Source organism: Phyllobates terribilis, unplaced genomic scaffold, assembly GCF_046119375.1.
Source record: "Phyllobates terribilis strain yellow unplaced genomic scaffold, ASM4611937v1 Scaffold_5__5_contigs__length_657084704, whole genome shotgun sequence".
Lineage (NCBI taxonomy): Eukaryota > Metazoa > Chordata > Amphibia > Anura > Dendrobatidae > Phyllobates > Phyllobates terribilis.
Window position 1 is genome coordinate 290249398 of NW_027362765.1, and position 288358 is coordinate 290537755.

A 288358-nucleotide genomic window follows, 5' to 3' on the forward strand; every position below is an offset into this window, starting at 1 on the left:
AGCGCTACAAAGAAACTGGCTCACATGAGGACTGCCCCAGGAAAGGAAGACCAAGAGTCACCTCTGCTTCTGATGATAAGTTTATCCGAGTCACCAGCCTCAGAAATCGCAGGTTAACAGCAGCTCAGATTAGAGACCAGGTCAATGCCACACAGAGTTCTAGCAGCAGACACATCTCTACAACAACTGTTAAGAGGAGACTTTGTGCAGCAGGCCTTCATGGTAAAATAGCTGCTAGGAAACCACTGCTAAGGACAGGCAACAAGCAGAAGAGACTTGTTTGGGCTAAAGAACACAAGGAATGGACATTAGACCAGTAGAAATCTGTGCTTTGGTCTGATGAGTCCACATTTGAGATCTTTGGTTCCAACCACCGTGTCTTTGTGCGATGCAGAAAAGGTGAACGGATGGACTCTACATGCCTGGTTCCCACCATGAAGCATGGAGGAGGAGGTGTGATGGTGTGGGGGTGCTTTGCTGGTGACACTGTTGGGGATTTATTCAAAATTGAAGGCATACTGAACCAGCATGGCTACCACAGCATCTTGCAGCGGCATGCTATTCCATCCGGTTTGTGTTTAGTTGGACCATCATTTATTTTTCAACAGGACAATGTCTCCAAACACACCTCCAGGCTGTGTAAGGGCTATTTGACCAAGAAGGAGAGTAATGGGGTGCTATGCCAAATGACCTGGCCTCCACAGTCACCAGACCTGAACCCAATCGAGATGGTTTGGGGAGAGCTGGACCGCAGAGTGAAGGCAAAAGGGCCAACAAGTGCTAAGCATCTCTGGGAACTCCTTCAAGATTGTTGGAAGACCAATTCCGGTGACTACCTCTTGAAGCTCATCAAGAGAATGCCAAGAGTGTGCAAAGCAGTCATCAAAGCAAAAGGAGGCTACTTTGAAGAACCTAGAATATAAGACATATTTTCAGTTTCACACTTTTTTGTTAAGTATATAATTCCACATGTGTTAATTCATAGTTTTGATGCCTTCAGTGTGAATGTACAATTTTCATAGTTATGAAAATACAAAAAAATCTTTAAATGAGAAGGTGTGTCCAAACTTTGTCTGTACTGTATATATATATATATTTTTTTTTATTTTGTCCACACTCCTTGTTGATGCCAAATTTGATATTGTTTGTTAAGTCTTGAGCCCTTATGTTCTTATTTCATCTGCTTTTCTATTTTCCACTGTATGATGGTTTAATAAACTCTTTGAAATACAAAATGTGTTTGCATGTTATAACATTAGTATTGCCTTTTACTGAAAAAAAGGAATCTGGCCCAAACCCTAAAACCCCTTCTGAATTATATTTTGTCCCCTTTTACACCAAAGCCAAATTCATTTCACTGCCAGTGAAATATGATTCATCAGTCAGAGAACACATTTCCATTGTTTCAGAGTTCATCTGTAGTATTGCCTTACACTAGTGATTGTCAACTCCAGTCCTCAAGGTCCCCTTAATGGGTCATGTTTTCATGGTATCATTAGTATTGCACAGGTGATGGCATTATTAGCAAATAAATGGCCACATGTTCTTTTTATAGGAGATCCACAAATCATGATCTGTTGGTGGGTCTTGAGGGACTGGAGTTGAGAAACAATGCCTCATACCACTCCAGACAACCATTGATATTGCACATGACAATCTTAGGCTTGTGTGCAGCAGCTCCACCATAAAAACCCACTCCATGAAATACTGGACGCACTATTTTTGTGCAAATTACACCTCAAGAAGTGGCTTGAATTGATCTAGAAAGTGATGCAAGAGAGGATAGGTGATTATTAAGGGGAGCACACTTCAGAACTTAATGGTTCTACTTGGTGATTTTGCATGGTCTACCACTGTGTAGCTGAGCTATTGTGACAACACTGAGACTTAACAATGATAGCACCTACAGTGGATAAAAAACATCTATACACCTGTTTAAAATACCAGGTTTTGTCATGTAAAATATCATACCAGGAAGAATCATGTCATAAGCTCTTTCTACCTTAAATATCACCCATAAACTCTACAAATCTATTGAGAAACAAACTGAAATCTTTTTAAATTGAAAAAGAAAAATAAAGAACTAAATTGATGTGGTTGCATAAGTATGCACATTCTTAAAATAATACGAATAATACCTTGCTTGAAGTTCCCTTTGCATTTATGACAGCATCCAGTCTTTTTGGCTAGGAATCTATGAGCATGGAACATCTAAAATTGATAATCTTTGCACACACTCATCTTTGCAGTAGCACTCCATGTCTGTCAGATTGCGAGGGTATTACCTTTGTACTGCATGTCCTCTTCAGGTCACCTCACAGATTTTCAATTGGAAGTCTGGGCCATTCCAAAACTTTGATCTTCTTCTGGTGAGGCCATTTTTTTGTTGATTTTGTAGGTACGTTTAGGACCATTGTCAGACTGACAGGTGAAAGTGATCTTCAGTTTTTTAAAAGCTTTGTTTCAAAATTTACTAATATTTGGAACTGATCATAAATCTTTCCACCCTGACTAAAGCTCTAATTCCATCTGCTGAAAAACATACTGCTGCCTCCACTATGTTTCACTGTGGGTTTTATATTCTTTTTGTGATTAGCAGTGTTGGCTTTGCACCAAACATACCTTTTGGAATTGTGGACAAAAAATTCTCTCATTGCTCTCATCAGACCATAACAAGTTTTCCCATGTGCTTTTTGCAGACTTGATGCAGGTTTTGGCAAAACATATCCAGACTGGGATGTCTTTCCTTGTAAGAAAAGACTTCCATCTTGCCACCCTACGTCAGACAAATGAAGAATACAGGAGATTGTTGTCACAGGCAGTACTAGCCAGAAAAGCCTACAGCTGCTTTAATGATGCTGTAGGCCTCTTGGCATTCTCACTGGCCAATTTTATTCTTGTCTTTTCATCAATTTTTTAGGGACATCCATTTTTAGTTGATGTTCTTGTGCCAAATTTAAGCAACTTCTTGATGATCAACCTCACATTTTTCCCTGTTATATCTAGTCACTTTGAATTTTTTTATACCTTTCTCCTGACTGATAACTTTCAGCAATAAGAGAATACAATGTCAGGAAAATCCTATTAGAATAGCTAAACTTTATATGGGGTTAAACAGAATCACATTAAATGAAGGCAGATGTACTTACTCCTATTTAACATGCGTTTAAATGTGATCAGCTAATTCTGAACACAACCACATCCCTAATTATAAGAGAAAGTTCACACTTACGCAACCACATTTTTTTCGTTTATTTTTATTTTACCCAGCAAAATGATTTCAGTTTAATTTTTAATGGATTTGTACACATAATGGTAAACATTGAAGGTGTAAAAAGTTCTGAAATTATTCTTCTCGGTGTGATTTTTTTTACATGACAAAAACCTGCCATTTTCGCAGGGGTATGTAGACTTTGTATATCCATTGTTTGGATGACCAAAAATAATAAGCAGATGAGAGATTTTACAAATTTAATTGCAGCAAAGGTAGCAGCCTAAGACATGTTTATGGACAACAGTAACTAAATGTATAATAGTCTATGGAGATTACATGACCGCAGACATCTGTTTGCAAAGATTGTAGCTGAAATACCTCAACTCAATAACTCAAAAGGGTGTTCACATACTTTTGGCCATATATTGTGTTTACTAAAATACCGATAGCCTGTAGAACTTGGAAAAATATTTAAATAAAAAGAATATAATAATTTTAATTACGGAAGACATATATAAAACTGACAAAAAAAAAAATAAAGATTGTTGTCTACTCTCCATTTAATATGGAATCTGAAGATAATGTATATATACAGATTTTGATATCAGGATTAACCAAAAAAAATTATGCTCAATTGCTAGTACTCATACGGCTTCCAAGTCAAACAATGTGAGATTTCTGAGTCTACCATTCTAATGTCTTGAGCGCATTTAAGCAGTTTCTTTTTCATGCGAGATCCATGATGGTTAACATGTTTCAGAACATGGAAAGAGGTCTCTAGGAACAAGAACCACGTCAATATCATCCCTTTCACCAGATTCCGTTGATGAATAGGTTTTGGTGGAAATCTACTGATAGCAGCGGGTTTCTCACATAGATGCAGATGGCTTCCCAAACTTGCAAACTTTCTGATGATCAACAAGGTAAGCCTTCCGTGTATAACACTTTCCACACTGAGGACATGAAAACGGTTTCTCCCCCATGTGAGATCGCTCATGTTGTACAAGGACGGATTTGTGTGAAAACCGCTTTTCACACATTGAGCATGAAAATGGCTTCTCCCCCGTGTGAATACTCCGATGTTCAATTAGACTAGCTTTCCGTGTAAAACATTTCCCACATTCAAAGCAAGAAAATGGTTTTTCTCCCACATGACTTCGCTCATGTTGGACAACAGCTGTTTTGTGTGAGAAACGTTTTCCACACACAGAACATGAAAATCTTTTCACTCCCATATGGATCCTCTGATGTTCGACAAGGTTAGCCTTCCGAGAGAAACATTTCCCACACTCAGGACAGGAAAATGGCTTTTCTCCAGTATGAATTTTTTGATGTGTAACAAGGTTAAACTTCAACATGAAGCATTTTCCACAATCAGAACAAGAGAATGGTTTTTCCCCAGCATGAATTTTCAGGTGTTTATCAAGTTTACACTTTTTCACAAAACTTTTCCCACACTCAGAACATGAAAATGGCTTCTCCCCTGTGTGAACTCTCTGATGTTTTACAAGGTTAGACCTTCTTGTAAAGCATTTCTCACACTCAGAACATGAAAAACACTTCTCTCCTGTATGAATGCTTTGATGTTGAATAAAATCAGATTTTTTTGAAAATCTATTCCCACACTTAGTGCATAGAAATAGTTTATCGTCTGTGTGGTAAGTGCTCGCATGTCTAAAAAGTTCTGATTTTCTGGCAAACCATTTTTCACACTCTAAACATGAAAACGGCTTTTCTCCTGTGTGAATTTTTTGATGTTGGACCAGAGTAGACTTCAGCCTAAAACGTTTTCCGCATTCAGAACATGAAAATGGCTTCTCCCCGGTGTGAATTCTCATATGTTGAATAAAGCCACTTTTTTGGGTAAAACATTTCCCACATTCAGAACATGGAAAAGGTTTCTCTCCTGTATGAATTCTCAGATGCCGAAGAAGATTTGCTCTATTTTTGAAGTACTTCCCACATTCGGAACAAGGGTAATATTTATCATCTCTGTGATCTGTACTTGTAACAATGAATGAACTATCCAGCGAATGTTCCTCAACATATGGATTAAATAAATTGCTGCTGGGCAGGATAGTGGCTATATCAGGTGTAAAAAAATGCTGTCCTTCAAATTCTTGTGTAAAGTTGTTAACTATTCTTTTACAATCTGGAGGTAAAATCCGATGTCCACCTGTGGCTTCTGTGGTGCTCAATAAATCTGTTGGATGAAAAACAAAACACATTACATTTCTACTTCACTACATAGAATCTGAGTATAATAAATATAATATATTTTCTTGAAGCGGATGCCACCTCAATTTTCAAAAACAGAATCTAAAAACTGTTAAAGTCTGAAAACCTATTGAAGTCTTGAAGCAAAAGAATTATGAAGTTTTGATAAACTGAGGTTATGGAAGTTAAAGAAAATACAATAACATCATGATCATGTGTCTGTTCTCATAATACTCGTTACTCACCTGGGCTGATATATACATTCTCTTCCTCTTCCTTAAATTCGTTAGTGACTATGTCATTCTCATCTTCCTCAGTAACTTCAACCTTAATATGAATTAGATCTTCATCCTTAACAAATAAAACCCATATATAAAAGTTTGACTTATGTAAATGATCTTTTACCTGTTGAAGACATGGCCAGCAGGGTCACAGGATTATTTTTTAATCAACACAGTCCTAGAACCAGAACGTTAGCACGTTTCCATCAACATTGCCATATAAGAGCTTGTTTTTGCCAAAAAAGATGTATTTTTTAAAGGGAGTCAGCCTGCTGTTTTGACCCTGACAAAAACGCTGACCGTGTTATAAAGAGTGGAGAAAGCAATGTAAACACATCTAAGCTGATAATACAAGTTGCATGAAAAACACAGAGAACCTGTCAGCAGGATATCGTACCCCTAACTAAAGGATATGAGTGCAACCCCCTTAATGCTCATTACATTCATACCCATTTAGTAGATTTTCGTTGAGAATTAAACTTCAAAAATGCCCCAAGTCCATCAGGACGGAAACTTCACTCACCGGCTCTGCTGTACTTCGTGGCCACCGGGGGGTTGTTAACAGGTCACTATCCTCAGTGACCTCTCTCCCCTGTGCAGATGCTGTCATTGTCCGGGATCATTTAATCAGAAGAGGTGGTGCCTGAGCAGTGAACTCTTGAGGACGTTGCAGGAGTCGGGACATTGAACACTCAATGTCATCAAGAGATCACTGTGCAGGCGCCATCCCTTTTGATGAAATGAACCTGGACAATGACAGCGCCTGTGCAGGAGAGACAGGCCACTGTGGGAAGAGTGACCTGTCACTCAATGACCAGAAGGCGGCGAGGTATAGCAGAGCTAGTGAATGATGAACCCACTACGATGCACTTGAGATTAAAATTTCAAAAATAAAATTTCTCAAAAATGCTTCAATGAAATTCTACTAGAAAGGTATGAATGTAATAAGCATTAAAGGGGGCTTTACACTCATACCTTTAGTTAGGAGGCGAATATCCCAATCTCTGATGATCCCCCGAAGAACCATCAAATCCATTATCATCAAAAGGAAAGAAGATGGTACCACAACAAATCTGACAAGAGAAGACCGCCCACTAAAACTCTCAGCCCTGACAAGGGGAACATTAATCAGAGAGGCAGTAGAGAGACCAAAAGGTAACCCTGAAGGAGCTGCAGAGTTCCCAAGCAGACACTGGAGTATCTGTCCATATGACCACAATAAGCCGTACACTCCATAGAGGTGGCCTTTATGGAAAAGTGGGCAGAAAAAAAAGCCTTTACTTACACCCAAAATTGTAAGGCTTGTCTTGAGTTTGCCAAAAGACATGTGAGAGACTCCCCAAATGAATGGAGGTAAACGCTATGTCTGGCGCCAAACCAACACAGCTCTTCACCCCAAGAACACCATCCCCACAGTGAAGCATGGTGGTGGCAGCATCATGCTGTGGGGATTTTTTTCTGCAGCAGGGACAGGGAAAATGGTCCGAGTCAAGAGAAAAATGGATGGTGTAAAATACACGGATATTCTTAAGCAAAACCTGTTTCAGTTTGTCAGTGAGTTGAGACTGGGACGGAGGTTCACCTTCCAACAAGACAATGACCCAAAGGATATACTGCTAAAGCAACACTCGAGTGGTTTAAGGGGACATATGAAATGTGTTGGAGTGGTCTAGTCAAAACCCAGACCTTAATCCAACTGAGAATCTTTGATCAGACTTGAAGATTATTGTTCACCAGAGGAAACCCATCTAACTTGATGGAGCTGGAGCAGTTTTGCCTTCAGGAATGGGCAAAAATCCCAGTGGCAAGATGTAGAAAGCTCATAGAGACTTATCCAAAGCGACTTGCAGCAGTAATTGCCACAAAAGGAGGCTCTACAAAGTACTGACTTTAGGGAGGTTAAATAGTTAAGCACACTGAATTTTTCAGCTATTTAGTCCTATTTGTTGTTTGCTTCACAATAAAAAAAAAACCAAGTGTTCAAAGTTGTAGCCATGTTCTGTACATGGGGGGGGGGGGTGTGTGTGTGAATACAATCGCAAGTCACTGTATGTATTCTACAAGATGGGAAAAGATAAAACTTTCTGGAAACCTCAATTTGGGCTACCTGAACATCTTGAAGCTCACAGTTATCTTCCTCTACAGAATCTTGGGAACACAAAGGATTAACACATTTTTCTGGTAGATGTCTGTTGCTGCATTCATCTGTAAAAAAACAAACAAATCCACACACAGTGACTTAATATATAGTTGTTATGCGATTATCAGGGTATGTAGATGCCCCTCAAAACTGCTCTTTCCTTCACCGTATCCAAGACTCTTCATTTACCTGGTGATATGAGGGGCTGGTGGTCCTCCATCATGACGTCCTTGTACAGATCCTTGTGTCCGTCTATATATTCCCACTCCTCCATGGAGAAATGGACAGTGACATCCTGACACCTTATAGGAACCTGACACACAATGATACATCATCATCCAGACACATCATCCCTTGTGTTCCTGTATAATGCCCCAGTATTCCCAGCAGCGCTCACCTCTCCAGTCAGCAGCTCAATCATCTTGTTGATGAGGTCCAGGATCTTCTTATCATGATATTCAGTTGTCAGGGAGTGAAATGGAGGCTCCTTGATGGAGATCTGGGTCTTGTTCCATTCTCCCGGCACATAATAAGAGCAGCTGGTGGTCACACATTGACCAGGAGTCTTCTTCACTATTGTGTAATCCTGAGTATGATGGCAAACAATGAAATATACATTTTCAACATCCACATATCTGTAAGTGACACGGTTGCAAATGGACAAGAGTATGGTCATGTGAAAGATTTCCAGGAACACTCACCTCTCCGGTCAGCAGATAGATGATTTCCAGTGTGAGGTTCAATATCCTTTTGGTCATGAGATTTTTCCCTTTCTCCATTCTCAGCAAATCATTTCATCTATTTCGGACTCTCCCATACAGACTAGTTGCAAAGTAGAATCAGACTAGAAATATTTTAGATAAACGTGTTAGAAAAACATAATACATAGGTTATCAAACTGCTCAATTCAAAGATATTGAACCCCCCTTGCAAGTCAGGCTTTTTAGCAAAATGTACAAACTTTCTATTGCTTGCAATAAACTAAACAAGATCTCTCAACACAACTAATATAACAACGTAAATGTCACATTTATCAACTACTGTAGGCTCAGAATTATTCAGTCCCTTTATGACAAACATCTTTACTATTCATCTTAGCTTGTTATAAGATAGTAAATGTAATGCAGACACCAGGATCTGGTATGGTTCCTGAGGAATCTTAGCTTATTACTCATGGGCAGTGGCATCCAGTTCACTAATATTCTTGGATTTGAATGGTGAAACTGCCTTTTTAAAATCACACCAAAGTTTTTTTCTATTGGGAACAGGTCAGGAAACTGCAACTCTAGAATCTTCCAGGATTTCTTCTAAAACCAAGCTTTGGTGGATATTGAGTTATGCTTGAGATTATTGCCCTGTTGGAAGGTTCAATGATGCCTCCAGCTTCAACACAAAAGGATTTCCTGATACTTGATTGACTCCATCTTTCCTTCCACACGCTGCAGGTTTCAAGTGCCAGAGGAAGCAAAACAGGCACAGAAGCTCACCTAGCCACTGTCATGTTTCACTACAGGTATTGCTGAGCCACCACCATGCTTCTCTGTAGGCAGGGTGTTTTTTTCAGCGTATAATTCATTCTTCCTCCAGGCATACTGCTGAATCATAGGTCTGAAAAGATCCAATTTTATTTCAGAGCTTGACAGAAAAGAATTCCAAAGTTTCTACATATTTATATGGTTTTTAACATATTAGCGCCAACGTTTCTTGCGTTTTTGAGTCAGTAGAGGTGTAGGTCTTAGAGCTTCGGCATGGAGATTGTCAGTATTTTGTATGCGCCTTAGGGTATGTTCACACTGCATCTTTTCCTGCCGCTTGTTTAAGTAGGTCCACTTGAAAAAAGTGGCACAGAAAGGACTAAAAAACTATTAAATGAACTGTCCAGTTAATTTGTATAGGAAAATGATTTACTGTTCATGTGTTGGGGCTTTTGAATTTCTTTTAAGCGCATCAGGCTTTCAAAAACTCCAAGTGATTAAAGTAAGTAACCTGAACATTCTTCAGGCGATTTCTGCTAGAAAGACACTTCATACTTTACAACACAAATGTTAATAGGAAGGGTATAAAAGACGCCAGGGATCTTTTTGAGCATTCAACCAGCGTCTTTGCTTAAAATGTAAAAAAAGCTAGCATTTTCTTTATTGTTTAATGGAAATCAAAGACGGTCTGGAAAATGCAGTTAGGGTATGTGCACACGATGCAGAAATAAAGCAGAAAATTTCTGCATCATTTCTGCATCTCCCTGGCAGAAAAAACGCATGCAGATTGACAAGCGGTTTCCAAGCGATTAGCATCACTTGGAAAGTGCTTGATAACTAGGTCACACTATATAAATCCATGCAACCGGCATGGATTTATATAGTGTGACCCAAGAGAGTGGTAAAAATAAAAAATAAATGTATACTTTACCCTCTGATGGCCCGCGCTGTCCTGCTCAATCCGTTCTCCCTCGCCGGCAACTTTGAATTGAAAGACCTGCCGACGTCAGCGTCACGTGACCCGTCACATGACTCTGACGTCAGCGCAGGTCCTTCAACTCACTGCAAAGTGCCGGGAACCAAGCAGGAGCGGTGCGCGGGCCGACAGAAGGTAAGTATACATTTATTTTTTATTTTATTCTTTTTTTACAGCTTTTTTAATGGTACCTGGGTGTGGATGAGACTCTCCTCTCCTCTACACCCGGGTACCATCCGCACATTAGAACGCGTGGATTACGCAAGTACAGATGCAGTCTTGCGGAATTGGCGCGTTCTAATGCAAGTCAATGGCGGCGAAAACGCCGCGTTTAAGCAAAATTAATTGACATGCTGCGGATTTTTGAGCGCAGCGTTTACGCTGCGGAAAAATCCGCATCATGGGCACAGCACATGCGGATTTCAATTGGGGAACATTGCTGCCCTTCTACCATGCGTTTTTAATGCGTTTCCGCGGCATTTACGCAACTGCAAAAACGCAGCGGAAACGCACTAAAAATGCATCGTGTGAACTCAGCCTTAGAAAGGTAAATGATAAAGAAATCGCTTGAAAAAAAACAACAAAAAAACCCTGACTTCAGGATCACATAACAGAGAAAAGTAGCAATTTCTAAAGTATCTTCTGCTTGAAAAACAAATGCGCCAAAAAAAAGACACAGTTTAGACATAACATTATTGTGCAAACTGAAACCTGAGTGTCTGCTGCCACCAAGTCTTGTTGTGGGCCTTTTCCTGTCACTTGATGGCTTTTGACCACCTGCCTCTTCAGGAATCTGGTGGCAGCCGGTGATGGCTTCCTCTTTTTGCCATGCCCAGGTAGTGTAAACTGTGCACCTTTAACTTTTAGCTTGTGCCCATTACTGGTTATTTCTACAGTATTGGGAGCTATGTACCCCAACAGTATCGGTATGATGTCCTCCAGATGTGATGTCACTTCAAAGGTGACAAGTAATTGATTGAAATGGTTGCATGTGACTAGACATCATCGCAGAAGATGCCACTGGTTAGAGACACCTGTTCAGCACAAAAATATTTACAAAGAACTCCTTTCATGGCCCCCATAAAGTATGATGAAAATATAGATGCCCCCCAAACACAGTATGATATCCCCACAGTGCTCTCCACATGAACAGCATGATTATCCCACAATATAGTACCACAAGCAAAGTAGGATGCCCCCACAGTGCCCCAACACACTATGATGTCCTTACAGCTCCTCCACACACACTATGAGGCCCCCCGTGACCCAAACACAATATGTCTACCTCCACAGCATGATGACCCCCACAGTTCCCCCAAACAGTTTGATTACCCACAAAGTGTGATGACACCCACAGTACTTTCCATTCAACATGATGCCCCACTGCACTCCACAGTCAGCAGCGCGCATTCTGAAGCTCTGCACAGCAGGAGCAATGTAGTGACATCATTGTGCTGCAGCGCAGAAACTCAGAGGCAAAGGGTGAATGGTGGAACAGGTAGACGACGGCTCCCTGCTCCATCAAAAATGCTTCAATGAAATTCTACTAGAAAGGTATGAATGTAATAAGCAGTAAAGGGGGCTTTACACTCATACCTTTAGTTAGGGGGTGAATATCCCAATCTCTGATGATCCCCCGAAGAACCATCAAATCCATTATCATCAAAAGGAAAGAAGATGGTACCACAACAAATCTGACAAGAGAAGACCGCCCACTAAAACTCTCAGCCCTGGCAAGGGGAACATTAATCAGAGAGGCAGTAGAGAGACCAAAAGGTAACCCTGAAGGAGCTGCAGAGTTCCCAAGCAGAGATTAGAGTATCTGACTATACGACCATAATAAGCCGTACACTCCTGCATAATAATAATAACAGACAGGACACCACAGTCTGCTCCTCCTGCATAATAATAATAACAGACAGGACACCACAGTCTGCTCCTCCTGCATAATAATAATAACAGACAGGACACCACAGTCTGCTCCTCCTGCATAATAATAATAACAGACAGGACACCACAGTCTGCTCCTCCTGTATAATAATAACAGACAGGACACCACAGTCTGCTCCTCCTCTATAATAATAACAGACAGGACACCACAGTCTGCTCCTCCTGTATAATAATAACAGACAGGACACCACAGTCTGCTCCTCCTGTATAATAATAACAACAGACAGGACACCACAGTCTGCTCCTCCTGTATAATAATAACAGACAGGACACCACAGTCTGCTCCTCCTGTATAATAATAACAGACAATACACCACAGTCTGCTCCTCCTGTATAATAATAACAACAGACAGGACACCACAGTCTGCTTCTCCTGTATAATAGACAGGACACCACAGTCTGCTCCTCCTGTATAATAATAACAACAGACAGGACACCACAGTCTGCTCCTCCTGTATAATATACAGGACACCACAGTCTGCTCCTCCTGTATAATAATAACAGACAGGACACCACAGTCTGCTCCTCCTGTATAATAATAACAGACAGGACACCACAGTCTGCTCCTTCTGTATAATAATAACAGACAGGACACCACAGTCTGCTCCTCCTGTATAATAATAACAGACAGGACACCACAGTCTGCTCCTCCTGTATAATAATAACAGACAATACACCACAGTCTGCTCCTCCTGTATAATAATAACAACAGACAGGACACCACAGTCTGCTTCTCCTGTATAATAGACAGGACACCACAGTCTGCTCCTCCTGTATAATAATAACAACAGACAGGACACCACAGTCTGCTCCTCCTGTATAATATACAGGACACCACAGTCTGCTCCTCCTGTATAATAATAACAGACAGGACACCACAGTCTGCTCCTCCTGTATAATAATAACAGACAGGACACCACAGTCTGCTCCTTCTGTATAATAATAACAGACAGGACACCACAGTCTGCTCCTCCTGTATAATAATAACAGACAGGACACCACAGTCTGCTCCTCCTGTATAATAATAACAGACAGGACACCACAGTCTGCTCCTCCTGTATAATAATAACAGACAGGACACCACAGTCTGCTCCTCCTGTATAATAACAACAGACAGGACACAACAGTCTGCTCCTCCTGTATAATAATAACAGACAGGACACCACAGTCTGCTCCTCCTGTATAATAATAACAACAGACAGGACACCACAGTCTGCTCCTCCTGTATAATAATAACAGACAGGACACCACAGTCTGCTCCTCCTGTATAATAATAACAGACAATACACCACAGTCTGCTCCTCCTGTATAATAATAACAAAAGACAGGACACCACAGTCTGCTTCTCCTGTATAATAGACAGGACACCACAGTCTGCTCCTCCTGTATAATAATAACAACAGACAGGACACCACAGTCTGCTCCTCCTGTATAATATACAGGACACCACAGTCTGCTCCTCCTGTATAATAATAACAGACAGGACACCACAGTCTGCTCCTCCTGTATAATAATAACAGACAGGACACCACAGTCTGCTCCTTCTGTATAATAATAACAGACAGGACACCACAGTCTGCTCCTCCTGTATAATAATAACAGACAGGACACCACAGTCTGCTCCTCCTGTATAATAATAACAGACAGGACACCACAGTCTGCTCCTCCTGTATAATAATAACAGACAGGACACCACAGTCTGCTCCTCCTGTATAATAATAACAGACAGGACACCACAGTCTGCTCCTCCTGTATAATAATAATAACAGACAGGACACCACAGTCTGCTCCTCCTGTATAATAATAATAACACACAGGACACCACAGTCTGCTCCTCCTGTATAATAATAATAACACACAGGACACCACAGTCTGCTCCTCCTGTATAATAATAATAACAGACAGGACACCACAGTCTGCTCCTCCTGTATAATAATAATAACAGACAGGACACCACAGTCTGCTCCTCCTGTATAATAATAATAACACACAGGACACCACAGTCTGCTCCTCCTGTATAATAATAATAACACACAGGACACCACAGTCTGCTCCTCCTGTATAATAATAATAACACACAGGACACCACAGTCTGCTCCTCCTGTATAATAATAATAACAGACAGGACACCACAGTCTGCTCCTCCTGTATAATAACAACAGACAGGGCACCACAGTCTGCTCCTCCTGCATAATAATAACAGACAGGACACCACAGTCTGCTCCTCCTGTATAATAATAACAGACAGGACACCACAGTCTGCTCCTCCTGTATAATAATAACAGACAGGACACCACAGTCTGCTCCTCCTGTATAATAACAACAGACAGGACACCACAGTCTGCGCCTCCTGTATAATAATAACAGACAGGACACCACAGTCTCCTCCTCCTGTATAATAATAACAGACAGGACACCACAGTCTGCTCCTCCTGTATAATAATAACAACAGACAGGACACCACAGTCTGCTCCTCCTGCATAATAATAATAACAGACAGGACACCACAGTCTGCTTCTCCTGTATAATAATAACAGACAGGACACCACAGTCTGCTCCTTCTGTATAATAATAACAGACAGGACACCACAGTCTGCTCCTCCTGTATAATAACAGACAGGACACCACAGTCTGCTTCTCCTGTATAATAATAATAATAATAACAGACAGGACACCACAGTCTGCTTCTCCTGTATAATAATAACAACAGACAGGACACCACAGTCTGCTCCTCCTGTATAATAACAGACAGGACACCACAGTCTCCTCCTCCTGTATAATAACAGACAGGACACCACAGTCTGCTCCTCCTGTATAATAATAATAACAGACAGGACACCACATTCTGCTTCTCCTGTATAATAATAACAACAGACAGGACACCACAGTCTGCTCCTCCTCTATAATAATAACAGACAGGACACCACAGTCTGCTCCTCCTGTATAATAATAACAGACAGGACACAGCAGTCTGCTCCTCCTGTATAATAATAATAACAGACAGGACACCACAGTCTGCTCCTCCTGTATAATATTAACAACAGACAGGACACCACAGTCTGCTCCACCTGTATAATAATAACAGACAGGACACCACAGTCTGCTCCTCCTCTATAATAATAATAACAGACAGGACACCACAGTCTGCTCCTCCTGTATGATAACAGACAGGACACCACAGTCTGCTCCTCCTGTATAATAATAACAGACAGGACACCACAGTCTGCTCCTCCTGTATAATAATAATAGACAGGACACCACAGTCTGCTCCTCCTGTATAATAATGGGCAGGACACCACAGTCTGCTCCTCCTGTATAATAATAACATACAGGACACCACAGTCTGCTCCTCCTGTATAATAATAACAGACAGGACACCACAGTCTGCTCCTCCTGTATAATAATAACAGACAGGACACCACAGTCTGCTCCTCCTGTATAATAATAACAGACAGGACACCACAGTCTGCTCCTCCTGTATAATAATAACAGACAGGACACCACAGTCTGCTCCTCCTGTATAATAATAACAGACAGGACACCACAGTCTGCTCCTCCTGTATAATAATAACAACAGACAGGACACCACAGTCTGCTCCTCCTGTATAATAATAATAACAGACAGGACACCACAGTCTGCTCCTCCTGCATAATAATAATAACAGACAGGACACCACAGTCTGCTCCTCCTGCATAATAATAATAACAGACAGGACACCACAGTCTGCTCCTCCTGCATAATAATAATAACAGACAGGACACCACAGTCTGCTCCTCCTGTATAATAATAACAGACAGGACACCACAGTCTGCTCCTCCTCTATAATAATAACAGACAGGACACCACAGTCTGCTCCTCCTGTATAATAATAACAGACAGGACACCACAGTCTGCTCCTCCTGTATAATAATAACAACAGACAGGACACCACAGTCTGCTCCTCCTGTATAATAATAACAACAGACAGGACACCACAGTCTGCTCCTCCTGTATAATAATAATAACAGACAGGACACCACAGTCTGCTCCTCCTGCATAATAATAATAACAGACAGGACACCACAGTCTGCTCCTCCTGCATAATAATAATAACAGACAGGACACCACAGTCTGCTCCTCCTGTATAATAATAACAGACAGGACACCACAGTCTGCTCCTCCTCTATAATAATAACAGACAGGACACCACAGTCTGCTCCTCCTGTATAATAATAACAGACAGGACACCACAGTCTGCTCCTCCTGTATAATAATAACAACAGACAGGACACCACAGTCTGCTCCTCCTGTATAATAATAACAGACAGGACACCACAGTCTGCTCCTCCTGTATAATAATAACAGACAATACACCACAGTCTGCTCCTCCTGTATAATAATAACAACAGACAGGACACCACAGTCTGCTTCTCCTGTATAATAGACAGGACACCACAGTCTGCTCCTCCAGTATAATAACAACAGACAGGACACCACAGTCTGCTCCTCCTGTATAATATACAGGACACCACAGTCTGCTCCTCCTGTATAATAATAACAGACAGGACACCACAGTCTGCTCCTCCTGTATAATAATAACAGACAGGACACCACAGTCTGCTCCTTCTGTATAATAATAACAGACAGGACACCACAGTCTGCTCCTCCTGTATAATAATAACAGACAGGACACCACAGTCTGCTCCTCCTGTATAATAATAACAGACAGGACACCACAGTCTGCTCCTCCTGTATAATAATAACAGACAGGACACCACAGTCTGCTCCTCCTGTATAATAACAACAGACAGGACACAACAGTCTGCTCCTCCTGTATAATAATAACAGACAGGACACCACAGTCTGCTCCTCCTGTATAATAATAACAACAGACAGGACACCACAGTCTGCTCCTCCTGTATAATAATAACAGACAGGACACCACAGTCTGCTCCTCCTGTATAATAATAACAGACAATACACCACAGTCTGCTCCTCCTGTATAATAATAACAACAGACAGGACACCAGTCTGCTTCTCCTGTATAATAGACAGGACACCACAGTCTGCTCCTCCTGTATAATAATAACAACAGACAGGACACCACAGTCTGCTCCTCCTGTATAATATACAGGACACCACAGTCTGCTCCTCCTGTATAATAATAACAGACAGGACACCACAGTCTGCTCCTCCTGTATAATAATAACAGACAGGACACCACAGTCTGCTCCTTCTGTATAATAATAACAGACAGGACACCACAGTCTGCTCCTCCTGTATAATAATAACAGACAGGACACCACAGTCTGCTCCTCCTGTATAATAATAACAGACAGGACACCACAGTCTGCTCCTCCTGTATAATAATAACAGACAGGACACCACAGTCTGCTCCTCCTGTATAATAACAACAGACAGGACACAACAGTCTGCTCCTCCTGTATAATAATAACAGACAGGACACCACAGTCTGCTCCTCCTGTATAATAATAACAACAGACAGGACACCACAGTCTGCTCCTCCTGTATAATAATAACAGACAGGACACCACAGTCTGCTCCTCCTGTATAATAATAACAGACAATACACCACAGTCTGCTCCTCCTGTATAATAATAACAAAAGACAGGACACCACAGTCTGCTTCTCCTGTATAATAGACAGGACACCACAGTCTGCTCCTCCTGTATAATAATAACAACAGACAGGACACCACAGTCTGCTCCTCCTGTATAATATACAGGACACCACAGTCTGCTCCTCCTGTATAATAATAATAACAGACAGGACACCACAGTCTGCTCCTCCTGTATAATAACAACAGACAGGGCACCACAGTCTGCTCCTCCTGCATAATAATAACAGACAGGACACCACAGTCTGCTCCTCCTGTATAATAATAACAGACAGGACACCACAGTCTGCTCCTCCTGTATAATAATAACAGACAGGACACCACAGTCTGCTCCTCCTGTATAATAACAACAGACAGGACACCACAGTCTGCGCCTCCTGTATAATAATAACAGACAGGACACCACAGTCTCCTCCTCCTGTATAATAATAACAGACAGGACACCACAGTCTGCTCCTCCTGTATAATAATAACAACAGACAGGACACCACAGTCTGCTCCTCCTGCATAATAATAATAACAGACAGGACACCACAGTCTGCTTCTCCTGTATAATAATAACAGACAGGACACCACAGTCTGCTCCTTCTGTATAATAATAACAGACAGGACACCACAGTCTGCTCCTCCTGTATAATAACAGACAGGACACCACAGTCTGCTTCTCCTGTATAATAATAATAATAATAACAGACAGGACACCACAGTCTGCTTCTCCTGTATAATAATAACAACAGACAGGACACCACAGTCTGCTCCTCCTGTATAATAACAGACAGGACACCACAGTCTCCTCCTCCTGTATAATAACAGACAGGACACCACAGTCTGCTCCTCCTGTATAATAATAATAACAGACAGGACACCACATTCTGCTTCTCCTGTATAATAATAACAACAGACAGGACACCACAGTCTGCTCCTCCTCTATAATAATAACAGACAGGACACCACAGTCTGCTCCTCCTGTATAATAATAACAGACAGGACACAGCAGTCTGCTCCTCCTGTATAATAATAATAACAGACAGGACACCACAGTCTGCTCCTCCTGTATAATATTAACAACAGACAGGACACCACAGTCTGCTCCACCTGTATAATAATAACAGACAGGACACCACAGTCTGCTCCTCCTCTATAATAATAATAACAGACAGGACACCACAGTCTGCTCCTCCTGTATGATAACAGACAGGACACCACAGTCTGCTCCTCCTGTATAATAATAACAGACAGGACACCACAGTCTGCTCCTCCTGTATAATAATAATAGACAGGACACCACAGTCTGCTCCTCCTGTATAATAATGGGCAGGACACCACAGTCTGCTCCTCCTGTATAATAATAACATACAGGACACCACAGTCTGCTCCTCCTGTATAATAATAACAGACAGGACACCACAGTCTGCTCCTCCTGTATAATAATAACAGACAGGACACCACAGTCTGCTCCTCCTGTATAATAATAACAGACAGGACACCACAGTCTGCTCCTCCTGTATAATAATAACAGACAGGACACCACAGTCTGCTCCTCCTGTATAATAATAACAGACAGGACACCACAGTCTGCTCCTCCTGTATAATAATAACAACAGACAGGACACCACAGTCTGCTCCTCCTGTATAATAATAATAACAGACAGGACACCACAGTCTGCTCCTCCTGCATAATAATAATAACAGACAGGACACCACAGTCTGCTCCTCCTGCATAATAATAATAACAGACAGGACACCACAGTCTGCTCCTCCTGCATAATAATAATAACAGACAGGACACCACAGTCTGCTCCTCCTGTATAATAATAACAGACAGGACACCACAGTCTGCTCCTCCTCTATAATAATAACAGACAGGACACCACAGTCTGCTCCTCCTGTATAATAATAACAGACAGGACACCACAGTCTGCTCCTCCTGTATAATAATAACAACAGACAGGACACCACAGTCTGCTCCTCCTGTATAATAATAACAACAGACAGGACACCACAGTCTGCTCCTCCTGTATAATAATAATAACAGACAGGACACCACAGTCTGCTCCTCCTGCATAATAATAATAACAGACAGGACACCACAGTCTGCTCCTCCTGCATAATAATAATAACAGACAGGACACCACAGTCTGCTCCTCCTGTATAATAATAACAGACAGGACACCACAGTCTGCTCCTCCTCTATAATAATAACAGACAGGACACCACAGTCTGCTCCTCCTGTATAATAATAACAGACAGGACACCACAGTCTGCTCCTCCTGTATAATAATAACAACAGACAGGACACCACAGTCTGCTCCTCCTGTATAATAATAACAGACAGGACACCACAGTCTGCTCCTCCTGTATAATAATAACAGACAATACACCACAGTCTGCTCCTCCTGTATAATAATAACAACAGACAGGACACCACAGTCTGCTTCTCCTGTATAATAGACAGGACACCACAGTCTGCTCCTCCAGTATAATAACAACAGACAGGACACCACAGTCTGCTCCTCCTGTATAATATACAGGACACCACAGTCTGCTCCTCCTGTATAATAATAACAGACAGGACACCACAGTCTGCTCCTCCTGTATAATAATAACAGACAGGACACCACAGTCTGCTCCTTCTGTATAATAATAACAGACAGGACACCACAGTCTGCTCCTCCTGTATAATAATAACAGACAGGACACCACAGTCTGCTCCTCCTGTATAATAATAACAGACAGGACACCACAGTCTGCTCCTCCTGTATAATAATAACAGACAGGACACCACAGTCTGCTCCTCCTGTATAATAACAACAGACAGGACACAACAGTCTGCTCCTCCTGTATAATAATAACAGACAGGACACCACAGTCTGCTCCTCCTGTATAATAATAACAACAGACAGGACACCACAGTCTGCTCCTCCTGTATAATAATAACAGACAGGACACCACAGTCTGCTCCTCCTGTATAATAATAACAGACAATACACCACAGTCTGCTCCTCCTGTATAATAATAACAACAGACAGGACACCAGTCTGCTTCTCCTGTATAATAGACAGGACACCACAGTCTGCTCCTCCTGTATAATAATAACAACAGACAGGACACCACAGTCTGCTCCTCCTGTATAATATACAGGACACCACAGTCTGCTCTTCCTGTATAATAATAACAGACAGGACACCACAGTCTGCTCCTCCTGTATAATAATAACAGACAGGACACCACAGTCTGCTCCTTCTGTATAATAATAACAGACAGGACACCACAGTCTGCTCCTCCTGTATAATAATAACAGACAGGACACCACAGTCTGCTCCTCCTGTATAATAATAACAGACAGGACACCACAGTCTGCTCCTCCTGTATAATAATAACAGACAGGACACCACAGTCTGCTCCTCCTGTATAATAACAACAGACAGGACACAACAGTCTGCTCCTCCTGTATAATAATAACAGACAGGACACCACAGTCTGCTCCTCCTGTATAATAATAACAACAGACAGGACACCACAGTCTGCTCCTCCTGTATAATAATAACAGACAGGACACCACAGTCTGCTCCTCCTGTATAATAATAACAGACAATACACCACAGTCTGCTCCTCCTGTATAATAATAACAAAAGACAGGACACCACAGTCTGCTTCTCCTGTATAATAGACAGGACACCACAGTCTGCTCCTCCTGTATAATAATAACAACAGACAGGACACCACAGTCTGCTCCTCCTGTATAATATACAGGACACCACAGTCTGCTCCTCCTGTATAATAATAACAGACAGGACACCACAGTCTGCTCCTCCTGTATAATAATAACAGACAGGACACCACAGTCTGCTCCTTCTGTATAATAATAACAGACAGGACACCACAGTCTGCTCCTCCTGTATAATAACAGACAGGACACGACAGTCTCCTCCTCCTGTATAATAATAACAGACAGGACACCACAGTCTGCTCCTCCTGTATAATAATAACAGACAGGACACCACAGTCTGCTCCTCCTGTATAATAATAATAACAGACAGGACACCACAGTCTGCTCCTCCTGTATAATAATAATAACAGACAGGACACCACAGTCTGCTCCTCCTGTATAATAATAATAACAGACAGGACACCACAGTCTGCTCCTCCTGTATAATAATAATAACAGACAGGACACCACAGTCTGCTCCTCCTGTATAATAATAATAACAGACAGGACACCACAGTCTGCTCCTCCTGTATAATAATAATAACACACAGGACACCACAGTCTGCTCCTCCTGTATAATAATAATAACACACAGGACACCACAGTCTGCTCCTCCTGTATAATAATAATAACACACAGGACACCACAGTCTGCTCCTCCTGTATAATAATAATAACAGACAGGACACCACAGTCTGCTCCTCCTGTATAATAACAACAGACAGGGCACCACAGTCTGCTCCTCCTGCATAATAATAACAGACAGGACACCACAGTCTGCTCCTCCTGTATAATAATAACAGACAGGACACCACAGTCTGCTCCTCCTGTATAATAATAACAGACAGGACACCACAGTCTGCTCCTCCTGTATAATAACAACAGACAGGACACCACAGTCTGCGCCTCCTGTATAATAATAACAGACAGGACACCACAGTCTCCTCCTCCTGTATAATAATAACAGACAGGACACCACAGTCTGCTCCTCCTGTATAATAATAACAACAGACAGGACACCACAGTCTGCTCCTCCTGCATAATAATAATAACAGACAGGACACCACAGTCTGCTTCTCCTGTATAATAATAACAGACAGGACACCACAGTCTGCTCCTTCTGTATAATAATAACAGACAGGACACCACAGTCTGCTCCTCCTGTATAATAACAGACAGGACACCACAGTCTGCTTCTCCTGTATAATAATAATAATAATAATAACAGACAGGACACCACAGTCTGCTTCTCCTGTATAATAATAACAACAGACAGGACACCACAGTCTGCTCCTCCTGTATAATAACAGACAGGACACCACAGTCTCCTCCTCCTGTATAATAACAGACAGGACACCACAGTCTCCTCCTCCTGTATAATAACAGACAGGACACCACAGTCTGCTCCTCCTGTATAATAATAATAACAGACAGGACACCACATTCTGCTTCTCCTGTATAATAATAACAACAGACAGGACACCACAGTCTGCTCCTCCTCTATAATAATAACAGACAGGACACCACAGTCTGCTCCTCCTGTATAATAATAACAGACAGGACACAGCAGTCTGCTCCTCCTGTATAATAATGACAGACAGGACACAACAGTCTTCTCCTCCTGTATAATAATAACAACAACAGACAGGACACCACAGTCTGCTCCTCCTGTATAATATTAACAACAGACAGGACACCACAGTCTGCTCCACCTGTATAATAATAACAGACAGGACACCACAGTCTGCTCCTCCTGTATAATAATAATAACAGACAGGACACCACATTCTGCTTCTCCTGTATAATAATAACAACAGACAGGACACCACAGTCTGCTCCTCCTCTATAATAATAACAGACAGGACACCACAGTCTGCTCCTCCTGTATAATAATAACAGACAGGACACAGCAGTCTGCTCCTCCTGTATAATAATGACAGACAGGACACAACAGTCTTCTCCTCCTGTATAATAATAATAACAACAACAGACAGGACACCACAGTCTGCTCCTCCTGTATAATATTAACAACAGACAGGACACCACAGTCTGCTCCACCTGTATAATAATAACAGACAGGACACCACAGTCTGCTCCTCCTCTATAATAATAATAACAGACAGGACACCACAGTCTGCTCCTCCTGTATGATAACAGACAGGACACCACAGTCTGCTCCTCCTGTATAATAATAACAGACAGGACACCACAGTCTGCTCCTCCTGTATAATAATAACAGACAGGACACCACAGTCTGCTCCTCCTGTATAATAATGGGCAGGACACCACAGTCTGCTCCTCCTGTATAATAATAACATACAGGACACCACAGTCTGCTCCTCCTGTATAATAATAACAGACAGGACACCACAGTCTGCTCCTCCTGTATAATAATAACAGACAGGACACAACAGTCTGCTCCTCCTGTATAATAATAACAGACAGGACACCACAGTCTGCTCCTCCTGTATAATAATAATAACAGACAGGACACCACAGTCTGATCCTCCTGTATAACAATAACACACTGGACACCACAGTCTGCTCCTCCTGTATAATAATAACAGACAGGACACCACAGTCTCCTCCTCCTGTATAATAACAAACAGGACACCACAGTCTGCTCCTCCTCTATAATAATAACAACAGACAGGACACCACAGTCTGCTCCTCCTGTATAATAATAACAGACAGGACACCACAGTCTGCTCCTCCTGTATAATAATAACAGACAGGACAGCACAGTCTGCTCCTCCTGTATAATAATAACAGACAGGACACCACAGTCTGCTCCTCCTGTATAATAATAACAGACAGGACACCACAGTCTGCTCCTCCTGTATAATAATAATAACAGACAGGGCACCACAGTCTGCTCCTCCTGTATAATAATAACAGACAGGACACCACAGTCTCCTCCTCCTGTATGATAATAACAGACAGGACACCACAGTCGGCTCCTCCTGTATAATAATAACAGACAGGACAGCACAGTCTGCTCCTCCTGTATAATAACAACAGTCAGGACACCACAGTCTGCTCCTCCTCTATAATAATAACAGACAGGACACCACAGTCGGCTCCTCCTGTATAATAATAACAGACAGGACACCACAGTCTGCTCCTCCTGTATAATAATAATAACAGACAGGGCACCACAGTCTGCTCCTCCTGTATAATAATAACAGACAGGACACCACAGTCTCCTCCTCCTGTATGATAATAACAGACAGGACACCACAGTCGGCTCCTCCTGTATAATAATAACAGACAGGACACCACAGTCTGCTCCTCCTGTATAATAACAGACAGGACACAACAGTCTGCTCCTCCTCTATAATAATAACAGACAGGACACCACAGTCTGCTCCTCCTGTATAATAATAATAACAGACAGGACACCACAGTCTGCTCCTCCTGTATAACAATAACACACGGGACACCACAGTCTCCTCCTCCTGTATAATAATAACAGACAGGACACCACAGTCTGCTCCTCCTGTATAATAATAACAGACAGGACACCTCAGTCTGCTCCTCCTGTATAATAATAACAGACAGGACACCACAGTCTGCTTCTCCTGTATAATAATAACAACAGACAGGACACCACAGTCTGCTCCTCCTGTATAATAACAGACAGGACACCACAGTCTGCTCCCCCTGTATAATAATAACAGCCAGGACACCACAGTCTGCTCCTCCTGTATAATAACAGACAGGACACAACAGTCTGCTCCTCCTGTATAATAACAACAGACAGGACCCCACAGTCTGCTCCTCCTGTATAATAATAATAACAGACAGGACACTACAGTCTGCTCCTCCTGTATAATAACAGACAGGACACCACAGTCTGCTCCTCCTGTATAATAACAGACAGGACACCACAGTCTGCTCCTCCTGTATAATAATAACAGACAGGACCCCAGTCTGCTCCTCCTGTATAATAATAATAACAGACAGGACACTACAGTCTGCTCCTCCTGTATAATAACAGACAGGACACCACAGTCTGCTCCTCCTGTATAATAACAGACAGGACACCACAGTCTGCTCCTCCTGTATAATATTAACAACAGACAGGACACCACAGTCTGCTCCACCTGTATAATAATAACAGACAGGACACCACAGTCTGCTCCTCCTCTATAATAATAATAACAGACAGGACACCACAGTCTGCTCCTCCTGTATGATAACAGACAGGACACCACAGTCTGCTCCTCCTGTATAATAATAACAGACAGGACACCACAGTCTGCTCCTCCTGTATAATAATAACAGACAGGACACCACAGTCTGCTCCTCCTGTATAATAATAACAGACAGAACACCACAGTCTTCCCCTCCTTTATAATAATAATAATAAAAGACAGGACACCACAGTCTGCTCCTGCTGTATAATAATAACAACAGACAGGACACCACAGTCTGCTCCTCCTGTATAATAATAATAACAGACAGTACACCACAGTCTACTCCTCCTGTATAATAATAACAACAGACAGGACACAACAGTCTGCTCCTCCTGTATAATAATAACAGACAGGACACCACAGTCTGCTCTTCCTGTATAATAATAATAACAGACAGGACACCACAGTCTGCTCCTCCTGTATAATAATAATAACAGACAGGACACCACAGTCTGCTCCTCCTGTATAATAATAATAACAGACAGGACACCACAGTCTGCTCCTCCTGTATAATAATAATAACAGACAGGACACCACAGTCTGCTCCTCCTGTATAATAATAATAACAGACAGGACACCACAGTCTGCTCCTCCTGTATAATAATAACAGACAGGACACCACAGTCTGCTCCTCCTGTATAATAATAACAGACAGGACACCACAGTCTGCTCCTCCTGTATAATAATAACAGAAAGGACACCACAGTCTGCTCCTCCTGTATAATAATAACAGACAGGACACCACAGTCTGCTCCTCCTGTATAATAATAATAGCAGACAGGACACCACAGTCTGCTCCTCCTGTATAATAATAACAGACAGGACACCACAGTCTGCTCCTCCTGTATAATAATAATAACAGACAGGACACCACAGTCTGCTCCTCATGTATAAGAATAACAAACAGGACACCACAGTCTGCTCCTCCTCTATAAGAATAACAGACAGGACACCACAGTCTGCTCCTCCTCTATAATAATAACAGACAGGACACCACAGTCTGCTCCTCCTGTATAATAATAATAACAGACAGGACACCACAGTCTGCTCCTCAGGTATAATAATGACAGACAGGACACCACAGTCTGCTCCTCCTGTATAATAATAATAACAGACAGGACACCACAGTCTGCTCCTCCTGTATAATAATAACAGACAGGACACCAAAGTCTGCTCCTCCTGTATAATAATAACAGACAGGACACCACAGTCTGCTCCTCCTGTATAATAATAACAGACAGGTCACCACAGTCTGCTCCTCCTGTATAATAATAACAGACAGGATGCCACAGTCAGCTCCTCCTGTATAATAATAACAGACAGGACACCACAGTCTGCTCCTCCTGTATAATAATAACAGACAGGACACCACAGTCTGCTCCTCCTGTATAATAATAATAATAACAGACAGGACACCACAGTCTGCTCCTCCTGTATAATAATAATAACAGACAGGACACCACAGTCTGCTCCTCCTGTATAATAATAACAGACAGGACACCACAGTCTGCTCCTCCTGTATAATAATGACAGACAGGTCACCACAGTCTGCTCCTCCTGTATAATAATTACAGACAGGACACCACAGTCTGCTCCTCCTGTATAATAATAACAGACAGGACACCACAGTCTCCTCCTCCTGTATAATAACAAACAGGACACCACAGTCTGCTCCTCCTCTATAATAATAACAACAGACAGGACACCACAGTCTGCTCCTCCTGTATAATAATAACAGACAGGACACCACAGTCTGCTCCTCCTGTATAATAATAACAGACAGGACAGCACAGTCTGCTCCTCCTCTATAATAATAACAGACAGGACACCACAGTCGGCTCCTCCTGTATAATAATAACAGACAGGACACCACAGTCTGCTCCTCCTGTATAATAATAATAACAGACAGGGCACCACAGTCTGCTCCTCCTGTATAATAATAACAGACAGGACACCACAGTCTCCTCCTCCTGTATGATAATAACAGACAGGACACCACAGTCGGCTCCTCCTGTATAATAATAACAGACAGGACACCACAGTCTCCTCCTCCTGTATAATAATAACAGACAGGACAGCACAGTCTGCTCCTCCTGTATAATAATAATAACAGACCGGGCACCACAGTCTGCTCCTCCTGTATAATAATAATAACAGACAGGACACCACAGTCTGCTCCTCCTGTATAACAATAACACACGGGACACCACAGTCTCCTCCTCCTGTATAATAATAACAGACAGGACACCACAGTCTGCTCCTCCTGTATAATAATAACAGACAGGACACCTCAGTCTGCTCCTCCTGTATAATAATAACAGACAGGACACCACAGTCTTCTTCTCCTGTATAATAATAACAACAGACAGGACACCACAGTCTGCTCCTCCTGTATAATAATAACAGACAGGACAGCACAGTCTGCTCCTCCTCTATAATAATAACAGACAGGACACCACAGTCGGCTCCTCCTGTATAATAATAACAGACAGGACACCACAGTCTGCTCCTCCTGTATAATAATAATAACAGACAGGGCACCACAGTCTGCTCCTCCTGTATAATAATAACAGACAGGACACCACAGTCTCCTCCTCCTGTATGATAATAACAGACAGGACACCACAGTCGGCTCCTCCTGTATAATAATAACAGACAGGACACAACAGTCTGCTCCTGCTGTATAATAATAACAGACAGGACACAACAGTCTGCTCCTCCTCTATAATAATAACAGACAGGACACCACAGTCTGCTCCTCCTGTATAATAATAATAACAGACAGGACACCACAGTCTGCTCCTCCTGTATAACAATAACACACGGGACACCACAGTCTCCTCCTCCTGTATAATAATAACAGACAGGACACCACAGTCTGCTCCTCCTGTATAATAATAACAGACAGGACACCTCAGTCTGCTCCTCCTGTATAATAATAACAGACAGGACACCACAGTCTTCTTCTCCTGTATAATAATAACAACAGACAGGACACCACAGTCTGCTCCTCCTGTATAATAACAGACAGGACACCACAGTCTGCTCCTCCTGTATAATAATAATAACAGACAGGACACCACAGTCTGCTCCTCCTGTATAATAATAATAACAGACAGGACACCACAGTCTGCTCCTCCTGTATAATAATAACAGACAGGACACCACAGTCTGCTCCTCCTGTATAATAATAACAGACAGGACACCACAGTCTGCTCCTCCTGTATAATAATAACAGAAAGGACACCACAGTCTGCTCCTCCTGTATAATAATAACAGACAGGACACCACAGTCTGCTCCTCCTGTATAATAATAATAGCAGACAGGACACCACAGTCTGCTCCTCCTGTATAATAATAACAGACAGGACACCACAGTCTGCTCCTCCTGTATAATAATAACAGACAGGACACAGCAGTCTGCTCCTCCTGTATAATAATGACAGACAGGACACAACAGTCTTCTCCTCCTGTATAATAATAATAACAACAACAGACAGGACACCACAGTCTGCTCCTCCTGTATAATATTAACAACAGACAGGACACCACAGTCTGCTCCACCTGTATAATAATAACAGACAGGACACCACAGTCTGCTCCTCCTCTATAATAATAATAACAGACAGGACACCACAGTCTGCTCCTCCTGTATGATAACAGACAGGACACCACAGTCTGCTCCTCCTGTATAATAATAACAGACAGGACACCACAGTCTGCTCCTCCTGTATAATAATAACAGACAGGACACCACAGTCTGCTCCTCCTGTATAATAATGGGCAGGACACCACAGTCTGCTCCTCCTGTATAATAATAACATACAGGACACCACAGTCTGCTCCTCCTGTATAATAATAACAGACAGGACACCACAGTCTGCTCCTCCTGTATAATAATAACAGACAGGACACCACAGTCTGCTCCTCCTGTATAATAATAACAGAGAGGACACCACAGTCTGCTCCTCCTGTATAATAATAATAACAGACAGGACACCACAGTCTGATCCTCCTGTATAACAATAACACACTGGACACCACAGTCTGCTCCTCCTGTATAATAATAACAGACAGGACACCACAGTCTCCTCCTCCTGTATAATAACAAACAGGACACCACAGTCTGCTCCTCCTCTATAATAATAACAACAGACAGGACACCACAGTCTGCTCCTCCTGTATAATAATAACAGACAGGACACCACAGTCTGCTCCTCCTGTATAATAATAACAGACAGGACAGCACAGTCTGCTCCTCCTGTATAATAATAACAGACAGGACACCACAGTCTGCTCCTCCTGTATAATAATAACAGACAGGACACCACAGTCTGCTCCTCCTGTATAATAATAATAACAGACAGGGCACCACAGTCTGCTCCTCCTGTATAATAATAACAGACAGGACACCACAGTCTCCTCCTCCTGTATGATAATAACAGACAGGACACCACAGTCGGCTCCTCCTGTATAATAATAACAGACAGGACAGCACAGTCTGCTCCTCCTGTATAATAACAACAGTCAGGACACCACAGTCTGCTCCTCCTCTATAATAATAACAGACAGGACACCACAGTCGGCTCCTCCTGTATAATAATAACAGACAGGACACCACAGTCTGCTCCTCCTGTATAATAATAATAACAGACAGGGCACCACAGTCTGCTCCTCCTGTATAATAATAACAGACAGGACACCACAGTCTCCTCCTCCTGTATGATAATAACAGACAGGACACCACAGTCGGCTCCTCCTGTATAATAATAACAGACAGGACACCACAGTCTGCTCCTCCTGTATAATAACAGACAGGACACAACAGTCTGCTCCTCCTCTATAATAATAACAGACAGGACACCACAGTCTGCTCCTCCTGTATAATAATAATAATAACAGACAGGACACCACAGTCTGCTCCTCCTGTATAACAATAACACACGGGACACCACAGTCTCCTCCTCCTGTATAATAATAACAGACAGGACACCACAGTCTGCTCCTCCTGTATAATAATAACAGACAGGACACCTCAGTCTGCTCCTCCTGTATAATAATAACAGACAGGACACCACAGTCTGCTTCTCCTGTATAATAATAACAACAGACAGGACACCACAGTCTGCTCCTCCTGTATAATAACAGACAGGACACCACAGTCTGCTCCCCCTGTATAATAATAACAGCCAGGACACCACAGTCTGCTCCTCCTGTATAATAACAGACAGGACACAACAGTCTGCTCCTCCTGTATAATAACAACAGACAGGACCCCACAGTCTGCTCCTCCTGTATAATAATAATAACAGACAGGACACTACAGTCTGCTCCTCCTGTATAATAACAGACAGGACACCACAGTCTGCTCCTCCTGTATAATAACAGACAGGACACCACAGTCTGCTCCTCCTGTATAATAATAACAGACAGGACCCCAGTCTGCTCCTCCTGTATAATAATAATAACAGACAGGACACTACAGTCTGCTCCTCCTGTATAATAACAGACAGGACACCACAGTCTGCTCCTCCTGTATAATAACAGACAGGACACCACAGTCTGCTCCTCCTGTATAATAACAGACAGGACACCACAGTCTGCTCCTCCTGTATAATAACAGACAGGACACCACAATCTGCTCCCCCTGTATAATAATAACAGCCAGAACACCACAGTCTGCTCCTCCTGTATAATAATAACAGACAGGACACCACAGTCTGCTCCTCCTGTATAATAATAACAGACAGAACACCACAGTCTTCCCCTCCTTTATAATAATAATAATAAAAGACAGGACACCACAGTCTGCTCCTGCTGTATAATAATAACAACAGACAGGACACCACAGTCTGCTCCTCCTGTATAATAATAATAACAGACAGTACACCACAGTCTACTCCTCCTGTATAATAATAACAACAGACAGGACACCACAGTCTGCTCCTCCTGTATAATAATAATAACAGACAGGACACCACAGTCTGCTCCTCCTGTATAATAATAATAACAGACAGGACACCACAGTCTGCTCCTCCTGTATAATAATAATAACAGACAGGACACCACAGTCTGCTCCTCCTGTATAATAATAATAACAGACAGGACACCACAGTCTGCTCCTCCTGTATAATAATAATAACAGACAGGACACCACAGTCTGCTCCTCCTGTATAATAATAACAGACAGGACACCACAGTCTGCTCCTCCTGTATAATAATAACAGACAGGACACCACAGTCTGCTCCTCCTGTATAATAATAACAGAAAGGACACCACAGTCTGCTCCTCCTGTATAATAATAACAGACAGGACACCACAGTCTGCTCCTCCTGTATAATAATAATAGCAGACAGGACACCACAGTCTGCTCCTCCTGTATAATAATAACAGACAGGACACCACAGTCTGCTCCTCCTGTATAATAATAATAACAGACAGGACACCACAGTCTGCTCCTCATGTATAAGAATAACAAACAGGACACCACAGTCTGCTCCTCCTCTATAAGAATAACAGACAGGACACCACAGTCTGCTCCTCCTCTATAATAATAACAGACAGGACACCACAGTCTGCTCCTCCTGTATAATAATAATAACAGACAGGACACCACAGTCTGCTCCTCAGGTATAATAATGACAGACAGGACACCACAGTCTGCTCCTCCTGTATAATAATAATAACAGACAGGACACCACAGTCTGCTCCTCCTGTATAATAATAACAGACAGGACACCAAAGTCTGCTCCTCCTGTATAATAATAACAGACAGGACACCACAGTCTGCTCCTCCTGTATAATAATAACAGACAGGTCACCACAGTCTGCTCCTCCTGTATAATAATAACAGACAGGATGCCACAGTCAGCTCCTCCTGTATAATAATAACAGACAGGACACCACAGTCTGCTCCTCCTGTATAATAATAACAGACAGGACACCACAGTCTGCTCCTCCTGTATAATAATAATAATAACAGACAGGACACCACAGTCTGCTCCTCCTGTATAATAATAATAACAGACAGGACACCACAGTCTGCTCCTCCTGTATAATAATAACAGACAGGACACCACAGTCTGCTCCTCCTGTATAATAATGACAGACAGGTCACCACAGTCTGCTCCTCCTGTATAATAATTACAGACAGGACACCACAGTCTGCTCCTCCTGTATAATAATAACAGACAGGACACCACAGTCTCCTCCTCCTGTATAATAACAAACAGGACACCACAGTCTGCTCCTCCTCTATAATAATAACAACAGACAGGACACCACAGTCTGCTCCTCCTGTATAATAATAACAGACAGGACACCACAGTCTGCTCCTCCTGTATAATAATAACAGACAGGACAGCACAGTCTGCTCCTCCTCTATAATAATAACAGACAGGACACCACAGTCGGCTCCTCCTGTATAATAATAACAGACAGGACACCACAGTCTGCTCCTCCTGTATAATAATAATAACAGACAGGGCACCACAGTCTGCTCCTCCTGTATAATAATAACAGACAGGACACCACAGTCTCCTCCTCCTGTATGATAATAACAGACAGGACACCACAGTCGGCTCCTCCTGTATAATAATAACAGACAGGACACCACAGTCTCCTCCTCCTGTATAATAATAACAGACAGGACAGCACAGTCTGCTCCTCCTGTATAATAATAATAACAGACCGGGCACCACAGTCTGCTCCTCCTGTATAATAATAATAACAGACAGGACACCACAGTCTGCTCCTCCTGTATAACAATAACACACGGGACACCACAGTCTCCTCCTCCTGTATAATAATAACAGACAGGACACCACAGTCTGCTCCTCCTGTATAATAATAACAGACAGGACACCTCAGTCTGCTCCTCCTGTATAATAATAACAGACAGGACACCACAGTCTTCTTCTCCTGTATAATAATAACAACAGACAGGACACCACAGTCTGCTCCTCCTGTATAATAATAACAGACAGGACAGCACAGTCTGCTCCTCCTCTATAATAATAACAGACAGGACACCACAGTCGGCTCCTCCTGTATAATAATAACAGACAGGACACCACAGTCTGCTCCTCCTGTATAATAATAATAACAGACAGGGCACCACAGTCTGCTCCTCCTGTATAATAATAACAGACAGGACACCACAGTCTCCTCCTCCTGTATGATAATAACAGACAGGACACCACAGTCGGCTCCTCCTGTATAATAATAACAGACAGGACACAACAGTCTGCTCCTGCTGTATAATAATAACAGACAGGACACAACAGTCTGCTCCTCCTCTATAATAATAACAGACAGGACACCACAGTCTGCTCCTCCTGTATAATAATAATAACAGACAGGACACCACAGTCTGCTCCTCCTGTATAACAATAACACACGGGACACCACAGTCTCCTCCTCCTGTATAATAATAACAGACAGGACACCACAGTCTGCTCCTCCTGTATAATAATAACAGACAGGACACCTCAGTCTGCTCCTCCTGTATAATAATAACAGACAGGACACCACAGTCTTCTTCTCCTGTATAATAATAACAACAGACAGGACACCACAGTCTGCTCCTCCTGTATAATAACAGACAGGACACCACAGTCTGCTCCCCCTGTATAATAATAACAGCCAGGACACCACAGTCTGCTCCTCCTGTATAATAACAGACAGGACACAACAGTCTGCTCCTCCTGTATAATAACAACAGACAGGACCCCACAGTCTGCTCCTCCTGTATAATAATAATAACAGACAGGACACTACAGTCTGCTCCTCCTGTATAATAACAGACAGGACACCACAGTCTGCTCCTCCTGTATAATAACAGACAGGACACCACAGTCTGCTCCTCCTGTATAATAATAACAGACAGGACCCCAGTCTGCTCCTCCTGTATAATAATAATAACAGACAGGACACTACAGTCTGCTCCTCCTGTATAATAACAGACAGGACACCACAGTCTGCTCCTCCTGTATAATAACAGACAGGACACCACAGTCTGCTCCTCCTGTATAATAACAGACAGGACACCACAGTCTGCTCCTCCTGTATAATAACAGACAGGACACCACAATCTGCTCCCCCTGTATAATAATAACAGACAGGACACCACAGTCTGCTCCTGCTGTATAATAATAACAACAGACAGGACACCACAGTCTGCTCCTCCTGTATAATAATAATAACAGACAGTACACCACAGTCTACTCCTCCTGTATAATAATAACAACAGACAGGACACAACAGTCTGCTCCTCCTGTATAATAATAACAGACAGGACACCACAGTCTGCTCTTCCTGTATAATAATAATAACAGACAGGACACCACAGTCTGCTCCTCCTGTATAATAATAATAACAGACAGGACACCACAGTCTGCTCCTCCTGTATAATAATAATAACAGACAGGACACCACAGTCTGCTCCTCCTGTATAATAATAATAACAGACAGGACACCACAGTCTGCTCCTCCTGTATAATAATAATAACAGACAGGACACCACAGTCTGCTCCTCCTGTATAATAATAACAGACAGGACACCACAGTCTGCTCCTCCTGTATAATAATAACAGACAGGACACCACAGTCTGCTCCTCCTGTATAATAATAACAGAAAGGACACCACAGTCTGCTCCTCCTGTATAATAATAACAGACAGGACACCACAGTCTGCTCCTCCTGTATAATAATAATAGCAGACAGGACACCACAGTCTGCTCCTCCTGTATAATAATAACAGACAGGACACCACTGTCTGCTCCTCCTGTATAATAATAATAACAGACAGGACACCACAGTCTGCTCCTCATGTATAAGAATAACAAACAGGACACCACAGTCTGCTCCTCCTCTATAAGAATAACAGACAGGACACCACAGTCTGCTCCTCCTCTATAATAATAACAGACAGGACACCACAGTCTGCTCCTCCTGTATAATAATAATAACAGACAGGACACCACAGTCTGCTCCTGAGGTATAATAATGACAGACAGGACACCACAGTCTGCTCCTCCTGTATAATAATAATAACAGACAGGACACCACAGTCTGCTCCTCCTGTATAATAATAACAGACAGGACACCACAGTCTGCTCCTCCTGTATAATAATAACAGACAGGACACCACAGTCTGCTCCTCCTGTATAATAATAATAGACAGGTCACCACAGTCTGCTCCTCCTGTATAATAATAACAGACAGGATGCCACAGTCAGCTCCTCCTGTATAATAATAACAGACAGGACACCACAGTCTGCTCCTCCTGTATAATAATAACAGACAGGACACCACAGTCTGCTCCTCCTGTATAATAATGACAGACAGGTCACCACAGTCTGCTCCTCCTGTATAATAATTACAGACAGGACACCACAGTCTGCTCCTCCTGTATAATAATAAAAGACAGGACACCACAGTCTGCTCCTCCTGTATAATAATAACAGACAGGACACCACAGTCTGCTCCTCTTGTATAATAATAACAGACAGGTCACCACAGTCTGCTCCTCCTGTATAATAATAACAGACAGGATGCCACAGTCAGCTCCTCCTGTATAATAATAACAGACAGGACACCACAGTCTGCTCCTCCTGTATAATAATAACAGACAGGACACCACAGTCTGCTCCTCCTGTATAATAATGACAGACAGGTCACCACAGTCTGCTCCTCCTGTATAATAATAACAGACAGGACACCACAGTCTTCCCCTCCTGTATAATAATAAAAGACAGGACACCACAGTCTGCTCCTCCTGTATAATAATAACAGACAGGACACCACAGTCTGCTCCTCCTGTATAATAATACTAACAGACAGGACACCACAGTCTGCTCCTCCTGTATAACAATAACAGACAGGACACCACAGTCTACTCCTCCTGTATAATAATAACAGACAGGACACCACAGTCTGCTCCTCCTGTGTAATAATAATAACAACAGACAGGACACCACAGTCTGCTCCTCCTGTGTAATAATAACAGACAGGACACCACAGTCTGCTCCTCCTGTATAATAATAACAGACAGGACACCACAGTCTGCTCCTCCTGTATAATAATAACAGACAGGACACCACAGTCTGCTCCTCCTGTATAATAATAACAGACAGGACACCACAGTCTGCTCCTCCTGTATAACAACAACAGACAGGACACCACAGTCTGCTCCTCCTGTATAATAATAACACACAGGACACCACAGTCTGCTCCTCCTGTATAATAACAGACAGGACACCACAGTCTGCTACTCCTGTATAATAACAGACAGGACACCACAGTCTGCTCCTCCTGTATAACAATAACAGACAGGACACCACAGTCTGCTCCTCCTGTATAATAATAACAGACAGGACACCACAGTCTGCTCCTCCTGTATAATAATAACAGACAGGACACCACAGTCTGCTCCTCCTGTATAATAATAACAGACAGGACACCACTGTCTGCTCCTGCTGTATAATAATAACAGACAGGACACCACAGTCTGCTCCTCCTGTATAATAATAACAGACAGGACACCACAGTCTGCTCCTCCTGTATAATAATAAAAGACAGGACACCACAGTCTGCTCCTCCTGTATAATAACAACAGACAATACACCACAGTCGGCTCCTCCTGTATAATAATAATAACAACAGACAGGACACCACAGTCTGCTCCTCCTGTATAATAATAATAACAACAGACAGGACACCACAGTCTGCTCCTCCTGTATAATAATAACAGACAGGACACCACAGTCTGCTCCTCCTGTATAATAATAACAGACAGAACACCACAGTCTTCCCCTTCTTTATAATAATAAAAGACAGGACACCACAGTCTGCTCCTGCTGTATAATAATAATAACAGACAGGACACCACAGTCTGCTCCTCCTGTATAATAATAATAACAGACAGGACACCACAGTCTGCTCCTCCTGTATAATAATAACAGACAGGACACCACAGTCTACTCCTCCTGTATAATAATAATAGACAGGACACCACAGTCTGCTCCTCCTGTGTAATAATAACAGACAGGACACCACAGTCTGCTCCTCCTTTATAATAATAACAGACAGGACACCACAGTCTGCTCCTCCTGTATAATAATAACAGACAGGACACCACAGTCTGCTCCTCCTGTATAATAATAACAGACAGGACACCACAGTCTGCTCCTCCTGTATAATAATAACAGATAGGACATCACAGTCTGCTCCTCCTGTATAATAACAGACAGGACACCACAGTCTGCTCCTCCTGTATAATAATAACAGACAGGACACCACAGTCTGCTCCTCCTGTGTAATAATAATAACAACAGACAGGACACCACAGTCTGCTCCTCCTGTATAATAATAACAGACAGGACACCACAGTCTGCTCCTCCTGTATAATAATAACAGACAGGACACCACAGTCTGCTCCTCCTGTATAATAACAACAGACAGGACACCACAGTCGGCTCCTCCTGTATAATAATAACAGACAGGACACCACAGTCTGCTCCTCCTGTATAATAATAATAACAGACAGGGCACCACAGTCTGCTCCTCCTGTATAATAATAACAGACAGGACACCACAGTCTCCTCCTCCTGTATGATAATAACAGACAGGACACCACAGTCGGCTCCTCCTGTATAATAATAACAGACAGGACACCACAGTCTGCTCCTCCTGTATAATAATAACAGACAGGACACAACAGTCTGCTCCTGCTGTATAATAATAACAGACAGGACACAACAGTCTGCTCCTCCTCTATAATAATAACAGACAGGACACCACAGTCTGCTCCTCCTGTATAATAATAATAACAGACAGGACACCACAGTCTGCTCCTCCTGTATAATAACAACAGACAGGACACCACAGTCGGCTCCTCCTGTATAATAATAACAGACAGGACACCACAGTCTGCTCCTCCTGTATAATAATAATAACAGACAGGGCACCACAGTCTGCTCCTCCTGTATAATAATAACAGACAGGACACCACAGTCTGCTACTCCTGTATAACAATAACACACTGGGCACCACAGTCTGCTTCTCCTGTATAATAATAACAGACAGGACACCACAGTCTGCTCCTCCTTTATAACAATAACACACGGGACACCACAGTCTCCTCCTCCTGTATAATAATAACAGACAGGACACCACAGTCTGCTCCTCCTGTATAATAATAACAGACAGGACACCTCAGTCTGCTCCTCCTGTATAATAATAACAGACAGGACACCACAGTCTGCTTCTCCTGTATAATAATAACAACAGACAGGACACCACAGTCTGCTCCTCCTGTATAATAACAGACAGGACACCACAGTCTGCTCCCCCTGTATAATAATAACAGCCAGGACACCACAGTCTGCTCCTCCTGTATAATAACAGACAGGACACAACAGTCTGCTCCTCCTGTATAATAACAACAGACAGGACCCCACAGTCTGCTCCTCCTGTATAATAATAATAACAGACAGGACACTACAGTCTGCTCCTCCTGTATAATAACAGACAGGACACCACAGTCTGCTCCTCCTGTATAATAATAACAGACAGGACCCCAGTCTGCTCCTCCTGTATAATAATAATAACAGACAGGACACTACAGTCTGCTCCTCCTGTATAATAACAGACAGGACACCACAGTCTGCTCCTCCTGTATAATAACAGACAGGACACCACAGTCTGCTCCTCCTGTATAATAACAGACAGGACACCACAGTCTGCTCCTCCTGTATAATAACAGACAGGACACCACAATCTGCTCCCCCTGTATAATAATAACAGCCAGAACACCACAGTCTGCTCCTCCTGTATAATAATAACAGACAGGACACCACAGTCTGCTCCTCCTGTATAATAATAACAGACAGAACACCACAGTCTTCCCCTCCTTTATAATAATAAAAGACAGGACACCACAGTCTGCTCCTGCTGTATAATAATAACAACAGACAGGACACCACAGTCTGCTCCTCCTGTATAATAATAATAACAGACAGTACACCACAGTCTACTCCTCCTGTATAATAATAACAACAGACAGGACACAACAGTCTGCTCCTCCTGTATAATAATAACAGACAGGACACCACAGTCTGCTCTTCCTGTATAATAATAATAACAGACAGGACACCACAGTCTGCTCCTCCTGTATAATAATAATAACAGACAGGACACCACAGTCTGCTCCTCCTGTATAATAATAATAACAGACAGGACACCACAGTCTGCTCCTCCTGTATAATAATAATAACAGACAGGACACCACAGTCTGCTCCTCCTGTATAATAATAATAACAGACAGGACACCACAGTCTGCTCCTCCTGTATAATAATAATAACAGACAGGACACCACAGTCTGCTCCTCCTGTATAATAATAACAGACAGGACACCACAGTCTGCTCCTCCTGTATAATAATAACAGACAGGACACCACAGTCTGCTCCTCCTGTATAATAATAACAGAAAGGACACCACAGTCTGCTCCTCCTGTATAATAATAACAGACAGGACACCACAGTCTGCTCCTCCTGTATAATAATAATAGCAGACAGGACACCACAGTCTGCTCCTCCTGTATAATAATAACAGACAGGACACCACAGTCTGCTCCTCCTGTATAATAATAATAACAGACAGGACACCACAGTCTGCTCCTCATGTATAAGAATAACAAACAGGACACCACAGTCTGCTCCTCCTCTATAAGAATAACAGACAGGACACCACAGTCTGCTCCTCCTCTATAATAATAACAGACAGGACACCACAGTCTGCTCCTCCTGTATAATAATAATAACAGACAGGACACCACAGTCTGCTCCTCAGGTATAATAATGACAGACAGGACACCACAGTCTGCTCCTCCTGTATAATAATAATAACAGACAGGACACCACAGTCTGCTCCTCCTGTATAATAATAACAGACAGGACACCACAGCCTGCTCCTCCTGTATAATAATAACAGACAGGACACCACAGTCTGCTCCTCCTGTATAATAATAACAGACAGGTCACCACAGTCTGCTCCTCCTGTATAATAATAACAGACAGGATGCCACAGTCTGCTCCTCCTGTATAATAATAACAGACAGGACACCACAGTCTGCTCCTCCTGTATAAAAATAACAGACAGGACACCACAGTCTGCTCCTCCTGTATAATAATAACAGACAGGACACCACAGTCTGCTCCTCCTGTATAATAATAACAGACAGGACACCACAGTCTGCTCCTCCTGTGTAATAATAATAACAACAGACAGGACACCACAGTCTGCTCCTCCTGTATAATAATAACAGACAGGACACCACAGTCTGCTCCTCCTGTATAATAATAACAGACAGGACACCACAGTCTGCTCCTCCTGTATAATAACAACAGACAGGACACCACAGTCGGCTCCTCCTGTATAATAATAACAGACAGGACACCACAGTCTGCTCCTCCTGTATAATAATAATAACAGACAGGGCACCACAGTCTGCTCCTCCTGTATAATAATAACAGACAGGACACCACAGTCTCCTCCTCCTGTATGATAATAACAGACAGGACACCACAGTCGGCTCCTCCTGTATAATAATAACAGACAGGACACCACAGTCTGCTCCTCCTGTATAATAATAACAGACAGGACACAACAGTCTGCTCCTGCTGTATAATAATAACAGACAGGACACAACAGTCTGCTCCTCCTCTATAATAATAACAGACAGGACACCACAGTCTGCTCCTCCTGTATAATAATAATAACAGACAGGACACCACAGTCTGCTCCTCCTGTATAATAACAACAGACAGGACACCACAGTCGGCTCCTCCTGTATAATAATAACAGACAGGACACCACAGTCTGCTCCTCCTGTATAATAATAATAACAGACAGGGCACCACAGTCTGCTCCTCCTGTATAATAATAACAGACAGGACACCACAGTCTGCTACTCCTGTATAACAATAACACACTGGGCACCACAGTCTGCTTCTCCTGTATAATAATAATAATAACAGACAGGACACCACAGTCTGCTCCTCCTTTATAACAATAACACACGGGACACCACAGTCTCCTCCTCCTGTATAATAATAACAGACAGGACACCACAGTCTGCTCCTCCTGTATAATAATAACAGACAGGACACCTCAGTCTGCTCCTCCTGTATAATAATAACAGACAGGACACCACAGTCTGCTTCTCCTGTATAATAATAACAACAGACAGGACACCACAGTCTGCTCCTCCTGTATAATAACAGACAGGACACCACAGTCTGCTCCCCCTGTATAATAATAACAGCCAGGACACCACAGTCTGCTCCTCCTGTATAATAACAGACAGGACACAACAGTCTGCTCCTCCTGTATAATAACAACAGACAGGACCCCACAGTCTGCTCCTCCTGTATAATAATAATAACAGACAGGACACTACAGTCTGCTCCTCCTGTATAATAACAGACAGGACACCACAGTCTGCTCCTCCTGTATAATAATAACAGACAGGACCCCAGTCTGCTCCTCCTGTATAATAATAATAACAGACAGGACACTACAGTCTGCTCCTCCTGTATAATAACAGACAGGACACCACAGTCTGCTCCTCCTGTATAATAACAGACAGGACACCACAGTCTGCTCCTCCTGTATAATAACAGACAGGACACCACAGTCTGCTCCTCCTGTATAATAACAGACAGGACACCACAATCTGCTCCCCCTGTATAATAATAACAGCCAGAACACCACAGTCTGCTCCTCCTGTATAATAATAACAGACAGGACACCACAGTCTGCTCCTCCTGTATAATAATAACAGACAGAACACCACAGTCTTCCCCTCCTTTATAATAATAAAAGACAGGACACCACAGTCTGCTCCTGCTGTATAATAATAACAACAGACAGGACACCACAGTCTGCTCCTCCTGTATAATAATAATAACAGACAGTACACCACAGTCTACTCCTCCTGTATAATAATAACAACAGACAGGACACAACAGTCTGCTCCTCCTGTATAATAATAACAGACAGGACACCACAGTCTGCTCTTCCTGTATAATAATAATAACAGACAGGACACCACAGTCTGCTCCTCCTGTATAATAATAATAACAGACAGGACACCACAGTCTGCTCCTCCTGTATAATAATAATAACAGACAGGACACCACAGTCTGCTCCTCCTGTATAATAATAATAACAGACAGGACACCACAGTCTGCTCCTCCTGTATAATAATAATAACAGACAGGACACCACAGTCTGCTCCTCCTGTATAATAATAATAACAGACAGGACACCACAGTCTGCTCCTCCTGTATAATAATAACAGACAGGACACCACAGTCTGCTCCTCCTGTATAATAATAACAGACAGGACACCACAGTCTGCTCCTCCTGTATAATAATAACAGAAAGGACACCACAGTCTGCTCCTCCTGTATAATAATAACAGACAGGACACCACAGTCTGCTCCTCCTGTATAATAATAATAGCAGACAGGACACCACAGTCTGCTCCTCCTGTATAATAATAACAGACAGGACACCACAGTCTGCTCCTCCTGTATAATAATAATAACAGACAGGACACCACAGTCTGCTCCTCATGTATAAGAATAACAAACAGGACACCACAGTCTGCTCCTCCTCTATAAGAATAACAGACAGGACACCACAGTCTGCTCCTCCTCTATAATAATAACAGACAGGACACCACAGTCTGCTCCTCCTGTATAATAATAACAGACAGGACACCACAGTCTGCTCCTCAGGTATAATAATGACAGACAGGACACCACAGTCTGCTCCTCCTGTATAATAATAATAACAGACAGGACACCACAGTCTGGTCCTCCTGTATAATAATAACAGACAGGACACCACAGCCTGCTCCTCCTGTATAATAATAACAGACAGGACACCACAGTCTGCTCCTCCTGTATAATAATAACAGACAGGTCACCACAGTCTGCTCCTCCTGTATAATAATAACAGACAGGATGCCACAGTCTGCTCCTCCTGTATAATAATAACAGACAGGACACCACAGTCTGCTCCTCCTGTATAAAAATAACAGACAGGACACCACAGTCTGCTCCTCCTGTATAATAATAACAGACAGGACACCACAGTCTGCTCCTCCTGTATAATAATAACAGACAGGACACCACAGTCTGCTCCTCCTGTATAATAATAACAGACAGGACACCACAGTCAGCTCCTCCTGTATAATAATAACAGACAGGACACCACAGTCTGCTCCTCCTGTATAATAATAACAGACAGGACACCACAGTCTGCTCCTCCTGTATAATAATAACAGACAGGACACCACAGTCTGCTCCTCCTGTATAATAATAACAGACAGGACACCACAGTCTACTCCTCCTGTATAATAATAACAGACAGGACACCACAGTCTGCTCCTCCTGTATAATAATAACAGACAGGACACCACAGTCTGCTCCTCCTGTATAATAATAACAGACAGGACACCACAGTCTGCTCCTCCTGTATAATAATGACAGACAGGTCACCACAGTCTGCTCCTCCTGTATAATAATTACAGACAGGACACCACAGTCTGCTCCTCCTGTATAATAATAAAAGACAGGACACCACAGTCTGCTCCTCCTGTATAATAATAACAGACAGGACACCACAGTCTGCTCCTCTTGTATAATAATAACAGACAGGTCACCACAGTCTGCTCCTCCTGTATAATAATAACAGACAGGATGCCACAGTCTGCTCCTCCTGTATAATAATAATAACAGACAGGACACCACAGTCTTCCCCTCCTGTATAATAATAAAAGACAGGACACCACAGTCTGCTCCTCCTGTATAATAATAACAGACAGGACACCACAGTCTGCTCCTCCTGTATAATAATACTAACAGACAGGACACCACAGTCTGCTCCTCCTGTATAACAATAACAGACAGGACACCACAGTCTACTCCTCCTGTATAATAATAACAGACAGGACACCACAGTCTGCTCCTCCTGTGTAATAATAATAACAACAGACAGGACACCACAGTCTGCTCCTCCTGTATAATAATAACAGACAGGACACCACAGTCTGCTCCTCCTGTATAATAATAACAGACAGGACACCACAGTCTGCTCCTCCTGTATAATAATAACAGACAGGACACCACAGTCTGCTCCTCCTGTATAATAATAACAGACAGGACACCACAGTCTGCTCCTCCTGTATAATAACAACAGACAGGACACCACAGTCTGCTCCTCCTGTATAATAATAACACACAGGACACCACAGTCTGCTCCTCCTGTATAATAACAGACAGGACACCACAGTCTGCTCCTCCTGTATAATAACAGACAGGACACCACAGTCTGCTCCTCCTGTATAACAATAACAGACAGGACACCACAGTCTGCTCCTCCTGTATAATAATAACAGACAGGACACCACAGTCTGCTCCTCCTGTATAATAATAACAGACAGGACACCACAGTCTGCTCCTCCTGTATAATAATAACAGACAGGACACCACTGTCTGCTCCTGCTGTATAATAATAACAGACAGGACACCACAGTCTGCTCCTCCTGTATAATAATAACAGACAGGACACCACAGTCTGCTCCTCCTGTATAATAATAAAAGACAGGACACCACAGTCTGCTCCTCCTGTATAATAACAACAGACAATACACCACAGTCGGCTCCTCCTGTATAATAATAATAACAACAGACAGGACACCACAGTCTGCTCCTCCTGTATAATAATAATAACAACAGACAGGACACCACAGTCTGCTCCTCCTGTATAATAATACCAGACAGGACACCACAGTCTGCTCCTCCTGTATAATAATAACAGACAGAACACCACAGTCTTCCCCTTCTTTATAATAATAAAAGACAGGACACCACAGTCTGCTCCTGCTGTATAATAATAATAACAGACAGGACACCACAGTCTGCTCCTCCTGTATAATAATAATAACAGACAGGACACCACAGTTTGCTCCTCCTGTATAATAATAACAGACAGGACACCACAGTCTACTCCTCCTGTATAATAATAACAGACAGGACACCACAGTCTGCTCCTCCTGTGTAATAATAACAGACAGGACACCACAGTCTGCTCCTCCTTTATAATAATAACAGACAGGACACCACAGTCTGCTCCTCCTGTATAATAACAACAGACAGGACACCACAGTCGGCTCCTCCTGTATAATAATAACAGACAGGACACCACAGTCTGCTCCTCCTGTATAATAATAATAACAGACAGGGCACCACAGTCTGCTCCTCCTGTATAATAATAATAACAGACAGGGCACCACAGTCTGCTCCTCCTGTATAATAATAACAGACAGGACACCACAGTCGGCTCCTCCTGTATAATATTAACAGACAGGACACCACAGTCTGCTCCTCCTGTATAATAATAATAGACAGGACACAACAGTCTGCTCCTGCTGTATAATAATAACAGACAGGACACAACAGTCTGCTCCTCCTCTATAATAATAACAGACAGGACACCACAGTCTGCTCCTCCTGTATAATAATAATAACAGACAGGACACCACAGTCTGCTACTCCTGTATAACAATAACACACTGGGCACCACAGTCTGCTTCTCCTGTATAATAATAATAATAACAGACAGGACACCACAGTCTGCTCCTCCTGTATAACAATAACACACGGGACACCACAGTCTCCTCCTCCTGTATAATAATAACAGACAGGACACCACAGTCTGCTCCTCCTGTATAATAATAACAGACAGGACACCTCAGTCTGCTCCTCCTGTATAATAATAACAGACAGGACACCACAGTCTGCTTCTCCTGTATAATAATAACAACAGACAGGACACCACAGTCTGCTCCTCCTGTATAATAATAACAGACAGGACACCACAGTCTACTCCTCCTGTATAATAATAACAGACAGGACACCACAGTCTGCTCCTCCTGTGTAATAATACTAACAGACAGGACACCACAGTCTGCTCCTCCTGTATAACAATAACAGACAGGACACCACAGTCTACTCCTCCTGTATAATAATAACAGACAGGACACCACAGTCTGCTCCTCCTGTGTAATAATAATAACAACAGACAGGACACCACAGTCTGCTCCTCCTGTATAATAATAACAGACAGGACACCACAGTCTGCTCCTCCTGTATAATAATAACAGACAGGACACCACAGTCTGCTCCTCCTGTATAATAATAACAGACAGGACACCACAGTCTGCTCCTCCTGTATAATAATAACAGACAGGACACCACAGTCTGCTCCTCCTGTATAATAACAACAGACAGGACACCACAGTCTGCTCCTCCTGTATAATAATAACACACAGGACACCACAGTCTGCTCCTCCTGTTTAATAACAGACAGGACACCACAGTCTGCTCCTCCTGTATAATAACAGACAGGACACCACAGTCTGCTCCTCCTGTATAACAATAACAGACAGGACACCACAGTCTGCTCCTCCTGTATAATAATAACAGACAGGACACCACAGTCTGCTCCTCCTGTATAATAATAACAGACAGGACACCACAGTCTGCTCCTCCTGTATAATAATAACAGACAGGACACCACTGTCTGCTCCTGCTGTATAATAATAACAGACAGGACACCACAGTCTGCTCCTCCTGTATAATAATAACAGACAGGACACCACAGTCTGCTCCTCCTGTATAATAATAAAAGACAGGACACCACAGTCTGCTCCTCCTGTATAATAACAACAGACAATACACCACAGTCGGCTCCTCCTGTATAATAATAATAACAACAGACAGGACACCACAGTCTGCTCCTCCTGTATAATAATAATAACAACAGACAGGACACCACAGTCTGCTCCTCCTGTATAATAATACCAGACAGGACACCACAGTCTGCTCCTCCTGTATAATAATAACAGACAGAACACCACAGTCTTCCCCTTCTTTATAATAATAAAAGACAGGACACCACAGTCTGCTCCTGCTGTATAATAATAATAACAGACAGGACACCACAGTCTGCTCCTCCTGTATAATAATAATAACAGACAGGACACCACAGTTTGCTCCTCCTGTATAATAATAACAGACAGGACACCACAGTCTACTCCTCCTGTATAATAATAACAGACAGGACACCACAGTCTGCTCCTCCTGTGTAATAATAACAGACAGGACACCACAGTCTGCTCCTCCTTTATAATAATAACAGACAGGACACCACAGTCTGCTCCTCCTGTATAATAACAACAGACAGGACACCACAGTCGGCTCCTCCTGTATAATAATAACAGACAGGACACCACAGTCTGCTCCTCCTGTATAATAATAATAACAGACAGGGCACCACAGTCTGCTCCTCCTGTATAATAATAATAACAGACAGGGCACCACAGTCTGCTCCTCCTGTATAATAATAACAGACAGGACACCACAGTCGGCTCCTCCTGTATAATATTAACAGACAGGACACCACAGTCTGCTCCTCCTGTATAATAATAATAGACAGGACACAACAGTCTGCTCCTGCTGTATAATAATAACAGACAGGACACAACAGTCTGCTCCTCCTCTATAATAATAACAGACAGGACACCACAGTCTGCTCCTCCTGTATAATAATAATAACAGACAGGACACCACAGTCTGCTACTCCTGTATAACAATAACACACTGGGCACCACAGTCTGCTTCTCCTGTATAATAATAATAATAACAGACAGGACACCACAGTCTGCTCCTCCTGTATAACAATAACACACGGGACACCACAGTCTCCTCCTCCTGTATAATAATAACAGACAGGACACCACAGTCTGCTCCTCCTGTATAATAATAACAGACAGGACACCTCAGTCTGCTCCTCCTGTATAATAATAACAGACAGGACACCACAGTCTGCTTCTCCTGTATAATAATAACAACAGACAGGACACCACAGTCTGCTCCTCCTGTATAATAATAACAGACAGGACACCACAGTCTACTCCTCCTGTATAATAATAACAGACAGGACACCACAGTCTGCTCCTCCTGTGTAATAATAATAACAACAGACAGGACACCACAGTCTGCTCCTCCTGTATAATAATAACAGACAGGACACCACAGTCTGCTCCTCCTGTATAATAATAACAGCCAGGACACCAGTCTGCTCCTCCTGTATAATAACAGACAGGACACAACAGTCTGCTCCTCCTGTATAATAACAACAGACAGGACCCCACAGTCTGCTCCTCCTGTATAATAATAATAACAGACAGGACACTACAGTCTGCTCCTCCTGTATAATAACAGACAGGACACCACAGTCTGCTCCTCCTGTATAATAACAGACAGGACACCACAGTCTGCTCCTCCTGTATAATAATAACAGACAGGACCCCAGTCTGCTCCTCCTGTATAATAATAATAACAGACAGGACACTACAGTCTGCTCCTCCTGTATAATAACAGACAGGACACCACAGTCTGCTCCTCCTGTATAATAACAGACAGGACACCACAGTCTGCTCCTCCTGTATAATAACAGACAGGACACCACAGTCTGCTCCTCCTGTATAATAACAGACAGGACACCACAATCTGCTCCCCCTGTATAATAATAACAGCCAGAACACCACAGTCTGCTCCTCCTGTATAATAATAACAGACAGGACACCACAGTCTGCTCCTCCTGTATAATAATAACAGACAGGACACCACAGTCTGCTCCTCCTGTATAATAATAACAGACAGGACACCACAGTCTGCTCCTCCTGTATAATAACAACAGACAGGACACCACAGTCGGCTCCTCCTGTATAATAATAACAGACAGGACACCACAGTCTGCTCCTCCTGTATAATAATAATAACAGACAGGGCACCACAGTCTGCTCCTCCTGTATAATAATAACAGACAGGACACCACAGTCTCCTCCTCCTGTATGATAATAACAGACAGGACACCACAGTCGGCTCCTCCTGTATAATAATAACAGACAGGACACCACAGTCTGCTCCTCCTGTATAATAATAACAGACAGGACACAACAGTCTGCTCCTGCTGTATAATAATAACAGACAGGACACAACAGTCTGCTCCTCCTCTATAATAATAACAGACAGGACACCACAGTCTGCTCCTCCTGTATAATAATAATAACAGACAGGACACCACAGTCTGCTCCTCCTGTATAATAACAACAGACAGGACACCACAGTCGGCTCCTCCTGTATAATAATAACAGACAGGACACCACAGTCTGCTACTCCTGTATAACAATAACACACTGGGCACCACAGTCTGCTTCTCCTGTATAATAATAATAATAATAACAGACAGGACACCACAGTCTGCTCCTCCTGTATAACAATAACACACGGGACACCACAGTCTCCTCCTCCTGTATAATAATAACAGACAGGACACCTCAGTCTGCTCCTCCTGTATAATAATAACAGACAGGACACCACAGTCTGCTTCTCCTGTATAATAATAACAACAGACAGGACACCACAGTCTGCTCCTCCTGTATAATAACAGACAGGACACCACAGTCTGCTCCCCCTGTATAATAATAACAGCCAGGACACCACAGTCTGCTCCTCCTGTATAATAACAGACAGGACACAACAGTCTGCTCCTCCTGTATAATAACAACAGACAGGACCCCACAGTCTGCTCCTCCTGTATAATAATAATAACAGACAGGACACTACAGTCTGCTCCTCCTGTATAATAACAGACAGGACACCACAGTCTGCTCCTCCTGTATAATAATAACAGACAGGACCCCAGTCTGCTCCTCCTGTATAATAATAATAACAGACAGGACACTACAGTCTGCTCCTCCTGTATAATAACAGACAGGACACCACAGTCTGCTCCTCCTGTATAATAACAGACAGGACACCACAGTCTGCTCCTCCTGTATAATAACAGACAGGACACCACAATCTGCTCCCCCTGTATAATAATAACAGCCAGAACACCACAGTCTGCTCCTCCTGTATAATAATAACAGACAGGACACCACAGTCTGCTCCTCCTGTATAATAATAACAGACAGAACACCACAGTCTTCCCCTCCTTTATAATAATAAAAGACAGGACACCACAGTCTGCTCCTGCTGTATAATAATAACAGACAGGACACCACAGTCTGCTCCTCCTGTATAATAATAATAACAGACAGTACACCACAGTCTACTCCTCCTGTATAATAATAACAACAGACAGGACACAACAGTCTGCTCCTCCTGTATAATAATAACAGACAGGACACCACAGTCTGCTCTTCCTGTATAATAATAATAACAGACAGGACACCACAGTCTGCTCCTCCTGTATAATAATAATAACAGACAGGACACCACAGTCTGCTCCTCCTGTATAATAATAATAACAGACAGGACACCACAGTCTGCTCCTCCTGTATAATAATAATAACAGACAGGACACCACAGTCTGCTCCTCCTGTATAATAATAATAACAGACAGGACACCACAGTCTGCTCCTCCTGTATAATAATAACAGACAGGACACCACAGTCTGCTCCTCCTGTATAATAATAACAGACAGGACACCACAGTCTGCTCCTCCTGTATAATAATAACAGAAAGGACACCACAGTCTGCTCCTCCTGTATAATAATAACAGACAGGACACCACAGTCTGCTCCTCCTGTATAATAATAATAGCAGACAGGACACCACAGTCTGCTCCTCCTGTATAATAATAACAGACAGGACACCACAGTCTGCTCCTCCTGTATAATAATAATAACAGACAGGACACCACAGTCTGCTCCTCATGTATAAGAATAACAAACAGGACACCACAGTCTGCTCCTCCTCTATAAGAATAACAGACAGGACACCACAGTCTGCTCCTCCTCTATAATAATAACAGACAGGACACCACAGTCTGCTCCTCCTGTATAATAATAATAACAGACAGGACACCACAGTCTGCTCCTCAGGTATAATAATGACAGACAGGACACCACAGTCTGCTCCTCCTGTATAATAATAATAACAGACAGGACACCACAGTCTGCTCCTCCTGTATAATAATAACAGACAGGACACCACAGCCTGCTCCTCCTGTATAATAATAACAGACAGGACACCACAGTCTGCTCCTCCTGTATAATAATAACAGACAGGTCACCACAGTCTGCTCCTCCTGTATAATAATAACAGACAGGATGCCACAGTCAGCTCCTCCTGTATAATAATAACAGACAGGACACCACAGTCTGCTCCTCCTGTATAATAATAACAGACAGGACACCACAGTCTGCTCCTCCTGTATAATAATGACAGACAGGTCACCACAGTCTGCTCCTCCTGTATAATAATTACAGACAGGACACCACAGTCTGCTCCTCCTGTATAATAATAAAAGACAGGACACCACAGTCTGCTCCTCCTGTATAATAATAACAGACAGGACACCACAGTCTGCTCCTCTTGTATAATAATAACAGACAGGTCACCACAGTCTGCTCCTCCTGTATAATAATAACAGACAGGATGCCACAGTCTGCTCCTCCTGTATAATAATAATAACAGACAGGACACCACAGTCTGCTCCTCCTGTATTATAATAACAGCAGACAGGACACCACAGTCTGCTCCTCCTGTATAATAATAACAGACAGGACACCACAGTCTGCTCCTCCTGTATAATAATAACAGACAGGACACCACAGTCTGCTCCTCCTGTATAATAATAACAGACAGGACACCACAGTCTGCTCCTCCTGTATAATAATAACAGACAGGACACCACAGTCTGCTCCTCCTGTATAATAATAACAGACAGGACACCACAGTCTTCCCCTCCTGTATAATAATAAAAGACAGGACACCACAGTCTGCTCCTCCTGTATAATAATAACAGAGAGGACACCACAGTCTGCTCCTCCTGTATAATAATACTAACAGACAGGACACCACAGTCTGCTCCTCCTGTATAACAATAACAGACAGGACACCACAGTCTACTCCTCCTGTATAATAATAACAGACAGGACACCACAGTCTGCTTCTCCTGTGTAATAATAATAACAACAGACAGGACACCACAGTCTGCTCCTCCTGTATAATAATAACAGACAGGACACCACAGTCTGCTCCTCCTGTATAATATTAACAGACAGGACACCACAGTCTGCTCCTCCTGTATAATAATAACAGACAGGACACCACAGTCTGCTCCTCCTGTATAATAATAACAGACAGGACACCACAGTCTGCTCCTCCTGTATAATAACAACAGACAGGACACCACAGTCTGCTCCTCCTGTATAATAATAACACACAGGACACCACAGTCTGCTCCTCCTGTATAATAACAGACAGGACACCACAGTCTGCTCCTCCTGTATAATAACAGACAGGACACCACAGTCTGCTCCTCCTGTATAATAATAACAGACAGGACACCACAGTCTGCTCCTCCTGTATAATAATAACAGACAGGACACCACAGTCTGCTCCTCCTGTATAATAATAACAGACAGGACACCACTGTCTGCTCCTGCTGTATAATAATAACAGACAGGACACCACAGTCTGCTCCTCCTGTATAATAATAACAGACAGGACACCACAGTCTGCTCCTCCTGTATAATAATAAAAGACAGGACACCACAGTCTGCTCCTCCTGTATAATAACAACAGACAATACACCACAGTCGGCTCCTCCTGTATAATAATAATAACAACAGACAGGACACCACAGTCTGCTCCTCCTGTATAATAATAATAACAACAGACAGGACACCACAGTCTGCTCCTCCTGTATAATAATAACAGACAGGACACCACAGTCTGCTCCTCCTGTATAATAATAACAGACAGAACACCACAGTCTTCCCCTTCTTTATAATAATAAAAGACAGGACACCACAGTCTGCTCCTGCTGTATAATAATAATAACAGACAGGACACCACAGTCTGCTCCTCCTGTATAATAATAATAACAGACAGGACACCACAGTTTGCTCCTCCTGTATAATAATAACAGACAGGACACCACAGTCTACTCCTCCTGTATAATAATAACAGACAGGACACCACAGTCTGCTCCTCCTGTGTAATAATAACAGACAGGACACCACAGTCTGCTCCTCCTTTATAATAATAACAGACAGGACACCACAGTCTGCTCCTCCTGTATAATAATAATAACAGACAGGACACCACAGTCTGCTCCTCCTGTATAATAATAATAACAGACAGGACACCACAGTCTGCTCCTCCTGTATAATAATAATAACAGACAGGACACCACAGTCTGCTCCTCCTGTATAATAATAATAACAGACAGGACACCACAGTCGGCTCCTCCTGTATAATAATAACAGACAGGACACCACAGTCTGCTCCTCCTGTATAATAATAATAACAGACAGGGCACCACAGTCTGCTCCTCCTGTATAATAATAACAGACAGGACACCACAGTCGGCTCCTCCTGTATAATATTAACAGACAGGACACCACAGTCTGCTCCTCCTGTATAATAATAATAGACAGGACACAACAGTCTGCTCCTGCTGTATAATAATAACAGACAGGACACAACAGTCTGCTCCTCCTCTATAATAATAACAGACAGGACACCACAGTCTGCTCCTCCTGTATAATAATAATAACAGACAGGACACCACAGTCTGCTCCTCCTGTATAATAATAACAGACAGGACACCACAGTCTGCTCCTCCTGTATAATAATAATAACAGACAGGACACCACAGTCTGCTCCTCCTGTATAATAATAATAACAGACAGGACACCACAGTCTGCTACTCCTGTATAACAATAACACACTGGGCACCACAGTCTGCTTCTCCTGTATAATAATAATAATAACAGACAGGACACCACAGTCTGCTCCTCCTGTATAACAATAACACACGGGACACCACAGTCTCCTCCTCCTGTATAATAATAACAGACAGGACACCACAGTCTGCTCCTCCTGTATAATAATAACAGACAGGACACCTCAGTCTGCTCCTCCTGTATAATAATAACAGACAGGACACCACAGTCTGCTTCTCCTGTATAATAATAACAACAGACAGGACACCACAGTCTGCTCCTCCTGTATAATAATAACAGACAGGACACCACAGTCTACTCCTCCTGTATAATAATAACAGACAGGACACCACAGTCTGCTCCTCCTGTGTAATAATACTAACAGACAGGACACCACAGTCTGCTCCTCCTGTATAACAATAACAGACAGGACACCACAGTCTACTCCTCCTGTATAATAATAACAGACAGGACACCACAGTCTGCTCCTCCTGTGTAATAATAATAACAACAGACAGGACACCACAGTCTGCTCCTCCTGTATAATAATAACAGACAGGACACCACAGTCTGCTCCTCCTGTATAATAATAACAGACAGGACACCACAGTCTGCTCCTCCTGTATAATAATAACAGACAGGACACCACAGTCTGCTCCTCCTGTATAATAATAACAGACAGGACACCACAGTCTGCTCCTCCTGTATAATAACAACAGACAGGACACCACAGTCTGCTCCTCCTGTATAATAATAACACACAGGACACCACAGTCTGCTCCTCCTGTTTAATAACAGACAGGACACCACAGTCTGCTCCTCCTGTATAATAACAGACAGGACACCACAGTCTGCTCCTCCTGTATAACAATAACAGACAGGACACCACAGTCTGCTCCTCCTGTATAATAATAACAGACAGGACACCACAGTCTGCTCCTCCTGTATAATAATAACAGACAGGACACCACAGTCTGCTCCTCCTGTATAATAATAACAGACAGGACACCACTGTCTGCTCCTGCTGTATAATAATAACAGACAGGACACCACAGTCTGCTCCTCCTGTATAATAATAACAGACAGGACACCACAGTCTGCTCCTCCTGTATAATAATAAAAGACAGGACACCACAGTCTGCTCCTCCTGTATAATAACAACAGACAATACACCACAGTCGGCTCCTCCTGTATAATAATAATAACAACAGACAGGACACCACAGTCTGCTCCTCCTGTATAATAATAATAACAACAGACAGGACACCACAGTCTGCTCCTCCTGTATAATAATACCAGACAGGACACCACAGTCTGCTCCTCCTGTATAATAATAACAGACAGAACACCACAGTCTTCCCCTTCTTTATAATAATAAAAGACAGGACACCACAGTCTGCTCCTGCTGTATAATAATAATAACAGACAGGACACCACAGTCTGCTCCTCCTGTATAATAATAATAACAGACAGGACACCACAGTTTGCTCCTCCTGTATAATAATAACAGACAGGACACCACAGTCTACTCCTCCTGTATAATAATAACAGACAGGACACCACAGTCTGCTCCTCCTGTGTAATAATAACAGACAGGACACCACAGTCTGCTCCTCCTTTATAATAATAACAGACAGGACACCACAGTCTGCTCCTCCTGTATAATAACAACAGACAGGACACCACAGTCGGCTCCTCCTGTATAATAATAACAGACAGGACACCACAGTCTGCTCCTCCTGTATAATAATAATAACAGACAGGGCACCACAGTCTGCTCCTCCTGTATAATAATAATAACAGACAGGGCACCACAGTCTGCTCCTCCTGTATAATAATAACAGACAGGACACCACAGTCGGCTCCTCCTGTATAATATTAACAGACAGGACACCACAGTCTGCTCCTCCTGTATAATAATAATAGACAGGACACAACAGTCTGCTCCTGCTGTATAATAATAACAGACAGGACACAACAGTCTGCTCCTCCTCTATAATAATAACAGACAGGACACCACAGTCTGCTCCTCCTGTATAATAATAATAACAGACAGGACACCACAGTCTGCTACTCCTGTATAACAATAACACACTGGGCACCACAGTCTGCTTCTCCTGTATAATAATAATAATAACAGACAGGACACCACAGTCTGCTCCTCCTGTATAACAATAACACACGGGACACCACAGTCTCCTCCTCCTGTATAATAATAACAGACAGGACACCACAGTCTGCTCCTCCTGTATAATAATAACAGACAGGACACCTCAGTCTGCTCCTCCTGTATAATAATAACAGACAGGACACCACAGTCTGCTTCTCCTGTATAATAATAACAACAGACAGGACACCACAGTCTGCTCCTCCTGTATAATAATAACAGACAGGACACCACAGTCTACTCCTCCTGTATAATAATAACAGACAGGACACCACAGTCTGCTCCTCCTGTGTAATAATAATAACAACAGACAGGACACCACAGTCTGCTCCTCCTGTATAATAATAACAGACAGGACACCACAGTCTGCTCCTCCTGTATAATAATAACAGCCAGGACACCAGTCTGCTCCTCCTGTATAATAACAGACAGGACACAACAGTCTGCTCCTCCTGTATAATAACAACAGACAGGACCCCACAGTCTGCTCCTCCTGTATAATAATAATAACAGACAGGACACTACAGTCTGCTCCTCCTGTATAATAACAGACAGGACACCACAGTCTGCTCCTCCTGTATAATAACAGACAGGACACCACAGTCTGCTCCTCCTGTATAATAATAACAGACAGGACCCCAGTCTGCTCCTCCTGTATAATAATAATAACAGACAGGACACTACAGTCTGCTCCTCCTGTATAATAACAGACAGGACACCACAGTCTGCTCCTCCTGTATAATAACAGACAGGACACCACAGTCTGCTCCTCCTGTATAATAACAGACAGGACACCACAGTCTGCTCCTCCTGTATAATAACAGACAGGACACCACAATCTGCTCCCCCTGTATAATAATAACAGCCAGAACACCACAGTCTGCTCCTCCTGTATAATAATAACAGACAGGACACCACAGTCTGCTCCTCCTGTATAATAATAACAGACAGGACACCACAGTCTGCTCCTCCTGTATAATAATAACAGACAGGACACCACAGTCTGCTCCTCCTGTATAATAACAACAGACAGGACACCACAGTCGGCTCCTCCTGTATAATAATAACAGACAGGACACCACAGTCTGCTCCTCCTGTATAATAATAATAACAGACAGGGCACCACAGTCTGCTCCTCCTGTATAATAATAACAGACAGGACACCACAGTCTCCTCCTCCTGTATGATAATAACAGACAGGACACCACAGTCGGCTCCTCCTGTATAATAATAACAGACAGGACACCACAGTCTGCTCCTCCTGTATAATAATAACAGACAGGACACAACAGTCTGCTCCTGCTGTATAATAATAACAGACAGGACACAACAGTCTGCTCCTCCTCTATAATAATAACAGACAGGACACCACAGTCTGCTCCTCCTGTATAATAATAATAACAGACAGGACACCACAGTCTGCTCCTCCTGTATAATAACAACAGACAGGACACCACAGTCGGCTCCTCCTGTATAATAATAACAGACAGGACACCACAGTCTGCTACTCCTGTATAACAATAACACACTGGGCACCACAGTCTGCTTCTCCTGTATAATAATAATAATAATAACAGACAGGACACCACAGTCTGCTCCTCCTGTATAACAATAACACACGGGACACCACAGTCTCCTCCTCCTGTATAATAATAACAGACAGGACACCTCAGTCTGCTCCTCCTGTATAATAATAACAGACAGGACACCACAGTCTGCTTCTCCTGTATAATAATAACAACAGACAGGACACCACAGTCTGCTCCTCCTGTATAATAACAGACAGGACACCACAGTCTGCTCCCCCTGTATAATAATAACAGCCAGGACACCACAGTCTGCTCCTCCTGTATAATAACAGACAGGACACAACAGTCTGCTCCTCCTGTATAATAACAACAGACAGGACCCCACAGTCTGCTCCTCCTGTATAATAATAATAACAGACAGGACACTACAGTCTGCTCCTCCTGTATAATAACAGACAGGACACCACAGTCTGCTCCTCCTGTATAATAATAACAGACAGGACCCCAGTCTGCTCCTCCTGTATAATAATAATAACAGACAGGACACTACAGTCTGCTCCTCCTGTATAATAACAGACAGGACACCACAGTCTGCTCCTCCTGTATAATAACAGACAGGACACCACAGTCTGCTCCTCCTGTATAATAACAGACAGGACACCACAATCTGCTCCCCCTGTATAATAATAACAGCCAGAACACCACAGTCTGCTCCTCCTGTATAATAATAACAGACAGGACACCACAGTCTGCTCCTCCTGTATAATAATAACAGACAGAACACCACAGTCTTCCCCTCCTTTATAATAATAAAAGACAGGACACCACAGTCTGCTCCTGCTGTATAATAATAACAGACAGGACACCACAGTCTGCTCCTCCTGTATAATAATAATAACAGACAGTACACCACAGTCTACTCCTCCTGTATAATAATAACAACAGACAGGACACAACAGTCTGCTCCTCCTGTATAATAATAACAGACAGGACACCACAGTCTGCTCTTCCTGTATAATAATAATAACAGACAGGACACCACAGTCTGCTCCTCCTGTATAATAATAATAACAGACAGGACACCACAGTCTGCTCCTCCTGTATAATAATAATAACAGACAGGACACCACAGTCTGCTCCTCCTGTATAATAATAATAACAGACAGGACACCACAGTCTGCTCCTCCTGTATAATAATAATAACAGACAGGACACCACAGTCTGCTCCTCCTGTATAATAATAACAGACAGGACACCACAGTCTGCTCCTCCTGTATAATAATAACAGACAGGACACCACAGTCTGCTCCTCCTGTATAATAATAACAGAAAGGACACCACAGTCTGCTCCTCCTGTATAATAATAACAGACAGGACACCACAGTCTGCTCCTCCTGTATAATAATAATAGCAGACAGGACACCACAGTCTGCTCCTCCTGTATAATAATAACAGACAGGACACCACAGTCTGCTCCTCCTGTATAATAATAATAACAGACAGGACACCACAGTCTGCTCCTCATGTATAAGAATAACAAACAGGACACCACAGTCTGCTCCTCCTCTATAAGAATAACAGACAGGACACCACAGTCTGCTCCTCCTCTATAATAATAACAGACAGGACACCACAGTCTGCTCCTCCTGTATAATAATAATAACAGACAGGACACCACAGTCTGCTCCTCAGGTATAATAATGACAGACAGGACACCACAGTCTGCTCCTCCTGTATAATAATAATAACAGACAGGACACCACAGTCTGCTCCTCCTGTATAATAATAACAGACAGGACACCACAGCCTGCTCCTCCTGTATAATAATAACAGACAGGACACCACAGTCTGCTCCTCCTGTATAATAATAACAGACAGGTCACCACAGTCTGCTCCTCCTGTATAATAATAACAGACAGGATGCCACAGTCAGCTCCTCCTGTATAATAATAACAGACAGGACACCACAGTCTGCTCCTCCTGTATAATAATAACAGACAGGACACCACAGTCTGCTCCTCCTGTATAATAATGACAGACAGGTCACCACAGTCTGCTCCTCCTGTATAATAATTACAGACAGGACACCACAGTCTGCTCCTCCTGTATAATAATAAAAGACAGGACACCACAGTCTGCTCCTCCTGTATAATAATAACAGACAGGACACCACAGTCTGCTCCTCTTGTATAATAATAACAGACAGGTCACCACAGTCTGCTCCTCCTGTATAATAATAACAGACAGGATGCCACAGTCTGCTCCTCCTGTATAATAATAATAACAGACAGGACACCACAGTCTGCTCCTCCTGTATTATAATAACAGCAGACAGGACACCACAGTCTGCTCCTCCTGTATAATAATAACAGACAGGACACCACAGTCTGCTCCTCCTGTATAATAATAACAGACAGGACACCACAGTCTGCTCCTCCTGTATAATAATAACAGACAGGACACCACAGTCTGCTCCTCCTGTATAATAATAACAGACAGGACACCACAGTCTGCTCCTCCTGTATAATAATAACAGACAGGACACCACAGTCTTCCCCTCCTGTATAATAATAAAAGACAGGACACCACAGTCTGCTCCTCCTGTATAATAATAACAGAGAGGACACCACAGTCTGCTCCTCCTGTATAATAATACTAACAGACAGGACACCACAGTCTGCTCCTCCTGTATAACAATAACAGACAGGACACCACAGTCTACTCCTCCTGTATAATAATAACAGACAGGACACCACAGTCTGCTTCTCCTGTGTAATAATAATAACAACAGACAGGACACCACAGTCTGCTCCTCCTGTATAATAATAACAGACAGGACACCACAGTCTGCTCCTCCTGTATAATATTAACAGACAGGACACCACAGTCTGCTCCTCCTGTATAATAATAACAGACAGGACACCACAGTCTGCTCCTCCTGTATAATAATAACAGACAGGACACCACAGTCTGCTCCTCCTGTATAATAACAACAGACAGGACACCACAGTCTGCTCCTCCTGTATAATAATAACACACAGGACACCACAGTCTGCTCCTCCTGTATAATAACAGACAGGACACCACAGTCTGCTCCTCCTGTATAATAACAGACAGGACACCACAGTCTGCTCCTCCTGTATAATAATAACAGACAGGACACCACAGTCTGCTCCTCCTGTATAATAATAACAGACAGGACACCACAGTCTGCTCCTCCTGTATAATAATAACAGACAGGACACCACTGTCTGCTCCTGCTGTATAATAATAACAGACAGGACACCACAGTCTGCTCCTCCTGTATAATAATAACAGACAGGACACCACAGTCTGCTCCTCCTGTATAATAATAAAAGACAGGACACCACAGTCTGCTCCTCCTGTATAATAACAACAGACAATACACCACAGTCGGCTCCTCCTGTATAATAATAATAACAACAGACAGGACACCACAGTCTGCTCCTCCTGTATAATAATAATAACAACAGACAGGACACCACAGTCTGCTCCTCCTGTATAATAATAACAGACAGGACACCACAGTCTGCTCCTCCTGTATAATAATAACAGACAGAACACCACAGTCTTCCCCTTCTTTATAATAATAAAAGACAGGACACCACAGTCTGCTCCTGCTGTATAATAATAATAACAGACAGGACACCACAGTCTGCTCCTCCTGTATAATAATAATAACAGACAGGACACCACAGTTTGCTCCTCCTGTATAATAATAACAGACAGGACACCACAGTCTACTCCTCCTGTATAATAATAACAGACAGGACACCACAGTCTGCTCCTCCTGTGTAATAATAACAGACAGGACACCACAGTCTGCTCCTCCTTTATAATAATAACAGACAGGACACCACAGTCTGCTCCTCCTGTATAATAATAATAACAGACAGGACACCACAGTCTGCTCCTCCTGTATAATAATAATAACAGACAGGACACCACAGTCTGCTCCTCCTGTATAATAATAATAACAGACAGGACACCACAGTCTGCTCCTCCTGTATAATAATAATAACAGACAGGACACCACAGTCGGCTCCTCCTGTATAATAATAACAGACAGGACACCACAGTCTGCTCCTCCTGTATAATAATAATAACAGACAGGGCACCACAGTCTGCTCCTCCTGTATAATAATAACAGACAGGACACCACAGTCGGCTCCTCCTGTATAATATTAACAGACAGGACACCACAGTCTGCTCCTCCTGTATAATAATAATAGACAGGACACAACAGTCTGCTCCTGCTGTATAATAATAACAGACAGGACACAACAGTCTGCTCCTCCTCTATAATAATAACAGACAGGACACCACAGTCTGCTCCTCCTGTATAATAATAATAACAGACAGGACACCACAGTCTGCTCCTCCTGTATAATAATAACAGACAGGACACCACAGTCTGCTCCTCCTGTATAATAATAATAACAGACAGGACACCACAGTCTGCTCCTCCTGTATAATAATAACAGACAGGACACCACAGTCTGCTACTCCTGTATAACAATAACACACTGGGCACCACAGTCTGCTTCTCCTGTATAATAATAATAATAACAGACAGGACACCACAGTCTGCTCCTCCTGTATAACAATAACACACGGGACACCACAGTCTCCTCCTCCTGTATAATAATAACAGACAGGACACCACAGTCTGCTCCTCCTGTATAATAATAACAGACAGGACACCTCAGTCTGCTCCTCCTGTATAATAATAACAGACAGGACACCACAGTCTGCTTCTCCTGTATAATAATAACAACAGACAGGACACCACAGTCTGCTCCTCCTGTATAATAACAGACAGGACACCACAGTCTGCTCCCCCTGTATAATAATAACAGCCAGGACACCACAGTCTGCTCCTCCTGTATAATAACAGACAGGACACAACAGTCTGCTCCTCCTGTATAATAACAACAGACAGGACCCCACAGTCTGCTCCTCCTGTATAATAATAATAACAGACAGGACACTACAGTCTGCTCCTCCTGTATAATAACAGACAGGACACCACAGTCTGCTCCTCCTGTATAATAACAGACAGGACACCACAGTCTGCTCCTCCTGTATAATAATAACAGACAGGACCCCAGTCTGCTCCTCCTGTATAATAATAATAACAGACAGGACACTACAGTCTGCTCCTCCTGTATAATAACAGACAGGACACCACAGTCTGCTCCTCCTGTATAATAACAGACAGGACACCACAGTCTGCTCCTCCTGTATAATAACAGACAGGACACCACAATCTGCTCCCCCTGTATAATAATAACAGCCAGAACACCACAGTCTGCTCCTCCTGTATAATAATAACAGACAGGACACCACAGTCTGCTCCTCCTGTATAATAATAACAGACAGAACACCACAGTCTTCCCCTCCTTTATAATAATAAAAGACAGGACACCACAGTCTGCTCCTGCTGTATAATAATAACAACAGACAGGACACCACAGTCTGCTCCTCCTGTATAATAATAATAACAGACAGTACACCACAGTCTACTCCTCCTGTATAATAATAACAACAGACAGGACACAACAGTCTGCTCCTCCTGTATAATAATAACAGACAGGACACCACAGTCTGCTCTTCCTGTATAATAATAATAACAGACAGGACACCACAGTCTGCTCCTCCTGTATAATAATAATAACAGACAGGACACCACAGTCTGCTCCTCCTGTATAATAATAATAACAGACAGGACACCACAGTCTGCTCCTCCTGTATAATAATAATAACAGACAGGACACCACAGTCTGCTCCTCCTGTATAATAATAATAACAGACAGGACACCACAGTCTGCTCCTCCTGTATAATAATAACAGACAGGACACCACAGTCTGCTCCTCCTGTATAATAATAACAGACAGGACACCACAGTCTGCTCCTCCTGTATAATAATAACAGAAAGGACACCACAGTCTGCTCCTCCTGTATAATAATAACAGACAGGACACCACAGACTGCTCCTCCTGTATAATAATAATAGCAGACAGGACACCACAGTCTGCTCCTCCTGTATAATAATAACAGACAGGACACCACAGTCTGCTCCTCCTGTATAATAATAATAACAGACAGGACACCACAGTCTGCTCCTCATGTATAAGAATAACAAACAGGACACCACAGTCTGCTCCTCCTCTATAAGAATAACAGACAGGACACCACAGTCTGCTCCTCCTGTATAATAATAACAGACAGGACACCACAGTCTGCTCCTCCTGTATAATAATAACAGACAGGACACCACAGTCTGCTCCTCCTGTATAATAATAACAGACAGGTCACCACAGTCTGCTCCTCCTGTATAATAATAATAACAGACAGGACACCACAGTCTGCTCCTCCTGTATAATAATAATAACAGACAGGACACCACAGTCTGCTCCTCCTGTATAATAATAATAACAGACAGGACACCACAGTCTGCTCCTCCTGTATAATAATAACAGACAGGACACCACAGTCTGCTCCTCCTGTATAATAATAACAGACAGGACACCACAGTCTGCTCCTCCTGTATAATAATAACAGAAAGGACACCACAGTCTGCTCCTCCTGTATAATAATAACAGACAGGACACCACAGACTGCTCCTCCTGTATAATAATAATAGCAGACAGGACACCACAGTCTGCTCCTCCTGTATAATAATAACAGACAGGACACCACAGTCTGCTCCTCCTGTATAATAATAACAGACAGGACACCACAGTCTGCTCCTCCTGTATAATAATAACAGACAGGACACCACAGTCTGCTCCTCCTGTATAATAATGACAGACAGGTCACCACAGTCTGCTCCTCCTGTATAATAATTACAGACAGGATGCCACAGTCAGCTCCTCCTGTATAATAATAACACACAGGACACCACAGTCTGCTCCTCCTGTATAATAATAACAGACAATACACAACAGTCTGCTCCTCCTGTATAATAATAACAGACAGGACACCACAGTCTTCCCCTCCTGTATAATAATAAAAGACAGGACACCACAGTCTGCTCCTCCTGTATAATAATAACAGACAGGACACCACAGTCTGCTCCTCCTGTATAATAATAATAACAGACAGTACACCACAGTCTACTCCTCCTGTATAATAATAATAACAACAACAACAACAGACAGGACACCACAGTCTACTCCTCCTGTATAATAATAACAGACAGGACACCACAGTCTGCTCCTCCTGTGTAATAATAATAACAACAGACAGGACACCACAGTCTGCTCCTCCTGTATAATAATAACAGACAGGACACCACAGTCTGCTCCTCCTGTATAATAATAACAGACAGGACACCACAGTCTGCTCCTCCTGTATAATAATAACAGACAGGACACCACAGTCTGCTCCTCCTGTATAATAATAACAGACAGGACACCACAGTCTGCTCCTCCTGTATAATAATAACAGACAGGACACCACAATCTGCTCCTCCTGTATAATAATAACAGACAGGACACCACAGTCTGCTCCTCCTGTATAATAATAACAGACAGGACACCACAGTCTGCTCCTCCTGTATAACAACAACAGACAGGACACCACAGTCTGCTCCTCGTGTATAATAATAACACACAGGACACCACAGTCTGCTCCTCCTGTATAATAACAGACAGGACACCACAGTCTGCTCCTCCTGTATAATAACAGACAGGACACCACAGTCTGCTCCTACTGTATAACAATAACAGACAGGACACCACAGTCTGCTCCTCCTGTATAATAATAACAGACAGAACACCACAGTCTGCTCCTCCTGTATAATAATAACAGACAGGACACCACAGTCTGCTCCTCCTGTATAATAATAACAGACAGGACACCACAGTCTGCTCCTCCTGTATAATAATAAAAGACAGGACACCACAGTCTGCTCCTCCTGTATAATAACAACAGACAGTACACCACAGTCTGCTCCTCCTGTATAATAACAACAGACAATACACCACAGTCGGCTCCTCCTGTATAATAATAACAGACAGGACACCACAGTCTGCTCCTCCTGTATAATAATAATAACAACAGACAGGACACCACAGTCTGCTCCTCCTGTATAATAATAACAGACAGGACACCACAGTCTGCTCCTCCTGTATAATAATAACAGACAGAACACCACAGTCTTCCCCTCCTTTATAATAATAAAAGACAGGACACCACAGTCTGCTCCTGCTGTATAATAATAATAACAGACAGGACACCACAGTCTGCTCCTCCTGTATAATAATAATAACAGACAGTACACCACAGTCTACTCCTCCTGTATAATAATAATAATAACAACAACAACAACAGACAGGACACAACAGTCTGCTCCTCCTGTATAATAATAACAGACAGGACACCACAGTCTACTCCTCCTGTATAATAATAACAGACAGGACACCACAGTCTGCTCCTGCTGTGTAATAATAACAGACAGGACACCACAGTCTGCTCCTCCTTTATAATAATAACAGACAGGACACCACAGTCTGCTCCTCCTGTATAATAACAGACAGGACACCACAGTCTGCTCCTCCTGTATAATAATAACACACAGGACACCACAGTCTGCTCCTCCTGTATAATAATAACAGACAGGACACCACAGTCTGCTCCTCCTGTATAACAATAACAGACAGGACACCACAGTCTGCTCCTCCTGTATAACAATAACAGACAGGACACCACAGTCTGCTCCTCCTGTATAACAATAACAGACAGGACACCACAGTCTGCTCCTCCTGTATAATAATAACAGACAGGACACCACAGTCTGCTCCTCCTGTATAATAATAACAGACAGGACACCACAGTCTGCTCCTCCTGTATAATAATAACAGACAGGACACCACAGTCTGCTCCTCCTGTATAATAATAACAGACAGGACACCACAGTCTGCTCCTCCTGTATAATAATAAAAGACAGGACACCACAGTCTGCTCCTCCTGTATAATAATAATAACAACAGACAGGACACCACAGTCTGCTCCTCCTGTATAATAATAACAGACAGGACACCACAGTCTGCTCCTCCTGTATAATAATAATAACAGACAGTACACCACAGTCTACTCCTCCTGTATAATAATAACAACAACAGACAGGACACAACAGTCTGCTCCTCCTGTATAATAATAACAGACAGGACACCACAGTCTGCTCTTCCTGTATAATAATAATAACAGACAGGACACCACAGTCTGCTCCTCCTGTATAATAATAATAACAGACAGGACACCACAGTCTGCTCCTCCTGTATAATAATAATAACAGACAGGACACCACAGTCTGCTCCTCCTGTATATATAATAATAATAACAGACAGGACACCACAGTCTGCTCCTCCTGTATAATAATAATAACAGACAGGACACCACAGTCTGCTCCTCCTGTATAATAATAATAACAGACAGGACACCACAGTCTGCTCCTCCTGTATAATAATAACAGACAGGACACCACAGTCTGCTCCTCCTGTATAATAATAACAGACAGGACACCACTGTCTGCTCCTCCTGTATAATAATAATAGCAGACAGGACACCACAGTCTGCTCCTCCTGTATAATAATAACAGACAGGACACCACAGTCTGCTCCTCCTGTATAATAATAATAACAGACAGGACACCACAGTCTGCTCCTCATGTATAAGAATAACAGACAGGACACCACAGTCTGCTCCTCCTCTATAATAATAACAGACAGGACACCACAGTCTGCTCCTCCTGTATAATAATAATAACAGACAGGACACCACAGTCTGCTCCTCAGGTATAATAATGACAGACAGGACACCACAGTCTGCTCCTCCTGTATAATAATAATAACAGACAGGACACCACAGTCTGCTCCTCCTGTATAATAATAACAGACAGGACACCACAGTCTGCTCCTCCTGTATAATAATAACAGACAGGACACCACAGTCTGCTCCTCCTGTATAATAATAACAGACAGGACACCACAGTCTGCTCCTCCTGTATAATAATAACAGACAGGTCACCACAGTCTGCTCCTCCTGTATAATAATAACAGACAGGACACCACAGTCTGCTCCTCCTGTATAATAATAACAGACAGGACACCACAGTCTGCTCCTCCTGTATAATAATGACAGACAGGTCACCACAGTCTGCTCCTCCTGTATAATAATTACAGACAGGACACCACAGTCTGCTCCTCCTGTATAATAATAACAGACAGGACACCACAGTCTGCTCCTCCTGTATAATAATAACAGACAGAACACCACAGTCTGCTCCTCCTGTATAATAATAACAGCCAGGACACCACAGTCTGTTCCTCTATAATAATAACAAACAAGACACCACAGTCTGCTCCTCCTGTATAATAATAACAGACAGGACACCACAGTCTGCTCCTCCTGTATAACAATAACAGACAGGACACCACAGTCTGCTCCCCCTGTATAATAATAATAACAGACAGGATGCCACAGTCTGCTCCTCCTGTATAATAATAACAAACAAGACACCACAGTCTGCTCCTCCTGTATAATAATAACAGACAGGACGCCACAGTCTGCTCCTCCTGTATAATAATAACAGACAGGTCACCACAGTCTGCTCCTCCAGTATAATAATAACAGACAGGACCCCACAGTCTGCTCCTCCTGTATAATAATAACAGACAGGACACCACAGTCTGCTCCTCCTGTATAATAATAACAGACAGGACACCACAGTCTGCTTCTCCTGTATAATAATAATAATAACAGACAGGAAACCACAGTCTGCTCCTCCTGTATAATAATAACAGACAGGACACCACAGTCTGCTCCTCCTGTATAATAACAACAGACAGGACACCACAGTCTGCTCCTCCTGTATAGTAATAACAGACAGGACACCACAGTCTGCTCCTCCTGTATAATAATAACAGACAGGACCCCACAGTCTGCTCCTCCTGTATAATAATAATAATAACAGACAGGACACCACAGTCTGCTCCTCCTGTATAATAATAACAGACAGGACACCACAGTCTGCTCCTCCTGTATAATAATAATAACAGACAGGACACCACAGTCTGCTCCTCCTGTATAATAATAATAACAGACAGGACACCACAGTCGGCTCCTCCTGTATAATAATAACAGACAGGACACCACAGTCTGCTCCTCCTGTATAATAATAACAGAAAGGACACCACAGTCTGCTCCTCCTGTATAATAATAACAGACAGGACACCACAGACTGCTCCTCCTGTATAATAATAATAGCAGACAGGACACAACAGTCTGCTCCTCCTGTATAATAATAACAGACAGGACACCACAGTCTGCTCCTCCTGTATAATAATAATAACAGACAGGACACCACAGTCTGCTCCTCATGTATAAGAATAACAAACAGGACACCACAGTCTGCTCCTCCTCTATAAGAATAACAGACAGGACACCACAGTCTGCTCCTCCTGTATAATAATAACAGACAGGACACCACAGTCTGCTCCTCCTGTATAATAATAACAGACAGGACACCACAGTCTGCTCCTCCTGTATAATAATAACAGACAGGTCACCACAGTCTGCTCCTCCTGTATAATAATAATAACAGACAGGACACCACAGTCTGCTCCTCCTGTATAATAATAATAACAGACAGGACACCACAGTCTGCTCCTCCTGTATAATAATAATAACAGACAGGACACCACAGTCTGCTCCTCCTGTATAATAATAACAGACAGGACACCACAGTCTGCTCCTCCTGTATAATAATAACAGACAGGACACCACAGTCTGCTCCTCCTGTATAATAATAACAGAAAGGACACCACAGTCTGCTCCTCCTGTATAATAATAACAGACAGGACACCACAGACTGCTCCTCCTGTATAATAATAATAGCAGACAGGACACCACAGTCTGCTCCTCCTGTATAATAATAACAGACAGGACACCACAGTCTGCTCCTCCTGTATAATAATAACAGACAGGACACCACAGTCTGCTCCTCCTGTATAATAATAACAGACAGGACACCACAGTCTGCTCCTCCTGTATAATAATGACAGACAGGTCACCACAGTCTGCTCCTCCTGTATAATAATTACAGACAGGATGCCACAGTCAGCTCCTCCTGTATAATAATAACACACAGGACACCACAGTCTGCTCCTCCTGTATAATAATAACAGACAATACACAACAGTCTGCTCCTCCTGTATAATAATAACAGACAGGACACCACAGTCTTCCCCTCCTGTATAATAATAAAAGACAGGACACCACAGTCTGCTCCTCCTGTATAATAATAACAGACAGGACACCACAGTCTGCTCCTCCTGTATAATAATAATAACAGACAGTACACCACAGTCTACTCCTCCTGTATAATAATAATAACAACAACAACAACAGACAGGACACCACAGTCTACTCCTCCTGTATAATAATAACAGACAGGACACCACAGTCTGCTCCTCCTGTGTAATAATAATAACAACAGACAGGACACCACAGTCTGCTCCTCCTGTATAATAATAACAGACAGGACACCACAGTCTGCTCCTCCTGTATAATAATAACAGACAGGACACCACAGTCTGCTCCTCCTGTATAATAATAACAGACAGGACACCACAGTCTGCTCCTCCTGTATAATAATAACAGACAGGACACCACAGTCTGCTCCTCCTGTATAATAATAACAGACAGGACACCACAATCTGCTCCTCCTGTATAATAATAACAGACAGGACACCACAGTCTGCTCCTCCTGTATAATAATAACAGACAGGACACCACAGTCTGCTCCTCCTGTATAACAACAACAGACAGGACACCACAGTCTGCTCCTCCTGTATAATAATAACACACAGGACACCACAGTCTGCTCCTCCTGTATAATAACAGACAGGACACCACAGTCTGCTCCTCCTGTATAATAACAGACAGGACACCACAGTCTGCTCCTACTGTATAACAATAACAGACAGGACACCACAGTCTGCTCCTCCTGTATAATAATAACAGACAGAACACCACAGTCTGCTCCTCCTGTATAATAATAACAGACAGGACACCACAGTCTGCTCCTCCTGTATAATAATAACAGACAGGACACCACAGTCTGCTCCTCCTGTATAATAATAAAAGACAGGACACCACAGTCTGCTCCTCCTGTATAATAACAACAGACAGTACACCACAGTCTGCTCCTCCTGTATAATAACAACAGACAATACACCACAGTCGGCTCCTCCTGTATAATAATAACAGACAGGACACCACAGTCTGCTCCTCCTGTATAATAATAATAACAACAGACAGGACACCACAGTCTGCTCCTCCTGTATAATAATAACAGACAGGACACCACAGTCTGCTCCTCCTGTATAATAATAACAGACAGAACACCACAGTCTTCCCCTCCTTTATAATAATAAAAGACAGGACACCACAGTCTGCTCCTGCTGTATAATAATAATAACAGACAGGACACCACAGTCTGCTCCTCCTGTATAATAATAATAACAGACAGTACACCACAGTCTACTCCTCCTGTATAATAATAATAATAACAACAACAACAACAGACAGGACACAACAGTCTGCTCCTCCTGTATAATAATAACAGACAGGACACCACAGTCTACTCCTCCTGTATAATAATAACAGACAGGACACCACAGTCTGCTCCTGCTGTGTAATAATAACAGACAGGACACCACAGTCTGCTCCTCCTTTATAATAATAACAGACAGGACACCACAGTCTGCTCCTCCTGTATAATAACAGACAGGACACCACAGTCTGCTCCTCCTGTATAATAATAACACACAGGACACCACAGTCTGCTCCTCCTGTATAATAATAACAGACAGGACACCACAGTCTGCTCCTCCTGTATAACAATAACAGACAGGACACCACAGTCTGCTCCTCCTGTATAACAATAACAGACAGGACACCACAGTCTGCTCCTCCTGTATAACAATAACAGACAGGACACCACAGTCTGCTCCTCCTGTATAATAATAACAGACAGGACACCACAGTCTGCTCCTCCTGTATAATAATAACAGACAGGACACCACAGTCTGCTCCTCCTGTATAATAATAACAGACAGGACACCACAGTCTGCTCCTCCTGTATAATAATAACAGACAGGACACCACAGTCTGCTCCTCCTGTATAATAATAAAAGACAGGACACCACAGTCTGCTCCTCCTGTATAATAATAATAACAACAGACAGGACACCACAGTCTGCTCCTCCTGTATAATAATAACAGACAGGACACCACAGTCTGCTCCTCCTGTATAATAATAATAACAGACAGTACACCACAGTCTACTCCTCCTGTATAATAATAACAACAACAGACAGGACACAACAGTCTGCTCCTCCTGTATAATAATAACAGACAGGACACCACAGTCTGCTCTTCCTGTATAATAATAATAACAGACAGGACACCACAGTCTGCTCCTCCTGTATAATAATAATAACAGACAGGACACCACAGTCTGCTCCTCCTGTATAATAATAATAACAGACAGGACACCACAGTCTGCTCCTCCTGTATAATAATAATAACAGACAGGACACCACAGTCTGCTCCTCCTGTATAATAATAATAACAGACAGGACACCACAGTCTGCTCCTCCTGTATAATAATAATAACAGACAGGACACCACAGTCTGCTCCTCCTGTATAATAATAACAGACAGGACACCACAGTCTGCTCCTCCTGTATAATAATAACAGACAGGACACCACTGTCTGCTCCTCCTGTATAATAATAATAGCAGACAGGACACCACAGTCTGCTCCTCCTGTATAATAATAACAGACAGGACACCACAGTCTGCTCCTCCTGTATAATAATAATAACAGACAGGACACCACAGTCTGCTCCTCATGTATAAGAATAACAGACAGGACACCACAGTCTGCTCCTCCTCTATAATAATAACAGACAGGACACCACAGTCTGCTCCTCCTGTATAATAATAATAACAGACAGGACACCACAGTCTGCTCCTCAGGTATAATAATGACAGACAGGACACCACAGTCTACTCCTCCTGTATAATAATAATAACAGACAGGACACCACAGTCTGCTCCTCCTGTATAATAATAACAGACAGGACACCACAGTCTGCTCCTCCTGTATAATAATAACAGACAGGACACCACAGTCTGCTCCTCCTGTATAATAATAACAGACAGGACACCACAGTCTGCTCCTCCTGTATAATAATAACAGACAGGTCACCACAGTCTGCTCCTCCTGTATAATAATAACAGACAGGACACCACAGTCTGCTCCTCCTGTATAATAATAACAGACAGGACACCACAGTCTGCTCCTCCTGTATAATAATGACAGACAGGTCACCACAGTCTGCTCCTCCTGTATAATAATTACAGACAGGACACCACAGTCTGCTCCTCCTGTATAATAATAACAGACAGGACACCACAGTCTGCTCCTCCTGTATAATAATAACAGACAGAACACCACAGTCTGCTCCTCCTGTATAATAATAACAGCCAGGACACCACAGTCTGTTCCTCTATAATAATAACAAACAAGACACCACAGTCTGCTCCTCCTGTATAATAATAACAGACAGGACACCACAGTCTGCTCCTCCTGTATAACAATAACAGACAGGACACCACAGTCTGCTCCCCCTGTATAATAATAATAACAGACAGGATGCCACAGTCTGCTCCTCCTGTATAATAATAACAAACAAGACACCACAGTCTGCTCCTCCTGTATAATAATAACAGACAGGACGCCACAGTCTGCTCCTCCTGTATAATAATAACAGACAGGTCACCACAGTCTGCTCCTCCAGTATAATAATAACAGACAGGACCCCACAGTCTGCTCCTCCTGTATAATAATAACAGACAGGACACCACAGTCTGCTCCTCCTGTATAATAATAACAGACAGGACACCACAGTCTGCTTCTCCTGTATAATAATAATAATAACAGACAGGAAACCACAGTCTGCTCCTCCTGTATAATAATAACAGACAGGACACCACAGTCTGCTCCTCCTGTATAATAACAACAGACAGGACACCACAGTCTGCTCCTCCTGTATAGTAATAACAGACAGGACACCACAGTCTGCTCCTCCTGTATAATAATAACAGACAGGACCCCACAGTCTGCTCCTCCTGTATAATAATAATAATAACAGACAGGACACCACAGTCTGCTCCTCCTGTATAATAATAACAGACAGGACACCACAGTCTGCTCCTCCTGTATAATAATAATAACAGACAGGACACCACAGTCTGCTCCTCCTGTATAATAATAATAACAGACAGGACACCACAGTCTGCTCCTCCTGTATAATAACAGACAGGACACCACAGTCTGCTCCTCCTGTATAATAACAGACAGGACACCACAGTCTGCTCCTCCTGTATAATAATAAAAGACAGGACACCACAGTCTGCTCCTCCTGTATAATAACAACAGACAGTACACCACAGTCTGCTCCTCCTGTATAATAACAACAGACAATACACCACAGTCGGCTCCTCCTGTATAATAATAACAGACAGGACACCACAGTCTGCTCCTCCTGTATAATAATAATAACAACAGACAGGACACCACAGTCTGCTCCTCCTGTATAATAATAACAGACAGGACACCACAGTCTGCTCCTCCTGTATAATAATAATAACAGACAGTACACCACAGTCTACTCCTCCTGTATAATAATAATAATAACAACAACAACAGACAGGACACAACAGTCTGCTCCTCCTGTATAATAATAACAGACAGGACACCACAGTCTACTCCTCCTGTATAATAATAACAGACAGGACACCACAGTCTGCTCCTGCTGTGTAATAATAACAGACAGGACACCACAGTCTGCTCCTCCTTTATAATAATAACAGACAGGACACCACAGTCTGCTCCTCCTGTATAATAACAACAGACAGGACACCACAGTCTGCTCCTCCTGTATAATAATAACACACAGGACACCACAGTCTGCTCCTCCTGTATAATAATAACAGACAGGACACCACAGTCTGCTCCTCCTGTATAACAATAACAGACAGGACACCACAGTCTGCTCCTCCTGTATAACAATAACAGACAGGACACCACAGTCTGCTCCTCCTGTATAACAATAACAGACAGGACACCACAGTCTGCTCCTCCTGTATAATAATAACAGACAGGACACCACAGTCTGCTCCTCCTGTATAATAATAACAGACAGGACACCACAGTCTGCTCCTCCTGTATAATAATAACAGACAGGACACCACAGTCTGCTCCTGCTGTATAATAATAACAGACAGGACACCACAGTCTGCTCCTCCTGTATAATAATAACAGACAGGACACCACAGTCTGCTCCTCCTGTATAATAATAAAAGACAGGACACCACAGTCTGCTCCTCCTGTATAATAATAATAACAACAGACAGGACACCACAGTCTGCTCCTCCTGTATAATAATAACAGACAGGACACCACAGTCTGCTCCTCCTGTATAATAATAATAACAGACAGTACACCACAGTCTACTCCTCCTGTATAATAATAACAACAACAGACAGGACACAACAGTCTGCTCCTCCTGTATAATAATAACAGACAGGACACCACAGTCTGCTCTTCCTGTATAATAATAATAACAGACAGGACACCACAGTCTGCTCCTCCTGTATAATAATAATAACAGACAGGACACCACAGTCTGCTCCTCCTGTATAATAATAATAACAGACAGGACACCACAGTCTGCTCCTCCTGTATAATAATAATAACAGACAGGACACCACAGTCTGCTCCTCCTGTATAATAATAATAACAGACAGGACACCACAGTCTGCTCCTCCTGTATAATAATAACAGACAGGACACCACAGTCTGCTCCTCCTGTATAATAATAACAGACAGGACACCACTGTCTGCTCCTCCTGTATAATAATAATAGCAGACAGGACACCACAGTCTGCTCCTCCTGTATAATAATAACAGACAGGACACCACAGTCTGCTCCTCCTGTATAATAATAATAACAGACAGGACACCACAGTCTGCTCCTCATGTATAAGAATAACAGACAGGACACCACAGTCTGCTCCTCCTCTATAATAATAACAGACAGGACACCACAGTCTGCTCCTCCTGTATAATAATAATAACAGACAGGACACCACAGTCTGCTCCTCAGGTATAATAATGACAGACAGGACACCACAGTCTGCTCCTCCTGTATAATAATAATAACAGACAGGACACCACAGTCTGCTCCTCCTGTATAATAATAACAGACAGAACACCACAGTCTGCTCCTCCTGTATAATAATAACAGACAGGACACCACAGTCTGCTCCTCCTGTATAATAATAACAGACAGGACACCACAGTCTGCTCCTCCTGTATAATAATAAAAGACAGGACACCACAGTCTGCTCCTCCTGTATAATAACAACAGACAGTACACCACAGTCTGCTCCTCCTGTATAATAACAACAGACAATACACCACAGTCGGCTCCTCCTGTATAATAATAACAGACAGGACACCACAGTCTGCTCCTCCTGTATAATAATAATAACAACAGACAGGACACCACAGTCTGCTCCTCCTGTATAATAATAACAGACAGGACACCACAGTCTGCTCCTCCTGTATAATAATAACAGACAGAACACCACAGTCTTCCCCTCCTTTATAATAATAAAAGACAGGACACCACAGTCTGCTCCTGCTGTATAATAATAATAACAGACAGGACACCACAGTCTGCTCCTCCTGTATAATAATAATAACAGACAGTACACCACAGTCTACTCCTCCTGTATAATAATAATAATAACAACAACAACAACAGACAGGACACAACAGTCTGCTCCTCCTGTATAATAATAACAGACAGGACACCACAGTCTACTCCTCCTGTATAATAATAACAGACAGGACACCACAGTCTGCTCCTGCTGTGTAATAATAACAGACAGGACACCACAGTCTGCTCCTCCTTTATAATAATAACAGACAGGACACCACAGTCTGCTCCTCCTGTATAATAACAACAGACAGGACACCACAGTCTGCTCCTCCTGTATAATAATAACAGACAGGACACCACAGTCTGCTCCTCCTGTATAACAATAACAGACAGGACACCACAGTCTGCTCCTCCTGTATAACAATAACAGACAGGACACCACAGTCTGCTCCTCCTGTATAACAATAACAGACAGGACACCACAGTCTGCTCCTCCTGTATAATAATAACAGACAGGACACCACAGTCTGCTCCTCAGGTATAATAATGACAGACAGGACACCACAGTCTGCTCCTCCTGTATAATAATAATAACAGACAGGACACCACAGTCTGCTCCTCCTGTATAATAATAACAGACAGGACACCACAGTCTGCTCCTCCTGTATAATAATAACAGACAGGACACCACAGTCTGCTCCTCCTGTATAATAATAACAGACAGGACACCACAGTCTGCTCCTCCTGTATAATAATAAAAGACAGGACACCACAGTCTGCTCCTCCTGTATAATAATAATAACAACAGACAGGACACCACAGTCTGCTCCTCCTGTATAATAATAACAGACAGGACACCACAGTCTGCTCCTCCTGTATAATAATAATAACAGACAGTACACCAGTCTACTCCTCCTGTATAATAATAACAACAACAGACAGGACACAACAGTCTGCTCCTCCTGTATAATAATAACAGACAGGACACCACAGTCTGCTCTTCCTGTATAATAATAATAACAGACAGGACACCACAGTCTGCTCCTCCTGTATAATAATAATAACAGACAGGACACCACAGTCTGCTCCTCCTGTATAATAATAATAACAGACAGGACACCACAGTCTGCTCCTCCTGTATAATAATAATAACAGACAGGACACCACAGTCTGCTCCTCCTGTATAATAATAATAACAGACAGGACACCACAGTCTGCTCCTCCTGTATAATAATAATAACAGACAGGACACCACAGTCTGCTCCTCCTGTATAATAATAACAGACAGGACACCACAGTCTGCTCCTCCTGTATAATAATAACAGACAGGACACCACTGTCTGCTCCTCCTGTATAATAATAATAGCAGACAGGACACCACAGTCTGCTCCTCCTGTATAATAATAACAGACAGGACACCACAGTCTGCTCCTCCTGTATAATAATAATAACAGACAGGACACCACAGTCTGCTCCTCATGTATAAGAATAACAGACAGGACACCACAGTCTGCTCCTCCTCTATAATAATAACAGACAGGACACCACAGTCTGCTCCTCCTGTATAATAATAATAACAGACAGGACACCACAGTCTGCTCCTCAGGTATAATAATGACAGACAGGACACCACAGTCTGCTCCTCCTGTATAATAATAATAACAGACAGGACACCACAGTCTGCTCCTCCTGTATAATAATAACAGACAGGACACCACAGTCTGCTCCTCCTGTATAATAATAACAGACAGGACACCACAGTCTGCTCCTCCTGTATAATAATAACAGACAGGACACCACAGTCTGCTCCTCCTGTATAATAATAACAGACAGGTCACCACAGTCTGCTCCTCCTGTATAATAATAACAGACAGGACACCACAGTCTGCTCCTCCTGTATAATAATAACAGACAGGACACCACAGTCTGCTCCTCCTGTATAATAATAACAGACAGAACACCACAGTCTGCTCCTCCTGTATAATAATAACAGACAGGAAGCCACAGTCTGCTCCTCCTGTATAATAATAACAGACAGGACGCCACAGTCAGCTCCTCCTGTATAATAATAACAGCCAGGACACCACAGTCTGTTCCTCTATAATAATAACAAACAAGACACCACAGTCTGCTCCTCCTGTATAATAATAACAGACAGGACACCACAGTCTGCTCCTCCTGTATAACAATAACAGACAGGACACCACAGTCTGCTCCTCCTGTATAATAATAATAACAGACAGGACACCACAGTCTGCTCCTCCTGTATAATAATAACAAACAAGACACCACAGTCTGCTCCTCCTGTATAATAATAACAGACAGGACGCCACAGTCTGCTCCTCCTGTATAATAATAACAGACAGGTCACCACAGTCTGCTCCTCCAGTATAATAATAACAGACAGGACCCCACAGTCTGCTCCTCCTGTATAATAATAACAGACAGGACACCACAGTCTGCTCCTCCTGTATAATAATAACAGACAGGACCCCACAGTCTGCTTCTCCTGTATAATAATAACAGACAGGACACCACAGTCTGCTCCTCCTGTATAATAATAATAATAACAGACAGGAAACCACAGTCTGCTCCTCCTGTATAATAATAACAGACAGGACACCACAGTCTGCTCCTCCTGTATAATAACAACAGACAGGACACCACAGTCTGCTCCTCCTGTATAGTAATAACAGACAGGACACCACAGTCTGCTCCTCCTGTATAATAATAACAGACAGGACCCCACAGTCTGCTCCTCCTGTATAATAATAATAATAACAGACAGGACCCCACAGTCTGCTCCTCCTGTATAATAATAACAGACAGGACACCACAGTCTGCTCCTCCTGTATAATAATAATAACAGACAGGACACCACAGTCTGCTCCTCCTGTATAATAATAATAACAGACAGGACACCACAGTCTGCTCCTCCTGTATAATAACAGACAGGACACCACAGTCTGCTCCTCCTGTATAATAACAGACAGGACACCACAGTCTGCTCCTCCTGTATAATAACAGACAGGACACCACAGTCTGCTCCTCCTGTATAATAATAAAAGACAGGACACCACAGTCTGCTCCTCCTGTATAATAACAACAGACAGTACACCACAGTCTGCTCCTCCTGTATAATAACAACAGACAATACACCACAGTCGGCTCCTCCTGTATAATAATAACAGACAGGACACCACAGTCTGCTCCTCCTGTATAATAATAATAACAACAGACAGGACACCACAGTCTGCTCCTCCTGTATAATAATAACAGACAGGACACCACAGTCTGCTCCTCCTGTATAATAATAACAGACAGAACACCACAGTCTTCCCCTCCTTTATAATAATAAAAGACAGGACACCACAGTCTGCTCCTGCTGTATAATAATAATAACAGACAGGACACCACAGTCTGCTCCTCCTGTATAATAATAATAACAGACAGTACACCACAGTCTACTCCTCCTGTATAATAATAATAATAACAACAACAACAACAGACAGGACACAACAGTCTGCTCCTCCTGTATAATAATAACAGACAGGACACCACAGTCTACTCCTCCTGTATAATAATAACAGACAGGACACCACAGTCTGCTCCTGCTGTGTAATAATAACAGACAGGACACCACAGTCTGCTCCTCCTTTATAATAATAACAGACAGGACACCACAGTCTGCTCCTCCTGTATAATAACAACAGACAGGACACCACAGTCTGCTCCTCCTGTATAATAATAACACACAGGACACCACAGTCTGCTCCTCCTGTATAATAATAACAGACAGGACACCACAGTCTGCTCCTCCTGTATAACAATAACAGACAGGACACCACAGTCTGCTCCTCCTGTATAACAATAACAGACAGGACACCACAGTCTGCTCCTCCTGTATAACAATAACAGACAGGACACCACAGTCTGCTCCTCCTGTATAATAATAACAGACAGGACACCACAGTCTGCTCCTCCTGTATAATAATAACAGACAGGACACCACAGTCTGCTCCTCCTGTATAATAATAACAGACAGGACACCACAGTCTGCTCCTGCTGTATAATAATAACAGACAGGACACCACAGTCTGCTCCTCCTGTATAATAATAACAGACAGGACACCACAGTCTGCTCCTCCTGTATAATAATAAAAGACAGGACACCACAGTCTGCTCCTCCTGTATAATAATAATAACAACAGACAGGACACCACAGTCTGCTCCTCCTGTATAATAATAACAGACAGGACACCACAGTCTGCTCCTCCTGTATAATAATAATAACAGACAGTACACCACAGTCTACTCCTCCTGTATAATAATAACAACAACAGACAGGACACAACAGTCTGCTCCTCCTGTATAATAATAACAGACAGGACACCACAGTCTGCTCTTCCTGTATAATAATAATAACAGACAGGACACCACAGTCTGCTCCTCCTGTATAATAATAATAACAGACAGGACACCACAGTCTGCTCCTCCTGTATAATAATAATAACAGACAGGACACCACAGTCTGCTCCTCCTGTATAATAATAATAACAGACAGGACACCACAGTCTGCTCCTCCTGTATAATAATAATAACAGACAGGACACCACAGTCTGCTCCTCCTGTATAATAATAACAGACAGGACACCACAGTCTGCTCCTCCTGTATAATAATAACAGACAGGACACCACTGTCTGCTCCTCCTGTATAATAATAATAGCAGACAGGACACCACAGTCTGCTCCTCCTGTATAATAATAACAGACAGGACACCACAGTCTGCTCCTCCTGTATAATAATAATAACAGACAGGACACCACAGTCTGCTCCTCATGTATAAGAATAACAGACAGGACACCACAGTCTGCTCCTCCTCTATAATAATAACAGACAGGACACCACAGTCTGCTCCTCCTGTATAATAATAATAACAGACAGGACACCACAGTCTGCTCCTCAGGTATAATAATGACAGACAGGACACCACAGTCTGCTCCTCCTGTATAATAATAATAACAGACAGGACACCACAGTCTGCTCCTCCTGTATAATAATAACAGACAGGACACCACAGTCTGCTCCTCCTGTATAATAATAACAGACAGGACACCACAGTCTGCTCCTCCTGTATAATAATAACAGACAGGACACCACAGTCTGCTCCTCCTGTATAATAATAACAGACAGGTCACCACAGTCTGCTCCTCCTGTATAATAATAACAGACAGGACACCACAGTCTGCTCCTCCTGTATAATAATAACAGACAGGACACCACAGTCTGCTCCTCCTGTATAATAATGACAGACAGGTCACCACAGTCTGCTCCTCCTGTATAATAATTACAGACAGGACACCACAGTCTGCTCCTCCTGTATAATAATAACAACAGACAGGACACCACAGTCTGCTCCTCCTGTATAATAATAACAGACAGAACACCACAGTCTGCTCCTCCTGTATAATAATAACAGACAGGACGCCACAGTCAGCTCCTCCTGTATAATAATAACAGCAGACAGGACCCCACAGTCTGTTCCTCTATAATAATAACAAACAAGACACCACAGTCTGCTCCTCCTGTATAATAATAACAGACAGGACACCACAGTCTGCTCCTCCTGTATAACAATAACAGACAGGACACCACAGTCTGCTCCCCCTGTATAATAATAATAACAGACAGGATGCCACAGTCTGCTCCTCCTGTATAATAATAACAAACAAGACACCACAGTCTGCTCCTCCTGTATAATAATAACAGACAGGACGCCACAGTCTGCTCCTCCTGTATAATAATAACAGACAGGTCACCACAGTCTGCTCCTCCAGTATAATAATAACAGACAGGACCCCACAGTCTGCTCCTCCTGTATAATAATAACAGACAGGACACCACAGTCTGCTCCTCCTGTATAATAATAACAGACAGGACCCCACAGTCTGCTTCTCCTGTATAATAATAACAGACAGGACACCACAGTCTGCTCCTCCTGTATAATAATAATAATAACAGACAGGAAACCACAGTCTGCTCCTCCTGTATAATAATAACAGACAGGACACCACAGTCTGCTCCTCCTGTATAATAACAACAGACAGGACACCACAGTCTGCTCCTCCTGTATAGTAATAACAGACAGGACACCACAGTCTGCTCCTCCTGTATAATAATAACAGACAGGACCCCACAGTCTGCTCCTCCTGTATAATAATAATAATAACAGACAGGACACCACAGTCTGCTCCTCCTGTATAATAATAACAGACAGGACACCACAGTCTGCTCCTCCTGTATAATAATAATAACAGACAGGACACCACAGTCTGCTCCTCCTGTATAATAATAATAACAGACAGGACACCACAGTCTGCTCCTCCTGTATAATAACAGACAGGACACCACAGTCTGCTCCTCCTGTATAATAACAGACAGGACACCACAGTCTGCTCCTCCTGTATAATAATAACAGACAGGACACCACAGTCTGCTCCTCCTGTATAATAATAGACAGGACACCACAGTCTGCTCCTCCTGTATAATAATAACAGACAGGACGCCACAGTCAGCTCCTCCTGTATAATAATAACAGACAGGACACCACAGTCTGCTCCTCCTGTATAATAATAACAGACAGGACACCACAGTCTGCTCCTCCTGTATAATAATGACAGACAGGTCGCCACAGTCTGCTCCTCCTGTATAATAATGACAGACAGGTCACCACAGTCTGCTCCTCCTGTATAATAATAACAGACAGGACACCACAGTCTGCTCCTCCTGTATAATAATAACAGACAGGACACCACAGTCTGCTCCTCCTGTATAATAATAACAGACAGGACACCACAGTCTGCTCCTCCTGTATAATAATAGACAGGACACCACAGTCTGCTCCTCCTGTATAATAATAACAGACAGGATGCCACAGTCTGCTCCTCCTGTATAATAATAACAGACAGGACCCCACAGTCTGCTCCTCCTGTATAATAATAACAGACAGGACACCACAGTCTGCTCCTCCTGTATAATAATAACAGACAGGACCCCACAGTCTGCTCCTCCTGTATAATAATAACAGACAGGACACCACAGTCTGCTCCTCCTGTATAATAATAATAACAGACAGGACACCACAGTATGCTCCTCCTGTATAATAATAACAGACAGGACACCACAGTCTGCTCCTCCTGTATAATAATAACAGACAGGACACCACAGTCTGCGCCTCCTGTATAATAATAACAGACAGGATGCCACAGTCAGCTCCTCCTGTATAATAATAACAGACAGGACACCACAGTCTGCTCCTCCTGTATAATAATAACAGACAGGACCCCACAGTCTGCTCCTCCTGTATAATAATAACAGACAGGACACCACAGTCTGCTCCTCCTGTATAATAATAACAGACAGGACACCACAGTCTGCTCCTCCTGTATAATAATAACAGACAGGACCCCACAGTCTGCTCCTCCTGTATAATAATAACAGACAGGACACCACAGTCTGCTCCTCCTGTATAATAATAATAACAGACAGGACACCACAGTATGCTCCTCCTGTATAATAATAACAGACCGGACACCACAGTCTGCTCCTCCTGTATAATAATAACAGACAGGACACCACAGTCTGCTCCTCCTGTATAATAATAACAGCAGACAGGACACCACAGTCTGCTCCTCCTGTATAATAACAGACAGGACACCACAGTCTGCTCCTCCTGCATAATAACAGACAGGACACCACAGTCTGCTCCTCCTGTATAATAATAACAGACAGGACACCACAGTCTGCGCCTCCTGTATAATAATAACAGACAGGATGCCACAGTCAGCTCCTCCTGTATAATAATAACAGACAGGACACCACAGTCTGCTCCTCCTGTATAATAATAACAGACAGGACACCACAGTCTGCTCCTCCTGTATAATAATGTGAAAAGAAAAGAAAGGGCGCATGTGTAGACTCACAGGGCTATTTGCTGAATTTAAAAAGTGCCAGTACACTCACCTGTGAAGGTTGTGTACGTCTACACAACCAAGATTAAGCGTGTAATTAATGAGGCTCCGGGTCACCTCTATTTGTAGTACCGTCCTGTCGGTGTTTGCCTCGCAACTCCGTGCTCCTCAAGTGGTCACACGATCCTGCTGGACCAGATACCACGTCACCGCAGGTCCTCAGTAGTTTAACCCGGTGGTTGGATACCGCAGGTCCTCAAACATCCAAATAGACCAGGCCGCTCCTGCCGCTTTAGCTCCGCATGGAGATATCTCACAAGTAAACAATGGTGCAGCGGTCTCAGGGAGCGCCAAAGGAATACTGGACAATTTAGTAGATGTCAACCGACTTTTATTCTTCCTCCAATACCACTGCCACAACGCGTTTCAACGGTCTAAGCCGTCTTCATCAGGTGGGGTAACGGGGAATGTTACAATGACAGCTTTATAAAGGGGTGGTATTTTACAAAATTTAGACCACGTGTTGTAATCAATTAACCCTTTCATTGAAAAACTCCATATAATACATTCTTAACCAATTAACCTCTTATTTCCCCTGGAAACAGCATTGTGCACTAAAAAATCCCTACATGGATTCTTAAAATCACAATTCTTAGTAAAAACTTCCTATTTGTAAAAAAATAAATAAGTTTTTTTTTTTTTTTTATATATTTATTACCAACTATTAAAAATTATTAAAATCATCCTGGGGACCTTCTTGGGGTGTCTTGACAGTGTTATACTGCAGTTTCCAGCCCCCAATTCAAAAGTTGAATTTCTTAAATAGACAGTGCACTTTCATATAAAATGGCCGAAAATAACCCTGTACAATTACCCACTACGATTATAAACCCCATAAATATTTAAAAACACCCTGGGAACCTTACCAGAGTGTCCTGACAATGCTATACTGCAGTTTCCAGCCCCCAATTCAAAAGTTGGATTTCTTAAAGAGACAGTACACTTTCATATAAAATGGCCGAAAATAACCTTTTACCCTTGCCCACTGCGATTATAAACCCCATAAATGTTTAAAAACACCCTGGGAACCTTACCAGAGTGTCCTGACAATGCTATACTACGATTGTCAACCCCCAAATCTAAAGTTAAGTTTCTTAAAGAGACAGTACACTTTCATATAAAATAGCCGAAAATAACCTTGTACAATTGCCCACTGCTATAATAAAACTCATAAAACCCAATGCTATCCATTATCATGATCGGAACCTATGCTTCCAGTAAACTAAGTAACTGACGACAACATGAAAAAAGAACTAAATACCAGCCCGAAAGGGCAAGCAAATCTCCTGCTATGCTACGTCATACCATACCTTTAATCCTGTGCAGGTAGCCCCGCAAGCCATCATTAAACGGCTGATGACAACCCGAGAAAGATATGAGAGGGACAACATTAAACCTTCTCAGATTTAATGGTTTGATGTGTTTTCAATCGTAAGGTTCAAACCCTCAGGGTACAAAGTGCCCATTTTGTATATCCAAAAACTTTCTTTCTTTATAAGTGTACTCAATCGTTCTGGTCCATTATCCACAATGTGGTCAATAATGGTTATTTTCATCTTACTCGGGTCTTTGTGGTGATGGTTTGCATAGTGTCTGGAGACACTATGTAATTGATATCCTGCCCTTATATTAGATCTATGTTTATTTAATCGGGCATGGGCGGTCTGAATTGTCCGGCCGATGTATTGCAAGCCACAAGGGCACTCCAGCAAGTACACTACATAGGTGGATTGGCATGTTAATCTCTGCTTGATCTGGAAAACCTCATTAGTGGTATTAGATTTAAAGGTTTTTGCATTATTGATTATAACGCCACAACACATACATTTAGGTGTATTGCATGTGAAGCAGCCTCCTGTGTTAGGATTAGTCGTCACATCCCTTATTTTTTTCTTTTTTCTATTCGTGTTGCTAGGAGCAAGCAAGGTTTTTACACTTCTATTCTTCCTAAAGATAATATTTGGTTTCTCTGGGATACTTTTGGAGAGAATGGGGTCACCTTTTAAAATAAACCAATGTTTTTGTAATAACTCCCGTACTACCGACCTGGATTGGCAAAATGTAGTAATTAAACTCCACTTTGTCTTTTCCTCTGTCCTTACAGAAGCCCTATCCGGATTCTCCCTTCTGTCCAAGCACGAGTCCTGTGATAGAGTGCATGTTCTTTTATATGCATCTTTTAAAAGTTTTTTTGGATAGCCTTTTTTCCAAAAATCTCTTTTTGAGAATCTTGGATTCCACCTTAAAGTCAGAATCCAGAGTACAGTTTTTCCTGACTCTCCAATACTGCCCATAAGGCACATTTTTGATCCATCCAGGAAGGTGTCCACTGTTGAATTTGAGGTAGCTATTCACATCTACTGGTTTAAAAAACGTGGATGTGAATATTCTCCCCAGGTGGTCGAACTGTACCCATAGATCTAAGAATTGGAGAGAAGTGGATGATGCTGTGGCCGTGAATTTTAACCCCCAATCATTGTGATTTAGTTTGTCCGCAAAGCTCAATGCCTCCTCCATTGATCCATGCCATATAATGAATAAATCATCTATAAAGCGCCTATAGAAAAGTACTCCACTCGTGGATGATCCCGGCTGCGCGATGAGGACGGATTCCACCGCACCCATAAAAAGGTTAGCATAGCTTGGTGCGAATCTCGTCCCCATCGCGCAGCCCTTGATCTGTTTATATAACCCATCCTCAAAGGAAAACACATTGTTCTCCAATATGAACGCTATTGCGTTCAGAATGAATTCTCTTTGGTCTATAGGCATATTAGTGCTCCTCCTGTATAATAATTACAGACAGGATGCCACAGTCAGCTCCTCCTGTATAATAATAACAGACAGGACACCACAGTCAGCTCCTCCTGTATAATAATAACAGACAGGACACCACAGTCTGCTCCTCCTGTATAATAATAACAGACAGGACACCACAGTCTGCTCCTCCTGTATAATAATAACAACAGACAGGACACCACAGTCTGCTCCTCCTGTATAATAACAACAACAGACAGGACACCACAGTCTGCTCCTCCTGTATAATAATAATAACAGACAGGACACCACAGTCAGCTCCTCCTGTATAATAATAATAACAGACAGGACACCACAGTCTGCTCCTCCTGTATAATAATAACAGACAGGACACCACAGTCTGCTCCTATTGTATAATATACAGGACACCACAGTCTGCTCCTCCTGTATAATAATAACAGACAGGACACCACAGTTTGCTCCTCCTGTATAATAATAATAACACACAGGACACCACAGTCTGCTCCTCCTGTATAATAATAACAGACAGGACACCACAGTCTGCTCCTACTGTATAATAATAATAACAGACAGGACACCACAGTCTACTCCTCCTGTATAATAATAATAACAGACAGGACACCACAGTCTGCTACTCCTGTATAATAATAACAGCCAGGACACCACAGTCTGCTCCTCCTGTATAATAATAACAGACAGGACACCACAGTCTGCTCCTCCTGTATAATAATAACAGACAGGACACCACAGTCTGCTCCTCCTCTATGATAACAGACAGGACACCACAGTCTGCTCCTCCTGTATAATAACAACAGACAGGACACCACAGTCTGCTCCTTCTGTATAATAACAGACAGGACACCACAGTCTGCTCCTCCTGTATAATAATAACAGACAGGACACCACAGTCTGCTCCTGCTGTATAATAATAACAGCCAGGACACCACAGTCTCCTCCTCCTGTATAATAATAACAGCCAGGACACCACAGTCTGTTCCTCCTGTATAATAACAACAGTCAGGACGCCACAGTCTGCTCCTCCTGTATAATAATAACAGACAGGACACCACAGTCTGCTCCTCCTGTATAATAATAGTAACAGACAGGACACCACAGTCTGCTCCTCCTGTATAATAATAATAACAGACAGGACACCACAGTCTGCTCCTCCTGTATAATAATAATAACAGACAGGACACCACAGTCTGCTCCTCCTGTATAATAATAACAGACAGGACACCACAGTCTGCTCCTCCTGTATAATAATAACAGACAGGACACCACAGTCTGCTCCTCCTGTATAATAATAACAGACAGGACACCACAGTCTGCTCCTCCTGTATAATAATAACAGACAGGACACCACAGTCTGCTCCTCCTGCATAATAATAACAGACAGGACACCACAGTCTGCTCCTCCTGTATAATAATAACAGACAGGACACCACAGTCTGCTCCTCCTGTATAATAATAACAGACAGGACACCACAGTCTGCTCCTCCTGTATAATAACAGACAGGACACCACAGTCTGCTTCTCCTGTATAATAATAACAGACAGGACACCACAGTCTGCTCCTCTTGTATAATAATAACAGACAGGACACCACAATCTGCTCCTCCTGTATAATAATAACAGACAGGACACCACAGTCTGCTCCTCCTGTATAATAATAATAGACAGGACACCACAGTCTGCTCCTCCTGTATAATAACAGACAGGATACCACAGTCTGCTTCTCCTGTATAATAATAACAGACAGGACACCACAGTCTGCTCCTCCTGTATAATAATTACAGACAGGACACCACAGTCTGCTCCTCCTGTATAATAATAACAGACAGGACACCACAGTCTGCTCCTCCTGTATAATAATAATAACAGACAGGACACCAGAGTCTGCTCCTCCTGTATAATAACAACAACAGACAGGACACCACAGTCTGCACTTCCTGCATAATATTAACGACAGACAGGACACCACAGTGTGCTCCTCCTGTATAATAATAACAGACAGGACACTACAGTCTGCTCCTCCTGTATAATAACAACAACAGACAGGACACCACAGTCTGCTCCTCCTGTATAATAATAATAACAGATAGGACACCACAGTCAGCTCCTCCTGTATAATAATAATAACAGACAGGACACCACAGTCTGCTCCTCCTGTATAATAATAACAGACAGGACACCACAGTCTGCTCCTATTGTATAATATACAGGACACCACAGTCTGCTCCTCCTGTATAATAATAACAGACAGGACACCACAGTTTGCTCCTCCTGTATAATAATAATAACACACAGGACACCACAGTCTGCTCCTCCTGTATAATAATAACAGACAGGACACCACAGTCTGCTCCTACTGTATAATAATAATAACAGACAGGACACCACAGTCTGCTCCTCCTGTATAATAATAATAACAGACAGGACACCACAGTCTGCTCCTCCTGTATAATAATAACAGCCAGGACACCACAGTCTGCTCCTCCTGTATAATAATAACAGACAGGACACCACAGTCTGCTCCTCCTGTATAATAATAACAGACAGGACACCACAGTCTGCTCCTCCTGTATGATAACAGACAGGACACCACAGTCTGCTCCTCCTGTATAATAACAACAGACAGGACACCACAGTCTGCTCCTTCTGTATAATAACAGACAGGACACCACAGTCTGCTCCTCCTGTATAATAATAACAGACAGGACACCACAGTCTGCTCCTGCTGTGTAATAATAACAGCCAGGACACCACAGTCTCCTCCTCCTGTATAATAATAACAGCCAGGACACCACAGTCTGTTCCTCCTGTATAATAACAACAGTCAGGACACCACAGTCTGCTCCTCCTGTATAATAATAACAGACAGGACACCACAGTCTGCTCCTCCTGTATAATAATAGTAACAGACAGGACACCACAGTCTGCTCCTCCTGTATAATAATAGTAACAGACAGGACACCACAGTCTGCTCCTCCTGTATAATAATAGTAACAGACAGGACACCACAGTCTGCTCCTCCTGTATAATAATAATAACAGACAGGACACCACAGTCTGCTCGTCCTGTATAATAATAACAGACAGGACACCACAGTCTGCTCCTCCTGTATAATAATAACAGACAGGACACCACAGTCTGCTCCTCCTGTATAATAATAACAGACAGGACACCACAGTCTGCTCCTCCTGTATAATAATAACAGACAGGACACCACAGTCTGCTCCTCCTGCATAATAATAACAGACAGGACACCACAGTCTGCTCCTCCTGTATAATAATAACAGACAGGACACCACAGTCTGCTCCTCCTGTATAATAATAACAGACAGGACACCACAGTCTGCTCCTCCTGTATAATAACAACAGACAGGACACCACAGTCTGCTCCTCCTGTATAATAACAGACAGGACACCACAGTCTGCTTCTCCTGTATAATAATAACAGACAGGACACCACAGTCTGCTCCTCCTGTATAATAATAACAGACAGGACACCACAATCTGCTCCTCCTGTATAATAATAACAGACAGGACACCACAGTCTGCTCCTCCTGTATAATAATAATAGACAGGACACCACAGTCTGCTCCTCCTGTATAATAACAGACAGGATACCACAGTCTGCTTCTCCTGTATAATAATAACAGACAGGACACCACAGTCTGCTCCTCCTGTATAATAATAACAGACAGGACACCACAGTCTGCTCCTCCTGTATAATAATAACAGACAGGACACCACAGTCTGCTCCTCCTGTATAATAATAATAACAGACAGGACACCACAGTCTGCTCCTCCTGTATAATAACAACAACAGACAGGACACCACAGTCTGCACTTCCTGCATAATATTAACGACAGACAGGACACCACAGTGTGCTCCTCCTGTATAATAATAACAGACAGGACACTACAGTCTGCTCCTCCTGTATAATAATAATAACAGACAGGACACCACAGTCTGCTCCTCCTGTATAATAACAACAGACAGGACACCACAGTCTGCTCCTCCTGTATAATAATAACAGACAGGACACCACAGTCTGCTCCTGCTGTATAATAATAACAGACAGGACACCACAGTCTCCTCCTCCTGTATAATAATAATAACAGACAGGACACCACAGTCTCCTCCTCCTGTATAATAATAATAACAGACAGGACACCACAGTCTGCTCCTCCTGTATAATAATAACAGACAGGACACCACAGTTTGCTCCTCCTGTATAATAACAGACAGGACACCACAGTCTGCTCCTCCTGTATAATAATAACAGACAGGACACCACAGTCTGCTCCTCCTGTATAATAACAGACAGGACACCACAGTCTGCTCCTCCTGTATAATAATAACAGACAGGACACCACAGTCTCCTCCTCCTGTATAATAATAATAACAGACAGGACACCACAGTCTCCTCCTCCTGTATAATAATAATAACAGACAGGACACCACAGTCTGCTCCTCCTGTATAATAATAATAGACAGGACACCACAGTCTGCTTCTCCTGTATAATAATAACAGCCAGGACACCACAGTCTGCTCCTGCTGTATAATAATAACAGACAGGACACCACAGTCTGCTCCTGCTGTATAATAATAATAACAGACAGGACACCACAGTCTGCTCCTCCTGTATAATAATAACAACAGACAGGACACCACAGTCTGCTCCTCCTGTATAATAATAACAACAGACAGGACACCACAGTCTGCTCCTCCTGTATAATAATAATAACAGACAGGACACCACAGTCTGCTCCTCCTGTATAATAATAATAACAGACAGGACACCACAGTCTGCTCCTCCTGTATAATAATAACAGCCAGGACACCACAGTCTGCTCCTCCTGTATAATAATAACAGACAGGACACCACAGTCTGCTCCTCCTGTATAATAATAACAGACAGGACACCACAGTCTGCTCCTCCTGTATGATAACAGACAGGACACCACAGTCTGCTCCTCCTGTATAATAACAACAGACAGGACACCACAGTCTGCTCCTTCTGTATAATAACAGACAGGACACCACAGTCTGCTCCTCCTGTATAATAATAACAGACAGGACACCACAGTCTGCTCCTGCTGTATAATAATAACAGCCAGGACACCACAGTCTCCTCCTCCTGTATAATAATAACAGCCAGGACACCACAGTCTGTTCCTCCTGTATAATAACAACAGTCAGGACACCACAGTCTGCTCCTCCTGTATAATAATAACAGACAGGACACCACAGTCTGCTCCTCCTGTATAATAATAGTAACAGACAGGACACCACAGTCTGCTCCTCCTGTATAATAATAGTAACAGACAGGACACCACAGTCTGCTCCTCCTGTATAATAATAGTAACAGACAGGACACCACAGTCTGCTCCTCCTGTATAATAATAATAACAGACAGGACACCACAGTCTGCTCCTCCTGTATAATAATAACAGACAGGACACCACAGTCTGCTCCTCCTGTATAATAATAACAGACAGGACACCACAGTCTGCTCCTCCTGTATAATAATAACAGACAGGACACCACAGTCTGCTCCTCCTGTATAATAATAACAGACAGGACACCACAGTCTGCTCCTCCTGCATAATAATAACAGACAGGACACCACAGTCTGCTCCTCCTGTATAATAATAACAGACAGGACACCACAGTCTGCTCCTCCTGTATAATAATAACAGACAGGACACCACAGTCTGCTCCTCCTGTATAATAACAACAGACAGGACACCACAGTCTGCTCCTCCTGTATAATAACAGACAGGACACCACAGTCTGCTTCTCCTGTATAATAATAACAGACAGGACACCACAGTCTGCTCCTCCTGTATAATAATAACAGACAGGACACCACAATCTGCTCCTCCTGTATAATAATAACAGACAGGACACCACAGTCTGCTCCTCCTGTATAATAATAATAGACAGGACACCACAGTCTGCTCCTCCTGTATAATAACAGACAGGATACCACAGTCTGCTTCTCCTGTATAATAATAACAGACAGGACACCACAGTCTGCTCCTCCTGTATAATAATAACAGACAGGACACCACAGTCTGCTCCTCCTGTATAATAATAACAGACAGGACACCACAGTCTGCTCCTCCTGTATAATAATAATAACAGACAGGACACCACAGTCTGCTCCTCCTGTATAATAACAACAACAGACAGGACACCACAGTCTGCACTTCCTGCATAATATTAACGACAGACAGGACACCACAGTGTGCTCCTCCTGTATAATAATAACAGACAGGACACTACAGTCTGCTCCTCCTGTATAATAATAATAACAGACAGGACACCACAGTCTGCTCCTCCTGTATAATAACAACAGACAGGACACCACAGTCTGCTCCTCCTGTATAATAATAACAGACAGGACACCACAGTCTGCTCCTGCTGTATAATAATAACAGACAGGACACCACAGTCTCCTCCTCCTGTATAATAATAATAACAGACAGGACACCACAGTCTCCTCCTCCTGTATAATAATAATAACAGACAGGACACCACAGTCTGCTCCTCCTGTATAATAATAACAGACAGGACACCACAGTTTGCTCCTCCTGTATAATAACAGACAGGACACCACAGTCTGCTCCTCCTGTATAATAATAACAGACAGGACACCACAGTCTGCTCCTCCTGTATAATAACAGACAGGACACCACAGTCTGCTCCTCCTGTATAATAATAACAGACAGGACACCACAGTCTCCTCCTCCTGTATAATAATAATAACAGACAGGACACCACAGTCTCCTCCTCCTGTATAATAATAATAACAGACAGGACACCACAGTCTGCTCCTCCTGTATAATAATAATAGACAGGACACCACAGTCTGCTTCTCCTGTATAATAATAACAGCCAGGACACCACAGTCTGCTCCTGCTGTATAATAATAACAGACAGGACACCACAGTCTGCTCCTGCTGTATAATAATAATAACAGACAGGACACCACAGTCTGCTCCTCCTGTATAATAATAACAACAGACAGGACACCACAGTCTGCTCCTCCTGTATAATAATAACAACAGACAGGACACCACAGTCTGCTCCTCCTGTATAATAATAATAACAGACAGGACACCACAGTCTGCTCCTCCTGTATAATAATAATAACAGACAGGACACCACAGTCTGCTCCTCCTGTATAATAATAACAGACAGGACACCACAGTCTGCTCCTCCTGTATAATAATAACAGACAGGACACCACAGTCTGCTCCTCCTGTATAATAACAACAGACAGGACACCACAGTCTGCTCCTCCTGTATAATAACAACAGACAGAACACCACAGTCTGCTCCTCCTGTATAATAATAATAACAGACAGGACACCACAGTTTGCTCCTCCTGTATAATAACAACAGACAGGACACCACAGTCTGCTCCTCCTGTATAATAATAGTAACAGACAGGACACCACAGTCTGCTCCTCCTGTATAATAATAGTAACAGACAGGACACCACAGTCTGCTCCTCCTGTATAATAATAATAACAGACAGGACACCACAGTCTGCTCCTCCTGTATAATAATAATAACAGACAGGACACCACAGTCTGCTTCTCCTGTATAATAATAACAGACAGGACACCACAGTCTGCTCCTCCTGTATAATAATAACAGACAGGACACCACAGTCTGCTCCTCCTGTATAATAATAACAGACAGGACACCACAGTCTGCTCCTCCTGTATAATAATAACAGACAGGACACCACAGTCTGCTCCTCCTGTATAATAATAACAACAGACAGGACACCACAGTCTGCTCCTCCTGTATAAAAATAACAACAGACAGGACGCCACAGTCTGCTCCTCCTGTATAATAATAAAAACAGACAGGACACCACAGTCTGCTCCTCCTGTATAATAATAATAATAACAGACAGGACACCACAGTCTGCTTCTCCTGTATAATAATAATAACAGACAGGAAACCACAGTCTGCTCCTCCTGTATAATAATAATAACAGACAGGACACCACAGTCTGCTCCTCCTGTATAATAACAACAGACAGAACACCACAGTCTGCTCCTCCTGTATAATAATAATAACAGACAGGACACCACAGTCTGCTCCTCCTGTATAATAATGATAACAGACAGGACACCACAGTCTGCTCCTCCTGTATAATAATAATAACAGACAGGACACCACAGTCTGCTCCTCCTGTATAATAATAACAGACAGGACACCACAGTCTGCTCCTCCTGTATAATAATAATAACAGACAGGACACCACAGTCTGCTCCTCCTGTATAATAATAATAACAGACAGGACACCACAGACTCCTCCTCCTGTATAATAATAACAGCCAGGACACCACAGTCTGCTCCTCCTGTATGATAATAACAGACAGAACACCACAGTCTGCTCCTCCTGTATAATAATAACAGACAGGACACCATAGTCTGCTCCTCCTGTATAATAATAATAACAGACAGGACACCACAGTCTGCTCCTCCTGTATAATAATAACAGCCAGGACACCACAGTCTGCTCCTCCTGTATGATAATAACAGACAGAACACCACAGTCTGCTCCTCCTGTATAATAATAACAGACAGGACACCACAGTCTCCTCCTCCTGTATAATAATAATAACAGACAGGACACCACAGTCTGCTCCTCCTGTATAATAATAGTAACAGACAGGACACCACAGTCTGCTCCTCCTGTATAATAATAGTAACAGACAGGACACCACAGTCTGCTCCTCCTGTATAATAATAATAACAGACAGGACACCACAGTCTGCTCCTCCTGTATAATAATAACAGACAGGACACCACAGTCTGCTCCTCCTGTATAATAATAACAGACAGGACACCACAGTCTGCTCCTCCTGTATAATAATAACAGACAGGACACCACAGTCTGCTCCTCCTGCATAATAATAACAGACAGGACACCACAGTCTGCTCCTCCTGTATAATAATAACAGACAGGACACCACAGTCTGCTCCTCCTGTATAATAATAATAACAGACAGGACACCACAGTCTGCTCCTCCTGTATAATAACAACAACAGACAGGACACCACAGTCTGCTCCTCCTGTATAATAATAATAGACAGGACACCACAGTCTGCTCCTGCTGTATAATAATAACAGCCAGGACACCACAGTCTGCTCCTGCTGTATAATAATAACAGACAGGACACCACAGTCTGCTCCTGCTGTATAATAATAATAACAGACAGGACACCACAGTCTGCTCCTCCTGTATAATAATAACAACAGACAGGACACCACAGTCTGCTCCTCCTGTATAATAATAACAACAGACAGGACACCACAGTCTGCTCCTCCTGTATAATAATAATAACAGACAGGACACCACAGTCTGCTCCTCCTGTATAATAATAATAACAGACAGGACACCACAGTCTGCTCCTCCTGTATAATAATAACAGACAGGACACCACAGTCTGCTCCTCCTGTATAATAATAACAGACAGGACACCACAGTCTGCTCCTCCTGTATAATAACAACAGACAGGACACCACAGTCTGCTCCTCCTGTATAATAACAACAGACAGAACACCACAGTCTGCTCCTCCTGTATAATAATAATAACAGACAGGACACCACAGTTTGCTCCTCCTGTATAATAACAACAGACAGGACACCACAGTCTGCTCCTCCTGTATAATAATAGTAACAGACAGGACACCACAGTCTGCTCCTCCTGTATAATAATAGTAACAGACAGGACACCACAGTCTGCTCCTCCTGTATAATAATAATAACAGACAGGACACCACAGTCTGCTCCTCCTGTATAATAATAATAACAGACAGGACACCACAGTCTGCTTCTCCTGTATAATAATAACAGACAGGACACCACAGTCTGCTCCTCCTGTATAATAATAACAGACAGGACACCACAGTCTGCTCCTCCTGTATAATAATAACAGACAGGACACCACAGTCTGCTCCTCCTGTATAATAATAACAGACAGGACACCACAGTCTGCTCCTCCTGTATAATAATAACAACAGACAGGACACCACAGTCTGCTCCTCCTGTATAAAAATAACAACAGACAGGACGCCACAGTCTGCTCCTCCTGTATAATAATAAAAACAGACAGGACACCACAGTCTGCTCCTCCTGTATAATAATAATAATAACAGACAGGACACCACAGTCTGCTTCTCCTGTATAATAATAATAACAGACAGGACACCACAGTCTGCTCCTCCTGTATAATAATAATAACAGACAGGACACCACAGTCTGCTCCTCCTGTATAATAACAACAGACAGAACACCACAGTCTGCTCCTCCTGTATAATAATAATAACAGACAGGACACCACAGTCTGCTCCTCCTGTATAATAATGATAACAGACAGGACACCACAGTCTGCTCCTCCTGTATAATAATAATAACAGACAGGACACCACAGTCTGCTCCTCCTGTATAATAATAACAGACAGGACACCACAGTCTGCTCCTCCTGTATAAGAATAATAACAGCCAGGACACCACAGTCTGCTCCTCCTGTATGATAATAACAGACAGAACACCACAGTCTGCTCCTCCTGTATAATAATAACAGACAGGACACCATAGTCTGCTCCTCCTGTATAATAATAATAACAGACAGGACACCACAGTCTGCTCCTTCTGTATAATAATAACAGCCAGGACACCACAGTCTGCTCCTCCTGTATGATAATAACAGACAGAACACCACAGTCTGCTCCTCCTGTATAATAATAACAGACAGGACACCACAGTCTCCTCCTCCTGTATAATAATAATAACAGACAGGACACCACAGTCTGCTCCTTCTGTATAATAATAACAGACAGGACACCACAGTCTGCTCCTCCTGTATAATAATAATAACAGACAGGACACCACAGTCTGCTCCTCCTGTATAATAACAACAGACAGGACACAACAGTCTGCTCCTCCTGTATAATTATAACAGACAGGACACCACAGTCTGCTCCTCCTGTATAATAATAATAACAGACAGGACACCACAGTCTGCTCCTCCTGTATAATAATAATAACAGACAGGACACCACAGTCTGCTCCTCCTGTATAATAATAATAACAGACAGGACACCACAGTCTGCTCCTCCTGTATAATAATAATAACAGACAGGACACCACAGTCTGCTCCTCCTGTATAATAATAATAACAGACAGGACACCACAGTCTGCTCCTCCTGTATAATAATAACAGACAGGACACCACAGTCTGCTCCTCCTGTATAATAATAATAACAGACAGGACACCACAGTCTGCTCCTCCTATATAATAACAGACAGGATACCACAGTCTGCTCCTCCTGTATAATAATAATAACAGACAGGACACCACAGTCTGCTCCTCCTGTATAATAATAATAACAGACAGGACACCACAGTCTGCTCCTCCTGTATAATAACAGACAGGATACCACAGTCTGCTTCTCCTGTATAATAATAACAGACAGGACACCACAGTCTGCTCCTCCTGTATAATAATAACAGACAGGACACCACAGTCTGCTCCTCCTGTATAATAATAACAGACAGGACACCACAGTCTGCTCCTCCTGTATAATAATAATAATAGACAGGACACCACAGTCTGCTCCTCCTGTATAATAACAACAACAGACAGGACACCACAGTCTGCACTTCCTGCATAATATTAACGACAGACAGGACACCACAGTGTGCTCCTCCTGTATAATAATAATAACAGACAGGACACCACAGTCTGCTCCTCCTGTATAATAACAACAGACAGGACACCACAGTCTGCTCCTCCTGTATAATAATAACAGACAGGACACCACAGTCTGCTCCTGCTGTATAATAATAACAGACAGGACACCACAGTCTCCTCCTCCTGTATAATAATAATAACAGACAGGACACCACAGTCTCCTCCTCCTGTATAATAATAATAACAGACAGGACACCACAGTCTGCTCCTCCTGTATAATAATAACAGACAGGACACCACAGTTTGCTCCTCCTGTATAATAACAGACAGGACACCACAGTCTGCTCCTCCTGTATAATAATAACAGACAGGACACCACAGTCTGCTCCTCCTGTATAATAACAGACAGGACACCACAGTCTGCTCCTCCTGTATAATAATAACAGACAGGACACCACAGTCTCCTCCTCCTGTATAATAATAATAACAGACAGGACACCACAGTCTCCTCCTCCTGTATAATAATAATAACAGACAGGACACCACAGTCTGCTCCTCCTGTATAATAATAATAGACAGGACACCACAGTCTGCTTCTCCTGTATAATAATAACAGCCAGGACACCACAGTCTGCTCCTGCTGTATAATAATAACAGACAGGACACCACAGTCTGCTCCTGCTGTATAATAATAATAATAACAGACAGGACACCACAGTCTGCTCCTCCTGTATAATAATAACAACAAACAGGACACCACAGTCTGCTCCTCCTGTATAATAATAACAACAGACAGGACACCACAGTCTGCTCCTCCTGTATAATAATAATAACAGACAGGACACCACAGTCTGCTCCTCCTGTATAATAATAACAGACAGGACACCACAGTCTGCTCCTCCTGTATAATAACAGACAGGACACCACAGTCTGCTCCTCCTGTATAATAACAACAGACAGGACACCACAGTCTGCTCCTCCTGTATAATAACAACAGACAGAACACCACAGTCTGCTCCTCCTGTATAATAATAATAACAGACAGGACACCACAGTTTGCTCCTCCTGTATAATAACAACAGACAGGACACCACAGTCTGCTCCTCCTGTATAATAATAGTAACAGACAGGACACCACAGTCTGCTCCTCCTGTATAATAATAGTAACAGACAGGACACCACAGTCTGCTCCTCCTGTATAATAATAATAACAGACAGGACACCACAGTCTGCTCCTCCTGTATAACAATAATAACAGACAGGACACCACAGTCTGCTCCTCCTGTATAATAATAATAACAGACAGGACACCACAGTCTGCTTCTCCTGTATAATAATAACAGACAGGACACCACAGTCTGCTCCTCCTGTATAATAATAACAGACAGGACACCCCAGTCTGCTCCTCCTGTATAATAATAACAGACAGGACACCACAGTCTGCTCCTCCTGTATAATAATAACAGACAGGACACCACAGTCTGCTCCTCCTGTATAATAATAACAACAGACAGGACACCACAGTCTGCTCCTCCTGTATAAAAATAACAACAGACAGGACGCCACAGTCTGCTCCTCCTGTATAATAATAAAAACAGACAGGACACCACAGTCTGCTCCTCCTGTATAATAATAATAATAACAGACAGGACACCACAGTCTGCTTCTCCTGTATAATAATAATAACAGACAGGACACCACAGTCTGCTCCTCCTGTATAATAATAATAACAGACAGGACACCACAGTCTGCTCCTCCTGTATAATAATAACAGACAGGACACCACAGTCTGCTCCTCCTGTATAATAATAACAGACAGGACACCACAGTCTGCTCCTCCTGTATAATAATAACAGACAGGACACCACAGTCTGCTCCTCCTGCATAATAATAACAGACAGGACACCACAGTCTGCTCCTCCTGTATAATAATAACAGACAGGACACCACAGTCTGCTCCTCCTGTATAATAATAATAACAGACAGGACACCACAGTCTGCTCCTCCTGTATAATAACAACAACAGACAGGACACCACAGTCTGCTCCTCCTGTATAATAATAATAGACAGGACACCACAGTCTGCTCCTGCTGTATAATAATAACAGCCAGGACACCACAGTCTGCTCCTGCTGTATAATAATAACAGACAGGACACCACAGTCTGCTCCTGCTGTATAATAATAATAACAGACAGGACACCACAGTCTGCTCCTCCTGTATAATAATAACAACAGACAGGACACCACAGTCTGCTCCTCCTGTATAATAATAACAACAGACAGGACACCACAGTCTGCTCCTCCTGTATAATAATAATAACAGACAGGACACCACAGTCTGCTCCTCCTGTATAATAATAATAACAGACAGGACACCACAGTCTGCTCCTCCTGTATAATAATAACAGACAGGACACCACAGTCTGCTCCTCCTGTATAATAATAACAGACAGGACACCACAGTCTGCTCCTCCTGTATAATAACAACAGACAGGACACCACAGTCTGCTCCTCCTGTATAATAACAACAGACAGAACACCACAGTCTGCTCCTCCTGTATAATAATAATAACAGACAGGACACCACAGTTTGCTCCTCCTGTATAATAACAACAGACAGGACACCACAGTCTGCTCCTCCTGTATAATAATAGTAACAGACAGGACACCACAGTCTGCTCCTCCTGTATAATAATAGTAACAGACAGGACACCACAGTCTGCTCCTCCTGTATAATAATAATAACAGACAGGACACCACAGTCTGCTCCTCCTGTATAATAATAATAACAGACAGGACACCACAGTCTGCTTCTCCTGTATAATAATAACAGACAGGACACCACAGTCTGCTCCTCCTGTATAATAATAACAGACAGGACACCACAGTCTGCTCCTCCTGTATAATAATAACAGACAGGACACCACAGTCTGCTCCTCCTGTATAATAATAACAGACAGGACACCACAGTCTGCTCCTCCTGTATAATAATAACAACAGACAGGACACCACAGTCTGCTCCTCCTGTATAAAAATAACAACAGACAGGACGCCACAGTCTGCTCCTCCTGTATAATAATAAAAACAGACAGGACACCACAGTCTGCTCCTCCTGTATAATAATAATAATAACAGACAGGACACCACAGTCTGCTTCTCCTGTATAATAATAATAACAGACAGGACACCACAGTCTGCTCCTCCTGTATAATAATAATAACAGACAGGACACCACAGTCTGCTCCTCCTGTATAATAACAACAGACAGAACACCACAGTCTGCTCCTCCTGTATAATAATAATAACAGACAGGACACCACAGTCTGCTCCTCCTGTATAATAATGATAACAGACAGGACACCACAGTCTGCTCCTCCTGTATAATAATAATAACAGACAGGACACCACAGTCTGCTCCTCCTGTATAATAATAACAGACAGGACACCACAGTCTGCTCCTCCTGTATAAGAATAATAACAGCCAGGACACCACAGTCTGCTCCTCCTGTATGATAATAACAGACAGAACACCACAGTCTGCTCCTCCTGTATAATCATAACAGACAGGACACCATAGTCTGCTCCTCCTGTATAATAATAATAACAGACAGGACACCACAGTCTGCTCCTTCTGTATAATAATAACAGCCAGGACACCACAGTCTGCTCCTCCTGTATGATAATAACAGACAGAACACCACAGTCTGCTCCTCCTGTATAATAATAACAGACAGGACACCACAGTCTCCTCCTCCTGTATAATAATAATAACAGACAGGACACCACAGTCTGCTCCTTCTGTATAATAATAACAGACAGGACACCACAGTCTGCTCCTCCTGTATAATAATAATAACAGACAGGACACCACAGTCTGCTCCTCCTGTATAATAACAACAGACAGGACACAACAGTCTGCTCCTCCTGTATAATTATAACAGACAGGACACCACAGTCTGCTCCTCCTGTATAATAATAATAACAGACAGGACACCACAGTCTGCTCCTCCTGTATAATAATAATAACAGACAGGACACCACAGTCTGCTCCTCCTGTATAATAATAATAACAGACAGGACACCACAGTCTGCTCCTCCTGTATAATAATAATAACAGACAGGACACCACAGTCTGCTCCTCCTGTATAATAATAATAACAGACAGGACACCACAGTCTGCTCCTCCTGTATAATAATAACAGACAGGACACCACAGTCTGCTCCTCCTGTATAATAATAATAACAGACAGGACACCACAGTCTGCTCCTCCTATATAATAACAGACAGGATACCACAGTCTGCTCCTCCTGTATAATAATAATAACAGACAGGACACCACAGTCTGCTCCTCCTGTATAATAATAATAACAGACAGGACACCACAGTCTGCTCCTCCTGTATAATAACAGACAGGATACCACAGTCTGCTTCTCCTGTATAATAATAACAGACAGGACACCACAGTCTGCTCCTCCTGTATAATAATAACAGACAGGACACCACAGTCTGCTCCTCCTGTATAATAATAACAGACAGGACACCACAGTCTGCTCCTCCTGTATAATAATAATAATAGACAGGACACCACAGTCTGCTCCTCCTGTATAATAACAACAACAGACAGGACACCACAGTCTGCACTTCCTGCATAATATTAACGACAGACAGGACACCACAGTGTGCTCCTCCTGTATAATAATAATAACAGACAGGACACCACAGTCTGCTCCTCCTGTATAATAACAACAGACAGGACACCACAGTCTGCTCCTCCTGTATAATAATAACAGACAGGACACCACAGTCTGCTCCTGCTGTATAATAATAACAGATAGGACACCACAGTCTCCTCCTCCTGTATAATAATAATAACAGACAGGACACCACAGTCTCCTCCTCCTGTATAATAATAATAACAGACAGGACACCACAGTCTGCTCCTCCTGTATAATAATAACAGACAGGACACCACAGTTTGCTCCTCCTGTATAATAACAGACAGGACACCACAGTCTGCTCCTCCTGTATAATAATAACAGACAGGACACCACAGTCTGCTCCTCCTGTATAATAACAGACAGGACACCACAGTCTGCTCCTCCTGTATAATAATAACAGACAGGACACCACAGTCTCCTCCTCCTGTATAATAATAATAACAGACAGGACACCACAGTCTCCTCCTCCTGTATAATAATAATAACAGACAGGACACCACAGTCTGCTCCTCCTGTATAATAATAATAGACAGGACACCACAGTCTGCTTCTCCTGTATAATAATAACAGCCAGGACACCACAGTCTGCTCCTGCTGTATAATAATAACAGACAGGACACCACAGTCTGCTCCTGCTGTATAATAATAATAACAGACAGGACACCACAGTCTGCTCCTCCTGTATAATAATAACAACAGACAGGACACCACAGTCTGCTCCTCCTGTATAATAATAACAACAGACAGGACACCACAGTCTGCTCCTCCTGTATAATAATAATAACAGACAGGACACCACAGTCTGCTCCTCCTGTATAATAATAATAACAGACAGGACACCACAGTCTGCTCCTCCTGTATAATAATAATAACAGACAGGACACCACAGTCTGCTCCTCCTGTATAATAACAGACAGGACACCACAGTCTGCTCCTCCTGTATAATAACAACAGACAGGACACCACAGTCTGCTCCTCCTGTATAATAACAACAGACAGAACACCACAGTCTGCTCCTCCTGTATAATAATAATAACAGACAGGACACCACAGTTTGCTCCTCCTGTATAATAACAACAGACAGGACACCACAGTCTGCTCCTCCTGTATAATAATAGTAACAGACAGGACACCACAGTCTGCTCCTCCTGTATAATAATAGTAACAGACAGGACACCACAGTCTGCTCCTCCTGTATAATAATAATAACAGACAGGACACCACAGTCTGCTCCTCCTGTATAACAATAATAACAGACAGGACACCACAGTCTGCTCCTCCTGTATAATAATAATAACAGACAGGACACCACAGTCTGCTTCTCCTGTATAATAATAACAGACAGGACACCACAGTCTGCTCCTCCTGTATAATAATAACAGACAGGACACCCCAGTCTGCTCCTCCTGTATAATAATAACAGACAGGACACCACAGTCTGCTCCTCCTGTATAATAATAACAGACAGGACACCACAGTCTGCTCCTCCTGTATAATAATAACAACAGACAGGACACCACAGTCTGCTCCTCCTGTATAAAAATAACAACAGACAGGACGCCACAGTCTGCTCCTCCTGTATAATAATAAAAACAGACAGGACACCACAGTCTGCTCCTCCTGTATAATAATAATAATAACAGACAGGACACCACAGTCTGCTTCTCCTGTATAATAATAATAACAGACAGGACACCACAGTCTGCTCCTCCTGTATAATAATAATAACAGACAGGACACCACAGTCTGCTCCTCCTGTATAATAATAATAACAGACAGGACACCACAGTCTGCTCCTCCTGTATAATAACAACAGACAGAACACCACAGTCTGCTCCTCCTGTATAATAATAATAACAGACAGGACACCACAGTCTGCTCCTCCTGTATAATAATGATAACAGACAGGACACCACAGTCTGCTCCTCCTGTATAATAATAATAACAGACAGGACACCACAGTCTGCTCCTCCTGTATAATAATAACAGACAGGACACCACAGTCTGCTCCTCCTGTATAATAATAATAACAGACAGGACACCACAGTCTGCTCCTCCTGTATAATAATAATAACAGACAGGACACCACAGACTCCTCCTCCTGTATAATAATAACAGCCAGGACACCACAGTCTGCTCCTCCTGTATAATAATAACAGACAGGACACCACAGTCTGCTCCTCCTGTATAATAATAACAGACAGGACACCATAGTCTGCTCCTCCTGTATAATAATAATAACAGACAGGACACCACAGTCTGCTCCTTCTGTATAATAATAACAGCCAGGACACCACAGTCTGCTCCTCCTGTATGATAATAACAGACAGAACACCACAGTCTGCTCCTCCTGTATAATAATAACAGACAGGACACCACAGTCTCCTCCTCCTGTATAATAATAATAACAGACAGGACACCACAGTCTGCTCCTCCTGTATAATAATAGTAACAGACAGGACACCACAGTCTGCTCCTCCTGTATAATAATAGTAACAGACAGGACACCACAGTCTGCTCCTCCTGTATAATAATAATAACAGACAGGACACCACAGTCTGCTCCTCCTGTATAATAATAACAGACAGGACACCACAGTCTGCTCCTCCTGTATAATAATAACAGACAGGACACCACAGTCTGCTCCTCCTGTATAATAATAACAGACAGGACACCACAGTCTGCTCCTCCTGTATAATAATAACAACAGACAGGACACCACAGTCTGCTCCTCCTGTATAATAATAACAACAGACAGGACACCACAGTCTGCTCCTCCTGTATAATAATAATAACAGACAGGACACCACAGTCTGCTCCTCCTGTATAATAATAATAACAGACAGGACACCACAGTCTGCTCCTCCTGTATAATAATAACAGACAGGACACCACAGTCTGCTCCTCCTGTATAATAATAACAGACAGGACACCACAGTCTGCTCCTCCTGTATAATAACAACAGACAGGACACCACAGTCTGCTCCTCCTGTATAATAACAACAGACAGAACACCACAGTCTGCTCCTCCTGTATAATAATAATAACAGACAGGACACCACAGTTTGCTCCTCCTGTATAATAACAACAGACAGGACACCACAGTCTGCTCCTCCTGTATAATAATAGTAACAGACAGGACACCACAGTCTGCTCCTCCTGTATAATAATAGTAACAGACAGGACACCACAGTCTGCTCCTCCTGTATAATAATAATAACAGACAGGACACCACAGTCTGCTCCTCCTGTATAATAATAATAACAGACAGGACACCACAGTCTGCTTCTCCTGTATAATAATAACAGACAGGACACCACAGTCTGCTCCTCCTGTATAATAATAACAGACAGGACACCACAGTCTGCTCCTCCTGTATAATAATAACAGACAGGACACCACAGTCTGCTCCTCCTGTATAATAATAACAGACAGGACACCACAGTCTGCTCCTCCTGTATAATAATAACAACAGACAGGACACCACAGTCTGCTCCTCCTGTATAAAAATAACAACAGACAGGACGCCACAGTCTGCTCCTCCTGTATAATAATAAAAACAGACAGGACACCACAGTCTGCTCCTCCTGTATAATAATAATAATAACAGACAGGACACCACAGTCTGCTTCTCCTGTATAATAATAATAACAGACAGGACACCACAGTCTGCTCCTCCTGTATAATAATAATAACAGACAGGACACCACAGTCTGCTCCTCCTGTATAATAACAACAGACAGAACACCACAGTCTGCTCCTCCTGTATAATAATAATAACAGACAGGACACCACAGTCTGCTCCTCCTGTATAATAATGATAACAGACAGGACACCACAGTCTGCTCCTCCTGTATAATAATAATAACAGACAGGACACCACAGTCTGCTCCTCCTGTATAATAATAACAGACAGGACACCACAGTCTGCTCCTCCTGTATAAGAATAATAACAGCCAGGACACCACAGTCTGCTCCTCCTGTATGATAATAACAGACAGAACACCACAGTCTGCTCCTCCTGTATAATAATAACAGACAGGACACCATAGTCTGCTCCTCCTGTATAATAATAATAACAGACAGGACACCACAGTCTGCTCCTTCTGTATAATAATAACAGCCAGGACACCACAGTCTGCTCCTCCTGTATGATAATAACAGACAGAACACCACAGTCTGCTCCTCCTGTATAATAATAACAGACAGGACACCACAGTCTCCTCCTCCTGTATAATAATAATAACAGACAGGACACCACAGTCTGCTCCTTCTGTATAATAATAACAGACAGGACACCACAGTCTGCTCCTCCTGTATAATAATAATAACAGACAGGACACCACAGTCTGCTCCTCCTGTATAATAACAACAGACAGGACACAACAGTCTGCTCCTCCTGTATAATTATAACAGACAGGACACCACAGTCTGCTCCTCCTGTATAATAATAATAACAGACAGGACACCACAGTCTGCTCCTCCTGTATAATAATAATAACAGACAGGACACCACAGTCTGCTCCTCCTGTATAATAATAATAACAGACAGGACACCACAGTCTGCTCCTCCTGTATAATAATAATAACAGACAGGACACCACAGTCTGCTCCTCCTGTATAATAATAATAACAGACAGGACACCACAGTCTGCTCCTCCTGTATAATAATAACAGACAGGACACCACAGTCTGCTCCTCCTGTATAATAATAATAACAGACAGGACACCACAGTCTGCTCCTCCTATATAATAACAGACAGGATACCACAGTCTGCTCCTCCTGTATAATAATAATAACAGACAGGACACCACAGTCTGCTCCTCCTGTATAATAATAATAACAGACAGGACACCACAGTCTGCTCCTCCTGTATAATAACAGACAGGATACCACAGTCTGCTTCTCCTGTATAATAATAACAGACAGGACACCACAGTCTGCTCCTCCTGTATAATAATAACAGACAGGACACCACAGTCTGCTCCTCCTGTATAATAATAACAGACAGGACACCACAGTCTGCTCCTCCTGTATAATAATAATAATAGACAGGACACCACAGTCTGCTCCTCCTGTATAATAACAACAACAGACAGGACACCACAGTCTGCACTTCCTGCATAATATTAACGACAGACAGGACACCACAGTGTGCTCCTCCTGTATAATAATAATAACAGACAGGACACCACAGTCTGCTCCTCCTGTATAATAACAACAGACAGGACACCACAGTCTGCTCCTCCTGTATAATAATAACAGACAGGACACCACAGTCTGCTCCTGCTGTATAATAATAACAGACAGGACACCACAGTCTCCTCCTCCTGTATAATAATAATAACAGACAGGACACCACAGTCTCCTCCTCCTGTATAATAATAATAACAGACAGGACACCACAGTCTGCTCCTACTGTATAATAATAACAGACAGGACACCACAGTTTGCTCCTCCTGTATAATAACAGACAGGACACCACAGTCTGCTCCTCCTGTATAATAATAACAGACAGGACACCACAGTCTGCTCCTCCTGTATAATAACAGACAGGACACCACAGTCTGCTCCTCCTGTATAATAATAACAGACAGGACACCACAGTCTCCTCCTCCTGTATAATAATAATAACAGACAGGACACCACAGTCTCCTCCTCCTGTATAATAATAATAACAGACAGGACACCACAGTCTGCTCCTCCTGTATAATAATAATAGACAGGACACCACAGTCTGCTTCTCCTGTATAATAATAACAGCCAGGACACCACAGTCTGCTCCTGCTGTATAATAATAACAGACAGGACACCACAGTCTGCTCCTGCTGTATAATAATAATAACAGACAGGACACCACAGTCTGCTCCTCCTGTATAATAATAACAACAGACAGGACACCACAGTCTGCTCCTCCTGTATAATAATAACAACAGACAGGACACCACAGTCTGCTCCTCCTGTATAATAATAATAACAGACAGGACACCACAGTCTGCTCCTCCTGTATAATAATAATAACAGACAGGACACCACAGTCTGCTCCTCCTGTATAATAATAACAGACAGGACACCACAGTCTGCTCCTCCTGTATAATAACAGACAGGACACCACAGTCTGCTCCTCCTGTATAATAACAACAGACAGGACACCACAGTCTGCTCCTCCTGTATAATAACAACAGACAGAACACCACAGTCTGCTCCTCCTGTATAATAATAATAACAGACAGGACACCACAGTTTGCTCCTCCTGTATAATAACAACAGACAGGACACCACAGTCTGCTCCTCCTGTATAATAATAGTAACAGACAGGACACCACAGTCTGCTCCTCCTGTATAATAATAGTAACAGACAGGACACCACAGTCTGCTCCTCCTGTATAATAATAATAACAGACAGGACACCACAGTCTGCTCCTCCTGTATAACAATAATAACAGACAGGACACCACAGTCTGCTCCTCCTGTATAATAATAATAACAGACAGGACACCACAGTCTGCTTCTCCTGTATAATAATAACAGACAGGACACCACAGTCTGCTCCTCCTGTATAATAATAACAGACAGGACACCCCAGTCTGCTCCTCCTGTATAATAATAACAGACAGGACACCACAGTCTGCTCCTCCTGTATAATAATAACAGACAGGACACCACAGTCTGCTCCTCCTGTATAATAATAACAACAGACAGGACACCACAGTCTGCTCCTCCTGTATAAAAATAACAACAGACAGGACGCCACAGTCTGCTCCTCCTGTATAATAATAAAAACAGACAGGACACCACAGTCTGCTCCTCCTGTATAATAATAATAATAACAGACAGGACACCACAGTCTGCTTCTCCTGTATAATAATAATAACAGACAGGACACCACAGTCTGCTCCTCCTGTATAATAATAATAACAGACAGGACACCACAGTCTGCTCCTCCTGTATAATAATAATAACAGACAGGACACCACAGTCTGCTCCTCCTGTATAATAACAACAGACAGAACACCACAGTCTGCTCCTCCTGTATAATAATAATAACAGACAGGACACCACAGTCTGCTCCTCCTGTATAATAATGATAACAGACAGGACACCACAGTCTGCTCCTCCTGTATAATAATAATAACAGACAGGACACCACAGTCTGCTCCTCCTGTATAATAATAACAGACAGGACACCACAGTCTGCTCCTCCTGTATAATAATAATAACAGACAGGACACCACAGTCTGCTCCTCCTGTATAATAATAATAACAGACAGGACACCACAGACTCCTCCTCCTGTATAATAATAACAGCCAGGACACCACAGTCTGCTCCTCCTGTATAATAATAACAGACAGGACACCACAGTCTGCTCCTCCTGTATAATAATAACAGACAGGACACCATAGTCTGCTCCTCCTGTATAATAATAATAACAGACAGGACACCACAGTCTGCTCCTTCTGTATAATAATAACAGCCAGGACACCACAGTCTGCTCCTCCTGTATGATAATAACAGACAGAACACCACAGTCTGCTCCTCCTGTATAATAATAACAGACAGGACACCACAGTCTCCTCCTCCTGTATAATAATAATAACAGACAGGACACCACAGTCTGCTCCTCCTGTATAATAATAGTAACAGACAGGACACCACAGTCTGCTCCTCCTGTATAATAATAGTAACAGACAGGACACCACAGTCTGCTCCTCCTGTATAATAATAATAACAGACAGGACACCACAGTCTGCTCCTCCTGTATAATAATAACAGACAGGACACCACAGTCTGCTCCTCCTGTATAATAATAACAGACAGGACACCACAGTCTGCTCCTCCTGTATAATAATAACAGACAGGACACCACAGTCTGCTCCTGCTGTATAATAATAATAACAGACAGGACACCACAGTCTGCTCCTCCTGTATAATAATAACAACAGACAGGACACCACAGTCTGCTCCTCCTGTATAATAATAACAACAGACAGGACACCACAGTCTGCTCCTCCTGTATAATAATAATAACAGACAGGACACCACAGTCTGCTCCTCCTGTATAATAATAATAACAGACAGGACACCACAGTCTGCTCCTCCTGTATAATAATAACAGACAGGACACCACAGTCTGCTCCTCCTGTATAATAATAACAGACAGGACACCACAGTCTGCTCCTCCTGTATAATAACAACAGACAGGACACCACAGTCTGCTCCTCCTGTATAATAACAACAGACAGAACACCACAGTCTGCTCCTCCTGTATAATAATAATAACAGACAGGACACCACAGTTTGCTCCTCCTGTATAATAACAACAGACAGGACACCACAGTCTGCTCCTCCTGTATAATAATAGTAACAGACAGGACACCACAGTCTGCTCCTCCTGTATAATAATAGTAACAGACAGGACACCACAGTCTGCTCCTCCTGTATAATAATAATAACAGACAGGACACCACAGTCTGCTCCTCCTGTATAATAATAATAACAGACAGGACACCACAGTCTGCTCCTCCTGTATAATAATAACAGACAGGACACCACAGTCTGCTTCTCCTGTATAATAATAACAGACAGGACACCACAGTCTGCTCCTCCTGTATAATAATAACAGACAGGACACCACAGTCTGCTCCTCCTGTATAATAATAACAGACAGGACACCACAGTCTGCTCCTCCTGTATAATAATAACAGACAGGACACCACAGTCTGCTCCTCCTGTATAATAATAACAACAGACAGGACACCACAGTCTGCTCCTCCTGTATAAAAATAACAACAGACAGGACGCCACAGTCTGCTCCTCCTGTATAATAATAAAAACAGACAGGACACCACAGTCTGCTCCTGCTGTATAATAATAATAACAGACAGGACACCACAGTCTGCTCCTCCTGTATAATAATAATAACAGACAGGACACCACAGTCTGCTCCTCCTGTATAATAATAACAACAGACAGGACACCACAGTCTGCTCCTCCTGTATAATAATAACAACAGACAGGACACCACAGTCTGCTCCTCCTGTATAATAATAATAACAGACAGGACACCACAGTCTGCTCCTCCTGTATAATAATAATAACAGACAGGACACCACAGTCTGCTCCTCCTGTATAATAATAACAGACAGGACACCACAGTCTGCTCCTCCTGTATAATAATAACAGACAGGACACCACAGTCTGCTCCTCCTGTATAATAACAACAGACAGGACACCACAGTCTGCTCCTCCTGTATAATAACAACAGACAGAACACCACAGTCTGCTCCTCCTGTATAATAATAATAACAGACAGGACACCACAGTTTGCTCCTCCTGTATAATAACAACAGACAGGACACCACAGTCTGCTCCTCCTGTATAATAATAGTAACAGACAGGACACCACAGTCTGCTCCTCCTGTATAATAATAGTAACAGACAGGACACCACAGTCTGCTCCTCCTGTATAATAATAATAACAGACAGGACACCACAGTCTGCTCCTCCTGTATAATAATAATAACAGACAGGACACCACAGTCTGCTTCTCCTGTATAATAATAACAGACAGGACACCACAGTCTGCTCCTCCTGTATAATAATAACAGACAGGACACCACAGTCTGCTCCTCCTGTATAATAACAGACAGGACACCACAGTCTGCTCCTCCTGTATAATAATAACAGACAGGACACCACAGTCTGCTCCTCCTGTATAATAATAACAACAGACAGGACACCACAGTCTGCTCCTCCTGTATAAAAATAACAACAGACAGGACGCCACAGTCTGCTCCTCCTGTATAATAATAAAAACAGACAGGACACCACAGTCTGCTCCTCCTGTATAATAATAATAATAACAGACAGGACACCACAGTCTGCTTCTCCTGTATAATAATAATAACAGACAGGACACCACAGTCTGCTCCTCCTGTATAATAATAATAACAGACAGGACACCACAGTCTGCTCCTCCTGTATAATAACAACAGACAGAACACCAGTCTGCTCCTCCTGTATAATAATAATAACAGACAGGACACCACAGTCTGCTCCTCCTGTATAATAATGATAACAGACAGGACACCACAGTCTGCTCCTCCTGTATAATAATAATAACAGACAGGACACCACAGTCTGCTCCTCCTGTATAATAATAACAGACAGGACACCACAGTCTGCTCCTCCTGTATAAGAATAATAACAGCCAGGACACCACAGTCTGCTCCTCCTGTATGATAATAACAGACAGAACACCACAGTCTGCTCCTCCTGTATAATAATAACAGACAGGACACCATAGTCTGCTCCTCCTGTATAATAATAATAACAGACAGGACACCACAGTCTGCTCCTTCTGTATAATAATAACAGCCAGGACACCACAGTCTGCTCCTCCTGTATGATAATAACAGACAGAACACCACAGTCTGCTCCTCCTGTATAATAATAACAGACAGGACACCACAGTCTCCTCCTCCTGTATAATAATAATAACAGACAGGACACCACAGTCTGCTCCTTCTGTATAATAATAACAGACAGGACACCACAGTCTGCTCCTCCTGTATAATAATAATAACAGACAGGACACCACAGTCTGCTCCTCCTGTATAATAACAACAGACAGGACACAACAGTCTGCTCCTCCTGTATAATTATAACAGACAGGACACCACAGTCTGCTCCTCCTGTATAATAATAATAACAGACAGGACACCACAGTCTGCTCCTCCTGTATAATAATAATAACAGACAGGACACCACAGTCTGCTCCTCCTGTATAATAATAATAACAGACAGGACACCACAGTCTGCTCCTCCTGTATAATAATAATAACAGACAGGACACCACAGTCTGCTCCTCCTGTATAATAATAACAGACAGGACACCACAGTCTGCTCCTCCTGTATAATAATAATAACAGACAGGACACCACAGTCTGCTCCTCCTGTATAATAACAGACAGGATACCACAGTCTGCTCCTCCTGTATAATAATAATAACAGACAGGACACCACAGTCTGCTCCTCCTGTATAATAATAATAACAGACAGGACACCACAGTCTGCTCCTCCTGTATAATAACAGACAGGATACCACAGTCTGCTTCTCCTGTATAATAATAACAGACAGGACACCACAGTCTGCTCCTCCTGTATAATAATAACAGACAGGACACCACAGTCTGCTCCTCCTGTATAATAATAACAGACAGGACACCACAGTCTGCTCCTCCTGTATAATAATAATAATAGACAGGACACCACAGTCTGCTCCTCCTGTATAATAACAACAACAGACAGGACACCACAGTCTGCACTTCCTGCATAATATTAACGACAGACAGGACACCACAGTGTGCTCCTCCTGTATAATAATAATAACAGACAGGACACCACAGTCTGCTCCTCCTGTATAATAACAACAGACAGGACACCACAGTCTGCTCCTCCTGTATAATAATAACAGACAGGACACCACAGTCTGCTCCTGCTGTATAATAATAACAGACAGGACACCACAGTCTCCTCCTCCTGTATAATAATAATAACAGACAGGACACCACAGTCTCCTCCTCCTGTATAATAATAATAACAGACAGGACACCACAGTCTGCTCCTCCTGTATAATAATAACAGACAGGACACCACAGTTTGCTCCTCCTGTATAATAACAGACAGGACACCACAGTCTGCTCCTCCTGTATAATAATAACAGACAGGACACCACAGTCTGCTCCTCCTGTATAATAACAGACAGGACACCACAGTCTGCTCCTCCTGTATAATAATAACAGACAGGACACCACAGTCTCCTCCTCCTGTATAATAATAATAACAGACAGGACACCACAGTCTCCTCCTCCTGTATAATAATAATAACAGACAGGACACCACAGTCTGCTCCTCCTGTATAATAATAACAGCCAGGACACCACAGTCTGCTCCTCCTGTATAATAATAACAGCCAGGACACCACAGTCTGCTCCTGCTGTATAATAATAACAGACAGGACACCACAGTCTGCTCCTGCTGTATAATAATAATAACAGACAGGACACCACAGTCTGCTCCTCCTGTATAATAATAACAACAGACAGGACACCACAGTCTGCTCCTCCTGTATAATAATAACAACAGACAGGACACCACAGTCTGCTCCTCCTGTATAATAATAATAACAGACAGGACACCACAGTCTGCTCCTCCTGTATAATAATAATAACAGACAGGACACCACAGTCTGCTCCTCCTGTATAATAATAACAGACAGGACACCACAGTCTGCTCCTCCTGTATAATAACAACAACAGACAGGACACCACAGTCTGCTCCTCCTGTATAATAATAACAACAGACAGGACACCACAGTCTGCTCCTCCTGTATAATAACAACAACAGACAGGACACCACAGTCTGCTCCTCCTGTATAATAATAACAACAGACAGGACACCACAGTCTGCTCCTCCTGTATAATAATAACAGACAGGACACCATAGTCTGCTCCTCCTGTATAATAATAACAACAGACAGGACACCACAGTCTGCTCCTCCTGTATAATAATAACAACAGACAGGACACCACAGTCTGCTCCTCCTGTATAATAATAACAGACAGAACACCACAGTCTGCTCCTCCTGTATAATAATAACAGACAGGACACCACAGTCTGCTCCTCCTGTATAATAACAACAGACAGGACACCACAGTCTGCTCCTCCTGTATAATAACAACAGACAGAACACCACAGTCTGCTCCTCCTGTATAATAATAATAACAGACAGGACACCACAGTCTGCTCCTCCTGTATAATAACAACAGACAGGACACCACAGTCTGCTCCTCCTGTATAATAATAATAACAGACAGGACGCCACAGTCTGCTCCTCCTGTATAATAATAATAACAGACAGGACACCACAGTCTGCTCCTCCTGTATAATAATAATAATAACAGACAGGACACCACAGTCTGCTCCTCCTGTATAATAATAATAACAGACAGGACACCACAGTCTGCTCCTCCTGTATAATAATAATAACAGACAGGACACCACAGTCTGCTCCTCCTGTATAATAATAATAACAGATAGGACACCACAGTCTGCTCCTCCTGTATAATAATAATAACAGACAGGACACCACAGTCTGCTCCTCCTGTATAATAATAACAGACAGGACACCACAGTCTGCTCCTCCTGTATAATAATAATAACAGACAGGACACCACAGTCTGCTCCTCCTGTATAATAATGATAACAGACAGGACACCACAGTCTGCTCCTCCTGTATGATAATAATAACAGACAGGACACCACAGTCTGCTCCTCCTGTATAATAATAACAGACAGGACACCACAGTCTGCTCCTCCTGTATAATAATAACAACAGACAGGACACCACAGTCTGCTCCTCCTGTATAATAATAACAACAGACAGGACACCACAGTCTGCTCCTCCTGTATAATAACAACAGACAGGACACCACAATCTGCTCCTCCTGTATAATAATAACAGACAGGACACCACAATCTGCTCCTCCTGTATAATAATAACAGACAGGACACCACAGTCTGCTCCTCCTGTATAATAATAACAGACAGGACACCACAGTCTGCTCCTCCTGTATAATAATAACAGACAGGACACCACAGACTCCTCCTCCTGTATAATAATAACAGCCAGGACACCACAGTCTGCTCCTCCTGTATGATAATAAGAGACAGAACACCACAGTCTGCTCCTCCTGTATAATAATAACAGACAGGACACCACAGTCTCCTCCTCCTGTATAATAATAATAACAGACAGGACACCACAGTCTGCTCCTTCTGTATAATAATAACAGACAGGACACCACAGTCTGCTCCTCCTGTATAATAATAATAACAGACAGGACACCACAGTCTGCTCCTCCTGTATAATAACAACAGACAGGACACCACAGTCTGCTCCTCCTGTATAATTATAACAGACAGGACACCACAGTCTGCTCCTCCTGTATAATAATAATAATAACAGACAGGACACCACAGTCTGCTCCTCCTGTATAATAATAACAGACAGGACACCACAGTCTGCTCCTCCTGTATAATAATAGTAACAGACAGGACACCACAGTCTGCTCCTCCTGTATAATAATAATAACAGACAGGACACCACAATCTGCTCCTCCTGTATAATAATAACAGACAAGACACCACAGTCTGCTCCTCCTGTATAATAATAACAGACAGGACACCACAGTCTGCTCCTCCTGTATAATAATAACAGACAGGACACCACAGTCTGCTCCTCCTGTATAATAAAAACAGACAGGACACCACAGTCTGCTCCTCCTGTATAATAACAGACAGGACACCACAGTCTGCTCCTCCTGTATAATAATAATAACAGACAGGACACCACAGTCTGCTCCTCCTGTATAATAATAACAGACAAGACACCACAGTCTGCTCCTCCTGTATAATAATAACAGACAGGACACCACAGTCTGCTCCTCCTGTATAATAATAACAGACAGGACACCACAGTCTGCTCCTCCTGTATAATAACAACAGACAGGACACCACAGTCTGCTCCTCCTGTATAATAATAATAATAACAGACAGGACACCACAGTCTGCTCCTCCTGTATAATAATAATAACAGACAGGACACCACAGTCTGCTCCTCCTGTATAATAATAATAACAGACAGAACACCACAGTCTGCTCCCCCTGTATAATAATAATAACAGACAGGACACCACAGTCTGCTCCTCCTGTATAATAGTAACAGACAGGACACCACAGTGTGCTCCTCCTGTATAATAATAGTAACAGACAGGACACCACAGTCTGCTCCTCCTGTATAATAATAATAACAGACAGGACACCACAATCTGCTCCTCCTGTATAATAATAACAGACAAGACACCACAGTCTGCTCCTCCTGTATAATAACAGACAGGACACCACAGTCTGCTTCTCCTGTATAATAATAACAGACAGGACACCACAGTCTGCTCCTCCTGTATAATAATAACAGACAAGACACCACAGTCTGCTCCTCCAGTATAATAATAACAGACAGGACACCACAGTCTGCTCCTCCTGTATAATAATAACAGAAAGGACACCACAGTCTGCTCCTCCTGTATAATAATAACAACAGACAGGACACCACAGTCTGCTCCTCCTGTATAATAATAACAACAGACAGGACACCACAGTCAGCTCCTCCTGTATAATAATAATAACAGACAGGACACCACAGTCAGCTCCTCCTGTATAATAATAATAACAGACAGGACACCACAGTCTGCTCCTCCTGTATAATAATAACAGACAGGACACCACAGTCTGCTCCTCCTGTATAATAATAACAGACAGGACACCACAGTCTGCTCCTCCTGTATAATAATAACAGACAGGACACCACAGTCTGCTCCTCCTGTATAATAATAATAACAGACAGGACACCACAGTCTGCTCCTCCTGTATAATAATAACAGACAGGACACCACAGTCTGCTCCTCCTGTATAATAATAACAGACAGGACACCACAGTCTGCTCCTCCTGTATAATAAAAACAGACAGGACACCACAGTCTGCTCCTCCTGTATAATAATAACAGGCAGAACACCACAGTCTGCTCCTCCTGTATAATAATAACAACAGACAGGACACCACAGTCTGCTCCTCCTGTATAATAATAACAACAGACAGGACACCACAGTCTGCTCCTCCTGTATAATAACAACAGACAGGACACCACAATCTGCTCCTCCTGTATAATAATAACAGACAGGACACCACAATCTGCTCCTCCTGTATAATAATAACAGACAGGACACCACAGTCTGCTCCTCCTGTATAATAATAACAGACAGGACACCACAGTCTGCTCCTCCTGTATAATAATAACAGACAGGACACCACAGTCTGCTCCTCCTGTATAATAACAGACAGGACACCACAGTCTGCTCCTCCTGTATAATAATAAGAGACAGGACACCACAGTCTGCTCCTCCTGTATAATAATAAGAGACAGGACACCACAGTCTGCTCCTCCTGTATAATAACAACAGACAGAACACCACAGTCTGCTCCTCCTGTATAATAATAATAACAGACAGGACACCACAGTCTGCTCCTTCTGTATAATAATAATAACAGACAGGACACCACAGTCTGCTCCTCCTGTATAATAATAATAACAGACAGGACACCACAGTCTGCTCCTCCTGTATAATAACAACAGACAGGACACCACAGTCTGCTCCTCCTGTATAATAATAACAGACAGGACACCACAGTCTGCTCCTCCTGTATAATAATAGTAACAGACAGGACACCACAGTCTGCTCCTCCTGTATAATAATAGTAACAGACAGGACACCACAGTCTGCTCCTCCTGTATAATAATAGTAACAGACAGGACACCACAGTCTGCTCCTCCTGTATAATAATAATAAGACAGGACACCACAGTCTGCTCCTCCTATATAATAATAACAGACAGGACACCACAGTCTGCTTCTCCTGTATAATAATAACAGACAGGACACCACAGTCTGCTCCTCCTGTATAATAATAACAGACAGGACACCACAGTCTGCTCCTCCTGTATAATAATAACAGACAGGACACCACAGTCTGCTCCTCCTGTATAATAATAACAACAGACAGGACACCACAGTCTGCTCCTCCTGTATAATAATAACAACAGACAGGACACCACAGTCTGCTCCTCCTGTATAATAATAACAATATACAAGACACCACAGTCAGCTCCTCCTGTATAATAATAATAACAGACAGGACACCACAGTCTGCTCCTCCTGTATAATAATAACAGACAGGACACCACAGTCTGCTCCTATTGTATAATATACAGGACACCACAGTCTGTTCCTCCTGTATAATAATAACAGACAGGACACCACAGTCTGCTCCTCCTGTATAATAATAACAGACAAGACACCACAGTCTGCTCCTCCTGTATAATAATAACAGACAGGACACCACAGTCTGCTCCTCCTGTATGATAACAGACAGGACACCACAGTCTGCTCCTCCTGTATAATAATAATAACAGCCAGGACACCACAGTCTGCTCCTCCTGTATAATAATAATAACAGCCAGGACACCACAGTCTGCTCCTCCTGTATAATAATAACAGACAGGACACCACAGTCTGCTCCTCCTGTATAATAATAATAACAGACAGGACACCACAGTCTGCTCCTCCTGTATAATAATAACAGCCAGGACACCACAGTCTGCTCCTCCTGTATAATAATAACAACAGACAGGACACCACAGTCTGCTCCTCCTGTATAATAATAACAGCCAGGACACCACAGTCTGCTCCTGCTGTATAATAATAACAGACAGGACACCACAGTCTGCTCCTCCTGTATAATAATAACAGACAGGACACCACAGTCTGCTCCTCCTGTATAATAATAACAGACAGGACACCACAGTCTGCTCCTCCTGTATAATAATAACAGACAGGACACCACAGTCTGCTCCTCCTGTATAATAATAATAACAGACAGGACACCACAGTCTGCTCCTCCTGTATAATAATAACAGCCAGGACACCACAGTCTGCTCCTCCTGTATAATAATAACAGACAGGACACCACAGTCTGCTCCTCCTGTATAATAATAATAACAGACAGGACACCACAGTCTGCTCCTCCTGTATAATAATAACAGACAGGACACCACAGTCTGCTCCTCCTGTATAATAATAACAGACAGGACACCACAGTCTGCTCCTCCTGCATAATAATAATAACAGACAGGACACCACAGTCTGCTCCTCCTGTATAATAATAACAGCCAGGACACCACAGTCTGCTCCTCCTGTATAATAATAACAACAGACAGGACACCACAGTCTGCTCCTCCTGTATAATAATAACAGCCAGGACACCACAGTCTGTTCCTCTATAATAATAACAGACAGGACACCACAGTCTGCTCCTCCTGTATAATAATAACAGACAGGACACCACAGTCTGCTCCTCCTGTATAATAATAACAGACAGGACACCACAGTCTCCTCCTCCTGTATAATAATAATAACAGACAGGACACCACAGTCTCCTCCTCCTGTATAATAATAATAACAGACAGGACACCACAGTCTGCTCCTCCTGTATAATAATAATAGACAGGACACCACAGTCTGCTTCTCCTGTATAATAATAACAGCCAGGACACCACAGTCTGCTCCTCCTGTATAATAATAACAGACAGGACACCACAGTCTGCTCCTGCTGTATAATAATAATAACAGACAGGACACCACAGTCTGCTCCTCCTGTATAATAATAACAACAGACAGGACACCACAGTCTGCTCCTCCTGTATAATAATAATAACAGACAGGACACCACAGTCTGCTCCTCCTGTATAATAATAATAACAGACAGGACACCACAGTCTGCTCCTCCTGTATAATAATAACAGACAGGACACCACAGTCTGCTCCTCCTGTATAATAACAACAGACAGAACACCACAGTCTGCTCCTCCTGTATAATAATAATAACAGACAGGACACCACAGTCTGCTCCTCCTGTATAATAACAACAACAGACAGGACACCACAGTCTGCTCCTCCTGTATAATAACAACAACAGACAGGACACCACAGTCTGCTCCTCCTGTATAATAATAGTAACAGACAGGACACCACAGTCTGCTCCTCCTGTATAATAATAATAACAGACAGGACACCACAGTCTGCTTCTCCTGTATAATAACAGACAGGACACCACAGTCTGCTCCTCCTGTATAATAATAACAGACAGGACACCACAGTCTGCTCCTCCTGTATAATAATAACAGACAGGACACCACAGTCTGCTCCTCCTGTATAATAATAACAGACAGGACACCACAGTCTGCTCCTCCTGTATAATAATAACAGACAGGACACCACAGTCTGCTCCTCCTGTATAATAATAACAGACAGGACACCACAGTCTGCTCCTCCTGTATAATAATAACAACAGACAGGACACCACAGTCTGCTCCTCCTGTATAATAATAACAACAGACAGGACACCACAGTCTGCTCCTCCTGTATAATAATAATAACAGACAGGACACCACAGTCTGCTCCTCCTGTATAATAACAACAGACAGAACACCACAGTCTGCTCCTCCTGTATAATAATAATAACAGACAGGACACCACAGTCTGCTCCTCCTGTATAATAATAACAGACAGGACACCACAGTCTGCTCCTCCTGTATAATAATAATAACAGACAGGACACCACAGTCTGCTCCTCCTGTATAATAATAATAACAGACAGGACACCACAGTCTGCTCCTCCTGTATAATAATAATAACAGACAGGACACCACAGTCTGCTCCTCCTGTATAATAATAACAGACAGGACACCACAGTCTGCTCCTCCTGTATAATAATAATAACAGACAGGACACCACAGTCTGCTCCTCCTGTATAATAATAATAACAGACAGGACACCACAGACTCCTCCTCCTGTATAATAATAACAGCCAGGACACCACAGTCTGCTCCTCCTGTATAATAATAACAATATACAAGACACCACAGTCAGCTCCTCCTGTATAATAATAATAACAGACAGGACACCACAGTCTGCTCCTCCTGTATAATAATAACAGACAGGACACCACAGTCTGCTCCTATTGTATAATATACAGGACACCACAGTCTGCTCCTCCTGTATAATAATAACAGACAGGACACCACAGTCTGCTCCTCCTGTATAATAATAACAGACAAGACACCACAGTCTGCTCCTCCTGTATAATAATAACAACAGACAGGACACCACAGTCTGCTCCTCCTGTATAATAATAACAGCCAGGACACCACAGTCTGTTCCTCTATAATAATAACAGACAGGACACCACAGTCTGCTCCTCCTGTATAATAATAACAGACAGGACACCACAGTCTGCTCCTCCTGTATAATAATAACAGACAGGACACCACAGTCTCCTCCTCCTGTATAATAATAATAACAGACAGGACACCACAGTCTCCTCCTCCTGTATAATAATAATAACAGACAGGACACCACAGTCTGCTCCTCCTGTATAATAATAATAGACAGGACACCACAGTCTGCTTCTCCTGTATAATAATAACAGCCAGGACACCACAGTCTGCTCCTCCTGTATAATAATAACAGACAGGACACCACAGTCTGCTCCTGCTGTATAATAATAATAACAGACAGGACACCACAGTCTGCTCCTCCTGTATAATAATAACAACAGACAGGACACCACAGTCTGCTCCTCCTGTATAATAATAATAACAGACAGGACACCACAGTCTGCTCCTCCTGTATAATAATAATAACAGACAGGACACCACAGTCTGCTCCTCCTGTATAATAATAACAGACAGGACACCACAGTCTGCTCCTCCTGTATAATAACAACAGACAGAACACCACAGTCTGCTCCTCCTGTATAATAATAATAACAGACAGGACACCACAGTCTGCTCCTCCTGTATAATAACAACAACAGACAGGACACCACAGTCTGCTCCTCCTGTATAATAACAACAACAGACAGGACACCACAGTCTGCTCCTCCTGTATAATAATAGTAACAGACAGGACACCACAGTCTGCTCCTCCTGTATAATAATAGTAACAGACAGGACACCACAGTCTGCTCCTCCTGTATAATAATAATAACAGACAGGACACCACAGTCTGCTCCTCCTGTATAATAATAACAGACAGGACACCACAGTCTGCTCCTCCTGTATAATAATAACAGACAGGACACCACAGTCTGCTCCTCCTGTATAATAATAACAGACAAGACACCACAGTCTGCTCCTCCTGTATAATAATAACAGACAGGACACCACAGTCTGCTCCTCCTGTATAATAATAACAGACAGGACACCACAGTCTGCTCCTCCTGTATAATAATAACAGACAGGACACCACAGTCTGCTCCTCCTGTATAATAATAACAACAGACAGGACACCACAGTCTGCTCCTCCTGTATAATAATAACAACAGACAGGACACCACAGTCTGCTCCTCCTGTATAATAATAACAACAGACAGGACACCACAGTCTGCTCCTCCTGTATAATAATAACAGACAGGACACCACAGTCTGCTCCTCCTGTATAATAATAACAACAGACAGGACACCACAGTCTGCTCCTCCTGTATAATAATAACAACAGACAGGACACCACAGTCTGCTCCTCCTGTATAATAATAATAACAGACAGGACACCACAGTCTGCTCCTCCTGTATAATAACAACAGACAGAACACCACAGTCTGCTCCTCCTGTATAATAATAATAACAGACAGGACACCACAGTCTGCTCCTCCTGTATAATAATAATAACAGACAGGACACCACAGTCTGCTCCTCCTGTATAATAATAATAACAGACAGGACACCACAGTCTGCTCCTCCTGTATAATAATAATAACAGACAGGACACCACAGTCTGCTCCTCCTGTATAATAATAATAACAGACAGGACACCACAGTCTGCTCCTCCTGTATAATAATAACAGACAGGACACCACAGTCTGCTCCTCCTGTATAATAATAACAGACAGGACACCACAGTCTGCTCCTCCTGTATAATAATAATAACAGACAGGACACCACAGACTCCTCCTCCTGTATAATAATAACAGCCAGGACACCAGTCTGCTCCTCCTGTATAATAATAACAATATACAAGACACCACAGTCAGCTCCTCCTGTATAATAATAATAACAGACAGGACACCACAGTCTGCTCCTCCTGTATAATAATAACAGACAGGACACCACAGTCTGCTCCTATTGTATAATATACAGGACACCACAGTCTGCTCCTCCTGTATAATAATAACAGACAGGACACCACAGTCTGCTCCTCCTGTATAATAATAACAGACAAGACACCACAGTCTGCTCCTCCTGTATAATAATAACAACAGACAGGACACCACAGTCTGCTCCTCCTGTATAATAATAACAACAGACAGGACACCACAGTCTGCTCCTCCTGTATAATAATAATAACAGCCAGGACACCACAGTCTGTTCCTCTATAATAATAACAGACAGGACACCACAGTCTGCTCCTCCTGTATAATAATAACAGACAGGACACCACAGTCTGCTCCTCCTGTATAATAATAACAGACAGGACACCACAGTCTCCTCCTCCTGTATAATAATAATAACAGACAGGACACCACAGTCTCCTCCTCCTGTATAATAATAATAACAGACAGGACACCACAGTCTGCTCCTCCTGTATAATAATAATAGACAGGACACCACAGTCTGCTTCTCCTGTATAATAATAACAGCCACGACACCACAGTCTGCTCCTCCTGTATAATAATAACAGACAGGACACCACAGTCTGCTCCTGCTGTATAATAATAATAACAGACAGGACACCACAGTCTGCTCCTCCTGTATAATAATAACAACAGACAGGACACCACAGTCTGCTCCTCCTGTATAATAATAATAACAGACAGGACACCACAGTCTGCTCCTCCTGTATAATAATAATAACAGACAGGACACCACAGTCTGCTCCTCCTGTATAATAATAACAGACAGGACACCACAGTCTGCTCCTCCTGTATAATAACAACAGACAGAACACCACAGTCTGCTCCTCCTGTATAATAATAATAACAGACAGGACACCACAGTCTGCTCCTCCTGTATAATAACAACAACAGACAGGACACCACAGTCTGCTCCTCCTGTATAATAACAACAACAGACAGGACACCACAGTCTGCTCCTCCTGTATAATAATAGTAACAGACAGGACACCACAGTCTGCTCCTCCTGTATAATAATAGTAACAGACAGGACACCACAGTCTGCTCCTCCTGTATAATAATAATAACAGACAGGACACCACAGTCTGCTCCTCCTGTATAATAATAACAGACAGGACACCACAGTCTGCTCCTCCTGTATAATAATAACAGACAGGACACCACAGTCTGCTCCTCCTGTATAATAATAACAGACAGGACACCACAGTCTGCTCCTCCTGTATAATAATAACAGACAGGACACCACAGTCTGCTCCTCCTGTATAATAATAACAACAGACAGGACACCACAGTCTGCTCCTCCTGTATAATAATAACAACAGACAGGACACCACAGTCTGCTCCTCCTGTATAATAATAACAACAGACAGGACACCACAGTCTGCTCCTCCTGTATAATAATAACAGACAGGACACCACAGTCTGCTCCTCCTGTATAATAATAACAACAGACAGGACACCACAGTCTGCTCCTCCTGTATAATAATAACAACAGACAGGACACCACAGTCTGCTCCTCCTGTATAATAATAACAACAGACAGGACACCACAGTCTGCTCCTCCTGTATAATAATAATAACAACAGACAGGACACCACAGTCTGCTCCTCCTGTATAATAACAACAGACAGAACACCACAGTCTGCTCCTCCTGTATAATAATAATAACAGACAGGACACCACAGTCTGCTCCTCCTGTATAATAATAATAACAGACAGGACACCACAGTCTGCTCCTCCTGTATAATAATAATAACAGACAGGACACCACAGTCTGCTCCTCCTGTATAATAATAATAACAGACAGGACACCACAGTCTGTTCCTCTATAATAATAACAGACAGGACACCACAGTCTGCTCCTCCTGTATAATAATAACAGACAGGACACCACAGTCTGCTCCTCCTGTATAATAATAATAACAGACAGGACACCACAGTCTGCTCCTCCTGTATAATAATAACAGACAGGACACCACAGTCTGCTCCTCCTGTATAATAATAACAGACAGGACACCACAGTCTGCTCCTCCTGTATAATAATAATAACAGACAGGACACCACAGTCTGCTCCTCCTGTATAATAATAATAACAGACAGGACACCACAGACTCCTCCTCCTGTATAATAATAACAGCCAGGACACCACAGTCTGCTCCTCCTGTATGATAATAACAGACAGAACACCACAGTCTGCTCCTCCTGTATAATAATAACAGACAGGACACCACAGTCTCCTCCTCCTGTATAATAATAATAACAGACAGGACACCACAGTCTGCTCCTTCTGTATAATAATAACAGACAGGACACCACAGTCTGCTCCTCCTGTATAATAATAATAATAACAGACAGGACACCACAGTCTGCTCCTCCTGTATAATAACAACAGACAGGACACCACAGTCTGCTCCTCCTGTATAATTATAACAGACAGGACACCACAGTCTGCTCCTCCTGTATAACAATAGTAACAGACAGGACACCACAGTCTGCTCCTCCTGTATAATAATAATAACAGACAGGACACCACAATCTGCTCCTCCTGTATAATAACAGACAAGACACCACAGTCTGCTCCTCCTGTATAATAATAACAGACAGGACACCACAGTCTGCTCCTCCTGTATAATAATAACAGACAGGACACCACAGTCTGCTCCTCCTGTATAATAATAACAGACAGGACACCACAGTCTGCTCCTCCTGTATAATACCAACAGACAGGACACCACAGTCTGCTCCTCCTGTATAATAATAATAACAGACAGGACACCACAGTCTGCTCCTCCTGTATAATAATAACAGACAAGACACCACAGTCTGCTCCTCCTGTATAATAATAACAGACAGGACACCACAGTCTGCTCCTCCTGTATAATAATAACAGACAGGACACCACAGTCTGCTCCTCCTGTATAATAACAACAGACAGGACACCACAGTCTGCTCCTCCTGTATAATAATAATAACAGACAGGACACCACAGTCTGCTCCTCCTGTATAATAATAATAACAGACAGGACACCACAGTCTGCTCCTCCTGTATAATAATAATAACAGACAGGACACCACAGTCTGCTCCTCCTGTATAATAATAACAGACAGGACACCACAGTCTGCTCCTCCTGTATAATAATAATAACAGACAGGACACCACAGTCTGCTCCTCCTGTATAATAATAATAACAGACAGGACACCACAGACTCCTCCTCCTGTATAATAATAACAGCCAGGACACCACAGTCTGCTCCTCCTGTATAATAATAACAATATACAAGACACCACAGTCAGCTCCTCCTGTATAATAATAATAACAGACAGGACACCACAGTCTGCTCCTCCTGTATAATAATAACAGACAGGACACCACAGTCTGCTCCTATTGTATAATATACAGGACACCACAGTCTGCTCCTCCTGTATAATAATAACAGACAGGACACCACAGTCTGCTCCTCCTGTATAATAATAACAGACAAGACACCACAGTCTGCTCCTCCTGTATAATAATAACAACAGACAGGACACCACAGTCTGCTCCTCCTGTATAATAATAACAGCCAGGACACCACAGTCTGTTCCTCTATAATAATAACAGACAGGACACCACAGTCTGCTCCTCCTGTATAATAATAACAGACAGGACACCACAGTCTGCTCCTCCTGTATAATAATAACAGACAGGACACCACAGTCTCCTCCTCCTGTATAATAATAATAACAGACAGGACACCACAGTCTCCTCCTCCTGTATAATAATAATAACAGACAGGACACCACAGTCTGCTCCTCCTGTATAATAATAATAGACAGGACACCACAGTCTGCTTCTCCTGTATAATAATAACAGCCAGGACACCACAGTCTGCTCCTCCTGTATAATAATAACAGACAGGACACCACAGTCTGCTCCTGCTGTATAATAATAATAACAGACAGGACACCACAGTCTGCTCCTCCTGTATAATAATAACAACAGACAGGACACCACAGTCTGCTCCTCCTGTATAATAATAATAACAGACAGGACACCACAGTCTGCTCCTCCTGTATAATAATAATAACAGACAGGACACCACAGTCTGCTCCTCCTGTATAATAATAACAGACAGGACACCACAGTCTGCTCCTCCTGTATAATAACAACAGACAGAACACCACAGTCTGCTCCTCCTGTATAATAATAATAACAGACAGGACACCACAGTCTGCTCCTCCTGTATAATAACAACAACAGACAGGACACCACAGTCTGCTCCTCCTGTATAATAACAACAACAGACAGGACACCACAGTCTGCTCCTCCTGTATAATAATAGTAACAGACAGGACACCACAGTCTGCTCCTCCTGTATAATAATAGTAACAGACAGGACACCACAGTCTGCTCCTCCTGTATAATAATAATAACAGACAGGACACCACAGTCTGCTCCTCCTGTATAATAATAACAGACAGGACACCACAGTCTGCTCCTCCTGTATAATAATAACAGACAGGACACCACAGTCTGCTCCTCCTGTATAATAATAACAGACAAGACACCACAGTCTGCTCCTCCTGTATAATAATAACAGACAGGACACCACAGTCTGCTCCTCCTGTATAATAATAACAGACAGGACACCACAGTCTGCTCCTCCTGTATAATAATAACAGACAGGACACCACAGTCTGCTCCTCCTGTATAATAATAACAACAGACAGGACACCACAGTCTGCTCCTCCTGTATAATAATAACAACAGACAGGACACCACAGTCTGCTCCTCCTGTATAATAATAACAACAGACAGGACACCACAGTCTGCTCCTCCTGTATAATAATAACAACAGACAGGACACCACAGTCTGCTCCTCCTGTATAATAATAACAGACAGGACACCACAGTCTGCTCCTCCTGTATAATAATAACAACAGACAGGACACCACAGTCTGCTCCTCCTGTATAATAATAATAACAGACAGGACACCACAGTCTGCTCCTCCTGTATAATAACAACAGACAGAACACCACAGTCTGCTCCTCCTGTATAATAATAATAACAGACAGGACACCACAGTCTGCTCCTCCTGTATAATAATAATAACAGACAGGACACCACAGTCTGCTCCTCCTGTATAATAATAATAACAGACAGGACACCACAGTCTGCTCCTCCTGTATAATAATAATAACAGACAGGACACCACAGTCTGCTCCTCCTGTATAATAATAATAACAGACAGGACACCACAGTCTGCTCCTCCTGTATAATAATAACAGACAGGACACCACAGTCTGCTCCTCCTGTATAATAATAACAGACAGGACACCACAGTCTGCTCCTCCTGTATAATAATAATAACAGACAGGACACCACAGACTCCTCCTCCTGTATAATAATAACAGCCAGGACACCACAGTCTGCTCCTCCTGTATAATAATAACAATATACAAGACACCACAGTCAGCTCCTCCTGTATAATAATAATAACAGACAGGACACCACAGTCTGCTCCTCCTGTATAATAATAACAGACAGGACACCACAGTCTGCTCCTATTGTATAATATACAGGACACCACAGTCTGCTCCTCCTGTATAATAATAACAGACAGGACACCACAGTCTGCTCCTCCTGTATAATAATAACAGACAAGACACCACAGTCTGCTCCTCCTGTATAATAATAACAACAGACAGGACACCACAGTCTGCTCCTCCTGTATAATAATAACAACAGACAGGACACCACAGTCTGCTCCTCCTGTATAATAATAATAACAGCCAGGACACCACAGTCTGTTCCTCTATAATAATAACAGACAGGACACCACAGTCTGCTCCTCCTGTATAATAATAACAGACAGGACACCACAGTCTGCTCCTCCTGTATAATAATAACAGACAGGACACCACAGTCTCCTCCTCCTGTATAATAATAATAACAGACAGGACACCACAGTCTCCTCCTCCTGTATAATAATAATAACAGACAGGACACCACAGTCTGCTCCTCCTGTATAATAATAATAGACAGGACACCACAGTCTGCTTCTCCTGTATAATAATAACAGCCACGACACCACAGTCTGCTCCTCCTGTATAATAATAACAGACAGGACACCACAGTCTGCTCCTGCTGTATAATAATAATAACAGACAGGACACCACAGTCTGCTCCTCCTGTATAATAATAACAACAGACAGGACACCACAGTCTGCTCCTCCTGTATAATAATAATAACAGACAGGACACCACAGTCTGCTCCTCCTGTATAATAATAATAACAGACAGGACACCACAGTCTGCTCCTCCTGTATAATAATAACAGACAGGACACCACAGTCTGCTCCTCCTGTATAATAACAACAGACAGAACACCACAGTCTGCTCCTCCTGTATAATAATAATAACAGACAGGACACCACAGTCTGCTCCTCCTGTATAATAACAACAACAGACAGGACACCACAGTCTGCTCCTCCTGTATAATAACAACAACAGACAGGACACCACAGTCTGCTCCTCCTGTATAATAATAGTAACAGACAGGACACCACAGTCTGCTCCTCCTGTATAATAATAGTAACAGACAGGACACCACAGTCTGCTCCTCCTGTATAATAATAATAACAGACAGGACACCACAGTCTGCTCCTCCTGTATAATAATAACAGACAGGACACCACAGTCTGCTCCTCCTGTATAATAATAACAGACAGGACACCACAGTCTGCTCCTCCTGTATAATAATAACAGACAGGACACCACAGTCTGCTCCTCCTGTATAATAATAACAACAGACAGGACACCACAGTCTGCTCCTCCTGTATAATAATAACAACAGACAGGACACCACAGTCTGCTCCTCCTGTATAATAATAACAACAGACAGGACACCACAGTCTGCTCCTCCTGTATAATAATAACAACAGACAGGACACCACAGTCTGCTCCTCCTGTATAATAATAACAGACAGGACACCACAGTCTGCTCCTCCTGTATAATAATAACAACAGACAGGACACCACAGTCTGCTCCTCCTGTATAATAATAACAACAGACAGGACACCACAGTCTGCTCCTCCTGTATAATAATAACAACAGACAGGACACCACAGTCTGCTCCTCCTGTATAATAATAATAACAGACAGGACACCACAGTCTGCTCCTCCTGTATAATAACAACAGACAGAACACCACAGTCTGCTCCTCCTGTATAATAATAATAACAGACAGGACACCACAGTCTGCTCCTCCTGTATAATAATAATAACAGACAGGACACCACAGTCTGCTCCTCCTGTATAATAATAATAACAGACAGGACACCACAGTCTGCTCCTCCTGTATAATAATAATAACAGACAGGACACCACAGTCTGTTCCTCTATAATAATAACAGACAGGACACCACAGTCTGCTCCTCCTGTATAATAATAACAGACAGGACACCACAGTCTGCTCCTCCTGTATAATAATAATAACAGACAGGACACCACAGTCTGCTCCTCCTGTATAATAACAACAGACAGGACACCACAGTCTGCTCCTCCTGTATAATTATAACAGACAGGACACCACAGTCTGCTCCTCCTGTATAACAATAGTAACAGACAGGACACCACAGTCTGCTCCTCCTGTATAATAATAATAACAGACAGGACACCACAATCTGCTCCTCCTGTATAATAACAGACAAGACACCACAGTCTGCTCCTCCTGTATAATAATAACAGACAGGACACCACAGTCTGCTCCTCCTGTATAATAATAACAGACAGGACACCACAGTCTGCTCCTCCTGTATAATAATAACAGACAGGACACCACAGTCTGCTCCTCCTGTATAATACCAACAGACAGGACACCACAGTCTGCTCCTCCTGTATAATAATAATAACAGACAGGACACCACAGTCTGCTCCTCCTGTATAATAATAACAGACAAGACACCACAGTCTGCTCCTCCTGTATAATAATAACAGACAGGACACCACAGTCTGCTCCTCCTGTATAATAATAACAGACAGGACACCACAGTCTGCTCCTCCTGTATAATAATAACAGACAGGACACCACAGTCTGCTCCTCCTGTATAATAATAACAGACAGGACACCACAGTCTGCTCCTCCTGTATAATAATAACAGACAGGACACCACAGTCTGCTCCTCCTGTATAATAATAACAGACAGGTCACCACAGTCTGCTCCTCCTGTATAATAATAACAGACAGGACACCACAGTCTGCTCCTCCTGTATAATAATAACAGACAGAACACCACAGTCTGCTCCTCCTGTATGATAACAGACAGGACACCACAGTCTGCTCCTCCTGTATAATAACAGACAGGACACCACAGTCTGCTCCTCCTGTATAATAATAACAGACAGGACACCACAGTCTGCTCCTGCTGTATAATAATAACATACAGGACACCACAGTCTCCTCCTCCTGTATAATAATAATAACAGACAGGACACCACAGTCTGCTCCTCCTGTATAATAATAATAGACAGGACACCACAGTCTGCTCCTCCTGTATAATAACAGACAGGACACCACAGTCTGCTTCTCCTGTATAATAATAACAGACAGGACACCACAGTCTGCTCCTCCTGTATAATAATAATAGACAGGACACCACAGTCTGCTCCTCCTGTATAATAATAATAGACAGGACACCACAGTCTGCTCCTCCTGTATAATAATAACAGACAGGACACCACAGTCTGCTCCTCCTGTATAATAACAGACAGGACACCACAGTCTGCTTCTCCTGTATAATAATAACAGACAGGACACCACAGTCTGCTCCTCCTGTATAATAACAACAGACAGGACACCACAATCTGCTCCTCCTGTATAATAATAACAGACAGGACAGCACAGTCTGCTCCTCCTGTATAATAATAATAGACAGGACACCACAGTCTGCTCCTCCTGTATAATAATAATAACAGACAGGACACCACAGTCTGCTCCTCCTGTATAATAATAACAACAGACAGGACACCACAATCTGCTCCTCCTGTATAATAATAACAGACAGGACACCACAGTCTGCTCCTCCTGTATAATAATAATAGACAGGACACCACAGTCAGCTCCTCCTGTATAATAACAACAACAGACAGGACACCACAGTCTGCTCCTCCTGTATAATAATAACAGACAGGACACCACAGTCTGCTCCTCCTGTATAATAACAGACAGGACACCACAGTCTGCTCCTCCTGTATAATAATAACAGACAGGACACCACAGTCTGCTCCTGCTGTATAATAATAACAGACAGGACACCACAGTCTCCTCCTCCTGTATAATAATAATAACAGACAGGACACCACAGTCTCCTCCTCCTGTATAATAATAATAACAGACAATACACCACAGTCTGCTCCTCCTGTATAATAATAACAGACAGGACACCACAGTCTGCTCCTCCTGTATAATAATAATAGACAGGACACCACAGTCTGTTCCTCCTGTATAATAACAGACAGGACACCACAGTCTCCTCCTCCTGTATAATAATAATAACAGACAGGACACCACAGTCTCCTCCTCCTGTATAATAATAACAGCAGACAGGACACCACAGTCTGCTCCTCCTGTATAATAATAACAGACAGGACACCACAGTCTGCTCCTCCTGTATAATAACAGACAGGACACCACAGTCTGCTCCCCCTGTATAATAATAACAAACAGGACACCACAGTCTGCTCCCCCTGTATAATAATAATAACAGACAGGACACCACAGTCTGCTCCTCCTGTATAATAATAACAGCAGACAGGACACCACAGTCTGCTCCTCCTGTAAAATAATAACAGCAGACAGGACACCACAGTCTGCTCCTCCTGTATAATAATAACAGCAGACAGGACACCACAGTCTGCTCCTCCTGTATAATAATAACAGACAGGACACCACAGTCTGCTCCTCCTGTATAATAATAATAACAGACAGGACACCACAGTCTGCTCCTCCTGTATTATAATAACAGCAGACAGGACACCACAGTCTGCTCCTCCTGTATAATAATAACAGACAGGACACCACAGTCTGCTCCTCCTGTATAATAATAACAGCAGACAGGACACCACAGTCTGCTCCTCCTGTATAATAATAACAGACAGGACACCACAGTCTGCTCCTCCTGTATAATAAGAGACAGGACACCACAGTCTGCTCCTCCTGTATAATAATAATAAACAGACAGGACACCACAGTCTGCTCCTCCTGTATAATAATAACAGCAGACAGGACACCACAGTCTGCTCCTCCTGTATAATAATAACAGCCAGGACACCACAGTCTGCTCCTCCTGTATAATAACAGACAGGACACCACAGTCTGCTCCTCCTGTATAATAATAACAGACAGGACACCACAGTCTGCTCCTCCTGTATAATAATAATAACAGACAGGACACCACAGTCTGCTCCTCCTGTATAATAATAACAGCAGACAGGACACCACAGTCTGCTCCTCCTGTATAATAATAACAGACAGGACACCACAGTCTGCTCCTCCTGTATAATAATAATAGACAGGACACCACAGTCTGCTCCTCCCGTATAATAATAACAGACAGGACACCACAGTCTGCTCCTGCTGTATAATAATAACAGACAGGACACCACAGTCTCCTCCTCCTGTATAATAATAATAACAGACAGGACACCACAGTCTCCTCCTCCTGTATAATAATAATAACAAACAGGACACCACAGTCTGCTCCTCCTGTATAATAATAATAGACAGGACACCACAGTCTGCTCCTCCTGTATAATAACAACAGACAGGACACCACAGTCTGCTCCTCCTGTATAATAATAATAACAGACAGGACACCACAGTCTGCTCCTCCTGTATAATAATAGTAACAGACAGGACACCACAGTCTGCTCCTCCTGTATAATAATAGTAACAGACAGGACACCACAGTCTGCTCCTCCTGTATAATAATAGTAACAGACAGGACACCACAGTCTGCTCCTCCTGTATAATAATAGTAACAGACAGGACACCACAGTCTGCTCCTCCTGTACAATAATAATAACAGACAGGACACCACAGTCTGCTCCTCCTGTATAATAATAACAGACAGAACACCACAGTCTGCTCCTCCTGTATGATAACAGACAGGACACCACAGTCTGCTCCTCCTGTATAATAACAGACAGGACACCACAGTCTGCTCCTCCTGTATAATAATAACAGACAGGACACCACAGTCTGCTCCTGCTGTATAATAATAACATACAGGACACCACAGTCTCCTCCTCCTGTATAATAATAATAACAGACAGGACACCACAGTCTGCTCCTCCTGTATAATAATAATAGACAGGACACCACAGTCTGCTCCTCCTGTATAATAACAGACAGGACACCACAGTCTGCTTCTCCTGTATAATAATAACAGACAGGACACCACAGTCTGCTCCTCTTGTATAATAATAATAGACAGGACACCACAGTCTGCTCCTCCTGTATAATAATAATAGACAGGACACCACAGTCTGCTCCTCCTGTATAATAATAACAGACAGGACACCACAGTCTGCTCCTCCTGTATAATAACAGACAGGACACCACAGTCTGCTTCTCCTGTATAATAATAACAGACAGGACACCACAGTCTGCTCCTCCTGTATAATAATAACAGACAGGACACCACAATCTGCTCCTCCTGTATAATAATAACAGACAGGACAGCACAGTCTGCTCCTCCTGTATAATAATAATAGACAGGACACCACAGTCTGCTCCTCCTGTATAATAATAATAACAGACAGGACACCACAGTCTGCTCCTCCTGTATAATAATAACAACAGACAGGACACCACAATCTGCTCCTCCTGTATAATAATAACAGACAGGACACCACAGTCTGCTCCTCCTGTATAATAATAATAGACAGGACACCACAGTCAGCTCCTCCTGTATAATAACAACAACAGACAGGACACCACAGTCTGCTCCTCCTGTATAATAATAACAGACAGGACACCACAGTCTGCTCCTCCTGTATAATAACAGACAGGCCACCACAGTCTGCTCCTCCTGTATAATAATAACAGACAGGACACCACAGTCTGCTCCTGCTGTATAATAATAACAGACAGGACACCACAGTCTCCTCCTCCTGTATAATAATAATAACAGACAGGACACCACAGTCTCCTCCTCCTGTATAATAATAATAACAGACAATACACCACAGTCTGCTCCTCCTGTATAATAATAACAGACAGGACACCACAGTCTGCTCCTCCTGTATAATAATAATAGACAGGACACCACAGTCTGTTCCTCCTGTATAATAACAGACAGGACACCACAGTCTCCTCCTCCTGTATAATAATAATAACAGACAGGACACCACAGTCTCCTCCTCCTGTATAATAATAACAGCAGACAGGACACCACAGTCTGCTCCTCCTGTATAATAATAACAGACAGGACACCACAGTCTGCTCCTCCTGTATAATAACAGACAGGACACCACAGTCTGCTCCCCCTGTATAATAATAACAAACAGGACACCACAGTCTGCTCCCCCTGTATAATAATAATAACAGACAGGACACCACAGTCTGCTCCTCCTGTATAATAATAACAGCAGACAGGACACCACAGTCTGCTCCTCCTGTAAAATAATAACAGACAGGACACCACAGTCTGCTCCTCCTGTATAATAATAACAGCAGACAGGACACCACAGTCTGCTCCTCCTGTATAATAATAACAGCAGACAGGACACCACAGTCTGCTCCTCCTGTATAATAATAACAGACAGGACACCACAGTCTGCTCCTCCTGTATAATAATAATAACAGACAGGACACCACAGTCTGCTCCTCCTGTATTATAATAACAGCAGACAGGACACCACAGTCTGCTCCTCCTGTATAATAATAACAGACAGGACACCACAGTCTGCTCCTCCTGTATAATAATAACAGCAGACAGGACACCACAGTCTGCTCCTCCTGTATAATAATAATAACAGACAGGACACCACAGTCTGCTCCTCCTGTATAATAATAACAGCAGACAGGACACCACAGTCTGCTCCTCCTGTATAATAATAACAGCCAGGACACCACAGTCTGCTCCTCCTGTATAATAACAGACAGGCCACCACAGTCTGCTCCTCCTGTATAATAATAACAGACAGGACACCACAGTCTGCTCCTCCTGTATAATAATAATAACAGACAGGACACCACAGTCTGCTCCTCCTGTATAATAATAACAGCAGACAGGACACCACAGTCTGCTCCTCCTGTATAATAATAACAGACAGGACACCACAGTCTGCTCCTCCTGTATAATAACAGACAGGACACCACAGTCTGCTCCTCTTGTATAATAATAATAACAGACAGGACACCACAGTCTGCTCCTCCTGTATAATAATAATAACAGACAGGACACCACAGTCTGCTCCTCCTGTATAATAATAACAGCCAGGACACCACAGTCTGCTCCTCCTGTATAATAATAACAGCAGACAGGACACCACAGTCTGCTCCTCCTGTATAATAATAACACACAGGACACCACAGTCTGCTCCTCCTGTATAATAATAACAGACAGAACACGACAGTCTGCTCCTCCTGTATAATAACAGACAGGACACCACAGTCTGCTCCTCCTGTATAATAATAACAGACAGGACACCACAGTCTGCTCCTCCTGTATAATAACAGACAGGACACCACAGTCTGCTCCTCTTGTATAATAATAATAACAGACAGGACACCACAGTCTGCTCCTCCTGTATAATAATAACAGCAGCCAGGACACCACAGTCTGCTCCTCCTGTATAATAATAACAGACAGGACACCACAGTCTGCTCCTCCTGTATAATAATAATAGACAGGACACCACAGTCTGCTCCTCCTGTATAATAATAACAACAGACAGGACACCACAGTCTGCTCCTCCTGTATAATAACAACAGACAGGACACCACAATCTGCTCCTCCTGTATAATAGTAACAGACAGGACACCACAGTCTGCTCCTCCTGTATAATAACAGACAGGACACCACAGTCTGCTCCTCTTGTATAATAATAATAACAGACAGGACACCACAGTCTGCTCCTCCTGTATAATAATAACAGACAGGACACCACAGTCTGCTCCTCCTGTATAATAACAGACAGGACACCACAGTCTGCTCCTCTTGTATAATAATAATAACAGACAGGACACCACAGTCTGCTCCTCCTGTATAATAATAACAGCCAGGACACCACAGTCTGCTCCTCCTGTATAATAATAACAGACAGGACACCACAGTCTGCTCCTCCTGTATAATAATAACAGCCAGGACACCACAGTCTGCTCCTCCTGTATAATAACAGACAGGACACCACAGTCTGCTCCTCCTGTATAATAATAACAGACAGGACACCACAGTCTGCTCCTCCTGTATGATAACAGACAGGACACCACAGTCTGCTCCTCCTGTATAATAACAGACAGGACACCACAGTCTGCTCCTGCTGTATAATAATAACAGACAGGACACCACAGTCTGCTCCTCCTGTATAATAACAGACAGGACACCACAGTCTGCTCCTCCTGTATAATAATAACAGACAGGACACCACAGTGTGCTCCTCCTGTATAATAATAATAACAGACAGGACGCCACAGTCTGCTCCTCCTGTATAATAATAACAGACAGGACGCCACAGTCTGCTCCTCCTGTATAATAATAATAACAGACAGGACACCACAGTCTGCTCCTCCTGTATAATAATAACAACAGACAGGACACCACAGTCTGCTCCTCCTGTATAATAACAGACAGGACACCACAGTCTGCTCCTCCTGTATAATAACAGACAGGACACCACAGTCTGCTCCTCCTGTATAATAACAACAGACAGGACACCACAGTCTGCTCCTCCTGTATAATAATAACAGACAGGACACCACAGTCTGCTCCTCCTGTATAATAATAACAGACAGGACACCACAGTCTGCTCCTCCTGTATAATAATAATAACAGACAGGACACCACAGTCTGCTCCTCCTGTATTATAATAACAGCAGACAGGACACCACAGTCTGCTCCTCCTGTATAATAATAACAGACAGGACACCACAGTCTGCTCCTCCTGTATAATAATAACAGCAGACAGGACACCACAGTCTGCTCCTCCTGTATAATAATAACAGACAGGACACCACAGTCTGCTCCTCCTGTATAATAAGAGACAGGACACCACAGTCTGCTCCTCCTGTATAATAATAATAAACAGACAGGACACCACAGTCTGCTCCTCCTGTATAATAATAACAGCAGACAGGACACCACAGTCTGCTCCTCCTGTATAATAATAACAGCCAGGACACCACAGTCTGCTCCTCCTGTATAATAACAGACAGGACACCACAGTCTGCTCCTCCTGTATAATAATAACAGACAGGACACCACAGTCTGCTCCTCCTGTATAATAATAATAACAGACAGGACACCACAGTCTGCTCCTCCTGTATAATAATAACAGCAGACAGGACACCACAGTCTGCTCCTCCTGTATAATAATAACAGACAGGACACCACAGTCTGCTCCTCCTGTATAATAATAATAGACAGGACACCACAGTCTGCTCCTCCCGTATAATAATAACAGACAGGACACCACAGTCTGCTCCTGCTGTATAATAATAACAGACAGGACACCACAGTCTCCTCCTCCTGTATAATAATAATAACAGACAGGACACCACAGTCTCCTCCTCCTGTATAATAATAATAACAAACAGGACACCACAGTCTGCTCCTCCTGTATAATAATAATAGACAGGACACCACAGTCTGCTCCTCCTGTATAATAACAACAGACAGGACACCACAGTCTGCTCCTCCTGTATAATAATAATAACAGACAGGACACCACAGTCTGCTCCTCCTGTATAATAATAGTAACAGACAGGACACCACAGTCTGCTCCTCCTGTATAATAATAGTAACAGACAGGACACCACAGTCTGCTCCTCCTGTATAATAATAGTAACAGACAGGACACCACAGTCTGCTCCTCCTGTATAATAATAGTAACAGACAGGACACCACAGTCTGCTCCTCCTGTACAATAATAATAACAGACAGGACACCACAGTCTGCTCCTCCTGTATAATAATAACAGACAGAACACCACAGTCTGCTCCTCCTGTATGATAACAGACAGGACACCACAGTCTGCTCCTCCTGTATAATAACAGACAGGACACCACAGTCTGCTCCTCCTGTATAATAATAACAGACAGGACACCACAGTCTGCTCCTGCTGTATAATAATAACATACAGGACACCACAGTCTCCTCCTCCTGTATAATAATAATAACAGACAGGACACCACAGTCTGCTCCTCCTGTATAATAATAATAGACAGGACACCACAGTCTGCTCCTCCTGTATAATAACAGACAGGACACCACAGTCTGCTTCTCCTGTATAATAATAACAGACAGGACACCACAGTCTGCTCCTCTTGTATAATAATAATAGACAGGACACCACAGTCTGCTCCTCCTGTATAATAATAATAGACAGGACACCACAGTCTGCTCCTCCTGTATAATAATAACAGACAGGACACCACAGTCTGCTCCTCCTGTATAATAACAGACAGGACACCACAGTCTGCTTCTCCTGTATAATAATAACAGACAGGACACCACAGTCTGCTCCTCCTGTATAATAATAACAGACAGGACACCACAATCTGCTCCTCCTGTATAATAATAACAGACAGGACAGCACAGTCTGCTCCTCCTGTATAATAATAATAGACAGGACACCACAGTCTGCTCCTCCTGTATAATAATAATAACAGACAGGACACCACAGTCTGCTCCTCCTGTATAATAATAACAACAGACAGGACACCACAATCTGCTCCTCCTGTATAATAATAACAGACAGGACACCACAGTCTGCTCCTCCTGTATAATAATAATAGACAGGACACCACAGTCAGCTCCTCCTGTATAATAACAACAACAGACAGGACACCACAGTCTGCTCCTCCTGTATAATAATAACAGACAGGACACCACAGTCTGCTCCTCCTGTATAATAACAGACAGGACACCACAGTCTGCTCCTCCTGTATAATAATAACAGACAGGACACCACAGTCTGCTCCTGCTGTATAATAATAACAGACAGGACACCACAGTCTCCTCCTCCTGTATAATAATAATAACAGACAGGACACCACAGTCTCCTCCTCCTGTATAATAATAATAACAGACAATACACCACAGTCTGCTCCTCCTGTATAATAATAACAGACAGGACACCACAGTCTGCTCCTCCTGTATAATAATAATAGACAGGACACCACAGTCTGTTCCTCCTGTATAATAACAGACAGGACACCACAGTCTCCTCCTCCTGTATAATAATAATAACAGACAGGACACCACAGTCTCCTCCTCCTGTATAATAATAACAGCAGACAGGACACCACAGTCTGCTCCTCCTGTATAATAATAACAGACAGGACACCACAGTCTGCTCCTCCTGTATAATAACAGACAGGACACCACAGTCTGCTCCCCCTGTATAATAATAACAAACAGGACACCACAGTCTGCTCCCCCTGTATAATAATAATAACAGACAGGACACCACAGTCTGCTCCTCCTGTATAATAATAACAGCAGACAGGACACCACAGTCTGCTCCTCCTGTAAAATAATAACAGACAGGACACCACAGTCTGCTCCTCCTGTATAATAATAACAGCAGACAGGACACCACAGTCTGCTCCTCCTGTATAATAATAACAGCAGACAGGACACCACAGTCTGCTCCTCCTGTATAATAATAACAGACAGGACACCACAGTCTGCTCCTCCTGTATAATAATAATAACAGACAGGACACCACAGTCTGCTCCTCCTGTATTATAATAACAGCAGACAGGACACCACAGTCTGCTCCTCCTGTATAATAATAACAGACAGGACACCACAGTCTGCTCCTCCTGTATAATAATAACAGCAGACAGGACACCACAGTCTGCTCCTCCTGTATAATAATAATAACAGACAGGACACCACAGTCTGCTCCTCCTGTATAATAATAACAGCAGACAGGACACCACAGTCTGCTCCTCCTGTATAATAATAACAGCCAGGACACCACAGTCTGCTCCTCCTGTATAATAACAGACAGGCCACCACAGTCTGCTCCTCCTGTATAATAATAACAGACAGGACACCACAGTCTGCTCCTCCTGTATAATAATAATAACAGACAGGACACCACAGTCTGCTCCTCCTGTATAATAATAACAGCAGACAGGACACCACAGTCTGCTCCTCCTGTATAATAATAACAGACAGGACACCACAGTCTGCTCCTCCTGTATAATAACAGACAGGACACCACAGTCTGCTCCTCTTGTATAATAATAATAACAGACAGGACACCACAGTCTGCTCCTCCTGTATAATAATAATAACAGACAGGACACCACAGTCTGCTCCTCCTGTATAATAATAACAGCCAGGACACCACAGTCTGCTCCTCCTGTATAATAATAACAGCAGACAGGACACCACAGTCTGCTCCTCCTGTATAATAATAACACACAGGACACCACAGTCTGCTCCTCCTGTATAATAATAACAGACAGAACACGACAGTCTGCTCCTCCTGTATAATAACAGACAGGACACCACAGTCTGCTCCTCCTGTATAATAATAACAGACAGGACACCACAGTCTGCTCCTCCTGTATAATAACAGACAGGACACCACAGTCTGCTCCTCTTGTATAATAATAATAACAGACAGGACACCACAGTCTGCTCCTCCTGTATAATAATAACAGACAGGACACCACAGTCTGCTCCTCCTGTATAATAATAACAGCAGACAGGACACCACAGTCTGCTCCTCCTGTATAATAATAATAACAGACAGGACACCACAGTCTGCTCCTCCTGTATAATAATAACAGCAGACAGGACACCACAGTCTGCTCCTCCTGTATAATAATAACAGCCAGGACACCACAGTCTGCTCCTCCTGTATAATAACAGACAGGCCACCACAGTCTGCTCCTCCTGTATAATAATAACAGACAGGACACCACAGTCTGCTCCTCCTGTATAATAATAATAACAGACAGGACACCACAGTCTGCTCCTCCTGTATAATAATAACAGCAGACAGGACACCACAGTCTGCTCCTCCTGTATAATAATAACAGACAGGACACCACAGTCTGCTCCTCCTGTATAATAACAGACAGGACACCACAGTCTGCTCCTCTTGTATAATAATAATAACAGACAGGACACCACAGTCTGCTCCTCCTGTATAATAATAATAACAGACAGGACACCACAGTCTGCTCCTCCTGTATAATAATAACAGCCAGGACACCACAGTCTGCTCCTCCTGTATAATAATAACAGCAGACAGGACACCACAGTCTGCTCCTCCTGTATAATAATAACACACAGGACACCACAGTCTGCTCCTCCTGTATAATAATAACAGACAGAACACGACAGTCTGCTCCTCCTGTATAATAACAGACAGGACACCACAGTCTGCTCCTCCTGTATAATAATAACAGACAGGACACCACAGTCTGCTCCTCCTGTATAATAACAGACAGGACACCACAGTCTGCTCCTCTTGTATAATAATAATAACAGACAGGACACCACAGTCTGCTCCTCCTGTATAATAATAACAGCAGCCAGGACACCACAGTCTGCTCCTCCTGTATAATAATAACAGACAGGACACCACAGTCTGCTCCTCCTGTATAATAATAATAGACAGGACACCACAGTCTGCTCCTCCTGTATAATAATAACAACAGACAGGACACCACAGTCTGCTCCTCCTGTATAATAACAACAGACAGGACACCACAATCTGCTCCTCCTGTATAATAGTAACAGACAGGACACCACAGTCTGCTCCTCCTGTATAATAACAGACAGGACACCACAGTCTGCTCCTCTTGTATAATAATAATAACAGACAGGACACCACAGTCTGCTCCTCCTGTATAATAATAACAGACAGGACACCACAGTCTGCTCCTCCTGTATAATAACAGACAGGACACCACAGTCTGCTCCTCTTGTATAATAATAATAACAGACAGGACACCACAGTCTGCTCCTCCTGTATAATAATAACAGCCAGGACACCACAGTCTGCTCCTCCTGTATAATAATAACAGACAGGACACCACAGTCTGCTCCTCCTGTATAATAATAACAGCCAGGACACCACAGTCTGCTCCTCCTGTATAATAACAGACAGGACACCACAGTCTGCTCCTCCTGTATAATAATAACAGACAGGACACCACAGTCTGCTCCTCCTGTATGATAACAGACAGGACACCACAGTCTGCTCCTCCTGTATAATAACAGACAGGACACCACAGTCTGCTCCTGCTGTATAATAATAACAGACAGGACACCACAGTCTGCTCCTCCTGTATAATAACAGACAGGACACCACAGTCTGCTCCTCCTGTATAATAATAACAGACAGGACACCACAGTGTGCTCCTCCTGTATAATAATAATAACAGACAGGACGCCACAGTCTGCTCCTCCTGTATAATAATAACAGACAGGACGCCACAGTCTGCTCCTCCTGTATAATAATAATAACAGACAGGACACCACAGTCTGCTCCTCCTGTATAATAATAACAACAGACAGGACACCACAGTCTGCTCCTCCTGTATAATAACAGACAGGACACCACAGTCTGCTCCTCCTGTATAATAACAGACAGGACACCACAGTCTGCTCCTCCTGTATAATAACAACAGACAGGACACCACAGTCTGCTCCTCCTGTATAATAACAGACAGGACACCACAGTCTGCTCCTCCTGTATAATAATAACAGACAGGACACTACAGTCTGCTCCTCCTGTATAATAATAACAGACAGGACACCACAGTCTCCTCCTCCTGTATAATAATAATAACAGACAGGACCCCACAGTCTGCTCCTCCTGTATAATAATAATAGACAGGACACCACAGTCTGCTTCTCCTGTATAATAATAACAGCCAGGACACCACAGTCTGCTCCTCCTGTATAATAATAACAGACAGGACACCACAGTCTGCTCCTCCTGTATAATAATAACAGACAGGACACCACAGTCTGCTCCTCCCGTATAATAATAACAGACAGGACACCACAGTCTCCTCCTGCTGTATAATAATAACAGACAGGACACCACAGTCTCCTCCTCCTGTATAATAATAATAACAGACAGGACACCACAGTCTGCTCCTCCTGTATAATAATAATAATAGACAGGACACCACAGTCTGCTTCTCCTGTATAATAACAGACAGGACACCACAGTCTGCTCCTCCTGTATAATAACAACAGACAGGACACCACAGTCTGCTCCTGCTGTATAATAATAACAGACAGGACACCACAGTCTGCTCCTCCTGTATGATAACAGACAGGACACCACAGTCTGCTCCTCCTGTATAATAACAGACAGGACACCACAGTCTGCTCCTCCTGTATAATAATAACAGACAGGACACCACAGTCTGCTCCTGCTGTATAATAATAACATACAGGACACCACAGTCTCCTCCTCCTGTATAATAATAATAACAGACAGGACACCACAGTCTGCTCCTCCTGTATAATAATAATAGACAGGACACCACAGTCTGCTCCTCCTGTATAATAGCAGACAGGACACCACAGTCTGCTTCTCCTGTATAATAATAACAGACAGGACACCACAGTCTGCTCCTCCTGTATAATAATAATAGACAGGACACCACAGTCTGCTCCTCCTGTATAATAATAATAGACAGGACACCACAGTCTGCTCCTCCTGTATAATAATAACAGACAGGACACCACAGTCTGCTCCTCCTGTATAATAACAGACAGGACACCACAGTCTGCTTCTCCTGTATAATAATAACAGACAGGACACCACAGTCTGCTCCTCCTGTATAATAATAACAGACAGGACACCACAATCTGCTCCTCCTGTATAATAATAACAGACAGGACAGCACAGTCTGCTCCTCCTGTATAATAATAATAGACAGGACACCACAGTCTGCTCCTCCTGTATAATAATAATAACAGACAGGACACCACAGTCTGCTCCTCCTGTATAATAATAACAACAGACAGGACAACACAATCTGCTCCTCCTGTATAATAATAACAGACAGGACACCACAGTCTGCTCCTCCTGTATAATAATAATAGACAGGACACCACAGTCAGCTCCTCCTGTATAATAACAACAACAGACAGGACACCACAGTCTGCTCCTCCTGTATAATAATAACAGACAGGACACCACAGTCTGCTCCTCCTGTATAATAACAGACAGGACACCACAGTCTGCTCCTCCTGTATAATAATAACAGACAGGACACCACAGTCTGCTCCTGCTGTATAATAATAACAGACAGGACACCACAGTCTCCTCCTCCTGTATAATAATAATAACAACAGACAGGACACCACAGTCTTCTCCTCCTGTATAATAATAATAACAGACAATACACCACAGTCTGCTCCTCCTGTATAATAATAACAGACAGGACACCACAGTCTGCTCCTCCTGTATAATAATAATAGACAGGACACCACAGTCTGTTCCTCCTGTATAATAACAGACAGGACACCACAGTCTCCTCCTCCTGTATAATAATAATAACAGACAGGACACCACAGTCTCCTCCTCCTGTATAATAATAACAGCAGACAGGACACCACAGTCTGCTCCTCCTGTATAATAATAACAGACAGGACACCACAGTCTGCTCCTCCTGTATAATAACAGACAGGACACCACAGTCTGCTCCCCCTGTATAATAATAACAAACAGGACACCACAGTCTGCTCCCCCTGTATAATAATAATAACAGACAGGACACCACAGTCTGCTCCTCCTGTATAATAATAACAGCAGACAGGACACCACAGTCTGCTCCTCCTGTAAAATAATAACAGACAGGACACCACAGTCTGCTCCTCCTGTATAATAATAACAGCAGACAGGACACCACAGTCTGCTCCTCCTGTATAATAATAACAGCAGACAGGACACCACAGTCTGCTCCTCCTGTATAATAATAACAGACAGGACACCACAGTCTGCTCCTCCTGTATAATAATAATAACAGACAGGACACCACAGTCTGCTCCTCCTGTATTATAATAACAGCAGACAGGACACCACAGTCTGCTCCTCCTGTATAATAATAACAGACAGGACACCACAGTCTGCTCCTCCTGTATAATAATAACAGCAGACAGGACACCACAGTCTGCTCCTCCTGTATAATAATAACAGACAGGACACCACAGTCTGCTCCTCCTGTATAATAAGAGACAGGACACCACAGTCTGCTCCTCCTGTATAATAATAATAACAGACAGGACACCACAGTCTGCTCCTCCTGTATAATAATAACAGCAGACAGGACACCACAGTCTGCTCCTCCTGTATAATAATAACAGCCAGGACACCACAGTCTGCTCCTCCTGTATAATAACAGACAGGCCACCACAGTCTGCTCCTCCTGTATAATAATAACAGACAGGACACCACAGTCTGCTCCTCCTGTATAATAATAATAACAGACAGGACACCACAGTCTGCTCCTCCTGTATAATAATAACAGCAGACAGGACACCACAGTCTGCTCCTCCTGTATAATAATAACAGACAGGACACCACAGTCTGCTCCTCCTGTATAATAACAGACAGGACACCACAGTCTGCTCCTCTTGTATAATAATAATAACAGACAGGACACCACAGTCTGCTCCTCCTGTATAATAATAACAGCCAGGACACCACAGTCTGCTCCTCCTGTATAATAATAACAGCAGACAGGACACCACAGTCTGCTCCTCCTGTATAATAATAACACACAGGACACCACAGTCTGCTCCTCCTGTATAATAATAACAGACAGAACACGACAGTCTGCTCCTCCTGTATAATAACAGACAGGACACCACAGTCTGCTCCTCCTGTATAATAATAACAGACAGGACACCACAGTCTGCTCCTCCTGTATAATAACAGACAGGACACCACAGTCTGCTCCTCTTGTATAATAATAATAACAGACAGGACACCACAGTCTGCTCCTCCTGTATAATAATAACAGCAGCCAGGACACCACAGTCTGCTCCTCCTGTATAATAATAACAGACAGGACACCACAGTCTGCTCCTCCTGTATAATAATAATAGACAGGACACCACAGTCTGCTCCTCCTGTATAATAATAACAACAGACAGGACACCACAGTCTGCTCCTCCTGTATAATAATAACAACAGACAGGACACCACAATCTGCTCCTCCTGTATAATAGTAACAGACAGGACACCACAGTCTGCTCCTCCTGTATAATAATAATAACAGACAGGACCCCACAGTCTACTCCTCCTGTATAATAATAATAACAGACAGGACACCACAGTCAGCTCCTCCTGTATAATAACAACAACAGACAGGACACCACAGTCTGCACTTCCTGCATAATATTAACAACAGACAGGACACCACAGTCTGCTCCTCCTGTATAATAATAACAGACAGGACACCACAGTCTGCTCCTCCTGTATAATAACAGACAGGACACCACAGTCTGCTCCTCCTGTATAATAATAACAGACAGGACACCACAGTCTCCTCCTCCTGTATAATAATAATAACAGACAGGACACCACAGTCTCCTCCTCCTGTATAATAATAATAACAGACAGGACACCACAGTCTGCTCCTGCTGTATAATAATAACAGACAGGACACCACAGTCTCCTCCTCCTGTATAATAATAATAACAGACAGGACACCACAGTCTCCTCCTCCTGTATAATAATAATAACAGACAGGACATCACAGTCTGCTCCTGCTGTATAATAATAACAGACAGGACACCACAGTCTCCTCCTCCTGTATAATAATAATAACAGACAGGACATCACAGTCTGCTCCTCCTGTATAATAATAACAGACAGGACACCACAGTCTGCTCCTCCTGTATAATAATAATAGACAGGACACCACAGTCTGTTCCTCATGTATAATAACAGACAGGACACCACAGTCTCCTCCTCCTGTATAATAATAACAACAGACAGGACACCACAGTCTCCTCCTCCTGTATAATAATAACAGCAGACAGGACACCACAGTCTGCTCCTCCTGTATAATAATAACAGACAGGACACCACAGTCTGCTCCTCCTGTATAATAACAGACAGGACACCACAGTCTGCTCCCCCTGTATAATAATAACAAACAGGACACCACAGTCTGCTCCCCCTGTATAATAATAATAACAGACAGGACACCACAGTCTGCTCCTCCTGTATAATAATAACAGCAGACAGGACACCACAGTCTGCTCCTCCTGTATAATAATAACAGACAGGACACCACAGTCTGCTCCTCCTGTATAATAATAACAGCAGACAGGACACCACAGTCTGCTCCTCCTGTATAATAATAACAGACAGGACACCACAGTCTGCTCCTCCTGTATAATAATAATAACAGACAGGACACCACAGTCTGCTCCTCCTGTATTATAATAACAGCAGACAGGACACCACAGTCTGCTCCTCCTGTATAATAATAACAGACAGGACACCACAGTCTGCTCCTCCTGTATAATAATAACAGCAGACAGGACACCACAGTCTGCTCCTCCTGTATAATAATAACAGACAGGACACCACAGTCTGCTCCTCCTGTATAATAACAGACAGGACACCACAGTCTGCTCCTCCTGTATAATAATAATAATAACAGACAGGACACCACAGTCTGCTCCTCCTGTATAATAATAACAGCAGACAGGACACCACAGTCTGCTCCTCCTGTATAATAATAACAGCCAGGACACCACAGTCTGCTCCTCCTGTATAATAACAGACAGGACACCACAGTCTGCTCCTCCTGTATAATAATAACAGACAGGACACCACAGTCTGCTCCTCTTGTATAATAAAAACAGCAGACAGGACACCACAGTCTGCTCCTCCTGTATAATAATAACAGCAGACAGGACACCACAGTCTGCTCCTCCTGTATAATAATAACAGACAGGACACCACAGTCTGCTCCTCCTGTATAATAATAATAACAGACAGGACACCACAGTCTGCTCCTCCTGTATAATAATAATAACAGACAGGACACCACAGTCTGCTCCTCCTGTATAATAATAATAACAGACAGGACACCACAGTCTGCTCCTCCTGTATAATAATAATAACAGACAGGACACCACAGTCTGCACCTCCTGTATAATAATAACAGCAGACAGGACACCACAGTCTGCTCCTCCTGTATAATAACACACAGGACACCACAGTCTGCTCCTCCTGTATAATAATAACAGCAGACAGGACACCACAGTCTGCTCCTCCTGTATAATAATAACAGCAGACAGGACACCACAGTCTGCTCCTCCTGTATAATAATAACAGCAGACAGGACACCACAGTCTGCTCCTCCTGTATAATAATAACAGACAGGACACCACAGTCTGCTCCTCCTGTATAATAACAGACAGGACACCACAGTCTGCTCCTCTTGTATAATAATAATAACAGACAGGACACCACAGTCTGCTCCTCCTGTATAATAATAACAGCAGACAGGACACCACAGTCTGCTCCTCCTGTATAATAATAACAGCCAGGACACCACAGTCTGCTCCTCCTGTATAATAATAACAGCCAGGACACCACAGTCTGCTCCTCCTGTATAATAATAACAGCCAGGACACCACAGTCTGCTCCTCCTGTATAATAATAACAGCCAGGACACCACAGTCTGCTCCTCCTGTATAATAATAACAGCCAGGACACCACAGTCTGCTCCTCCTGTATAATAACAGACAGGACACCACAGTCTGCTCCTCCTGTATAATAATAACAGACAGGACACCACAGTCTGCTCCTCCTGTATGATAACAGACAGGACACCACAGTCTGCTCCTCCTGTATAATAACAGACAGGACACCACAGTCTGCTCCTGCTGTATAATAATAACAGACAGGACACCACAGTCTGCTCCTCCTGTATAATAACAGACAGGACACCACAGTCTGCTCCTCCTGTATAATAATAACAGACAGGACACCACAGTGTGCTCCTCCTGTATAATAATAACAGACAGGACACCACAGTCTGCTCCTCCTGTATAATAACAACAGACAGGACACCACAGTCTGCTCCTCCTGTATAATAATAACAGACAGGACACCACAGTCTGCTCCTCCTGTATAATAATAACAGACAGGACACTACAGTCTGCTCCTCCTGTATAATAATAACAGACAGGACCCCACAGTCTCCTCCTCCTGTATAATAATAATAACAGACAGGACCCCACAGTCTGCTCCTCCTGTATAATAATAATAGACAGGACACCACAGTCTGCTTCTCCTGTATAATAATAACAGCCAGGACACCACAGTCTGCTCCTCCTGTATAATAATAACAGACAGGACACCACAGTCTGCTCCTCCTGTATAATAATAACAGACAGGACACCACAGTCTGCTCCTCCCGTATAATAATAACAACAGACAGGACACCACAGTCTCCTCCTACTGTATAATAATAACAGACAGGACACCACAGTCTCCTCCTCCTGTATAATAATAATAACAGACAGGACACCACAGTCTGCTCCTCCTGTATAATAATAATAATAGACAGGACACCACAGTCTGCTTCTCCTGTATAATAACAGACAGGACACCACAGTCTGCTCCTCCTGTATAATAACAACAGACAGGACACCACAGTCTGCTCCTGCTGTATAATAATAACAGACAGGACACCACAGTCTCCTCCTCCTGTATAATAATAATAACAGACAGGACACCACAGTCTCCTCCTCCTGTATAATAACAGACAGGACACCACAGTCTGCTCCTCCTGTATAATAATAATAACAGACAGGACACCACAGTCTGCTCCTCCTGTATAATAATAATAACAGACAGGACACCACAGTCTGCTCCTCCTGTATAATAATAATAACAGACAGGACACCACAGTCTGCTCCTCCTGTATAATAATAACAGCAGACAGGACACCACAGTCTGCTCCTCCTGTATAATAACACACAGGACACCACAGTCTGCTCCTCCTGTATAATAATAACAGACAGGACACCACAGTCTGCTCCTCCTGTATAATAATAACAGCAGACAGGACACCACAGTCTGCTCCTCCTGTATAATAATAACAGCAGACAGGACACCACAGTCTGCTCCTCCTGTATAATAATAACAGACAGGACACCACAGTCTGCTCCTCCTGTATAATAACAGACAGGACACCACAGTCTGCTCCTCTTGTATAATAATAATAACAGACAGGACACCACAGTCTGCTCCTCCTGTATAATAATAACAGCAGACAGGACACCACAGTCTGCTCCTCCTGTATAATAATAACAGCCAGGACACCACAGTCTGCTCCTCCTGTATAATAATAACAGACAGGACACCACAGTCTGCTCCTCCTGTATAATAATAATAACAGACAGGACACCACAGTCTGCTCCTCCTGTATAATAATAATAACAGACAGGACACCACAGTCTGCTCCTCCTGTATAATAATAACAGACAGGACACCACAGACTCCTCCTCCTGTATAATAATAACAGACAGGACACCACAGTCTGCTCCTCCTGTATAATAATAACAGACAGGACACCACAGTCTGCTCCTCCTGTATAATAATAACAGCCAGGACACCACAGTCTGCTCCTCCTGTATAATAATAACAGCAGACAGGACACCACAGTCTGCTCCTGCTGTATAATAATAACAGACAGGACACCACAGTCTGCTCCTCCTGTATAATAATAACAGCAGACAGGACACCACAGTCTGCTCCTCCTGTATAATAATAACAGACAGGACACCACAGTCTGCTCCTCCTGTATAATAATAACAGCAGACAGGACACCACAGTCTGCTCCTCCTGTATAATAATAACAGCAGACAGGACACCACAGTCTGCTCCTCCTGTATAATAATAACAGCAGACAGGACACCACAGTCTGCTCCTGCTGTATAATAATAACAGCAGACAGGACACCACAGTCTGCTCCTCCTGTATAATAATAACAGACAGGACACCACAGTCTGCTCCTCCTGTATAATAATAACAGCAGACAGGACACCACAGTCTGCTCCTCCTGTATAATAACAGACAGGACACCACAGTCTGCTCCTCCTGTATAATAATAACAGCAGACAGGACACCACAGTCTGCTCCTCCTGTATAATAATAACAGACAGGACACCACAGTCTGCTCCTCCTGTATAATAACAGACAGGACACCACAGTCTGCTCCCCCTGTATAATAATAACAAACAGACAGGACACCACAGTCTGCTCCTCCTGTATAATAATAACAGCAGACAGGACACCACAGTCTGCTCCTCCTGTATAATAATAAGAGACAGGACACCACAGTCTGCTCCTCCTGTATAATAATAACAGCAGACAGGACACCACAGTCTGCTCCTCCTGTATAATAATAACAGCAGACAGGACACCACAGTCTGCTCCTCCTGTATAATAATAAGAGACAGGACACCACAGTCTGCTCCTCCTGTATAATAATAACAGCAGACAGGACACCACAGTCTGCTCCTCATGTATAATAATAACAGCAGACAGGACACCACAGTCTGCTCCTCCTGTATAATAATAACAGCAGACAGGACACCACAGTCTGCTCCTCCTGTATAATAATAGCAGCAGACAGGACACCACAGTCTGCTCCTCCTGTATAATAATAACAACAGGACACCACAGTCTGCTCCTCCTGTATAATAATAATAACAGACAGGACACCACAGTCTGCTCCTCCTGTATTATAATAACAGCAGACAGGACACCACAGTCTGCTCCTCCTGTATAATAATAACAGACAGGACACCACAGTCTGCTCCTCCTGTATAATAATAACAGACAGGACACCACAGTCTGCTCCTCCTGTATAATAATAACAGACAGGACACCACAGTCTCCTCCTCCTGTATAATAATAACAGCCAGGACACCACAGTCTGCTCCTCCTGTATAATAATAACAGCAGACAGGACACCACAGTCTGCTCCTGCTGTATAATAATAACAGACAGGACACCACAGTCTGCTCCTCCTGTATAATAATAACAGCAGACAGGACACCACAGTCTGCTCCTCCTGTATAATAATAACAGACAGGACACCACAGTCTGCTCCTCCTGTATAATAATAACAGCAGACAGGACACCACAGTCTGCTCCTCCTGTATAATAATAACAGCAGACAGGACACCACAGTCTGCTCCTCCTGTATAATAATAACAGCAGACAGGACACCACAGTCTGCTCCTGCTGTATAATAATAACAGACAGGACACCACAGTCTGCTCCTCCTGTATAATAATAACAGCAGACAGGACACCACAGTCTGCTCCTCCTGTATAATAATAACAGACAGGACACCACAGTCTGCTCCTCCTGTATAATAATAACAGCAGACAGGACACCACAGTCTGCTCCTCCTGTATAATAACAGACAGGACACCACAGTCTGCTCCTCCTGTATAATAATAACAGCAGACAGGACACCACAGTCTGCTCCTCCTGTATAATAATAACAGACAGGACACCACAGTCTGCTCCTCCTGTATAATAACAGACAGGACACCACAGTCTGCTCCCGCTGTATAATAATAACAAACAGGACACCACAGTCTGCTCCCCCTGTATAATAATAATAACAGACAGGACACCACAGTCTGCTCCTCCTGTATAATAATAACAGCAGACAGGACACCACAGTCTGCTCCTCCTGTATAATAATAAGAGACAGGACACCACAGTCTGCTCCTCCTGTATAATAATAACAGCAGACAGGACACCACAGTCTGCTCCTCCTGTATAATAATAACAGCAGACAGGACACCACAGTCTGCTCCTCCTGTATAATAATAACAGCAGACAGGACACCACAGTCTGCTCCTCCTGTATAATAATAACAACAGGACACCACAGTCTGCTCCTCCTGTATAATAATAACAACAGACAGGACACCACAGTCTGCTCCTCCTGTATTATAATAACAGCAGACAGGACACCACAGTCTGCTCCTCCTGTATAATAATAACAGACAGGACACCACAGTCTGCTCCTCCTGTATAATAATAATAACAGACAGGACACCACAGTCTGCTCCTCCTGTATAATAATAACAGACAGGACACCACAGTCTGCTCCTCCTGTATAATAATAATAACAGACAGGACACCACAGTCTGCTCCTCTTGTATTATAATAACAGCAGACAGGACATCACAGTCTGCTCCTCCTGTATAATAATAACAGACAGGACACCACAGTCTGCTCCTCCTGTATAATAATAACAGACAGGACACCACAGTCTGCTCCTCCTGTATAATAATAACAGACAGGACACCACAGTCTGCTCCTCCTGTATAATAATAACAGACAGGACACCACAGTCTGCTCCTCCTGTATAATAATAACAGACAGGACACCACAGTCTGCTCCTCCTGTATAATAATAACAGACAGGACACCACAGTCTGCTCCTCCTGTATAATAATAACAGACAGAACACCACAGTCTGCTCCTCCTGTATAATAATAACAGACCGGACACCACAGTCTGCTCCTCCTGTATAATAACAACAGACAGGACACCACAGTCTGCTCCTCCTGTATAATAATAACAGACAGGACACCACAGTCTGCTCCTCCTGTATAATAATAACAGACAGGACACCACAGTCTGCTCCTCCTGTATAATAATAACAGACAGGACACCACAGTCTGCTCCTCCTGTATAATAATAACAGACAGGACACCACAGTCTGCTCCTCCTGTATAATAATAATAACAGACAGGACACCACAGTCTGCTCCTCCTGTATAATAATAATAACAGACAGGACACCACAGTCTGCTCCTCCTGTATAATAATAATAACAGACAGGACACCACAGTCTGCTCCTCCTGTATAATAATAACAGCAGACAGGACACCACAGTCTGCTCCTCCTGTATAATAACACACAGGACACCACAGTCTGCTCCTCCTGTATAATAATAACAGACAGGACACCACAGTCTGCTCCTCCTGTATAATAATAACAGCCAGGACACCACAGTCTGCTCCTCCTGTATAATAACAGACAGGACACCACAGTCTGCTCCTCTTGTATAATAATAATAACAGACAGGACACCACAGTCTGCTCCTCCTGTATAATAATAACAGCAGACAGGACACCACAGTCTGCTCCTCCTGTATAATAATAACAGCCAGGACACCACAGTCTGCTCCTCCTGTATAATAATAACAGACAGGACACCACAGTCTGCTCCTCCTGTATAATAATAACAGCCAGGACACCACAGTCTGCTCCTCCTGTATAATAACAGACAGGACACCACAGTCTGCTCCTCCTGTATAATAATAACAGACAGGACACCACAGTCTGCTCCTCCTGTATGATAACAGACAGGACACCACAGTCTGCTCCTCCTGTATAATAACAGACAGGACACCACAGTCTGCTCCTGCTGTATAATAATAACAGACAGGACACCACAGTCTGCTCCTCCTGTATAATAATAACAGACAGGACACCACAGTCTGCTCCTCCTGTATAATAATAACAGACAGGACACCACAGTCTGCTCCTCCTGTATAATAATAACAGCCAGGACACCACAGTCTGCTCCTCCTGTATAATAATAACAGCAGACAGGACACCACAGTCTGCTCCTGCTGTATAATAATAACAGACAGGACACCACAGTCTGCTCCTCCTGTATAATAATAACAGCAGACAGGACACCACAGTCTGCTCCTCCTGTATAATAATAACAGCAGACAGGACACCACAGTCTGCTCCTCCTGTATAATAATAACAGCAGACAGGACACCACAGTCTGCTCCTCCTGTATAATAATAACAGCAGACAGGACACCACAGTCTGCTCCTCCTGTATAATAATAACAGCAGACAGGACACCACAGTCTGCTCCTCCTGTATAATAATAACAGCAGACAGGACACCACAGTCTGCTCCTGCTGTATAATAATAACAGACAGGACACCACAGTCTGCTCCTCCTGTATAATAATAACAGCAGACAGGACACCACAGTCTGCTCCTCCTGTATAATAATAACAGACAGGACACCACAGTCTGCTCCTCCTGTATAATAATAACAGCAGACAGGACACCACAGTCTGCTCCTCCTGTATAATAACAGACAGGACACCACAGTCTGCTCCTCCTGTATAATAATAACAGCAGACAGGACACCACAGTCTGCTCCTCCTGTATAATAATAACAGACAGGACACCACAGTCTGCTCCTCCTGTATAATAACAGACAGGACACCACAGTCTGCTCCCCCTGTATAATAATAACAAACAGACAGGACACCACAGTCTGCTCCTCCTGTATAATAATAACAGCAGACAGGACACCACAGTCTGCTCCTCCTGTATAATAATAAGAGACAGGACACCACAGTCTGCTCCTCCTGTATAATAATAACAGCAGACAGGACACCACAGTCTGCTCCTCCTGTATAATAATAACAGCAGACAGGACACCACAGTCTGCTCCTGCTGTATAATAATAACAGACAGGACACCACAGTCTGCTCCTCCTGTATAATAATAACAGCAGACAGGACACCACAGTCTGCTCCTCCTGTATAATAATAACAGCAGACAGGACACCACAGTCTGCTCCTCCTGTATAATAATAGCAGCAGACAGGACACCACAGTCTGCTCCTCCTGTATAATAATAACAACAGGACACCACAGTCTGCTCCTCCTGTATAATAATAATAACAGACAGGACACCACAGTCTGCTCCTCCTGTATTATAATAACAGCAGACAGGACACCACAGTCTGCTCCTCCTGTATAATAATAACAGACAGGACACCACAGTCTGCTCCTCCTGTATAATAATAACAGACAGGACACCACAGTCTGCTCCTCCTGTATAATAATAACAGACAGGACACCACAGTCTGCTCCTCCTGTATAATAATAACAGCCAGGACACCACAGTCTGCTCCTCCTGTATAATAATAACAGCAGACAGGACACCACAGTCTGCTCCTGCTGTATAATAATAACAGACAGGACACCACAGTCTGCTCCTCCTGTATAATAATAACAGCAGACAGGACACCACAGTCTGCTCCTCCTGTATAATAATAACAGACAGGACACCACAGTCTGCTCCTCCTGTATAATAATAACAGCAGACAGGACACCACAGTCTGCTCCTCCTGTATAATAATAACAGCAGACAGGACACCACAGTCTGCTCCTGCTGTATAATAATAACAGCAGACAGGACACCACAGTCTGCTCCTGCTGTATAATAATAACAGACAGGACACCACAGTCTGCTCGTCCTGTATAATAATAACAGCAGACAGGACACCACAGTCTGCTCCTCCTGTATAATAATAACAGACAGGACACCACAGTCTGCTCCTCCTGTATAATAATAACAGCAGACAGGACACCACAGTCTGCTCCTCCTGTATAATAACAGACAGGACACCACAGTCTGCTCCTCCTGTATAATAATAACAGCAGACAGGACACCACAGTCTGCTCCTCCTGTATAATAATAACAGACAGGACACCACAGTCTGCTCCTCCTGTATAATAACAGACAGGACACCACAGTCTGCTCCCCCTGTATAATAATAACAAACAGGACACCACAGTCTGCTCCCCCTGTATAATAATAATAACAGACAGGACACCACAGTCTTCTCCTCCTGTATAATAATAACAGCAGACAGGACACCACAGTCTGCTCCTCCTGTATAATAATAAGAGACAGGACACCACAGTCTGCTCCTCCTGTATAATAATAACAGCAGACAGGACACCACAGTCTGCTCCTCCTGTATAATAATAACAGCAGACAGGACACCACAGTCTGCTCCTCCTGTATAATAATAACAGCAGACAGGACACCACAGTCTGCTCCTCCTGTATAATAATAACAACAGGACACCACAGTCTGCTCCTCCTGTATAATAATAATAACAGACAGGACACCACAGTCTGCTCCTCCTGTATTATAATAACAGCAGACAGGACACCACAGTCTGCTCCTCCTGTATAATAATAACAGACAGGACACCACAGTCTGCTCCTCCTGTATAATAATAATAACAGACAGGACACCACAGTCTGCTCCTCCTGTATAATAATAACAGACAGGACACCACAGTCTGCTCCTCCTGTATAATAATAATAACAGACAGGACACCACAGTCTGCTCCTCTTGTATTATAATAACAGCAGACAGGACATCACAGTCTGCTCCTCCTGTATAATAATAACAGACAGGACACCACAGTCTGCTCCTCCTGTATAATAATAACAGACAGGACACCACAGTCTGCTCCTCCTGTATAATAATAACAGACAGGACACCACAGTCTGCTCCTCCTGTATAATAATAACAGACAGGACACCACAGTCTGCTCCTCCTGTATAATAATAACAGACAGAACACCACAGTCTGCTCCTCCTGTATAATAATAACAGACAGGACACCACAGTCTGCTCCTCCTGTATAATAACAACAGACAGGACACCACAGTCTGCTCCTCCTGTATAATAATAACAGACAGGACACCACAGTCTGCTCCTCCTGTATAATAATAACAGACAGGACACCACAGTCTGCTCCTCCTGTATAATAATAACAGACAGGACACCACAGTCTGCTCCTCCTGTATAATAATAACAGACAGGACACCACAGTCTGCTCCTCCTGTATAATAATAATAACAGACAGGACACCACAGTCTGCTCCTCCTGTATAATAATAATAACAGACAGGACACCACAGTCTGCTCCTCCTGTATAATAATAATAACAGACAGGACACCACAGTCTGCTCCTCCTGTATAATAATAACAGCAGACAGGACACCACAGTCTGCTCCTCCTGTATAATAACACACAGGACACCACAGTCTGCTCCTCCTGTATAATAATAACAGACAGGACACCATAGTCTGCTCCTCCTGTATAATAATAACAGCCAGGACACCACAGTCTGCTCCTCCTGTATAATAACAGACAGGACACCACAGTCTGCTCCTCTTGTATAATAATAATAACAGACAGGACACCACAGTCTGCTCCTCCTGTATAATAATAACAGCAGACAGGACACCACAGTCTGCTCCTCCTGTATAATAATAACAGCCAGGACACCACAGTCTGCTCCTCCTGTATAATAATAACAGACAGGACACCACAGTCTGCTCCTCCTGTATAATAATAACAGCCAGGACACCACAGTCTGCTCCTCCTGTATAATAACAGACAGGACACCACAGTCTGCTCCTCCTGTATAATAATAACAGACAGGACACCACAGTCTGCTCCTCCTGTATGATAACAGACAGGACACCACAGTCTGCTCCTCCTGTATAATAACAGACAGGACACCACAGTCTGCTCCTGCTGTATAATAATAACAGACAGGACACCACAGTCTGCTCCTCCTGTATAATAATAACAGACAGGACACCACAGTCTGCTCCTCCTGTATAATAATAACAGACAGGACACCACAGTCTGCTCCTCCTGTATGATAACAGACAGGACACCACAGTCTGCTCCTCCTGTATAATAACAGACAGGACACCACAGTCTGCTCCTCCTGTATAATAATAACAGACAGGACACCACAGTGTGCTCCTCCTGTATAATAATAACAGACAGGACACCACAGTCTGCTCCTCCTGTATAATAATAACAGACAGGACACCACAGTCTGCTCCTCCTGTATAATAACAACAGACAGGACACCACAGTCTGCTCCTCCTGTATAATAATAACAGACAGGACACCACAGTCTGCTCCTGCTGTATAATAATAACAGACAGGACACCACAGTCTGCTCCTGCTGTATAATAATAACAGACAGGACACCACAGTCTGCTCCTCCTGTATAATAATAATAACAGACAGGACACCACAGTCTGCTCCTCCTGTATAATAATAACAGACAGGACACCACAGTCTGCTCCTCCTGTATAATAACAACAGACAGGACACCACAGTCTGCTCCTCCTGTATAATAATAACAGACAGGACACCACAGTCTGCTCCTCCTGTATAATAATAACAGACAGGACACCACAGTCTGCTCCTCCTGTATAATAATAACAGACAGGACACTACAGTCTGCTCCTCCTGTATAATAATAACAGACAGGACACCACAGTCTGCTCCTCCTGTATAATAATAACAGACAGGACACCACAGTCTGCTCCTCCTGTATAATAATAACAGACAGGACACTACAGTCTGCTCCTCCTGTATAATAATAACAGACAGGACACCACAGTCTGCTCCTCCTGTATAATAATAACAGACAGGACACCACAGTCTGCTCCTCCTGTATAATAATAACAGACAGGACACCACAGTCTCCTCCTGCTGTATAATAATAACAGACAGGACACCACAGTCTCCTCCTCCTGTATAATAATAATAACAGACAGGACACCACAGTCTGCTCCTCCTGTATAATAACAATAATAGACAGGACACCACAGTCTGCTTCTCCTGTATAATAACAGACAGGACACCACAGTCTGCTCCTCCTGTATAATAACAACAGACAGGACACCACAGTCTGCTCCTCCTGTATAATAATAACAGACAGGACACCACAGTCTGCTCCTGCTGTATAATAATAACAGACAGGACACCACAGTCTCCTCCTCCTGTATAATAATAATAACAGACAGGACACCACAGTCTGCTCCTCCTGTATAATAATAACAGGCAGGACACCACAGTCTGCTCCTCCTGTATAATAATAACAGACAGGACACCACAGACTCCTCCTCCTGTATAATAATAACAGACAGGACACCACAGTCTGCTCCTCCTGTATAATAATAACAGACAGGATACCACAGTCTGCTCCTCCTGTATAATAATAACAGACAGGACACCACAGTCTGCTCCTCCTGTATAATAATAACAGACAGGACACCACAGTCTGCTCCTCCTGTATAATAATAACAGCCAGGACACCATAGTCTGCTCCTCCTGTATAATAATAACAGCAGACAGGACACCACAGTCTGCTCCTGCTGTATAATAATAACAGACAGGACACCACAGTCTGCTCCTCCTGTATAATAATAACAGCAGACAGGACACCACAGTCTGCTCCTCCTGTATAATAATAACAGACAGGACACCACAGTCTGCTCCTCCTGTATAATAATAACAGCAGACAGGACACCACAGTCTGCTCCTCCTGTATAATAATAACAGCAGACAGGACACCACAGTCTGCTCCTGCTGTATAATAATAACAGACAGGACACCACAGTCTGCTCCTCCTGTATAATAATAACAGCAGACAGGACACCACAGTCTGCTCCTCCTGTATAATAATAACAGACAGGACACCACAGTCTGCTCCTCCTGTATAATAATAACAGACAGGACACCACAGTCTGCTCCTCCTGTATAATAATAACAGACAGGACACCACAGTCTGCTCCTCCTGTATAATAATAACAGACAGGACACCACAGTCTGCTCCTCCTGTATAATAATAACAGCAGACAGGACACCACAGTCTGCTCCTCCTGTATAATAATAACAGCAGACAGGACACCACAGTCTGCTCCTGCTGTATAATAATAACAGACAGGACACCACAGTCTGCTCCTCCTGTATAATAATAACAGCAGACAGGACACCACAGTCTGCTCCTCCTGTATAATAATAACAGACAGGACACCACAGTCTGCTCCTCCTGTATAATAATAACAGCAGACAGGACACCACAGTCTGCTCCTCCTGTATAATAATAACAGCAGACAGGACACCACAGTCTGCTCCTGCTGTATAATAATAACAGACAGGACACCACAGTCTGCTCCTCCTGTATAATAATAACAGCAGACAGGACACCACAGTCTGCTCCTCCTGTATAATAATAACAGACAGGACACCACAGTCTGCTCCTCCTGTATAATAATAATAACAGACAGGACACCACAGTCTGCTCCTCCTGTATAATAATAATAACAGACAGGACACCACAGTCTGCTCCTCCTGTATAATAATAACAGCAGACAGGACACCACAGTCTGCTCCTCCTGTATAATAATAAGAGACAGGACACCACAGTCTGCTCCTCCTGTATAATAATAACAGCAGACAGGACACCACAGTCTGCTCCTCCTGTATAATAATAACAGCAGACAGGACACCACAGTCTGCTCCTCCTGTATAATAATAACAGCAGACAGGACACCACAGTCTGCTCCTCCTGTATAATAATAACAGCAGACAGGACACCACAGTCTGCTCCTCCTGTATAATAATAACAGCAGACAGGACACCACAGTCTGCTCCTCCTGTATAATAATAATAACAGACAGGACACCACAGTCTGCTCCTCCTGTATTATAATAACAGCAGACAGGACACCACAGTCTGCTCCTCCTGTATAATAATAACAGACAGGACACCACAGTCTGCTCCTCCTGTATAATAATAATAACAGACAGGACACCACAGTCTGCTCCTCCTGTATAATAATAACAGACAGGACACCACAGTCTGCTCCTCCTGTATAATAATAACAACAGACAGGACACCACAGTCTGCTCCTCCTGTATAATAATAATAACAGACAGGACACCACAGTCTGCTCCTCTTGTATTATAATAACAGCAGACAGGACACCACAGTCTGCTCCTCCTGTATAATAATAACAACAGGACACCACAGTCTGCTCCTCCTGTATAATAATAATAACAGACAGGACACCACAGTCTGCTCCTCCTGTATAATAATAACAACAGGACACCACAGTCTGCTCCTCCTGTATAATAATAATAACAGACAGGACACCACAGTCTGCTCCTCCTGTATAATAATAACAGCAGACAGGACACCACAGTCTGCTCCTCCTGTATAATAATAACAGCAGACAGGACACCACAGTCTGCTCCTCCTGTATAATAATAACAGCAGACAGGACACCACAGTCTGCTCCTCCTGTATAATAATAACAGACAGGACACCACAGTCTGCTCCTCCTGTATAATAACAGACAGGACACCACAGTCTGCTCCTCCTGTATAATAATAATAACAGACAGGACACCACAGTCTGCTCCTCCTGTATAATAATAACCGCAGACAGGACACCACATTCTGCTCCTCCTGTATAATAATAACAACAGACAGGACACCACAGTCTGCTCCTCCTGTATAATAATAACAGACAGGACACCACAGTCTGCTCCTCCTGTATAATAATAACAGACAGAACACCACAGTCTGCTCCTCCTGTATAATAATAACAGACAGGACACCACAGACTCCTCCTCCTGTATAACAATAACAGACAGAACACCACAGTCTGCTCCTCCTGTATAACAATAACAGACAGGACACCACAGTCTCCTCCTCCTGTATAATAATAATAACAGACAGGACACCACAGTCTGCTCCTCCTGTATAATAATAACAGACAGGACACCACAGTCTGCTCCTCCTGTATAATAATAATAGACAGGACGCCACAGTCTGCTCCTCCTGTATAATAATAACAGCCAGGACACCACAGTCTGCTCCTCCTGTATAATAACAGACAGGACACCACAGTCTGCTCCTCCTGTATAATAATAATAATAACAGACAGGACACCACAGTCTGCTCCTCCTGTATAATAATAATAATAACAGACAGGACACCACAGTCTGCTCCTCCTGTATAATAATAACAGACAGGACACCACAGTCTGCTCCTCCTGTATAATAATAACAGACAGGACACCACAGTCTGCTCCTCCTGTATAATAACAGACAGGACACCACAGTCTGCTCCTCCTGTATAATAATAACAACAGACAGGACACCACAGTCTGCTCCTCCTGTATAATAATAACAACAGACAGTACACCACAGTCTGCTCCTCCTGTATAATAATAATAACAGACAGGACACCACAGTCTGCTCCTCTTGTATTATAATAACAGCAGACAGGACACCACAGTCTGCTCCTCCTGTATAATAATAACAACAGGACACCACAGTCTGCTCCTCCTGTATAATAATAATAACAGACAGGACACCACAGTCTGCTCCTCCTGTATAATAATAACAACAGGACACCACAGTCTGCTCCTCCTGTATAATAATAATAACAGACAGGACACCACAGTCTGCTCCTCCTGTATAATAATAACAGCAGACAGGACACCACAGTCTGCTCCTCCTGTATAATAATAACAGACAGGACACCACAGTCTGCTCCTCCTGTATAATAATAACAGCAGACAGGACACCACAGTCTGCTCCTCCTGTATAATAATAACAGACAGGACACCACAGTCTGCTCCTCCTGTATAATAACAGACAGGACACCACAGTCTGCTCCTCCTGTATAATAATAATAACAGACAGGACACCACAGTCTGCTCCTCCTGTATAATAATAACCGCAGACAGGACACCACATTCTGCTCCTCCTGTATAATAATAACAACAGACAGGACACCACAGTCTGCTCCTCCTGTATAATAATAACAGACAGGACACCACAGTCTGCTCCTCCTGTATAATAATAACAGACAGAACACCACAGTCTGCTCCTCCTGTATAATAATAACAGACAGGACACCACAGACTCCTCCTCCTGTATAACAATAACAGACAGAACACCACAGTCTGCTCCTCCTGTATAACAATAACAGACAGGACACCACAGTCTCCTCCTCCTGTATAATAATAATAACAGACAGGACACCACAGTCTGCTCCTCCTGTATAATAATAACAGACAGGACACCACAGTCTGCTCCTCCTGTATAATAATAATAGACAGGACGCCACAGTCTGCTCCTCCTGTATAATAATAACAGCCAGGACACCACAGTCTGCTCCTCCTGTATAATAACAGACAGGACACCACAGTCTGCTCCTCCTGTATAATAATAATAATAACAGACAGGACACCACAGTCTGCTCCTCCTGTATAATAATAATAATAACAGACAGGACACCACAGTCTGCTCCTCCTGTATAATAATAACAGACAGGACACCACAGTCTGCTCCTCCTGTATAATAATAACAGACAGGACACCACAGTCTGCTCCTCCTGTATAACAACAGACAGGACACCACAGTCTGCTCCTCCTGTATAATAATAACAACAGACAGGACACCACAGTCTGCTCCTCCTGTATAATAATAACAACAGACAGGACACCACAGTCTGCTCCTCCTGTATAATAACAGACAGGACACCACAGTCTGCTCCTCCTGTATAATAATAACAGCAGACAGGACACCACAGTCTGCTCCTCCTGTATAATAATAACAGACAGGACACCACAGTCTGCTCCTCCTGTATAACAGACAGGACACCACAGTCTGCTCCTCCTGTATAATAATAACAGACAGGACACCACAGTCTGCTCCTCCTGTATAATAATAATAACAGACAGGACACCACAGTCTGCTCCTCCTGTATAATAATAATAACAGACAGGACACCACAGTCTGCTCCTCCTGTATAATAATAATAACAGACAGGACACCACAGTCTGCTCCTCCTGTATAATAATAATAACAGACAGGACACCACAGTCTGCTCCTCCTGTATAATAATAATAACAGACAGGACACCACAGTCTGCTCCTCCTGTATAATAATAATAACAGACAGGACACCACAGTCTGCTCCTCCTGTATAATAATAACAGACAGGACACCACAGTCTGCTCCTCCTGTATAATAATAACAGATAGGACACCACAGTCTGCTCCTCCTGTATAATAATAATAACAGACAGGACACCACAGTCTGCTCCTCCTGTATAATAATAACAGACAGGACACCACAGTCTGCTCCTCCTGTATAATAATAACAGACAGGACACCACAGTCTGCTCCTCCTGTATAATAATAACGGACAAGACACCACAGTCTGCTCCTCCTGTATAATAACAACAGACAGGACACCACAGTCTGCTCCTCCTGTATAATAACAACAGACAGGACACCACAGTCTGCTCCTCCTGTATAATAATAACAGACAGGACACCACAGTCTGCTCCTCCTGTATAATAACAGACAGGACACCACAGTCTGCTCCTCCTGTATAATAATAACAGACAGGACACCACAGTCTGCTCCTCCTGTATAATAACAAGAGACAGGACACCACAGTCTGCTCCTCCTGTATAATAATAACAGACAGGACACCACAGTCTGCTCCTCCTGTATAATAACAGACAGGACACCACAGTCTGCTCCTCCTGTATAATAATAACAGACAGGACACCACAGTCTGCTCCTCCTGTATAAGAACAGACAGGACACCACAGTCTGCTCCTCCTGTATAATAATAACAGACAGGACACCACAGTCTGCTCCTCCTGTATAATAATAATAACAGACAGGACACCACAGTCTGCTCCTCCTGTATAATAATAATAACAGACAGGACACCACAGTCTGCTCCTCCTGTATAATAATAATAACAGACAGGACACCACAGTCTGCTCCTCCTGTATAATAATAATAACAGACAGGACACCACAGTCTGCTCCTCCTGTATAATAATAATAACAGACAGGACACCACAGTCTGCTCCTCCTGTATAATAATAATAACAGACAGGACACCACAGTCTGCTCCTCCTGTATAATAATAATAGACAGGACACCACAGTCTGCTCCTCCTGTATAATAATAACAGACAGGACACCACAGTCTGCTCCTCCTGTATAATAATAACAGATAGGACACCACAGTCTGCTCCTCCTGTATAATAATAATAACAGACAGGACACCACAGTCTGCTCCTCCTGTATAATAATAACAGACAGGACACCACAGTCTGCTCCTCCTGTATAATAATAACAGACAGGACACCACAGTCTGCTCCTCCTGTATAATAATAACGGACAAGACACCACAGTCTGCTCCTCCTGTATAATAACAACAGACAGGACACCACAGTCTGCTCCTCCTGTATAATAACAACAGACAGGACACCACAGTCTGCTCCTCCTGTATAATAATAACAGACAGGACACCACAGTCTGCTCCTCCTGTATAATAACAGACAGGACACCACAGTCTGCTCCTCCTGTATAATAATAACAGACAGGACACCACAGTCTGCTCCTCCTGTATAATAACAACAGACAGGACACCACAGTCTGCTCCTCCTGTATAATAATAACAGACAGGACACCACAGTCTGCTCCTCCTGTATAATAACAGACAGGACACCACAGTCTGCTCCTCCTGTATAATAATAACAGACAGGACACCACAGTCTGCTCCTCCTGTATAATAACAGACAGGACACCACAGTCTGCTCCTCCTGTATAATAATAACAGACAGGACACCACAGTCTGCTCCTCTTGTATAATAATAATAACAGACAGGACATCACAGTCTGCTCCTCCTGTATAATAATAACAACAGACAGGACACCACAGTCTGCTCCTCCTGTATAATAATAACAGACAGGACACCACAGTCTGCTCCTCTTGTATAATAATAACAGACAGGACACCACAGTCTGCTCCTCCTGCAAAATAATAATCAGTGCCTTGTAAGGGAACGGTTAATAACGCCTCTAGCTACTGCCAGTCTCATCAATGTCACCCTCCGTTGCCTCTTTCATCACCTCACATACCTGATGTCATTACTTCCTTTTCGTGCGTTTCTAGCCTCATTGTCATTGGGCACTAATTAGTATGTTCCGTTATGATGTGTTCATCGTCATCATGGGAGTTGTAGTCACTTTTTCCTTCCATTGCTCTTTTGCTGCCTATGCTTGGACTCCAACTTCCAGCATGCATTGCAGAATGCCGTCAACTGTTGAATAAGTGCAGATTGTCGCAATCTTGTGGCCACAGTTGGAATTACATGTCTTTTCTCCATATATGGTTGTTAATCGCTTGTAGGATTAGAGAAGGCAGCAGGGGAAGAGGCTCTTTTTAAAAGGTTGATAGTCTCTTGAATATTAATTGATCATAATAATTAGCATAGCCTCTTTTGTCCACCGCTGTGTATATGACGTCATTGTCGGTCGGCCATAGTCTTGTGGTCCACAGCAGGACAAGTAGTGTTACTAATCACCGTTATTGGGCACGGATCAGACTGTAACCACAGTAACCGTCACATAGGTAATAGGAGAGAGGAAAATAAGGGACAACAGCGGCCATTTTCTTGTGGTTCAAGATACTGGATCCCGATAAAGGACTACAACTCCCAGCATCACCAGCTGCATCATCTTATAGCTGGTAAGATTTGTGTTATTTTCTGCTGAAAGAGGTGATCATTCCATTATTATTATTGATATATTATTAAATATGTAAATATTATGGGAAGCTGGGTCTTGGCTGGGGAGACTGATCGGAAAGAGCATGTTTTCTGTCTCCATATCCTCTCCCTACATAGGAGATCGCTCTGGAGGCCAGGGCACACTTTGTGTCATTGCTGCTATGGTTTTCTGGTAAATCCCTGTGATCATCCAGAAGAGTATCACTCGCCAACTAGAAGCGGTTCAGCGAGTTGGTAGCACTTGGAGGCCACTGCTCTGTTACATTTTCACCTACAATTATTAGTATTTTCCTCCTGCACTGACTCCATATATGGGGAAAGGGGAATGATACTCCTGGGAGTGATGGCGCCTTTAGTTGTTGGGCTAGGACCGGTTACAGAATGGCCGGACTAAGAACTGCGCAGAGATTTGCTATTGCTACAGCCTTCTGTCTGCTGACCTCACCAGCTCACTTTCTGATGACGTACAGCCTAAAGACACCCCCCCCGAGAATGCTGTCAGACACGCCCCCAGAGAATGCTGTCAGACACGCCTCCAGAGAATGCTGTCAGACACGCCTCCAGATAATGCTGTCAGACACGCCCCCAGACAATGCTGTCAGACACGCCTCCAGAGAATGCTGTCAGACACGCCTCCAGAGAATTCTGTCAGACACCCCCCCCTAGAGAATGTTGTCAGACAAGCCTCCAGAGAATGCTGTCAGACACCCCACTAGAGAATGCTGTCAGACACGCCCCCAGAGAATGCTGTCAGACACCCCCCCTAGAGAATGTTGTCAGACACGCCCCCAGAGAATTCTGTCAGACACGCTTCCAGAGAATGCTGTCAGACACCCCCCTAAAGAATTCTGTCAGACACGCCCTCCAGAGAATGCTGTCAGCCACGCCTCCAGAGAATGCTGTCAGCCACGCCTCCAGAGAATGCTGTCAGCCACGCCCCCAGAGAATGCTGTCAGCCACGCCCCCAGAGAATGGTGTCAGACACGCCCCCAGAGAATGCTGTCAGTCGCGCCTCCAGAGAATGCTGTCAGACACCCCCCTAGAGAATGCTGTCAGACACGCCCCCAGAGAATGCTGTCAGACACGCCCCCAGAGAATGCTGTCAGACACGCCTCCAGAGAATGCTGTCAGACACGCCTCCAGAGAATGTTGTCAGCCACGCCCCCAGAGAATGCTGTCAGCCACGCCCCCAGAGAATGCTGTCAGCCACGCCCTAGAGACTGCTGTCAGCCACATCCCAGAGAATGCTGTCAGCCACACCCCTATAGAATCCTGTCAGCCACGTCTCAGAGAATGCTGTCAGCCATGCCTCCATAGAATGCTGTCAGTCACACCCCTATAGAATGCTGTCATCTGCGTCACTATAAAATACTGTTAGCCACGCCACCATAGAATGCTGTCAGTCACACCCCTATAGAATGCTGTCATCTGCGTCACTATAAAATACTGTTAGCCACGCCACCATAGAATGCTTTGAGCCACATCCTGAGTGAATGCTATCAGCCACGCCTCCAGAGAATGCTGGCAGTCACAACTCCAGAGAATGCTGTCAGCCACGCCCCCATACAATCCAGTCAGCCACGCCCCCAGAGAATGCTTTCAGCCACGCCCCCATACAATGCAGTCAGCCCTGTCCCCATAAAATACTGTGAGCCGCGCCACCATAGAATGCTGTGAGCTGCGCACATAGAGATTGCTGTCAGCCGCACACCGAGAGAATGCTGTCAGCCACGACTACATAGAATTCTATCAGCCACGCCTCAAAAGAATGTTGTCAGCCATGCCTCCAGAGAATGTTGTCAGACACGCCCTCCAGAGAATGCTGTCAGACACGCCCCCAGAGAATGTCAGACACACCTCCAGAGAATGTTGTCAGACACGCCTCCAGAGAATGCTGTCAGACACGCCCTCCAGAGAATGCTGTCAGACATGCCCCCAGAGAATGTTGTCAGACACGCCTCCAGAGAATGCTGTCAGACACCCCCCCCCTAGAGAATGTTGTCAGACACGCCTCCAGAGAATGCTGTCAGACACCCCCCCTAGAGAATGTTGTCAGACACGCCTCCAGAGAATGTTGTCAGCCACGCCCCCAGAGAATGCTGTCAGCAACGCCCTAGAGACTGCTGGCAGCCACGTTCCCAGAGAATGCTGTCAGCGATGCCTTCATAGAATGCTGTCAGTCACATCCCTATAAAATACTGTCAGCCGCGCCACCATATAATGCTGTCAGCCACGCGACCATAAAATGCTTTGAGCCACGCCCCAAGAGAATGCTGTCAGCCACGCCCCAAGATAATGCTGTCAGCCGTGTAACCATACAATGCAGTCAGCCACACCCCCATACAATGCAGTCAGCCGCATCCCATAAAATACTGTGAGCCGCGCTACCATAGAATGCTGTGAGCTGCGCATCCAGAGATTGCTGTCAGCCACACCCCGAGAGATTGCTGTCAGCCATGCCCCCATGTATAGCTGTCAGCCACGCCCCAAGAGAATGCTGTCAGCCACGCCTACAGAGAATGCTGTCAGCCACGCCCCCAGAGAATGCTGTCAGTCGCGCCTCCAGAGAATGCTGTCAGATACCCCCCTAGAGAATGTTGTCAGACACGCCCACAGAGAATGCCATCAGCCACGCCCCGAGAGAATGCTGTCAGCCACGCCTCTAGAGAATGCTGTCAGCCACGCCCCTAGAGAATGCTGTCAGCCACACCCCTATAGAATCCCTCTTCATTTGCATATCTGGTGTCTTCCCCCACTTCTGATTGACAGTGCTCACAGTGAGCACTGACTGATTGTTGACGTATGTGCAGCCGCGTACTCATGCATTGGCCTTGAGTATTCTCCTCCCTGTCTCCTTTCCACTCGACTTGCTGCACTTCCGGGTGTATTAGTGTAGCGAGCAGCGTCAGAAGAAAGCACACAGGGAGGAGAACTCGCACAGCCAAGTACAGTCTTGTACCCCCTGTTAGATGGCCGCCGGACAGGTCCTTGAGGGGAGATATGTATCACCGAGGTTAGTAGCTTTGGTGATGTAAACCCGGGAAAAAGCATGTTCCAGTACACATAGTGATGAGAGAGTTAATAGGGCATATCAGGGCCGGTTTTTATACAAGAGTTGGGTGGGATTGGCTGCTCACATATCTCCACCCCAGGGCCTGTGTATAAAATGGAGACAGAGTGTCTCATTCATGGTCTGTGACTGGAGGTGTGGAGACCTCTAGCGTGTCTGTGCTACAGGACAGTGACTGTGAGCGGGTGAACCCGCAGTACTGTTTGGACTGTTCATTTTTCTGCATTGTTACTTTGTGCCGGACAAGGCTGTGTTTTTTCACTTTGAAAGTGCGGTTAATGAAGTCTGAATAAACCTGCCTTGGACATTTTTAAAGAAACTGACTCCTGTGCCTACCTCAACGGCAGCTGAGTGAGTACCAAACCCTACACCCCATAGACATTATATTTCCAGTAATACTGTCATGTATTTGACCGGCTATAGACACATAATTCCCCAATGCAAACGTTCCGAGTTGTGTTATTTTGACAGCCACATTGGTCACCTCTGGTTTACATGAGGAACTATTGGACTAAGTGTCACTGGTCTCCTTTACTGTTATAGGGTTCCTTCTTGAATCCATGCCATGACTAATCCTACAAGATTGCACAAGCGCAGGAATGTGACAGCTGAGGGGATATTAAACCTCACCTTAGAGATCATCTACCTGCTGACAGGAGAGGTGAGGGCATTATGGGAACCTCGTGACATCACACATATTTTTACTTTACTGATAATATAGAGCCAAAATAAAGCGGTGAGGCATTCTATATACACAGGATTACACCATAGTAAGGAAAACATCTGGAAAGTGTGTGACTAACAACCATGCCAGTGTCTTAGAAGGATGGCACAGGAACCAGAGCCCCATCATGGAGCCTCCATCTCACTGATGCCAGAGTACAATGATCAGAAGATCCTGGACCTCAGCAGAAGAATTATCAAGCTGCTGACTGGAGAGGTGAGCGCTGCGGGGAATACTGGGACATTATACAGGAACACAAGGGATGATGTGTCTGGATGATGATGATATATCATTGTGTGTCAGGTTCCTATAAGGTGTCAGGATGTCACTGTCCATTTCTCCATGGAGGAGTGGGAGTATATAGGAGGACACAAGGATCTGTACAAGGACATCATGATGGAGACTAAACAGCCACCAGCATTGTTGAGGGAGGGCAATGACCCTTCACGGTTGACCAAGTGAGTGTCAAATTATTATGTTGATTGCACAATCCACAGAAAACCAAACGGAGGCAATGCTCTGTATGGGAGGATTCAAAGAATCTCTGATCCCGTTTATTTTGCTTAGCATTTTATATTGTTTTGAGTATTTTAATAGCCAATCAACTCTGCAGCCGTACTACAGTACTATAGGCGAACCAATGTTAGTACAATTATTAGGGAAACACATATATGGTCATATTATCATCGTTCGTTCGAAGCACTATGGAAATTTTACAAGGTCAATCCTGGCCTAAACTAGTTAGATAACAGGAGCGGAGTGTCTGACAAAATACAAAATGTTCTTGTGAGAAAAAGTTTGTGGGAAAGATGCATGTGAACAGAAGAAAAGAAGGAAAGAAGTATGTTATGCAAGGAGTGATAATAACATGATTTTAAAGCAAGCAGACAAAATGGAGTTGCTCTAGCATGAGTATCAATATGTCCTTTACAGCATCACTGGGTAAGTGGAGGTTTTACTTAATGGTAAAGCATTAGGCAGTTTTGAAGTTCACCTAGATAAATCCATCATCTCATCAAATATGCAATATATTCAGGAAATCTGTTCCTACAGATGGATCCAGTAAGCGAAATCCACCAGACATATGTCGTAGTCCTCTGTATTCCCAGGATTGTACAGTGGAAAATATCCCACAAGATCATCAGGTGGGTAAGAGCTGAACTCTCACCACATACCTATATATCAAAGTCTTCTCAGAGGTTCCCTCTGGCTTCTCTCCTCCCAGCTGGATTGGACTCAAATAGGGAGAGACCCGTCAATCATACTGATCTAGGTGATCAGAAAGCAGAGGAAGACCACCAGCAGACTCCTCTTCCCATACATGACTCGTTTTGCAGATGCTACAGTGTTTCACAATTTATAAAATGAAAAGAAACCTGTCACTAGAGTCATATTGTGCAATAATCAGTCTGGCTGCATAATTGCAGCCAGGTATGTTTTTCTCTGAAACGCTCTGGCTTTTAAGAGAAAACATAGTTAGAAGATCCTGCCGGGGATCGTAGGTAGAGACATGAGTATTCAACGCTGCCCCCGGCCGGCTTCTCCCCGCACCGCTCCAGGTGATCTGGATCTATGTACACACATGGGAGTGACCTATCAATCAACTGAAACCAACAAGGAAATGTGACACTAGGCTGAAATAATCCATAAAGTACAAAATAGACCGTCTTTATTATATTTGTATAAATGACAACATGAGAAAATAATTAAATAAGAGATACGTCATGGGGACGGAATCAGCAGAGGAAAATTACAATATATTGCAAATATGATGGAAGTAACTATGGTCATGGGTATAAAAAATGTCAACATAAAAAGTACATTATTATATAGCCGAAGAAACAAATGATGGACACAAACAGATAATATGAATCTACTAAGTGCTGGCATAATCCAATTAAATAGATGTATAAAGTGCACCGTGCCAATCATATGAGGTAAGGAAAAAATATATATTTACATACAAATGCTAAATGTATAGTGATAATAATAACAACAGTCTGCTGCATCCAGCACTGTGCCTGATCAGTATAGATGCGTAGTATCTATAAATGGCCACAAGAGGGCAGCAGCCTACAGTATAGTGCCAAGTGCTGTGGCAAAAAGGATATAGACAATACAAATTGCCAAGTTCTAGATTGTCTAAGATTTGTAAATGTATGTAAAGTATAAGCATATAAGTGAGATAGAAATGCTCAAGTCAAGAAAGTATTTTTCCTCTGGGAAGACGCCAGCCCTGACGCACGTTTTGACGTCTTTGTCAAGGGGTGGCATCATTTCTGTGGGGAGAATTTTAAATACAGGTCAAGGACTAATGGACAGTCGGCCGACCTCATTTGAATACAATCATAAAACACTTAGGTTATCTTGGCGCATGTGTCACTACACTAACTGTCCCACCCTGTTGTATCAGACACCACAGGGAGCTCATGTGACCAGAATGGTCATGAAATGATGATGTCACGGCGGAGGTGGGGAGGTGCATGTGCACAACTCTGGCAGTGTAAATAACGGGTTGGACAGCAGAGGGGGGCAAAACACATGAAAAAAGAGAACATAGCGAATAAATGAAAAAAAGTGACTCATTTGAAATATCAGAACTGTGTGTTTAAGTAAGTAAAAGTAAATAGAGAGTTATAAAAATAGTGAAATGATCATACTAGAACACAAAAATGAAGAATAAAGGATGAATGATCAAGGAATATAATAATAAGATAAAGTGAAATATAAAAATATATATGAAAGTAAAATACAAATAATGCTGAAAAAATAGATTAAAAAGTGAGAAAAATGGTGCTCAATGATGAATTTTGGGTAAGCCCAAAAATGAGTGAAGTAAGAAACAAAAAATAAAAAATAAGTATAATAAATAATAAGAATAGAATGATTAAGACAAGAAAATAAATGAAAAAAATAACATAGAAAAAATAATACTAAATAGTGAAAAATCATAATAGTAGAATGAAAAATAAAAAAATATAATAATTACAAATGAAATAAACAATAAGAAAGAATGAATGAAAAAAATGATAATAAAAATTAAAAAAGTAAACCAGGACAAAAAATATTAAGTATAATAAGACAAAATTTCCCCTTCATGAGCTTTGGATTTTCTGTTTTTGCATTTTTATTTTTTGCTCCCCTTCTTCCCAGAGCCATAACTTTTTTATTTTTCTGTCAATATGGCCCAGCGAGGTTTTTTTGTGGGATGAGTTGTACTGTTAAACACCACCATTGATTTTACCATATTGTGTACTGGAAAACGGGGGAAAAAATTCAAAGTGCGGTGAAATTGCAAAAAAACAAACAAACCAGCAATTCCACAATTGTTTTTTGAATTTTTTATTACCATGTTCACCAAATGATAAAACTGACATTATGATTCTTCAGGTAATTACGAGTTTGCAGATACCAAACATGTATACAGTTAGGTCCATATATATTTGGACAGAGACAACATTTTCTAATTTTGGTTCTAGACATTACCACAATGAATTTTAAACAAAACAATTCAGATGCAGTTGAAGTTCAGACTTTCAGCTTTCATTTGAGGGTGTCCACATTGAAACTGGATGAAGGGTTTAGGAGTTTCAGCTCCTTAACATGAGCCACCCTGTTTTTAAAGGGACCCAAAGTAATTGGACAATTGACTCCAAGGCTATTTTATGGACAGGTGTGGGCAATCCCTTCATTATGTCATTCTCAATTAAGCAGATAAAAGGCCTGGAGTTGATTTGAGGTGTGGTGCTTGCATTTGGAAGGTTTTGGTGTGAAGTAAACATGCGGTCAAAGGAGCTCTCCATGTAGGTGAAACAAGCCATCCTTAAGCTGCAAAAACAGAAAAAACCCATCCGAGAAATTGCTACAATATTAGGAGTGGCAAAATCTACAGTTTGGTACATCGTGAGAAAGAAAGAAAGCACTGGTGAACTCATCAATGCAAAAAGACCTGGGCGCCCACGGAAGACAACAATGGTGGATGATCGCAGAATAATCTCCATGGTGAAGAGAAACCCCTTCACAACAGCCAACCAAGTGAACAACACTCTCCAGGAGGTAGGCGTATCAATATCCAAATCTACCATAAAGAGAAGACTGCATGAAAGTAAATACAGAGGGTTCACTGCATGGTGCAATCCACTCATAAGCATCAAGAATAAAAAGGCTAGACTGGACTTTGCTAAAAAACATCTAAAAAAGCCAGCACAGTTCTGGAAGAACATTCTTTGGACAGATGAAACCAAGATCAACCTCTACCAGAATGATGGAAAGAGAAAAGTATGGCGAAGGCGTGGTACAGCTCATGATCCAAAGCATACCACATCATCTATAAAACACGGTGGAGGCAGTGTGATGACTTGGGCATGCAAGGCTGCCAGTGGCACTGGGTCACTAGTGTTTATTGATGATGTGACCCAGGACAGAAGCAGCCGAATGAATTCTGATGTATTCAGAGCCATACTGTGTGCTCAGATCCAGCCAAATGTAGCCAAACTGATTGGTCGTCGTTTCATACTACAGATGGACAATGACCCAAAACATAAAGCCAAAGCAACCCAGGAGTTTATTAAAGCAAAGAAGTGGAATATTCTTGAATGGCCAAGTCAGTCACCTGATCTCAACCCAATTGAGCATGCATTTCACTTGTTAAAGACTAAACTTCAGACAGAAAGGCCCACAAATAAACAGCAACTGAAAACCACCGCAGTGAAGGCCTGGCCGAGCATCAAAAAGGAGGAAACACAGCGTCTGGTGATGTCCATGAGTTCAAGACTTCAGGCAGTCATTGCCAACAAAGGGTTTTCAACCAAGTACTAGAAATGAACATTTTATTTACAATTATTTAACCTGTCGAATTACTTTTGGTCCCTTTAAAAACAGGGTGGCACATGTTAAGGAGCTGAAACTCCTAAACCCTTCATCCAATTTTAATGTGGGTACCCTCAAATGAAAGCTGAAAGTCTGAACTTCAACTGCATCTGAATTGTTTTGTTTAAAATTCATTGTGGTAATGTCTAGAACCAAAATTAGAAAAATGTTGTCTCTGTCCAAATATATATGGACCTAACTGTAGGTTCTTCTTCATTTAAGTGATGAAAAAAAAATCAAAAGTTTCTGAGACCGGTAGCATCTCCATTTCTTCGGGATCTGGGGCTGGGTGAGGGCTTATTTTTTACCATTTTGGGGTAGATTTGATGTTTTGATCACCTGTTATTGCAATGTTGTAGTGACCATAAAATCTTAATTCCGGGGGTTTGATTTTTTTTCTCGTTACGCCGTTTACCGATCAAATTAATTTACTTTATATTTTGATAGAGCAAGCATTTCTGAATGCAGTGATACTAAATATTTGTATTTTTTGTTATTATTGTTTTAATTTGAATGGAGTAAAAGGATTGTGATTTGAACTTTTATATTTTTTTAAATGTTTTTCATATTTTTAAAAACATTTTTTTTCTACTTTTTACTTGCTTCAATAGTCTCCTTATGATACTTGAAGCTGCAATCATTCGATCGCTTGTGCTACACATAGCAGGGCTTCAGCAATGGCAAGCACTGGGGTCTTCTGCAGACCCCGGTTGTCATGCCAACCCATCGACTCCCCGCGATTAAATGCCACTGTTGTCAGAGATTGACATTGGCATTTAACATGTTAACAGCAGTGGTTGGATCGTGATTCCACCTGCAGCTGTTAGGGGCACACGACAGCTGATGATATGAGCTGTCGTGCCGGAAAAGATCCGGGCTCAGCACCGGTGCCTGCATCAAAGGAGGATACACGACATATGACGTACCTATACATCATAGGTCATGAAGGGATTAACACAAAACTGCCCGCTCATGCCAGTCGGCCCGAAAAAAGCAAAAGTTGTGGAGACATTGACATAGGGACCAGGAGCAGACAGGTACCTACAAGGATATAAATAAATAGAAGAAATAAGAAAAAGTCAATTATATATTTATGGGACAGATGAATGCTATACGTGTTGTCACTGAGTTCCTTGAAGAAATGGACCAGTTTCCCAGTCGGTCCCTGCAGGATCAAAGAGATGTCATCAATGAACAGCACCCAAATAATGATGTGGTCCATTGATGTCAGCCGGTGAGACAGGAGTAGGTTCCATTCTGACAGTCTCAGGAACAGGTTGGCATATGAGAGACCTCACCCACAGCTGGTCCCTGGAGTTGCAGGAAGAAGGACCCATTAAAGTTGAAAAAATTATGAGTAAAAATGAAATCCAACAATTGGACAGTGAAATTAGCAAATCCCTCAACGAAATTAGACATTTGTAGAAAGAAAGTACTTTCCTTGAGTCCATCTTGGTGGCGAATGCTCGTGTAAAGGGATTCAACATCCCATGTAACAAGGAGCATACAGTCACCAAGATGGAGTCCATCCAAAGGACACAAGATATTTGTGGTGTCAAGAATAAATGATGGTAAAGACTCAACTAATGGTTGTAACTGGGAGTCAATAATTTACCGTACATATTTTCTCCCTTACCCGAGATGATAGGTCTTCCTGGTGATCTCTAGGCATCCTTCTGTACTTTCGGGAAGGAGATAAAGTATAGGTAGAATTCCCCAATCTTGTGTCCAGGAAGTTCAAGTGCATGACTGAAGGAGGAGAGGGGATTAGAAGTCAATTTACATTAACATGTAGTATCCCACAGTTGTCCATATGCTTCGCCCTCATACATCTCCTGTGGCCGAATGACCACATTAACCCCCTTGTATATAACATCATTAATTTCCTTGAGTTTCCTCAAGCTTTCTGTTTGATCTCTAGATTTTAGTCAACTAGAGTGGTGCTGGGAGAAGCTGGCCTGGGGTGGTGCCAGACTAGTCTCATCTCCGCCTATGGTTCCCGGTCGGATCTTTAAGCTTTGTTGGTGAAGCCAGGTTCTGATTCCTGCTGCCCTTGGTTTGGTCAGTATGAATTGAGTGCCCAGTTCCCTTTCAGAACTGTCATGGACAACATGTTTTAGAAATTTAACCAAAGATGGCTTTTTGTTGTTTTTATTTTTAATTTGGTCCATTGAGTGTGAAGATCTGAGTGCTATTAAAGATGGATTCACAGAGGAAGATGTTACTAATAAAATTGGAGATGGAAAATTGAAGAAGGAAGAAATGAAAACATATTCCAGTCCAAGTTAGTAATGAACATTATACTATGACATGACCTGCTCTTATTGTACTCTATATTATCTTATTACTGTCAACCAGTGAAGGAAAACTATTTGTCTATTTGGGGAGTGATGACTCCATTATGCACCCCTGGTGCTACTCATCAGTGAATAAATATGCTACAAGTTTTGTCTTCACTTCCAGACAGATAAAATGGATGCAAAGAAAAATTGTAGTAGTTACCCATGCCAACCAATTAGGTTCCAAAATTAAAGGCCCTAATTAAATTAGTTGCTAGTCTAGAGGCCATGGGTTACTGCTTTACTTTTCCCTTGGACCTGTTTGTGTAGATCGCCAACAAACCTCTGCCATCTGTGGACCATTTTTGGGCGCCACATTTGAAACTGCTGTTCATCTGCTGCAAATACCACTTGTAAAAAATGCTGATTTTTGCAGCAGATTTTACTGCGATATCCGCTAATGAAAATGTCTGCCTAATGCAGGCTTGGACTTCTACTATCCAGTTATGTTCTTGCTCAAGATATTTTCTACTTATTGACATATTGTTGGGAATTTATCACGACCATCGCAACCTTTTTTATGAAGTCAAAAAGTCACAAATTGCTTTTGCACAAAAGTTTGTGACTTTTTGTAGTTTGCGCCTTTCCTTATACTTTTGTAATGTGGGTGGGAAATGGACGTGGTTAGATATGTACACACATGGACAAAATTGTTGGCATCCTTCTGGTAACGTAAGTAAAACCCACAATGGCCACTGAAATACTCGTCAGTTTCAAGTTAATTTTCAATTTAACTTTACTGAACATAAACTAATGAAAATCAGACATTGCTTTTGAATTATGGTTCAACAGAAAATTTTTAAAAATATACTATTAAAAATGGCCTGGACAAAACTGATGGTTCCCTTAACGTAATACTTTGTTACACAACCTTTTGAGACATTCACTGCAAACGATTTCTTTTACTCTCAATGAGACTTCTGCATCTTTCCACTAGTATTTTGGCCCACTCCTCGTGAGCAAACTCTTCTAGCTGTCTCAGGTGTGAAGGTTGTCTTCTACTGACTGCATGTTTCAGCTCTTTCCAAAGATCTTCGATAGGATTTAGATCAGGGCCCAGAGAGGTCACTTCAGGATAGTCCAGTGATTTGCTCTTAACCATTCTTAGATATTTTTTGCTGCGTGTTTGGGATCATTATCCTGTTGGAGGACTCATAACCAGCGACTCAGACCAAGATTTCTGACACTGAGCAGCACATTTAGCTCCAGAATGCCTCTATAGTATTTGGATTTCATTGTACCCTGCACAGATTCAAGACACCCTGTGCCAGATGCAGCATGGCAGCCCCAAAAACATAAAGCCTCCTCCATGTTTCACAGTAGGTACAATGCTCTTCTTTGTATGCTTTATTTTTGCTCCTGTGAACATAGAGCTGACTTGACTTGCCAAAAAGCTCCAATTTTGTCTCATCAGTCCAAAGGACATTCTCCCAGAAGCTTTATGGCTTGACAATATGCATTTTGGCAAATTCCCCAGTATCACTCTTTTATAATTTGCTTTCAGCTGAGGAAGACTGTTCCATGTAGTCCTCTTTGGCCAAGACAGTGACGAATGGTGCGATCTGACACTGATGTACCTTGACCTTGAAGTTCACCTCTAATCTATTTTGAAGTTGTTCTTGACTCTTTGGTTACCATTCGTATTATCTGTTTTGTCTGTTTATTATTAGCTTTCCTGTTGTAGCCACATCCAGGGAGGTTGGCTACAGTCCTATAGTCCTTAAACTTCTGAATAATATCTGCAGCTGTAGTAACAGGAACATTAAAGGGAATCGGTCACCAGAAAAAAACACTATTAACCTGCAGATATGGTGTTAATCTGCAGGTTAATAGCGTTATTATGCTGGTCGGCGCCTGCACATAGCCCAACGCTCCAGGGAGAAAATGAACTTTATTCTCCCTGGCAGTGTTCGGGTTTCAGTCACGAGGTTGTCACCGGCACAGGTTCAGTCACCGCTTTGTGTATAGAGAGCGGCTGCTGTAACCATGTCTCCGTCACTGACTGACAGCCAGATCTAATGTAGAGCCAGAATCAGTCAAGACCGGGGGCTCAGTTACAGCAGCTGCTCCGTATACTTAGAGCGGTGACTGAGCCAGCGCCGCCCCCTTGACTGAAACCACGCCCCCGGCCCTGATTGACAGCTGGCCCCAATGCCGGGGAGAATAAAGTTAATTTTCTTCCCACAGCGTTAGGCCAAGTGCAGGCGCTGGCCAGCATAATAATGCTATTAGACTTCAGATTAACCCTATATCTGCAAGTTAATCACGTTTTTCCTGGTGACAGGTTCCCTTTAAGCTGTTTGGAGATGGTCTTGTAGCCTTTACATTTAACATGTGTGTCTATAATTTTCTTTCTAATCTCCTGAGACTACTCTCTGCTTCGCTTTCTTTGGTCCATGTTCACTATGGTACACACCATGATACCAAACAGCACAGTGACTACTTTTCACCCTATAAATAGGCAGACTGACTGAGTACAAGTTTGTAGACACCTATGATGCTAATTCAGGACACACCTTATTTTAACATGTTCCTATGGTCAAATTATTTTCAATCTTTTCTTTTCTAGGGGTAGCATCATGCTTGTCCAGGCCACTTTCTTTAGTTTGTTTTTTTTTATTACATTTTTATGTTGAACCATAATTCAAAAGCAATGTCTGATTTTCATCAGTTGTTATCCAGTAAAGTTAAATTGAAAATTACTTTTGTCAGTTTCAACTTATTTCAGTGACCATTGTGTTTTTTTTTACTTTAATAGAAGGGCACCAACAATTTTGTCCATGTGTGTAAATGTGGCTGAGCAAAATTTATGAACTGCACAATTCTCACTTCAATATGGTTGACTGACTCTAAAAATGTCCCCAATGTGTTTGTACTTTCCACAGATGGATCCAGTAAGAGAAATATTCCACAGCGTTGCCCGTTTTCCCAGGACTGTTCAGAGGAAGATCTCAGTGTCCCACAAGATTATCAGGTGGATCAGGAGGAGATCTTTAAAAAAAAATGGAAAGAAATAACATACTATAAATTCACCATATGTCTAAATGTTTTTTTTTTTTTTTCTTTGTTTAGAGCGAGGATCAAATTCATATAAAAGTTGAAGTCACAAATGAAGATAATGAAACTAATAGAATTGGCAATGGACAATTTAAGGAGGAGGAAATAAATGAATATATCAGCCCAGGTGAGGCATACACCATGAAGTTTAAGGAACTCCTTCATTTTACTCTTAAAGACAACTTGTCATCAGGATGTTAGTCCCTAAACTAATGGCATGTATTTGTCTTGTAGAAATCCGTTTTAAAGTTTTAGAGAAATTCATTTTATGCTAATGCAAAAGGGTGGGCTCTGCACTTACAGCTCTCCCGTCTCCCTCTCTATTTATCGCCCACTGCCTTCCTCCTGTGTCTGATGGACAGGTTACTCTTGTCTCAGTGAACTGACTTTCCTGCCCAAGATTTTGCTCAAGCCCCATCATAGCCTGTGGGTGGTGCATGCACAATAAGGTCCTGATGACTTTGCCAGAGCCTGATAATTGATGTACGTGTGCACTGCCCCCTTTGAGGAGACGACCCAGGGCAATGTCGGCAAATGAGTTAAATCTCGGGAAGGATAGGCAGGTCACTTTGACAGCAGTGACCTGTCCATTTGAGACTGGAGGCTGTAAGTGCAGTGTCCACCATCCTGCTGCACTTGTAGCTTATTAGCATGACATTTAAAGGCTGAATTTCTCTAAAATGTCAAATATAAATTAAATTAAAGTGCCTACATGTCATTCGTATAAACTCCTGATGACAGATTACTTTTTAAAGAGAAGATCCACATTTATTTATTTAACTGGCTTATATTGCTCAATTAATTCCACAGCGCTTTACGGACATCATCATCATTGTCCCCAGTTGGGCTCACAATCTGAATTCCCTACCAGTATGTCTTTGGCATATAGGAGGAAAGCCATGCAAACATGGGGAGAACATACAAACTCCTTGCGGATGTTGTCTTAGGTGGGATATGAACTCAGGACCCCAGCGCTGCAAGGCTGCAGTGCTAACCACTGGGCAACCCTTTAATTACATTTGTAACCATCTTTATTTCAGTGTTTCATTACATATGCAATTGTATATGTGGCTGTAAGTTTGGTTTGGCAGACCCGAGATCAGTCCAGGCATTGCAGCCTGTATATGGACCAGGAAATACACTTGTGTATACCCGGCCTTAAAGTGGCTTAAAATTTTTTAAAACTAATTTACACGCTTGAGAGAAAATAATGAATGAACTATGTGAGGGGAGACTTTCCAATATCTCTAGTGGGAATTTTCTTCAGAACTGTATGCATCTATTTGCCATCTAAGAGCAGTATATATTTTATCAGCAAAGAGAACTGGATTTTTCTTTTTTTTCCAACAGGTTTAATGAGCACCATGAATATATCCAATGGACTTCTTATCACACCTCCAAATTCTAAAACAGCAGTTAGTAACTTCATACATTACTTTACAGAACAGGATTTAAGTACTGCAAGTTTACCCCCCACTTTTCACAGTAAAACTTATTTTCTGATTCTTCAAATAACTAAAAGCATTCTGTAGATAAATCATTTCTAGTAAATGGCTTAGGTGATCAATTTCATCCATGTTTTGAATGTGGAAATGTTTTTGAAAAACAAGCCGATCTTGTTCAACATGAGATGATTCACATGAAGAAGAAGCCGTTTTCACGTACAGAGTTTGGAAAACTGTTCACACAGAATGATATTGACAGTGACAAGAAGTCGTTTCAATGTTCTGATTGTGGAAAACATTGTACTGGTAAATCTGGTTTTCTTAAGCATCAGAGAGTCCACACGGGGGAGAAGCCATTTTCATGTTCGGAATGTGGGAAAAGTTTTACCCAGATGTGTAGCCTTGCTGTACATAAGAGAATCCACACAGGAGAGAAGCTGTTTTTATGCACTGAGTGTGGGAAATGTTTTATAACAAAAGCAAATCTCAGGGATCATCAGCGAACTCACACAGGGGAGAAACCATTTTCATGTCCTCAATGTGGCAAATGTTTTGCACAGATTTCTTCTCTTGCTGTACATCAAAGATTTCACTTACAGGAGAAGCCATGTTCATGTTCTGAGTGTGGGAAATGTTTCAAAAGTAAATCAAATTTAAGAGCTCATGAGAGAATTCACACACAGGAAAAACCATTCTCATGCTCTGAATGTGGGAAATGTTTCATCCCGATTTCTCATCTTGCTGTTCATCAAAAAATTCATAGAAAGGAGAAACCCTATTCATGTTCAGAATGTGGGAAAAGTTTCATAATTAAGTCAAATCTCAGAGGTCATGAGAGAATTCGCACAGGGGAGAAGCCATTTTCTTGTACTGATTGTGGCAAATGTTTTGTAACCAAATCAGAGCTCAGGGACCATTACAGGATTCACACGGGAGAGAGGCCATTTTTATGTTTTCAGTGTGCTAAATGTTTTAAGACAAATTCACATCTCAGAGGCCATCAGAAAACTCACACTGGTGAGAAGCCTTTTCCATGTTCTGTATGTGGGAAATGTTTTACAACCAAAGCAAATCTCAAAACCCACAAGAGACTTCACACCACCGAGACTCTGTTCTCATCAAACCTTGCTCAACCTGATAGCTTCCACATGGGTCAAAACTAATTTTCTTGTCTGAAGTATGAATATTAATAAAGGTGAGATGCTGCTTGCACATTCTGGATGGGAAATGTTTTACACAGATTCGCTACTTTAGATCAATGTTAGGAAAAAAACTTTTTTTTGGACTTTTAAGACAGACAACTATATATCATGAACATTTATGAAGAGTATAAAAGAACAATGGTAACAACTCCAACATTGAACTACCAGGTTGTTCAAATATTAGAATATTGCTAAAGATAGTTCATGAGAAACAAAAACCCAAGCAAGGAAAAAAAAAGAAAAAACAAGGAAAGAGGGAGGAGGAGAAAGAGAAAAGAGGGAAAAATGTTACATTTTAAGTTATGTGCAAGTACCTTTCAGTTGAGCTAGTGAGAAAATAACCTGGTAACTGCTGTGCTGTTACCCATCAGCGAGAGCGAAGAAATGTCAGAAGTATCTAAGACTTGAGCAACAAGTTCTTCCATATGGGTCATCTCGACATTGTATTTTGAGATGGAAGGGGCTATTATTTGCTTCCACTATCTAGGGACGAATTGTGTTGCTGACGTTAATAAGTGCTGTAACAAATCTTTTTAAAGCAGGAGGCGCCTATACATAATAAAGGTGATTGCCATTGAAGGTTGGACTATTGAATGGGTGACTCTGCTATCTAGGTTTAAAAGCCAAATATAGCTGAAATTTAGCAAGTTTAATCATTGTTCTGTCTGCATAGCCCAAACAATATCACCAACATGCCTAATGCATATTAAAACGCCGCCCGGTATCAACCCAATCAGGTTTGGCTGCCCTTACTGTATAGCAATAATAAATGACATAGTCTTTTGTTTGATATTAACCATTACGCTGATCAAACACATTTAAAGTGAATCTGTCAGTAGATTTTTGAAGACAGCATGCTGTAGGGGTTAAAACGCAGATTTCAGTGATGCCTCTCTTATCAAGCTCTGTGGTTTTGTTTGCTTGCAATGCTTGTTTTAGCACCAGGAGCTTATCATTGCTGGACAAAGCAGCACATGCATGCTAGTCCAACGCGCCTCATCCTGTGATAGGCACCTCACTGTCTATGGACATTTGTATATACAGAGCCAGGTGTGGGTAGGATTAGCTTCCAATCACTGCCAGCCAACAAACCTACAGAGCTTGATAAGAGAGGCATTGCTGAAATCTGTGTTTTATTCCCTACCTCATGCTTTCTTCAGATTATATAGAAAATACCTGCTGACAAATTCCCTTTAAGGCCCTTATAACGGCCATCTTGGTCCTCCAATGAAGTTGTGAGAACCGCAATTTCATCATATACAGTAATACAGTAATATAGTATAAGCGATCGAATGGTTCATGTATACTAAGGGGATGTAAAAATGAAAGATAAAATTAAAACGTTACACGCCAAAAAGAGAATAAAAATTGAAATTCCAGAATTGTGTTTTTTTCAGCTGCACTTTCCCCGCAGGATTGCAGCCAGGTATTTTTTACACTGAAACATAGAGCCACTGACTATAAGGGAAGAGCAGACCTGTCCGGCATCGCCCCCAGCCAGTTTAGCTCCAGGTGATTGACATGTCTCTCCCTACATACACATATACGAGAGACCTACCGAGATTTGCATACCATAAATCCCAGAACTGCCACGAAGTTGCCCACATCTCCCACAAAAAAGGTGCAGCGCCACCCATGGACAGAAGCAGAGCCATAGAGGACAGGTACCAGCATGGATGTTACACATTCACATATCAGATACTTTTTCTAGATCACCAGCAATTGATAGACACACCTAGAATAAAAAATGTACACAGGACATAGTATAGGCCTCCTCGATATCCCCTCTAAGCCTCCTGTAGATCTCCAATAAAGGTATGTTTTCTGTTATTTAACTAGAAAAAATTGTTTCATTCACTGGCTCATAATTTAGAAAGTAAGATCTAGTGTACAGATCTTCAATGGTTGTTTCAAAGGGATGACTAATTTGTCTTTTGAGATGAACCTTTTGTCTGCATATACAGTTATATGAAAAAGTTTGGGCACCCCTATTAATCTTAAGCTTAATGTTTTATAAAAATTGGTGTTTTTCCAACAGCTATTTCAGTTTGATATATGTAATAACTGTTGGACACAGTAATGTTTCTGCCTTGAAATGAGGTTTATTGTACTAACAGAAAATGTGCAATCTGCATTCAAACAAAATTTGACAGGTGCATAAGTATGGGCACCTCACCAGAAAAGTGACATTAATATTTAGTAGATCCTCCTTTTGCAAAAATAACAGCCTCTAGTCGCTTCCTGTAGCTTTTAATGATTTCCTGGATCCTGGATGAAGGTATTTTTTGACCATTCCTCTTTACAAAACAATTCCAGTTCAGTTAAGTTTGATGGTCGCCGAGCATGGACAGCCCTCTTCAAATGATCCCACAGATGTTCAATGATATTCAGGTCTGGGGACTGGGATGGCCATTCCAGAACATTGTAATTGTTCCTCTGCATGAATGCCTGAGTAGATTTGGAGCGGTCTTTTGGATCATTGTCTTGCTGAAAGATCCATCCCCTGCATGCCTTCAACTTTATCACTGATTCTTGAACATTATTGTCAAGAATCTGCTGATACTGAGTGGAATCCATGCGTCCCTCAACTTTAACAAGATTCCCGGTGCCGGCATTGGCCACACAGCCCCAAAGCATGATGGAACCTCCACCAAATTTTACTGTGGGTAGCAAGTGTTTTTCTTGGAATGCTGTGTTTTTTTGCCGCCATGCATAACGCCTTTTTGTATGACCAAACAACTCAATCTTGGTTTCATCAGTCCACAGGACCTTCTTCCAAAAAGAAATTGGCTTCTCCAAATGTGCTTTTGCATACCTCAGCCGACTCTGTTTGTGGAGTGCTTGCAGAAACGGCTTCTTTCGCATCACTCTCCCATACAGCTTCTCCTTGTGCAAAGTGCGTTGTATAGTTGACCGATGCACAGTGACACCATCTGCAGCAAGTTGATGCTGCAGCTCTCTGGAGGTGGTCTGAGGATTGTCCTTGACTGATCTCACCATTCTTCTTCTCTGCCTTTCTGATGTTTTTCTTGGCCTGCCACTTCTGGCCTTAACAAGAACTGTCCCTGTGTTCTTCCATTTCCTTACTATGTTCCTCACAGTGGAAACTGACAGGTTAAATCTCTGAGACAGCTTTTTGTATCCTTCCCCTGAACAACAATGTTGAATAATCTTTGTTTTCAGATCATTTGACAGTTGTTTTGAGGAGCCCATGATGCCACTCTTCAGAGGAGTTTCAAACAGGAGAACAACTTGCAAGTGGCCACTTTAAGTAGCTTTTCTCATGATTGCATACACCTGGCTATGAAGTTCAATGCTCAATGAGGTTACAAAACCAAAAAGAGTGCTTTAGTAAGTCAGTAAAAAGTAGGTAGGAGTATTTAAAACAAGAAAATGATAAGGGTGCCCATACTTATGCACCTGTCAAATTTTGTTTGAATGCAGATTGCACATTTTCTGTTAGTACAATAAACCTCATTTCAAGGCAGAAACATTACTGTGTCCTACAGTTATTACATATACAGTGCCTACAAGTAGTATTCAACCCCCTGCAGATTTAGCTGGTTGACACATGCGGAATTAACTTGGCATTGTGACATTTGTACTGTAGATCAGCCTGGAAGTGGGAAATGCACTGCAGCAAATTTTGTTTTTGTGTTTTTTTTTAAACGTTAAAAGTTAATTCAGAGTGTCATTTATTATTCAACCCCTCAAACCACAAGAATTCTGTTTGGTCCCCCTAAAGTATTAAGAAGTAGTTCAGGCACCAAGAATAATGAGCTTCACATGTGTGGATTAAAGATCTCTTTTGCCAGCCTTTTCTGACTATTTAAGACCCTCCTCAAACTTGTGAACAGCACTCAGACATGGTCAACATGGGAAAGACAAAGGAGCATTCCAAGGCCATCAGAGACAAGATCATGGAGGGTCACAAGGCTGGCAAGGGGTACAAAACCCTTTCCAAGGAGTTGGGCCTACCTGTCTCCACTGTTGGGAGCATCATCCGTAAGTGAAAGGCTTATGGAACTACTGTTAGCCTTCCACGGCCTGGACAGCCTTTGAAAGTGTCCTCCCGTGCCGAAGCCAGGCTTGTCCGAAGAGTCAAGGCTAACCCAAGGACAACAAGGAAGGAGCTCCGGGAAGATCTCATGGCAGTGGGGACATTGGTTTCAGTCAATACCATAAGTAACGTACTCCACCGCAATGGTCTCCGTTCCAGACGAGCCCGTAAGGTACCTTTACTTTCAAAGCGTCATGTCAAGGCTCGTCTACAGTTTGCTCATGATCACTTGGAGGACTCTGAGACAGACTGGTTCAAGGTTCTATGGTCTGATGAGACCAAGATCGAGATCTTTGGTGCCAACCACACACGTGACGTTTGGAGACTGGATGGCACTGCATACGACCCCAAGAATACCATCCCTACAGTCAAGCATGGTGGTGGCAGCATCATGCTGTGGGGCTGTTTCTCAGCCAAGGGGCCTGGCCATCTGGTCCGCATCCATGGGAAGATGGATAGCACGGCCTACCTGGAGATTTTGGCCAAGAACCTCCGCTCCTCCATCAAGGATCTTAAGATGGGTCGTAATTTCATCTTCCAACAAGACAACGACCCAAAGCACACAGCCAAGAAAACCAAGGCCTGGTTCAAGAGGGAAAAAGTCAAGGTGTTGGAGTGGCCTAGTCAGTCTCCTGACCTTAATCCAATTGAAAACTTGTGGAAGGAGCTCAAGAATAAAGTCCACATGAGACACCCAAAGAACCTAGATAACTTGGAGAAGATCTGCATGGAGGAGTGGGCCAAGATAACTCCACAGACCTGTGCCGGCCTGATCAGGTCTTATAAAAGACGATTATTAGCTGTAATTGCAAACAAGGGTTATTCCACAAAATATTAAACATAGGGGTTGAATAATAATTGACCCACACTTTTATGTTTAAAATTTTAATAAAATTCAACTGAGCAACATAACTTTTTGATTTGTAAGATTTATGCTTCTGTTCATAAATCCTACTCTCTTTTGCAGTTTGAAGGCTCTAACTTATTTGCATCTTATCAAACCAGCTAAATCTGCAGGGGGTTGAATACTACTTGTAGGCACTGTATCAAACTGAAATAGCTGTTGCAAAAACACCAATTTTAAGAAAACATTAAGCTTAAGATTAATAGGGGTGCCCAAACTTTTTCATATAACTGTACATTTTGCTATGTCTCTGCTGTTCAGAAGTAATAGTTAACATTGAGGTAGTCTGTGCCTACAGCACCCCTATACATCTTGAACTGGGTACCATGACTGGTATTTATCTAAGGCTGTGTGCCCACTATGCGTTTGTTTTTTAAGCGTTTCCGCAGCGGCAATTCTGCCACAGAAACGCTTAAAAAACGCTTGGTAGAAGGTCTGCCATGCTCCCCAATGATAATCCGCATGTGCTGTGCACATGCTGCGGAAATTTCCAATGCGGATTATCATTGCGGAAAAATCCGCAGCATGTCCATTATTTTAGTGGATACGCGGCGTTTTTGCTGCCATTGACTTGCATTGAATCGCTTAATATCCACATGACTTCATGTGCACATGCGGATATTAAGCGACTCAATGTGCGGATGGTACCCGGGTACCTGTATAAAAAAAAGATTTTAAAATAAAAAATAAACATTATACTCACCTTCTGATGGCCCCCGGTCTCCTTAGCGATGAGTCCTGGCTCCCCCGCTGCCGGTCGTGTGACCTGTCATATGACTAAATGACGTCATGGAAGGTCCTTTTAGACCACTGCGAGCTGCCGGGAGCCAGGACTCATCGCTAAGGAGACCGGGGGCCATCTGAAGGTGAGTATAATGTTTATTTTTTACCATTCTTTTACTAAAACTTGGTCACACTATATAAATCCATGTCGGTTGCATGGATTTATATAGTGTGACCAAGTTGTCAAGCACTTTTCCAAGTGATGCCAAAATAGCTTGGAAAGCGCTTGACAACCCGCATGCGAAATCGCATGTGAAAAACGCTTCATTTACGCTTGTCCCTGGCAGGAAAAACGCATGTACAATCCGCATGTACAATCCGCATGTACAATCCACATGTACAATCCGCATGCGTTTTTTCTGCCAGGGGAGATGCAGAAACGGTCAGGAAAAATCCGGAGCATTTCTGCATCGTGGGCACATAGCCTAATGCAAGGTACATCAGTTTGTAGCTATTACTTCTGAACAGATAGTCAAAAAGACGCTCAAGATCAAAAAACTAAAAATAACACAATAATTAAATATTGTTACACGTAAGCATTAAATACATAATAGAAAAAGGCAAAACCGGCCTCTTATTCTTATCAACTTAAACATCAAATTAAAATCCTTAAAAAGGTGAGATTTTAGTGTTTCTATTCGTATACCGGTACATATCATAACAAATGACAATGTCACTTGTTTGATATTAAGCATTATACTGGTCATATGCAATGTCTCAGAGGATTCAACCCCCAAAAGGTTTATAGAAATATTTATATTTCTTCTGAAATTTGTTGCTCCCTAACTAAACAAAAAGCTCTGTTTTAATTTATCTGCAAATGGTGCTTAAGTGCTCTGGGCTTGTGCACTTTTCAAGCCTCGGCCACCCTTGATCTATTCTTCATCCAGCCCCAACTTCCTCTGCTTGACTGAAAGCTTATAGACTTTATTACACAACCAGTGTATGGTCAGTCAAGCAGAGGAAGGTGGGGCTGGGTGGGAAACAGAGGCCGGGAGTCAGGGGCTTGGGTGCTTTGCCATGCCTCCAGCACTAAAGCCTCTTTTAAACTGTTTGGGGGTTGATCATTCTGAAAGATTCTGTTTAAGAGCTGTGGATAAAACAACAGTTTTTTCTAATAATCCCTTATACACAAGCTATCTGAATTAGTCTGATGGTGCATGTGTTGTAAATAGGGAGAGGGAAATAAGCTACTGCCATCCATCCCTAGCAGAAGGTTATTTCCATGGAGAAGAAAAGGAAATAATGTCCAAGAAGTAAAACAGTTATGAAATTCAGTATGGCCAAACTTTTTTCATTAGCAAAGCTCAAACACTGGTCACATGCCTAATGCATGTCAAGGAGAACACCGCAGATCCCACCGCTGCCACAAATTTGTAGGAGATGCAACTCCGCTGCGTCCAATTGTCAGGACAATTACACAATTGACCTACGAGTGATGGAGGAGGCCGTGGCTGTTTCCACTACTAGGCCTGTTACTGGGGAACTCACAGTAAGTGTATGGTATATACTCCAATTACAACGCATGGAATATACAGGGTGGTCCAAAAGTAGGTGGACAGAAAGTGTAATAAGGTTATGAAGGGGGAGATTTATCAAACATGGTGTAAAGTGAAACTGGCTCAGTTGCCCTTAGCAACCAATGGATTTTTTCTTTTGGGGAGTACTCAAGGACAAAGTTTATAGTCGAAAACCAAAAAGTGTCAGTGATTTGAAAAATTACATAAGTGATGCATTTCAAGAAATTAATACCCAAAGAGACTTGTGCAAAAAAGTTTGTCGAAGAGTAAGAGGCAGACTTCAAAGCTGTGCAAATTGTAATGGAAAACCGTTTGATCACCTGTGTTGATAAAATTTAAGGGCTTTTGTATTATTGTTCAGAATAAAATGTAATTGTCAATGTTATGCTTGTGTTAGTAAATATAATTTTATATATAAATCAAAATAAATGTTATCATTTTCTGTCCACCTACTTTTGGACCACCCTGTATATACACTGCTCAAAAAAATAAAGGGAACACTCAAATAACACATGGTATGTCTGAATGAAGCCTGGGCATGCTCCTGATGAGGTTGCGGATGGTCTCATGTGGGATCTCGTCCCAGACCTGGACTAAAGCATCCGCCAACTCCTGGACAGTCTGTGGTGCAACGTGATGTTGGTGGATGGAGCGAGACATGATGTCCCAGATGTGCTCAATCGGATTCAGGTCTGGGGAACGGGCGGGCCAGTCCATAGCTTCAATGCCTTCATCTTGTAGGAACTGCTGACATACTCCAGCCACATGAGGTCTGGCATTGTCCTGCATTAGGAGAAACCAAGGGCCAACCGCACCAGCATATGGTCTCACAAGGGGTCTGAGGATCTCAATTCGGTACCTAATGGCAGTCAGGCTTCCTGTGGCGAGCACATGGAGGGCTGTGCGGCCCTCCAAAGAAATGCCACCCCACACCATTACTGACCCACTGCCAGACCGGTCATGCTGAAGGATGTAGCAGGCAGCAGATCGCTCACCACGGCGTCTCCAGACTCTGTCATGTCTGTCACATGTGCTCAGTGTGAACCTGCTTTCATCTGTGAAGAGCACAGGGCGCCAGTGGCAACTTTACCAATCCTGGTGCTCTGTGGCAAATGCCAAGCGTCCTGCACGGTGTTTGGTTGTGAGCACAACCCCCATCTGTGGACGTTGGGCCCTCATACCACCCTCATGGAGTCGGTTTCTAACCGTTTGTGCAGACACATGCACATTTGTGGCCTGCTGGAGGTCATTTTGCAGGGCTCTGGCAGTGCTCCTCCTGTTCCTCCTTGCACAAAGGCGGAGGTAGCGGTCCTGCAGCTGAGTTGTTGCCCTCCTACGGCCCCCTCCACGTCTCTGGTGTACTGGCCTGTCTCCTGGTAGCGCCTCCAGCCTCTGGACACTACGCTGACAGACACAGCAAACCTTCTTGCCACAGCTTGCATTGATGTGCCATCCTGGATGAGCTGCATTACCTGAGCAACTTCTGTGGGTTGTAGAGTCCGTCTCATGCTACCACGAGTGTGAAAGCACAGCCAACATTCAAAAGTGACCAAAACATCAGCCAGAAAGCATTGGTACTGAGATGTGGTCTGTTGTCCCCACCTGCAGAACCACTCCTTTATTGAGTGTGTCTTGATAATTGCCAATAATTTCCATCTATTGTCTGTTCCATTTGCACAGCAGCATGTGAAATTGATTGTCAATCAGTGTTGCTTCCTAAGTGGACAGTTTGATTTCACAGAAGTTTGATGTACTTGGAGTTATATTCTGCTGTTTAAGTGTTCCCTTTATTTTTTTGAGCAGTGTATATATATATATATATAGGTAGCATATGGCTTGAGGGTTGTGGTTTACAGAACAAGAGTGTCAGGGTATTCCACAGCGACGATACCGGGGGGGATCACGCAATATCTCGGCGTTGCCGTCACGCTGTCAGGATTTCGTCAGGGACCCGCGATCACACGGTCCCCACTACTCGTAGCGTATGGTATCACACCTCTGGATTCCAACGCATGGAATAGGTGTTTACGCCCTCTTTGCGGTCACTGTCAGCTTCACGATTGCCCGATTATAAATATTATTTGCCGTCACCACCGGCCGAGTTTGAAATATATTGCAGGCCTGGCCGGACGCCTACATTCTGATAGCGTATGGCTTCGGGAAAGGGAACGATTACAGGAAAAAAGAAACTATTAAATTTTATATTTAATCCAAAAGGGAGGCAGTGTTTAGGAAAAATATACAAGGGTTTTACAAAGGGGACAATACAATACATAAGCAGTTACACAAAATAATAAGGATTAAAGCAGAAACGTACTATACGATCGCTGAGACGATTCAATATAGCTGGAGGGGAGCTCTCCTCTGATTTGACTGTTATCGAACAGGATCCGTTGCATATAATAACTATATACTCCCGCAATGAATGCTATTCCAACCTCAGCAAACTATTTTATGCTGAAGGGAGAGACCTACCCACACACCCCAGGGCCGACATCACAGGAGCAGGGCTCCACCCGTCATGCTTTTATTAAAAACGCTAATTTTTGCGATAACTTTTCGCTCATTGATCGCAGAAGCTTGCAAACGAAGCCATATTTTCCGTTATGATATTATCTTCGTTTAGAGACCACGCATGGCTGTTAATGTTGATGATTATGGCTTATAGCCAATGAAAACACTAAAGTCATTATCTAAGTAAATTAAAATAATTAACAAAAAATACCTGCAAAGGCTTCCTAAGCATTTAAAAAGGTCCCTTAGTCGGTTTCAGTAGGCTCCACAATCATGGGGAAGACTGCTGACTTGACAAATGTCCAGAATGCAGTCATTGACACACTCCACAAGGTTCCAGAATTTCAATTTTCATTTGGAAATCAAGGTCCCAGAGTCTGTAGGAAGAGTGGAGAGGCACACAAGCCAAGCTGCTTGAGGTCTAGTGTGAAGTTTCCACAATCAGTGATGCTTTGGGGAGCCATGTCATCTGCTTTTGTAGGTCCACTGTGTAAAAGTAAAGAGATAATTAGTAGGTTTATACAGTGGGTAAACCTTTATGGATATAATATTGTTTTGGACCCCAGGATATGTTAAAATCCAGCTTATTTTGACTTTGGGTAGATTGGCTAAAATATATATAAAAAAAAGTATGGTAACTAGTTGGGTAATTTTAATGTATATGTTATGGGCATGTCCATTCATGAACATCTTTTGGAAAGATATATTGGATATATGTGGACCAATTGTATATCATTAACCTCTTCCCAACATTTGAAGTACATGTATGTAATAACGAAATAATCAGTAAGGAATACCCACCATGTGACTCACTTATCTCACGGTGAACATGTGGGCACATGAGCAATGTGTAGCATCGGCGTCTCTGTCCCCTACCAGGCAGAGACGCCGTCCTTCTCACCTCCCCGCTCCCCGCGCGGCATCCTCCTGCGCTCCTCTTCCTGCTGCTGCCGGCTCGCGCACCTTCCCGGGCACTGTGCTTAGGGCGCATGCGCGCTCCCTCTCTCTTAAAGGGGCCGCGCGCGCCATCCTAAGGAGTCCCCGGCCAATAGCCGAGGGTCCTCCCATATATAAGGCACCTCCTCCAAAATGGAGGTGCCCGAGCAAAAGTTGTTGCACAGTATACTTACCTCTGCTTCAGCCCTCAGGTCCAGTTGCCAGCCTGACTACTGTTCCAGTCCGCCAGTCTGACTACTCTCCAGCCCGACAGTCTGCCTTCTGTTCTACCCGCCAGTCTGTCTATGGGCAAGTCCGCCTGCTTACCAGGAAGCACCTGCCAGTTACCTGCCAGCTACCAGCCGTGCCTACTAGCCCGCTCACCTGGTAGCACTCGCCTGTTTCCTGCCTATTCCTGCCCGTTACCTGCCTGCTACCTGCCGTGCCTGCTAGCCCGCTCACCTGGGAGCACTCGCCTGTTACCTGCCTGTTACCTGATAGCCTACCTGGAGGCTCCTGCGGTCACTTGCCGTGACCACCTGCCTGCTAACCTAGAGACTTCGGTCTGCTTGGCTGTCATTTGCTGTAGCCTACCTGAAGGCTCCTGCTGTCACTTGCCGTGACCACCTGTCTGTTACCTAGAGACTTCAACCTGCTCTGCCGTCACGTGCCGTGACCACCCGTCAACTATCCAGAGACTTCTGCCTGCCTGTTGTGTCCATCCGCTATACCGGTCAGTCCCAGTCTGCTGACCCATGGGAGCCACCTGCTCTCTGACAAGGTCGTCCCCAGAGTAGCACCTGGTCCCTCTGCTCAGTCCCTCCCTGGTCACAGAGTCGTTAGCCGCCGTACGACCAGGGTCGGTCTGAGTTGATACTTAGTCACGCCCCTCTGGGTCCCTCCTTACACTGCGGCACAGAGGTTACACCACCCGGATCCGTAACAGTTTGCTCGGGCCATGGAACCCGATGGCCCCCGGACCCCTGCAATCTCCGACCTGCACCAGGAGGTCTTACGTCAGAGAGCTCAACAGGAGTCTTCCTACTTGCTCCTACTTTCCAGAGAAAAGCCTCTCAACCAGTCACTCCTCGGGCGCACTCGCCTTAATCCATGCAGATCGACCAGACCAAGATGGTCAAATCTCACCAAGAGTCACGTCAAGCCGAGGGGAGCTGTTTCTATTGTGGCAGTAAAGAGCACCTGATCCGTTCCTGCCCGGAGAGACCAGGAAACTTCAGTGTCTAGGACCGCTCGGAGAGGTCATCCTAGGCAAAAGTAAGCCCTCTCCACCCCTGACTTTGTCTGTCTCTATCTCCTGGGGAGAGAACCGTCACTTTGAAATTGCTCATCTGGATTCTGGAGCTGCTGGAAACCTCATTTCCCAGTCCCTGGTAAAGAGATACCGAATTCCCACCAAACCTCTGGCTGAATCATTGTCCCTCGCCTCCGTGGATGGAAGACTCCTTCCGGTGACCATCCTGCTCGTCACTGAGCCCCTAACCCTGCAGGTGGGAATGCTGCACTCGGAGAAAATCTCCTTCCATGTGCTGTCCGAACTCTCTCACTCCCTATTGCTAGGTCTACCCTGGCTCCAGACACATGAACCCATGCTGAACTGGCAATCCGGTGAAGCACTCCGGTGGGGGCAGGACTGCCATAGGACCTGCCTGATTCCGGTTCGCCCGACTCGTCCTCCACCTACCCCAGCTAATTTACCCGGTCTACCGGCTCCTTACTGGCCCTACGCGGATGTCTTCGATAAAAAGGAAGCAGAGACACTGACACGTCATAGGCCATATGATTGCCCGATCAACCTGGTACCTGGCGCCACTCCACCCCGTGGGCGTATTTTCCCGTTGTCGGCGGCCGAAACCCGGGCCATGTCTGAGTACATTGAGGAGAATCTGGCTAGGGGATTCATCCGGAAATCTACCTCCCCGGCTGGAGCCGGATTCTTCTTTGTCAAAAAGAAAGATGGTTTGCTACGCCCCTGTATTGATTGTAGAGGACTCAATCAGATCACGGTAAAAAACAAATATCCCCTGCCGCTCATCTCCGAGTTGTTTGATCGCCTTAAGGGCGCCAGGATCTTTTCCAAGCTGGATCTACGTGGAGCGTATAACCTGGTCCGAATCAGTCAAGGAGATGAGTGGAAGACGGCATTCAATACCCAGGACGGTCACTATGAGTACCGTGTGATGCCCTTCGGTCTCTGCAATGATTCCAATGTCTTCCAAGAATTGGTCAATGACATCTTCCGTGATCGTCTTTACTCCTGCGTGGTGGTATACCTGGACGATATCTTGGTCTTCTCTCCGGATCTTCCCACACACCGTAGGGATATTCGTCAGGTCCTGCTTAGGCTCAGGCAGAACCACCTCTATGCAAAATACGAGAAGTGCCTCTTCGAGCAGACCTCTCTTCCATTCCTGGGCTATGTTATCTCCCAGACTGGCCTACGAATGGATCCTGAGAAGCTCTCTGCTGTCCTAAAGTGGCCCCGTCCGGAGGGGTTGAAGGCGATTCAGCGATTCCTGGGCTTCGCCAACTACTATCGTCTCTTCATCCCGCACTTCTCTTCTCGGACTGCTCCCATATCTGCGCTCACCCGTAAGGGAGCAAATCCCAAGGAATGGTCACCCGAAGCTGAGGAAGCCTTCCTTTCCTTAAAGCAAGCCTTCTCCTCGGCCCCAGTGCTGCACCATCTGGATTGCAACAAACAGTTCTACCTGGAGGTTGATGCTTCCTCCTCCGGAGCAGGAGCGGTACTCACCCAAAAGTCTTCTTCCGGGAGAATTGTAACCTGCGGCTTCTTCTCCAAACTCTTCTCTTCCTCGGAGCGCAACTACTCCATAGGAGACCGAGAACTGTTAGCCGTTAAATTGGCTCTGGAGGAGTGGCGTTACCTGCTTGAAGGGGCTCTATACCCGGTGATCATCTATGCGGATCACAAAAACCTGGCATATCTCCAGAATGCCCAAAGACTCAACCCGCGCCAGGCCCGGTGGTCTTTGTTCTTCGCCCGCTTCGACTTCGTCCTACACTTCCGTCCAGCGGACAAGAATGTCAAAGCCGACGCCTTGTCCCGATCCTTCCTGTCCTCCGATCAAGAGGAGGAGCCTATGTACATCATTGACCCCTCCAAAGTGATGAATGTGGCCCCCTTGGATCTGACTCGTCTTCCACCCGGTAAGACGTTTGTAGCAGTACCAGATTGTGTGAAGGTTCTTTGCTGGGGTCATTCATCTAAACTAGCCGGCCATGCTGGCCAAAAGAAGACCTTCCTGCTCATCGTCCGGCATTACTGGTGGCCTACCCTGCGCAAGGATGTGGTAGACTTCGTCTCAGCCTGTTCGTCCTGTGCCCGCAACAAAGTTACCAGACATCTACCAGCCGGTCATCTCCTGCCTCTTCCGTACCTGATGCTCTGTGGCAATACATTGCTATGGACTTTATCACAGATCTCCCTGTCTTTGCCGGTTGTACAGTCATTTGGGTGGTCGCTGACCGCTTTTCTAAAATGGCTCACTTCATCCCCCTGCCTGGTCTCCCATTTGCATCAGTGCTAGCTAAGGACTTCTTTCTCCACATCTTCCGTCTCCATGGCCTACCCCTCCACATCGTGTCGGATTGAGGGGTTCAGTTCACCTCTCGTTTCTGGCGAGCTACGTGTAAGCTGCTGGATGTCACCCTGGATTTCTCCTCCGCTTATCATCCACAGTCCAATGGTCAAGTGGAACGGATCGACCAGATCCTTACCAGCTACCTCCGACACTTTGTTAACGCTCACCATACTGATTGGGTGGATGTCCTCCCATGGGCCGAATTCTCCTACAACAACCATGAGAGCGAATCATCTTCCAAGTCTCCGTTCTTTATAGTCTATGGTCAACATCCCCGGATTCCGTTTCCCGTCTCCGCTTCTGTGGACAACCCTGCCGCGGAGTCTCTGGTCAGCGAATTTTCCACCATTTGGGAGAGTACTAGATCCGCACTTCTTCAGTCCGCCGAGCGGATGAAGAGACATGCTGACAAGAGACGTCTGGATCCACCTCAATTCCGTCCGGGAGATAAGGTTTGGCTCTCCTCCAAACATTTTCGGCTCAAAATACCCTCCTATAAGTTGGGTCCTCGGTTCACCGGTCCATTTGAAGTCCTTGAGCAAATCAATCCAGTGGCCTACAAGTTAAAACTCCCAGCCACCTTACGGATTCCCAACTCCTTCCACATATCTCTCCTCAAACCAGTTGTCTTTAACTCTTTTTCCAACAATCCAGGTTCTTCCCCTGCTCCGGTTTCTGCTGAGGACGTGTTTGAGGTAGAGAATATTGTGGCCACCAAAAGGGTAAGAGGAAAGACATTTTTTTCTGGTGGATTGGAAGGGGTTTGGCCCAGAGGAGAGAACTTGGGAACCCAGGCAGAACATCCATGCCCCGCTTCTCCTTGAAAAATTTCTTTCTGGCCTAAAAAAGACGGGGCGTAAAGGGGGGGTACTGTAGCATCGGCGTCTCTGCCCCCTACCAGGCAGAGACGCCGTCCTTCTCACCTTCCCGCTCCCCACGCGGCGTCCTCCTGCGCTCCTCTTCCTGCTGCCGGTGTGAGCAGCTTCCCGGGCACTGTGCTTAGGGCGCGCGCGCTCCCTCTCTCTTAAAGGGGCCGCGCGCGTCGTCCTAAGGAGTCCCCGGCCAATAGCCGAGGGTCCTCCCATATATAAGGTACTTCATCCAAAATGGAGGTGCCCGAGCAAAAGTTGTTGCACAGTATACTTACCTCTGCTTCAGCCCTCAGGTCCAGTTGCCAGCCTGACTACTGTTCCAGTCCGCCAGTCTGACTACTCTCCAACCCGACAGTCTGCCTTCTGTTCTACCCCCCAGTCGGTCTATGGGCAAGTCCACCTGCTTACCAGGAAGCACCTGCCAGTTACCTGCCAGCTACCAGCCGTGCCTGCTAGCCCGCTCACCTGGGAGCACTCGCCTGTTACCTGCCTGTTACCTGATAGCCTACCTGGAGGCTCCTGCGGTCACTTGCCGTGACCACCCGCCTGCTAACCTAGAGTCTTCGGTCTGCTTGCCCGTCATTTGCCGTAGCCTACCTGGAGGCTCCTGCTTTCACTTGCCGTGACCACCTGTCTGTTACCTAGAGACTTCAACCTGCTCTGCCGTCACGTGCCGTGACCACCCGTCAACTATCCAGAGACTTCTGCCTGCTTGTTGTGTCCATTCGCTATACCGGTCAGTCCCAGTCTGCTGACGCGTGGGAGCCACCTGCTCTCTTACAAGGTCGTCCCCAGAGTAGCACCTGGTCCCTCTGCTCGGTCCCTCCCTGGTCACGGAGTCGTTAGCCGCCGTACGACCAGGGTCGGTCTGAGTTGATACTTAGTCACGCCCCTCTGGGTCCCTCCTTGCACCGCGGCACAGAGGTTCCACCACCCGGATCCGTAACACAATGCCCGCATGATTACTGCTAGACGAATTCTGTTTGGGAGTTAAGATATTGCATACTTGACCGCCATTGCCAGCACAGACACTGGCGAATCCTCACATCGCATTGTGTACTACAAACTTGTCATTTTAGTCCAGACAACCTCTTTAAATAACATTTGAGCTTCTGTAGCATCAGCCAGGGTCGGTGCCCGCATCAATCGTGGTTGTTTAACCCTCTAAATGGCGCGTTCAATAGTGCCCATCGCATGTACAGTGCTCAGTATAAATGAGTACACCCCCTTTAAAAAGTAAGATGTTAATATGGCGCCCCTGAGGGTTCGGTCGCCACAGAGGTATTGCTTCTCATCCAGAGGTGTGGTACCTCACTCTCAGGTAAGGAAGGAGAACAGCTCAGGACCCTAACACCTGCATTCACTACACCACATTTCCGGGGGACAGGACGAGATTGCTCCTACGGGAGAGCACAGTCCCTGATCCCTGACTGGAGTGGGACGGAACCACCTAGAGAGGGGGAACCATGTAGTGGATGGGGTGGAGGAAGTAGATCCTGGGAGCACATGACAGAGAGAGTATAAAATAGAGACACCATCTTAGCTCAAGGGAGTTCAGTCAGTTCAGTGAGAGGAGGAGAGGTGACAGGAGCAGAGGCTCTGTATGACCTCTGCTCCAGAGGCGGGCCTAGCCTGTGAGGCCCAGGACTGAAGGAGAGAAGAGAGGAGTGGGAGCAGGAAGGCTCCAGGAACCGAAGGGACCCTAGGGGTATGGGCCGTGCAGAAGGCCACCCGTACGCCCGCTGCTACCAGGAGGTAGAGGGGTCAGGCCAGATAAGGGGAACCGGTCCCTCAACTAGCGGAGAAACAGCAAGGCTCAACTAGAAACCGGAGGCTGCAGCACTTTATGTACCGTAAGCCAAAAGTCCACACCAGTCTCACTAAGAAGGTAGCCACATAGGACCCAGAGGACGGAACACACGTCGCCCGCCAAGGCCCGAGGGTACCGGATAGAAGTGTCACTGGGTGTGAGGTGCAGGGAGAAGGCCAGAGAAAGGACACACAGAAGGGGGTCCTGCTAAATACTCCGGAGTTACCTGGGGGTCGGCTGAACCCCTCACTGAGTGATGACAGAACGACGAGGGCCGTTACATGGGTCCCTGTAACCAGAACTGTGAGTAAAGATCTTGGGACTGCATCACACGGACTCTGTGTTCATTACTGACTCTCTGCACTACAACCACCATCATCCACACACACTGCCCTGAAGCTAACTCTTCCTGTGGGGAGTTATACCACCGTTGCTGCTATACCACCGGCTTCAGAGGACTGTTCCGCAGCGGCGGTCTCTATTAACCGCACTCCACAGGTGGCGTAGTCGGACATTATAAAAACCCATATAAATAACCCCTTGGATTGACCGCCCTGGGTCACTGCCACAGAGACTACAACCCCCAGCATCTACCGGCCCGGCACCGGGTACCCCACGGCCCAGGGGGCGCGTCATTAAGATGCCACACCAGTGTTTTTTATATTTCACCGCTAGAGTGGCGTCACTAATGTAAATTTCCTTCCCTAGTAATTTACTAGGGCAGGCTCCATCTTCTTCTGTTATCAGCACCGCTCTGGTCGTCTTGTGCCGATTGGGACCTGCGGGATCGCTCCAGTGTTTTCCACTCTCATAGGGTCTCATAGACGTACACTGAGAGCGTGTGACCGTTACCTCTGACTTCTGGTCAGTCGGGAGCTGCAGTCAAAAGAAGGTGGCGTGGGACTGGAGTGTCGACAGAAGGAGCAGAAGACGGTGGCTGGTAAGGATATTACTAGGGTGAGGGAACTTACATTATCGATACCACTCTAGCACTGAAATAAAAACAAAATTGCTGGCGTGGTGCTTTAGTCAATATCTCACTAAACGCAAGAACAATTTCCAAAATTTTGAAAAGACTTAGCTTCATAGAACATTTTTTTGACCCATAACATATAAGTATGGTTAGTAATATAACTTTCATTACAAAATCAGTTTTACTCATATTAGTTGATGCAGAAATGAGTACACCCCACATCAAAAACTACTACATCTAGTATATAGTATGACCTCCATGAATTTTATGCGCAGCACCAAGTCTTCTAGGCGTGGAATGAACAAGTTGGCGATATATTGCATCATCTATCTTTTTCCATTCTTCAAAAACCTAGGGCAGTATGAATCAGAGCCTGGCTGCACTGTTGCAGCCAAATATGTCTTACTGTGAAATGCTGTTTTTTTTTTCTTCGAGAAAACATAGAAAAGTCAGCTGAGGAATATACCAAGAGGCATAACTAGTCCAGCATGGCTCCCAGCTTCTCCCCGTGTGATTGACAGCTCTCTCCCTATATGCACACATGGGAGAGACCTGTCAATCAACAGAAGCTGGTTGGGAGCCATACTGGATTAGTTACATCTGTCCCTATAGTCCCCAGCTGACTTTTTGATCTAGATTTTCTCTAGAACGCTGCATCATTTCACAGTAAAACATTGCGCAGCCAGACTCTGATATATGCTGCCTGTGCTTTGCGCAGCATGAACATAGTGGCAGGTTCCCATTAAGTGATATATGTTTACAACCCACAAATCAGACAGAAAACTGTTTTCACTGTAAATTAATAATTACAGTCGCAATAATTTGTACAAGTTTCTCCAGCTTCAAAAAAAGTCACCCATGTTTCCATTTTTTTTTTATTGACAGGGAAAATAAGTGCCCTATTTTACAGACTGTCTAGGAATTTCTGGACGGTTAGCAAACCTGATAGTGTCATGTAAGTTGGAACTCCACTTATCAATTACGGGTGAAGAAATCAAATAGGCAAATGCCTCTGCAGAGAGGAAGAGAACTTGAACTCTATAGCGCCACCTGTTGGAAACAGCAATCCTACAATTTTTGATGTCTACTTTAGATGAAAGAAACGTGGATTTCACATACTCGACCCTGTGATCTGCAAGTAATGGGTGTTGGGTTGTCAGATATTATATTGATTTTATTGTCTTCAGAAAGCGCTTTGTTGTGGACTTGACCTTTGTGGGCTTTCATCCATGCTAAAGATTCCTGGACATTGCAATTTGTGCATAATTAAGGGATCTTCTGCTTGATTGGACATTGTGGTTGCACAGACGCAACAGCAGACTGGGCAGTAGAGTTATATCATGCATGGGTCCTATTCTGAATTATTATGAGCCATGCAGAATACTTGCTGAGCGTGCTATAGTTGCCTGGAGAACTGTACTGTCCATGCACCTGAATCCCTCCACAGCCGACGTCAGATCACGTGGAAGAGTATTTATTATTTATTTTTAGAGTCCCATTGGTTCAGTGGTGCTGTACATGTGAAAACTATCCCAAGAGGTTCATGTCTCTCCTGGCTGTGACACGATCGCTGGAAGAGACAGTGCCGACACCGCTGGAACAGCATCGGCGGTGAGTAAAACGGTTGGTAATTTAAAATGGGGAAAGCGTCCTTGAAATAAAGAAGTTTTGGAAAGTTCTGCCTCATGTTTATGACGCGCCCCCTGGGTCGTGGGGTACTCGGTGCCGGGCCGGTCGTTGCTAAGGGAGATGTCACAGTGGCGGTGGCCCGGTCCGTGACCCAGGGCGGTCAGTAAAAAGGAGAATATTTACAGGGGATTTATGTACAAAGTTCATGACATCACCTGTGGTATGCGGCTATATGGAGCCGCCGCTGTGGAGCAGGTCCTCTGGAGCTGATGTTAGTGCAGGAAAGCTGGTGTGGCTCTCCACAGGTAGAGCTTAGCTCCAGGGCAGTGTAGATGTTATAGGTTATGCTGGGCATTGTAGTGCAGGGGTTGATGGCGCAGCAATAATCACAGAGACAGTGGGGTGCAGTCTTCCGAGTTTACTCACAGTTGATAAGTTCCTCAGGTTACAGGGTCCGGACCACAACCTCCCACATCATGCTGCGTTCACCAGGCAGGGGTTCAGCAATCCCTCAGGTAATTCAAGAGTGCCTGACAGGACCCCTTTCTATGTGCCTTCTTCAGTCATCTTCCTGCGCTGGCTCTCGCCCTCCTGCCCTGCGCCTCGCAACCAGTGTCCCAATCCGGTAGCCTTGGGTCTTGTCGGGCGACCTGCAGTCCCCTGGACCCTCTGTGGCCGCCTTTTCGGAGATATAGTTGCGGATGTGGCCACTGCACCTTGCAAGTACAGCAGCCTCCGATTCCCAGCTGAGCCTTGTAGTTCTCCACTAGTTTAGGGGCCGGTCCCCTCTGCGGCTCGTTCCCTCCAACACCTGGCAGATTCGGGCATATGGGTGGCCTCCAGCACTGCCCGTACCCCTGGGATCCCTTCTGTTCCTGGAGCCTTTCTCCTGCTCCCTCTCCTCTCTCAGTCCTGGGCCTCTGGGGCTAGGCCCGCCTCCCGAGCAGAGCTCCTGCAGAGCCTCTGCTCCCCTCACTTTCCTCCTCTGACTGGCTTGTCCTTCTAAGATGGCTCCCCTTTTTATACAGCTTCCTTTCATGTGCTCCCCTGATCTACGTCCTCCACCCACACCCACTGCATGGTTCCCCCTCACTAAGTTCCCCTCCACTCCAGCCAGGGACCAGGGACTGTGCTCTCCCATAGGAGCAATTTCGTCCTGCCCTACTGAAGTGGATGTGTTGGATGCAGGTGTTAGGGTCCCGGGCAGCACTCTATCCTTCTCCGAGAGTGAGATACCACACCTCTGGATGAGATGCAGTACCTCTGTGGCGACTGAACCCTCAGGGGCACCACATTTACTGATCGCAAAACTGGTTCATACTAAAGATTAGTGGGAGCATCAATAGTATCCTATTAATTTCTAGTAATCCCCCCATTGTCCCTCAGCTTCTTTGTAACGTGGCCTATAACCGCCCACTGACTATTATACTTTGTGCTGACTATAGCATGCACACAGAGGGCAGCAGCAATTTGTGTACAGCGGGACATACAGGTGCATCTCACTAAATTAGAATATCATCAAAAAGTTCATTTATTTCAGTTCTTCAATACAAAAAGCGAAACTCATATTACATAGAGTTATTACAAACAGAGTGATCTATTTCAAGTGTTTATTTCTGTTAATGTTGATGATTATGGCTTACAGCCAATGAAAACACAAAAGTCATTATCTCAGTAAATTAGAATAATTAACAAAAAATACCTGCAAAGGCTTCCTAAGTGTTTAAAAAGATCCCTTAGTCTGTTTCAGTAGGCTTAACAATCATGGGGAAGACTGGTGACTTGACGGATGTCCAGAAGGCAGTCATTGACACACTCCACAAGGAGGGTAAGCCACAAAGGGTCATTGCTAAAGAAGCTGGCTGTTTACAGAGTGCTGTATCTAAGTATATTAATGGAAAGTTGAGTGGGATGAAAAAGTGTGGTAGAAAAAGGTGCACAAGCAACAGGGATAACCGCAGCCTTGAAAGGATTGTTAACAAAAGGACATTCAAAAATTTGTGGGAGATTCACAAGGAATGGACTGCTGCTGAAGTCATTGCTTCAAGAGCCACCACACACAGATGTATCCAGGACATGGGCTACAAGTGTCGCATTCCTTGTGTCAAGCCACTCATGACCAATAGACAACGCCAGAAGCGTCTTACCTGGGCCAAGGAGTAAAAGACCTGGACTGATGCTCAGTGGTCCAAGGTGTTGTTTTCAGATGAAAGTAAATTCTGCATTTCATTTGGAAATCAAGGTCCCAGAGTCTGGAGGAAGAATGGAGAGGCCACAATCCAAGCTGCTTGAGGTCTAGTGTGAAGTTTCCACAATCAGTGATGGTTTGGGGAGCCATGTCATCTGCACGTGTACGTCCACTGTGTTTTATCAAGACCAAAGTCAGCGCAGCCTGCTACCATGAAATTTTAGAGCACTTCATGCTTCCTTCTGCCAACAAGCTTTTTGGAGATGGAAATGTCATTCTCCAGCAGGACTTGGCACCTATCCACACTGCCGAAACCAGATGCCAACCAGCTTAGAGAAAGCCTACAGACGGGGGCTGGTGTTATTATTCTGGGAAAAGGACAATAGCATTAAAGGTTTCCAGACTATTAATAACAGCTCACAGCTGTCTGTTTAGCCTTTACTGGTTATTAAAAAGGGCGTACCACCCCAAAAAAGACTTGGGCTCCCCCTAATTTTAATAAATCACCTTGATGACGTCACCACTCGGCACTGCAGCCGGGTTCTCATGGTACTCTCATTGTGTTCCAGCTGGCGTGGTGAGCAGTCGCATTACTCATGTCACCGCTCACCACACCACCCGGAGGTAACAGAGTTGGGGATCATTGTGGGACCTCCTTATTATGGATTTACGGCGGACAGGTGATGCAGACAGTGGGGAATACATTGGTGGAGGAGGGGCCACCAATAATGTGTATGCAAGGGCATACATAGAAATCATGTGGCCCAATAACAGATGTTCTAATTGGGCCGCCCCACCCAAAAAAAACCTACCTCCCCATGGTCCTCCTCACAATATAATGCACCCCTTTATGGTCCCCTATACCAGTATAATGTGCCCCCCAAGATCCTCTATACAGTATAATGCACCCCCATGGGTCTCCACACAATATAATGCGCCCACCATGATCCTCCACCCAGTATAATGCACTCCCCATGGTCCTCCACACAATATAATGCACCCTCATGGTCCTCTATACAAGTATAATGCACTCCCCATGGTCCTCCACACAATATAATGCACCCCCCATGGTCCTCTATACAAGCATAATGTACCCCCATAGACCTCCATATAGTTTAATACACCCCCATGGTCCCCCACACAATATAATGCGCCCACCATGATCCTGCATACAGTATAATGCACCCCCTTGGTCCTCCACACAGTATAATGCACTCCCCATGGTCCTCCACACAATATAATGCACCCCACATACTGTATTATGGCCACTGGTCACTGATTTAAAAAAAAAAATACAGTACTCACCTCTCCTGGTTCCACCCAGTGCTCCAGTCTCCTCAGCATGCATTGTGAAGCGGCATGCATTGTGAAGCGCCGGACATCTCAGAGCAACGGGCGCCATTTGTTGGCGTCATCGCAACCGCTGCTCTAAGACGTCAGACGACGAGGAAGAATTATGGGGTGGAAGCGACTGCTGACGCTCCCTCCTCCATCATTGCTTGCACTGCCCCCCCCCTCCGGCCGTCAGCGCGAGCAATGATGATGGAGGAGGGAGCGTCAGCACACGCTTCCACCCCCATCATTCTGTGTGGGCGGTCGGCCAGGCAGTACGGGTGCTGATGGGCGGAGGTGGGGCCCGGTGCGGGGAGGGCCCGGTGTGGTGCGCCTCCCTCCCCGGTTCACATCCACATAGCAGTGGCATGGCCTGCCTCCATTGGCGGTACGCTACTGTGTGTATGGGATGTTTGGCTTCAGATGGGAAGGCTATGGGGCTCTCATGCTGGACATGGGGAGGCTATGGGGGTCTCATGCTGGACATGGGGAGGCTATTGGAGGTTCATGTTGGACAAAACTATATGCCAAAAGAAAGATAAAGAAGGTGGGGTGTAAAGTCAAACAGTAACCAAAGCAAAAAAAAACAAACAAACTTAAAATAACTTATAATAGATAAATCTAAAAGTACCCTTATCAATATACATAAAGACACAACCCAGGCTATCCCTAGAATTCCCTATTGGACTCGTGGCCTTCTTAGCAGCGGAGGTTGACACCCTAGCGAATGGATTTGGTGTCCCCTCTCCACGTCGGCTCTCCCTTAACCCTTTTTACCCTTAAACAGACATACACATACATAAAAAAGTCATCAAAGATTGATGGATACTGGCAGTCGTGTTACTGCCCACCTCCGCCCATCAGCACCCGTACTGCCTGGCCGACCACATGCACAGAATGATGGGGGTGGATGTGTCTGCTGATGCTCCCGCCTCAAAGCAGTATATAATACATCAGTCAAGCAAAAAAGCAAAAACAAGGGAAATGCAAAAATAAATATAGTGCACTGATATGGACAACTAAGTCAAATGTACCAATAAGTGAGTACGTTGATAGGATGTAAAAGTATTAGCTCAAAAAGCCGTTCTATACAAATAAAGTGCAGCAGTGCTGATAATTCGGGGCAAGGAGAGGACAACAATATGCCCCTATCGTAATAAGAAGCCCATATGTTCAGTCGCAAGAAATAGACAACAATTTTTCATGCTGGACATGGAGAGGCTATGTGGGGCTCATGCTGGACATGGGGAGGCTATGTGGGGGCTTATACTGTATATAGAGAGGCTATGTGGGCCTCATGCTGTAAATAGGAGGCTATGTGGAGCTCATGCTGTATATGGGGAAGCTATGTGGGACTCATGCTGTATATAGAGGCTATGTGGGGCTCATGCTGTATATGTGGAGGCTATGTGGGGCTCATGCTGTATATAGAGGTTATGTGGGGCTCATGCTGTATATGTGGAGGCTATGTGGGGCTCATGCTGTATATAGAGAGGCTATGTGGGGCTCATGCTCCATATAGGGAAGCTATTTGGGGCTCATGCTGTATATAGGGAGGCTATGTGGGACTCATGGTGTATATAGGAAGGCTATGTGGGGCTCATGCTATATATAGGGAGCCTATGTGGGGCTCTTATGGTTTATAGGGGCTGTGTGTGGGCTCTTACGGTATATAGGGGACTCATATGATATATAGAAGAGGGAATATTTATATATACACCGTATATATACACGGTATATAGGGGGAAATAAGCATACTTAATTCTGTTCAATATTAAGTGTTCTAATTATTTTATATTAATATTAATTGTAATTAATATGTTAATATTAATATTTAGCAAAATCAATTATAAACCCTCCATAGACTTTATTATACATGATTATATTGAATAGCATTGGCTGCAGGGCTTGTCCTAAGCACATTCTAGAATGTTGTGACATCACAAGATCTTCACCATCGTCACCGCTGCCTGGATATTATGACATCATGAGGAATATATAAGCAACCGCTCACCCGGAACTCTTTTGAGAGTTTATAGTAGGCGTTCAGAGTGAGTAAGTGTTTCTTCTACTCCTGGTCTGTCCGTATTATTTCCCATTTTCTGTCTATATACGTTTCTGATTTCTTATGACAAGCTTCATCTACTCCCCAATTCTCATTTCCCACACATTTTTAATGAGAAAGCCTTACATTTATTAATTAGCTCGTTATGGCAATATTTACTATTGATACAATTGGTTTTTAAGATCAGGCTATTCATAAGGAAACCTCTCTATTTGTTCAATTCAGGATTTTGCAGTTATTTAGATTTGAAAAATATCGAGCAAAAATCGAAGCTCAATTTATGTACCGGTAAGTCCTAAATAAGGAAAGTCATGTAATTCAGAATAGTGATTTTAATGCTGTCTCTATAAGTATATATAATAATGAATTTCTGTTTTCTGATGTCCGTTCTTTACGCACGGCAAATGCCCGGACCAGTCAGGCCAGTACGATTACGACGATACCAAACTTGTATTTTTTCATTTAAGTGGTGAAAAGAAATTAGCAAAAATTAGCTTGAGTCTGCATTTTTTAATACCCGTAACATTTTAATTTGTTGTCGATGGAGCTGTGTGAGGACTTGTGTTTTGCATGGTGATCTGATGTTTTTATTGATTCTATTTTGGGGTAGTTTCAACGCTTTGATCGCTTCTTAATTAGAGATGAGCGTTGTTCTACTCGAACTGTTCGCCAATCTCAAATTCGAGCTGTTTTGGGCGGTGTTCGAGCCGGTCGGCGAACACGAACAATTTGAGAAAAATTCGGCTGTTCGAGGTTATGTTCGATAACTGTTCGTGCACCAAAATCATAACTGGATTTTTTCTCAGTAATGATGAAAATTAATGTTAATACGCAGTTTGAGTGTACAGCGGGGTGGGGGGAGGGGCAGGGGATGGATCTCTGCAGGAACAATGAAGATCTCCATTTTTTTTTCTCTTTCCCGCATTTGCAGTGGGGAGGTGCAATCTGTCAGCCTATCAGCAGCGCACACACGGAGCGAAGTGCTTTTTTTCACACAAGCAAGGGCATGTGTGATTGGCAGTGTATGTCACATGTCCTTGCCCTATAAGACCAAGCCATTTTCCCCGTCGCCACCATTTTCTCACTGCTGCAGCTGCGTGTTAGACGGCACCGCTGTTGCTGTGTGCGCTATACCTTGTTAATTTCAAGCCAATTTTCGCACAAATATACAGATAGCTTGGGAGTAGGGAATAGTTGTGATTGCAGTCCTTTTAAGGACTAGGTTACAGCATTTCCTACGACTTTTATCAGGCAGGTCTGTGCTCTTAAATAGATAGATTGTGGGAGTAAAGACTAATTGTAATTGGAGTCCTTTTCAGGACTAGGTTACATCAGTTCCTATCAGTTTTTGCCAGGCAGGTCTGTGCCAGTGCTGTGCAAGTTTTTTTCACAGCATTTGGCTGAATCTAGCAAAGCTAATCCTTTTTGGCCTATTGCAGAGTGTGTTAGTCAGTGGAGTAGCCTATCTGTGTTGCAAGATATACCACCTGTGTATAGAATACCAATTTTTTTACTGCACCTAGTGAAGTAAAATCTTTTGGGCATAGCATCATTCTATTAGTCCATCTATACTGACCTCCATCAGGTTGCAAACTGAATATAATTTTTTTCTGCATCTAGCTCTGAAAAAATATTTGGGCTTCTAGCGGTGTGTGGGACTTGGTCTATTAGTCCATCTATACTGACCTCCATCAGGTTGCAAATTAAAAATAATTTTTTTCTGCATCTAGCTCTGAAAAAATATTTGGGCTTCTAGCAGTGTGTGGGACTTGGTCTATTAGTCCATCTATACTGACCTCCATCAGGTTGCAAATTAAAAATAATTTTTTTCTTCATTTATCTCTGAAAAAATATTTGGGCTTCTAGCAGCGTGTGGGACTTGTTCTATTAGTCCATCTATACTGACCTCCATCAGGTTGCAAATTAAAAATAATTTTTTTCTGCATCTAGCTCTGAAAAAATATTTGGGCTTCTAGCAGTGTGTGGGACTTGGTCTATTAGTCCATCTATACTGACCTCCATCAGGTTGCAAATTAAAAATAATTTTTTTCTGCATCTAGCTCTGAAAAAATATTTGGGCTTCTAGCAGTGTGTGGGACTTGGTCTATTAGTCCATCTATACTGACCTCCATCAGGTTGCAAATTGAATAAAAAAAATTTCTGCATCTAGCTCTGAAAAAATATTTGGGCTTCTAGCAGTGTGTGGGACTTGGTCTATTAGTCCATCTATACTGACCTCCATCAGGTTGCAAATTAAAAATAATTTTTTTCTTCATTTAGCTCTGAAAAAATATTTGGGCTTCTAGCAGTGTGTGGGACTTGTTCTATTAGTCCTTCTATACTGACGTCCAGCAGGTTGCAAATTGAATATAATTTTTTTCTGCATCTAGCTTTGAAAAAATATTTGGGCTTCTAGCGGTGTGTGGGACTTGGTCTATTAGTCCATCTATACTGACCTCCATCAGGTTGCAAATTAAAAATAATTTTTTTCTGCATCTAGCTCTGAAAAAATATTTGGGCTTCTAGCAGTGTGTGGGACTTGGTCTATTAGTCTATCTATACTGACCTCCATCAGGTTGCAAATTAAAAATAATTTTTTTCTGCATCTAGCTCTGAAAAAATATTTGGGCTTCTAGCAGTGTGTGGGACTTGGTCTATTAGTCCATCTATACTGACCTCCATCAGGTTGCAAATTAAAAATAATTTTTTTCTGCATCTAGCGCTGAAAAAATATTTGGGCTTCTAGCGGTGTGTGGGACTTGGTCTATTAGTCCATCTATACTGACCTCCATCAGGTTGCAAATTAAAAATAATTTTTTTCTGCATCTAACCCAGCCAATAGTTTTGGCCTAATACCACAGTTTGGCCACTCAGCTCTGCTCGGTTACCATCCATTGTTTTTTTGTGCAAACAACTCCAGAGTTGTGAATTAGTTAACCACCAAAATGAGTGGAAAAAGGCCTGCTGCTGGTGGAAAGGGGAATAGGCGTGTTGGGAAGGGGAAAAAAGGTTGTGTCCGTGGGGTAGGTGCAGAAGAAAGACCATCTTCCAGCCAAACTAAAATGTCTACTTCTTTTAGCGGACAATGTGATAAGATCCCTTTCTTACGGCCACGCCAATCGCTACAAATTCCAGATGAGGCACAAAAACAGCAGGTGCTTCAACGGATATCAAGTGCTCCTTTAAGTGGGCTCTCCTCCACATCAACTTCAACATCACAAATACTCCAGTCCTCAAAGGTGTCACCCAAATCGCACTTGCTTCCTCACAGCTCCCAAATCTCCAGCTGCCCGTCTGAGTATGAGGTAGAACAGATGGTTGAGTCTGCAGAGCTGTTTACTCATACTATAGCCTGGGAATCAGAGGTCGACTCCAGCGCTTCTGTGAATCCAGACGAGGAAATGATCTGCACTGATGCCCAGAATCTTTATGAGTCGGATCCAGGACCAGACGCAGAAGGTTCTGACCATAATGTAGACCCTCATTCCCAAACTGTAACTCCTGTTGGTGGAGACAATGAGGAAGACGATGATAAGACTCAAATACCTGATTGGAGCGACAACTTTAGTTTTTTGTCAGGGCAGGAACAGGTTGGCTCTGAGGACGACGGGTGTGATAACGCACAGGGTGATGATGATGAGGTCGGAGATCCCACTTACTGTCAACCCACAGTCAGCCAAGAGATGAGGTCAGCAGAGGAGGTGGAGGAAGATGCTAGTGACGACGAGGTCAGGTTGCGCCTTCCTGGACAGAGACGTAGTACTGGAAGCACGTCAACAACTGCATCCTCAAACACAACTCTGCCTCTCACCACAAGTCGTGGTGGCTCTTCAGGTCGCATGGGTGCTAAGCCTTGCATAGCCTGGGCATTTTTTCAGATCGATAATGATGACCCAACTCGTGTTATCTGTAACATTTGTCAGCAAAAGCTAAGTAGAGGCCAAAAAATACATAGTTTGAGTACTTCATGCATGAACCGGCACATGGACATGAAGCATAAGTTGCAGTGGGAAGCTCAGTGTGCTACAATGCGGTCTAGCCGGCCGGGCCAACCACCGTCTGCCATATCTTGTGCATCCGCGGCCTCTTCATCCTCTGTGACTGGGGGGACAGCAGTCACACCTGTTTTGGGGCGCAGACCTGCCACCTCTTTACCCGCAAAAGCCAACGTGATTGGCAGGTCATCATTTTCTTTGGAGGTGGTAACACCAGCTGGTCTTGAGCGCTGTCCGACATCGATAGCACCACCTTTGGATCAAGGCAACCTAACATGTCCGCCTGCATCTTCCTCACAGACCGGCAGTTTGCCGGGGACACCCTTATCAACCCCGTCTAAGCACAATAGCCAGCCCTCGGTCCCTCAGATGTGGACAAGTAAAAGACCATTTCCTCCTAGCCATGAGAAAGCTAAGAGGTTGAATTTCACCATCTGCAAGCTCTTGGCTACAGAAATGCTGCCTTTCCGCCTGGTGGACACAGAGGATTTTCGAGACCTTATGTCCGTCGCAGTGCCCCAGTACCAGATGCCCAGTCGGCACTACTTCTCAAAGAAAGGTGTGCCTGCGCTCCACCAGCATGTCGCACACAACATCACCGCTTCTTTGAGAAACTCTGTGTGACAGGGTGCATTTCACCACAGACACTTGGACGAGTAGGCATGGACAGGGGCGTTACATGTCGCTGACTGGGCACTGGGTAACTATGGTGACAGCAGGACAAGGGGCTGCTGTCCAAGTCTTGCCGTCCCCACGAGTTGTGCGTCAATCCTCTTTATGTCATTTTTCCTCCACTGCTTCTGCCTCCTCAACCTCCTCTCGGTCTTCCACCTGCACCCAAAGCCTGTCTGGTCATGCCACAAGCTTTCTAACTGCGCAGAAGGGATCCTGCACACCTCCTTACTATGCTGGCAGTAGGGCTCAACGTCATCAGGCGGTTTTTACATTGAAATGTCTGGGAAATGTGAGTCACACAGCTGAGGAGTTGTGGTCAGCTCTGGAGAACCAATTTCATGAATGGTTGTCTCCACTGGACCTGAAACCAGGGAAGGCCGTGTGCGACAATGCTGCAAACCTGGGTGCGGCCCTTCGCCGGGGCAATGTCACACACGTGCCTTGTATGGCTCACGTGTTGAACCTGGTTGTCCAGCAATTTTTAGCCCACTATCCCAGACTAGATGGCCTTCTGCAGAGGGCACGGTCGCTGTGTGCTCACTTCCGCCGTTCGCATCCCGCAGCTCAGCGACTTACATCTCTACAGAAGTCGTTGGGCCTGCCACTTCACCGGCTAAAATGCGATGTGCCTACCCGGTGGAATTCAACTCTGCACATGTTGCAGCGACTGTGGCAGCACCGACAAGCCCTGGTGCAATACGTTCTGACGTATAGCCTGGGCCAACGAGATTCAGAGGTGGGGCAAATCACGCTGGAGGAGTGGTCTCAGATCAGGGACCTATGCACCCTTCTGCACAGTTTTGAAATGGCGACGAAGATGTTTAGTGCTGACGATGCCATTATCAGCATGACTATTCCGGTGATTTACATGCTGGAGCACATGTTAAACAGAATTCGGAGTCAGGTGGTGGCACAAGAGGAGGTGGAGGAAGTAGAGGAGGAGGAGTTGTATGCGGAAGGGCTAACATCTGCAAGGTCCAGACGGTCGGCAGCACCAAGGCGGCAGGCATGTGAGGGTGGGGGAGATGGTTTAACCAGGGCGCATGGTAGCAGCCAAACTAGTGAGGAAGGTGCAGGAGCCCAGGAAGAAGTGGAGGACGAACTGATGGAAGACTCATCAGATGAGGGAGACCTTGATCACATTTCTGTTGTGCGAGGTTGGGGGGAGAGGACAGAGGAAGGAAGCATGATTGTTACCTCGCCACCAACACAACAGGGACTTGGTGCTCCTGGATGCGCAAGACACATGAGTGCCTTCTTGCTGCACTACCTGCAACATGACCCTCGAATTGTGAGAATTAGAAATAATCCTGACTACTGGGTTGCCACACTGTTAGATCCCCGGTACAAAAGTAAATTTGCAGAAATTATTCCTGCCATAGAAAGGGATGCACGCATGCAGGAGTATCAGCAGAGACTGTTGCAGAATCTTACATGTGCTTTTCCACAAAATACCAGTGGTGCACGTAGTGAATCTCACAGTTCCAACTTGCCAACCGTGGGACCGTCAAGTGTTCAGCACTCAAACCGTAACAGAACCACAGTATCTGCTGGTAACATCAATTTTGCGGAATCATTTCACCACTTTTTTAGCCCATCCTTTGCAAGGCCACAGGAGACAAGAAGTCTGACACATAGTCAACGCCTAGAGACGATGGTACAGGAGTATCTCCAAGTAAACATTGAAGCCACGACTGTGTCACTGGACCCTTGCTCTTTTTGGGCTTCCAATCTGGATAAATGGCCGGAGCTAGCCACTTACGCCTTGGAGATCTTGTCATGCCCCGCAGCCAGCGTTCTGTCTGAACGTGTGTTCAGCGCTGCTGGTGGTGTGCTGACAGATAAGCGCACGCGGCTCTCCACTGATAATGTAGACAGACTCACGTTCATAAAGATGAACAAATCATGGATCCGAAACGACTTTTCTACCCCTGTGTCATCCTGGGGAGAGTAAAAGCTTGATGATTGGTTAAAATCACCCTACCAACCGTTTTAAGCTTTCAAATTACTAATCATGTTTATCTGTATCTTGACTGGAAAATAATTTGGGCTTTGTAGCAGTGTGCAGCACTGATCCTATTAGGCCATCTATAATAAGCTTCACCAGATTTAAAATTAAAAATAATTTTTAGCTGCATCTAGCCCGGAAAATAATTTTGGGGCTCCGAGATGCGCAAGACACATAAGTGCCTTCTTGCTGCACTACCTGCAGCATGACCCTCATATTGTCAGAATTCGAAGTAATCATGACTACTGGGTTGCCACACTCTTAGATCCCCCAAACTTTTCGATCAACCTTTTCATTTTAATAAAGACCAAAAAAATGGTCATTTTTGAAATTATAAGCATTAGCAGGTTGTTAGAAACTGAAATCAAACAGTTTTCAACTCAAAACTTTATTCTAGGTGATGTTACATTTTCACATAGGACCCCTTGTTCGAAAGGAGCTTCTGAACTCTCTCGTCCATTGAATTTGTCAGGTTTTGGATGGTTTCTGCTTCAATTGTTTTGCATGAGGACAGAATACCCTCCCAGAGCTGTTGCTTAGATGTGAACTGCCTCCCGCCATCATAGACACTCCTTTTAATGATGCTCCAAAGGTTCTGAATGGGGTAGAGGTCAGGGGAGCATGGGGGTCACACCATAAGTTTGTCCCCTTTTATGCCCATATCAGCCAGAGATGCAGATGTTTTATGTGCAGCATGAGATGGTGCATTATCATGCAGAAAAATGATCTTGCTGTGAAATACACGGTTCTTCTTCTTGAACCATGGCAGGAAGTGCTGTTTGAGAAAATCCACATACATTATGGAGTTCATCTTTAGCGCCTTCAGGGATCCTAAAGGGGCCGACAATCTCTCTCCCCATGATTCCAGCCCAAAACATTACTCCAATTCCTCCTTGTTGGCGCTGTAGCCGTGTTTGCGTGGGGTGTCCATCAACCAGCCATCCTCCACTCCATTCATCTGGACCATCGAGCGCTGCACGGCACTCATCCGTGAACAAAACAGTTTTGAAATCAGTCTTCATGTAATGTTTGGCCCACTGGAGCCGTTTCTGCTTGTGTGAAGTGGATAGAGGAGGTCGACAGGATGGCGTATGCACAGCTGCAAACCTCTGAAGGACCCTGCATCTTGTTGTTCGGGGGACGTTGGAGGCACAAGCAGCTTCAAAAACTTGTCTGCTGCTATGACAAGGCTTTTTTGCCGCTGCTCTTTCAACCTGACGTAATTGCCTGTAGGAAAGAGTCCTCAATTTGCCCTTATCAGCACGCACACGTGTGTACTGTGAATCAGCTACATACTTCTTGATTGCCAAGACACTTCATCCTGATCATCGCACAATGTTGATTGTAGTCATGCCTTGACCTAAACACTCCACAATTTGTTGCTTCTCAGCAGCCGACACATCCTTTTTCTTTCCCATTTTGGCAGAAAATGTAGGCTGCTTAATAATGTGAGAGAGCCTTCTTAAGTAGTCTTGCCTTTCATTGGACACACCTGCCAAACTAATTAGCACAGGTGTCTGCAATTGCTTACAGTGATATAAAGAGCCCTGACACACATCACCATCAATGAGTTTAACTGACAAACAAACAAATTCTTCCCTTATCACTCCTAAACACTTTTTGCATAATAATTTGGAACGCGGTGTACATGTGCTTTTCCACAAAACACCAGTGGTTCACGTAGTGAATCTTACAGTTCTAACTTGCCAACCGTGGTCTGTATGGAATTGTTCAATAAAGGGCCCAAAATTAAGATAACATAGATGGGAGAGGTCTCTATGAATAGGAATTCCTAAGTATTTGATACCCTGTGAGGGCCAGGCAAAGGGAAAGTTGGACTGGATGGAATCCTATATGGATTTAGGGAGGGAGACATCGAGGGCCTCAGACTTCGCTGCATTGATTTTAAAATTTTACCATGTAACAAAGTGATCTATTTCAGCCATAACAGCAGGGATGGATATATGTGATTGAGTGATATATACTAGGACATCATCAGCAAATAGAGAGCACTTGTACTCGGTGCCTCCCACCTCAATCCACCTAATATTGGGGTTATGGCGAATTGATGAGAGCAGGTGCTCCGTCACTAGGATGTATAAGAGAGGGGACAGAGGACATCCCTGCCTTGTCCCATTGGTGATTGTGAAAGGTGATGAAAATGTTCTGACGCACCCCCTGGGCCTTGGGACACCCGGAGCCGGACCCTTTTTGGTGGATGCTGGTGGTTGTAGTCTTCGTGGCGGCGATCCGGTTCCGTGGCTCAGGGCGGTCAAACCAGTGGCGGAACTATTTATGTGGTTTTGATGTTTAAATGTCCGACTACGCCACCTGTGGATTGCGGTCAGAGTGAACCGCCGCTACAGGGCAGACCGCTAAGGCTGGTGTTGTGGGTGCAGCAGAGCGTAGCATAACTCCCCACGGGAGGAGTATAGCCTCAGGGCAGTGTATGCGGAGGATGGGGGTGATGGTGCAGGGCAGCAGCAGTAACGACACGGAGTCAGTGATGCAGTTCAGGGCCTTTACTCACAGTTCTTATTATCCAGACCACGTCTGCAGGTAACGGCTGCCCACGTCGTACTGTGCTCACCAGGTGAGGGGCTCAGACAACTCCCAGATAACTTTGGAGCGCTTCACAGGACCCCCTTTGTGTGTCCTTTGTCTGGCCTTTCTTACCAACACTTCTGTCCGGCTGCCTCGGGCCTCCTCTTGGTAAACTTGGCGCCAGTTTCCCTGACCCTATGTGGTGCCTTCCTAGCGGGTGGAGCAAGGGGCTGCGCCACATAAAATGTCAGAGCCTCCGGTTTCTAGCTGAGGGTCGTTTCCTGCCTCCACTAGTTCGGGGACCGGTCTCCCCCTTTGGCCTGACCCCTCCACGCAGGTGGATTCGGGCGTGCGGTGGCGACTCGCCCGTCCGCACCCCTGGGATCCCTTCATTCCTCGTTCCTGGAGCCTTCTCCGCTCCTCTTCCTTCCTTCTCCCTCTTGCAGGCCTGGGCCTCTGTTACTAGGCCCGCCTCCGGAGCAGAGCTCATGCAGAGCCCCTGCTCCCTGCCACTTCTGCTCAGACTTCTCTGCACTGAACTAAGATGGTGCCCACCTTTTATACTCCCTTCTCAATGCACCCAGGAACTGCTTCCTCCCTGCTCCTGCACTGCAGGGTTCCCCTTCCTCAGTGTTCCCTCCCCCCACTCCAGCCAGGGACAGGGACTGTCGTGCCCATCTCAGGGGCATATTGGTCGCCCTGCCCCACGGCAATGTGGTGTAATGCATGCAGGTGTCGGGTCCTGATCCACACTCCATCCTTATCTGAGAGTGAGATATCACACCTCTGGGTGAGGTGCAATACGTCTGTAGCAACCGAGCCCTCGGTGCTACAGTTCCATTTATCTTCAGCCTAGGTGACGTATTGTGATACAGGGCCGTGATTTTGGCTATAAAAGGGTCCCCTAGACCCCTACCCCAAGCTTTTTAAGAGAATCATATATGGCGTGCCAGGAGACTCTATGGAATGCTTTCTCAGCATCCAACGAGAGTATCTACTTACAAATTTTTAACTGCATCTAGCCCAGGAAATACTTTGTGCCTAGTAGCAGTGTCTGCTAGTCAGCGGATTATCCCGGCTGTTAAGCAAGCTACACCACCTGTAGTTTGGACACTTAATTTTTTCAAAGGAAATGCTTCGGGACCACGGGATACTTAGTGAAGAGCATCAGGAGGCACCCCAAGGCATAGGGGCTGGGACTGGCACTAGGATGCCTTGCGGTGGACAGCCGAGCTCGATCCTTATAAAAGCTTTTTAACTGCAGCAGCTTTAGTGGACGCTACTGGAGCTGGAATTACGCGGCTGCTGGCATGAGACTTGCCCTCCAATAGATCCTTGTAAATGGATTTAAAGTGTATTCATTCAAATTAGAGGGACAATTTAAATTAAAAAGCTTAGAGCTGCCTCCACCACAGGGGGGCTCTCTCGACCCACCAGCGGACAGGCACCAGTATTGGGAGAGGGGGGCTGGCCGTCAGGGTTCACCGCGGCTCTGGCACAAACCCGGCGACACGGAGGTGGCACGGGCAGGAGCGGACTGGCCGTCTCGGCTTCTCACTTTTTGGATTTTAGAAGGGCATGACATGCCTATATCTGTGTCTCCCCCTCCTTTTACTCCTCCACCTCTTTTCTTTTCGCATGACTATATGTACTTGTCACTTTTCCATGTGTTAGTTGTGTCTTCTGAGCAGTTTGTCAGCTTTTGGACACCTTTGAAGGTGTTTTCTATGTGTTTCTATGTGTTTTTGTTTGCCTGCCATTGGTTTTAACGGTGTACGAAGGTGTTCGACGAACAGTTCGACGAACAGTTCGGCGAACACACGGGTGTTCGACGAACCGAACCGAACTCGAACACTACGGGGGTGGCTCAACACTATTCTTAATGCATTTTTTGTGGAATTGTAGCAATCAAAAACCTGCAATTTTGCCATTTTGATTTCTTCTTTGCTTTACAGTTTTTACAGATTGGGTCAATTAATTTTATATTTTCATAGATTGGACTTTTCTGAACACGTTGATACCAAATATGTGTATTTTTTATTTATTTTTCTTTCTTTAATGTTAACTGGAGAGGAGGGGGTGTGATTTGAACTTTTTTTTTGCTTTTTTAAACACGTTTTTCTTCACTTCTTTCTCTATTTGTTAGTCCTCTTAGGGGACTTGAATCTGCGATTGTCTGATCTCTTATGCCACATACAGCAGTATTCCGGTATATAGTAAAAATCACTGTCTTCTATGACGCCCAGCCACAGGCAGAACGTCACAGGAGAGATAAAAGTTTTTTGCGCTGGCCCTTATATTCTATGGAGCCAGTAACCTGTCAGGTTTGGGGTGAATTGTGGATCACACTCACCCATTGACTGACTACTAGGAAAAACTTGGGAAATTTCCATCAGCTTTTTTATTTGTTTTATTTTTTTCATACAAAGATAAATGGATGACATACTGATGGTAAAAATGGACACATGGACCAAAAAAAAAAAAGATGAAAATCGGAAGCCGCACACTAATGATAATTAGATTGTTTGGTCTTGTGCAGATGAGAAAAAAAATCACGTGTGAATATGGCCTAAAAATAAGTCGCCCAACTGAGTGACTTTTATTAAATACTTCAGTAAATCTAATTCTAAACTATTGTTTGTTTTTTCAGATGCAAGTGTAAATCACAGGTAAAAGTCCTTCCTCTCACTGTACAGTGGTGTGGTGCGCACAGGGCCGGTTTTAGACAAAGTGGGCTCTGGGCAAAAGTTTAAAGTGGGGCCCCCAATGTTCACATATTGCAGCATCACACAGAAACATTTCAGTTGTATTCACATGTGCTGAGTTCAGGCCGTTAAACGAGCGCGATCAACAATATTGAAGTCGTTCAACCATTGCTTCCCGGCCTCTTTACACCGACTGAGGAAGAACGATGGACACAATCACTGATAGATCAATCTGTCCCCATACAGTATCATGTTATCAGCAGCATATCTGAACTTTTCTCTGAGCGATGTGCTGCAGAGAACAAGGATTTTTGTACCGGCATAAACAATCCAGTCACTGAATGAATAGGCAGCATATTGATTGTTTAGTGTAATGCACAGCCCATAGTCCTCCATATAGTATAATGCACTCCTCATAGTCCTCCACATAGTATAATGCACTCCCCAAAGTACTCCACATAGTATAATGCACTCCCCATAGTCCTCCGCATAGTATAATACACCCCATAGTCCTCCATATAGTATAATGCACAGCCCATAGTACTCTACATACTATAATGCACTCCCCATAGTACTCCACATAGTATAATGCACTCCCCATAGTCCTCCGCATAGTATAATACACCCCATAGTCCTCCGCATAGTATAATACATCCCATAGTCCTCCATATAGTATAATACACTCCATAGTCCTCCACATAATATAATACATCCCATAGTCCTCCATATAGTATAATACACTCCATAGTCCTCCACATAGTATTATACATCCCATAGCCCATAGTTCTCCATACAGTATAATGCACTCCCCATAGTCCTCCATATAGTATAATACACTCCCCATAGTCCTCCATATAGTAGAATACACTCCATAGTCCTCCGCATAGTATAATACATCCCATAGTCCTCCATATAGTATAATACACCCCATAGCCCATAGTTCTCCATACAGTATAATGCACTCCCCATAGTCCTCCATATAGTATAATACACTCCCCATAGTCCTCTATACAGTATAATGCACTCCCCATAGTCCTCCATATAGTAAAATACACTCCCATAGTCCTCCTTATAGTAAAATACACTCCCCATAGTCCTCCATATAGTAAAATACACTCCCCATAGTCTTCCATATAGTAAAATACACGCCCCATAGTCCTCAACATAGTATAATGCACTCCCCATAGTCCTCAACAAGGTATAATGCACTCCCCATAGTCCTCAACATAGTATAATGCACTCCCCATAGTCCTCAACATAGTATAATGCACTCCCCATAGTCCTCCATATAGTAGAATACACTCCATAGTCCTCCGCATAGTATAATACATCCCATAGTCCTCCACATAGTATAATACATCCCATAGCCCATAGTTCTCCATACAGTATAATGCACTCCCCATAGTCCTCCATATAGTATAATACACTCCCCATAGTCCTCTATACAGTTTAATGCACTCCCCATAGTCCTCCATATAGTAAAATACACTCCCATAGTCCTCCATATAGTAAAATACACTCCCCATAGTCCTCCATATAGTAAAATACACTCCCCATAGTCCTCAACAAGGTATAATGCACTCCCCATAGTCCTCAACATAGTATAATGCACTCCCCATAGTCCTCAACATAGTATAATGCACTCCCCATAGTTCTCCATATAGTAAAATACACTCCCCATAGTCCTCAACATAGTATAATGCACTCCCTATAGTCCTCCATATAATATACTGCACCCCTCATAGTCCTCCATATAGTAAAATACACTCCCTATAGTCCTCCATATAGTAAAATACACTCCCTATAGTCCTCAACATAGTATAATGCACTCTCCATAGTCCTCCATATAGTAAAATACACTCCCCATAGTCCTCCATATAGTATAATGCATCCCATAGTCCTCCATATAGTATAATACACAGCCCATAGAGCTCAATATAGTATAATGCATCCCATAGTCCTCCATATAGTATAATACACTCCCCATAGTCCTCAATATAGTATAATGCGTCCCATAGTCCTCCATACAGTATAATGCACAACCCATAGCCCTCAATACAGTATAATGCATCCCATAGTCCTTCATATACTATAATGCATTCCACATAGTCCTCCATACAGTATAATGCAGCCCCATAAAGTACATATATAGTACACTGCAGCCCAATAGAGTACACTGCAGCCCATTGGAGTACACTGCAGCCCAATAGAGTACACTGCAGCCCCACAGAGTACACTGCCGCCCCACAGAGTACACTGCCACCCGACAGAGTACACTGCCGCCTCACAGAGTACAATGCCGCCCCGCAGAGTACAATGCCGCCCCACAGAGTACAATGCCGCCCCTCAGAGTACAATGCTGCCCCACAGAGTACAATGCCGCCCCACAGAGTACAATGCCGCCCCACAGGGTAAAATGCCGCCCCAAAGGGTACAATGCCGCCCCATAGAGTACAATACTGCCCCACCATAGAGTATGATGCCGCCCCATAGAGTATAATGCAGCCCCATAGGGTACAATGCAGCCCCATAGAGTACAATGCATCCCCATAGATTATAATGGCGCCCCATAGAGTATAATGCTGCTCCATAGAGTATAATGCAGCCCCTTAGAATATAATACAGCCTCATACAGTATAATGCCACCCAACCAAAAAGTACAATGCAGCCACAGAGTATAATGCAGGCCACCCCATAGAGTATAATGCAGGCCACCCCATAGAGTATAATGCTGCTCCATAGAGTACAATGCAGCCCCATAGAATATAATACAGCCTCATACAGTATAATGCCACCCAACCAAAAAGTATAATGCAGCCACAGAGTATAATGCAGGCCACCCCATAGAGTATAATGCAGGCCACCCCATAAAGTATAATGCAGGCCACCCCATAGGGTACAATGCCACCCCATAGGGTAAAATGCCGCCCCATAGGGTACAATGCTGCCCCATAGGGCACAATGCTGCTACATACAATATAATGTTACCCCATAGAATGCCATAGAGTACAATGCCGCCCCATAGAGTATAATGCCACCTCCTAGAGTAAAATGCCGCCCCATAGAGTATAATTCCGCCCTACAGGGTACAATGCTGCCCCATAGGATACAATGCTGCCCCAAAGAGTACAATGCTGCCCCACAGAGTACAATGCTGCCCCACAGAGTACAATGCTTCCGCATAGCATACAATGCAGACTTATAGAGCACAATGCCGCCCGATAGTGTATAATTCTACCCCATAGAGTATAATGTAGCCACCCCAAAGAGTATAATGCAGCCCCCCCTCATAGAGCACAATGCAGCTACCCCATAGAATATAATGCAGGCCATCCCATAGATTATAGTGCATCCCCATAGAGTACAATGCAGCCCCATAGAGTACAATTCCGCCATATAGAGTATAATACAGCCCCATACAGTATAATGTCATTCCACCATAGAGTATAATGCAGCCCCATAGAGTATAATGCCGCCCCATAGAGTATAATGCCGCTCCATAGAGTATAATGCTGCCTCATAGAGTATAATGCTGCCCCATAGAGTATAATGCTGCTCCATAGAGTATAATGCTGCCCCATCGAGTATAATGCTAACCCATAGAGTATAATGCCGCCCCACCATAGAGTACAATGCTGCCCATAGAGTACAATGCAGCCCCATATAGTACAATGCAGCCCCATAGAGTACACTGCGGCCCCCTAAAGTACACTGCGGCCCCATAGAGAATAATACAGCCCCATACTGTATAATGTCGTTCCACCATAGAGTATAATGCAGCCCCATAGAGTTTAATGCCGCCCCATACAGTATAATGCCGCTGCATAGTGTACAATGCAGACCCATAGAGTACAATGCCGCCCCACAGAGTATATATCCGTCCCATAGAATACAATGCCACCCCATAGAGTACAATGCCGCCCCATAGAGTACAATGCCGCCCCATAGAGTATAATGCAGCCCCATAGAGTATAATACAGCCCCATACAGTATATTGCCATCCCACCATAAAGTATAATGCAGCCCCATAGTGTATAATGCTACCCCATAGAGTATAATACTGCCCCATAGAGTATAATGCTGCCCCATAGAGTATAATGCCGCCGCATAGTGTACAATGCAGACCCATAGAGTACAATGCCGCCCCACAGAGTACATATCCGTCCCATAGAATATAATGCTGCCACATAGAGTACAATGCCGTCCCATAAAGTATAAAGCCTCCCCATAGAGTACAATGCAGCCCCATAGGGTATAATACAGCCCCATACAGTATATTGCCATCCCACCATAAAGTATAATGCAGCCCCATAGTGTATAATACAGCCCCATAGAGTATAATGCTGCCCCATAGAGTACAATACCGCCCCATAGAGTATAATGCAGCCCCACAGAGTATAACGCTACCCCATAAAGTATAGTGCCGCTGCATAGCGTACAATGCAGACCCATAGAGTATATATCCATCCCATAGAATACAATGCCGCTCCATAGAGTACAATGCCGCCCCATAGAGTATAATGCCGCCCCATAGAGTATAATGCCGCCCCATAGAGTACAATGCCGCCCCATAGAGTACAATGCAGCCCCATAAGGTATAATACAGTCCCATACAGTATATTGCCATCCCACCATAAAGTATAATGCAGCCCCACAGTGTATAATCCAGCCCTATAGTGTATAATTCTACCCCATAGAGTATAATGTAGCCACCCCAAAGAGTATAATGCAGCTACCCCAAAGAGTATAATGCAGGCCATCCCATAGATTACAGTGCCTCGCCATAGAGTACAGTGCAGCCCCAGAGAGTACAATGCAGCCCCATAGAGTACAATTCCGCCATATAGAGTATAATACAGCCGCATAGAGTACAATGCAGCCCCATAGAGTACACTGCAGCCCCATAGAGTACAATGCAGCCCCATAGAGAATAATACAGCCCCATACTGTATAATGTCGTTCCACCATAGAGTATAATGCAGCCCCATAGAGTATAATGCCGCCCCATAGAGTATAATACCGCCCCATAGAGTACAATGCCGCCCCATAGAGTACAATACCGCCCCATAGAGTATAATGCAGCCTCACAGAGTATAATGCTGCCCCATAGAGTACAATGCCGCCCCACAGAGTATATATCCGTCCCACAGAATACAATGCAGCCCCATAGAGTACAATGCCGCACCATAGAGTACAATGCCGCCCCATAGAGTACAATGCCGCCCCATAGAGTACAATGCAGCCCCATAGAGTACAATGCAGCCCCATACAGTATATTGCCATCCCACCATAAAGTATAATCCAGCCCCACAGAGTATAATGCTGCCCCAAAGAGTACAATACCGCCCCACAGAGTATAATGCAGCCCCACAGAGTATAATGCAGCCCCACAGAGTATAATGCTGCCCCATAAAGTATAATGCCGCCGCATAGCGTACAATGCAGACCCATAGAGTACAATGCCGCCCCATAGACTTTAATACAGCCCCATACATGTATAATGCCGCCCCACAGAGTATAATGCTGCCCCACAGAGTATAATGTCACCGCATAGTGTACAATGCAGACCCATAGAGTACAATGCCGCCCCATATAGTATATATCCACCCCATAGAGTATATTGCCACCCCATAGAGTATAATGCCGCCCCATAGAGTTCATAGCAGTCCCATAGGGTACAATGCCGGCCCATAGAGTACAATGCAGCCCCCTAGAGTACATTGCAGGCCCATAGAGTAGAGTATAATACAGCCCCACAGAATATAATGCTTTCGCACAGCGTACAATTTACCACCCTTTTACCATCTTGCAGCAAGATTTAACCTGTTTACTACCTGGCAGCAAGATTTAACCCGTTTACTACCTGGCAGCAAGATTTAACCCGTTTACCATCTGGCAGCAAGATTTAACCCTTTTTTCTACCTGGCAGCAAGATTTAACCTCTTTTCTTTCCACCTGGCAGCAAGATTTAACCCTTTTACCACCTGGCAGCAAGATTTAACCCCTTTTTTCCACCTGGCAGCAAGATTTAAGCCGTTTACCACCTGCCAGCAAGATTTAACCCTTTTACCACCTGGCAGCAAGAGTTAACCCTTTTTTCTACCTGGCAGCAAGATTTAACCCATTTACCACCTGGCAGCAAGATTTAATCCTTTTTTTTCCACCTGGCAGCAAGATTTAACCCTTTTACTACCTGGCAGCAAGATTTAACCTCTCTTTTCCACCTGGCAGCTAGATTTAACCTTTTTTTTCCTCGTGGCAGCAAGATTTAACCATTTTACCACCTGGCAGCAAGATTTAACCCTTTCTTTCCACCTTGCAGCAAGATTTAACCCTTTTACCACCTGGCAGCAAGGCAAGATTTAATGCATTTAGCACCTGGCAGCAAGATTTAACCCTTTGACCACCTGGCAGCAAGATTTAACACTTTTACCACCTGGCAGCAAGATTTAACCCATTTACTACCTGGCAGCAAGATTTAACGCTTTTACTACCTGGCAGCAAGATTTAAGCCGTTTACCACCTGGCAGCAAGATTTAACCCTTTTTTTCCCACCTGGCAGCAAAATGTAACCCTTTTTTTTCCATATGGCAGTAAGATTTAACCCTTTTTTTCCCACCTGGCAGCAAGATTTAATCCTTTTTCTTCCACCTGGCAGCAAGATTTAACCCCTTTTTTTCCACGTGGCAGCAAGACAAGATTTAATGCTTTTAGCACCTGGCAGCTAGATTTAACCCTTTTACCACCTGGCAGCAAGATTTAACCCGTTTACCACCTGTCAGCAAGATTTAACCCTTTTTTCTACCTGGCAGCAAGTTTTAAGCCGTTTACCATCTGGCAGCAAGATTTAACCCTTTTTTCTACCTGTCAGCAAGATAAAAGCTGTTTACCACCTGGCAGCAAGATTTAATCCTTTCTTTCCACCTGGCAGCAAGATTTAACCCTTTTACCACCTGGCAGCAAGGCAAGATTTAATGCATTTAGCACCTGGCAGCAAGATTTAACCCTTTGACCACCTGGCAGCAAGATTTAACACTTTTACCACCTGGCAGCAAGATTTAACCCATTTACTACCTGGCAGCAAGATTTAACGCTTTTACTACCTGGCAGCAAGATTTAAGCCGTTTACCACCTGGCAGCAAGATTTAACCCTTTTTTTCCCACCTGGCAGCAAAATGTAACCCTTTTTTTTCCATATGGCAGTAAGATTTAACCCTTTTTTTCCCACCTGGCAGCAAGATTTAATCCTTTTTCTTCCACCTGGCAGCAAGATTTAACCCCTTTTTTTCCACGTGGCAGCAAGACAAGATTTAATGCTTTTAGCACCTGGCAGCTAGATTTAACCCTTTTACCACCTGGCAGCAAGATTTAACCCGTTTACCACCTGTCAGCAAGATTTAACCCTTTTTTCTACCTGGCAGCAAGTTTTAAGCCGTTTACCACCTGGCAGCAAGATTTAACCCTTTTTTCTACCTGTCAGCAAGATAAAAGCTGTTTACCACCTGGCAGCAAGATTTAACCCTTTTACCACCTGGCAGCAAGATTTAACCTGTTTACTACCTGGCAGCAAGATTTAACCATTTTACCACCTAGCAGCAAGATTTAACCCGTTTACTACCTGGCAGCAAGATTTAAGCCGTTTACCACCTGGCAGCAAGATTTAACCCATTTACCACCTGGCAGCAAGATTTAACCCTTTTTTGCCACCTGACAGCAAGATTTAACACGTTTACCACCTGGCAGCAAGATTTAACCCGTTTACCATCTGGCAGCAAGATTTAACCCTTTTTTCTACCTGGCAGCAAGATTTAACCTCTTTTCTTTCCACCTGGCAGCAAGATTTAACCCTTTTACCACCTGGCAGCAAGATTTAACCCCTTTTTTCCACCTGGCAGCAAGATTTAAGCCGTTTACCACCTGCCAGCAAGATTTAACCCTTTTACTACCTGGCAGCAAGATTTAACCCCTCTTTTCCACCTGGCAGCTAGATTTAACCCTTTTACCACCTGGCTGCAAGGCAAGATTTAATGCATTTAGCACCTGGCAGCAAGACTTAACCCTTTTACCACCTGGCAGCAAGATTTAACCCTTTTACCACCTGGCTGCAAGGCAAGATTTAATGCATTTAGCACCTGGCAGCAAGACTTAACCATTTTACTACCTGGCAGCAAGATTTAACACTTTTACCACCTGGCAGCAAGATTTAACCCATTTACTACCTGGCAGCAAGATTTAACGCTTTTACTACCTGGCAGCAAGATTTAAGCCGTTTACCACCTGGCAGCAAGATTTAACCCTTTTTTTTCCCACCTGGCAGCAAAATGTAACCCTTTTTTTTCATGTGGCAGTAAGATTTAACCCTTTTTTTCCCACCTGGCAGCAAGATTTAATCCTTTTTCTTCCACCTTGCAGCAAGATTTAACCCCTTTTTTTCCACAGGGCAGCAAGACAAGATTTAATGCTTTTAGCACCTGGCAGCTAGATTTAACCCTTTTACCACCTGGCAGCAAGATTTAACCCGTTTACCACCTGTCAGCAAGACAAGATTTAATGCTTTTAGCACCTGGCAGCTAGATTTAACCCTTTTACCACCTGGCAGCAAGATTTAACCCGTTTACCACCTGTCAGCAAGATAAAAGCTGTTTACCACCTGGCAGCAAAATTTAACCCTTTTACCACCTGGCAGCAAGATTTAACCTGTTTACTAACTGGCTGCAAGATTTAACCCTTTTACCACCTAGCAGCAAGATTTAACCCATTTACTACCTGTCAGCAAGACAAGATTTAATGCTTTTAGCACCTGGCAGCTAGATTTAACCCTTTTACCACCTGGCAGCAAGATTTAACCCGTTTACCACCTGTCAGCAAGACAAGATTTAATGCTTTTAGCACCTGGCAGCTAGATTTAACCCTTTTACCACCTGGCAGCAAGATTTAACCCGTTTACCACCTGTCAGCAAGATTTAACCCTTTTTTCTACCTGGCAGCAAGTTTTAAGCCGTTTACCACCTGGCAGCAAGATTTAACCCTTTTTTCTACCTGTCAGCAAGATAAAAGCTGTTTACCACCTGGCAGCAAAATTTAACCCTTTTACCACCTGGCAGCAAGATTTAACCTGTTTACTAACTGGCTGCAAGATTTAACCCTTTTACCACCTAGCAGCAAGATTTAACCCATTTACTACCTGGCAGCAAGATTTAAGCCGTTTACCACCTGGCGGCAAGATTTAACCCATTTACCACCTGGCAGCAAGATTTAACCCTTTTTTTTCCACCTGACAGCAAGATTTAACACTTTTACCACCTAGCAGCAAGATTTAACCCGTTTATTACCTGGCAGCAAGATTTAAGCCGTTTAGCACCAGGCAGCAAGATTTAATCCTTTTTTTTTCCACCTGGCAGCAAGATTTAACCCCTTTTTTCCACCTGGCAGCTAGATTTAACCCTTTTTTTTCTTGTGGCAGCAAGATTTAACCATCTTACCACCTGGCAGCAAGATTTAACCCCTTTTTTCCACCTGGCAGCAAGATTTAACCCTTTTACCACCTGGCAGCAAGGCAAGATTTAATGCATTTAGCACCTGGCAGCAAGATTTAACCCTTTTACCACCTGGCAGCAAGATTTAACACTTTTACCACCTGGCAGCAAATTTAACCCGTTTACTACCTGGCAGCAAGATTTAAAGCTTTTACTACCTGGCAGCAAGATTTAAGCCGTTTACCACCTGGCAGCAAGATTTAACACTTTTTTTCCCACCTGGCAGCAAAATGTAACCCTTTTTTTTCCACGTGGCAGTAAGATTTAACCCTTTTTTTCCCCATCTGGCAGCAAGATTTAACCCTTTTTCTTCCACCTGACAGCAAGATTTAACCCTTTTTTCTACCTGTCAGCAAGATTTAAGCCGTTTACCACCTGGCAGCAAGATTTAACCCTTTTTTCTACCTGTCAGCAAGATAAAAGCTGTTTACCACCTGGCAGCAAGATTTAACCCTTTTACCACCTGGCAGCAAGATTTAACCCGTTTACTACCTGGCAGCAAGATTTAACCCGTTTACTACCTGGCAGCAAGATTTAAGCCGTTTACCACCTGGCAGCAAGATTTAACCCATTTACCACCTGGCAACGAGACTTAACCTCTTTTTTCCACCTGGCAGCAAGATTTAACCCTTTTTTTTTCCACCTGACAGCAAGATTTAACCCGTTTACCACCTGGCAGCAAGATTTGACCCCTTTTTTCCACCTGACAGCAAGATTTAACCCATTTACCACCTGGCAGCAAGATTTAACCCGTTTACTACCTGGCAGCAAGATTTAACCTCTTATTTCCACCTGGGAGCAAAATTTAACCCTTTTACCAACTGGCAGCAAGATTTAACATTTTTTTTCCACCTGGCAGCAAGATTTAACCCTTTTTTTTTCCACCTGACAGCAAGATTTAACCCGTTTACCACCTGGCAGCAAGATTTGACCCCTTTTTTCCACCTGACAGCAAGATTTAACCCATTTACCACCTGGCAGCAAGATTTAACCCGTTTACTACCTGGCAGCAAGATTTAACCTCTTCTTTCCACCTGGCAGCAAAATTTAACCCTTTTACCAACTGGCAGCAAGATTTAACATTTTTTTTCCACCTGGCAGCAAGATTTAACCTCTTCTTTCCACCTGGCAGAAAGGTTTAACCCTTTTACCACCTGGCAGCAAGATTTAATCTTTTTTTTTCCAACTGGCAGCAAGATTTAACCCCTTTTTTGCACCTGGCAACTAGATTTAACCCTTTTTTTCCACCTGGCAGCGAGATTTAACCCTTTTTTTTCAACTGGCAGCAAGATTTATCCCCTTTTTTCCACCTGGTAGCAAGATTTAACCCTTTTACCACCTGGCAGCAAGATTTATCCCCTTTTTTCCACATGGCTGCAAGATTTAACCCCTTTTTTCCCACCTGGCATCAAGATTTAACCCCTTTTTTTTCCACCTTGCAGCAAGACAAGATTTAATGGTTTTAGCACCTGGCAGCAAGATTTAACCCTTTTAGCACCTGGCAGCAAGATTTAACCCGTTTACTACCTGGCAGCAAGATTTAACCCTTTTACCACATGGCAGCAAGATTTAACCCGTTTACCACCTGGCAGCAATATTTAACATGCTTACTACCTGGCAGCAAGATATAACCCTTTTACCTCATGGCAGCAAGATTTAATCCTTTTTTTTCTACCTGGCAGCAAGATTTTACCCTTTTTTCACCTGGCAGCAAGATTTAATCCTTTTTTTTTCACCTGGCAGCAAGATTTAACCCGTTTACCACCTGGCAACAAGATTTAACCCGTTTACCACCTGGCAACAAGATTGAATCCTTTTTTTCCACCTGGCAGCAAGATTTAACCCTTTTACCTCCTGGCAGCAAGATGTAAGCCTTTTTGTTTTTTCCACGCGGCAGTAAGATTTAACCCTTTTTTTCCCACCTGGCAGCAAGACTTAATCCTTTTTTTTCTACCTGGCAGCAAGATTTTACCCTTTTACCAACTGGCAGCAAGATTTAACCCTTTTTTCTACCTGGCAGCAAGATTTAACCCATTTACCACCTGGCAGCAAGATTTAACCCTTCTTTTTCCACCTGGCAGCAAGATTTAACCCCTTTTTATCACCTGGCAGCAAGATTTAACCCCTTTTTTTCCCACCTGGCAGCAAGATTTAACCCTTTTTTCTACCTGGCGGCAAGATTTAAGCCGTTTACCACCTGGCAGCAAGATTTAACCCTTTTTTCTACCTGTCAGCAAGATAAAAGCTGTTTACCACCTAGTAGCAAGATTTAACCCGTTTACTACCTGGCAGCAAGATTTAACCCCTTTACCACCTGGCAGCAAGATTTAACCCGTTTACTACCTGGCAGCAAGATTTAACCCTTTTACCACCTGGCAGCAAGATTTAACCCGTTTACCACCTGGCAGCAAGATTTAACCCTTTTACCACCTGGCAGCAAGATTTAACCCGTTTACCACCTGGCAGCAAGATTTAACCTGTTTAGTACCTGGCAGCAAGATTTAACCCTTTTACCACCTGGCAACAAGATTTAATCCTTTTTTTCCACCTGGCAGCAAGATTTAACCTCTTTTTTCACCTGGCAGCAAGATTTAACCCTTTTACCACCTGGCAGCAAGATTTAATCCTTTTTTTTCCACCTGGCAGGAAGATTTAACCCTTTTATCACCTAGCAGCAAGATGTAAGTCTTTGTTTTTTCCACGCGGCAGTAAGATTTAACCCTTTTTTTCCCACCTGGCAGCAAGATTTAATCCTTTTTTTTCCACCTGGCAGCAAGATTTAACCCTTTTACCACCTGGCAGCAAGATTTAACCCGTTTTCGACCTGGCAGCAAGATTTAACCTCTTTTTCCACCTGGCAGCAAGATTTAACCCATTTACCACCTGGCAGTAAGATTTAATCCTTTTTTTCCCACCTGGCAGCAAGATTTAATCCTTTTTCTTCCACCTGGCAGCAAGATTTAACCCCTTTTTTTCCACGTGGCAGCAAGACAAGATTTAATGCTTTTAGCACCTGGCAGCTAGATTTAACCCTTTTACCACTTGGCAGCAAGATTTAACCCGTTTACCACCTGTCAGCAAGATTTAACCCTTTTTTCTACCTGGCAGCAAGTTTTAAGCCGTTTACCATCTGGCAGCAAGATTTAACCCGTTTACTACCTGGCAGCAAGATTTAACCCATTTACCACCTGGCAGTAAGATTTAATCCTTTTTTTCTACCTGTCAGCAAGATAAAAGCTGTTTACCACCTGGCAGCAAGATTTATCCCCTTTTTTCCACCTGGTAGCAAGATTTAACCCTTTTACCACCTGGCAGCAAGATTTATCCCCTTTTTTCCACCTGGCTGCAAGATTTAACCCCTTTTTTCCCACCTGGCAGCAAGATTTAACCCCTTTTTTTTCCACCTTGCAGCAAGACAAGATTTAATGGTTTTAGCACCTGGCAGCAAGATTTAACCCTTTTAGCACCTGGCAGCAAGATTTAACCCGTTTACTACCTGGCAGCAAGATTTAACCCTTTTACCACATGGCAGCAAGATTTAACCCGTTTACCACCTGGCAGCAATATTTAACATGCTTACTACCTGGCAGCAAGATATAACCCTTTTACCTCATGGCAGCAAGATTTAATCCTTTTTTTTTCTACCTGGCAGCAAGATTTTACCCTTTTTTCACCTGGCAGCAAGATTTAATCCTTTTTTTTTCCACCTGGCAGCAAGATTTAACCCCTTTACCACCTGGCAACAAGATTTAACCCGTTTACCACCTGGCAACAAGATTGAATCCTTTTTTTCCACCTGGCAGCAAGATTTAACCCTTTTACCTCCTGGCAGCAAGATGTAAGCCTTTTTGTTTTTTCCACGCGGCAGTAAGATTTAACCCTTTTTTTCCCACCTGGCAGCAAGACTTAATCCTTTTTTTTCTACCTGGCAGCAAGATTTTACCCTTTTACCAACTGGCAGCAAGATTTAACCCTTTTTTCTACCTGGCAGCAAGATTTAACCCATTTACCACCTGGCAGCAAGATTTAACCCTTCTTTTTCCACCTGGCAGCAAGATTTAACCCCTTTTTACCACCTGGCAGCAAGATTTAACCCCTTTTTTTCCCACCTGGCAGCAAGATTTAACCCTTTTTTCTACCTGGTGGCAAGATTTAAGCCGTTTACCACCTGGCAGCAAGATTTAACCCTTTTTTCTTCCTGTCAGCAAGATAAAAGCTGTTTACCACCTAGTAGCAAGATTTAACCCGTTTACTACCTGGCAGCAAGATTTAACCCCTTTACCACCTGGCAGCAAGATTTAACCCGTTTACTACCTGGCAGCAAGATTTAACCCTTTTACCACCTGGCAGCAAGATTTAACCCGTTTACCACCTGGCAGCAAGATTTAACCCTTTTACCACCTGGCAGCAAGATTTAACCCGTTTACCACCTGGCAGCAAGATTTAACCTGTTTAGTACCTGGCAGCAAGATTTAACCCTTTTACCACCTGGCAACAAGATTTAATCCTTTTTTTCCACCTGGCAGCAAGATTTAACCTCTTTTTTCACCTGGCAGCAAGATTTAACCCTTTTACCACCTGGCAGCAAGATTTAATCCTTTTTTTTCCACCTGGCAGGAAGATTTAACCCTTTTATCACCTAGCAGCAAGATGTAAGTCTTTGTTTTTTCCACGCGGCAGTAAGATTTAACCCTTTTTTTCCCACCTGGCAGCAAGATTTAATCCTTTTTTTTCCACCTGGCAGCAAGATTTAACCCTTTTACCACCTGGCAGCAAGATTTAACCCGTTTTCGACCTGGCAGCAAGATTTAACCTCTTTTTCCACCTGGCAGCAAGATTTAACCCATTTACCACCTGGCAGTAAGATTTAATCCTTTTTTTCCAACCTGGCAGCAAGATTTAATCCTTTTTCTTCCACCTGGCAGCAAGATTTAACCCCTTTTTTTCCACGTGGCAGCAAGACAAGATTTAATGCTTTTAGCACCTGGCAGCTAGATTTAACCCTTTTACCACTTGGCAGCAAGATTTAACCCGTTTACCACCTGTCAGCAAGATTTAACCCTTTTTTCTACCTGGCAGCAAGTTTTAAGCCGTTTACCATCTGGCAGCAAGATTTAACCCGTTTACTACCTGGCAGCAAGATTTAACCCATTTACCACCTGGCAGTAAGATTTAATCCTTTTTTTCTACCTGTCAGCAAGATAAAAGCTGTTTACCACCTGGCAGCAAGATTTAACCCTTTTACCACCTGGCAGCAAGATTTAACCTGTTTACTACCTGGCAGCAAGATTTAACCCTTTTACCACCTAGCAGCAAGATTTAACCCGTTTACTACCTGACAGCAAGATTTAAGCCGTTTACCACCTGGCAGCAAGATTTAACCCATTTACCACCTGGCAGCAAGATTTAACCCTTCTTTTTCCACCTAGCAGCAAGATTTAACCCTTTTTACCACCTGGCAGCAAGATTTAACCCCTTTTTTCCCCACCTGGCAGCAAAATGTAACCCTTTTTTTTCCACGTGGCAGTAAGATTTAACCCTTTTTTTTCCCACCTGGCAGCAAGATTTAATGCTTTTTCTTCCACCTGGCAGCAAGACAAGATTTAATGCTTTTAGCACCTGGCAGCAAGATTTAACCCTTTTTTCCACCTGGCGGCAAGATTTAAGCCGTTTTCGACCTGGCAGCAAGATTTAACCTCTTTTTCCACCTGGCAGCAAGATTTAACCCATTTACCACCTGGCAGTAAGATTTAATCCTTTTTTTCCCACCTGGCAGCAAGATTTAATCCTTTTTCTTCCACCTGGCAGCAAGATTTAACCCCTTTTTTTCCACGTGGCAGCAAGACAAGATTTAATGCTTTTAGCACCTGGCAGCTAGATTTAACCCTTTTACCACTTGGCAGCAAGATTTAACCCGTTTACCACCTGTCAGCAAGATTTAACCCTTTTTTCTACCTGGCAGCAAGTTTTAAGCCGTTTACCATCTGGCAGCAAGATTTAACCCGTTTACTACCTGGCAGCAAGATTTAACCCATTTACCACCTGGCAGTAAGATTTAATCCTTTTTTTCTACCTGTCAGCAAGATAAAAGCTGTTTACCACCTGGCAGCAAGATTTAATCCTTTTTTTCCACCTGGCAGCAAGATTTAACCTCTTTTTTCACCTGGCAGCAAGATTTAACCCTTTTACCACCTGGCAGCAAGATTTAATCCTTTTTTTTCCACCTGGCAGGAAGATTTAACCCTTTTATCACCTAGCAGCAAGATGTAAGTCTTTGTTTTTTCCACGCGGCAGTAAGATTTAACCCTTTTTTTCCCACCTGGCAGCAAGATTTAATCCTTTTTTTTCCACCTGGCAGCAAGATTTAACCCTTTTACCACCTGGCAGCAAGATTTAACCCGTTTTCGACCTGGCAGCAAGATTTAACCTCTTTTTCCACCTGGCAGCAAGATTTAACCCATTTACCACCTGGCAGTAAGATTTAATCCTTTTTTTCCCACCTGGCAGCAAGATTTAATCCTTTTTCTTCCACCTGGCAGCAAGATTTAACCCCTTTTTTTCCACGTGGCAGCAAGACAAGATTTAATGCTTTTAGCACCTGGCAGCTAGATTTAACCCTTTTACCACTTGGCAGCAAGATTTAACCCGTTTACCACCTGTCAGCAAGATTTAACCCTTTTTTCTACCTGGCAGCAAGTTTTAAGCCGTTTACCATCTGGCAGCAAGATTTAACCCGTTTACTACCTGGCAGCAAGATTTAACCCATTTACCACCTGGCAGTAAGATTTAATCCTTTTTTTCTACCTGTCAGCAAGATAAAAGCTGTTTACCACCTGGCAGCAAGATTTAACCCTTTTACCACCTGGCAGCAAGATTTAACCTGTTTACTACCTGGCAGCAAGATTTAACCCTTTTACCACCTAGCAGCAAGATTTAACCCGTTTACTACCTGACAGCAAGATTTAAGCCGTTTACCACCTGGCAGCAAGATTTAACCCATTTACCACCTGGCAGCAAGATTTAACCCTTCTTTTTCCACCTAGCAGCAAGATTTAACCCTTTTTACCACCTGGCAGCAAGATTTAACCCCTTTTTTCCCCACCTGGCAGCAAAATGTAACCCTTTTTTTTCCACGTGGCAGTAAGATTTAACCCTTTTTTTTCCCACCTGGCAGCAAGATTTAATGGTTTTTCTTCCACCTGGCAGCAAGACAAGATTTAATGCTTTTAGCACCTGGCAGCAAGATTTAACCCTTTTTTCCACCTGGCGGCAAGATTTAAGCCGTTTACCACCCGGCAGCAAGATTTAACCCTTTTTTCTACCTGTCAGCAAGATAAAAGCTGTTTACCACCTAGCAGCAAGATTTAACCCGTTTACTACCTGGCAGCAAGATTTAACCCTTTTACCACCTGGCAGCAAGATTTAACCCGTTTACCACCTGGCAGCAAGGCAAGATTTAATGCATTTAGCACCTGGCAGCAAGATTTAACCCTTTTACCACCTGGCAGCAAGATTTAACACTTTTACCACCTGGCAGCAAGATTTAACCTGTTTACTACCTGGCAGCAAGATTTAACGCTTTTACTACCTGGCAGCAAGATTTAAGCCGTTTACCACCTGGCAGCAAGATTTAACACTTTTTTTCCCACCTAGCAGCAAAATGTAACCCTTTTTTTTCCACGTGGCAGTAAGATTTAACCCTTTTTTTCCCCACCTGGCAGCAAGATTTAACCCTTTTTCTTCCACCTGGCAGCAAGATTTAACCCCTTTATTTCCACGTGGCAGCAAGACAAGATTTAATGCTTTTAGCACCTGGCAGCTAGATTTAACACTTTTACCACTTGGCAGCAAGATTTAACCCGTTTACCACCTGTAAGCAAGATTTAACCCTTTTTTCTACCTGGCAGCAAGATTTAAGCCGTTTACCACCTGGCAGCAAGATTTAACCCTTTTTTCTACCTGACAGGAAGATAAAAGCTGTTTACCACCTGGCAGCAAGATTTAACCCTTTTACCACTTGGCAGCAAGATTTAACCCGTTTACTACCTGGCAGCAAGATTTAACCCGTTTACTACCTGGCAGCAAGATTTAAGCCGTTTACCACCTGGCAACAAGATTTAACCCATTTACCACCTGGCAGCAAGATTTAACCATTTTTTTCCACCTGACAGCAAGATTTAACCTCTTTTTTCCACCTGGCAGCAAGATTTAACCCTTTTACCACCTGGCAGCAAGATTTAATCCTTTTTTTTTCACCTGGCAGCAAGATTTAACCTCTTCTTTCAACCTGGCAGAAAGATTTAACCCTTTTACCACCTGGCAGCAAGATTTAATCTTTTTTTTTCCAACTGGCAGCAAGATTTAACCCCTTTTTTGCACCTGGCAACTAGATTTAACCCTTTTTTCCACCTGGCAGCGAGATTTAACCCTTTTTTTTTCAACTGGCAGCAAGATTTATCCCCTTTTTTCCACCTGGTAGCAAGATTTAACCCTTTTACCACCTGGCAGCAAGATTTATCCCCTTTTTTTCCACCTGGCTGCAAGATTTAACCCCTTTTCTCCCACCTGGCAGCAAGATTTAACCCCTTTTTTTTCCACCTTGCAGCAAGACAAGATTTAATGGTTTTAGCACCTGGCAGCAAGATTTAACCCTTTTAGCACCTGGCAGCAAGATTTAACCCGTTTACTACCTGGCAGCAAAATTTAACCCTTTTACCACATGGCAGCAAGATTTAACCCGTTTACCACCTGGCAGCAAGATTTAACATGTTTACTACCTGGCAGCAAGATATAACCCTTTTACCACCTGGCAGCAAGATTTAACCCTTTTACCACCTGGCAGCAAGGTAAGATTTAATGCATTTAGCACCTGGCAGCAAGATTTAACCCTTTTACCACCTGGCAGCAAGATTTAACACTTTTACCACCTGGCAGCAAGATTTAACCTGTTTACTACCTGGCAGCAAGATTTAACGCTTTTACTACCTGGCAGCAAGATTTAAGCCATTTACCACCTGGCAGCAAGATTTAACACTTTTTTTCCCACCTGGCAGCAAAATGTAACCCTTTTTTTTCCACGTGGCAGTAAGATTTAACCCTTTTTTTCCCCACCTGGCAGCAAGATTTAACCCTTTTTCTTCCACCTGGCAGCAAGATTTAACCCCTTTATTTCCACGTGGCAGCAAGACAAGATTTAATGCTTTTAGCACCTGGCAGCTAGATTTAACACTTTTACCACTTGGCAGCAAGATTTAACCCGTTTACCACCTGTAAGCAAGATTTAACCCTTTTTTCTACCTGGCAGCAAGATTTAAGCCGTTTACCACCTGGCAGCAAGATTTAACCCTTTTTTCTACCTGACAGGAAGATAAAAGCTGTTTACCACCTGGCAGCAAGATTTAACCCTTTTACCACCTGGCAGCAAGATTTAACCCGTTTACTACCTGGCAGCAAGATTTAACTCGTTTACTACCTGGCAGCAAGATTTAAGCCGTTTACCACCTGGCAACAAGATTTAACCCATTTACCACCTGGCAGCAAGATTTAACCATTTTTTTCCACCTGACAGCAAGATTTAACCTCTTTTTTCCACCTGGCAGCAAGATTTAACCCTTTTACCACCTGGCAGCAAGATTTAATCCTTTTTTTTTCACCTGGCAGCAAGATTTAACCTCTTCTTTCAACCTGGCAGAAAGATTTAACCCTTTTACCACCTGGCAGCAAGATTTAATCTTTTTTTTTCCAACTGGCAGCAAGATTTAACCCCTTTTTTGCACCTGGCAACTAGATTTAACCCTTTTTTCCACCTGGCAGCGAGATTTAACCCTTTTTTTTCAACTGGCAGCAAGATTTATCCCCTTTTTTCCACCTGGTAGCAAGATTTAACCCTTTTACCACCTGGCAGCAAGATTTATCCCCTTTTTTCCACCTGGCTGCAAGATTTAACCCCTTTTTTCCCACCTGGCAGCAAGATTTAACCCCTTTTTTTTCCACCTTGCAGCAAGACAAGATTTAATGGTTTTAGCACCTGGCAGCAAGATTTAACCCTTTTAGCACCTGGCAGCAAGATTTAACCCGTTTACTACCTGGCAGCAAAATTTAACCCTTTTACCACATGGCAGCAAGATTTAACCCGTTTACCACCTGGCAGCAAGATTTAACATGTTTACTACCTGGCAGCAAGATATAACCCTTTTACCTCATGGCAGCAAGATTTAATCCTTTTTTTCTACCTGGCAGCAAGAGTTTACCCATTTACCACCTGGCAGCAAGATTTAATCCTTTTTTTTCCACCTGGCAGCAAGATTTAACCCTTTTACCACCTGGCAGCAAGATGTAAGCCTTTGATTTTTCCACGCGGCAGTAAGATTTAACCCTTTTTTCCCACCTGGCAGCAAGATTTAATCCTTTTTTTTCCACCTGGCAGCAAGATTTTACCCTTTTACCACCTGGCAGCAATATTTAACCCTTTTTTCTACCTGGCAGCAAGATTTAACCCATTTACCACCTGGCAGCAAGATTTAACCCCTTTTTCCCACCTGGCAGCAAAATGTAACCCTTTTCTTTTCCACGTGGCAGTAAGATTTAACCCTTTTTTTTCCCACATGGCAGCAAGATTTAATCCTTTTTCTTCCACCTGGCAGCAAGATTTAACCCCTTTTTTTCCCACCTGACAGCAAGATTTAACCCGTTTACCACCTGGCAGCAAGATTTAACCCGTTTACTTCCTGGCAGCAAGATTTAAGGCGTTTACCACCTGGCAGCAAGATTTAACCCATTTACCACCTGGCAGCAAGATTTAATCCTTGTTTTCCACCTGGCAGCAAGATTTAACCTCTTCTTTCCACCTGTCAGCAAGATTTAACCCTTTTACCACCTGGCAGCAAGATTTAATCCTTTTTTTCCACCTGGCAGCAAGATTTAACCTCTTTTTTTCACCTGGCAGCAAGATTTAACCCTTTTACCACCTGGCAGCAAGATTTAATCCTTTTTTTTCCACCTGGCAGGAAGATTTAACCCTTTTATCACCTAGCAGCAAGATGTAAGTCTTTGTTTTTTCCACGCGGCAGTAAGATTTAACCCTTTTTTTCCCACCTGGCAGCAAGATTTAATCCTTTTTTTTCCACCTGGCAGCAAGATTTAACCCTTTTACCACCTGGCAGCAAGATTTAACCCGTTTTCGACCTGGCAGCAAGATTTAACCTCTTTTTCCACCTGGCAGCAAGATTTAACCCATTTACCACCTGGCAGTAAGATTTAATCCTTTTTTTCCCACCTGGCAGCAAGATTTAATCCTTTTTCTTCCACCTGGCAGCAAGATTTAACCCCTTTTTTTCCACGTGGCAGCAAGACAAGATTTAATGCTTTTAGCACCTGGCAGCTAGATTTAACCCTTTTACCACTTGGCAGCAAGATTTAACCCGTTTACCACCTGTCAGCAAGATTTAACCCTTTTTTCTACCTGGCAGCAAGTTTTAAGCCGTTTACCATCTGGCAGCAAGATTTAACCCGTTTACTACCTGGCAGCAAGATTTAACCCATTTACCACCTGGCAGTAAGATTTAATCCTTTTTTTCTACCTGTCAGCAAGATAAAAGCTGTTTACCACCTGGCAGCAAGATTTAACCCTTTTACCACCTGGCAGCAAGATTTAACCTGTTTACTACCTGGCAGCAAGATTTAACCCTTTTACCACCTAGCAGCAAGATTTAACCCGTTTACTACCTGACAGCAAGATTTAAGCCGTTTACCACCTGGCAGCAAGATTTAACCCATTTACCACCTGGCAGCAAGATTTAACCCTTCTTTTTCCACCTAGCAGCAAGATTTAACCCTTTTTACCACCTGGCAGCAATATTTAACCCCTTTTTTCCCCACCTGGCAGCAAAATGTAACCCTTTTTTTTCCACGTGGCAGTAAGATTTAACCCTTTTTTTTCCCACCTGGCAGCAAGATTTAATGCTTTTTCTTCCACCTGGCAGCAAGACAAGATTTAATGCTTTTAGCACCTGGCAGCAAGATTTAACCCTTTTTTCCACCTGGCGGCAAGATTTAAGCCGTTTACCACCCGGCAGCAAGATTTAACCCTTTTTTCTACCTGTCAGCAAGATAAAAGCTGTTTACCACCTAGCAGCAAGATTTAACCCGTTTACTACCTGGCAGCAAGATTTAACCCTTTTACCACCTGGCAGCAAGATTTAACCCTTTTACCACCTGGCAGCAAGGCAAGATTTAATGCATTTAGCACCTGGCAGCAAGATTTAACCCTTTTACCACCTGGCAGCAAGATTTAACACTTTTACCACCTGGCAGCAAGATTTAACCTGTTTACTACCTGGCAGCAAGATTTAACGCTTTTACTACCTGGCAGCAAGATTTAAGCCGTTTACCACCTGGCAGCAAGATTTAACACTTTTTTTTCCCACCTGGCAGCAAAATGTAACCCTTTTTTTTCCACGTGGCAGTAAGATTTAACCCTTTTTTTCCCCACCTGGCAGCAAGATTTAACCCTTTTTCTTCCACCTGGCAGCAAGATTTAACCCCTTTATTTCCACGTGGCAGCAAGACAAGATTTAATGCTTTTAGCACCTGGCAGCTAGATTTAACACTTTTACCACTTGGCAGCAAGATTTAACCCGTTTACCACCTGTAAGCAAGATTTAACCATTTTTTTCTACCTGGCAGCAAGATTTAAGCCGTTTACCACCTGGCAGCAAGATTTAACCCTTTTTTCTACCTGACAGGAAGATAAAAGCTGTTTACCACCTGGCAGCAAGATTTAACCCTTTTACCACCTGGCAGCAAGATTTAACCCGTTTACTACCTGGCAGCAAGATTTAACCCGTTTACTACCTGGCAGCAAGATTTAAGCCGTTTACCACCTGGCAACAAGATTTAACCCATTTACCACCTGGCAGCAAGATTTAACCATTTTTTTCCACCTGACAGCAAGATTTAACCTCTTTTTTCCACCTGGCAGCAAGATTTAACCCTTTTACCACCTGGCAGCAAGATTTAATCCTTTTTTTTCACCTGGCAGCAAGATTTAACCTCTTCTTTCAACCTGGCAGAAAGATTTAACCCTTTTACCACCTGGCAGCAAGATTTAATCTTTTTTTTTCCAACTGGCAGCAAGATTTAACCCCTTTTTTGCACCTGGCAACTAGATTTAACCCTTTTTTCCACCTGGCAGCGAGATTTAACCCTTTTTTTTCAACTGGCAGCAAGATTTATCCCCTGTTTTCCACCTGGTAGCAAGATTTAACCCTTTTACCACCTGGCAGCAAGATTTATCCCCTTTTTTCCACCTGGCTGCAAGATTTAACCCCTTTTTTCCCACCTGGCAGCAAGATTTAACCCCTTTATTTTCCACCTTGCAGCAAGACAAGATTTAATGGTTTTAGCACCTGGCAGCAAGATTTAACCCTTTTAGCACCTGACAGCAAGATTTAACCCGTTTACTACCTGGCAGCAAAATTTAACCCTTTTACCACATGGCAGCAAGATTTAACCCGTTTACCACCTGGCAGCAAGATTTAACATGTTTACTACCTGGCAGCAAGATATAACCCTTTTACCTCATGGCAGCAAGATTTAATACTTTTTTTCTACCTGGCAGCAAGAGTTTACCCTTTTTTCACCTGGCAGCAAGATTTAATCCTTTTTTTTTCCACCTGGCAGCAAGATTTAACCCGTTTACCACCTGGCAGCAAGATTTAACCCGTTTACCACCTGGCAACAAGATTGAATCCTTTTTTTCCACCTGGCAGCAAGATTTAACCCTTTTACCTCCTGGCAGCAAGATGTAAGCCTTTTTGTTTTTTCCACGCGGCAGTAAGATTTAACCCTTTTTTTCCCACCTGGCAGCAAGACTTAATCCTTTTTTTTCTACCTGGCAGCAAGATTTTACCCTTTTACCAACTGGCAGCAAGATTTAACCCTTTTTTCTACCTGGCAGCAAGATTTAACCCATTTACCACCTGGCAGCAAGATTTAACCCTTCTTTTTCCACCTGGCAGCAATATTTAACCCCTTTTTACCACCTGGCAGCAAGATTTAACCCCTTTTTTCCCATCTGGCAGCAAAATGTAACCCTTTTTTTTCCACGTGGCAGTAAGATTTAACCCTTTTTTTTCCCACCTGGCAGCAAGATTTAATCCTTTTTCTTCCACCTGGCAGCAAGACAAGATTTAATGCTTTTAGCACCTGGCAGCAAGATTTAACCCTTTTTTCCACCTGGCGGCAAGATTTAAGCCGTTTACCACCTGGCAGCAAGATTTAACCCTTTTTTCTACCTGTCAGCAAGATAAAAGCTGTTTACCACCTAGCAGCAAGATTTAACCCGTTTACTACCTGGCAGCAAGATTTAACCCCTTTACCACCTGGCAGCAAGATTTAACCCCTTTAGCACCTGGCAGCAAGATTTAACCCGTTTACTACCTGGCAGCAAGATTTAACCCTTTTACCACTTGGCAGCAAGATTTAACCCGTTTACCACCTGGCAGCAAGATTTAACCCTTTTACCACCTGGCAGCAAGATTTAACCCGTTTACCACCTGGCAGCAAGATTTAACCCTTTTACCACCTGGCAGCAAGATTTAACCCGTTTACCACCTGGCAGCAAGATTTAACCTGTTTAGTACCTGGCAGCAAGATTTAACCCTTTTACCACCTGGCAACAAGATTTAATCCTTTTTTTCCACCTGGCAGCAAGATTTAACCTCTTTTTTCACCTGGCAGCAAGATTTAACCCTTTTACCACCTGGCAGCAAGATTTAATCCTTTTTTTTTCCACCTGGCAGGAAGATTTAACCCTTTTATCACCTAGCAGCAAGATGTAAGTCTTTGTTTTTTCCACGCGGCAGTAAGATTTAACCCTTTTTTTCCCACCTGGCAGCAAGATTTAATCCTTTTTTTTCCACCTGGCAGCAAGATTTAACCCTTTTACCACCTGGCAGCAAGATTTAACCCGTTTTCGACCTGGCAGCAAGATTTAACCTCTTTTTCCACCTGGCAGCAAGATTTAATCCATTTACCACCTGGCAGTAAGATTTAATCCTTTTTTTCCCACCTGGCAGCAAGATTTAATCCTTTTTCTTCCACCTGGCAGCAAGATTTAACCCCTTTTTTTCCACGTGGCAGCAAGACAAGATTTAATGCTTTTAGCACCTGGCAGCTAGATTTAACCCTTTTACCACTTGGCAGCAAGATTTAACCCGTTTACCACCTGTCAGCAAGATTTAACCCTTTTTTCTACCTGGCAGCAAGTTTTAAGCCGTTTACCATCTGGCAGCAAGATTTAACCCGTTTACTACCTGGCAGCAAGATTTAACCCATTTACCACCTGGCAGTAAGATTTAATCCTTTTTTTCTACCTGTCAGCAAGATAAAAGCTGTTTACCACCTGGCAGCAAGATTTATCCCCTTTTTTCCACCTGGTAGCAAGATTTAACCCTTTTACCACCTGGCAGCAAGATTTATCCCCTTTTTTCCACCTGGCTGCAAGATTTAACCCCTTTTTTCCCACCTGGCAGCAAGATTTAACCCCTTTTTTTTCCACCTTGCAGCAAGACAAGATTTAATGGTTTTAGCACCTGGCAGCAAGATTTAACCCTTTTAGCACCTGGCAGCAAGATTTAACCCGTTTACTACCTGGCAGCAAGATTTAACCCTTTTACCACATGGCAGCAAGATTTAACCCGTTTACCACCTGGCAGCAATATTTAACATGCTTACTACCTGGCAGCAAGATATAACCCTTTTACCTCATGGCAGCAAGATTTAATCCTTTTTTTTCTACCTGGCAGCAAGATTTTACCCTTTTTTCACCTGGCAGCAAGATTTAATCCTTTTTTTTTCACCTGGCAGCAAGATTTAACCCGTTTACCACCTGGCAACAAGATTTAACCCGTTTACCACCTGGCAACAAGATTGAATCCTTTTTTTCCACCTGGCAGCAAGATTTAACCCTTTTACCTCCTGGCAGCAAGATGTAAGCCTTTTTGTTTTTTCCACGCGGCAGTAAGATTTAACCCTTTTTTTCCCACCTGGCAGCAAGACTTAATCCTTTTTTTTCTACCTGGCAGCAAGATTTTACCCTTTTACCAACTGGCAGCAAGATTTAACCCTTTTTTCTACCTGGCAGCAAGATTTAACCCATTTACCACCTGGCAGCAAGATTTAACCCTTCTTTTTCCACCTGGCAGCAATATTTAACCCCTTTTTACCACCTGGCAGCAAGATTTAACCCCTTTTTTCCCATCTGGCAGCAAAATGTAACCCTTTTTTCCACGTGGCAGTAAGATTTAACCCTTTTTTTTCCCACCTGGCAGCAAGATTTAATCCTTTTTCTTCCACCTGGCAGCAAGACAAGATTTAATGCTTTTAGCACCTGGCAGCAAGATTTAACCCTTTTTTCCACCTGGCGGCAAGATTTAAGCCGTTTACCACCTGGCAGCAAGATTTAACCCTTTTTTCTACCTGTCAGCAAGATAAAAGCTGTTTACCACCTAGCAGCAAGATTTAACCCGTTTACTACCTGGCAGCAAGATTTAACCCCTTTACCACCTGGCAGCAAGATTTAACCCCTTTAGCACCTGGCAGCAAGATTTAACCCGTTTACTACCTGGCAGCAAGATTTAACCCTTTTACCACTTGGCAGCAAGATTTAACCCGTTTACCACCTGGCAGCAAGATTTAACCCTTTTACCACCTGGCAGCAAGATTTAACCCGTTTACCACCTGGCAGCAAGATTTAACCCTTTTACCACCTGGCAGCAAGATTTAACCCGTTTACCACCTGGCAGCAAGATTTAACCTGTTTAGTACCTGGCAGCAAGATTTAACCCTTTTACCACCTGGCAACAAGATTTAATCCTTTTTTTCCACCTGGCAGCAAGATTTAACCTCTTTTTTCACCTGGCAGCAAGATTTAACCCTTTTACCACCTGGCAGCAAGATTTAATCCTTTTTTTTTCCACCTGGCAGGAAGATTTAACCCTTTTATCACCTAGCAGCAAGATGTAAGTCTTTGTTTTTTCCACGCGGCAGTAAGATTTAACCCTTTTTTTCCCACCTGGCAGCAAGATTTAATCCTTTTTTTTCCACCTGGCAGCAAGATTTAACCCTTTTACCACCTGGCAGCAAGATTTAACCCGTTTTCGACCTGGCAGCAAGATTTAACCTCTTTTTCCACCTGGCAGCAAGATTTAACCCATTTACCACCTGGCAGTAAGATTTAATCCTTTTTTTCCCACCTGGCAGCAAGATTTAATCCTTTTTCTTCCACCTGGCAGCAAGATTTAACCCCTTTTTTTCCACGTGGCAGCAAGACAAGATTTAATGCTTTTAGCACCTGGCAGCTAGATTTAACCCTTTTACCACTTGGCAGCAAGATTTAACCCGTTTACCACCTGTCAGCAAGATTTAACCCTTTTTTCTACCTGGCAGCAAGTTTTAAGCCGTTTACCATCTGGCAGCAAGATTTAACCCGTTTACTACCTGGCAGCAAGATTTAACCCATTTACCACCTGGCAGTAAGATTTAATCCTTTTTTTCTACCTGTCAGCAAGATAAAAGCTGTTTACCACCTGGCAGCAAGATTTATCCCCTTTTTTCCACCTGGTAGCAAGATTTAACCCTTTTACCACCTGGCAGCAAGATTTATCCCCTTTTTTCCACCTGGCTGCAAGATTTAACCCCTTTTTTCCCACCTGGCAGCAAGATTTAACCCCTTTTTTTTCCACCTTGCAGCAAGACAAGATTTAATGGTTTTAGCACCTGGCAGCAAGATTTAACCCTTTTAGCACCTGGCAGCAAGATTTAACCCGTTTACTACCTGGCAGCAAGATTTAACCCTTTTACCACATGGCAGCAAGATTTAACCCGTTTACCACCTGGCAGCAATATTTAACATGCTTACTACCTGGCAGCAAGATATAACCCTTTTACCTCATGGCAGCAAGATTTAATCCTTTTTTTTTCTACCTGGCATCAAGATTTTACCCTTTTTTCACCTGGCAGCAAGATTTAATCCTTTTTTTTTCCACCTGGCAGCAAGATTTAACCCCTTTACCACCTGGCAACAAAATTTAACCCGTTTACCACCTGGCAACAAGATTGAATCCTTTTTTTCCACCTGGCAGCAAGATTTAACCCTTTTACCTCCTGGCAGCAAGATGTAAGCCTTTTTGTTTTTTCCACGCGGCAGTAAGATTTAACCCTTTTTTTCCCACCTGGCAGCAAGACTTAATCCTTTTTTTTCTACCTGGCAGCAAGATTTTACCCTTTTACCAACTGGCAGCAAGATTTAACCCTTTTTTCTACCTGGCAGCAAGATTTAACCCATTTACCACCTGGCAGCAAGATTTAACCCTTCTTTTTCCACCTGGCAGCAAGATTTAACCCCTTTTTACCACCTGGCAGCAAGATTTAACCCCTTTTTTTCCCACCTGGCAGCAAGATTTAACCCTTTTTTCTACCTGGCGGCAAGATTTAAGCCGTTTACCACCTGGCAGCAAGATTTAACCCTTTTTTCTACCTGTCAGCAAGATAAAAGCTGTTTACCACCTAGTAGCAAGATTTAACCCGTTTACTACCTGGCAGCAAGATTTAACCCGTTTACTACCTGGCAGCAAGATTTAACCCTTTTACCACCTGGCAGCAAGATTTAACCCGTTTACCACCTGACAGCAAGATTTAACCCTTTTACCACCTGGCAGCAAGATTTAACCCGTTTACCACCTGGCAGCAAGATTTAACCTGTTTAGTACCTGGCAGCAAGATTTAACCCTTTTACCACCTGGCAACAAGATTTAATCCTTTTTTTCCACCTGGCAGCAAGATTTAACCTCTTTTTTCACCTGGCAGCAAGATTTAACCCTTTTACCACCTGGCAGCAAGATTTAATCCTTTTTTTTCCACCTGGCAGGAAGATTTAACCCTTTTATCACCTAGCAGCAAGATGTAAGTCTTTGTTTTTTCCACGCGGCAGTAAGATTTAACCCTTTTTTTCCCACCTGGCAGCAAGATTTAATCCTTTTTTTTCCACCTGGCAGCAAGATTTAACCCTTTTACCACCTGGCAGCAAGATTTAACCCGTTTTCGACCTGGCAGCAAGATTTAACCTCTTTTTCCACCTGGCAGCAAGATTTAACCCATTTACCACCTGGCAGTAAGATTTAATCCTTTTTTTCCCACCTGGCAGCAAGATTTAATCCTTTTTCTTCCACCTGGCAGCAAGATTTAACCCCTTTTTTTCCACGTGGCAACAAGACAAGATTTAATGCTTTTAGCACCTGGCAGCTAGATTTAACCCTTTTACCACTTGGCAGCAAGATTTAACCCGTTTACCACCTGTCAGCAAGATTTAACCCTTTTTTCTACCTGGCAGCAAGTTTTAAGCCGTTTACCATCTGGCAGCAAGATTTAACCCGTTTACTACCTGGCAGCAAGATTTAACCCATTTACCACCTGGCAGTAAGATTTAATCCTTTTTTTCTACCTGTCAGCAAGATAAAAGCTGTTTACCACCTGGCAGCAAGATTTAACCCTTTTACCACCTGGCAGCAAGATTTAACCTGTTTACTACCTGGCAGCAAGATTTAACCCTTTTACCACCTAGCAGCAAGATTTAACCCGTTTACTACCTGACAGCAAGATTTAAGCCGTTTACCACCTGGCAGCAAGATTTAACCCATTTACCAACTGGCAGCAAGATTTAACCCTTCTTTTTCCACCTAGCAGCAAGATTTAACCCTTTTTACCACCTGGCAGCAAGATTTAACCCCTTTTTTCCCCACCTGGCAGCAAAATGTAACCCTTTTTTTTCCACGTGGCAGTAAGATTTAACCCTTTTTTTTCCCACCTGGCAGCAAGATTTAATGCTTTTTCTTCCACCTGGCAGCAAGACAAGATTTAATGCTTTTAGCACCTGGCAGCAAGATTTAACCCTTTTTTCCACCTGGCGGCAAGATTTAAGCCGTTTACCACCCGGCAGCAAGATTTAACCCTTTTTTCTACCTGTCAGCAAGATAAAAGCTGTTTACCACCTAGCAGCAAGATTTAACCCGTTTACTACCTGGCAGCAAGATTTAACCCTTTTACCACCTGGCAGCAAGATTTAACCCGTTTACCACCTGGCAGCAAGGCAAGATTTAATGCATTTAGCACCTGGCAGCAAGATTTAACCCTTTTACCACCTGGCAGCAAGATTTAACACTTTTACCACCTGGCAGCAAGATTTAACCTGTTTACTACCTGGCAGCAAGATTTAACGCTTTTACTACCTGGCAGCAAGATTTAAGCCGTTTACCACCTGGCAGCAAGATTTAACACATTTTTTCCCACCTGGCAGCAAAATGTAACCCTTTTTTTTCCACGTGGCAGTAAGATTTAACCCTTTTTTTCCCCACCTGGCAGCAAGATTTAACCCTTTTTCTTCCACCTGGCAGCAAGATTTAACCCCTTTATTTCCACGTGGCAGCAAGACAAGATTTAATGCTTTTAGCACCTGGCAGCTAGATTTAACACTTTTACCACTTGGCAGCAAGATTTAACCCGTTTACCACCTGTAAGCAAGATTTAACCCTTTTTTCTACCTGGCAGCAAGATTTAAGCCGTTTACCACCTGGCAGCAAGATTTAACCCTTTTTTCTACCTGACAGGAAGATAAAAGCTGTTTACCACCTGGCAGCAAGATTTAACCCTTTTACCACCTGGCAGCAAGATTTAACCCGTTTACTACCTGGCAGCAAGATTTAACCCGTTTACTACCTGGCAGCAAGATTTAAGCCGTTTACCACCTGGCAACAAGATTTAACCCATTTACCACCTGGCAGCAAGATTTAACCATTTTTTTCCACCTGACAGCAAGATTTAACCTCTTTTTTCCACCTGGCAGCAAGATTTAACCCTTTTACCACCTGGCAGCAAGATTTAATCCTTTTTTTTTCACCTGGCAGCAAGATTTAACCTCTTCTTTCAACCTGGCAGAAAGATTTAACCCTTTTACCACCTGGCAGCAAGATTTAATCTTTTTTTTTCCAACTGGCAGCAAGATTTAACCCCTTTTTTGCACCTGGCAACTAGATTTAACCCTTTTTTCCACCTGGCAGCGAGATTTAACCCTTTTTTTTTCAACTGGCAGCAAGATTTATCCCCTTTTTTCCACCTGGTAGCAAGATTTAACCCTTTTACCACCTGGCAGCAAGATTTATCCCCTTTTTTTCCACCTGGCTGCAAGATTTAACCCCTTTTCTCCCACCTGGCAGCAAGATTTAACCCCTTTTTTTTCCACCTTGCAGCAAGACAAGATTTAATGGTTTTAGCACCTGGCAGCAAGATTTAACCCTTTTAGCACCTGGCAGCAAGATTTAACCCGTTTACTACCTGGCAGCAAAATTTAACCCTTTTACCACATGGCAGCAAGATTTAACCCGTTTACCACCTGGCAGCAAGATTTAACATGTTTACTACCTGGCAGCAAGATATAACCCTTTTACCACCTGGCAGCAAGATTTAACCCTTTTACCACCTGGCAGCAAGGTAAGATTTAATGCATTTAGCACCTGGCAGCAAGATTTAACCCTTTTACCACCTGGCAGCAAGATTTAACACTTTTACCACCTGGCAGCAAGATTTAACCTGTTTACTACCTGGCAGCAAGATTTAACGCTTTTACTACCTGGCAGCAAGATTTAAGCCATTTACCACCTGGCAGCAAGATTTAACACTTTTTTTCCCACCTGGCAGCAAAATGTAACCCTTTTTTTTCCACGTGGCAGTAAGATTTAACCCTTTTTTTCCCCACCTGGCAGCAAGATTTAACCCTTTTTCTTCCACCTGGCAGCAAGATTTAACCCCTTTATTTCCACGTGGCAGCAAGACAAGATTTAATGCTTTTAGCACCTGGCAGCTAGATTTAACACTTTTACCACTTGGCAGCAAGATTTAACCCGTTTACCACCTGTAAGCAAGATTTAACCCTTTTTTCTACCTGGCAGCAAGATTTAAGCCGTTTACCACCTGGCAGCAAGATTTAACCCTTTTTTCTACCTGACAGGAAGATAAAAGCTGTTTACCACCTGGCAGCAAGATTTAACCCTTTTACCACCTGGCAGCAAGATTTAACCCGTTTACTACCTGGCAGCAAGATTTAACCCGTTTACTACCTGGCAGCAAGATTTAAGCCGTTTACCACCTGGCAACAAGATTTAACCCATTTACCACCTGGCAGCAAGATTTAACCATTTTTTTCCACCTGACAGCAAGATTTAACCTCTTTTTTCCACCTGGCAGCAAGATTTAACCCTTTTACCACCTGGCAGCAAGATTTAATCCTTTTTTTTTCACCTGGCAGCAAGATTTAACCTCTTCTTTCAACCTGGCAGAAAGATTTAACCCTTTTACCACCTGGCAGCAAGATTTAATCTTTTTTTTTCCAACTGGCAGCAAGATTTAACCCCTTTTTTGCACCTGGCAACTAGATTTAACCCTTTTTTCCACCTGGCAGCGAGATTTAACCCTTTTTTTTCAACTGGCAGCAAGATTTATCCCCTTTTTTCCACCTGGTAGCAAGATTTAACCCTTTTACCACCTGGCAGCAAGATTTATCCCCTTTTCTCCACCTGGCTGCAAGATTTAACCCCTTTTTTCCCACCTGGCAGCAAGATTTAACCCCTTTTTTTCCCACCTTGCAGCAAGACAAGATTTAATGGTTTTAGCACCTGGCAGCAAGATTTAACCCTTTTAGCACCTGGCAGCAAGATTTAACCCGTTTACTACCTGGCAGCAAAATTTAACCCTTTTACCACATGGCAGCAAGATTTAACCCGTTTACCACCTGGCAGCAAGATTTAACATGTTTACTACCTGGCAGCAAGATATAACCCTTTTACCTCATGGCAGCAAGATTTAATCCTTTTTTTCTACCTGGCAGCAAGAGTTTACCCATTTACCACCTGGCAGCAAGATTTAATCCTTTTTTTTCCACCTGGCAGCAAGATTTAACCCTTTTACCACCTGGCAGCAAGATGTAAGCCTTTGATTTTTCCACGCGGCAGTAAGATTTAACCCTTTTTTCCCACCTGGCAGCAAGATTTAATCCTTTTTTTTTCCACCTGGCAGCAAGATTTTACCCTTTTACCACCTGGCAGCAATATTTAACCCTTTTTTCTACCTGGCAGCAAGATTTAACCCATTTACCACCTGGCAGCAAGATTTAACCCCTTTTTCCCACCTGGCAGCAAAATGTAACCCTTTTCTTTTCCACGTGGCAGTAAGATTTAACCCTTTTTTTTCCCACATGGCAGCAAGATTTAATCCTTTTTCTTCCACCTGGCAGCAAGATTTAACCCCTTTTTTTCCCACCTGACAGCAAGATTTAACCCGTTTACCACCTGGCAGCAAGATTTAACCCGTTTACTTCCTGGCAGCAAGATTTAAGGCGTTTACCACCTGGCAGCAAGATTTAACCCATTTACCACCTGGCAGCAAGATTTAATCCTTGTTTTCCACCTGGCAGCAAGATTTAACCTCTTCTTTCCACCTGTCAGCAAGATTTAACCCTTTTACCACCTGGCAGCAAGATTTAATCCTTTTTTTCCACCTGGCAGCAAGATTTAACCTCTTTTTTTCACCTGGCAGCAAGATTTAACCCTTTTACCACCTGGCAGCAAGATTTAATCCTTTTTTTTCCACCTGGCAGGAAGATTTAACCCTTTTATCACCTAGCAGCAAGATGTAAGTCTTTGTTTTTTCCACGCGGCAGTAAGATTTAACCCTTTTTTCCCACCTGGCAGCAAGATTTAATCCTTTTTTTTCCACCTGGCAGCAAGATTTAACCCTTTTACCACCTGGCAGCAAGATTTAACCCGTTTTCGACCTGGCAGCAAGATTTAACCTCTTTTTCCACCTGGCAGCAAGATTTAACCCATTTACCACCTGGCAGTAAGATTTAATCCTTTTTTTCCCACCTGGCAGCAAGATTTAATCCTTTTTCTTCCACCTGGCAGCAAGATTTAACCCCTTTTTTTCCACGTGGCAGCAAGACAAGATTTAATGCTTTTAGCACCTGGCAGCTAGATTTAACCCTTTTACCACTTGGCAGCAAGATTTAACCCTTTTTTCTACCTGGCAGCAAGTTTTAAGCCGTTTACCATCTGGCAGCAAGATTTAACCCTTTTTTCTACCTGGCAGCAAGTTTTAAGCCGTTTACCATCTGGCAGCAAGATTTAACCCGTTTACTACCTGGCAGCAAGATTTAACCCATTTACCACCTGGCAGTAAGATTTAATCCTTTTTTTCTACCTGTCAGCAAGATAAAAGCTGTTTACCACCTGGCAGCAAGATTTAACCCTTTTACCACCTGGCAGCAAGATTTAACCTGTTTACTACCTGGCAGCAAGATTTAACCCTTTTACCACCTAGCAGCAAGATTTAACCCGTTTACTACCTGACAGCAAGATTTAAGCCGTTTACCACCTGGCAGCAAGATTTAACCCATTTACCACCTGGCAGCAAGATTTAACCCTTCTTTTTCCACCTAGCAGCAAGATTTAACCCTTTTTACCACCTGGCAGCAAGATTTAACCCCTTTTTTCCCCACCTGGCAGCAAAATGTAACCCTTTTTTTTCCACGTGGCAGTAAGATTTAACCCTTTTTTTTCCCACCTGGCAGCAAGATTTAATGCTTTTTCTTCCACCTGGCAGCAAGACAAGATTTAATGCTTTTAGCACCTGGCAGCAAGATTTAACCCTTTTTTCCACCTGGCGGCAAGATTTAAGCCGTTTACCACCCGGCAGCAAGATTTAACCCTTTTTTCTACCTGTCAGCAAGATAAAAGCTGTTTACCACCTAGCAGCAAGATTTAACCCGTTTACTACCTGGCAGCAAGATTTAACCCTTTTACCACCTGGCAGCAAGATTTAACCCTTTTACCACCTGGCAGCAAGGCAAGATTTAATGCATTTAGCACCTGGCAGCAAGATTTAACCCTTTTACCACCTGGCAGCAAGATTTAACACTTTTACCACCTGGCAGCAAGATTTAACCTGTTTACTACCTGGCAGCAAGATTTAACGCTTTTACTACCTGGCAGCAAGATTTAAGCCGTTTACCACCTGGCAGCAAGATTTAACACTTTTTTTTCCCACCTGGCAGCAAAATGTAACCCTTTTTTTTCCACGTGGCAGTAAGATTTAACCCTTTTTTTCCCCACCTGGCAGCAAGATTTAACCCTTTTTCTTCCACCTGGCAGCAAGATTTAACCCCTTTATTTCCACGTGGCAGCAAGACAAGATTTAATGCTTTTAGCACCTGGCAGCTAGATTTAACACTTTTACCACTTGGCAGCAAGATTTAACCCGTTTACCACCTGTAAGCAAGATTTAACCATTTTTTCTACCTGGCAGCAAGATTTAAGCCGTTTACCACCTGGCAGCAAGATTTAACCCTTTTTTCTACCTGACAGGAAGATAAAAGCTGTTTACCACCTGGCAGCAAGATTTAACCCTTTTACCACCTGGCAGCAAGATTTAACCCGTTTACTACCTGGCAGCAAGATTTAACCCGTTTACTACCTGGCAGCAAGATTTAAGCCGTTTACCACCTGGCAACAAGATTTAACCCATTTACCACCTGGCAGCAAGATTTAACCATTTTTTTCCACCTGACAGCAAGATTTAACCTCTTTTTTCCACCTGGCAGCAAGATTTAACCCTTTTACCACCTGGCAGCAAGATTTAATCCTTTTTTTTCACCTGGCAGCAAGATTTAACCTCTTCTTTCAACCTGGCAGAAAGATTTAACCCTTTTACCACCTGGCAGCAAGATTTAATCTTTTTTTTTCCAACTGGCAGCAAGATTTAACCCCTTTTTTGCACCTGGCAACTAGATTTAACCCTTTTTTCCACCTGGCAGCGAGATTTAACCCTTTTTTTTCAACTGGCAGCAAGATTTATCCCCTGTTTTCCACCTGGTAGCAAGATTTAACCCTTTTACCACCTGGCAGCAAGATTTATCCCCTTTTTTTCCACCTGGCTGCAAGATTTAACCCCTTTTTTCCCACCTGGCAGCAAGATTTAACCCCTTTATTTTCCACCTTGCAGCAAGACAAGATTTAATGGTTTTAGCACCTGGCAGCAAGATTTAACCCTTTTAGCACCTGGCAGCAAGATTTAACCCGTTTACTACCTGGCAGCAAAATTTAACCCTTTTACCACATGGCAGCAAGATTTAACCCGTTTACCACCTGGCAGCAAGATTTAACATGTTTACTACCTGGCAGCAAGATATAACCCTTTTACCTCATGGCAGCAAGATTTAATACTTTTTTTCTACCTGGCAGCAAGAGTTTACCCTTTTTTCACCTGGCAGCAAGATTTAATCCTTTTTTTTCCACCTGGCAGCAAGATTTAACCCGTTTACCACCTGGCAGCAAGATTTAACCCGTTTACCACCTGGCAACAAGATTGAATCCTTTTTTTCCACCTGGCAGCAAGATTTAACCCTTTTACCTCCTGGCAGCAAGATGTAAGCCTTTTTGTTTTTTCCACGCGGCAGTAAGATTTAACCCTTTTTTTCCCACCTGGCAACAAGACTTAATCCTTTTTTTTCTACCTGGCAGCAAGATTTTACCCTTTTACCAACTGGCAGCAAGATTTAACCCTTTTTTCTACCTGGCAGCAAGATTTAACCCATTTACCACCTGGCAGCAAGATTTAACCCTTCTTTTTCCACCTGGCAGCAATATTTAACCCCTTTTTACCACCTGGCAGCAAGATTTAACCCCTTTTTTCCCATCTGGCAGCAAAATGTAACCCTTTTTTTTCCACGTGGCAGTAAGATTAAACCCTTTTTTTTCCCACCTGGCAGCAAGATTTAATCCTTTTTCTTCCACCTGGCAGCAAGACAAGATTTAATGCTTTTAGCACCTGGCAGCAAGATTTAACCCTTTTTTCCACCTGGCGGCAAGATTTAAGCCGTTTACCACCTGGCAGCAAGATTTAACCCTTTTTTCTACCTGTCAGCAAGATAAAAGCTGTTTACCACCTAGCAGCAAGATTTAACCCGTTTACTACCTGGCAGCAAGATTTAACCCCTTTACCAATTGGCAGCAAGATTTAACCCCTTTAGCACCTGGCAGCAAGATTTAACCCGTTTACTACCTGGCAGCAAGATTTAACCCTTTTACCACCTGGCAGCAAGATTTAACCCGTTTACCACCTGGCAGCAAGATTTAACCCTTTTACCACCTGGCAGCAAGATTTAACCCGTTTACCACCTGGTAGCAAGATTTAACCTGTTTAGTACCTGGCAGCAAGATTTAACCCTTTTACCACCTGGCAGCAAGATTTAATCCTTTTTTTCCACCTGGCAGCAAGATTTAACCTCTTTTTTCACCTGGCAGCAAGATTTAACCCTTTTACCACCTGGCAGCAAGATTTAATCCTTTTTTTTCCACCTGGCAGGAATATTTAACCCTTTTACCACCTAGCAGCAAGATGTAAGTCTTTGTTTTTTCCACGCGGCAGTAAGATTTAACCCTTTTTTTCCCACCTGGCAGCAAGATTTAATCCTTTTTTTTCCACCTGGCAGCAAGATTTAACCCTTTTACCACCTGGCAGCAAGATTTAACCCGTTTTCCACCTGGCAGCAAGATTTAACCTCTTTTTCCACCTGGCAGCAAGATTTAACCCGTTTACCATCTGGCAGCAAGATTTAACCCTTTTACTACCTGGCAGCAAGATTTAACCCATTTACCACCTGGCAGTAAGATTTAATCCTTTTTTTCCCACCTGGCAGCAAGATTTAATCCTTTTTCTTCCACCTGGCAGCAAGATTTAACCCCTTTTTTCCACGTGGCAGCAAGACAAGATTTAATGCTTTTAGCACCTGGCAGCTAGATTTAACCCTTTTACCACCTGGCAGCAAGATTTAACCCGTTTACCACCTGTCAGCAAGATTTAACCCTTTTTCTACCTGGCAGCAAGTTTTAAGCCGTTTACCACCTGGCAGCAAGATTTAACCCTTTTTTCTACCTGTCAGCAAGATAAAAGCTGTTTACCACCTGGCAGCAAGATTTAACCCTTTTACCACCTGGTAGTAAGATTTAACCTGTTTACTACCTGGCAGCAAGATTTAACCCTTTTACCACCTAGCAGCAAGATTTAACCTGTTTACTACCTGGCAGCAAGATTTAACCCATTTACCACCTGGCAGCAAGATTTAACCCTTTTTTTCCACCTGACAGCAAGATTTAACATGTTTACCACCTGGCAGCAAGATTTAACCCTTTTACCACCTGGCAGCAAGATTTAACCCGTTTATTACCTGGCAGCAAGATTTAAGCCGTTTACCACCTGGCAGCAAGATTTAATCCTTTTTTTTCCACCTGGCAGCAAGATTTAACCCCTTTTTTTCCACCTGGCAGCTAGATTTAACCCTTTTTTTTCTTGCGGCAGCAAGATTTAACCATCTTACCACCTGGCAGCAAGATTTAACCCCTTTTTTCCACCTGGCAGCAAGATTTAACCCTTTTACCACCTGGCAGCAAGGCAAGATTTAATGCATTTAGCACCTGGCAGCAAGATTTAACCCTTTTACCACCTGGCAGCAAGATTTAACACTTTTACCACCTGGCAGCAAGATTTAACCCGTTTACCACCTGGCAGCAAGATTTAACCCGTTTACTACCTGGCAGCAAGATTTAACCCATTTACCACCTGGCAGCAAGATTTAATCCTTTTTTTTCCACCTGGCAGCAAGATTTAACCCTTTTACCATCTGGCAGCAAGATGTAAGCCTTTGTTTTTTCCACGCGGCAGTAATATTTAACCCTTTTACCACCTGGCAGCAAGATTTAACCCTTTTTCTGCCTGGCAGCAAGATTTATCCCATTTACCACCTGGCAGCAAGATTTAACCCTATTTTTTCCACCTGGCAGCAAGATTTAACCCCTTTTTACCACCTCGCAGCAAGATTTACCCCCTTTTTTCCACCTGGCAGCAAGATTTAATCCTTTTTCTTCCACCAGGCAGCAAGACAAGATTTAATGCTTTTAGCACCTGGCAGCAAGATTTAACCCGTTTACCACCTGGCAGCAAGATTTAACCCGTTTACCACCTGTCAGCAAGATTTAACCCTTTTTTCTACCTGGCAGCAAGATTTAAGCCGTTTACCACCTGGCAGCAAGATTTAACCCTTTTACCACCTGTCAGCAAGATTTAACCCGTTTACTACCTGGTAGCAAGATTTAGCCCGTTTACCACCTGGCAGCAAGATTTAACCCCTTTAGCACCTGGCAGCAAGATTTAACCCATTTACTACCTTGCAGCAAGATTTAACCCTTTTACCACCTGGCAGCAAAATGTAACCCGTTTAGCACCTGGCAGCAAGATTTAACTCTTTTACCACCTGGCAGCAAGATTTAACCCGTTTACCACCTGGCAGCAAGATTTAACCTGTTTACTACCTGGCAGCAAGATTTAACCCTTTTACCACCTGGCAGCAAGATTTAATCCTTTTTTTCCACTTGGCAGCAAGATTTAACCTCTTTTTTTCACCTGGCAGCAAGATTTAACCCTTTTACCACCTAGCAGCAAGATGTAAGTCTTTGTTTTTTCTACGCGGCAGTAAGATTTAACCCTTTTTTTCCCACCTGGCAGCAAGATTAAATCCTTTTACCACCTGGCAGCAAGATTTAACCCTTTTTTTCTACCTGGCAGCAAGATTTAACCCCTTTTTACCACCTGGCAGCAAGATTTAACCCTTTTACCACCTGACAGCAAGATTTAACCCTTTTACCACCAGGCAGCAAGATTTAACCCGTTTACCACCTGGCAGCAAGATTTAACCTGTTTACTACCTGGCAGCAAGATTTAACCCTTTTACCACCTAGCAGCAAGATTTAACCCATTTACCACCTGGCAGCAAGATTTAATCCTTTTTTTTTCCACATGGCAGCAAGATTTAACCTCTTTTTTTCACCTGGCAGCAAGATTAACCCTTTTACCACCTGGCAGCAAGATTTAATCCTTTTTTTCCACCTGGCAGCAAGATTTAACCCGTTTACCACCTGGCAGCAAGATTTAACCCATTTACCACCTGGCAGCAAGATTTAACCCCTTTTTTCCACCTGGCAGCAAGATTTAACCCTTTTACCACCTGGCAGCAAGGCAAGATTTAATGCATTTAGCACCTGGCAGCAAGATTTAACCCTTTTACCACCTGGCAGCAAGATTTAACACTTTTACCACCTGGCAGCAAGATTTAACCCGTTTACCACCTGGCAGCAAGATTTAACCCGTTTACTACCTGGCAGCAAGATTTAACCCATTTACCACCTGGCAGCAAGATTTAATCCTTTTTTTTCCACCTGGCAGCAAGATTTAACCCTTTTACCATCTGGCAGCAAGATGTAAGCCTTTGTTTTTTCCACGCGGCAGTAATATTTAACCCTTTTTTTCCCACCTGGCAGCAAGATTTAACCCTTTTACCACCTGGCAGCAAGATTTAACCCTTTTTCTGCCTGGCAGCAAGATTTATCCCATTTACCACCTGGCAGCAAGATTTAACCCTATTTTTTCCACCTGGCAGCAAGATTTAACCCCTTTTTACCACCTCGCAGCAAGATTTACCCCCTTTTTTCCACCTGGCAGCAAGATTTAATCCTTTTTCTTCCACCAGGCAGCAAGACAAGATTTAATGCTTTTAGCACCTGGCAGCAAGATTTAACCCGTTTACCACCTGGCAGCAAGATTTAACCCGTTTACCACCTGTCAGCAAGATTTAACCCTTTTTTCTACCTGGCAGCAAGATTTAAGCCGTTTACCACCTGGCAGCAAGATTTAACCCTTTTACCACCTGTCAGCAAGATTTAACCCGTTTACTACCTGGTAGCAAGATTTAGCCCGTTTACCACCTGGCAGCAAGATTTAACCCCTTTAGCACCTGGCAGCAAGATTTAACCCATTTACTACCTTGCAGCAAGATTTAACCCTTTTACCACCTGGCAGCAAAATGTAACCCGTTTAGCACCTGGCAGCAAGATTTAACTCTTTTACCACCTGGCAGCAAGATTTAACCCGTTTACCACCTGGCAGCAAGATTTAACCTGTTTACTACCTGGCAGCAAGATTTAACCCTTTTACCACCTGGCAGCAAGATTTAATCCTTTTTTTCCACTTGGCAGCAAGATTTAACCTCTTTTTTTCACCTGGCAGCAAGATTTAACCCTTTTACCACCTAGCAGCAAGATGTAAGTCTTTGTTTTTTCTACGCGGCAGTAAGATTTAACCCTTTTTTTCCCACCTGGCAGCAAGATTAAATCCTTTTACCACCTGGCAGCAAGATTTAACCCTTTTTTTCTACCTGGCAGCAAGATTTAACCCCTTTTTACCACCTGGCAGCAAGATTTAACCCTTTTACCACCTGACAGCAAGATTTAACCCTTTTACCACCAGGCAGCAAGATTTAACCCGTTTACCACCTGGCAGCAAGATTTAACCTGTTTACTACCTGGCAGCAAGATTTAACCCATTTACCACCTGGCAGCAAGATTTAATCCTTTTTTTTTCCACATGGCAGCAAGATTTAACCTCTTTTTTTCACCTGGCAGCAAGATTAACCCTTTTACCACCTGGCAGCAAGATTTAATCCTTTTTTTCCACCTGGCAGCAAGATTTAACCCGTTTACCACCTGGCAGCAAGATTTAACCCATTTACCACCTGGCAGCAAGATTTAATCCTTTTTTTTCCACCTGGCAGCAAGATTTAACCCTTTTACCACCTGGCAGCAAGATGTAAGCCTTTGATTTTTCCACGCGACAGTAAGATTTAACCCTTTTTTCCCACCTGGCAGCAAGATTTAATCCTTTTTTTTCCACCTGGCAGCAAGATTTTACCCTTTTACCACCTGGCAGCAATATTTAACCCTTTTTTCTACCTGGCAGCAAGATTTAACCCATTTACCACCTGGCAGCAAGATTTAACCCCTTTTTCCCACCTGGCAGCAAAATGTAACCCTTTTCTTTTCCACGTGGCAGTAAGATTTAACCCTTTTTTTTCCCACATGGCAGCAAGATTTAATCCTTTTTCTTCCACCTGGCAGCAAGATTTAACCCCTTTTTTTCCCACCTGACAGCAAGATTTAACCCGTTTACCACCTGGCAGCAAGATTTAACCCGTTTACTTCCTGGCAGCAAGATTTAAGGCGTTTACCACCTGGCAGCAAGATTTAACCCATTTACCACCTGGCAGCAAGATTTAATCCTTGTTTTCCACCTGGCAGCAAGATTTAACCTCTTCTTTCCACCTGTCAGCAAGATTTAACCCTTTTACCACCTGGCAGCAATATTTAATTGTTTTTTTTTCCACCTGGCAGAAAGATTTAAACTCTTCTTTCCACCTGGCAGCAAGATTTAACCCTTTTACCAGCTGGCAGCAAGATCTAACCCCTTTTTCCACCTGGCAGTAAGATTTAACCAGTTTACCACCTGGCAGCAAGATTTAACCCCTTTTTTTCACCTGACAGCAAGATTTAACCCGTTTACCAGCTGGGAGCAAGATTTAACCCGTTTACTACCTGGCAGCAAGATTTAAGCCGTTTACCACCTGGCAGCAAGATTTAACCCATTTACCACCTGGCAGCAAAATTTAATCCTTTTTTTTCCACCAGGCAGCAAGATTTAATCCTTTAACTACCTGGCAGTAAGATTTAACCCCTTTTTTCCACCTGGCAACTAGATTTAACCCTTTTTTTCACATGGCAGCAAGATTTAACCCTTTTACCACCTGGCAGCAAGATTTAACCCCTTTTTTCCACCTGTCAGCGAGATTTAACCCTTTTTTCTCCACCTGGCAGCAAGATGTATCCCCCTTTTTCCACCTGGTAGCAAGATTTATCCCCTTTTTTCCACCTGGCAGTAAGATTTAACCCTTTTTTTCCACCTGGCAGCAAGATTTAATCCTTTTTTTTCCACCTGGCAGCAAGACAAGATTTAATGCTTTTAGCACCTTGCAGCAGGATTTAACCCGTTTACCACCTGTCAGCAAGATTTAACCCTTTTTTCTACCTGGCAGCAAGATTTAAGCCATTTACCACCTGGCAGCAAGATTTAACCCTTTTACCACCTGGCAGCAAGATTTAACCCGTTTACCACATGGCAGCAAGATTTAACCCGTTTACTACCTGGCAGCAAGATTTAACCCTTTTTCCACCTGGCAGCAAGATTTAACCCGTTTACCACCTGGCAGCAAGATTTAACCCTTTTACAACCTGGCAGCAAGATTTAACCCATTTACCACTTGGCAGCAAGATTTAATCCATTTTTTTCCACCTGGCAGCAAGATTTAACCCTTTTACCACCTGGCAGCAAGATTTAAGTTGTTTACCACCTGGCAGCAAGATTTAACCCATTTACCACCTGCCATCAAGATTTAATCCTTTTTTTCCACCTGACAGCAAGATTTAACCCTTTTACCACCTGGCAGCAAGATTTAACCCCTTTTTTCCACCTGGCAGCTAGATTTAACCCTTTTTTTCACGTGGCAGCAAGATTTAACCCTTTTACCACCTGGCAGCAAGATTTAATCCCTTTTTTTCCACCTGGCAGCAAGATTTAACCCTTTTTTTCCCAACTGTCAGCAAAATTTAACCCTTTTTTTCCCACCTGGCAGCAAGATTTAATCCTTTTTTTTCCCACCTGGCAGCAGGATTTAACCCTTTTACCACCTGGCAGCAAAACAAGATGTAATGCTTTTAGCACCTGGTAGCAAGATTTAACCCTTTTACCACCTGGCAGTTACGATTTATCCCCTTTTTTCCCCCTTTCAGCAAGATCTAACCCTTTTTTCTACCTGGCAGCAAGATTTAGCCCTTTTTTTCCCACCTGGCAGCAAGATTTAACCCTTTTACCACCTGGCAGCAAGATGTAACCCTTTTTTTCCCAGCGGCAGTAAGATTTAACCCCTTTTTTTCCACCTGGCAGCAAGATTTTACCATTTTACCACCTGGCAGCAAGACAAGATTTAATGCTTTTAGCACCAGGCAGCAAGATTTAAGCAGTATACCACCAGGCAGCAAGATTTATCCTTTTTACCACCTGGCAGAAAAATCTAACCTTTTTACCACCTGGCAGCAAGATTTAACCCTTTTTTTTACCACCTGTCAGCAAGATTTAACCCTTTTACCACCTGGCAGCAATATTTAATTGTTTTTTTTTCCACCTGGCAGAAAGATTTAAACTCTTCTTTCCACCTGGCAGCAAGATTTAACCCTTTTACCAGCTGGCAGCAAGATTTAACCCCTTTTTCCACCTGGCAGTAAGATTTAACCAGTTTGCCACCTGGCAGCAAGATTTAACCCCTTTTTTTCACCTGACAGCAAGATTTAACCCGTTTACCAGCTGGGAGCAAGATTTAACCCGTTTACTACCTGGCAGCAAGATTTAACCCGTTTACCACATGGCAGCAAGATTTAACCCGTTTACTACCTGGCAGCAAGATTTAACCCTTTTTCCACCTGGCAGCAAGATTTAACCCGTTTACCACCTGGCAGCAAGATTTAACCCTTTTACAACCTGGCAGCAAGATTTAACCCATTTACCACTTGGCAGCAAGATTTAATCCATTTTTTTCCACCTGGCAGCAAGATTTAACCCTTTTACCACCTGGCAGCAAGATTTAAGCTGTTTACCACCTTGCAGCAAGATTTAACCCATTTACCACCTGCCATCAAGATTTAATCCTTTTTTTCCACCTGACAGCAAGATTTAACCCTTTTACCACCTGGCAGCAAGATTTAACCCCTTTTTTCCACCTGGCAGCTAGATTTAACCCTTTTTTTCACGTGGCAGCAAGATTTAACCCTTTTACCACCTGGCAGCAAGATTTAACCCTTTTACCACCTAGCAGCAAGATTTAACCCGTTTACTACCTGACAGCAAGATTTAAGCCGTTTACCACCTGGCAGCAAGATTTAACCCATTTACCACCTGGCAGCAAGATTTAACCCTTCTTTTTCCACCTAGCAGCAAGATTTAACCCTTTTTACCACCTGGCAGCAAGATTTAACCCCTTTTTTCCCCACCTGGCAGCAAAATGTAACCCTTTTTTTTCCACGTGGCAGTAAGATTTAACCCTTTTTTTTCCCACCTGGCAGCAAGATTTAATGCTTTTTCTTCCACCTGGCAGCAAGACAAGATTTAATGCTTTTAGCACCTGGCAGCAAGATTTAACCCTTTTTTCCACCTGGCGGCAAGATTTAAGCCGTTTACCACCCGGCAGCAAGATTTAACCCTTTTTTCTACCTGTCAGCAAGATAAAAGCTGTTTACCACCTAGCAGCAAGATTTAACCCGTTTACTACCTGGCAGCAAGATTTAACCCTTTTACCACCTGGCAGCAAGATTTAACCCTTTTACCACCTGGCAGCAAGGCAAGATTTAATGCATTTAGCACCTGGCAGCAAGATTTAACCCTTTTACCACCTGGCAGCAAGATTTAACCTGTTTACTACCTGGCAGCAAGATTTAACGCTTTTACTACCTGGCAGCAAGATTTAAGCCGTTTACCACCTGGCAGCAAGATTTAACACTTTTTTTTCCCACCTGGCAGCAAAATGTAACCCTTTTTTTTCCACGTGGCAGTAAGATTTAACCCTTTTTTTCCCCACCTGGCAGCAAGATTTAACCCTTTTTCTTCCACCTGGCAGCAAGATTTAACCCCTTTATTTCCACGTGGCAGCAAGACAAGATTTAATGCTTTTAGCACCTGGCAGCTAGATTTAACACTTTTACCACTTGGCAGCAAGATTTAACCCGTTTACCACCTGTAAGCAAGATTTAACCATTTTTTCTACCTGGCAGCAAGATTTAAGCCGTTTACCACCTGGCAGCAAGATTTAACCCTTTTTTCTACCTGACAGGAAGATAAAAGCTGTTTACCACCTGGCAGCAAGATTTAACCCTTTTACCACCTGGCAGCAAGATTTAACCCGTTTACTACCTGGCAGCAAGATTTAACCCGTTTACTACCTGGCAGCAAGATTTAAGCCGTTTACCACCTGGCAACAAGATTTAACCCATTTACCACCTGGCAGCAAGATTTAACCATTTTTTTCCACCTGACAGCAAGATTTAACCTCTTTTTTCCACCTGGCAGCAAGATTTAACCCTTTTACCACCTGGCAGCAAGATTTAATCCTTTTTTTTCACCTGGCAGCAAGATTTAACCTCTTCTTTCATCCTGGCAGAAAGATTTAACCCTTTTACCACCTGGCAGCAAGATTTAATCTTTTTTTTTCCAACTGGCAGCAAGATTTAACCCCTTTTTTGCACCTGGCAACTAGATTTAACCCTTTTTTCCACCTGGCAGCGAGATTTAACCCTTTTTTTTCAACTGGCAGCAAGATTTATCCCCTTTTTTCCACCTGGTAGCAAGATTTAACCCTTTTACCACCTGGCAGCAAGATTTATCCCCTTTTTTTCCACCTGGCTGCAAGATTTAACCCCTTTTTTCCCACCTGGCAGCAAGATTTAACCCCTTTATTTTCCACCTTGCAGCAAGACAAGATTTAATGGTTTTAGCACCTGGCAGCAAGATTTAACCCTTTTAGCACCTGGCAGCAAGATTTAACCCGTTTACTACCTGGCAGCAAAATTTAACCCTTTTACCACATGGCAGCAAGATTTAACCCGTTTACCACCTGGCAGCAAGATTTAACATGTTTACTACCTGGCAGCAAGATATAACCCTTTTACCTCATGGCAGCAAGATTTAATACTTTTTTTCTACCTGGCAGCAAGAGTTTACCCTTTTTTCACCTGGCAGCAAGATTTAATCCTTTTTTTTCCACCTGGCAGCAAGATTTAACCCGTTTACCACCTGGCAGCAAGATTTAACCCGTTTACCACCTGGCAACAAGATTGAATCCTTTTTTTCCACCTGGCAGCAAGATTTAACCCTTTTACCTCCTGGCAGCAAGATGTAAGCCTTTTTGTTTTTTCCACGCGGCAGTAAGATTTAACCCTTTTTTTCCCACCTGGCAGCAAGACTTAATCCTTTTTTTTCTACCTGGCAGCAAGATTTTACCCTTTTACCAACTGGCAGCAAGATTTAACCCTTTTTTCTACCTGGCAGCAAGATTTAACCCATTTACCACCTGGCAGCAAGATTTAACCCTTCTTTTTCCACCTGGCAGCAATATTTAACCCCTTTTTACCACCTGGCAGCAAGATTTAACCCCTTTTTTCCCATCTGGCAGCAAAATGTAACCCTTTTTTTTCCACGTGGCAGTAAGATTTAACCCTTTTTTTTCCCACCTGGCAGCAAGATTTAATCCTTTTTCTTCCACCTGGCAGCAAGACAAGATTTAATGCTTTTAGCACCTGGCAGCAAGATTTAACCCTTTTTTCCACCTGGCGGCAAGATTTAAGCCGTTTACCACCTGGCAGCAAGATTTAACCCTTTTTTCTACCTGTCAGCAAGATAAAAGCTGTTTACCACCTAGCAGCAAGATTTAACCCGTTTACTACCTGGCAGCAAGATTTAACCCCTTTACCACCTGGCAGCAAGATTTAACCCCTTTAGCACCTGGCAGCAAGATTTAACCCGTTTACTACCTGGCAGCAAGATTTAACCCTTTTACCACCTGACAGCAATATTTAACCCGTTTACCACCTGGCAGCAAGATTTAACCCTTTTACCACCTGGCAGCAAGATTTAACCCCTTTTTTCCACCTGGCAGCAAGATTTAACCCTTTTACCACCTGGCAGCAAGGCAAGATTTAATGCATTTAGCACCTGGCAGCAAGATTTAACCCTTTTACCACCTGGCAGCAAGATTTAACACTTTTACCACCTGGCAGCAAGATTTAACCCGTTTACCACCTGGCAGCAAGATTTAACCCGTTTACTACCTGGCAGCAAGATTTAACCCATTTACCACCTGGCAGCAAGATTTAATCCTTTTTTTTCCACCTGGCAGCAAGATTTAACCCTTTTACCATCTGGCAGCAAGATGTAAGCCTTTGTTTTTTCCACGCGGCAGTAATATTTAACCCTTTTTTTCCCACCTGGCAGCAAGATTTAACCCTTTTACCACCTGGCAGCAAGATTTAACCCTTTTTCTGCCTGGCAGCAAGATTTATCCCATTTACCACCTGGCAGCAAGATTTAACCCTATTTTTTCCACCTGGCAGCAAGATTTAACCCCTTTTTACCACCTCGCAGCAAGATTTACCCCCTTTTTTCCACCTGGCAGCAAGATTTAATCCTTTTTCTTCCACCAGGCAGCAAGACAAGATTTAATGCTTTTAGCACCTGGCAGCAAGATTTAACCCGTTTACCACCTGGCAGCAAGATTTAACCCGTTTACCACCTGTCAGCAAGATTTAACCCTTTTTTCTACCTGGCAGCAAGATTTAAGCCGTTTACCACCTGGCAGCAAGATTTAACCCTTTTACCACCTGTCAGCAAGATTTAACCCGTTTACTACCTGGTAGCAAGATTTAGCCCGTTTACCACCTGGCAGCAAGATTTAACCCCTTTAGCACCTGGCAGCAAGATTTAACCCATTTACTACCTTGCAGCAAGATTTAACCCTTTTACCACCTGGCAGCAAAATGTAACCCGTTTAGCACCTGGCAGCAAGATTTAACTCTTTTACCACCTGGCAGCAAGATTTAACCCGTTTACCACCTGGCAGCAAGATTTAACCTGTTTACTACCTGGCAGCAAGATTTAACCCTTTTACCACCTGGCAGCAAGATTTAATCCTTTTTTTCCACTTGGCAGCAAGATTTAACCTCTTTTTTTCACCTGGCAGCAAGATTTAACCCTTTTACCACCTAGCAGCAAGATGTAAGTCTTTGTTTTTTCTACGCGGCAGTAAGATTTAACCCTTTTTTTCCCACCTGGCAGCAAGATTAAATCCTTTTACCACCTGGCAGCAAGATTTAACCCTTTTTTTCTACCTGGCAGCAAGATTTAACCCCTTTTTACCACCTGGCAGCAAGATTTAACCCTTTTACCACCTGACAGCAAGATTTAACCCTTTTACCACCAGGCAGCAAGATTTAACCCGTTTACCACCTGGCAGCAAGATTTAACCTGTTTACTACCTGGCAGCAAGATTTAACCCATTTACCACCTGGCAGCAAGATTTAATCCTTTTTTTTTCCACATGGCAGCAAGATTTAACCTCTTTTTTTCACCTGGCAGCAAGATTAACCCTTTTACCACCTGGCAGCAAGATTTAATCCTTTTTTTCCACCTGGCAGCAAGATTTAACCCGTTTACCACCTGGCAGCAAGATTTAACCCATTTACCACCTGGCAGCAAGATTTAATCCTTTTTTTTCCACCTGGCAGCAAGATTTAACCCTTTTACCACCTGGCAGCAAGATGTAAGCCTTTGATTTTTCCACGCGACAGTAAGATTTAACCCTTTTTTCCCACCTGGCAGCAAGATTTAATCCTTTTTTTTCCACCTGGCAGCAAGATTTTACCCTTTTACCACCTGGCAGCAATATTTAACCCTTTTTTCTACCTGGCAGCAAGATTTAACCCATTTACCACCTGGCAGCAAGATTTAACCCCTTTTTCCCACCTGGCAGCAAAATGTAACCCTTTTCTTTTCCACGTGGCAGTAAGATTTAACCCTTTTTTTTCCCACATGGCAGCAAGATTTAATCCTTTTTCTTCCACCTGGCAGCAAGATTTAACCCCTTTTTTTCCCACCTGACAGCAAGATTTAACCCGTTTACCACCTGGCAGCAAGATTTAACCCGTTTACTTCCTGGCAGCAAGATTTAAGGCGTTTACCACCTGGCAGCAAGATTTAACCCATTTACCACCTGGCAGCAAGATTTAATCCTTGTTTTCCACCTGGCAGCAAGATTTAACCTCTTCTTTCCACCTGTCAGCAAGATTTAACCCTTTTACCACCTGGCAGCAATATTTAATTGTTTTTTTTTCCACCTGGCAGAAAGATTTAAACTCTTCTTTCCACCTGGCAGCAAGATTTAACCCTTTTACCAGCTGGCAGCAAGATCTAACCCCTTTTTCCACCTGGCAGTAAGATTTAACCAGTTTACCACCTGGCAGCAAGATTTAACCCCTTTTTTTCACCTGACAGCAAGATTTAACCCGTTTACCAGCTGGGAGCAAGATTTAACCCGTTTACTACCTGGCAGCAAGATTTAAGCCGTTTACCACCTGGCAGCAAGATTTAACCCATTTACCACCTGGCAGCAAAATTTAATCCTTTTTTTTCCACCAGGCAGCAAGATTTAATCCTTTAACTACCTGGCAGTAAGATTTAACCCCTTTTTTCCACCTGGCAACTAGATTTAACCCTTTTTTTCACATGGCAGCAAGATTTAACCCTTTTACCACCTGGCAGCAAGATTTAACCCCTTTTTTCCACCTGTCAGCGAGATTTAACCCTTTTTTCTCCACCTGGCAGCAAGATGTATCCCCCTTTTTCCACCTGGTAGCAAGATTTATCCCCTTTTTTCCACCTGGCAGTAAGATTTAACCCTTTTTTTCCACCTGGCAGCAAGATTTAATCCTTTTTTTTCCACCTGGCAGCAAGACAAGATTTAATGCTTTTAGCACCTTGCAGCAGGATTTAACCCGTTTACCACCTGTCAGCAAGATTTAACCCTTTTTTCTACCTGGCAGCAAGATTTAAGCCATTTACCACCTGGCAGCAAGATTTAACCCTTTTACCACCTGGCAGCAAGATTTAACCCGTTTACCACATGGCAGCAAGATTTAACCCGTTTACTACCTGGCAGCAAGATTTAACCCTTTTTCCACCTGGCAGCAAGATTTAACCCGTTTACCACCTGGCAGCAAGATTTAACCCTTTTACAACCTGGCAGCAAGATTTAACCCATTTACCACTTGGCAGCAAGATTTAATCCATTTTTTTCCACCTGGCAGCAAGATTTAACCCTTTTACCACCTGGCAGCAAGATTTAAGTTGTTTACCACCTTGCAGCAAGATTTAACCCATTTACCACCTGCCATCAAGATTTAATCCTTTTTTTCCACCTGACAGCAAGATTTAACCCTTTTACCACCTGGCAGCAAGATTTAACCCCTTTTTTCCACCTGGCAGCTAGATTTAACCCTTTTTTTCACGTGGCAGCAAGATTTAACCCTTTTACCACCTGGCAGCAAGATTTAATCCCTTTTTTTCCACCTGGCAGCAAGATTTAACCCTTTTTTTCCCAACTGTCAGCAAAATTTAACCCTTTTTTTCCCACCTGGCAGCAAGATTTAATCCTTTTTTTTCCCACCTGGCAGCAGGATTTAACCCTTTTACCACCTGGCAGCAAAACAAGATGTAATGCTTTTAGCACCTGGTAGCAAGATTTAACCCTTTTACCACCTGGCAGCAAGATTTAACCCCTTTTTTCCACCTGGCAGCTAGATTTAACCCTTTTTTTCACGTGGCAGCAAGATTTAACCCTTTTACCACCTGGCAGCAAGATTTATCCCCTTTTTTCCCCCTTTCAGCAAGATCTAACCCTTTTTTCTACCTGGCAGCAAGATTTAGCCCTTTTTTTCCCACCTGGCAGCAAGATTTAACCCTTTTACCACCTGGCAGCAAGATGTAACCCTTTTTTTCCCAGCGGCAGTAAGATTTAACCCCTTTTTTTCCACCTGGCAGCAAGATTTTACCATTTTACCACCTGGCAGCAAGACAAGATTTAATGCTTTTAGCACCAGGCAGCAAGATTTAAGCAGTATACCACCAGGCAGCAAGATTTATCCTTTTTACCACCTGGCAGAAAAATCTAACCTTTTTACCACCTGGCAGCAAGATTTAACCCTTTTTTTTACCACCTGTCAGCAAGATTTAACCCTTTTACCACCTGGCAGCAATATTTAATTGTTTTTTTTTCCACCTGGCAGAAAGATTTAAACTCTTCTTTCCACCTGGCAGCAAGATTTAACCCTTTTACCAGCTGGCAGCAAGATTTAACCCCTTTTTCCACCTGGCAGTAAGATTTAACCAGTTTGCCACCTGGCAGCAAGATTTAACCCCTTTTTTTCACCTGACAGCAAGATTTAACCCGTTTACCAGCTGGGAGCAAGATTTAACCCGTTTACTACCTGGCAGCAAGATTTAACCCGTTTACCACATGGCAGCAAGATTTAACCCGTTTACTACCTGGCAGCAAGATTTAACCCTTTTTCCACCTGGCAGCAAGATTTAACCCGTTTACCACCTGGCAGCAAGATTTAACCCTTTTACAACCTGGCAGCAAGATTTAACCCATTTACCACTTGGCAGCAAGATTTAATCCATTTTTTTCCACCTGGCAGCAAGATTTAACCCTTTTACCACCTGGCAGCAAGATTTAAGCTGTTTACCACCTTGCAGCAAGATTTAACCCATTTACCACCTGCCATCAAGATTTAATCCTTTTTTTCCACCTGACAGCAAGATTTAACCCTTTTACCACCTGGCAGCAAGATTTAACCCCTTTTTTCCACCTGGCAGCTAGATTTAACCCTTTTTTTCACGTGGCAGCAAGATTTAACCCTTTTACCACCTAGCAGCAAGATTTAACCCGTTTACTACCTGACAGCAAGATTTAAGCCGTTTACCACCTGGCAGCAAGATTTAACCCATTTACCACCTGGCAGCAAGATTTAACCCTTCTTTTTCCACCTAGCAGCAAGATTTAACCCTTTTTACCACCTGGCAGCAAGATTTAACCCCTTTTTTCCCCACCTGGCAGCAAAATGTAACCCTTTTTTTTCCACGTGGCAGTAAGATTTAACCCTTTTTTTTCCCACCTGGCAGCAAGATTTAATGCTTTTTCTTCCACCTGGCAGCAAGACAAGATTTAATGCTTTTAGCACCTGGCAGCAAGATTTAACCCTTTTTTCCACCTGGCGGCAAGATTTAAGCCGTTTACCACCCGGCAGCAAGATTTAACCCTTTTTTCTACCTGTCAGCAAGATAAAAGCTGTTTACCACCTAGCAGCAAGATTTAACCCGTTTACTACCTGGCAGCAAGATTTAACCCTTTTACCACCTGGCAGCAAGATTTAACCCTTTTACCACCTGGCAGCAAGGCAAGATTTAATGCATTTAGCACCTGGCAGCAAGATTTAACCCTTTTACCACCTGGCAGCAAGATTTAACCTGTTTACTACCTGGCAGCAAGATTTAACGCTTTTACTACCTGGCAGCAAGATTTAAGCCGTCTACCACCTGGCAGCAAGATTTAACACTTTTTTTTCCCACCTGGCAGCAAAATGTAACCCTTTTTTTTCCACGTGGCAGTAAGATTTAACCCTTTTTTTCCCCACCTGGCAGCAAGATTTAACCCTTTTTCTTCCACCTGGCAGCAAGATTTAACCCCTTTATTTCCACGTGGCAGCAAGACAAGATTTAATGCTTTTAGCACCTGGCAGCTAGATTTAACACTTTTACCACTTGGCAGCAAGATTTAACCCGTTTACCACCTGTAAGCAAGATTTAACCATTTTTTCTACCTGGCAGCAAGATTTAAGCCGTTTACCACCTGGCAGCAAGATTTAACCCTTTTTTCTACCTGACAGGAAGATAAAAGCTGTTTACCACCTGGCAGCAAGATTTAACCCTTTTACCACCTGGCAGCAAGATTTAACCCGTTTACTACCTGGCAGCAAGATTTAACCCGTTTACTACCTGGCAGCAAGATTTAAGCCGTTTACCACCTGGCAACAAGATTTAACCCATTTACCACCTGGCAGCAAGATTTAACCATTTTTTTCCACCTGACAGCAAGATTTAACCTCTTTTTTCCACCTGGCAGCAAGATTTAACCCTTTTACCACCTGGCAGCAAGATTTAATCCTTTTTTTTCACCTGGCAGCAAGATTTAACCTCTTCTTTCATCCTGGCAGAAAGATTTAACCCTTTTACCACCTGGCAGCAAGATTTAATCTTTTTTTTTCCAACTGGCAGCAAGATTTAACCCCTTTTTTGCACCTGGCAACTAGATTTAACCCTTTTTTCCACCTGGCAGCGAGATTTAACCCTTTTTTTTCAACTGGCAGCAAGATTTATCCCCTTTTTTCCACCTGGTAGCAAGATTTAACCCTTTTACCACCTGGCAGCAAGATTTATCCCCTTTTTTTCCACCTGGCTGCAAGATTTAACCCCTTTTTTCCCACCTGGCAGCAAGATTTAACCCCTTTATTTTCCACCTTGCAGCAAGACAAGATTTAATGGTTTTAGCACCTGGCAGCAAGATTTAACCCTTTTAGCACCTGGCAGCAAGATTTAACCCGTTTACTACCTGGCAGCAAAATTTAACCCTTTTACCATATGGCAGCAAGATTTAACCCGTTTACCACCTGGCAGCAAGATTTAACATGTTTACTACCTGGCAGCAAGATATAACCCTTTTACCTCATGGCAGCAAGATTTAATACTTTTTTTCTACCTGGCAGCAAGAGTTTACCCTTTTTTCACCTGGCAGCAAGATTTAATCCTTTTTTTTCCACCTGGCAGCAAGATTTAACCCGTTTACCACCTGGCAGCAAGATTTAACCCGTTTACCACCTGGCAACAAGATTGAATCCTTTTTTTCCACCTGGCAGCAAGATTTAACCCTTTTACCTCCTGGCAGCAAGATGTAAGCCTTTTTGTTTTTTCCACGCGGCAGTAAGATTTAACCCTTTTTTTCCCACCTGGCAGCAAGACTTAATCCTTTTTTTTCTACCTGGCAGCAAGATTTTACCCTTTTACCAACTGGCAGCAAGATTTAACCCTTTTTTCTACCTGGCAGCAAGATTTAACCCATTTACCACCTGGCAGCAAGATTTAACCCTTCTTTTTCCACCTGGCAGCAATATTTAACCCCTTTTTACCACCTGGCAGCAAGATTTAACCCCTTTTTTCCCATCTGGCAGCAAAATGTAACCCTTTTTTTTCCACGTGGCAGTAAGATTTAACCCTTTTTTTTCCCACCTGGCAGCAAGATTTAATCCTTTTTCTTCCACCAGGCAGCAAGACAAGATTTAATGCTTTTAGCACCTGGCAGCAAGATTTAACCCTTTTTTCCACCTGGCGGCAAGATTTAAGCCGTTTACCACCTGGCAGCAAGATTTAACCCTTTTTTCTACCTGTCAGCAAGATAAAAGCTGTTTACCACCTAGCAGCAAGATTTAACCCGTTTACTACCTGGCAGCAAGATTTAACCCCTTTACCACCTGGCAGCAAGATTTAACCCCTTTAGCACCTGGCAGCAAGATTTAACCCGTTTACTACCTGGCAGCAAGATTTAACCCTTTTACCACCTGGCAGCAAGATTTAACCCGTTTACCACCTGGCAGCAAGATTTAACCCTTTTACCACCTGGCAGCAAGATTTAACCCGTTTACCACCTGGTAGCAAGATTTAACCTGTTTAGTACCTGGCAGCAAGATTTAACCCTTTTACCACCTGGCAGCAAGATTTAATCCTTTTTTTCCACCTGGCAGCAAGATTTAACCTCTTTTTTCACCTGGCAGCAAGATTTAACCCTTTTACCACCTGGCAGCAAGATTTAATCCTTTTTTTTCCACCTGGCAGGAATATTTAACCCTTTTACCACCTAGCAGCAAGATGTAAGTCTTTGTTTTTTCCACGCGGCAGTAAGATTTAACCCTTTTTTTCCCACCTGGCAGCAAGATTTAATCCTTTTTTTTCCACCTGGCAGCAAGATTTAACCCTTTTACCACCTGGCAGCAAGATTTAACCCGTTTTCCACCTGGCAGCAAGATTTAACCTCTTTTTCCACCTGGCAGCAAGATTTAACCCGTTTACCATCTGGCAGCAAGATTTAACCCTTTTACTACCTGGCAGCAAGATTTAACCCATTTACCACCTGGCAGTAAGATTTAATCCTTTTTTTCCCACCTGGCAGCAAGATTTAATCCTTTTTCTTCCACCTGGCAGCAAGATTTAACCCCTTTTTTCCACGTGGCAGCAAGACAAGATTTAATGCTTTTAGCACCTGGCAGCTAGATTTAACCCTTTTACCACCTGGCAGCAAGATTTAACCCGTTTACCACCTGTCAGCAAGATTTAACCCTTTTTCTACCTGGCAGCAAGTTTTAAGCCGTTTACCACCTGGCAGCAAGATTTAACCCTTTTTTCTACCTGTCAGCAAGATAAAAGCTGTTTACCACCTGGCAGCAAGATTTAACCCTTTTACCACCTGGTAGTAAGATTTAACCTGTTTACTACCTGGCAGCAAGATTTAACCCTTTTACCACCTAGCAGCAAGATTTAACCTGTTTACTACCTGGCAGCAAGATTTAACCCATTTACCACCTGGCAGCAAGATTTAACCCTTTTTTTCCACCTGACAGCAAGATTTAACATGTTTACCACCTGGCAGCAAGATTTAACCCTTTTACCACCTGGCAGCAAGATTTAACCCGTTTATTACCTGGCAGCAAGATTTAAGCCGTTCACCACCTGGCAGCAAGATTTAATCCTTTTTTTTCCACCTGGCAGCAAGATTTAACCCCTTTTTTTCCACCTGGCAGCTAGATTTAACCCTTTTTTTTCTTGCGGCAGCAAGATTTAACCATCTTACCACCTGGCAGCAAGATTTAACCCCTTTTTTCCACCTGGCAGCAAGATTTAACCCTTTTACCACCTGGCAGCAAGGCAAGATTTAATGCATTTAGCACCTGGCAGCAAGATTTAACCCTTTTACCACCTGGCAGCAAGATTTAACACTTTTACCACCTGGCAGCAAGATTTAACCCGTTTACCACCTGTCAGCAAGATTTAACCCTTTTTTCTACCTGGCAGCAAGATTTAAGCCGTTTACCACCTGGCAGCAAGATTTAACCCTTCTTTTTCCACCTAGCAGCAAGATTTAACCCTTTTTACCACCTGGCAGCAAGATTTAACCCCTTTTTTCCCCACCTGGCAGCAAAATGTAACCCTTTTTTTTCCACGTGGCAGTAAGATTTAACCCTTTTTTTCCCCACCTGGCAGCAAGATTTAATGCTTTTTCTTCCACCTGGCAGCAAGACAAGATTTAATGCTTTTAGCACCTGGCAGCAAGATTTAACCCTTTTTTCCACCTGGCGGCAAGATTTAAGCCGTTTACCACCCGGCAGCAAGATTTAACCCTTTTTTCTACCTGTCAGCAAGATAAAAGCTGTTTACCACCTAGCAGCAAGATTTAACCCGTTTACTACCTGGCAGCAAGATTTAACCCTTTTACCACCTGGCAGCAAGATTTAACCCTTTTACCACCTGGCAGCAAGGCAAGATTTAATGCATTTAGCACCTGGCAGCAAGATTTAACCCTTTTACCACCTGGCAGCAAGATTTAACCTGTTTACTACCTGGCAGCAAGATTTAACGCTTTTACTACCTGGCAGCAAGATTTAAGCCGTTTACCACCTGGCAGCAAGATTTAACACTTTTTTTTCCCACCTGGCAGCAAAATGTAACCCTTTTTTTTCCACGTGGCAGTAAGATTTAACCCTTTTTTTCCCCACCTGGCAGCAAGATTTAACCCTTTTTCTTCCACCTGGCAGCAAGATTTAACCCCTTTATTTCCACGTGGCAGCAAGACAAGATTTAATGCTTTTAGCACCTGGCAGCTAGATTTAACACTTTTACCACTTGGCAGCAAGATTTAACCCGTTTACCACCTGTAAGCAAGATTTAACCATTTTTTCTACCTGGCAGCAAGATTTAAGCCGTTTACCACCTGGCAGCAAGATTTAACCCTTTTTTCTACCTGACAGGAAGATAAAAGCTGTTTACCACCTGGCAGCAAGATTTAACCCTTTTACCACCTGGCAGCAAGATTTAACCCGTTTACTACCTGGCAGCAAGATTTAACCCGTTTACTACCTGGCAGCAAGATTTAAGCCGTTTACCACCTGGCAACAAGATTTAACCCATTTACCACCTGGCAGCAAGATTTAACCATTTTTTTCCACCTGACAGCAAGATTTAACCTCTTTTTTCCACCTGGCAGCAAGATTTAACCCTTTTACCACCTGGCAGCAAGATTTAATCCTTTTTTTTCACCTGGCAGCAAGATTTAACCTCTTCTTTCATCCTGGCAGAAAGATTTAACCCTTTTACCACCTGGCAGCAAGATTTAATCTTTTTTTTTCCAACTGGCAGCAAGATTTAACCCCTTTTTTGCACCTGGCAACTAGATTTAACCCTTTTTTCCACCTGGCAGCGAGATTTAACCCTTTTTTTTCAACTGGCAGCAAGATTTATCCCCTTTTTTCCACCTGGTAGCAAGATTTAACCCTTTTACCACCTGGCAGCAAGATTTATCCCCTTTTTTTCCACCTGGCTGCAAGATTTAACCCCTTTTTTCCCACCTGGCAGCAAGATTTAACCCCTTTATTTTCCACCTTGCAGCAAGACAAGATTTAATGGTTTTAGCACCTGGCAGCAAGATTTAACCCTTTTAGCACCTGGCAGCAAGATTTAACCCGTTTACTACCTGGCAGCAAAATTTAACCCTTTTACCACATGGCAGCAAGATTTAACCCGTTTACCACCTGGCAGCAAGATTTAACATGTTTACTACCTGGCAGCAAGATATAACCCTTTTACCTCATGGCAGCAAGATTTAATACTTTTTTTCTACCTGGCAGCAAGAGTTTACCCTTTTTTCACCTGGCAGCAAGATTTAATCCTTTTTTTTCCACCTGGCAGCAAGATTTAACCCGTTTACCACCTGGCAGCAAGATTTAACCCGTTTACCACCTGGCAACAAGATTGAATCCTTTTTTTCCACCTGGCAGCAAGATTTAACCCTTTTACCTCCTGGCAGCAAGATGTAAGCCTTTTTGTTTTTTCCACGCGGCAGTAAGATTTAACCCTTTTTTTCCCACCTGGCAGCAAGACTTAATCCTTTTTTTTCTACCTGGCAGCAAGATTTTACCCTTTTACCAACTGGCAGCAAGATTTAACCCTTTTTTCTACCTGGCAGCAAGATTTAACCCATTTACCACCTGGCAGCAAGATTTAACCCTTCTTTTTCCACCTGGCAGCAATATTTAACCCCTTTTTACCACCTGGCAGCAAGATTTAACCCCTTTTTTCCCATCTGGCAGCAAAATGTAACCCTTTTTTTTCCACGTGGCAGTAAGATTTAACCCTTTTTTTTCCCACCTGGCAGCAAGATTTAATCCTTTTTCTTCCACCTGGCAGCAAGACAAGATTTAATGCTTTTAGCACCTGGCAGCAAGATTTAACCCTTTTTTCCACCTGGCGGCAAGATTTAAGCCGTTTACCACCTGGCAGCAAGATTTAACCCTTTTTTCTACCTGTCAGCAAGATAAAAGCTGTTTACCACCTAGCAGCAAGATTTAACCCGTTTACTACCTGGCAGCAAGATTTAACCCCTTTACCACCTGGCAGCAAGATTTAACCCCTTTAGCACCTGGCAGCAAGATTTAACTCGTTTACTACCTGGCAGCAAGATTTAACCCTTTTACCACCTGGCAGCAAGATTTAACCCGTTTACCACCTGGCAGCAAGATTTAACCCTTTTACCACCTGGCAGCAAGATTTAACCCCTTTTTTCCACCTGGCAGCAAGATTTAACCCTTTTACCACCTGGCAGCAAGGCAAGATTTAATGCATTTAGCACCTGGCAGCAAGATTTAACCCTTTTACCACCTGGCAGCAAGATTTAACACTTTTACCACCTGGCAGCAAGATTTAACCCGTTTACCACCTGGCAGCAAGATTTAACCCGTTTACTACCTGGCAGCAAGATTTAACCCATTTACCACCTGGCAGCAAGATTTAATCCTTTTTTTTCCACCTGGCAGCAAGATTTAACCCTTTTACCATCTGACAGCAAGATGTAAGCCTTTGTTTTTTCCACGCGGCAGTAATATTTAACCCTTTTTTTCCCACCTGGCAGCAAGATTTAACCCTTTTACCACCTGGCAGCAAGATTTAACCCTTTTTCTGCCTGGCAGCAAGATTTATCCCATTTACCACCTGGCAGCAAGATTTAACCCTATTTTTTCCAACTGGCAGCAAGATTTAACCCCTTTTTACCACCTCGCAGCAAGATTTACCCCCTTTTTTCCACCTGGCAGCAAGATTTAATCCTTTTTCTTCCACCAGGCAGCAAGACAAGATTTAATGCTTTTAGCACCTGGCAGCAAGATTTAACCCGTTTACCACCTGGCAGCAAGATTTAACCCGTTTACCACCTGTCAGCAAGATTTAACCCTTTTTTCTACCTGGCAGCAAGATTTAAGCCGTTTACCACCTGGCAGCAAGATTTAACCCTTTTACCACCTGTCAGCAAGATTTAACCCGTTTACTACCTGGTAGCAAGATTTAGCCCGTTTACCACCTGGCAGCAAGATTTAACCCCTTTAGCACCTGGCAGCAAGATTTAACCCATTTACTACCTTGCAGCAAGATTTAACCCTTTTACCACCTGGCAGCAAAATGTAACCCGTTTAGCACCTGGCAGCAAGATTTAACTCTTTTACCACCTGGCAGCAAGATTTAACCCGTTTACCACCTGGCAGCAAGATTTAACCTGTTTACTACCTGGCAGCAAGATTTAACCCTTTTACCACCTGGCAGCAAGATTTAATCCTTTTTTTCCACTTGGCAGCAAGATTTAACCTCTTTTTTTCACCTGGCAGCAAGATTTAACCCTTTTACCACCTAGCAGCAAGATGTAAGTCTTTGTTTTTTCTACGCGGCAGTAAGATTTAACCCTTTTTTTCCCACCTGGCAGCAAGATTAAATCCTTTTACCACCTGGCAGCAAGATTTAACCCTTTTTTTCTACCTGGCAGCAAGATTTAACCCCTTTTTACCACCTGGCAGCAAGATTTAACCCTTTTACCACCTGACAGCAAGATTTAACCCTTTTACCACCAGGCAGCAAGATTTAACCCGTTTACCACCTGGCAGCAAGATTTAACCTGTTTACTACCTGGCAGCAAGATTTAACCCATTTACCACCTGGCAGCAAGATTTAATCCTTTTTTTTTCCACATGGCAGCAAGATTTAACCTCTTTTTTTCACCTGGCAGCAAGATTAACCCTTTTACCACCTGGCAGCAAGATTTAATCCTTTTTTTCCACCTGGCAGCAAGATTTAACCCGTTTACCACCTGGCAGCAAGATTTAACCCATTTACCACCTGGCAGCAAGATTTAATCCTTTTTTTTCCACCTGGCAGCAAGATTTAACCCTTTTACCACCTGGCAGCAAGATGTAAGCCTTTGATTTTTCCACGCGACAGTAAGATTTAACCCTTTTTTCCCACCTGGCAGCAAGATTTAATCCTTTTTTTTCCACCTGGCAGCAAGATTTTACCCTTTTACCACCTGGCAGCAATATTTAACCCTTTTTTCTACCTGGCAGCAAGATTTAACCCATTTACCACCTGGCAGCAAGATTTAACCCCTTTTTCCCACCTGGCAGCAAAATGTAACCCTTTTCTTTTCCACGTGGCAGTAAGATTTAACCCTTTTTTTTCCCACATGGCAGCAAGATTTAATCCTTTTTCTTCCACCTGGCAGCAAGATTTAACCCCTTTTTTTCCCACCTGACAGCAAGATTTAACCCGTTTACCACCTGGCAGCAAGATTTAACCCGTTTACTTCCTGGCAGCAAGATTTAAGGCGTTTACCACCTGGCAGCAAGATTTAACCCATTTACCACCTGGCAGCAAGATTTAATCCTTGTTTTCCACCTGGCAGCAAGATTTAACCTCTTCTTTCCACCTGTCAGCAAGATTTAACCCTTTTACCACCTGGCAGCAATATTTAATTGTTTTTTTTTCCACCTGGCAGAAAGATTTAAACTCTTCTTTCCACCTGGCAGCAAGATTTAACCCTTTTACCAGCTGGCAGCAAGATCTAACCCCTTTTTCCACCTGGCAGTAAGATTTAACCAGTTTACCACCTGGCAGCAAGATTTAACCCCTTTTTTTCACCTGACAGCAAGATTTAACCCGTTTACCAGCTGGGAGCAAGATTTAACCCGTTTACTACCTGGCAGCAAGATTTAAGCCGTTTACCACCTGGCAGCAAGATTTAACCCATTTACCACCTGGCAGCAAAATTTAATCCTTTTTTTTCCACCAGGCAGCAAGATTTAATCCTTTAACTACCTGGCAGTAAGATTTAACCCCTTTTTTCCACCTGACAACTAGATTTAACCCTTTTTTTCACATGGCAGCAAGATTTAACCCTTTTACCACCTGGCAGCAAGATTTAACCCCTTTTTTCCACCTGTCAGCGAGATTTAACCCTTTTTTCTCCACCTGGCAGCAAGATGTATCCCCCTTTTTCCACCTGGTAGCAAGATTTATCCCCTTTTTTCCACCTGGCAGTAAGATTTAACCCTTTTTTTCCACCTGGCAGCAAGATTTAATCCTTTTTTTTCCACCTGGCAGCAAGACAAGATTTAATGCTTTTAGCACCTTGCAGCAGGATTTAACCCGTTTACCACCTGTCAGCAAGATTTAACCCTTTTTTCTACCTGGCAGCAAGATTTAAGCCATTTACCACCTGGCAGCAAGATTTAACCCTTTTACCACCTGGCAGCAAGATTTAACCCGTTTACCACATGGCAGCAAGATTTAACCCGTTTACTACCTGGCAGCAAGATTTAACCCTTTTTCCACCTGGCAGCAAGATTTAACCCGTTTACCACCTGGCAGCAAGATTTAACCCTTTTACAACCTGGCAGCAAGATTTAACCCATTTACCACTTGGCAGCAAGATTTAATCCATTTTTTTCCACCTGGCAGCAAGATTTAACCCTTTTACCACCTGGCAGCAAGATTTAAGTTGTTTACCACCTTGCAGCAAGATTTAACCCATTTACCACCTGCCATCAAGATTTAATCCTTTTTTTCCACCTGACAGCAAGATTTAACCCTTTTACCACCTGGCAGCAAGATTTAACCCCTTTTTTCCACCTGGCAGCTAGATTTAACCCTTTTTTTCACGTGGCAGCAAGATTTAACCCTTTTACCACCTGGCAGCAAGATTTAATCCCTTTTTTTTCCACCTGGCAGCAAGATTTAACCCTTTTTTTCCCAACTGTCAGCAAAATTTAACCCTTTTTTTCCCACCTGGC

The 288358-nt window shown here is 43.4% G+C and overlaps 2 protein-coding genes across 3 annotated transcripts; one reads left to right on the forward strand and one right to left on the reverse strand.

The window, feature by feature from the left end:
* Nucleotides 1-3456: 3456 nt before the first annotated feature.
* On the reverse strand, nucleotides 3457-171341 carry LOC141272992 (uncharacterized). 2 transcript variants are annotated; one of them, XM_073684257.1, is made up of 7 exons: nucleotides 171205-171341; nucleotides 8554-8696; nucleotides 8250-8438; nucleotides 8042-8165; nucleotides 7820-7917; nucleotides 5677-5782; nucleotides 3457-5417 (listed from the first exon to the last, which is right to left on the reverse strand). In XM_073684257.1, the coding sequence occupies exons 2-7, from the start codon at nucleotides 8629-8631 to the stop codon at nucleotides 4084-4086; spliced, it is 1929 nt and encodes a 642-aa protein (XP_073540358.1). In that variant the 5' UTR covers nucleotides 8632-8696; nucleotides 171205-171341; the 3' UTR covers nucleotides 3457-4083. The 2 variants fall into 2 exon arrangements, with proteins under 2 accessions (XP_073540358.1, XP_073540359.1); XM_073684258.1 differs by lacking the exon at nucleotides 171205-171341 and adding an exon at nucleotides 85209-85358.
* A 60-nt stretch (nucleotides 171342-171401) lies between these two features.
* On the forward strand, nucleotides 171402-190475 carry LOC141271541 (uncharacterized). The gene is made up of 6 exons (XM_073681595.1): nucleotides 171402-171814; nucleotides 175468-175585; nucleotides 175683-175864; nucleotides 175952-176104; nucleotides 176582-176600; nucleotides 187446-190475. Exons 3-6 carry the CDS (start codon nucleotides 175751-175753, stop codon nucleotides 188519-188521), a joined length of 1362 nt encoding a protein of 453 aa, XP_073537696.1. The 5' UTR covers nucleotides 171402-171814; nucleotides 175468-175585; nucleotides 175683-175750; the 3' UTR covers nucleotides 188522-190475.
* Nucleotides 190476-288358: the final 97883 nt, after the last annotated feature.

Coding starts and splice junctions, on each gene's coding strand:
- LOC141272992 (XM_073684257.1), bottom strand. CDS start 8,631: ATGGAGAAAGGGAAAAATCTCATGACCAAAAGGATATTGAACCTCACA. Junction 7,918..8,041: donor CCAGCCCCTCATATCACCAG/GTAAATGAAGAG, acceptor GTTTTTTTACAG/ATGAATGCAGCAACAGACAT. Junction 5,783..7,819: donor GTGAGCTTCAAGATGTTCAG/GTAGCCCAAATT, acceptor TTATTTGTTAAG/GATGAAGATCTAATTCATAT.
- LOC141271541 (XM_073681595.1), top strand. CDS start 175,751: ATGGCACAGGAACCAGAGCCCCATCATGGAGCCTCCATCTCACTGATG. Junction 175,865..175,951: donor TCAAGCTGCTGACTGGAGAG/GTGAGCGCTGCG, acceptor ATTGTGTGTCAG/GTTCCTATAAGGTGTCAGGA.